This window comes from Hypanus sabinus, chromosome 8 (genome assembly GCF_030144855.1).
Source record: "Hypanus sabinus isolate sHypSab1 chromosome 8, sHypSab1.hap1, whole genome shotgun sequence".
NCBI classification, from domain to species: Eukaryota; Metazoa; Chordata; class Chondrichthyes; order Myliobatiformes; family Dasyatidae; genus Hypanus; species Hypanus sabinus.
Window position 1 is genome coordinate 147,100,452 of NC_082713.1, and position 288,358 is coordinate 147,388,809.

A 288,358-nucleotide genomic window follows, 5' to 3' on the forward strand; every position below is an offset into this window, starting at 1 on the left:
GTATTATTCTTATAGTTAAGACCACTTCTGTATTTTGTTAAACTCTGTAATTCAGAAATATGCTTTATTAGTTAATTTTCACCCTGGTGAAAATTTCCAGAAGGATGGGGGTGTTATGAGTGATGAACAGACCTGATGGACAATGGGGTGCAGAGTTAACCATTCCCAACCCCCCTCCTGAGAACTACGAACTATTGCTGTTGTTATGCTGCTATTGAGAGAGAGAGAGATAAAGCCCAGGCAAGAACATCTGCTATAGATAAGAGGGGGAGAGAGAGTGTTGATTTACTGTATTATGACTCTTCCTGAATTATTTACCTTCTACTACAAGGACTGTACTTTGCTCATTAACATTCCTCAGGAGACAGCAGGAGTGGCCTGATTTGATGGACATGGTCATTCAGAGTTGATGGATAGCTGACACCCCGTGAGTCAGGATAAAAAGACAGGTCTGGAGAGACAACCTTCAGACACACCAGTGGACACTGACTGAGTGTTGGGAACCCACAGAAAGATGGGGGCTTCAGAGACTGAACCAGGAGATCAGTCAGTAAAGCTCATAGTGTTACAGCAGGGCCGGTGGGGACTTGTGTGTGTGACCACTCATGCCAGAGTGATGAGTGTACCACATATGAATGGTCTAGCTGAAGAACAGAGGGGTCATAACTGAATGACCACAATGATACGACGGATTAAGAAAGCAAAGGAAGGTTTGACTGCTGTAACTGTTACCTCTCGCTCGCTCTCACTCTCTCTGCAACGATTTCAATATAACAACCATAACCACCTCAGCATTTATGAACTGAACTCTATACTTTCCTATGACAATTCATTTACCCCTAGACATCGACAGAGCTTGTTTATTATTGATTATTATTATTCCTACACTTTTAGTTTTATCACTGCTAACTTGTTTTATATGTATATTTGCATTTTGATATTGTATTGTGTAGTTTACTAATAAACACCTTTAGTTTGGTACCACCAGACTCCAACAGATTCTTCTTTCTCTGCTGGTCAGACACCCAGTTACGGGATACATAACAAAAGTAATTGAACAGAGTCTCTAACCTTCATGAAAATGATATATGATATTCCATTTGTACCTTATCTTTTTCTTCATTTCACCTTCTTACACATTTTAATATATTTACAATATCTAATATATTTTCAATACATTTATTTACTTGTAATAATTTTAAGTAATTTTTACTTTTTTCAATTTATTGGATATTGATTCAGCTATAAAGAAAGCAAGACTGTTGCAATATTTCATTCAGGGTTTGAGGAGATTTGGTATGTCAACAAAAACACTCGGAAATTTTTACAGATGTACCGTGGAGAGCATTCGAGCTGGTTGCATCAACGTCTGGTATTGGGTTGGGTGGGGGGGGGGAGGGTACTGCACAGGATTGAAGTAAGCTGCTGACAGTTGTTGAAGTCAGCTCCATCATGGGCACTAGCCTCCACTGTATCTAGGACATCTTCAAGGAGCAGTGCCTTAGAAAGGCGGTGTCCATCATTAAAGACTCTCACCGCCCAGAACATGCCCTCTTCTCATTGCTGGCATCAGGTATGAGGTAAAGAAGCTTGAACGCACACACTCAATGCTTCAGAAACAGCTTCTTGCCCTCTGCCATCTGATTCCTAAATGGACATTGAACCCATGAACACTTTCTGACTACTTTTTATCTCCTATTTTTGCACTACTGATTTTGAATACATATTATGTAATTCGCAGTTTTTTTTACTCTCAATTATCCTGCATTGCATTGTGATGCTGCCACGAAGTTAACAAATTTCATGACACATGCCGGTGAAATTAAACGTGATTCTGATTAAATGTACAGATCTTTCTAACTGTCTTGATGATTGGAGACATTCGAAGCAACTGTCAAGCTCTATGGCCGCAGGAGCTGCTGGATTAGCATCAGTACAGGCTGGGTAGGAAGATTTGGGTTCCACCTCCTGCAGCCTGGCTCCCACTTTTACTCCAAGTCCACACGGCAGCAAGTCCTCAATGGGGTTGGGAGCCCTCCAGCTGCAAGATTAGGTGTGGTCATGACAAGTTTGAAGGGCACTGTTGAGGCAGGCCATCCAGAGTATGCCTTGTGCCATTCAACGTTGAAAGAGAAGGCTGTGTAACCTTGCCAGACACATTGCCCAAAATGACAGCATCACAATTACCTGTTTGTCATCTGTCGAGGTCAGCAGAACATCACTTTGTGGAATACTTTGGATCAAAATAGAAAGTTTGAATCAGGAGAGCAGCAGAAGTTCTGTGTATGGTTGACCTTGGAAGGAGTTTGCTGTCAATATTGTGATGCCATCCTTCGCATAATGTCACTGAACATACTGCAGATGTAAGAGATTTTACCCACTCACCTGTGTAAGGCAATACAGCAGTTTCATGTACAATGTCTTGAAATTTCCAATCAATTCCTGGCTGAGCAATTGGCTCCTGCATAAGGAATGAAGTTAAATCTTTGAGGACAGATAAGACCGTGTAGAACTGCTCTCATGGCAAATGAGCTAAAACACAAGATAAGTACGTCTGCCTTTTATACTTTGACACTGTAAGGCACACACAGTCGATGAATTTAACATTTAACAAGTGCATTGGAAGGTAGGCCAAAAGGTGAACCCAACATTGGAATTGAAAATGATTGTGCTGGAGAGACAAGAGACCAGATAGGTCTGTACTTGAAAGTAATCTCAATCACAGTATCACAAGTCTCTGTTAAAAATATATGAGGGAGAAATTTCTTTGTTGATGCCTGCTTATTATTAGATTTGTTTATTGCCATATAGACCAATGTGAAATGAAATTCCCTGTTTGCATGAGGCTCAGAGTGAACAATGTAAACAATAGTAACAAAAACAATGGTAATGACAGCCACATTAGTTGGGATATTGTTAGTTCCCTTAGTTTTCTAAGTGCGCACTATGCATTCATATCTGTTTCTGGGTTAAGTCACATTGTCAGGGTGTTATAGTGCACGGTGATTGTCCACTAGGAGATTGCAGAGTAGGCAGATCTTCCGAAAATGATCTGGTGCTCACACTGAACTTCTGGAATTTGCCACCCCCAGCTGATAATCCCTTTATCCTCAGTCAGTGAAACACCCCTTCAGTGGCAGGGAGAATGCCGAAGGGTACGCGAGCTTTTTACAGATCAGTTGCTGAGTGATTTTTTTCGAGTCAATATGACTCCACAAGTATTGGATTCTTCCTTTGGTTCAAGGTGCCACAGTCTATAGGGAGCAGTGGGAAGTGATGGTGGACACTGCACTGGCTTCATCTCAAAAGTACAAACTAGTCACTCCTAGGAATTGCTGGCCGTTTCTGCTAATGCAGTATAACTGAGTATGCAGAGGATATACACAGGCTGCCAGAAGAGGGAGGAGAAGGGAGAGATGCAGTTTCCAGCAGGCAACCACATTCACCCATTCCATCTGAACAGTAAATGTGGTATGTGCACTTCACCAAGGTGAACCATATCACCCACTGAAGCCTGAGCATCAGAGGAGTGAGGAGCGAGGAGTGAACTGCCACGCCCTGTCAGGAGCACACTGCTGCAAACTCTCAAGAGTCCTTTTTCCAGACTGCTGTTTGAAGCTGTGTGCTGTCTGTGATCAAATCTTATGTAACGCAGCTCTCTTGGGCAAGGGAATGGTTGAGCCTGACCTAAAAGTCAATCAAGTATCTCAATGCTCAATTGATATGCGATGAAAGAGAGGGGAAGAGGAAGGGCAATGTCTTGTATAGCTGCACCAGCCGTGATATTCTCAATTGAAGCTGTCTGTATTTAAGGCCAAACTCTGGTTATAGGGCACAATTACTATCTCCTTATTGAATCTTCCTTCAGGAATAGTGACCTGCATCTGAGACAACCCCTGCAAGATCGGAAAGGTCTGTGCAGTGTTCACCCTCCAGCAAAAGTGTCAGTTCCTTTAAGCTGTTTTATTTCCTCCGTCGTGAATCCTTTGGACAAGGCATCACTCGGCTGGGATCACATCGTCGAAGAAATGAGTTTTCAGGGAAGAGCTCATCGAAGAAATGAGTTTTCAGGGAAGAGCTCCTTACTGTCTGTATAAATCACTTGGACTTTCGAACTTACCACTTTAAGAACTATTTCAGAGTTTAGCTGTTTGTTAAATTGCTGTCTAACAGTTAACTTCCAGTTAAATTAGTTGTTTGTTTACTTTTCACTTTTTTTGAGCAGAGTTTAATAAACGTTAATGTTTGTTTATAAAACCAGACTCAATTTTATGTTCATTGTTGCTGACCACATAACAATGGTTATATATGTTATATACAGATATACAACTAAATGACAATAAACTTGACTTGAATGCCATCATGAACAAGGAACTGATTGTGGACTTCAGGAAGGGGAAGTCAGGGGAACACACACCCAGCCCTCATTGAGGGGTCAGTGTAAGGGTAAGCAGCTTCAAATTCCTGGCAACAGCATCTCAGAGGATCTATTCTAGATTCAAAGCAGTCACAAAGAAGGCATGCCAACAGCTCTACTTTGTTAGGAGTTTGAGGAGACTTAGTATGTCACCAAAGCCTCCTTCAAGTTTTTACAGATGTACAAAAGAGAGCATTCTGACTGGTGGAATCATACCCAGGTGCAAAGCCTCCAATGCATTGGACTGCAACAGGCTGCAAAGGATTATATGCTCAGCCAGTTCTGTCACAGCACAATTCTCTCTGCCATTAAGGGCATCTTCAGAATGTAGTGCCTCAATAAGGTGGCATCCATTACTAAAGGCAGGGAACATACCCTCTTCATGTTACTATCACTGGGGAGGGAATACAGGAGCCTGAGGTCGCACACTCAAAACCTTTAAAGAACAGTTTCTTCACACCCTTCTCCTCACCATCACATCTCTAGATGGTCCATGAACATTACCTCCTTGTTCATCTTTTGCATTATTTATGTATTCTGGTAAATTATAGAGTTTTTTTGTCTTGCACTGTACTGTGGCCACAAAGCAATAAGCATGGTCAATATGGGAATGTTTGCTGCAGCGTACAAATGTTAACTGTAATCCCAGATGGAGCGGTTTCTGGAAAGTGACGGATGAGGATGAGTGAGCAGTGCCTGAGGATCGGGCTCAAATGGGTCAATTTAATGCAACCCTCTCACTGGGGCTCGTAAACAAACTCGGCTCGTTCGCTAACAGCCACGTGACTTGGCAGTAAGCAGGCCACCTTTCCAAACAATACACGTCTACGGTCAATATGATTTGGGGTTCAACCAAACAGGAACATTGGCAATGCTGATTTACAGAACCTCAATTTTACCAAATACTGGTTAAATACTATATGCAATTAGTGCTCGCCAAGAAATAACTACCTGTGCACCTGAATATTTATTAAATTTTAAAGATAGTATATTTACTAATTTCAGCTTTATCAAACAGTTAATAAGGAAAATAATAAAAGGGCCTGTTACAGTTAAGCCAGTCTAAATGTGCCCATAAACAATGGAGCTGATTCCAGTAGGAACTGGGTATACCGCTTTATTCACAGTGCTGAATTTTCATCACCAATCACAAGAAAAGCTTCTCTTCTTGGACTCCTTTGTCTTATGAAGCACCCCTTGCATAAGGGTCTCCCCCCTGGAATCGATCCTCCGAGCATCTTCCCTGAACCTCTCCTCTCTGCAGCTTCTGCCAAAAGACCCCAGACAAGACTTCGGTTCATCAGAAATCTCTCTCCAGAACTTTCTCTCCATCCCACCATCCTGATTGGCTGACACAACAGTCCTAAATTGGATTAACATAGCTCCTTATCTTTAGCTGAAGCCACTCTCACCAGCAGGACACATCACTTTTACAGAAAAATGCTAAAATGTAATAACTCACAGCATAGCAATAGAAATTTTAACCAGGGCATTACATTCATATCAGAGAATGTATACAGCCCGAAATTCTTACTCTTCACAGAAACATCCATGAATCAGGAAACCCCAGAGTGAAAGTTAGCAAACTGAGGACCCAAGGACCCCATGCCCCTCCCATGCACAGGCACCAGCAGAAGAACCACAACCCCCCCCCCCCCACCACACAAGCAAAAGCAAAACCCCCCAGAGACCTTGATCTAGAGACTATCAAAAACTACAGTCCATAACCCAGAACTTCAGTATCTCAGTCAGGATCTCTCTCTCTCTCATCAGCGAGGGAGAGAGAGGTTGCTCCAGCGGGAGCCCAGCAGCTCACGATTCCATTGTTACAATCTTCCGCATCACTTCTCCAAGCCCCCTGACTCAGGAACCAATGAGCTCTCACCCTCCATTGAGGGAGCGGGAGAGAGGGAGGGGGAGGGAGAGAGGGAGAGGAGAAGGAGGGGGAGAGAAGGAGGGGAGGGGAGAGAGGGAAGGGGAGGGGGAGAGGTAGAGAGAGAGAGAGAGCGAGAGAGAGAGAGGGAGGGGAGAAGGAGAGAAGGAGGGGGGAGAAGGAGGGGGGAGAAGGAGGGGAGAGAAGGAGGGGAGGGGAGAGAGGGAAGGGGAGGGGGAGAGGGAGAGAGAGAGAGAGAGGAGAGAAAGAGGGAAGGGGAGGGGGGGAGGGAGATAGAGAGAGAGGGGAGAGAGAGAGAGAGAGATTGCTCAAGTACAGAGGCCTCCTTCTGACAGCGGCACTCATTGCCCGCTGTCCCAGTATTTCAGTCTCCCTCAACCCTTCAGTCAGTGAAATCGGCAAGGGACCAAGTCGACTATGGGGTTGCTACCCAAAGGTGCAAGTCTTCCAGGCTGCACGGCCGGTGTGAAAACCCACTGCTCATGGAGAACCGTAGTTTGAGCCGCAGCTGTAGATCGCAGGCTCCAACAGAGCCCCAGCCACCTTGAAGCAAAAAGAAAGACATAAGGAAGGAAGAATGAGCTGTTTCATTGACAGGCTGGAAGAAATCACCCTGGGTCTGCAAAAACCTATGACACCATCTTTCCCAGTTCCTCCTGCCACTTGGGATAGAATAAGTAGGATATAGAAACCAAAAATGCATTCAAGTGACCATACCTCGAAGGTCACTTGAGCTATTTGCTTCTGATGCACCATCAATAACTCTCAGAGACATGAGTCGAGATAGGCTTTTATTAGCTGGAAGAAAGCACAGTCAGCAGCATCAGCAGCAAGAGACCATCACACAACATCCTGGAGACTGAGGGGGGAGCAGTGCCTCCAGTCGCCTTTATACAGGGGTCTGTGGGAGGAGCCACAGGAGCAGTCAGCAAGGGGGGGTGCGTGTCCAGACAGGTAAATGTAGTTCAACCATATTCATCCCCCCCTTTGTTTTAAAAGGGAGTCCCCATGGGGCGAAGTTTCTTACAAGTATATTTACAGGTTAATTCTATCAAGTGGTCAAATCTGTCGCTGCAATCTACATAGACTGATGGTGTTTGCACCGGAGACGGTGGATGTGCTGGTTCCGGCCGGTACAGGATATCATAGTTGTAGGTGGGGAGTTCTATTCTCCACCGCAAAATTTTATCATTTTTGATTTTGCCCCACTGTTGGTTGCTGAACATGAACGCAACTGAGCACTGGTCAGTCAGCAAGGTGAACCTTTTGCAAACGAGATAGTGCCTCCAGTGCCTAGTAGCTTCCACTATGGCCTGGGCTTCTTTCTCCACCGCGGAGCGCCGAATTTCAGGGCCTTGAAGGGTATGAGAAAAGAATGCTACTGGCCTGCCTGCCTGATTGAGGGTAGCAGCCAGCGCGAAATCGGAGGCGTCACTCTCTACTTGGAAGGGAATGGTCTCGTCCACCGCATGCATCGTTGCTTTGGCAATGTCTCCTTTAATGCAGCTGAAGGCCACGCAGGCCTCGGCAGAGAGGGGAAAAGTGGTAGACTTGACCAGGGGGCAGGCCTTGTCTGCGTAATGGGGGACCCATTGGGCATAATAGGAAAAGAAGCCCAGGCACCGTCTGAGGGCTCTGAGGGTGGTGGGAAGAGGGATTTCTAACAGGGGGCACATACGGTTGGGATCAGGGCCAATGACCCCGCTCTCCACGACATACCCAAGGATAGCGAGTCGGGTGGTTCCGAACACACACTTGTCCGTTATAAGTAAGGTTCAGAGCTTTGGCCACTTGGAAAAATCGTTGGAGGTTGGTGTTGTGATCCGGCCAGTTGTGACCGCAGATGGTGATGTTATGCAGATATGGAAATGTGGCCTTCAGTTGGCACTGGTCCACCATCCGGTCCATTTCCCTCTGGAAGACAGAGACACAATTCGTGACACCGAAGGGGACGCGCAGGAAGTGATAGAGCCTGCCGCCTGCCTCCTGCCTCGAAGGCGGTGTAGGGGCAGTCCTCCGGGCAGATGGGGAGCTGGTGGTAAGCGGATTTCAGATCTATGGTCAAGTACACCTTGTACTGAGCTATCTGGTTGACCATATCCGCGATGCGGGGTAGGGGGACGTGTCAAGCTGTGTGAACCTATTGATGGTCTGGCTATAGTCCATGACCATCCTGTTTTTCTGCCCAGTCCGAACAACAACCACCTGGGCCCTCCAAGGACTTGTGCTTGGCTCAATGATCCCCTCCCTGAGCAGCCGCTGCACCTCCGACTGAATGAAGGCCCTGTCCCTCGCGCTGTACCTCCTGCTTTTAGTTGCCACAGGTTTACAGTCGGGGGTCAGATTGGCGAACAGCGGTGGAGGAGGGACCTTGAGGGTAGAGAGACTGCAAGTGGTGTCAGTAGCACAGCTGTCGGCATGGTGCTGGGTGGGATGTACGGGTCGGTGTGTGTATGTGTGTGTGTGTGTGTGTGTGGTCAGTAGTGGGATATATGACGAAGTCCCACAAAACTGAGGATTCCTGACAGTGAGTGGTGGGAGGGGCCCGGCATTTGCCATAGTCACACTTTTTAGGTGGCTCTGGAAGTCCAGCCCCAATAGCACAGGGGCACACAGCTGAGGCATAAACAGTAACGCAAAGTTCCGATATTCTGTGCACTGCACCACCAATGTCGCTACACAACCCACCCGGATGTCTGTGGAATGCGACCCAGAAGCCATGGTGACCTTCTGGCTTACTGGGTGTGTCACGAGTTCACAGCATTGCACCGTGTCCAGGTGAATAAAACTCTCAGTGCTGCCCGTGTCAAACAGCTAGTCCTGTGCCCCTCCACCAGGATGTCCATAATTGACCTTGCTAGCTGGTGTGGGGTGCTTTGGTTGAGGGTTACAGAGGCCAGAGTTGAATCGCCATCTTGGTGCCCAGTAAGCACCCGTGGGTTGGAGGCGGGGCAGGGTGGTGCCGACAAAGATGGCCGCCCCCATGCCTCGCATGAGGCGGGCAGGGAAGATGGCGGTGACCAAGATGGCTGCCCCCATGCCTCGCACGAGGCGCTGCTCGACCCCGCTCATGTTTTAGACTTACAGACCTTGGCGAAATGGGCCTTCTTTCCGTAGCTGGAGCAGGTAGCTTCTCGGGCTGGGCAGTGTTTTCGGGGGTGCTTTTCAAGTCCACAGAAGTAACACTGCGCGGACTTGTGACTGGCAGCAGCTGTGGTCGACTGCGGAGAGTGCATGGACTCGCGACAAGCAGCGGCCAAGGTCGATTCGCCGGCGGGTGGTGGGGTCTGCAGCGTCTACGGGGCCGGCGGGAGATCGCACGGCTGAACAGCGTCAGCGTTGTGCAGAGCAGCCTCCAGTATGTCGGCCAGCTCGATCGCCGAGCGTAAGGTAAGATCAGCATTTTCCAGCAGCCGCTGGTGCATGTACACTGACCTGATCCCCGTAACAAAGGCGTCTCATACCAGGAGCTCCGCATGCTGTTCTGCCATCAGTCCCCTGCAGTCTCAGGCCCGCACGAGTGTCTGTAGGGCTCGGACAAACTCAGCGCTCGACTCTCCAGCCCGCTACCGCCACGTCGCTAAGCGATGTCTTGCGTAGACGGTGTTCACCGGCCGCAGGTTCTGTCTTTTGAGGGTGTCCAGTGCTCCTTGGTAGGTCAGCAGGTCCCTGATAAGGGGGTATACCTTCGGACTGACTCTGGAAAGGAGGATTTTGTGCATGATAGCAGGCTCAGTCACGGGAATCTCTTCCAAGTAGGATTGGAAGCATGCAAACCAGAGTTCAAAGGCAATAGCTGCTTCTGGGGCTTGAGGATCAATGTCCAATTTTTCCAGACGTAAAATACTTCCCATGTTTTAAAATTTCCAGCTAATAAAATTGATGCACCATCAGTAACTCTCGGAGACGTGAGTCGGGATAGGCTTTTATTAGCTGGAAGAAAGCACAGTCAGCAGCATCAGCAGCAAGAGCCCACCACACAACATCCTGGAGACTGAGGGAGGAGCAGTGCCTCCAATCGCCTTTATATGGGGGTCTGTGGGAGGGGCCACAGGAGAAGCCAGTGGGGGGGGCATGTCCAGCCAGGTATATGTAGTTCACCACAGCTTCCAGATGTTCAGTTTATAGCAATGGTTCTCTTCTTCCATGATGTCACAGCGCTTCACATGACCCCATGGTCCCAAGTACAAGCCTTCTCTCCTACTTTTCGCCCACTCCATTAATGGCTCCAGGGCACCATCCAATAATCTTTCAGTGACACAGACACAAAATGCTGGAGGAACTCAGCAAGTCAGGCAGCACCCATGGAAGGGGGTAAACAGTTGCCATTATTATGGGCCGAGACCTTTCATCGGGACCTGATGAAGGGTCTCGGCCTGGAATGTCAACTGTTTATTCCCCTCTATAGACGCTGCCTGAACTGCTGAGATCCCCCAGCATTGTGTGTGTGTTGCTCAAGATTTCCAGCACCTGGAGAATCCCTAATGTTGGTAATTTTGCAATGTTCTGTTTCCCACTGCATGCCATTGTTCAGTGGTTGCCAGGACAGAGTTATCTGTTCATCATTTGCCACTTCCTCTATTTACTCCTTTAAGAGGCAAAGACAGGCTCCTGTAGCAGTCAGCCACTAACAGCATTGATCCGTTGCTGATGCATTGTCCAATCATCTGCATAATCAGTGCTGGTTGGATACGGAAATCAATCTACAATGGAACAGGCTCGATAAAGCAGGTGTGCTGCCTGCCTTGCTATCAATAAGCACCCTGCCTTTTTACAAGGGCTATTAAATTCAGCTCCCGGTGTACTCAGCTGTAACAGTTCTGATGAGCATAGTTATTTTAAAGTAACTGAGTTGACAATGAAAGAATGGAATTGCATTTTCTAGTCTTAAATCACATGTGTAATAAAAGTCTTGAAAATTTGCTCCGATTTAAAAAGGAATCTGAGAGTTATTATTGAAATGAGTTCTGCATTGCATGCCTCTTATGAAACAGTGTACTGTGTTTTGCTACTGCTCTTTAAAAACCTCTGCACTTTTTCCATATTACAGTGACATTAAGAAGTCCATGATGGCACAACATCAAACAAGTAAAATTTGAGGACCTTGTTTACTTATTGGGGAATAGGATCAGAGTGAGCACGGAGATGGCTTTGAAATAATGAATTTGAATGGAAAAAAAAGCAGTGACTCTAATACGACAGGCAAAGCGCTTTCCCCAGCAGAGCAGAATCTAAAACACTCACTTCTCGAGTGACTTCACTTGATGTGTACAATTGGATTCAGCATCTGCTGCAGTGATCTAGTGGTTACCTGCCGTCGCAGTCAGTGTGGGTAAAGATTAACAGTACTAGAATAAGCAGCATTACACACTACTGAAGTAATGTTCTAAATTTGAAATGAAGCATCGCATTTTCAAGTGAAAATGCGAAATGAAGGTGAATCTGCAATTGGCACTTCACCAACCGATGCTTTCCAGCAAGGAACACTTGGACCTGTAACAGGGCAAATCTAAGGGAGCGTCCAGACCAATATCAGGGTTGTTGGACATGGAAGCAGCACTGAAGGAGCAGCCAGAGACAAAGTGGGCAGCAAACAAGGAACAGCCAGGCCAAAATCACTCAGCGCTGAGGGAATCCCAGACCAACAGTGGAGGAGTGCTCTGAGAGCACAGAGGCTCCCAACGGGGCAGTGTTGTTTGAATGACCAGGCTAAAGTAGCAGCACTGCTGTGGCAGGATTCTGAGCAACATTACAGCAGTACTTGAGCAATGTCCAGGCTTCTCTAGCCGTTACACATCATTCCTCTTTTCTGTTGCCTCCTGGGTAATGCTGTTGCTGTCTCATTGGTCGGTATGTAGGGCAATAGGTTTCAATTTCCTTATTCTATATCCTTTGTATCCTTCTATATCATTGTATCATCTTTGTATCTCTATATCCTTCTATATCATTGAATATATTAAAACAAACTCTTCCCTAATAGGCCGATTTAACTAGTCATCATCTCTCCATTCCTCAGGACACCAGGTAGTAGACCTTAGGTAATATTGATTTAGTAAGTCGTGCTTTATTTAGATATTAGCTTAGACCATAAGACATAGAAGCAGAATGAGGCCATTCAGCCCATTAAGTCTGCTCTGCCATTCCATCAAGGCTGATTCCAGATCCCACTCAACCTATACACCTGCCTTCTCATCATAACCTTTGATGCCCTGACCAATCAGGAACCTATCAATTTTTGCTTTAAATATACCCACGGTCTTGGCCTCCACAGTTGTCTGTGGCAGAGCATTCCACAGATTCACTACTCTCTGGCTAAAAAAATTCCTACTTACCTCTGTTCTAAAGGGTTGCCCCTCAATTTTGAGGCTGTGCCCTCTGGTTCTGGTTATCCCCACCACAGGAAACACCCTCTCTACATCCACTTTATCTAGTCCTTTCAGCATTCAATAGGTCTCAATGAGATTCCTCCTGCATTCTTCTAAATTCCAGTGAGTACAGGCCCAAAGCTGCTAAATGCTCCTCATATGTAAACCCCTTCATTTCCAGAATCACCCTCGTGAACCTCCTCTGGACTCACATCTTTTCTGCAAAATGGAACCCAAAACTATTGATAGTACTCCAAGTGTGGGCTGACTAGTGTCTTATAAAGCCTCAGCATTATCCCCTTGTTTTTAAATTCTTTTCCCTTAAAATGAATGCCAATATAGCACTTGCCTTCTTTACCACAGACTCAATCTGGAAATTAACTTCATGGGAGTCTTGCGTGAGGACCTCCTAGTTCCCTTGCACCTCTGATGTTTGAATTTTCTCCCCATTTAGAGAATAGTCTGCACTTTTATTCCTTTTACCAAAATGCATTGTCCAACATTTCCCAACGTCTGCCACTTTTCTGCCAAATCCTTCCAATTTGTCTCAGTCCTTCTGCAATCGCATTGCTTCCTCAGCACGACCTACTCCTCAACCTACCTTTGTATCATCTGCAAACTCTGCCACAAAACTATCAATTTCATTATCTAAATCACTGACAAATAATATGACCCAATTCTGACTGCTGAAGAACACCATTAGTCCCTGACAGCCAAGTAGAAAAGGTCTCCTTTATTCCCACTTGCTGCCTCCTGCCTATCAGCTATTCCTCTGTCCAGGACAGAATCTTTCCTGTAATGCCATGAGATTTTATCTTGTTAAGCAGCCTCATGTGTGACACGTTATCAAACGTTTTCTGAAAATCCAAGTAAATGACATCCACTGTCTCTCCTTTGTCCACCCTGCTTGTTACTTCCTCAAAGAATGCTAGGAGATTTATCAGGCAAGATTTCCCTTCACGGAAACCACGCTGACTTTGACATATTTCATCATTCGTCTGCAAGTATCCGAAACCTCGTCCTTAATAATTTACTCCAAACACTTTCCCAACCACTGAGGTTAGGTTAATTGGCCTATAATTTCCTTTCTTTTGTCTTCCTCCCTTCTTAAAGAGTGCAGTGACATTTGCAATTTTCCTGTCTTCTGGAACCATGCCAGAGTGAAGTGATTCTTCAAAGTTCAAAAACAATGCATCTGCTAAGCTCTTCAGCAACCTCATTCAGAACTCTGTCCATCTGTTCCAGGTAACTTATCCAAATTAAGACCTTTGAGTTTGCCTAGCACCTCTTCCTTTGTAATAGTAATGGCAATCATGTCTGCTCCCTAACACTCATGGACCTCTGGCCCAGCTAATGTCTTCCACAGTGAAGACTGATGCAAAGTACTTAATAAGTTCATCTGCCAATTCTTTATCCCCCATTACTACCTCACCAGCATCATTTTTCAGTGATCCAATGACAATTTTCACCTTTTTACTCTTTATATAACTGAAAAAACTTTTAGTATCCTGCTTTATATTATTGGCTAGTTTGCTCTCCCATTTCATTTTTTTTCCGTTTTTATGGCCTTTTAGCTGCCTTTTATTGGATTTTAAAAACGTCCCAATTATCCAACTTCTCACTCACTTTTGCTACCTTATATCCTTATATGCCCTTTCCTGGGCTTTTATGCAGTCATTAATTCCCCTTGTCTGCCATAGTTGCCTACCCCTGCCATTTGAGAAATTCTTCTTCTGTGGGATATATCTACCCTGCACATTGTGAACTTTTCCCTAGAAACTTCAGCTACCTCTGCTTTGCCGTCATCCTCGCCAGTATCCCCCTCCAATCCACATGGGCAAGCTCCTCTCTCATGCTTCTGTAATTCCATTATGATACTATTACATCTGACTTATGCTTCTCCCTCTCAAATTGCAGTATGAATTCAATCATATTATGATCACTGCCTCCTAACAGTTCCTTTATGTTAAGCTCCACACAACACCCAGTCTAGATATGTCCATACGTGGCCTCCTCTACTGCCAATATGAGGCCAATCTCAGGTTGGGGGAGCAATACCTCATCTACCGTCTGGGTAGCCTCCAGCGGGGTGGTATGAACATTGAATTCTCCAATTTCCGGTAATACCCTCCCATTCTCCCTTCCCCTATCCTAGGTCCCTCTCTGCCTCTCTCCCCTTTCAACTTTCTGCTTTTTTATCTCTACAGTTCTTTTGTGCTTATCGCCTCCCCCTCCCCCCTTATCTTTCCTCTGATTGGTTTTCCACCTGGCGCCTCTAGGCCCTACCCCCTCCCCTATCTCTATTACTGGGCTTCGGCCCTCTCTTCCCCCCCTCCCCCCATTCCTGATGAAGGGTCTCGGCCCGAAACGTTGGCTACTCTTTTCTCACGGATGCTGCCTGACTTGCTGAGTTCTTCCAGCGTTGTGTACGTTGTGTCCTTTTGCATTTGTACAGGGCCCTGGTGAAACCACACCTGGAATATTGTGTACAGTTTTGGTCTCCAGGTTTAAGGAAGGACATTCTGGCAATTGAGGAAGTGCAGTGTAGATTCACTAGGTTGATTCCTGGGATGGCAGGGCTGTCTTACGCAGAGAGATTGGAGAGATTGGGCTTGTACACACTGGAACTGTGGAAATTGAGAGGGGATCTGATTGAAACGTTTAAGATAATTAAAGGATTTGATAGGATTGAGGCAGGAAATATGTTCCAGATGTTGGGAGAGTCCAGTACCAGAGGGCATGGATTGAGAATAAGAGGTCAGTTATTTAAAACAGAGTTGAGGAAAAACTTCTTCTCCCAGAGAGTTGTGGAGGTGTGGAATGCACTGCCTCGGAAGACGGTGGAGGCCAATTCTCTGGATGCTTTCAAGAAGGAGCTAGATAGATATCTGATGGATAGGGGAATCAAGGGATATGGGGACAAGGCAGGGACTGGGTATTGATAGTGAATGATCAGCCATGATCTCAGAATGGTGGTGCAGACTCGAGGGGCCGAATGGTCTACTTCTGCACCTATTGTCTATTGTCTATTGTACCCAGTCTAAGATAGCCTTTCCCTGAGTACGCTCAAGCACAAGCTGCTCTAAAAAGCTTGCACAAGGCAAACATTTTCATTGAATTAATGAATGTCTGACATGATCCAACTGAAGTATTTTTAACACATTGAATTCCTCCTGGTTTGAAAATATAGCTGCCAGAGAGTGAACATCCTTGAAGGTTGTGTCAATGTGTTGGGCCCTGATAGATCCTGGACAGGAGGAAATATTCTGGAATCAGTCGTGAAAAGCTGCTTCTGATTGTGTTCTTCGGAAGAGATGAAACAACCTGAAATACATTGTCGTTTTGTGTTGGTTTGTGAGAGGCTTCGTCCAATAGGGAAAAGAGAACTGTGAGAGTGTGAGTGCTGAAAATGCATGAGACTCTGGCTGTGTGCACTCTACACAGAGTAAATTTGTATTTGCAGAATATGATGCTTTTCTCTGCGTACTGGAACTGATGGAGGTTATTCCATCACCATAATAGCTGAAGCTTATACAAAGTAATATCAAGCCGCAATCTAGTGCTTTCTGTCTGCTGTACATCAACTTTAGCAACTGAAAACAAAGTATTTGAAGTTCACCAGCCCATGTTACACATAAGGATCACACAGAAGTCAGGTGATAGTTTTAGTTCCTATCAGTCTCTGGAGATGAAATTTTATTTTTACTTTCAGTAGACTGTATTTTTGGGGCATGTTTAAAAGATCAAATAAACTTGGATGTTTACAATGTGCTTTTAGTGGCAGACTTCATATGATCCAAGTAATGGAGGGCTATTTCAAGTCACATTAATAGTGCCGTGTGCCTTTTATCATTTCTGGACCGAGTGCTATCACTCCAAGCAGATATGAGTTAAAAGGCAAGAAGTGACGGGGAATGGGTTCTGCAGAGGATTAAACACCTCTGTCAACTGATTCCAGACCTTGTCCAGACTGAAAGACTACTCAGCCTACTGCCTTTAAGAGAGGCTTAAGATGAGACTGAATTGAACAGCTTCCCATGACACAAAACATTTTTATTTTGGTATCTTAAAAACCAGAAACCTATTGGAAAATATTAAACTATCTAGTGGTGCAGAACATGTTTCTGAATTTGGAGGAAAGAGTCATGTAGAGGTATAACACTGAAACAGGGATTCAGACTCTGTGTTTCCGAGAGCCTGCCAAACTGGTACATTCATGGACTCTAACATTCCAACTACTGCAGAAAACAACCCCCCCTGCCAACAAGAATGACTACACAGGAGACAATACTCCACTTCTCCTTTGCAGGATTTCAGTTTGCTTTCTCTGCCCCACTCTCCATTGATCTTCAGATGTGTGATGTACTCTTGCAGGCCTTCCCTTTTGCTCATTCTTCATCCATCCCTTTTCTCTTTTTCTGTGCTTACGACCTCTTTAACTTTGTACAGTTCTTATGAAAAGTCACCACCTGAAAAAGTCAGCTATTACTTTTCTCTCTTCTCAGATCACTGCCTGAACTACTGGGTGCTTCCTATATTTACTGGTTTTATTTCAGATTCGCAGCATTGGCAGTAGTTTTATTTTAATAAGTTGATAAACAAAGTAAGTCTATAACTTCTATGTGAAATCACTCAGTGGGAAAATGCACTTCCTTCAGTTCATACAAGATTAGGATTTTAGGAGGAATTGTTGACAAAGTAGTTTGAGACAGCATTTCCAAAGCCAGACAGTGTATGACTAAAAATTATCTACCAGTGCTTCTGAAGCACAGCTGAACTGGCAATTCAGACCATAAAATTAGCATGAAGAAGGAACCATTTTGAAAATATTGTGTGCAAGTAGGGTAGACCATTAATGGCCTGGATCTTACAGCCTGAGTTGCACCCATCATTCATTGCCATCACTCTCCTGAACTTATTTCAGTCCATTCCTTTAGGCTTACTCAGTCAGCTGACCCTGCATTGAGAAATGAAACTCTCCACAGTGGCAGGACCTCAATGAACTTAGAAGATTGGTTCACAAAAAGCCCCACTCATTGACCACTCAATTAGGTACGGGAGTCTACCTAATTACATGGCCACAGGAGGGGAATCCATTGTGGTCTTCTGCCTCTGCTGTAGCCAATCACTTCAAGCGTTGGCATGTTGAGCATTCAGAGACGCTTTTCTGCGCAGCACTGTTGTAATGTGTGGTTATTTGAGTCACTTCCTGTCAGCTTGAACCAGTCCGGACATTCTCCTCTGACCTCTCTCATCAACAAGTCATTTTCTCCCACAGAACTGCCACTTGCTGGATTTTTTTTTTTTGTTTTTCCACCATTCACTGTAAACTCTAGAGACTGTGTGCATGAAAACCCCAGGAGATCAGTAGTTTCTCAGAAACCCAAACCATCCCATTAGGCCTCTCACTATCATTCCACAGTCAAAGTCACTTTGATCACATTTCCTCCCCATCCTGATGCTTAGTCTGAACAACAAATGAACCTCTTGACCATGTCTGCATGCTTTTATCCCTTCAGTTGCTGCTGCATGATTGGCTGATTAGGTATTTGCATTAACAAACAGGTGTCCAGCTGTACCGGATGAAAAGGCCACTGAGTGTACTTTCCCTGTAAGTCTTTAACCGGAGTAAGTGCACCTTCCCTTATGCAGCTGATATTAGGAAATTTTTCAAAGCTAATTTACAAGAAGTTGGTCTGAGTGCATTTGGAACATTGTGTGTCGTTCTGGTTGCCCAGCTAAAGAAAGAAAATCATTAAAATGAAAAAGGTGCAGTAGAGATTCACAAGGATGATGCTGAAACTGAAGAGGCCGGACCTGTTTTCCCTGGAATGCATTAGGCCAAGAGATGACCTTATAGTGGTACACAAAACCATGAGGGGCATAGATAAGGTAAATCACACAAGGTCACAGTCTTATTGGAGACACAAATGACTGCAGATGCTGGAATCTGGGACAAAAATTTTAAAAAAACTCCAGGCAGTATCTGTAGATGGAAATGGATAGTTGATATTTTGGGCTGACATCTTCTGGACTAGAGGGTAAAGGTTTAAATAAAAATGATTTTGTGATTTCACAGACCTAACTCTGAAAGTAACATGGAGTTAGGTGTTTTAGAATCAGAATATAGAACCATTGAATCATTGCAGCAAAGGAAGAGGCCTTGTCTCCATAACTAGTTCTCTGTTGAACAATCCAATCAGTAATTGATCCCCACAGCCTGTTAGGGAGTATTCTGGAGTTATGATAATACTGCAGATATTAATTCAAACAAGAACTGGTCTTCAGTTCCTATTGTAAATTGCAAGTAGTAAATTGAAGTTAAAAACACAGTCTAAGAGATTGCATATGCAGCAGCCAGATACTAAGATGCCAGATGCTAAGAAAATGGGCTTGTGTTAATTGGTCTGCAGCAATCAGGGTAACTATGGCATTAAGTAATTTACACTATTGTAAATAATTTCAGGGAGTCTTGAATTAGCAAAGGTATTTGAACATTCGGAGGTGTCTCCCACTGTAAATACGTAATTAAAAGAAAGTATTGCCAACCTGAAGTATTGAAAGTAAACAATGCCATTGTATCGAATCACTTGTTGTTACTAAAAATGTGACATACTTTGGGTTTGTGGGGCTCTAGCGGGAAGGTCTCCAAGAGAATGCCTGCTTGTTGCACTGGATAGATTTCTATATCACCAGCTTCAGTGTCTCTCCAGCTACTTCTATCAGAGACACAACATGGTCCTGCAAGTTAGTTTACCCAAGTGCCTCCTTTCAGAATCAATGATGACCAATCATTGTGCAAAAATGCATTTTCCTGCATCCCATCTGCAACTGTCATCTAAAACCTTAGGTCCGTGGCTCCAATTCTTGACCTGTCTACTGAGAACAGCATTTTTATTTTGCTCTACCTTATCTGAATTTCTCATATAAACCCATAGCTAGTCTGTGACTGCTGAATGCTGACTTCAGAAACACACTATCCCTAACTCATTTAAGTGGAAAAGAGCAAAAAGCATCATCTAGTCATTGAAAGCAGGGGCTACGTGACCCTGCGGGAAAATTGAGCTCTCCTGCAGACGGTCACTGTCTGCAGCGAAGCCATGGGGTACATTGTGTACACACTCTCAATCACCAGAAGCTCCACTCTGTGGCGCACTCTCAGACGTCCAAGGCATTTCAATATCGCATTTAAAATAGAGCTTGTTCAAAGCTAAGTTGACATTTCTCACTCTATCTTTGCCTGGATAGACTGTCTGGCCAGTGTTGCCCATTGATATTTCTCGCTGTCACTGTATAAATTAAGTAGGTGACTGGTACTTCTGTCAGATCTCACCGTTTCTTGGTCCTGCAGTATAAATGGTGGGTACCGGTGGAACACTCTGACATTTCTCCCTGTTAACATTAGAAATGGGATAGCTGACAGCTACCAGTATGACTCACTGACAATTGCCACAAAAAAAGGGGCACATTTTCCACCCCTGAGGAACTTGGCACTGACTGCAACAGTAAACAACACAGTGATAGCAGTCTCAGACACCATTTGTGATCTAGTGTTTTAGTTTTTAAGCATGGCTTGGTCAGTAGCGTGAGGGTTATGAGGGTTTAACTCAACCGTTGAGGTTAGGATGCATCAACTTAGAATGGTGCAGTAACAGAATTTTGAAGTGTGATGTTCTGTAAATTGCATGAGCAATTAAACAAATTGACTTGAAGTTGTTTTATTAGCCTTTAATGGCACTAAAACAGCTTCCTTGGGTCACCACAGAACTGTCCATAGAAGATGCATAATGATCAAGATCTTCAATTACACAGGGTTCACTGAGCCGTGTTGTCAGGGCTAATGAGATGATCTTTGCTGATCCAGTGCAACTTCTCACCACTACTTGCATGAAGTCTTGCAGGTGTGATCACTTACTGCCAATTCTTGAAATGATGGCAGGCGAATCCAAGAAAAGTATTGCCACTTTTAAGAAGAGTTGGACTGCGAGCAATCACCGAGTGGGAGCATGTGAAGAGAGCTACCTTTTCAATCAGGTCTGTGCTCAAGTTTGAAAAGGCAGAGCTTCACAGCAGTTGTTCAGAGCTGGACTGCGACCAATCACCGAGCCGGGTTCATTAGATAGGGTGAATAAAAATTTTAAAAGGCGCAAGAAGAGGAGCCATTCCTGGAGTGGCCATTGTTGAGGGTGGGCTGGTGTTTGGAGTGGCTTTGGCTCATCAGGCTTTGGGAGGGTTAAGTATTTGGTAAGCATTATGTTTGTTCTCAATTAAAACAAACTTTCATGGGTTAAAAAGCTAACACATTTATTAACGCTCACGGCTTCAGCTTAACCAAAATTTACTTGGGGCACTCTACTCCAGCAAATGCATACGTGCCCAGTTCACCAATGTCACCTCTAGTTCCAGGTTACCCACCCACATTGCACACTAGGAACTGTAGTTCTTTATTATGTACACACATAGTAGCACATCTTCCCCCTTTAAAGCAAACAAACACAATGATATGCCCCCATTAAGCTGCAAGAAACAATAATGTTTTCCAACAAAGATATTTACATTAACTTCAATTGTAATGAGCAAAAACAGTCCCCCATTCACTCATCAACTCTCAATCATCTCTGTGGAGGTGTATTGCTCCCTTTTGGATTGCTATTTGTTTCAACGGATGTCTTGCTTTCAATAACAGTGTTAATAACAGTGTCCTTTTGAGAAATCTGATCTACATGTTCATTTCCTTCACATCCTTCTGCCACAGCTCTATTCTTGCTCTTGCTGTGTAACCATAATTCACCCCATGGGGTTCATAATGGAGCCTTGGACTACATCCATGTGATAATGAGACGTAGCATTAGTTCCAACTGAGCCTGTCTCAATTCACAGAGATCCTTCTGTTCGGTTTGTGTTGAACTAGTGCCGTTGTTCTGATCTTTGTGATTGTGTGGTCTCCCCATCTTCCTTTTCATTTTTGCTCTTCAACTTCAGCAAGGATTGTGGAGGTATGTCTGATTTCTGGTCTTTAACTAGAAGTCAATGAGAGACAGATTTTGAGCCACAGCCGCATGATGTGGAAGCAAGATTGACGGTTTCTTCATCATGATCTCTCTGTTCAGCACTGGCATCCTGACTGTCATGCTGGTGTAGCTGGCACAGGTGTCTATGTAAGGTGAAGTTCATGTGCTTCTCGTGCATAGCCTCACTGGAGCTCTCACGGATGCTGTTACAGGTTTCTCAGGTTACATCAGGTAAGCATCCGAGCCCCTCAGAAACATCTGTGTTCTCTTCCATAAGTAAAGTGTGGTCATCTTTGGTCTGTGCAGCCACTTTGAAAACTCTTTTCACCTGGTTGATCTTTTCACATGCACCCAGGTCTAATACTGGTTGTACTGTCTTTTCTGCAATCATTAGCTGGGTCTTTAGGTGCTGTCCCGTGTGCCTGAAGGTCACTATAAAACCCCCTTTTACTGGAACATTCTCTCCCATATACCCTGTCACTTTCAACTTCACAGGGTACATCTTGATTTTTACGTTTACAGTCTTGTAACCATCAATGGACAACAACTTTACCTCAGCTCCAAGGTCAAGTTTGAATGGAACTACTAGTTTCATTCACAGTCACTGGAACAATCTAGTCTGTCTTACTAGCACCAGCAGACTGCAGAAAATCTACAAAGACTTCCTCCATTTCCTCATCAACCATGCACACCTTCCTCTTGGTAGCCCAGCTTTACAAAATGATTCTTCTTCCCACAACTATTGCAGGACTTTCCATAAGCAGGACATGACTTTGTGATCTACCTACCTCCACACTTCCTGCATTTGCTGTTTAATCCTACTTTTTTGCTTTGCCATTGCTTAGGGATACACCTTGTGTTCTACCCCTTTATTTTCAAATCACGCACTGTCATTTCCACCTTGTGCAGCTCCTTAGCTTGTGTTTGTGTGTTCTCTGCTGTCCTACACAGACTTACAGCCTTTTCCAGCATTAGATCTTTTTCATTCAGCAAGCTTTCTCTAGGCCCATTATCTGGGATTCCACAAACTATTTTGTCTCTGACTAGTCAGTCTCTCAAATCTCCAAACTTACAGGACTTACTCAGTGTGTGAAACTCTGCTATGTACAGGTCAAAGCTAGCACCTTGTTTCTGTTCACAGGAGAAGAATTTGTATCTCTCAAACATAATGTTTTTACTTGGGAAAGAATACTCCTCAAATTTTGTCATCAGTGTCCAATTTGAAGTCTGTCTCATCAATCTGAAAGCTGTTATAGATGTTGCAAGTACCTTTGCCAATAGCATGTAGAAAGATAGATGCTTTCAATTTCACCTCCACACCTCCGGCTCGACTGATTGCTAAATATATATTGAAGCACTGTTTGAAGCTTTTCCAGTTATCAGTTAGGTTACTGGTAAACTGCATATTTGTGGGTGAACAGCCCACATTGCACATTGGGAACGGAAGTTCTTTATTATGTACACAAATACTAAACAGTAAGTTTCTCTTTTTTTCTTAATTCTTCATTCCTCTTCTGTTAGGGCATAGTAGTGCAGTGAGGGTGGCTCCAGGGGTAGTATTTTGTACTGTGTGTGAGATGTGGGATTTCTGGGCAGCCTCTGGTCTCCTGGGTAACCTCACGTGCACCAGGTACACTGACCAGACTGTGTGACAGTTTCTTCCCCAAGCCATCAGGCTCCTCAATACTCAGTGTCTAGACGGACATCTACGTCATTTATTACTATTATTGTAATTTGTCCTGTACTGTGCCTATTGTCTTATTTATTAATTATTGTACTGCCCTGCACTGTTTTGTGCACTTTATGCAGTCCTGTGCAGGTCTGTAGTCTAGTGCAATTTTCATGTTGTTTTACGTAGTCTAGTGTAGCCTTGTGCTGTCTCACGTCGTCTAGTGTAGTTTTGTGTTTTTTCATGTAGCACCAGGGTCATGGAGGAACATTGTTTCGTTTTCACTGTGCTATGTACCAGCAGTTTATGGTCAAAATGACAATAAACTTGACATGACTTGTCTCAGAGGACGTGTTAAGAAACTGGAGCTGCAGCTCAATGATCTTCGGCTTATGAGCATGAGGAGGAGAATGAGAAGGTGATAGATAGGAGCTACTAGGAGCTAGTCACCCCTAGGGTGCAGGAGACAGGAAACTGGGTGACGGTTAGGAGAAGGAAGGGAAATACTCAGCCAGTGCAGAGTACACCTGTGGCTGTTCCCTCAATAATAAATGTATCACTTTGGATACTGCTGTGGGGAGACAGGGTGCAAACCTACCAGGGGGAGTCATAGAGACAATGCCTCAGGTGCTGAGAAGAGGAGAGAGGTGAAGAGGACTGCAGTGTGAAAGGAGATTCCATGGTCAGAGAAACAGAAATGGGATCCTGTGTGCACAGTGAAGACACCTGGATAGAATGTTGCCTCCCAGGGATGTATCAGATTGGATCCACGGTGTGCTAAAGGGGGAGGGAAAACAGCCAGTGGTCTTGGTACATATTTGCACCAATGACATAGGTAGACAAGGTGAGGAAGTCCTGCAGAGAGATCTTAGGGAGCTAGGTAGAAAGCTGACGAACAGGACCTCCTGGGTAGTAATCTCTGGATTGCTGCCTGTGTCACACACCACTGAGGGTAAGAATAGGATGATTTGGCGGATGAATTTGTGGCTGAGGAATGATACAGGGGGTAGGGCTTCAGATTTATGGATCATTGGAATCTCATCTGGGGAAGGTACGACCTGTATAAAAGGGATAGTTTACTCCTGAACCCAAGGGGGACCAATATCCTTGTGGGCAGGATTGCTAAAGTTGTTCATGAGGGTTTAAACTAATTTGGCATGGGGCTGGGAACTGGAGAGATAGTGATGAGGATAAAATAGTTGGCCTACAAACAGAGGCAGTGTTTACTGAGACTGCCAGCAAGGAGAGGCTGACGTTAGGGCAAAATTATTGGGGGGGGGGGGGGGGCATTGCTTTAGCTCGCATGGTGGGAATGCTGATGCTTTATCCCAGAATGATTTGTGGGAGAAAGCGGGGGAAGGGGGTGAGTTGATGCTGCTTGTGAATGGGGGCAGTTCTTACATTTTTTCTGTCATTCATTCTTTTGGTGTTTTTCTTCTGTTTTGAGGATTTCTGCAGAGTAAGAATAGTTAAATAGTTCTATTTAATTCAGCAAATGTAATGTATACGTTCTCTGATATTAAATGGAACTATTGAACTTTTGAACTATTGAATTGCGGTCAACAGGGTGAGTTGCAATGTAAAAGCAGACAGCATCGAAAAGGGTGAATACAGGACTGAGGGTGCTATGTTTGAATGTGCGCCATATATACATATATATATATATCAAGGTAGATGAACTTACAGCCCAGTCGCAGATTGGCATGTATGATGTTGTGGCCATCACTGAATCGTGGCTGAAAGAAGGCTATAGATGGGAGCTTACTGTCCAAGGACACAGACAGGCAGGCAGAGGTGTTGACATGGCTCTGGTGATAAAATATGAAATTAAATCATTAGAATGAGGTGACATAGGGTCAGAAGGTGTTGGATTGTTGTGGGTAGAGCTAAGGAACTGCAGGGGTAAAAAGTCCCTGATGGGAGTTATATGCAGACCCCCAAACAGTAGTAAGGATGTGGTCTGCAAATTACAATGGGAGGTAGAAAATGTATGCAGTAGTCACAGGGGAGTTCAATATGCACGTAGATCAGGAAAATCAGGACGGTGCTGGATCCCAAGAGGGGGAATTTCTTGAATGCCTATGAGATGGAATTTTTAGAGCAGCTCGTGGTTGAACCCATAGAATATCAACTATTCCGGATTAGGAATTGTGCAATAAACCAGAATGGATCGGAGAGCTTAAGGGAAAAGAACCCTTAGGAGCAAGCAATCATAAGATGATTGAATTAAACCTGAAATTTGAGAAGGAGAAGCTAAAGTCAGATGTATCAGTCCTACGGTGGAGTAAAGGGAATTACAGAAGCATGAGAGAGGAGCTGGTCAAACTTGATTGGAAAAGAAAACTGGCAGGGAAGGCGCAGGATATACACATCCCAAAGAGGAAGAAGTATTCTGAAGGCAAGATGACACAACCATGGCTAACAAGAGAAGTCAAAACCAATGTGAAAGCCAAAGGGAGGGAATATGAAAGGGTAAAAATTAGTGGAAAGTTGGAAGTCAATAGATTCTTGATTAGTCAGGGCATGAAGGGATAAAAGGAAGAAGGCAGGAGATTGGGGCTGAGAAGGAAAATGGATCAGCTATGATGAAATGGCAGAGCAGACTTGATGGGCCAAATGGCTTAATTCTGCTCCTTATGGTCTTATGGTCTTAAGACCAAGCTAAAAATTGGCCAATATTCATCCCTCAATCAATATTCCCTAAAAGATTATCTAGTCATTATCATAACTATCTGTGTGACCCTGTTGGAGCAATCTGATGCAGCATTTCCTAAACTATATCCAAAAATAATTCCATTGCTTGTTTAATACTTTGAATGAACTGAAATGAGGTATATGGAGGAACTTAAGGTGGGGGTATATGGAAGGCAGGGTTTAAGGGCTGGCACAACATTGGTGGGCCGAAGGACCTGCATTGTGCTGTACTATTCTATGTTCTATGAAATCACAGTAGATATTATTGAAAGGCAAGTTGATTTATTTTAACCTGAGCCCTAAGTTAATGAGCTCTGCTTTAGGATGTTAGTGTATTACTAATGTGGACCAATGCTGCTCTACAATGGACATCTCTTACTGCAGTTAGTCCTTACAGCTGAGGTTATGGGAAGAGTTACAGGAAATTCTGACCCTAGTCATTGTCATTAATTCTAGTTGATCTGTACCTCATTGTAGTACCTATATAGCTATTCTCTATTTGTTGTGTCGCACATTCATTAAGTTTATTATGGTAACTAGTTACATTAGTGGGGGAAGGCATGGTAAAAGAGAAGGGAATAGATTACGTAATCTTCCTTATTTTGTGGCAGTTTGTAGCCTGGGGCTGACAGAGGTCATATTTTTGTTCATTACTTAATATCGCTTTAGGATTGCATGTTTGCTAATTGCTTATAAAGGATTGAAATAAGAAATAATAAAGTATTGAAATAAAGGATTGGAACAAGCATTTCATTGGAGCCAAGGGTGCATCATGCAAGTATAACAACCCTGTGCTGGTTGCAGACTATCCTCAATTGTTTTTGATTTTGGACTCATTTTTGCCACTGCACTCGATTTCATAAACCTATGCTTTCTTCACATTTCTTAGATGCAAAGATTATTAATTACAGCTTAGAAACATTCCAGTATTCCCCTGTCTTCTGTGAGAAGTTTCTAATTTCCATCACCTTTTCTCTAAAGCCGTGCCTGTTGTTTTCACTTCTGTTTGGCCTTGCTTTAATTTTAAGGTTATGACTCCTTGTTCTGCTTTCCCCCACTAGACTCGATAATTCTACTAATACACACCAATAATCTCCTAGATTCATTTTGTATAAATGTTCTAACAATCAATAGTTTGTGTACATGAATGTTTACATGCGTTGGTTTTTCACAACAAATGTTTTTTGACATCTCCTTCTTCCAAATTTCTTTATGCCTTGTTCACTCTAGCATGAGGTTTATTCACTTAATCGGCCTGCCTATGTGCTTTTATACTCACATGGCCCCGCTGACACTAATTGCTACGTCCCTCACCCCAAAAGCAGAAGTTGCTGTCAAAATGTGACTGGCATCTCAGAATTTGGAAAGGAAAAGCTTGATGGCTATTGTAACTAGTTAGTTTCACTAAAGAAAAAAGGATTTATTAAAGATTGACATATACATCGAAACACTGAAACATACAATACAATGAAATGTATTCTTTGCGTCAAAAACCAACACAATCTGAATTTGTGTTGGGGGCACCTGCAAATGTTGCAGCTCTTCCAGCACCAACATACATACACACAATGTAATAACCCTAACTCTTAACTGTGGGATGAAACTGGAGAACCCGGGAGAAGTCCATATCGTTAGCAGAAGAACATACAAACACCTTACAGTCAGCGGTGGGAATTGAATTCTGATCTCGGGCACTGTAAACTGTTATGCTAGCCAGGCCACAACAATTTCTAAACTCCCAGCACAGTGTTTGTGGGTGAAACTGTCTGACCCAGGTCTTTGGAACCCCTTCTATATGACAGTGGCATTAACCAATGCTCCACTGTATAAGTATGATGTTGTGTATCAGATACGTCCTTGCCACATGCCCGTTGTGTAGACTCATCACTTCCCCACAGTTTAAAAGTGGTGCTCAAAAGAGTGATTTTTAATATTTTACAATACTTCTTGGACAATAATTCTTATAATTTAAGAAGCAAGACTGCAAGATATACATGCGAGTAAAAATATCCAGAAACAGGTAAATTGGGAAAGTATAAAACAGAATGGAAAGACTTCCTTCTGAAATAAAACTTCATATGAATAAATTCTTTTTGGGCTTCCAGCCAGGTACAGGTATCAATTTTAACCAATGTTCTGTTGACAAACTCTGCCATCTTCATCAAGGATGATGCCTGGGTCTGTGTAGTCTGGTGGTATTTATATCCCCATTGTCCATCCCTCCATATTGGTTAGTACTCATCCAATCAGGTTTCCACTGTCCCACCTTGTTTACAATCAAATTCCAGTTCTTACTTAGAACAAGACCGTCATCTTTGTTAAAAATTCTCTTCCTCTAGTTTTATTTTAAAGGCTTCCTTTACCAGGCAGTCCCAAAAGTCATTGGTACAGCACAGTATTTTTGACCTTTCAAAGTCAATCCTATGGCCATTGTGAAAGCAATGTTCTACTACTGCAGATTTCTCCGGGTAGCCCAAACAGATAAACCTCCTGTGCTCCTTGATGCGGTTTAACAAAGACAAAGCTCTCACTCTAAGTAGGAACTGGAATTCAATTGTAAACAAGGTGGGACATCAGAGACCTGATTGGATGAGGACTAACCAATCAGGGGGAATGGACAATGGGGTTTAACTGCCCCCGGAGTACACAAGCCCAGGCACCATCCCTGATGAAGATGGCAGAGTTTGTCATCGAAACATCGGTTAAAAGGGATACCTGTACCTGGCTGGAATCTCGAGAAGAGTTTATTCGTCATATACGCCAGGAAAGCATTAGAACCTTTTATAACAACAACACACATAAAATGCTGGTGGAACACAGCAGGCCAGGCAGCATCTATAGGGAGAAGCGCTGTCGATGTTTCGGCCCGAAACCCTTCATCGGAACCTTTTATAACTTTCTTTGTTTCTATAGAAATCCAGGTCTAATGAGAATGCATTAAATATCTTACTGTTGAAGATTCAGTGGTGCATACTGTGACCCCATTGGGTTAGTGAATCTTCTTTCTGTCAAAGCAGAAACCATTTGGATGGACAATATGTAGAGTGTTTAATATTGTATGTGAAGCATGGAAGTTTTCATCATGTCTGGGGGAATATCAAAGAAAAATGTCAATAAAGTCCAGTTTGATCTGCTCTGCAGCCAGCTTTCTCTTTCTTTTGCATGCTGTTATAGTAGCTTACACCTTGATGTGCACAGCATTAGTTTGGTGAATGACTTTCAAATATTTAAGAATAATTATGTAATGTCATAGAATTAGTCTGCATAATGTTTTGGAAAATCCTGGCTCCAGGAAAGATATGAACTGCCCACCCACATTGTATGTATTTCTGTAAAACAGTTAATCATAGTTAATTTTAACAATTATCTTTAGTCAGTTTGTAGATTTATTTTAGAAAGACTGTTTAAATTAGAAAACAAATTCCAATCAGATAGCTTCAGCTGATAAATTACTGCACAATAACAAGACAAGCAGGGATGGACTTCAACTGATCAGATTTAAGAAAAGATGAAAACTGACCTCCTTTGTAAGCTGAGGCAGTTGTATAATTCCACACAAGTCATGCAGCGGTGTGACATGTTAATGGCACAATCACGCCCAGAACTGGGATAGCGGCTCCTCTGAGGAGGTTGTTGAGTAATTTTGTCAAGATAAGGCCTTGATGAGGCATGTACAACATTTCTGATTAAAGATGAATTCAGGGGTGAATTGAAACTAAATTGGTAGGGGCTGTTGTAATTCTGTGGTAACAAATGATATTTCAGTAGAGAAAAAATAATGAAGGTTGTTGGTTTTAAATACTTTAGTAGTTCGCCAAAGCTTAGTCACCTAAGTCCATCTAAAGCCCTGTGAATTAATGAATTCATCCCGGCAACATTATAAATATGACACTAAGAAGTTGTGTAATTTATATGAATAATGAATGTTTTTGTATACATCAAATTATTAGCATTTGAGCTTATTGTGCTTTATTTCCAATTCAAATGCAGAACTATTGTTGGACCCACATTATAGATAGGAATATCAAACACCTTGCAAGCTTCTAGAGATGATCTCCATAGTGAACACGTGCTGATGAACGACCTCCTAACGTGACAGTTCTATCCACATAGACGATGCTCAAAGGGTGTACCTTTGTTAGGCAAGCATTTATAAAAAGCTACACTTAGGCATGGTGATTAGAGATATCAATGGCATCTTTTACACCTTACTCATTTTCTATTGTGAGTTATTGAAATGGCATTACTGTATTAATTAATTATTAATTATTAATATAGTAATTATTAATTACTGCATTAATTACTGTATTCATTATCGTAGTTTTAGCTAGATCAATAATCAGCAAACTCTGAGTTAACAGCAGACTATGGATCTCTCATTATATATCATATGAAGTGTGGATGACCTGTGTTACCACTGTCCAAATTTGTTTGGATTAACCAGATATTCCTGCTAACAATATTCCATATGGCAGGAGACGCCTGCAGTCTCACAGAAATCCATTTCATTGGTCTCCCAAATGCTCAATCATACATGTGGGCTGTCACAAGTTGGGTGTGTGTAACCTGGGGATAATAGGTACCTACATTTATAAATGCTTGCTGACTTTAGCAGATTAAACAAGATCTTGTTATATTTGAAGCAGGTCAAATTTATTTCAGAACAAGTTAATCAATGTACGATCAGTGGTTGCTGCATTAGGTACACATGTCCAGCTTTTCATTACTGCAAATATCTAATCAGCCAATCAGGTGGCAGCATCTCAATGTATAAAGGCATGCACACATGCTCCAGTGGTTCAGTTAGTATACACAGCAGAATTGCTTGCCATCATTTTAGGCTATCAGTGGGTGGATGAGTCTTAAAACAGGTCATTCTAGCAGTAGATCTGATTTACTGTTGGAAGCTCGTCAAACATTATTTCATGTATAATGTATTGGTTTATAGGTTTGTTTCTCATGGGTCCCTGCACATGGAGGTGTTGAGGGGAAGGAGCAGGTTCGTTGTTTAGCTGAACACACTGTTAAAAGTTCAACAGGTGATATAAACCTTCCACCTAGAAAATCAAAAGCTAAGCAGTTGGTAAGTTTAAGAATTAGTGAGCTAGGGCATACTTATGCAATAATGGGCATAACGGGAGAGAGAATGCATAAAACTGTATGGTTTATGGGAGAAGGGGTTAAAACAAGAAGGGAGGGAATTACTTTGACATGATGTAGAATTGGGCATCCTATGATTGATTATTCCTTGTACCTTGTTGGAAAACATCAATCTGGGTTGTGTAGGTTTTGTCTTCATTATGAAACAGTTGAACATATACTATTGAAGTGTGAAGCATATAAGGTTGAAAGAAATAAAAAGCAGGCTTCATTACAATTTTTGGGGATTGCAAGTTTTCATTTTAAAACTTCATTAAATTATGAGAGTGACTTTAATTCACCAGATCATCTTTCATTACTTACAATCTATAGGGTTTCTTGGGGTAATTTAGCTTTTGTTTGAAAAGAGAAGTAGTAAGGGTTTTTTCCCTCAATTCTCTACACCACACTCCAATCCAGTTGATGGCAGTAATGATCCTTTAAGTTGGACAGCCAACTGCCATTAAAAGTCAAAAGAAGAATAACAATGAGAAGAAGATGTTCCAATATCGTTCAGACCAAATGGGGAAGATGGGGAATTCTATTGTTCAGTAGAATGGGGAAGAAATGTGATCTGAGTGACTTTGAGTATAGAATGACTGCTGAATCCAGACAGTGTGGTCTGAGTATCGCAGAAACTACTGAGCACTTGGGATTTTCATGCACAACAATCTCTAGAGTTTATAGAGAATAATGAGATTTTTTTAAAAAATCCAGTGAGCGTCAGTTTGGTGCAAAAACACCTTTTTAATGAGAGAGATCAGAGGAAAATGGCCAGACTGGTTCACGCTGACAGGAAGGTGACAGTAAATCAAATAAACCATACTTTACAACAATGGTGTGCGGAAGAGCATCACTGAATGGACAACACCTTAAGTCTTGAAGTGAATGGGTTACAACTGCAGAAGACCAGGAACATACACTCAGAGGCCAATTTATTAGGTATAGGGGTATCAAGTGTATGTTCATCAAGAAACTGGGTAAATATCAGCAACGTACAGACAGAGCAGGGAATATTGAATAGGAACAGCCCCTTCAGCCAACACTGTTGTGCCAAACAAATTAAACAAGAAGATTTTCCATTGGTCACTTTGTGACCATTATTCACCTTTCTCAGAGAAAACCTATTGCACAAAAAGGTGGCTAAAAATGTATTTATGTCATATCTCCTAGAATTACTTTTACTTTCCTGTTTTTATAGGGATTTGAATGCCATGGGCAAGGCAGATATTTATTTCCTATCCCAAAATGGCCTTAGTTTGCTTAGTTTGACCTGGAAAGGACAGCAGATCCCCACCCCTGAACAACATCCTGTTCACTGGAGGTCGGATCTGAGCTCAGGTGCTTGGACAGTTGGTCTCTGGATTACTCACCCAGTGAGGTAACAGGGGAACTACAACCACACCCCAAGATGAAGGTATCACAGCCACAACCCGGGCACTTGCAGCACGATGCACACTCCACTCGTCACAACCAGCAACCGAAATCTGAACTCTTGAGAGAAGAGGGAGCTACAAGAGAAGCACTTCTCACAAGCCAGGGTCAGCCAGTAGTACCACAGGAGCTCCTTTCTTGCACAGACTGATAGTAGACTATTAATAGTCTAATACCTTCTTCAGGTGGAAGCTGACAAACCAGCAAAATGCCTTTGAGACATTTATTGAGTGTGGAGTATGCATCGCAGTGAACTATGTAGCAGCAAATCCCTGACACTTTACAAACATTGGTTAGGCCACGCTTGGAGAATAGTGTGCTATTCTGGTTGCAATAACATCAGTAAGAAGGAAGCAGAGCAGCTAGACAACACAGCTGGCAAGGATGTATTGACGCATTCATGCAGACAGCTGCTACTTTTCGCATATCACCACACTGCAGCTATTACCTATATGCACTGATCTTTATCAGCAAAAGAATTAAGAGAAAGAAATTGAACAAATCTTTGAAAAGTGAAATTGTAAGGACATTCCTCAGATAATACCAACATGGTCTGCTGAAGATCATGGTGTGGGTAGGAGATAGATCCTTGTGGATTTTATGCGCCAATTTTAAGAAGCAAGTGGGGAAGGCAGGACCTACCTGCAGAGATTGCTTGGGTTAGTAGAAACTAGGGTTAAAATATCAAGGGCCAATTAAAAAAAGTAGTGAGGTTTGAGTGGAAAGGCCATTGTCAGAGCAGCTATTGTGTGAGTGGACTGTGTTAGAGTGGTCAGGCTTTGGCTTAACAGGCTTGGGCAAGAAAAGGCACAGGCTAGTATTAAACTTTGAGAAGTTAGAGGCATAACAAATGAAGGCAGAATGATAGTTTGGGCAGTGGAATGATTCTTCTGAGAGATGTGGGATTTAAGGATACCTAGCTGTCTCTCTGATGACTACATCCGCAGGAAGTGCACCCAACTGACTGAGAAGTTCAAAGAACTGGAGCAGGAACTGGATGTAGTCAGGACCATCTAGGAGTCTGAAAACTTCAACGATGTGTCTTTTACTGAAGTGGTACTTCCAGAGTGCAGGCTTCAAGATAGTAGAAGGGTGACCACCAGGTGCAGGGTCTCCTGCAGCCGTTCCACTCAGCAACAAGTACACCCCAATGGGAACTGCTGAGTGGATGAGCTACCAAGGCACAGTAGCAGCAGTCAGGCGAGTGGCACTGTGGTGGCTCCGAGGCTCAACAGGGAAGGATAAAGTCAGGCAGAGCAATAGTGATAAGAGACTCAATAAGGGGGTGGCCAGGAGCTTTTGTGACCTTGAAAGAGAAGCCAGGATGGTGCGTTGCTTCCAGATGTCAAGGTCCAGGATGTCTCGGGACAGCTGCAGAAGATTCTCAAGTCCCGGTGCACATTGGCAACAATGACAAAGTTAGAAAGAGTGGAGGTGGGTGGAGACGGGAAGAGGCCCCATGCGGTGAGTTTCAGGAGTTAGGGAAAAAAGCTGAGAAGCAGGAAGGGCCTCCGAGGTAGTAATCTCTGGATTACTCTCCATGCCATGTGCTAGTCAGGTCAGGAATAGAATGGTAATAGAGATGAATGAATGGCTGAAGAAGTGGTGCAGGGGTTAAGTTTTCAGATTTCTAGATCATTGGGATCTGTTCTGGGGAAGGATGACTTGTACAAAAAAGGACAGATTATGCAGATTATGAAGTCCTGACGACAGTTGACAGTGCTTCTCCCTATAGATGCTGCCTGGCCTGCTGCGTTCCACCAGCATTTTGTGTGTGTTGCTTGAATTTCCAGCATCTGCAGATTTCCTCGTGTTAGATTATGGAGCAATTGGTGTACAAGTCAGCTCAGTGTGTAGTGATACTGTGAAGATGGACAGGCAGATGACAGAGCAAAATTGCAGTTGGTGGGATGAGATGAACTGTAACATGGGTACAAAATCAAAAAGGGTGAATACAGGACTGAAGGGGTTATAGTTGAATGCACGAGGTATACAGAGTAAGGTAGATGATCTGTAGTGCAGTTAGAGATTGGCAGGTACAACATTGTGGGCATTAGTGAGATGTGGCTGAAAGAGGATGATGGTTGGGAGCTCAACATCCAAGGATACACCCTGGATCGAAAGGACAGGCAGATGGGCAAAGGGAGTCGGTTGGATCTGTTGGCAAAAAAAGAAATCAAATTCTGTAAAAGAGGTGACATAGGATCAGAAAATATAGAATCCTTGTGAGGGTAAAAAGACCTTGACGGGAGTTGCTTACAGGCCCCCAGAAAGTAGCCAAGATGTGAGATATATCTTTCAATGGGACAAAAGAGAGAGTGTAGGAAGGGTAATGTTGTGATGGACTTGGGGGATTTCAATATGCCCGTAAACTGGGAAAAACCAGGTTAGTGCTGGATCCCAAGAGAGGGAATTTGTTGAATGCCTACAAGGTGGATCTTTGGAGCAACTTGTGGTTGAAGATATTTTGCAGTTATTTGAAAGGGAGCATGTTAATGTGCACCAAACCGGAAATGTCCATGGGTCATTCATTATAGGCTAATGTGTGATACAAATTACACATTATATTTGTGACTCCAGAAACCTTATCATCATCCAAGCACTATATTTAGGGTGAAGTATCTGGACCAGGGAGCTTACAGAGGACCCAGCAGGCATGTGCAAAATTACACATCAGTTGCTTAAGCCTCTCTTCAGATCGGTCCTGTGTGCTCCGAGGGTGATTACTACACCACTTGGCTTTTGATAGAGGCATCAACATGCAGTTCATCAGCGATCAGTTGGCACCAATTCAAGAGAAGAATGAAGTGAGCTAATGCCATCTGTCCAGCTGAAGAAGAATTAGCCCTGCCAACAGCAGCAGCCATTGACTGACGTCCTCCTTTCGGCTGACGGACTGTGGTGTTTGTCTTGTGTCAGGGTGTTTTTAATAACAATTATAACTTGCATATTTCCAGAAACTCATCACCAGGAGTATCTACTGACACCCTTGGTGTTTACAAAAAGCTGCGCACAGCATGATGTTTTCATTACTGTCGGCATATTAGACGAGGATGCATAGTGTGTAGATTTTTGGGTTTGTCACCATAGTGCCTTCCTGCCCAACCTTTCTGATTGGCATTTTCATGCCAGTCAAAACCCATTTAAAATAAACTGGCAAGACTGAACCAATACCAGTCAAGTTCTTGTGCTTTTAATGGAATGTAAAGATTAAATTGTTCTGGTGCTTGTTAAGAGCAGGGCCACACATGCAGGTGTTGCACACTGGGAAACCACTGGAATAGTGGCTACTGTTTTACAAACATGACGACAAGCAAGGACGTGTTAATGCGGTATGACCTTAGAAACTTGCTATTATATTCAGGGCGGAGGTGTGAAACGGTGCGTTCATGTATAATGATCAGCCATGATCTCAGAATGGCGGTGCAGACTCGAGGGGCCAAATGGTCTACTTCTGCACCTATTGTCTATTGTCTGTTGTCTATAATTATTTACATGTGGCGGGATGGAAACAGCTGCCATCGAGTGAAATGCTAAGATGAATTGACTGCATGATTACTTTGCTTCGCATTTCTCGTCTCTCCCCAGATTGTGTACCCAATTAAACCTTTGCACGTTGTCATCTCTGAAGTGCAGTGGAAGCAGTGAAGCCTTCTTCTTTGGAGGCAGGAGTAGCATAGAAAGGCAAATTTGGACAGAACTGGGACCATGAACAGATGCTCAGTCACTGTGGCCAGGTTTGCACAGTATAATGTCCTGCAAGGCGAGATCAGGTAGAGCACTGTCAGTTTATGAGCTCAACATCTCTTATGCAAGCTTTGATTGGGAAGACTATGACATACCTACATGAGGACCCAGATCTCTGGATGTCCCTGTAATTTCAGTCTCTGAAGCTGATACCCGGACAGCCTTCAAAAGACTGAATCCATGAAAGGCATCTGGTCCACATGGTGTACCTGGCTGATTTGCGTGGCCTAACTGGCTGGAGTATTTATGGAAATCTTCAGCCTTTCATTTCCACGGTCTGAGATTCCCACCTGCTTCGAAAAGGCATCTGTTGTACTGGTGCACAAGAAAATGCATGGTGACCTGCCTCCAAGACTACCACCTGGTAGCATTTACATCACCCATAATGAAATGCTTCGAAAGGCTGCTCATGGCTGAATCAACACTTGTCTCAGAGATGACCAGGATCTGCTCCATCTTACTTGCTGCCACAACAGGTGCATGGCAGATGCACCTTCTCTGGCTCTCTGCTTTGGACCATCTGGACAGCAAGAACTCATAAGTCAGGGAGCTGTTCATCTACAACATAATCATCCAATCCAAATTCACCATCAAGCCCTGTATTTCCCACTGCGAGTGGATGCACAGCTTCCTCGTTGCCAGCCCACAGCCAGTAAGGATTGGGAACAAACTCTCCTCCTTGCCGACTGTCAACACAGATGCACGTCAAGGCTTCATGCTCAGCCCCCTACCCTGCTCTCTATGGCACAAGGCTGTGTGATTAAGCACCGTACCAATGCCATCTTCAGATTTGCTGATGACAGATCATGGGTGGAGATGAGTCAGATTACCAGATAGGACACCTGGTTCAGCAGTGCAGCAATAGCTTCTCACTCAATGTGAGTAAAATTAAAGAGCTACTTGTTGACTTTTGGAAGGGGAAGAAGGGCAAAGAATGTGCCAGTATACACTGGTGGAGTCAGCAGCTTTAAATTCCTGGGTGCTAATACATCAGGTGACTTGCCTTGAGCCCGATCACAACCAATGTCTTTACTTTCTTAGGAGATTAAGGAGGCTTGACTTCTCATTAAACGCAAACAAACTTCTACAGAAGTACTATTGGAAGTATCCTGAATGGTTGCATAATGGTCTGGTATGGCAATTCAAACGCACAGGAACATAAGGAGCTGCTGAGTGCAGTGCACTCTGCCCAATACTTCACAGGCACTTGCTTCACCATACGTGGTAGTTTCTACAAGAGCTCCTGCCTCCAACAGGCAATTTCAATCATCAAAGGTCCTCAACATCCAGGCCATTTTTTTTAAAAAAACAAAATAAACTTTATTCGTAATTTTCAAAAACTACAAGAATAGACCATGTGTTGCCTCTTCATTCTTACGTTCATAGTTTGTTGCTGCTCAATCACATTTCTTAAAATCAATAGCATTGTTGCCACTCATGCTATTGCAATAATTGAGAGGCCTCCTCAACCAACCTGGCCCCTTCCTGTCCAGTAGCAGAACAAACATTATCCTGTGGTTCTTCTCCACCGAGCCCTTGTGGTGATTATTGAAGCAGGGTGTACAGAAGCCTCAAGCCTCAAGCCTCACACATTGGGTTCGTGAACAGTTACTTCCCTTCAACCATCTGATTCATGAACTGATTACCTCACAGTTTAGTAGCACTGTGACTCATCACTTTACACTAAAATTGGCTTTGCTTTTTCCTTTCATTCTAATTGTGTTCTTCCTTGTAAAACTGTTTATGTTTTTACTGTGTATGCTGCTTATAAAATGCCATGTGCCTGTGATATTTCTCATTGTAATTGTGCATAAAACAATTAATTTGACTTTGATTATTTTATGTCAAGCACCATAATAATTTTACCTTGGTCATGGTGTGAAGAGAGATTTTTCATGAAAGTGACAACAGGATTCAGAGACATTGTCTTACTTTAAATATGAAAAATAGTAAATTTACTTTTGAGCTTTTGCAATGTGAAATGAGTAAGCTTTTTTTAAAGGTTTTATGAACCAGTGTGATTGTTCCAAATTCTTGCCAACCCAGCTCATACCACACATATAGAACATATCTTAATACCCTTCCTTTGCACCAGTTTCTCACTCTTTGACAAGAATTCAGGGTATATCCCATTCTTATTCCATTGTTACAGGGTATTGTGTTGCAGAGCCTGGACCGTATTACGCTTTGTAAAGGGATCACATTTACATAAGGTATCAGGACGGATCCACTCAGTAAGCAATCTGAATCACGACATTCTATTACCCTGAGAGATTTGTTCGTCACCCTGAGGGCATTCTCTTCTTCCAATGGATTCATTTCTCAGCCTGACAGGGAGCCATTCTTTCTGCCAAGATAGAACCTCTCATCACCAGGGGGAGCTCTGTCAGCCACAAAGGAACTCTGACCCAGGAGCTTCCCCATTACAGCAACAGCAACTTGCATTCGCAATCGGCTTGTGAGTTAGAAAAGATTTCAGCTCCAGTCTGAGAGACCCAGAGAAAGGCCCCAGCTACACTGAAGGTGTCTTTCTCACTGCAGGCAAAACATTCAAAGCACCAATTTGCCAAGGACATTGCTGAGCTAACAGTCTTTGTCTGGTGTAGGCTTCAGACAAAAAGATCATCCAGAAACCTTGATATTTTCAAAGTAAGAGACAAAAAGGACATGAGAAGCCATTTAATTAGGTTTAGGGTGAATTGGCTTGCTTGAATTATTATTCCAGTAACAGAGACAATTCAATATAAAAAAATGTAGAATGATGTGAATAGGTGGAAGAACCTATGCCAACAAGTCCAGGAGTGATTGTGGTTACTTAGGGCTTGCCTGCTGCAGTTTGATCCAAATCTCTTGACTTCCTCTTGAATTTAATTGTCCATTTATCAGCTGCACACATGCAGACATGAGTTAGGAACTATGAAAGCCCTATGAGTGAACTTAAAAGGTCTCAGTTTTATCTTCATGTTAACTTTAGTGGTGATGTCGCTTCAAACTCACGCACCGTAGCAGAAGAAATTAGTCTGGGCTATTTTAATCTCCAAGTCTTATAGACTGAATTGTCGGTCTATCTGCCCACTTCCGAGACAGAACTTCCTGCAGGAGTCTATTTAAAGTGGCAAACTGCTGCTTTGACACCTAATATTGAAAGTTCCCCTCCTCCCACAGCCACTGCTTGATCCATTGAGTCCTCCAGCAGATTATCTTTGCCCTAGGTTCCAGCATCTGCAATCTCGAGTGTCTCCTCTTTAAAGTGAGTTTGCTTGCCCTCTGCCTGGTTTTGTTACTGAAGCAAATTCGAGAGATGAATGACAGGAAATAAAGGTGTTATTGAAAGTGCCATCAAAGGGCACAAGTGACTGAAGATGCAGAAACCTCAACGTTACCCAACCCCAAATCCACCAGACAGCACAGAGGTAGAGTCCCCTTGGTCTTCATCATTCATTCCACATCCAGCATATCATCCTCTGCCGTTTCTGCCAGCCGCCGTGTGATCTCCCCACCCGCAGCCAAATCTCCTGCCCCCTCCTTTCCGCCTTCCGCAGGAACCTCCCATGACTCTCACCGGCTCACCCCTCCCCATTCACCCTTTCCTGGCGCCCAACATTTGCCCCTGCAGCTGCAGGAGATGCAGTTAGTCTACCTCCAGCACGTCCTTCACCACGTAAACAGCCCACTTGCATTCATCTCCATCCGGAACTATTGCACTCAGTGCTCTCAATATGACAATAGACAATAGACAATAGGTGCAGAAGTAGACCATTCGGCCCCTCGAGTCTGCACCGCCATTCTGAGATCATGGCTGATCATTCACTATCAATACCCAGTCCCTGCCTTGTCCCCATATCCCTTGATTCCCCTATCCATCAGATATCTATCCAGCTCCTTCTTGAAAGCATCCAGAGAATTGGCCTCCACCGTCTTCCGAGGCAGTGCATTCCACACCTCCACAACTCTCTGGGAGAAGAAGCTCTTCCTCAACTCTGTTTTAAATAACTGACCTCTTATTCTCAATCCATGCCCTCTGGTACTGGACTCTCCCACCATCTGGAACATATTTCCTGCCTCAATCCTATCAAATCCTTTAATTATCTTAAACGTTTCAATCAGATCCCCTCTCAATCTCCTCAATTCCAGCGTGTACAAGCCCAATCTCTCCAATCTCTCTGCGTAAGACAGCCCTGCCATCCCAGGAATCAACCTAGTGAATCTACGCTGCACTTCCTCAATTGCCAGAATGTCCTTCCTTAAACCTGGAGACCAAAACTGTACACAATATTCCAGGTGTGGTCTCACCAGGGCCCTGTACAAATGCAAAAGAACATCCTTGCTCTTGTATTCAATTCCCCTTGTAACAAAGGCCAACATTCCATTTGCCCTCTTCACTGCCTGTTGCACTTGCTCATTCACCTTCATTGACTGGTGAACTAGGACTCCTAGGTCTCTTTGCATTTCTCCCTTACCTAACTCGACACCGTTCAGACAATACTCTGCCCTCTTGTTCCAGCTTCCAAAGTGGATAACTTCACATTTATTCACATTGAATGACATCTGCCAAGTATCTGCCCACTCACTCAGCCTATCCAAGTCTCCCTGTATTCTCCTAACATCCTCTTCGCATGTCACACTGCCACCCAGTTTAGTATCATCAGCAAACTTGCTGATATAGTTTTCAATGCCCTCATCTAAATCATTGACATAAATCGTAAAGAGCTGTGGTCCCAATACAGAGCCCTGTGGTACCCCACTAGTCACCTCCAGCCAGTCTGAGAAACACCCATTCACTGCTACCCTTTGCTTTCTATCTGCCAACCAGTTTTCTATCCATGTTGAAACCCTGCCCCCAATGCCATGAGCTCTGATTTTACTCACCAATCTCCTATGTGGCACCTTATCGAATGCCTTCTGAAGATCTAGGTACACAACATCTACTGGCTTACCCTCGTCTAACATCCTTGTTACACCCTCAAAAAACTCCAACAGATTAGTCAAGCATGATTTGCCCTTGGTAAATCCATGCTGGCTCGGCCTAATCCTATTTCTGCCATCTAGATTTGCCACTATTTCGTCCTTAATAATGGACTCAAGCATCTTCCCCACGACTGACGTTAGGCTAACAGGGCGATAGTTCTCCGTTTTCTTCTTCCCTCCCTTCTTGAAAAGTGGGACAACATTAGCCACTCTCCAATCTTCAGGAACTGATCCTGAATCTAAGGAACATTGGAAAATGATTACCAATGCATCCGCAATTTCCTGAGCCACCTCTTTTAGAACCCTCGGATGCAGACCATCTGGACCCGGGGATTTATTAGCCTTCAGTCCTACCAGTCTACTCATCACAGTTTCTTTCCTAATGTCAATCTGTCTCAATCCCTCTGATATCTTATGACCCTGGCCCATCCATACATCTGGGAGATTGCTTGTGTCCTCCCTGGTGAAGACAGATCTAAAGTATGCATTAAATTCTGTTGCCATTTCCCTGTTTCCCATAATAATTTCTCCCAATTCATTCTTCAAGGGGCCAACATTGTTCTTAACTATCTTCTTTCTCTTCACATAGCTAAAAAAGCTTTTGCTATCCCCTTTTATATTCCTGGCTAGACTGAGCTCATACCTGATTTTTTCTCTCCGTATTGCTTTTTTAGTTAAGATCTGCTGTTTCTTAAAACTTTCCCAATCATCTGTATTCCCACTCATCTTAGCCCTGTCATACTTCTTTTTCTTTAATGCTATACAATCTCTGACTTCCTTTGTGAACCACTGTGGCCCCTTCCCCCTCTTTGAATCCTTCCTTCTCATTGGAATGAACTGCATTTGCATCTTTTGTATTATGCCCAAGAATATCTGCCACTGCTGATCCACTGTCTTTTCTGCCAGGGCATCCGCCCATTTAACTTTGGCCAGCTCATCCCTCATGGCTCTGTAGTCTCCTTTATTTAATTGCAACACTGACACCTCTGATCTGCCCCTATCCCTCTCAAATTGTAGATAAAAACTTATCATGTTATGATCACTACTTCCTAATGGCTCCTTTACTTCAAGATCACTTATCAATTCCTGTTCATTACACATCACCAAGTCCAAAATAGCCTCGTTCCTGGTTGGCTCAAGCACAAGCTGTTCCAAAAATACATCCCTTAGACACTCCACAAACTCCCTATCCTGGGGTCCAGCACCTACCTGATTCTCCCAGTCCACCTGCATGTTGAAATCTCCCATAACGACTGCATTACCTTTAGCACACGCCAATGTTAACTCCCTAATCAACTTGTACCCAATATCCATGCTACTGTTTGGGGGCCTGTACACAACACCCATTAGGGTCTTTTTACCCTTACTATTCCTCAGATCAATCCACACAGACTCTACTTCCCCTGTTCCCAAGTCACCTCTTGCTAAGGACTGAATCTCATTCCTCACCAACAGGGCCACCCCACCCCCTCTTACCATATTTCTGTCTCTACGATAGCACGTATACCCTGGTACACTCAATTCCCAGGCCTGATTCCCTTGCAGCCATGTCTCCGTTATCCCAACAATATTGTAGTTCCCCATTTTCATCTGAGCTTCAAGCTCATCTGTCTTATTTCTGACACTACGCGCATTCAAGTATAGAATTCTTAGCCCATTCCTCCTCTCTTTGCTTAAAACACTGTCTACTGTACCTAACCCAGCTCCTTGAACTTCCATTGGGCAAATTGCACCCTGAATTTTGATGACCTTCTCAAGATCACCCAAACCTTGTACACATTTAACTCCATGCACCTTCTGACCAACCCTCTAGATCTGGATCCCTGCCCCCTGCACATCTAGTTTAAACCCCCTCCCCCCCCCCCCCCCCCCGAGCAGCACTGGCAAATACTCCTGCAAGAATGTTAGTACCCCTCCGGTTCAGATGTAGACCATCCCTTCGAAACAGATCCCAATGTCCCTGGAACAAAGACCAATTATCCAAAAACCTGAACCCTTCCTTCCTGCACCATGCTCTCAGCCTCGTATTAATGTGCATAATCATTCTATTATGATTATGGCCTCCTCTTTACTGACAAGACCAAGCATACACTAGGTTTGAAGAACTGCTGTGGTCTTGTCTGCAACAACAATCTTGAGCTTCCAGTTGCATGTCATTCTAGCTGCCCTTTCCATTCCTATACTGGCCCACCTGTCTTCAGCCTCTCCCATTCTGACCGTGAGGCCAAATGCAAGCTAGATGAAGAAAACTCCATATTTTGCTTGGGTAACATAGATTGGTACAAAGATTGAATTTTCCAATTTCAAACTCGATGAGCTCAAAGCTTTGAAAAGGAGAATAAAACCACACCTGTGTGAATCGCTGCAGCATCTGGTGACTCCATGACCTCTGCCTCAGAGGCTGACATCAGAACATCTTTCAAGGGGGAGGACCCTCACATTCCCTGCTAGCTAACCCGGTGAGAGTGTTCAAAGACATCTTTAATCTGTCACTGCAGCAATCAGAGGTTGGCATCTGCTTCAAAAAGGCAACAGTTATGCCAGTGCTCAAGAAGAGCAGGGTGAGCTGTCTCAATGACTGTCGCCCACATGCACTTGCATCTACTGTGGTGAGGTGTTTTGAGAGGTTGGTCATGACTAGAATCAAGTTCTGCCCAAGCAAGGACCTGGACCCAAGGCGATTTTCCTATCACCACAATGCGCTACAGCAGATGCAATTTCACTGGCTTTCCACTCAGCCTTGGATCACCTAGGCAATAGTAATACTTACATCAGACTGCATTTATTGATTGCTCAGTGTTCAACACAACACTACCATCAGTTCTAATCAACAAGCTCCAAAACATGAGCCTCTGTATCTCCCTCTGCAACTGGATCCTTGACTTTTTCTCCCAGGAGATCACAGTTTGTGTAGATCACAAATAACATCTGCTCCTCAATGACAATCAACACCAGTGCACATCAAGAAATTGTGCTTAGCCATATACACTAGTCTCCACAAACCCACAATTGTGTGGCTGGCCATAGCTCAAATACCATCTAGAAATTTGCCAAAGATGTGACTATTGTTGGCAGAATTTCAGATGGTGATGAGGAGGTGTACAGGAGAGAGATGCAGCAGAACAGTTGATTGAGTGGTGTCACAACAACAATCCTATACTGAAGGCAGTAAGACAAAGGAATTAATTGTGCACTTCAGGAAGAGGATATCGATGGAGCACATACCAGTTCTCTTCAAGTGATCAGAGGGGAACGGATGAGCAGTTTTAAGTTCCTTGGTGTCAACATCACTGATAACCGACCTTGCGCTCAACATATTGATGTAATTAAAAAGAAGGCAGGACGGCAGCTATATTTCATTAGAAGTTTGAGGAGACTTGTTATGTCAATAAAGACTCTCACTAAGCTCTACAGATGTACATTGGAGATCATTCTTGCTGGTGACATCATTTTCTAGTGTGCAGGGACCATTGAATAGGATTGGGAAAAGCTGCAGGAAATGCTGTATGCAGTCAGCTCCATTGTGGGCAATCACCTCGCCAGCAGAGGACACCTCCAAAAGTCCATGCTTCAAAAGGCGGCATCCATCATTAAGAACACCCATCTCCCAGGACATGCCCTCTTCTCATTGCTACCATCAAGGAGGAGGTACAGGAGACTGAAGAAACATGCTCAATGTTTCAGGGACATCTTCTTACCCTCCATAACTAGATTTCTGAATGTACAATTAATCCATTCTCTCTCTGCACTACTTAATTTAATTTTCTTTATATGTATACTTCTTATTGTAATTTATAGTTTTTTTAATTATTATATTTGGAAATGTACTGCTGTCAAAAACAGCAAATTTCATGACATATGCCTGTGATATTAAATATGATTCTGATACCCACATCCCCTGTGAGCATTTCCCACCTCCCAGTCCATATAGTTCTCTCTCCCTTTGTGCACTTTTCCCATTTCCACTTGCCCATCACCCAGACACCTATCTGCCTGGGATTCTCCCCTCTTTGCTTCCCCTTCCTATCTCCTCCACATCCAGCTCCACCTGCTTCTCGCCCCTCCTTATCTGGTTCTATTTACCACCTTCCAGTCTCTGTCTCTACCTTCTTCCCCCCCCCCCACCCCCCACTCCACCAGGCTCTTTCTGTCCATTTTTTAACCTGATGTATTTCAGCCTAGTATCTCGGCCATCCATCTCATCGCCTTACACCAGCCATCTTCCTTCTGCCCTCTCAGTGCTGATGCGCCAGGCATAGCAACAGCCGGAAGAAACCACCAGTCAGAGAATGCAAGCCACGAACGGTCTTTTACAAAGGCCCGATGTGTGATAGTGCTGCCAGACACTTGCTGCATATGATTGCCTTCTCTGTATACTAGTAGAGGGCAATTACTGAAGACTCAGCACCCTGTGATGTCTGTCCCAACTCACCCAATGAATGTGCAGGCATCTTTCAGCCCCCTCCCAGTATAAAAGGTTCACCCACATTGTCCCTATAACTAGCACTATTGATACATATTTCACACTCTAAATTTATTTTGTTTATCAAATTCTAGGAAAGATATCATTACTGTCTGTGCTTCTCTCAATAATGTATGTTGAAAGTTCATCCACGCACATCGCATTAGACGACTGGTTGGGAGATTATTTCCTTGTGACAGTGGGAATCTGATAATGACTCTCCCCAGCACGTGAGTCAATAATTACAAGATCATTCCCTTTTAACCCTGACTTACTTTTACGGCAACACATTTCATGGCTGCTTGTTCTTTCAATCTTCTGCAATGAAATTTATATAGCTACTTACAAAAACAACACTGCCCTTTGTGTGGCATAAGAGAGTTTTGATACAGATGAACACAGGTAATCAGAATTATGTCAGTGTTTCTTCACTGCTAAGATTAGATACCATGATTTCTGAACTCCATCTAATCCCTGCTTATTGTTTTAAAGAAGCTACTTTTAATTTCCTATTCATCTGCACTTCACCTGATATAAAGCTGTAGCTGCCGTTGAAAAAAGAAATGTAAAGATTAAAATTACTTTGAATTTAAACCAGGCAAAAACATGACTGGAATTTTTATGAGTCAATGCAATCCACTGTTTGAATTTCAAAGGTCAAGGCTAGCAAATGAAATTTATGGATTGCGATGAACAAGGTGAACATTGAATAATAATAATAAAAGTTTTATTTCTTCCTTTATTGTGTTATTCCTCTCTAATTTGCTATAATTTTGACTTTAGACTGACAGACTCTGCCACAGTCGCTGATGGTCCAGCCAACGGTTTGCTGTCAGAATTTGTCTGAAGCAGGAGCCTGTCATATGAATAACACATGGGCAATGTGACCAACTAATAATTGGCAAATGTACGAGTTTCAAAACCTAATGCATTATTCAAGCCAGCTTCAAACACCTGCTCAGGAATGCAATCATTCTGGAATCTGTTCACTTGAGGAAGTCTGGCCCTCTCCCAGTGTTCTCTGGCAGAGGGCTCTCTCTGCTTGCTCTCACTTAGAAAGGGCTGCTTTCTCTCTAGCCCACTTAAAGTGAACTGCATTTGTTTTGGGGTAAGAAATTGGCACTGTAACAGCTCGCTGACAAGCTGGCACGCTTTCGGATAGCTGACTCTGTTCCAGCTCATTTAAAATTCCTTGTCACTGGTCCTGAGAGAGTCCCAGCATTTTTGTACCTCTATAGGAAGAGCTAGCTCTATAATCCTCTGATAAAGAGAACTGCTCCTGTTCCGGCTCTTTTCCTGATGCTTGACTTGAATTAATTCATTTGCAGAAGTCTTGCTCTCGAAAAGAATTGCTGTTGTACAGTCCTCGGATGTTTTTCCTAGATACTTCACAAATACTTAGGTTTGTTCTCAAAGCAATCATTCAAGAGGTATAAGGGGAAACCATCCACACTGTCGTGGAAAAATAAATCAATTTTCATAGATTTTCATTTGTTTAGAAAAGAAAATAGGACATATTTTTGACTGCACAGACTGTTCTCAGACAAGTCTGCTGCAGAAGCTTGCTTGCAGCTGAAAATTCCTCCCATAAAATTACACATAGGCACTGGGAAGGAGATGGGTAGGGTGTATGTGGTGAACTACATATACCTGTCTGGACACGCCCCACCCCCACCGCTGACTGCTCCTGGGGCTCCTCCCACAGACCCCGGTATAAAGGCGATTGGAGGCACAGCCCCATCCTCAGTCTCCAGGATGTTGTGTGATGGTCGCTTGCTGCTGATAGTGGTCTCTTGCAGCTAATTAAAGCCTATCTCTCGCCTCACGTCTCCGAGAGTTATTGATGGTGCATCAGTGTATATTCCAGTGGTTCTTTATTCCCCCCCACCCTCTTCCAGACCCAGATCCCTGATGGATGTTGAAAAGTGTGCTTGCTGTTAGAGAAACAAAAACCATCATCAATGAAATAATGAGAAAGGAATTATCTTTTAAAAATGTAATCAGAAGAATTAGAATAAATTTTGCATAGTATTTGTTTAAGGTGGAAACGGTCACAATCCTCTTCCACAGATTTTGTGATGTCTTTGGAAACTTTAGAAGCTTTATTAAACTATGTAACTGTGTGATTCAGTCTACTCAGCTTACAGATCTCCCACTGCACATTGATGCTCAAAGTTCAAAGTTTAAAGTAAATTTATTATCAAAGCACGCTTATGTCACCATGATCAACACTGAGTTTCATTTTCTTGTGGGCATACACGATGGATACAAGAAACTTAATAGAATCCATGAAAGACTGCACGAACTTGACGTAAAACCAATGTCCAAAAGACAACAAACTGCAAATACAAAAAGAGAAAAATAATAATAATAAATAAATTTGCAATAATTATCAAGAACATGAGATGAGGAGTTCTTGAAATTGAGTCCATGGATTGTGGGAACATTTCAGTGATGGGGCAAATGAAGTTATCCCCTTTGGTTCAAGAGCCTGTTGGTTGAGGGTTAATAATGCTACCTGATTCTGGTAGTGTGGGTTGTGAGGCTCTTATGCTTTCTTTGTGATGGCAGTAGCGAGAAGAGAGCATGTCCAGTGTGGCAGGGGTCCCTGATGATGGAAGCTACTTTCTTGTGTTACGTACCCGTGACATGTGACAGTGGTGTACTTGTCATGTGACTGGTGTTGAAGCTATACTGGACTTGAGGTAATGGTCTTGTGATGGTGGGGTGACGTCATTTTCCCGCCAGTAGAGGTCATGTGACAGGGTTTTTTTACAGGGTATAAAAGGAGGGAACTGTGAGGAGGGGCAGTTCGTGGCTGGATTTGCCATGTTGACTTCATGCCACTGCGTGATTAAATATTATGACGCAGTGTGGTTGAAAGATGAAGTCTTATTTAATGCCTAAAGTTTAAAAGGTCATTGCCAGCAGTTTCTTTATATTACTGCTAGTTGAGAATCAGTGGAGAGCGAAGATCGGAGTTCGGGAGTTATAAGATCGAGGAAAGTCGATTTTAACAGTGAAACAGGTTCGACCTTGTTTGATCCTCATTCGGAAGGAATTTGTTGACTGTGCTCGTGTTAATTCTTGTGAATAGCAGAAAGGATTGAGTACAGTTTTGTAAAGGAAAGGTCAGTGCCTTTAAGTCATTTCATTTTTCACCTTCTTAAAATTCTTCATGGGAAAAGTAGTTTGACTGGGAACTGCAACAAGACGACGTGAAAGAGAATTTAAATCGTCTTAAAAAGTCTCTCCCTTAAATGGACTGTAAGCATTTTGAACTTTTGCAATACTACTTTGAAGAACTGTTTTTGCAACATTGCTTTAAGAACTGTTTAAGCTGCCGCACAGCAGCTGATTTCCGGTTACATTAGTGATTTGTTTACTTTTGGGGGTTTATTTTTCAGTGTTTAATAAACGTATTTGTTTGTTATCAAAACCCTGCCTCACTCATATATTTATTGTTGCTGAATCCGTAACGCTTGCAACAACAGTCCATGGAGATGTGTTTAATGGTGGGGACGGCTTTTTTCTGGGCTCTATCCACTACTTTTTGTAGGATTTTCCATACAGTGCAGCCAGTCAGTATACTCTCCACCACATATCTATGGAAGTTGGACAAAGTTTTAGATGTCACGCCATATTTTCACAAACTCCAAAGGAAATAGTCACTGCTATGATTTCTTCATAATTGCATTTACAAGCTGGGCCCAGGACAGGTCCTCTGAAATGATAACACTTAAAGGAATTTAAAGTTGCTGGCTCTCTTCTTGATCCCCCAATGAGGACTGGCATGGATCTCAATAATCAGCTGTTTGGTCTTGTTGATGTTGAGTAAGATATGGCACGACTTAACCAGATTTTCTTTTTCCTTCCTGTATGTTGATTTATCGCCACCTTTGGTTTGGGCTTATGGCATCAGCAAACTTGAATATGGCATTGGACCTGTGCTTAGCCATACTAGCATGAGTGTAAAGTGAGTAGAGCAGTGGGCTAAGTACTCAACCTGGTGGTGCACCTGTGCTAATGAAGAATATGAAGGAGATGCTGTTGCCAATCTGAACTGACTTTGTTATGCAAGTGAGGAAATCGAGGATCTAATTGCACAAGGAGGTATATTGGCCAAGTTCTTGAAGCTTGTTGATTAGTTCTGAAGGGATGATAGTATTGAATAGTCAATAAAGAGTATCCTAATGTATGCATCTTTGCTATCCAGATGTTCCAGGGTTGAAGGAAGAGCCAATGAGATGGCTTCTGCTGTGGACTCGTTGTGCTAGTGGGCAAAATGGAACAGATCCAAGTCAATTTTCAGGTAGGCATTGATATGTTTCATCACCAACCTCTCAAAACACTTCATCCCTGTAAATGTAAGTGCTACTGGATGATAGTCCTTGAGGTAGGTTACCACATTCTTCTTAGGCACTGGCATAATTGAAGCCTGCTTGAAGTAGGTGTGTACCTCAGTCTGCTAAAGCAAGAGGTTAAAGATCTCAGTGAACAGTCCAGCCAGTTGGTCAGCACAGAGCTTTAGTGTGCATCCAAGTACCCTGTCTGGTCTGCTTGCTTTCCACGGGTTTGCTCTCCTGACAGGTGCTTGCACATCATCCTCGGAGACTGAAATCACAGGATCACCGGGGGCAGTGGGAGCTTGTGGTGGTTCCTCCGCGTTTTGATGATCAAAGCAAATATAGAAATCATTGAGCTCATATGGAAGCAAAGCCCTATGTTGTTTGATTTCAATTTATAAGAGGTGATAGCATTCAAGCCCTGTCACAAATGTCAAGCATCCTTCATTGATTCAAATTTAGTCCAGAATTACTACTTCACGTATGAGATGGCTTTCTGGAGATCATACCTAGATCTCTAGTGACTTTCTTAATCACCAGACTCCAGCAATGCCAAATTAGAGAGATCGGAAGCCTGAGAAGACGTAGTTCACTCAGGTTTGCAGATTGAATCAAAAAGCTAGCTACTCACAGCAGTTTGAGCAGTGGCCAATCAGCATTCGAGTTTGATTGGCAAGAACAAATGAAAATAAGGTAGGAACAAGCGGAGTGGCCATCATTGGCATAGATAGAGTTAGAATGGGAACTTTGAGGCTTGAGTTCTTCAAGGCTTCAGTCAGAGAAGGCAAAAAAGCTATAGGTAGAGTTTCCTCCCTCTTTCCACAGTGTATCGTTCTTCTTTCATCATATTTGCTCAGTTAGAATGGTAAGGATTCCAGGCAGGATAGTGGAACACTCCTCTTGTAGAATGTGGGAGGGCAGGGAGATCTCTAGTGTCCCTGATGACTACACCTGCGAGAAGTTGATCCATCTGCAGTTTCTAGGAGTCCACGTTAAAGAATTGGAGCTGGAGCTCAATGAACTCTGGATCATTCGGGAGGCTGAGGGGGTGATAGGACTACAGAGAGAGGTAGTTACACCCAAAGTGCAGCATGCAGGAAACTGTGTGACAGTCAGGAAGGGGAAAGGGGTTAAGGAGCCAGTGCAGAGTACCACTGTGGCCATCCCCTTCATCGACAGGTATACTTCTTTGGATATTGTTGGGGGGGAAGACTTAGCAGAGGAAAGTCATAGCAGTCAGATCTCCAGCACTGAGTCTGACTTTGTGATTCAGAAGGGAAGGGGGCAGAAGAGGTGAACTGTGGTGATAGGGGATTCATTAGCTAGGAGAACAGAAAAGAGGTTCTGTGGATGAGAATCAGATTCCCAAATGATATGTTGCCTCACAATTGCCAGAATCTGGGATATCTTGGCTCGAGTCCTCAGGCTTCCTAAATGGGAGGGTGAGCAACCAGAGGTCATGGTCCATATAGGTACCAGTGACATAGGTAGGACGAGGTTCTACATAGGGAAATCAGCGAGTTATGTGCTAAGTTAAAGGGCTGGACTCCAGGGTTGTGCTCCCAGGATCACTCCTCATTCAACATGCTACTGAGGCCAGAAAGAGGAAAATTACGCAGTTTAACATGTGGCTAAGGAATTGGTGTAAGACTTTTGGATCTTCCAGGTAAAGCGGGACCTGCAGAGAAAAGATGGTTTGCACCTAAACTGGAAAGAGACTAATATCCTAGCAGGAAGGTTTGTTAGTTTTGCACGTGGTGTTAAGCTAGAGTTTCAAGGGAATGGGAACCAAAGTGCCAGAACTGTTAGTGGAGAGGTTGAGGAGGCAGATGTTGTTAAGACCTTAGACAGAGTCAGGAAAAGATTGAGCGTGATGTCCAGACCTACATATATTTCACTACAAGTATCGTAGGAAAAGCAGATAAGTTCAGGGCATGGATCAACACCTGGAATTATGATAGTGTGACTTGGTTGCAGGAGGAGCAGGACTGTCAGCTCAATATTCTGGGGCTCCATTGCTACAAACATGGCAGAGTGGGAGGGATTAAAGGAGGAGGGGTGGCATTACTAGTCGGGGAAAATGTCAAGTCAGTGGTCAGGCAGGACAGACTGAAGAAGTCGTTACAGGTGGAACTGAGAAAAAAGAAAGGTATGACCATGGGAATGGGGCTATATTTCAGATCACCTAACAGTCTGCAGGATTTGGAGGAACAAGTGTGCAGAAAAGTCACAGGCTGTTGCAAGAAACATTAGGATGTTATAGTAGATGATTTTAACTTTCCGCATATTGACTGGGACTTCCATATTGTAAAAGGACTAGATGGAATAGAGTTTGTCAAATGTGTTCAGGAAAGCTTCCTTACTCAGTATGTAGAAGTTCCAATGAGAAAGTGTGCAATACTGGATCTGCTATTAGAGAATCAGATGCGGCAGATGACAGAAGATTGTGTAGGGAACACTTTGCATCTAGTGATCATAATGCCATTAGTATCAAAATAAACATGCAAAAAGATAGGTCTGGTCCTCGAGTTGAGATTCTAAATTGGGAAAAGGCTAATTTTGTTGGTATCAGGAAGGATCTGACAAGTGTGAATTGGGACAGGCTGTTTTCCAGCAAAGGTTACTTGGTAAATGGGAGGCCTTCAAAAGTGAAATTTTGAGAGTACAAAGCTTGTATGTGCCTATCAGAATAAAAGATAAAGATATCAGGTTTAGGGAACATGAGGAAATCTGCAGATGCTGGAGATTTAAGGAACACACACAAAATGCTGGTGGAACACAGCAGGCCAGGCAGCATCTATAAGGAGAAGCACTGTCAACGTTTCGGGCCGAGACCCTTCGTCAGGACTAACTGAAGGGAAAGATAGTAAGAGATTTGGAAGTAGGAGGGGGAGGGGGAAATGTGAAATGATAGGAGAGACTGGAGGGGGAGGGGTGAAGCTGAGAGCCGGAAAGGTGATTGGCAAAAGGGATACAGAGCTGGAGAAGGGAAAGGATCATGGGACGGGAGGCCTAGGGAGAAAGAAAGGGGGAGGGGAGCACCAGAGGGAGATGGAGAACAGGCAGAGTGATGGGCAGAAAGAGGGGAAAAAAGGAGGGGGGAAAATACTAAATATATCAGGGATGGGGTAAGAAGGGGAGGAAGGGTATTTATGGAAGCTAGAGAAGTCAATGTTCATGCCATCAGGTTGGAGGCTACCCAGCCGGTATATAAGGTGTTGTTCCTCCAACCTGAGTGTGGCTTCATCTTGACAGTAGAGGAGGCCATGGATAGACATATCAGAATGAGAATGGGACATGGAATTAAAATGTGTGGCCACCGGGAGATCCTGCTTTCTCTGGCGGACCGAGCGTAGGTGTTCAGCAAAACGGTCTCACAGTCTGCGTCAGGTCTCACCATTATATAAAAGGCCACACCGGGAGCACCGGACACAGTATACCACACCAGCCGACTCACAGGTGAAGTGTCGCCTCACCTGGAAGGACTGTCTGGGGCCCTGAATGGTGGTGAGGGAGGAAGTGTAAGGGCAGGTGTAGCACTTGTTCTGCTTGCAAGGATAAATGCCAGGAGGGAGATCGGTGGCAAGGCATGGGGGGGGGGGGGGGGACGAGCGGACAAGGGAGTCGTGTAGGGAGCAATCCCTGCAGAAAGCAGAAAGGGGGGGGGAAGGAAAGATGTGCTTAGTAGTGGGATCCCGTTGGAGGTGGCGGAAGTTACGGAGAATTATACGTTGGACCTGGAGGCAGGTGGGGTGGTAAGTGAGGACAAGGGGAACCCTATCCCAAGTGGTGTGGTGGGCGGATGGGGTGAGGGCAGATATGCGGGAAATGGGAGAGATGCGTTTGAGAGCAGAGTTGATGGTGGAAGAAGGGAAGCCCCTTTGTTTAAAAAAGGAAGACATCTCCTTCGTCCTGGAAAGAAAAGCCTCATCCTGAGAGCAGATGTGGCGGAGACGGAGGAATTGTGAGAAGGGGATAGCATTTTTGCAAGAGACAGGGTGGGAAGAGGAATAGTCCAGGTAGCTGTGAGAGTCTGTAGGCTTAAAGTAGATATCAGTACATAAGCCATCTCCAGAGATGGAGACAGAAAGATCAAGAAAGGGGAGGGAGGTGTCAGAAATGGACCAGGTAAATTTGAGGGCAGGGTGAAAGTTGGAGGCAAAGTTAATGAAGTCAACGAGCTCAGCATGCGTGCAGGAGGCAGCACCAATGCAGTCATCGATGTAGCGAAGAAAAAGAGGGGTTTAGGGAACCTTGGTTTTCAAGAGATGATGAGGCCCTGTTTAAGAAAAAAATAGGAGATGTAGGCAGTTATAGGCAGATGGGAACAAATGGGGTGCTTATGGAGTATAAGAAATGCAAGAGAACAATTAAAGAAATCAGAATGGGCTAAAGGAAGGCATGAAGTTGCCCTAGCAGACAAAGTGAAGGAGAATCCTAAGGGATTCCACAGATATGTTGACAGCAAAGGAATAGCTCTGGAAGATCAGAATGGTAATCCATGTGTGGAGCCAAAAGAGATGGGGAAAATCTTATATCGATTTTTGCATCTGTATAGATAAGGGAAGTGCAAGCAGGTTTTTTCCATTGAGGTTGGATGGGACAACTACCACAGGTCATGGGTTAAGGGTGAAAGGTGAAAAGTTTAAGAGGAACGTGTGGGAAAACCTCTTCACTCAGAGGGCTGGGAGAGTGTGGAGAGAGTTTCCAGCACAAGTTGTGCGTGCGAGCTCGATTTCAATGTGAAGTTTGGATAGGTACACGGATGGTAGGGGTATGAAGGCATGGACTGGATGGGTGAAAGGACCTGTTTCTGTGTTGTACTCTTCTGTGGTTCTGACTTAGATTTCTCTGATTTGGCCCTCAGCAAACTGCAGATCTTATGGTTTATCCAGGGCCTTTGGCTGGGGGGAGACGCTGAATAATTTTGAATGCTGCTGAATTGAACTTAGAATTTGCTACAGACTCTGTAGGCTAGCCTCACTGTGGGGTCTCAGGCAGTGTTCTTGACGCTTGTTTCCCAGAGCTTCCAAAGGGCACAATTTTCAACTCAGTATTCCTTATTTTAAAAGTAGGAAGAACGAGTAGAGGGCCAAATGGTGCATTTCTATTCAACAACAAAATGCAGCAGATGCTGGAAATCTGAAATTAAACCATTAATATTGGAAGTTGCTCTGGCTGTACCTGGAGAACGAGAAACATTGCAAATTTTTCAGGTCAATGACATTTCATTTTAATCCTATGTGTCTTCTTTGGACATCAGTTGGGGACAATGAGTGGATCATAATCGCCACTGCTGAGAGTAGCCATAACTGCCTCATCACATTCACTTGTTGACGTTACAGAACTAATGACCCCTCTGAAATCAGTGAAGCAAAGCTAGAAGAAAGAACCAAATCATCTTGGAAATTCCAAACCTGAGCAACATTTGTTTGATCATTTGTGGGGCAAGACTTCAGGCCACTGGTACAGAGGATGAAGTTCAAATATGCTTGGACTTGTTGCACACACCATGACAGGGAGCAACGTTGGAAGTTGTCGGATTAGTTGGAATTTGTGCAACTAGTGAAGTCCAGCTCCCAATATACTATTAGGGGCATGTGACTGAGTAAGGATCCCAATGTACCAGTGAGACGTGCTCAGAAAAAAACAAGTTTGGTTTTGAAAGCTGTCTCCCTACATCCAGATCCACACTGTGTAGACACCACTTCTTCTCAGTCAGTATAGACTCTACCATAGCTCATCTCTAAATCCTGTTAGATAAATGTTTCTGTGCTGGAGTCTGGGGGGAGTAGAGAGAGAGGGAGAAGGAGAAGGAGAGGGAGAGGGAGGGGGAGGGAGAGGGAGAGGGAGAGAGAGAGAGGGAGAGAGAGAGAGAGGGGGGGGAGGGAGAGAGAGGGAGGGAGAGAGAAGGAGGGAGAGAGAGGGAGGGGAGAGAGGGGGGAGGGAGAGAGAGAGAGGGAGGGAAAGAGAAGGAGGGGAGAGAGGGAGGGAGGGGGAGAGAGGGAGAGAGAGAGGGAGGGAGAGGGAAAGGGAGAGAGAGAGAGAACACCATGTTGTCCCAATTTGCCTCGTCACAGCTTTACTCAGCCCTCTCTCACACAATGTTGCAGAAGTACAATGTGGACCTCTGCAGTACTTACTTACTGACTTACTGCCTGTAATGCCACTGGTGTTTAGGGCAGCAATGGAGGTTGTCCATCTCTGATAGTGTTCACAGATTCCTTCATCATGTCAGTGGCTTCCTCTCGGTTTTCATTACTGTCAGTCACACAAGTCCTGGGTGGTCACACAGGTATCGAAGGTATTCTTCACTGCTGTTTCCGTAACAATTCTGTTTTGCCAGTCAGGGTTGTTAGCCCTGAGCTGAACCCCGGAGCCTGGAGGACCAGTGGTTTGCTCTTACGCTGGCCTCTACCCTTTGACCTGCTTGGCATGGCTGACCCTACCAAGAGACAAAACATAAAGCCCTGACTCCAGCCAACAAACAGTAGCTCTCTGGGTCATCAAGGCATGCAAGCCTCGAAACCAAATAACAAGGTTGTGGTCCTCTTGGAGGTCTGCAGTTGCCTTCCCCATCCTATTTTTGGTGGTGGAGGAAGATAATGATGTCTTCAGTGGCAGCCAAGGATACAGAATAACCAAATCAACTATATGACAGATGATCTAACGTATCTGACCCATTCAGCTATATTAGAACTCAAAAACATGAACCCCAAAACCTTTCATTCACCAGTAGGCAGGCAGAAAAAGACAATACACCAGATAAACGTAGCACAGACACAAATTTCAACCCAGGATGTGATCAGGAATTAAATAAAAGTAGTATCAGTGACGATAAAAATCTTATGCTGAACCTGACTGTTTCTCACTGCAGCAATATCACTTCCCTCTAGGAACCCGTACAGCTCCCTTTTTAATCTTTAGAGTCAATCTATGCCCAGTTAGTGGCCTATTCCAGTTGTTAATAATATTCTGGGAGAGAGATCTCATAACACCTAATCTAATCATTTGCTTTATTGCTTTGTGTCACTTGTTGTCCTTAATATACCTGATTCTGATATTCTATCCAAATATAAACATCATTTTAAATAGTACAAGCAAATACAGAACTATCAGTCCAATCTGCTTTGCTCCCTATCATAAGGGAATCTTTCAATCTATTCCAATAGGATACGGGCAGCACTCATGATTAAGTCAATTCACATCTGAAGTTCAGTGAAAAAAGTTTTATTTTTGCTTTTCATCCACTGGAAAACAATGATAACAATGAATTTACAATGCAAGCTTTCCCCGTGTTCCCAAAATCTGCCTTGGCTATCGGAGTTCTGCCCCTGTGGTTCTGAATGAAACATATGCAAAAGTATATGTCAAAATTAGAGCAAAACTGTAGATATTTCCCTCTTTACAAATTCAATCTCTCTTATGTTCTTCTCACTCTTTCACTAATCATTTCACAGTGGAATGTTGCCCATACATGGTAGCATTTCATTTTGAGGTGTGCTTTCCCTTAACCACATTAGTTTTAGTTTGAAGGTAAGCAAGCCTGTGAATCCAGCAATTACGCACCTGGCTAAACTGACAACACCTTATGAAGTTTCATCATGTGACAACCATCTGGACAAATCACAAATGTTCAATCAGTGATGAGACCAAGAGCTAGACACATCACATGGCATCTTGCACAACTCAAGGGTCGTCTCCTTCAAAGAAGCATTTCTGAGTTCTGGTGAAATGATCTTCCTTTTGTTTTGCCCATGTAGGATGCCCAGCTTTGGCTTCACAAACCCAATGATCCCAGTAGCTATGCAAATTTCTCTCCTGTGTTTTTAAGAAACACATTTTAGTAGTGAAAATTTTTTTTAATCCAACTTTTGTTTCAATATCATTCCTTTAAATTTTTTAGACTATCGTTTACAATCTAATCTTCCTTTTATGAAAGCAGTTTGAGCCTGGCTGAGCTAAACTCCATCCCTCTTCAGGAATCTGGCAAATTCATCACTGGAAAAGTTACTTCTATTTACCTTGACAAACACGTTAAAGGAAAGTGGCCCCTTTAGGAGTAGCACTGCTTTTATCCATCTTGAATGTGCATCTAACACAGAAAGATCACTGTATTTTCAAAATACATCTATAAATGTGACCACCATTTATTCAGCCGGTAGCTATACCAGACAACAACTAGTGCTGGATTCTTCTGTTGCTCTTGATATTGCTTACATTCCTTCACAATTTTCTCCAACAATTTGCCTATTCCAGCACAGTGGACAAAACCCCTGATAATATGATTGATGTCAAGTGTATATACATTAGAGATCCTCATGCAGTTTCATCAGAATACTTACCCACCCTCACAGTGGAACAGCACCAATGGATCATCAAAGGAATGCAACATTCACAAACCCTTTTATTTATCATAATAATGATCTATCATTATTAAATTTTCCTTCCCATTCATGCTGTGTATTTGCATATCCCTGAGAGGGAACCAGACTGGTAGGCTGGCATTTCATCAATGACACAGTGTCACCTAGCATTTGTGCTTTACACACAGGTGCACAACTGGTAATCAGCTCAACAACTGCTAAACCTTCTTTATTTAATTACAAAAAAATATTGATTTGCTTTGGTAAGAAGCCTTCATGCAAAACTAATTGGTTGTTCATTTCCATCAGACATCTTTAGCCAATACATCACACGACATCAGCGATGGCTTCACTAAATCATAACAATCAAGAATCAGTGAATTTGACAGCAACGGACTCGGATTAAAGCTTTGTATTCCTCTGTTCATTTCAATTTTATCTTCTGATTCAGCAGCTTATCTGAACACTTCACTTTAAGACAGCAGAGCACATCTGTGGTAATTAAGAGGTCCTAAGTGGGCCTTCAACTCTATCAAGACCTTTGTTTCTCTTTTGATTTTTAACTTGTATCCTCCAGAGATCCTAATGGTGCCATCTGTCTTAACTACAGGAACAATTACGTCTAAAGCAGATGAGGGAGGCAAGTGCTTTTACACAGAGCTGCCAGGGGAAGTGATAGAAACCAATACAATAGCAACATTTAAGAGTGTTAGGACGGGCACACATTTTCACCAGATCTTCTTCCAATTTGGCACTGCCCAAGCACCTTGATCCTTTCTCCATTGTTAGTATGGGGAAAGACTAACAAGTCCTGAGCTTTACATATCTTCTGGTTTGACTTGTCATTGTTCATTCCAATTCCTCACCTGTACTCCTGTGCAATGTTACAAATCCAGTTCTGTAGTTGCTTAACTTCTGCCTCGGCTGGCAGCACCGAGTGCTTGCCTGAATTTCAGCTTCCTCACTGTCCATATCTAAAATTCAACACTTAAATCCAATTACAATTTAAAAATAAAACGATTATTTGTACCATTTTAATAATGTACAGAAATCTGTCCTACATCAGCAAAATTAACATCACAGCTGTGTTGTCTGCAAGTTTGATTCTTGCTATTTTTTTCTTAGGTGGCAGACAGTGACAATTAAGTTGGAGCAGGGATCTGTACATGAGCTTTGGCCATTCACAATATACTGTGTATCAATGAATAGGATGAGGGAATTAAATGTAACATCTCCAAATCTGCCAATCACTCAAACCTGGGATGAAATGCGCACCGTGTGGAGGATTTAGAAAAGCTCCAACTTGACCTACTCAAATGAAGTGAGTGGGCAAATGCATAACAGATGCAACTTAATGTGGCCAAATCTGAGGTATTATCATTTTGGTATTAGTGACAGAAAGACAGATCTTTAAATGAATGGTGGTAAGTTGGGAAAAGGAATGGAGACCTGCGTTCTTTTGTACATCAGTCACTGAAAGCATATGTCCAGGTGCAGCAAGCAGTTAGGATATATTAGTATTCATTGCAAGATGATTTGAGAACAGAGCAGGGATGCCTTGCTGCAGCTGTATTGAGTCTTGGTTTGATTCCGTCTGGATCAACCAACCCCTCAACCATCAGGATCTTGAACAAAAGATGTATTAAGACATTTTACCCTGTCCTGTTGTAAAGTCTCATGTAATTGATGGATCCTATCACAATTAATCAGATATTCCTTTCACTCTTACTGGTGTCAAATCTCTGCAGCAACACAAAGTTTAGAGACACACATTATGATACCTGACATGCTTGTGAATCCCATATCTGATGTTTTTCTGTGATCCATTTGTAGGTCACCTGTTCACTTGCTTCACCTTACTTCCCAGTCCCCACTTTTTCTCAGATCTCCAACTTCATAAAGTTGATCGTATGTCATACAGCTTACAATTCTAATGAAGGGGCACACCTGAAATATTAAACTGCCTGATCTCTTCTCGGGCACAGAAGAAAATGTGGTATATTTCCAGCATTTGGGCTTTATTTATACAGCATGTATCGTACGATAAAATACTGATTCCTGGATGATTGTATTCACGAGAGTTAATGAGAAATACAAATGACACATGCAAAGTTCTGACATGCCTTACCAGGCAGGATATATTCCCATGCCTGGAGGACCTAGAACCAGGGTCACAGTTTCAGAATACCAGGTGGGACATTTACGACTTAGGTAAGGAAAAATGTCTTCATTCAGATGGTAGTCAACTTGTGAAGACCAAGTCACTGAATATATTCAGGGAGATGATAGATTTCCAGATACAAGAGGCATCAGGAGATATAGAGGGAGAGAGCAGAAATATGTATTGAGGTTGAGGATAACCTAAGGTTTTTAAACAGTGGAATAGGCTTGAAGAGCCAATGGCCTATTTCTGCTACAATTACTCTCTGTTCCTATGTTCTATAGTTTGTGATATATAATTGCCAAACTCACCAATGAATCTAATGCTGTAAGTGCATTGAAGCTTGCTCTTTTGATACATGACTTTTTGGATTCATTTTCCAGACATACATGACTGTCCTTTATGGGTGGATTTGGAGAAAAACTCGGTGAAGGGGTATTCTTTGGCCTCTTTACTGGGAGCTCCTCTTCCATTTTGCTTTCTAAGATTGGTAGTCGAGACCTTAATCCCATCATGAAACATACATTAAGAATTTGGTTTCAGTTTTGTAGATTCTTTGAGTTTAATAATTTTGTTCTTTCTAGTAAAATCCATCTCAATTATTTTTTTAAACTGTCAATTTCCGATCAGACCTTTTTAATTTGGAAAACCAAAAGAATAGTAACTTTTTTAGACTTGTTTATAGCAATTGCTTAACGTCTTTCACTCAATTAGTGGACAAATATGACCTATCTAATGCACACTTTTTTAGATAGTTACAAATTAGAAATTTTGTACGTAGTTTACTTCCAAATTTTCCCTCGGCTTATTCACCCAGTATAGATACTCTTTTTCAGGTTAAACCATTTCAAAAAGGACTGATAGCTATAATTTATAAATGGTTATTGAATTTGCATATGTTATCTAATGGTAACATTAAAGCTGCGTGGGAATTGGAATTTCACAGGTAATTAATGGGATAACATTTTTCATTTGGTAAATACTTCATCTATTTGTGCCTGTCATTCCTTGATACAGTTCAAGGCAGTGCATCGGGCACGGATGTCAAAGGACAAATTAGCCCGTATCTTTTCCAATATTAATTCTATTTGCGACAGATGTGATATTGAGGTGGCTACTTTAACACTAAAGTTTTGGTCTTGTATTAAGATAGATAATTTTTGGAAAGAAGTCTTTCAAACTTTATCAAAAGTGTTGAATTTGGCTGTACAACCGAATTTACTTACAACAATTTTTGGGATCATTCCATCAGAAGCAGGATATATTCCTGTTTCCGCTCAACGGATGATAGCTTTTACAACTTTAATGGCTAGGAGAGCCATTTTACTTAAATGGAAGGATTCTAAATCTAATAAAGAGCAGTGTCTTTATTGGCTTACTTCCATTATGCCCTGTTTAAGTTTAGAGAAAATAAGAAGTCAGACATTTGATACATCCTCTAAATGTGAGGAAACTTGGCGACCTTTTATTCAATATTTTCATATGATCTGAGTTACGGCTCTTCTAGTTACCTCTTCAAAATGTTGGATTTGATCAGAAAGTTTTTCTTTTTTCTTGCTTTCATTCTCAGTTTGAGCTGCACAGTTCCCTGTTTTTCTCTTTTTTTTGTTTTTTTTGTTTAGTAGGGTTTTTTATGTTTATTAAAACTATAAAAGTTTCTTTATCTTTTTTCTTCTTTTCATGGAATGATAAGAGGAGAATCGATTATCTTATTCCTTATTACATACTATTAGATTAATACTATGTTTGATCTTGATAATGTTTATTTTACCTTTGATATGAATTGTTATTGAAATAGATATTTGAGATAATTCTCCTCTTGTTTATATATATGTACTCTTTTTTAATTAATAAAAAGATTGATTAAGAAAGAAAGAAGCTTGTTCACCACCATCCGTTAACTCATCCTCAATTCATTTTCACTTCCTTCACTCACTTCAGCTCATTTTAGTTTGTTATTCCCAACTCACTCCAATGTTGATAAACTCAGAAGGAAACCCAGGCTGTAATTGTAATCAGTTATTTCACAGTGTATATTTGGGCAATGTACAGGTATTCTTGTTCAATTCCAGTGCTTATACAAGTGTAAAGCAAAATTTGTTTTAAAAAAAATAATAATTTCAAGCTTCAATGATCTTCAATTGCCAACAGTTAAAGTAGGATAAGGAAGAAAAATTGCCATCTGGAATAATATCTGGAACTATCACTTAGTTCCTACTCTGTATTGCAAAAAGAAGTTAGATTCAGTGAATAACATCATTTTTATGTTTCGGCAGCTTAAATTTTGGATGAGTGATATCTGGTTGCTTACTATTTCAATATTAAAATACTTTTCTATGTCTTTACAGCAGTATGAAAATGCTAGTCTATGCCATCAACATAATGCAGCCTGTGTTAACATTGTAAATATAGTCTATTGGCATATGTCAAACCCCAAAATATAAAAACAACAATACCAGTGTGCAAGTTCCTTTGTTATGTTAAATCAGATCCTACGGCAGGTGGTTCTTTTTCCAGCAGATGTTCATCTTGTTTCTGCCAATGTTTCCATTGCCTTTGCTCATCTATAGTATCACTCAGCTGCTGCCTGAGTCAGAAATTCATTGCAGAAGTCATATTGATGGCTGTGTATGAACACACGGGCGTAAAAACATATACATGCACAATTGTCATACCAGATGAAATGGAGTTTAGGCAGGGTATAGAGCAGATAATTAAATGACAATGGGATAAATTACTCTATGATGCCATACTAAAGGGTGACAAATATCTACCAGCAATATGTATCAGCCTAATTCAACAACTTACAATGTATTAACCTTCAAATCCCTTGCTCAAGGTACAAAACTTGTGTACATAGTGAACACTCCAAAGCCCCAGAACCATTACCGATATTTGGCTCTTCGAGCTTCAGATCTTATATATCCCCCCCGGTTCACCAGTACTGGTTACACCTGCAAATCATGCAAAAGTGTAATCTGAGTGTGCAATAGTCACAGAACTCACCTCCCGCCCATATGCCACCCTATCTGTCCATCCACCATCCTGTGATCTGATCTGGAGATGATGTTTTCCACAGCATTTCTTGTATGTCCTTCCCCAATCTGTCAGAAAATGGATTCAACAATATTTTCAGTGAAATGAGCCTCAATACAATATGTTATTTGCTTATTCACAGACTCAAGGACATTCACAAGCTACAAATAAAATCCCACTTCACTCAGCTTTCATTTAAACGTACTGTGGGTTAACAGTAAAGAATCATATTCTGGAAGAATTAGAGAACTTTTATTTACAGTAATAAACAAACACATCTTAATCCAGCCACACGCTGGAACATTCTAGCAAACCTGCACATGCTCAGTGCTCTGTCCAATCATGTACTGGCACATCATTGCACGTGATATCACCACACTCTGTTATTTTGGCTTAACTTTGGCATCAAGCTTCGTTCTTCAAATCTTCCAGTGGCAAAGATTGACCTCCTAATCCTAGCCTCTGGATCTAGGTCCAAACTTGCATCTCTCAAGGTTGAGTTTTAATGATGTTATAAATGTTTTTTATTGGAAACATCCAAAGGAACGAGGAGCTCAGCAGTGCATGGAAGATCTGGAAGTGTGGCTGACTACGGCTTGTAACCAGACCATTACTTTACCACGTTGTGCTCTGCTTTCCCAACAACTACTACAAGTGCACGAGATGATAACCTGCACAAGTCAGCTTTGAGGCTTGCATTTAAAGAGGAATTTTGAAATTGGGCACTTGGCTAATAGATAAAATGGAACAGAATTCTGACAATCAGAGGATGCGCCTTGTTTCTGTGATACCTCCCAGGATGTGGTGCCGGGGAAACATTAACAAGCCTCAGGAAGATCCTCTTTACCGGATGGCAAATTCTCTAGGCAGCTGGGGGGCGTGGAGGTTTAATTGTTGAGAATGTAATTGCTTCATTTTTGATTTTACCATCTTTTCATAAAGATCACATTAAGTTGTGTTATTTTGCTGAAATTCTTAATCAGTGGTAATTTCACCCACTGTAAAGGCAAAAGTTCTTTCCACAAGTGCATTTGGAATCTATTATCCAGTTTTTGTGAGAGTACTTTACTGCTGGTTGCTCTCTGTTATTTGAACTAATCAATAAAATATTTATTCTGTACTCTGTACTCACCAACACTGACATATGAGACTAATTATGAACCAACTGAACATTATGAGATATTCTTTGCACATTGTCTGGCTGTCAAAGCATTTAATTCACTCAGGAAGGGGAGGGTGTAATTTCTACATGACACTCTTAATTTCTATTTACACACTGAAAACCATTCATCTCAGGGCAATTTTCTTTTTGATTAATAATGAACAGTATTGAAGGGATCTGAATGGTTTATGAGCCTTGATGAAGAATATGGGAAGCAAAACAGCCAGGAAATTTGAAAAAGGAACATAAAAGGCCTGATTACCTGGAATCAGTGTTGGATAAAGTCTGAGTTCTACTTAACTCTTCATGCAGTCAAAATACTGCTTCCTACCGAGTAACCATGGTTAATATTTCACCTCCACATTTATAAGTTAACACAGCTGCTAAAGCAAATCTATTACGTATTTATACACTTACTGTGGGCTTACATTTCAGTGCCTATTAGAATCTTTAAACTAAAATGCAGAAAGAAAAACTCATCTAAGTGCACGTAGAATTTTAACTATCTCACGAATTTCTACCTTGAACACCTCTGTATTCCCACAGGGTTCATTCAGTTTCCGGATTTCACCCTTTTGTAAAGATTTACTCTTCCTCCTAAGTTTGGACTGGAAGTTACTTTCTTATCTACCATGAACCAATCTTGTAGGGCAATGATATATAGCATACATTTTTCTTATATTCTCTTTAGGAAGATATTGTATGATGTGTTTGCAGGAGCTAACCGGCAGGTTATTATTAACACAGATAGGACTGTGATAGAGCTTACCATCACAAAATAATAAGTGTTTTCAATCACAGTGTTAATCCAACATGATGATCTTAGTTGTTTCTGCAGTCTACCCTGGACCCAGTATCCAATGCATTCATCTCATATTAGTATTGCCAAACCACGTGGAGTACATTATGGTTCTTCACAGATGATCTATGCTCTACTTTTCAAGGCATACACACTTATGCAGGAGCTCTACAACTAATGAAAAGGATACATCAACCGAATCCCACTCTCAGTCTGCTTGTGCTCTGCCGTGTGTGTAATTGAATCCAGCTGCCAACACCTCACAAGAGGGGGAGGAACAGTAACTTCTCATGGTTCCAATTGGTAGAGTTGTTGCCTAGTTCCTCCCAGTCTTTTCTGCCTTTAGGTTTCACGGGGGACAACAAACTGTTTCTCGATGAGGGGTATTTTGCTCTGTTAGTTCTCCAGGAGGGATGCAATCTATGCCTGCAAACATGAAAGATCTGGACTACGTGGTGATATGGGAGGAAAAATGACATGTAACATTACTACTGCAAAAGTGTCAGCCAGTGTCCATTTCCAAACATGGAGGATCTGGTCACCAGTGATAGTTAATGGGATCACCATCATCACATTTCCTATCAACTTCCTTGGTTTTCCATTGATGGAAAACACAGTTCTGGGCCACGTAAATTCTGCGACCACAAAAAAGAGTCAGAGGTGACAATGACTTATTTCCTGACATCCCAAAGCCTTTCCACCATCTTCAAAGCATAAGACAGGTCTGCGATGGAATACATGTTACTTCTCTGGTAAAAGCAGTTCCAACAACTCTCAACTAAAACAAAGAGGACTGGTTGGTATTTCAGCAAATTCCCTAAATATTGATATATTTCTCTACACTGTGAATGCAGTGAGCAACATATACAATACACTGCAGTTGCTTGTCCAGGCTACACTAACATTTCTAAAGCCCACAACCTTCCCACCCAGAAGGACACATGGGAGCACCATTATCCTGACTTGGAAACATATTGTTGATCCTTCATTGTCCCTTGCCCTGAATCCTAGAATTCTTTTTCCATTATCATTGTGGGAAACAGAAGGATTGCTACAGTCGAAGAAATAGCTAACCTCCTCCTTCCTAAGAGATGGGCAATAAATGTTGGCTTTGCCAGTGGCACTAAATCCTGAAAAAGAAGATAAAAACACACCACCACAATTGGAATAACATTAGAACCACGACACTTAGGACTCAAGAACATTAGTATAGCATCATTATGTAAAACACTGCCTAGTATTTTTAAATGACTGAAAATGACTCTTAAAAGCCATTTTGTAGAGGGATTGAAGTGCAGAAATTATTTGGTTACTATATTTTAAAAAGCTCATTCAGACCTCTGTTGCTTTTGCATTCAAATGTTCCAGCTTAATTCCTGGAGCCTCTTCAAAGATCATTGTGAGTGGGCATAACTTCCTTTTCAGACTGATTAATCCTGAGGATATGGCTAATGTTGCAAGCGAAACCTGCCTCAATGTGATGCTTTTAAGATTATTGCAAAAGATCAAAGAAACTTTCATGGGAGTGGTGGAAGAGAATGTTGAGGAGAAAAATGCAGCAATGTATAACTGTGGGAAAGCTATCATTTCATTGGAAGAGGACTGGATATCTACAAGGGTCCTATTAGTCTGATGGCATGTGGAATACTACAATGAGCAATTCAAATTTTAGTTAACCAAGTACTGGAAATTCTACAGAAACATTAGCCCAGATGTCAGTGATTTTATTGTTGAATTAAAGAATCCACTGCTCCACTGAAATTTCTGAACCGTCAATTGTGTCCAGCCTTGCTGATGAATGTATTCAGGCAAGCCTCACTGGAACACCAGAGTTTCACTTCAATCTGCAGTGCTGTGAAGATGGTACTGAAAGATATGAAGGTCCTTCAGCTGAATCCATTTATAGATTTCTGAGCACATTACAAAGACATAATGGCAGTGACATTTTTTTCTGTGAATGTCAGTCACGGGAGTGAAACAAGAAGTTGGGTGACAACTGGGTGTAAATGATGTGAAACCTTGTTATCAGTCTTAAAGCTTGGTGCTACAATTGTAAAGAGCAGAAAATATTGAATGGACTTGTTATAGTATGCAGAGTACAGTAAGAATAAGTAAAGGTCAATGGCAAGGAGTAAATTTACAGAATATCTTCAGAGGAATGCCCTGAATACAAATGAAGATCTGGAAGGATACGTGATGAATGGTGTTACTGCCACCGATGGTGAAGTGGGAAAAGATGGTGTCAATCTCACAATAGGAGTAAATGGGGGCATGTTGAGATAAACACTGATACTGTCTTGGATTAAATGGTGATGACAAAAGTGCCAGACTAATGATAAATGTGACTGGCTGCACTTGAAGACCAACAGTGTTGGGTAAAGACTGGATCAAATTTGAATGGGCACAGATATTCTCCTTGAGCACTGAATCTGATGTGACAGGGAAGTACAGACTTTTTATCAATAGTTACATCTTCCACCTCTAACTACATGTGACAAAGAAGGGTAAGAGTGTGGTGCTATTGGGTGAAGAGTGTGGTGATATAACTTAAAGCAGACGAGAGGGACAGGCACACAAAGGAGAGACAATGCAAAGTGAGGTGAAAAGTCCTCTGGAGGATGAAAAGTGACTAATGACACCTCCGCACAAAGGGGTATGGCCGTGGAAAGCTCTGTATAATTATAGGAATGGAAAGTGCCAAAATCAGCAAGTAAAATAGACAATCCAGAAGCTGTGGTGAAAGTTAAACAGTCATGGACATTATCAACATAATGCAAAGAAAAGAATGCTATGATGTTGCAACTGGTTGGATTTGATGACAATAAAGTACCTGAGTTGGTGACCTTGACAAGAAAGGAAAGAAATAATGATCACACACCCAAAGCTGGAGGAACTCAGCAGGTCAGGCAGTATCTATGGAAATGAATAAACAGTTGGCATTTCAGGCCAAGGCCCTTCATCACTACTGGGAAAAAAAGATGAGAAGTGCTCTGACTTCTCATCTTTTTTTCCATTCCTGTAGAAGGGTTTCAGTCCTAAATGTTGACTGTCTACTCTTTTCCATAAGTGCTGCCTGGCCTGCTGAGTTCCTCCAGGATTTTGTGTGTGTTGCTTGGATTTCCAGCATCTGCAGATTTTCTCTTGTTTTTCAAAGTCAAGGTAAAAAAAAATTATCAGAGTACATACATGTTATCCCATACAACCCTGAGATTCTTTTTCTGCGGGCATACTTAGCAAATCTATAGAACAGTAATTGTAAGCAAGATCAATGTGCAAATGCAGGTATAAATAAATAGCAATAATGAAATAATAATGTAACAGAGCCCTTAAATGAGCGATTTGTTCAAGAGCCTGATGGTTGAGGGGCAATAACTGTTCTTGAACCTGGTGGTGCAAGCCCTGAGGCACCTGTACCTCTACCTGATGGCAGCAATGAGAAAAGAACATGACCTGGGTGGTGAGGATCTTTGACAGTGAATGCTGCTTTCCTAAAGCAAAATTTTGAGTAGATGTGCTCAATGGTTGGGAGGGTTTACCCATGATGTACTGGGCCAAATCCATTATCCTTTGTAGGATTTTCCACTCAAAGGCATTGGTGTTCCCATACCAGGCCATAATGCAGCCAGTCAGCACACTTTCGACCACACATCCATAGAAATTTGCCAAGTTTTTTAATGACATGCCAAATCTCTGCAGACTCCTAAGGAAGTAGAGGCTTTGTTGTGCTCCTTTTGCATTTTTATTTGTATGAAGGGTCCAGGACAGGTCTTCTGAGATAGTGACACCCAGGAACTTAAAGTTACTGACCCTCTCCACCTCTGATCCTCCAATGATTGCTGGCTCATGGACCCCTGGCTTCCTTCTCCTGAAGTATATCAATCAGTTCCTTGGTCTTATTGGCATTGAGTGAGCTACTCAACATTTGTGAACTAATGGTCACATTTGACTTCCATTTGTTGGAAGCTTGAGCTCTGGAAGGAAGTTGGAAGGGGTGAATGAGTTTTTTTACTGATGCAGAGTTTCTGGCTGTTGACATCAGGATTGGGACTCATGCAAAATGTGGTTGTGCAAACCTCAAAACTGAGAAACATCTGTAAAGGGCATTGGAAAGTGTGCTGCTTTAATGAAACAAATGCCTCTGCATCTGGCATGATGAATTGATTTGTGATGCATTATAATGCTACTAACTCCAAGGTGCTAATGTCAGGTTTGCTGCCTCTGTAATTACAATCCAATATGGTTAACTATTCTTTGTGGTGCTATATTGCCTTTAAGTGATGCTCAGAACCAGTTATTAGTAGGCCAGGATAATAAACAGTTACATCTGGCTACAGCTCCTGGTATTAGTGTGAATTTTTACAAAGATCCAAGATGTTGCAGTGCTAGAAACTCGCTAAATCAGGGGTTGCCAACATGGGCTTCCACAGATCCCTCAGTTAAGGGTAGCGGTCCATGTCATAAAAGTTTGGGAAACCCCACGCTAAAGGTCTTTGGTTAATGAAACAAAAACAGAGCATGCAGGTCAGGCAGCATTTGAAGAAAGACATTTTCAACCTCTCACTGCTACGAGCAGAAGTTCCCACTTGCTTCAAAAAGGCAACAATTATACCTGTGCCTGTCAGAATGCTGTTCATTGACTAGAGCTCAGCATTTAACACCATCATTCCCACAATCTTGATTGAGAAGTTACAGAATCTGGGCCTCTGTCCCTCCCTCTGTAATTGGATCCTCGACTTCCTAACTGGAAGACCACAATCTGTGCGGATTGGTGATAATATCTCCTCCTTGCTGATACTAGTGCACCTCAGGGGTGTGTGCTTAGCCCACTACTCTACTTCCTCTATACCTATGACTGTGTGGCCAGGCATAGCTCAAATATCATCTATAAAGTTGTTGACGATACAACCATTGTTGGTAGAATCTCAGGTGGTGATGAGAGGGCGTACAGGAGCAAGATATACCAACTGGTGGAGTGGTGTCACAACAACAGCATTGCACTCAACATCAGTAAAACGGAAGAGCTGATTGTGAACTTCCAGAATGGTAAGACGAAGGAACACATACCAATCCTCTTAGAGGGATCAGAAGTGGAGAGAGTGAGCAGTTTCAAGTTCCTTGGTGTCAAGATCTCTGAGGATCTGACCTGGTCTCAACACATTGATGTTGTTATAAAGAAGGCAAGACAGTGACTATACTTCATTAGGAGTTTGAAGAGATCTGGTATGTCAACAAAGACACTCAAAAACATCTATAGTTGTACCATGGAGAGCATTCTGACAGGCTGTATCACTCTAGTATGAAGGGGCTACTGCACAGGACCGAAAGAAGCTTCAGAGGATTGTAAATTTAATTGGCTCCAACTTGGGTACTAGCCTTACAAACTACCTAGAACATCTCAGAAAGGCAGTGTCCATTATTAAGGACCTCCAGCACTCAGGGCATGCCCTTTTCTCACTGTTACTATCAGGTAGGAGATACAGAAGCCTGAAAGCACACACTCAGCGATTCAGGAACAGCTTCTTCCCCTCTGCCGTCCAATTCCTAAATGCACATTGAGCCATGAACGCTATCTCACTTTTTTAATATATGTTATTTCTGGATTTTTGCACAATTTTTAATCTATTCAATATACGTATATTGCAATTGATTTACTTATTCTACTTAACACCATAAGATACAGGAGCAGAATTGGGCCATTTCACCCATCGAGTCTGCTCAATCATGGTTGATCCTTTCTTTCCTCCTTCTGAACCCCATTTCCCGGCCTTCTCCCCATAACCTTTGATACCATGTCCAATCAAGAACGTATCAACCTCTGTCTTAAATACACACAATGACCTGGCCTCCACAGCTGTGCATAGCAACAACTTCCACAAATTCACCATCTTCTGGCAAATGAAATTTCTCTGCATCTCTGTTTTGAATAGACGCCCTCTATTCTGAGGCTGTGCCCTCTTGTCCTAGACTATCTCACCATGGGAAACATCCTTTCCACATATACTCTGTCTAGTCCTTTCAACATTCGAAAAGTTTCAATGAGATACCCCTCGTCCTTCTAGATTCCAGCAAGTTTAGACACAGAGCCATCAAATGTTCCTCACATAATAACCTTTTCATTCCTGAAATCATCCTTATGAATCTCCTCTGGACCCTCTCCAGTTCCAGCACATCTATTCTAAGATGAGGAGCCCAAAACTCTACTCAATACTCAAAGTGAGGCCTCACCAGTGCTTTATAAAGCCTCAACATCACATCTCTGTTCTTGTATTCTAGCCCTCTTGAAATGAATGCTAACATTGCATCTGCCTTCCTCACCACCAACTAACCTTTAGGGTGTTCTGCACAAGGAGTCCCAAGTCCCTCTGCATCTCAGATTATTGGATTTCCTCTCCATTTAGAAAATAGTCTGCACGTTCATTTCTACTACCAAAGTACATGACCATGCATTTTCCAACATTGTATTTCATTTGCCACTTTCTTGCCCATTCTTCTAATCTAAGTCCTTCTGCATTCTACCTATTTCCTCAACACTACCTGTCCCTGCAGCAATCTTTGTATCATCTACAAACTTGGCAACAAAACCATCTATTTCATCACCTAAATCATTTATATTCAGCATGAAAAGAAGTGGTCCCAACACCGACCCCTGCAGAACACCATTAGTCACTGACAGCCAACAAGACAAGGATCTTCTTATTCCCACTTGCTGCCTTCTACCAATCAGCCAATACTCTAACCATCTTAGTGACTTTCCTGTAATACCATGGGCTTTTAACTTGGTAAGCAGCCTCATGTGTGGCACCTTGTCAAAGGCCTTCTGAAAGTCCAAATATACAACATCCACTTCACCCCCTTTATCTATCCTACTTGTAATCTCCTCAAAGAATTCCAACAGCTTCGTCAGGCAGGATTTTCACTTAAAGGAAACCATGCCGACTCTTTACTATCTTGTCTTGTGTTACTAAGTACTCCATCACCTCGTCCTTAACAAATGACTCTAATATTTTCCCAACCACTGAAGTCAGGCTAACTGGTCTATAATTTCCTTTCTGCTGCCTTCCTCCTTTCTTAAAGAGAGGAGTGACATTTGCAGTTTTCCAGTCCTCTGGCACCATGCCAGAGTCCAATGATTTTTGAAAGATCATTTCTAATGCCATCTGTCACAACCACGGATTCAGCGGCTCAGTAGATATGGCAATTGCGCTTGTGAATTTGCACTTGTTAGCTAATTATTATTGAATCGTGGTAGCATTTAACTCCATACTTGTCATCGTAGTGCTTGTCGAGACTTGGACAGAGCATAGCAACACTTCGCTGCTGTTTTGCATTCAGCCTTCTCTGAGATATTGGGCTTTCAAGTCAACTGACTCTGAAGACTAGCATTATTTGTTTAATGTTTAGACATTCTTTTTCCCCTACAAAATCCTACCTTGGCGCCTCACCATGGTGTAGGAGTGACACTGGCCGAAAATCAGCTAAGTACGGAGGAGGTTCGTTCTCTGGCAGGTCTAACCTAGCCGTGAAGGTGATGTTCCATTGGTATACTACTAGACCAGATCTAGTAGTAGGATCGTAGCTAGCTAAGTCAGGGAGGTAAGCTACTTTGCTATTTTGTAGGTTATGCCTCTTCAGGCAAAGGCTCCCCCCAACAAGGATGCTGGCAGCAGGGCCTCTGATGGGGACTGCGGCAGATGAATCCAAAAGGGTCGATGGTACAACCACCTGGGTAGCATGCAGAGGAAACAGAGTTCTGGTCAACGGATGGCATCACTAGACTGGTTAGTTGTCACTGCGGGGCAGCTTCCTTATCCGTTAAGTCTGCTACACTCCTGTGTACCACTTAGCATCAGATTTGAAAGCCCAGAGAGACACAACACAACCAGAGAGGTGGGGGCACAACACCATCTGTCTTATTACTGTGCAAGGTGAGTTGGAGTAGAGTTTCTGAAAGGTGTCACGTGCCTGCAGAGACTAAACTCTCAGCACAGTCAACATCGAAATTGATGGACAGCCAAAGAAGAAGAAGGAGACGTTCTTTTCAGCCGCAGTGTAGGCTTCGTTTTCCTTTTGAGAGTTTTAGTTAATGGCCCTGTTTGGCCTTGCATTTATTGCTTTATTTCCCCTTTAACACTGTTGGTATTAAATTCTGTGAACTATCGACCTGCTTGTGTCTCTCACTCCGCACTTGGACCATATCTAAACTTGGTAATGCTGTCACAATCTCTAACTCTACCTCGTTCAGAACCCATCTGGTCCTGGTGACTTGTGTACTTTTAGGTCTTTCAGCTTTTCCCTTGTAATAGTAACTGCATCCACTTCTCTTCCTTTACACACTACAACATCTGGCACACCGCTAGTGTCTTCCACAGTGAAGACTGATGCAAATTACTTATTTAGTTCATCTGCTATCTCCTTGCCCCTGTTTCTATTTCTTCTGCCTCATTTTCTTGTGGTCCTATATCCACTCTCATCTTCCTTTTTTTTTACATACTTAAAGAAGCTTTTGCTATCCACTTTGATATCTTGGACCTCCAGATAGTCCACAGCAGTGGTAATTGATAAGTTTGTGGCCTAAGGTAGAAGGAGATGAGTTATACAGCTCTCGTTACATGCATATGCAGTTCAACTCTTTGAGTAAAAATGCAGAAAGTTTGAAGTTAATAAGTCATCTCCTTCTACCTTAGGCCACAAACTTATCAATCATTCCATGCTGTGGACCACTTCTGGAGGTCCAAGACGCCGACTTCTACAAAGAAGGATCCGTATGCTCCACGACCACTGGACTAAGTATGTAAATGTAGGAAAAATAAATGTGCTAGGTTTTCTAAAATTGACACCTTCTACCTTAGATCATGAACATATCAATGACCCCTTGTACATCAGCTTTGACTTCCTTTGTCAGCCACGGTTGTACTATTTTGCCGTTTGAGTATTTCTTCACTTTTGGAATACACATGTCCTGCACTTTCCTTATTTTTCCTAGAAATTTATGCCATTGCTGCTCTGCTGACAACCCTGCCAGCAGCTCCTTCCATAGAACGGTAGAACGTTACAGCACAGAAACATTTCTTGGCTGTGCCAAACCATTTTTCTGCCTAGTCCCACTAACCTGCACCTGGAGCATATCCCTCCATGTACCTGTCCAAGTTTTCCTTAAATGTTAAAAGTGAGCCCACATTTACCACTTCATCTGGCAGCTCACTCCACACTCCCAGCACTCTCTGTATGAAGAAGCCCCCCCCCCCACAATGTTCCCTTTAAACTTTTCCCCCTTCACTCTTAACCCATGTCCTCTGGTTTTTTTCTCCCCTAGCCTCAGTGGAAAAAGCCTGCTTGCATTCACTCTATCTATACCCATCATAATTTTATATATTTCTACCAATTCACTTCCAATTTACTTTGGCCAAATCCCCTCTCATACCAAAGCAATTTCCCTTACTCCACTGAAAAACTGCTACATCAGACTTTACTTTCTCCCTATCAAATTTCAAGTTGAACTCAATCATTGCATTATCATTGGTTCCTAAGGATTCTTTTACTTTAAGCTCCCTAATCGCCTCCAGTTCATTACGTAACACCCAATCCAGTATAGCTAATCTCCTAGTAGGCTCAACGACAAACTGCTCTCTTAGACAAAGCTATCTCTCAGGCATTCAACAAACTCACTCTCTTGAGATCCATTAACAACCCAATTTACCCAGTGGACCTGCATGTTAAAATCTCCCATGGCTATCGTAACATTGCCCTTTTGACACTCCTTTTCTATTTCCTGTTACCGCCTCCCAGTCACTGTTGGGAGGCCTGTATCTAACTGCCATCAGTGCCCTTTCACAGTTTCTTAACTCAGTCCACAAGGATTCAACATCTTCCGATCCTATGCCACATCTTTCTACTAATTTGATTCCATTCCTTACCAGTAGAGCCATGCCTCCCCCTCTGCCTACCTTTCTACCTTTCCAATATAACGTGTGACCCTGGAAATTCAGCTCCCAACTACAACCATCCTTCAACCATGATCTAGTGAAGGCCACAACATCATACTTGGCAATCTGTAATAGTGCAATAAGATCATCCACCTTATTCACTTGATTCTTATACTCCACGCATTGAGATACAAGACCTTGACTACTGTATTTGCTACCCTTTTTGATTTTGTATCCCCAATGTACTGACACTCACTCTGTTGGCTGCGACTATGTCCCATCACATGCCTGCCCTTCCTGACAGTCTGACTACACACTATCTTTACATTTCTACTATCCGTCCTGTCCCGAGTCCAATCACACCAGTTCCCACCCCCTTCCCCCAACAAATTAGTTTAAACCCTCCCCAACAGCTCTAACAAACCTGCCCGCAAGAATATTGGTCCCTTTCACGTTCAGGTACAACCCATCACTTTTGAACAGGTCATACCTCCCCCAGAAGAGATCCCGATGATCCAAGAATCTGAAAACCTGCCCCTGCACCAGCTTTTCAGCCACGCACTTACCTGCCAAGTCATCCAGTTTCTACCCTCACTGGCATGTGACACAGGCAGCAATCCAGAAGTTACTACCCTGGAGCTCCTATTTCTCAGCTTTCTACCTAGCTCTCTAAAATCTCTTTTCAGGACGTCTTTGCTTTTCCTTCCTATGTCAATGTGTAGGAAGACATCTAGCTGCTCTCCCTCCCTCTCCAAAATGTTGTGGACGCGATCTGAGACGCCCCTGACCCTGGCACCCGTGAGGCAACATACCATCTGGGTGTCCCGTTCACGTCCACAGAATCTCCTGTCTGTTCCCCTCATGATTAAATCCCCTATTTATTCTTCTATATTATGTATTGCATTGAACTGCTGCTGCTAAGTTAACGAATTTCACAACACATGCTGTTGATAATAAACCTGATTCTGATTAACTATTCATTTTGTCCAGACTGCCAAAGGGAGAAAGCAAATGAGTTTTAAGTTGCAGAGAGGGTGGAGAAAGGATATGACGAAGGAAGTAGCTGTGATAGTCTGAGGACGGAGTTGCCTTGGTGTGACGCTGCTGAAGAAGTCATCCAGCTGATAGCAGTGGACAGCAATTTTTTTCGAAAGTGTTGATTCAGACTTCTATAATTTCAGGTTACTTTTATCATGTAGGAACTTTGAGAAATAATAAATCAATTTTTACTGAATATAATGCATTTAATTGTATAACTATGCTGACGCCTTGCAATAGTTCAATTAATCTAAAAATATCTTGTTGTTGACTTTCATTTACATTCAGTGTTTGAGGTTTCTTGCATAACTGTCCAACAATAATCAGCCAGCATTAATGGATTCCATTTGCCCTAATACTGTCTCCCCATGGCCACAATATCCTGGTGAAACCTTTCACCATGCTTGTCACTGACAGTAACAAGATTAGCAGGTAAGAAGTCCAAAGGGGAATGCAGAAAATGAATCTTTAGTGACACATTGCACTTCATGGTTTTGCATGTTTGAAACATTTTGTCAACCAAATTTACGTAGTTTGGTGCTCTGTAGTTGCCAAGAAAATTTTCAACAACAACCTTGATGTCATAAGGTGGGCATTGAGAGTGGACCCAAATGCAAGACATAGACACTGAAGTACTAGGAACAGGACTAGGTGCGTCAAGAAAGCAAGGGAATTGGGGAAGAAATGATGCTGGACAAGACACAGGCCCCGGACGAGACTAGGATACAGGGTCTGGACTAGGACTAGACTGGGAAAGCGGGACCTGGACAAGGAACTTGGAACTAGGAACCTAGACAATGACTCCGAGCCAGAGACAGAGATCCGGAACCTGGGTCTTGACTCAGTCTCAGACTCCGGATCCAGGCGAGGACAAGACATGGCAAGGCAACAGGACTGGATGTGGGGGCAGAACTTGGGACTCCTGGGCTGGCTGAGGACATGAAGCTCAACCTTGGACAAGGGAGACTGGAACACAGAGCCTAGGTCTTGGGAGACAGGAATGCAGAACTCAGAGCTGGGACCCCTCCTTGGGAACAGGATGTTGAGCTAGGACTCATATACAGAAAGCTGATCATGACAAGACAGTTCCCAACTAGGTAGCGGCAAACGGCCGGACCTACCTAGTGAAGGCGTGGACCCAAAGAGACAGTTCCAAACAACAAAAGACAGTTCCTTTTCGGGACACAGCAAGGCTCTAGTCTTGCTCTGGCAGTAGAACTAGACAGCAAGAATAGGCAAAGACGCAGGCCAGGCTCCAGGCAGGAGGTAGCAGGCAAGGCTCCAGCCAAGGGCTACAGAAAGAAGGGGAGGGGAAGGGAACAGACCAGCCTCAGGGTAACAGCAAAGACAGCCTGGCTTATCCAACAGAGGCAAGGACAGGAAGGGACAGATCCAACCGTAGGGTACCAACAAAGCCACCCTGACTTACCCCACAAAGGCAAGGAGGGGAAACTGACCTGACAAACCCACCCCCACACTCGAACCCAGGGCCACTTATATTCCAGCCCCAATATGAGAATCAGGTGCCTATGATTAAGCTCAACTGAAAGCCAAAAGACCCGGAGTCCGGAGTCCACGGACCGGAGCGTGAACCAGAACGCGGATTTCATGGACCGGACCATGACACTTGAATGCCTTCCATGCGATTTTCTCATGGAAGTTTCCCAGGGTGGTCCATATGCAGAATGAGCTGCCAGAGGAAGCAGTTGAGGTAGGTACATGAACCCCTTTTAAAAGACACTTGGACAGGTACACAGATAGGAAAGGTTCAGTGGGATATATAAAAAACACAAAATGCTGGCAGAACTCAGCAGGCCAGACAGCATCTATGGGAGGAGGTAATAACGACATTTCGGGCCAAAACCCTTCATCAGGCGCCCATTAGAAGTTCTTCAGGAAGCAAAATCTTTGTCGTCCAGTGAGGGTTAATGAGGAGAGTTAGAAATGTGAAAACCAATGAAGTATTGCATAAGAGCAATAAAATTCAGGTCAGACCTACAGGGGATGGCCAGCATGTCAGGCGGTGTCATTGGAAAGAAAAAAATGCTGGTTAATGTTACTAATGAATAAATGACAGTAGAGCCAACCATTTCAGATACAAATGGAGAAAGAGTTAGTGAAGTTGTTGAATTTGATATTTAGTCTGGAAAGTTTCAACAATCTGTGGTGCAGTTTCTTAACTTATACTGGCCCTCAATAGAACAATGCAAGAAGAAGACACAGTCAGATGTTTGGATAGGGTGGAGAGAGAAAGGGATAATGCTGACTGGATTGGATGAGGTACGTTTTGTGTGGACCACAAACATTATCCTTGTCTAGTTGGCTCAAATAGACTATATCTATACTGTTTAGATGAAAAGTTTACCTATGTATCTGGTATAATGAAATGATTTACCCTCCACTACAGTGTTACTTATCAAAATAAATCTTTGGCAATTGAAAGTATCAAACTATATGAATGGATCTGAACATAGATAGTTATTGTCCAAATGAGTGGTGAAGGGCCCAAACGAGGGTGAGTAGTTTATTTCTGTTCCTAAGAGAGGAGTGATTGTGAAAGATTGTAATTAACTTCCAGGTTATTAAGTCTATGAGCTATTAATCAGTTAAAACAGTACCTGAATGTCACCCCTTGGTGAAAGGAGGGAAGCACAATACACTGTGAGGAAATGTGTTATGTTGCTGAATTTACCTGAAGGGTTCTTATAACATTTGGATGCTGACTGAGAATATTGAATCGAGGTATGGGCTACCACTTCCTACATATTGGCCAGACAATCCCTCCACCTGACAGGGTGAGGGTTCTCAGCTCTCTGAAAGGCCAACATAAGAAAGGTAAGAGGGTGTGAGAGAGAGAAAAAGAGGTCAAAAAGGGGAAAATGGATGATTCGTGCCCTCAGTATGTATGTTGGATAAATCACCATATATTATAAGATGAGAAGGAAGAGGAATGTAAACAGAAACATACTGCCATTATTTATGTTCCCAACAGCGTGTGGTTGCAGCTTTTGTGATGGTAACTCCAATAATAATAAGAATCCTTTATCCCAGCTCTCAGAGCTGGCTGGATGTTCTTGATTAATGCTGTGTCATCTTGTCCTGCAGGAATATGTGTTGGTAAATGTTATGCAGTGTGCTTAAATAAAATAACTGAATGACATGATGCATGATTGTGAGCATTGGAGTTGTGTTAACAGTGTGACAGGTGTGGTGAAGTACGTGAATGTCATACTTGAGACCTGTTCAACTGAGATCCTGTTATCTGAAAGATTATACTGCATTGCATTGAGCAGTATGCATTGTTACCAAGGGCAGTGAATACACCGTCACTGACTTCATCTACAAATGTGAAGCCATTAAGGTTTTCCTTCACTGGTGCTAAATTCTAGCCATCTCTTCCTCTAGCCCCCTCCTCCAATTTGCTCCAGATTGTAATCTTGAGTCCCTGTAAGCCCATTAAGTCTCTCCACTTTTCTTGTCCGTCTACCTGTATTCTGGATCTACATCTGTACACAGGGGCTGACAACCTGCAGGATTCTACCAGCTTTTGAGTGTTTCCAGCATCAATTGCAGTTACCAACCACCTTCACTTCTTACTTCAAGTCCAAAGCTGATTATCACTGTCCTGTTCCAAATGCCAGTTCAGCAGCACCTAGCAGCACAAAGGCCATCAACAGCACAGTTAGTTGTGAATGGTTGCCTCACACTGTGCACAGATTTCAAGCACAATTTCCAGTGGCTCAGATCTGTGCAAGTCATTTCACATTGAAGTGTTGTGGCCCAGTTTTCGTTTAGATTCAATTTCGTCCCAAAAAAAAGCTTTTTATTATTTCTATTTATTTAATGATAGTGACTGGGGCATATATAACTGTCCTTTATCTGAGGAGCTTTATTAAAAGCATTGTCAATAAGTATGTTCGAAAGGTTTATGTTGTTGTTACAGTATGTTGGCATCTCCACAGAATATAAATGCATCTATTCTGTTAAAGAATTCAAAATTAATAACTAGGGCTTTTGAGACCAATCCTCCAGATGCCAATTAGTCGACATTCACTTTCACCACAGAGTTGTAAGCACATGCAGACCGGTCAAAAGTAATCCTATCACTCGGCCACTGAAGTATTCTTTAAATATGAAAATGGTTCACTATGTGCACTCAAAAGGTCCAAGACTGATAGCAGAACAGGGATCTTAGGTACCCTGCTTTGAAGTTATTGAACTATCAAATAACTCGGAGCTTTTCTTGATCGGTAGCCATAGGGACACCATTGATTTAATGAAAATTGGGATGTTGAAAAACAATGCTACAGATTTATAGAAAATCATTATTACTGAACCTTCAAAACAAAACATATTTCTTCTATAAGGTAAAATATATCATGACTAAAAGTATTATAAAGGAAAATCCAAATGTGTGGTCAAAAAGAATCTACCAGCTATAGAAGTATGTATGGTTTGCCAGACAGTAAGCCAACTAATGCTGATTGTGAATTACCCAGAATATTGTTATTTATTATTCAAAATCCTTGGCTGAAGAAATCACTGCGTAGGCAGTTCTAATTTAAAATTTCCTCTACTCTTGGTGCCATTGTTGTTGAGATAATTAGGATTTCATTAAAAAATATCAATAGTACCTGTTCTGTACTGTGGAATTTCCAGTGCCAACTCCCAGACCCTTTCTCCCCCAGGTTTTGAGAAAAGCCCTGCAAAAGTAACCAGGTAATTTGTGTGACTTTTGGGGTCTCTCCCAGGAGCCTGTTCCATGAAGCAGTTCCCTATAAAAATGCGGTTGAATATTCCTTCCAATCCTGACCCCTCGAAGGCTCCTTTCAGCAATGAAAAAACACTGAGAAACATTTGCAAGGGTCAAAGAACATATCCCAGTATTAAAAACAAATTTTGAATGCAGTTGCCCATTGATACCAGGTGACATAAAGATTAGAACCAGATTCAGGTTTATTATCGCCGGCATATGTCATAAAATTTGTTAACTTAGCAGCAGCAGTACAATGCAGTACATGATAATATAGAGAAAAAAAAGTAAATCAACTACAGTAAGTATGTATATGTATATTAAATAGTTACATTAACATTTTAAATTTACATTTATATTTTAAATAATTAAAAATATAATGTTACAAAGTGCACTTTCAATAATGTTGTCTTGGAGTTAGTTCAGGAAACTAACCATATAAAATCATAGTTACCTCAGTTTCCTCCATTGATGGTTATAATACAGTACAGGAGTTCAAACCTACTGCAGGCTGCTTTATTAGTTTGCAAATCACCAACTGAGCTAATAACAAGATCCCTTCCTGTCAAGACATTAGCCACACACTGGATTGGTGTGTGGGTGGTTCTAAATGCTTCTTAAGCATCATAGGCAAGGGTGGGTGGGTGGGTGGGTGGTGGTCAAGGCGATAAGCTCTCACTACCTATTAAATGCTCCTGATGGTGAGCTTCACAAATAGCCTTGGACAAGCACAGTAATCGGCTGCATCACCATCTGGTGTGGTGGGATGGGGGCTACCGCACAGGATCGAAAAAAGGTGCAGAGAGTTGTAAACATAGCCAGCTCCACCATGAGCACTAGCCTCCATAGTATCCACAACATCTTCAAGAAGGCGGCATCCATCATTACGGATCCCCATTGCTCAGGTCATGCCTTGTTCTCATTGCTACCATCAGGAAGGAGGTGCAGGAGCCTGAAGGCACACACTCAACATTTCAGGAACAGCCTCTTCTGCTTCTTCCCACCTGCCATCTGATTTCTCAGTGGACATTGAAGCCATGAGCACTCCTAACTATATTTTTAATTCTAGCTTTGCATTACTAATTACAGTAAATATATATATATATATAAAATTAACGTTTTTAACGTAATTAATGTTTTTTCTCTATTATTACGTACTGCTGCCACAAAGTCAATAAACTCCACAACACTTGCTGGTGATGTTAAACCTGATTCTGACTTTCCAGCTCCTAGCCTTCACAAGTGGCTTAGTTATTAAGCCCAGCGGAACCATTTCTATTGACAGGAGAAGGGGCAAAAGCAGGTTACTGGCACCTTAAAACCAGTCACTTTGGGTAGATTGGACTCATTAGCCGTGATTGGCAGCTCACCTAGGAGAAGAAATTTTCTGACCTCAAGCCTCCACTGACCTGTGGCTACACCCACTCGTGGGAAAGGCTTCGGAAATAAATCCTGAGGAAAATTCTTGAGCAGACATACATTGAGTTCAACACTGACTGGCAAATCCTGCAACATCATGGCGCCAAACTGTATCGGTCATTCCATTAGACCATAAGATTTAGGAGCAAAAATAGGCCATTCAGCCCATCAAGTCTGCTCCACCATTCAATCATGGGCTGATCCACTTTATCCAGTCTTCCCTGCTCCCCTGCTTTCACCCCATACCCTTTGATACCCAGGCTAATCAGGAACCTATCTTCCTCTGCCTTAAATACATCCAATGACTTGGTCTCCACAGCCACTCCTGGAAACAAATTCCACAGATTTACCACCCTTTGACTAAAGTAATTTCTCAGCATCTCAGTTCTAAAAGGACATCCTTCAATCCTGAAGTCATGCCCTCTTGTCCTAGAATCCTCTACCATGGGAAATAACTTTGCCATATCTAATCTGTTCAGGCCTTTTACATTCAGAATGTTTCTATGAGATCCCCCCTCATTCTCCTGAACTCCAGGGAATACAGCCTAAGAGCTGTCAGACGTTCCTCATATGGTAACTCTCTCATTCTTGGAATCATTCTTCTCTGAACCCCCTCCAATGTCAGTATATCCTTTCTAAAATAAGGAGCCCAAAACTGCACACAATACTCTATGTGTGGTCTCACGAGTGCCTTATAGAGCCTCAACATCACATCCCTGCTCTTATACTCTATGCCTTTAGAAATGAATGCCAACATTGCATTCACCTTCTTCACTACCGACTCAACCTGGAGGTTAACCTTTAGGGTATCCTGCAGAAGGACTCCCAGGTCCCTTTGCATCTCTGCATTTTGAATTCTCTCCCCATCTAAATAATAGTCTGCCCGTTTATTTCTTCCACCAAAGTGCACGACCATACACTTTCCAACATTGTATTTCATTTGCCACTTCTTTGCCCATTCCCCTAAGCTATCTAAGTCACTCTGCGGGCTCTCTGTTTCCTCAACACTACCCACTCCTCCACCTATGGATCCTGAGGATTCATCAGCTGAGTGGAGAGGGGGAGCCTGTACACGGGCAACGGCTTGCTCTCCATATTGTACTGCCTGGCCTGCATACTGGCTTGCGTATTGACTTCAGTACAGACAGCTAGGATGCAACATCCATGATCAGCTCCAACCAATGGAGGGCCTTAAAGTTCCTCCTTGAATGAGGGAGGAGCAAATGAGATCATTTGTGTCAGGAAACATTTTTCTTATTTATCAAATACGTGCCTTCAGAGGAGCCCATGCTTTGAGAGGCTGGTGTTGAAACATATCAGCTCCTGCCTGAGTGGCATCTTGATCCACTCCAATTTGCCTACCAAAGCAGTAGGTCTACAGAAGATAGCCACTTCATTGGCTCTTCACACAACCCTGGAAATTCTGGACAGCAAAAGTAGATACATCAGGATGCTCTTTATCAATTACAGCTCAGCATTTAATGCTATCATCCCTCAAATCTAATTAATAAGCTTCAAGGCCTCAAGACTTCCTGATGCAACTGGATCCTCGATTTCTTTACTTGCAGACCCCAGTGAGTTCAGATTGGCAAAAACGTCTCCTTCATATTCTTCTTCAGTACTGGTGTACCACAGGGATGTGTCCTTAGCTCCATTCTCTACTCGCTTTACATCTATGACTGTGTGGCTAAGTACAGATCCAACACCATATACAAGTTTGCTGATGACACTACTGTTGAGGTGATCAATCAGCATTCAGGAGGAAGACAGAAAATTGTCGATGTCAGGAGAGGGAAACCAGAGGTACTTGAGGCAGTACTCATTGGAGGATGAGAGGTGAAGATGGTCAGTAACTTAAATTTCTGGGTGTCACTATCTCAGAGGAACTGTCCTGGACCCATCACATAAATATAATTGCAAAGAAAGGACAACAACACTTCCACTAAAAACCTTGGCAAATTTCTGTGGATGTGTGGTGGAAGGTGTGTTGACTGGCTGAATTACGGCCTGCTATGGGAACAAGGCCTTTGAGTGGAAAACCCTACAAAAGGTAGTGGATTCAGTCCAGGACATCAGCCACTGAGCACATCTACATGAAACGTTGCCTTAAAAAAGCAGCATCCATCATCAAAGAGCCTCACCACCCAGGCCATGCTCTTTTCTCACTGCTGTCATCAGGTAGAAGGTACAGGAGCCTCAGGACTCACACCACCAGGTTCAAGAACAGTTACTACCCCTCAACCATCAGGCTCTTGAACAAAATGCAATGACTACACTCATTCTATTTCTGGTGTTCCCACAACCAATGATCTCACTTTAAGGACTCCTTATCTTGTTATTTCATGCTCTTGTTATCTATTGTTATTTACTTATATTTGCATTTGCACAGTTTGCTGTTTATTGATCCTGTTTACAGTTACTGTTCTATAGATTTGCTAAATATGCCCACAGGAAAATGAATTTCAGGGTTGTAGATGGTATGGATGTACTCTGACAATAAATTTTATTCAAACTTTGAACTGAATACACAAAATGCTAGTGGAACACAGTAGGCCAGGCAGCATCTATAGGAACAAGCACTATCGATGTTTCGGGCCAAGCCCCTTCGTCTCAACAGTGCTTCTTCCTATAGATGCTGCCTGGCTTGCTGCGTTCTACCAGCATTTTGTGCATGTTGCTTGAATTTCCAGCATCTGCAGATTTCCTCGTGTTCACTTTGAACTGAATACTTCTTGTTTTGCAGGACCACCACACCAACCTCCAGCCCACGTGAGACTGCCACTCTGATACACCCAAGTTGTTAGAACAGGCAGTGATACCAGGGTATCTGCCTCCCTAAAGCTTCCAGAATTAGTGTAAGGGCATTTTGACACTTTTCTCACTGGTTGGCATCCTCACTACATGAGTAAGAAACCTAACATAACACTGCCAATATATATTAGCAGTAAGCAATTTAATTTCTGGAGGAAGAAGGGGGCAACAAATGCAGCTAATTACTGTAGTAGGAACAGAGCAGTTCAAATCACCCGAACTGTCCTCCAGATCTCAGTAAGGACATTAGCCAGGCTAGCCTGTGCAAGGATTTAATGTGGCCACAGCTGCAATACTATCTGAGCCAATTATTTCAGCTGCTCCTGGCAGACTATTCATAAAAGCTACCGATGCATTTATTGGGATGGCTTTTTTCATTGCTTTGAAATTTAAAATAAAGTTTTCAAGGTCTCTATTAAAAAGCTTAGATTGGTTAAATGTTGCTGATCAGAAGAGTTGAACAGAGTTTCTCTATACTTAGTTAAGCATTACAAGAATATTTTGTATTCAATGATGCTTGTTTCCCAGAAAATGACTTCTACATGCTTCCACCTTGCTCTGGAAGATTACATTTTCCACACTAAATTAACGGAACCAACTAAGCAAATCTATATTTTAATAGAAACACTCGTATGGATCACTGAAGCGATCCATTTACACTGACATTTGCTAGAATTAATCAAAACCAATTCTAAACTCCACCACAGTGTCAAATGGAATTAATTATCAGCAGCTCATCAGTGTAACTGTGGGAAGGGAAAAGGGTGAAAACATTCCTTTCAATTATTTCCATATGACTTTGTGGGGCTGTACAGGAGACAGATCTTTTTTCAAAGCACTATGCTAAGCGGAGCTGCTGTTTAAGAGTAAACGTGGCTCAGCCCAGTCCTGTAGATCTTCTACCTGGGAGTCACCTCATATGCATGGATTTCCACCGGGATAACTTACTGACATATACCTTGAGGCCAGGTATATGTCATTAATCTGGAGACAACTCAGCAACTGAGAATTCAAATTCAATTAGAAGATAAAATCTGGAAAGAGAAACATAGTTTTATTGATAAGAACAGATATGGCAGAAACACAATGTAGGCCAGGTACCACTGGAGGAGAGAGAAAGGGAATCAATATTTTAGGTCAAGCCCCTTCATCAGAGCTTGATAGCTGAGAAAAAAAGCACATTTTAAGTTGCAAAGAATAGGGGTGGGAAGTGTAGAAGGAATAAGTCTGACTGGGTTGTCCAAAAGAACATTCTGGACAGAGTGACTACTGGAAATCTAAAGCAAAAGACACACCACAAAGTGTTCAGCCAATCAGGCAACACCTTCAGTGAGGGATGATAATGTTGATGTTGGATGACCTTTCAATTATGGATGGCCAGAGGAAAAACTCATACCTTGAAATTTTGAGCCCTAAGGATCACAACATACCTAGTTGGAGGAGGAAGTGTCTTTTTTTCTAAGCTGCATTAGGCATAGTTGAAACAGTGTAGAAGGTTAAAGGCAGAGAGGTCTGAGTGGGAGTGGGATGGAAATTAATATGACAGGCAGCTGAAAGCTCAGCTTCATTCTTGTAGCCTGAATAGATAAAGTGATTTCTCCAAAGTAGAGCAGACTATATTGTGAGCCCCAGTTATAATAAAATAAACTGGAATAAGTAAAAGTGAATCTAAAAGGACCGTTTGAGACCCTGGGTGGAGGAGTTAAAAAAATAAGTGTCACTTCTCCTGCGGTTGCGTTTGTTAGAGATATGGCAACAAACCTTGAGATTGTGAAGGAGACTTTTTCTTTGCTTTGACTCAGTTCCACTTTCCACTGAGGTTGGTGAAACAAGAACTAAAAGTTGTAGGTTAAGTGTGAAAGGTGGAATATTTAAAAGGAGCATGAGGGAGATCTCCTTCACTCAGAAGTTGGTGAGAGTGTGGAATGAACTGCCAGTGGAAGTGCTGGATGCCGGTTCGATTTCAACATTTAAGAGAAGTTTGGATAATGATATGGATGGGAGGCCTGTGTAGGACTATGGTCTCGGTTCAGGTTGATGGGACTAGGCAGAATAATAGTCTGGCATGGATTAGATGGACTTGAAGTTCTGTTTTGGTGCTGTAGTGCTCTATGACACAATGACTCTTGTCAGTAGTGATGAGTATGACATTATCATAGAGCCCAAATGGTTCATTAATATCCCTCAGGGAGTGAAATCTATCATCAATGTAATTCTTAACTCTCTCCTCAGATTAGAAGCAATAATGGATAAACAATATATGCCAACCTTATCAGCACCATCTATATAAGTAAGTCACATGAGTCACCATACTGTAATGAAAATATACCAGTTTATCGATGTTAATCTATAATAAAGTGAATATTCTCGTTCTGAAGCTGCTGTGCTTCCTGGAAATCATTTCAGTTAGAACTTACCAAGGTAGAAGACGAGTTTACAGACAGCTTCCAAATCCACTGCAGTCTGCATTCCATGAATAAATTTAAAAATATTAGTACAAAATTGGGCCAGCTGGTGGTGTAGTGGCATCAGTACTGGACTTCAAGACAGAGAGTCCTAAGTTCAAACCCACCCAGTCCCACCTGGGCAGCAGCTGCACCTGCGCAGAAGAAAGGTCTGGCAATCTACCTCCGTATCCTGCCATGAAAACCCTGTGGTCCATGAGGTCACGAAGAGTCAGTCTCGACGTAATGACTGAACAACAGTATAAAGCTATAATATTTACTTAAATATGTGAAGGTTTAACTCCAAAATTTAAATAAATTTATATTTTCAAACCTAACAACCTAACATTATTTTTGTATAGGCATACTAGCCAAATCCATAACTTTTACTGCTCACAATAAATTGTGAAAACATTCACACAGATTCAACCTCATGCTCTCCTTAAATATTTCATCTCTTACCCTCAAACAGTCCTTTAGTTCTGGTCTCAACCAACCTCAGTGTGAGTTGGAAATGAGTGAAAGCAAAGAACAAGTTTCCTTCACAACCTCAAGATTTACTGCGTTTTCACAGTCCTGTGTTTATGGTGTCAGTACATTCATCAGCAGAAAGAAAGCACAGAATCAGATCTCCAGTTCTTCCTTGAAGAATTCAAGAGCAAGTTTCAGATTCTTGGGGTGGATGTCTTAAACATCCCAGAAATCTCATTAATTTTGTCAGGCTGGGGATGATTTACACAGCACAGAAGAAACAGAAGTGAAAGTTCTCTGCTTTCTTCTTCCCCACACAGTCTGAAGAGCAAGATTATGGTTTCAGAACAGAAGACCAAGAAACTATGCAACTCATCTGAAAAGGAAGTCTTGAAGACCTTGCTGTCAGTATCTGATCAAATGCAAGCTCTGGCAGGTGTGGCTCCCACTTACAGATAGTTGTCAGGCAAACTTCAGAGAAGCTTTATCTCAGACAAGAGAAAATCTGCAGATGCTGGAAGTCCAAGAAACACCCTCAAAATGCTGGAAGAACTCAGCAGGCCAGGTAGCCTCTATGGAAAAGAGTACAGACGACGTTTCGGGCTGAGACCCTTCATCAGGATTGGTCTCTTTTCCATAGATGATGCCTGGTCTGCTGAGTTCCTCCAGCATTTTGTGAGAAAAGATTTATGTTCCTGGCCTGCCTTGATGAATCTAATAGTGTTCTACATACACCCCAACTAAGAAACTGCCAGACTCAAGCAAGGACTTATTCCTCTTTCTTGGCCTCTTTCTGGAATACAGTCTGAAGTCCGCCCAAAAGCAACGCACCTCTATTAATAAAGTCCAAGAACACTGAAAAATACTCCCTATCTGCTTCTATGAGTGCAGCTCCGGAGGCACTGAAGGATGCTCTATGCTTCCCTCGGTAAGTGACAGTGCAGTGTATTTGCCTCTGTTAGTGGAGTTCCAGTGAGACTGATGTATAATCCCTATCTACCAGTGTGCATGCAGCTTACTGATATTCAATAATACTCCAGCTCATTATAAACAATGATGCTGCTCGATGCCAAAACCACAAAACCTTACATAGCAGTACCACAGTGCAACAATGGTACAATGAATGCACCAAATAAATTTTGAGTAAAACTTGTAAGCTTCTTCACTAACCTAAGAGGAAGCATTTAGAGTCACAAAGAAGCACAACACAGAAACAGGTCCTTCAGCCATTTAGTCCACGCCAAAACCATTTAAACTGCCTACTCCCATTGACCTGCACCAGGACCATAGCCCTCCATACCCCTACCATCTATAAACCTATCAAAATTTCACTTAAACATTGAAACCAAGCTTGCATGCACCACTTGTGCCGGCAGCTCGTTCTGTACTCTCACAATCCTCTGACTGTAGAAGTTTCCCCTCATGTTCCCCTTAAACTTTTCACATTTCACCCTTAACCCATGACCTCTAGTAGTAGTACCAATCAACGTCAGTGGAAAAACCTTATCTATATCCCTCATAGTTTTGTATATCTCTATAAAATCTTCTCTCAATCTTCGATGTTCGAAGAAATAAAGTCCTAACCTATTCAATCTTTCCTTTAAACTCAAGTCCTCCAGACCTAGTATCATCCTTGTAAATTTTCTCAGTACTTTTTCAGCCTTGATTACATCTTTCCTGTTGCTAGGTGATCAAGACTGCACACAATGCTCCAGATGAGCCCTCACCAACGTCTTATACAACTTTAATATAATCTCTTGTACATTTACTGGCTTTTTTTCTGACGGCACCAGTCAGCTGTCTACCATAAAAAAACACAGACTCCTGGTCATATCCTCTTAGACCAGGGGTTCCTACCTTTTTTCCCCTGTGTATTCACTAGTTACCTGTTGTAACTGGTCCCATGACAACAGAAATCCCTTCTTGCACAAACTATGAACTAAGTCTCTATTCATTGGAGCGTAGAAGGTTGAGGGGGGATTTGATCGAGGTATTTAAAATTTTGAGAGGGATAGATAGAGTTGACGTGAATAGGCTGTTTCCATTGAGAGTAGGGGAGAGTCAAACGAGAGGAAATGATTTGAGAGTTAGGGGGCAGAAGTTTAAGGGAAACATGAGGGGGTATTTCTTTACTCAGAGAGTGATAGCTGTGTGGAATGAGCTTCCTGTAGAAGTAGTAGAGGCCAGTTCAGTTGTGTCATTTAAGGTAAAATTGGATAGGTATATGGACAGGAAAGGAGCGGAGGGTTATGGGCTGAGTGCGGGTAGGTGGGACTAATTAAGAATTAATTAGGTGGGACGAATTAAGAGTTCAGCACAGACTAGGAGGGCCAAGATGGCCTGTTTCTGTGCTGTGATTGTTATATGGTTATATGGTTATAAGTAATTGTCAGTGGGTTTGACACTTCAAGCATCCAATGTATTCTCTGATAATACTTTCATTGCCCTGGCATCCTTGTAGCCAGATTTCCCATGTTCCTTTTCTTGGTTTATCTCTCCAGAGATTGAGGATGAAGAGATAACCTCAAGCTTAAAAAATTAAGAAGCAGCCTAGAGTCAGAGTAAAATGCCATTTTATCATTGGGAGTAATAGACATCACCTCTCATAGAGTCAGTTACACAACAGGAGCACCACGAGTCTAAGCTATCTCCTAGTGAAATAAACTAGTCATTACCATTTCTCTCAAGTATACATTCAATTCCTTCTTAAATGCCCTGATGGATTCTACTTCCATTACTCTGGAGGACGTGAGCTCCTGGAATGCAATCCTGCTCAACATATTTTTTATGTACTTCTTCACTACTGAGACTTTTAGCTAAAATTTTGAACCTACACCCCTGAGCCATGCCCTCTATGAGCCAGTCATGATTTTGCACATCAATATCAAACCCCCTCTAAACATTCTTTGCTCCAAGAAGAAACCCAATATTTCCAACATAATCTGGTAACTGAAATCTCTCATCCCTGGAAGCATCCTGGTAAACTTGTCCTTCGTGTCTTTGAATGAGAAGTGCAATTGTGACCTAATCTGTATTTTAATAAAAGTTCAATAGTACCTCTCTGTTTATGCACTTCGTGCTTTTTTGAAAGCGAGAAGATAATTGAATCAAGTATTCCAAACCAATAATGCTCTATCACCATGTTATGTTTGGGAAAATCACGCAAGTCATTTGTACCTGAAGTAGTAAAAGCTGATAATCTGGATCACCAGGAAAAAGACACACAACAAAACTAAAACATTTAAAAAGTTGGAAAACTATTGCCATGCTTTAGCAGAAACAGAAAAATATTATTCAAAATACAACCTGTATCCATTTGCAGTATCCAAGAAAATTATGGAACAAATTTAGTAAAGGACCAGTGAGGCCAACAATCTTTCCAGCATGGCATTGGGTGTACTTATAGATTACCTTTAAGTTCAAAGTGGAAATAATGTTAAGAAATTAGTATCATGTCAAGCAAAGCAAACGGGAGTGTTAACAAAGTATGGTAGAGTTAGGTAGAAGAGTGCTTTAAATCAGTGTTTTAAAAAGTAGCAGGGGAAGTACGTAGTTTATGGAGACATGGAAAACCATACACACTGTCAAACACAAGGGCTTGATGAAAATTTAAATGTAAATAAAGTAATAATGGATGCCAAAAGTACTAACCTCAGTTATCTATTTATAAAATGGCAGCAGCAATAATTCTCTGTGGGAAAGGGTAAATTCAGTGAAAGTGGTTAGCCAGTATGAATGAGAACAACACAGGAGAGAGGGGTTTTAACCACCATATCCTGTCATACACCAGCTCTTGCATGCAGTAATGAGCTCTTTACCAGTAATGTAGAAGAACTCTGAGTGAAAGTATGTGAGGATATACTGAAATTTACTGAATATTTAATAAATCTGCAAGCTTTCTAACACTTTGAAGTGTTGTCTTTGGAAGCACTTTAATATACACATGTACTTAGGTGAATTATTTTGAGGCATGTTTTTGACTTTAAACTAATTTAAAGTTTTAATATTTATGGGTATGCAGTCTGTGAAATCCATGGAACATTTGGCATTCTGAGTTCATAATCCAACACAGAAATCAATGTGTTTTACTTGTATGAAAGAAGGAAGATGGTTTGATGATGTGCATCTGAATTTATGATTTCGTACACATAATCAGATAAATTGTACATTTTATATTCAAGAATCTGGTATGAATTTATTTTGACTGTATTTCTTGTACTGCTGTGAAACCAATAAGTGTTTAAAAGGAAGATAAAATTCGACCTTGAGGAATGGGAATTTGCATTTGTTACAATGTGCTTGAGTAGATCAATTTCTCCCTTCTTATAGCACTTTGCTTTAACTGGATTACATCTAAATATTTCTATTGATCTATGGAGTTTAAATTAAAGTTACCTAGACTTATTTTAATCAATTATTTCAACACTCAGGGATTATTGATTTCATAATTTGGTCATTAGAAATCTGTGAGAAATGATTCCATCACCCATTCCCCCACTATGGGCCTGATCCCTCTCCAATACCACACCCCTTCTACAGGTTTCCCACTACCATCTTCAGTTTTTAAGGTTTGAACATATAAGAACTAATTTGAAATTGTAAATTAAATACAAAGGAAAGGCACAAACTTATCAATGCTGACATGAAGTTGGGAAATGGAAAGATCAGGAAAGGTATTTTATTTTCAGCATACCTTTTAAAAAATAGCCTGTACAAATATTCATAATGTTATAAACTTTAAAAGTTCTGCAATTTAACCCTTTAGTGGGGGTAATATTACAAATCTATTTAGCTGTGAACATTCACTTTTCTTCAATTACAATAAACAATAAGCTTCTCCAGCCTCAACAAAGTAACTCAAATTTATTATCTAAGGATGCCTTTCGCATCTTAGAAATAAAACTGAAAGGGATTAATCCAACCCAACAATTTCCCATGGTGCATCATTGCTAAACCTGTAGGTGGGAAGTGGGAGCACAGAACTGGAGTCTATAGGTTTACATTTACAAGTGTAGCTGAGGAAAAAAGATTTTCTTTCTCAGAGATATTTACATGTTGGGTAGACTCATAGCAAAAGCAAAAAAAAAAAATGACTTGGCCACATTTTTTTGAGAAAGGACTCTGCTAAAATATCTTATCAAAATTTTAGAATCCACACAGAGTAAATTGGTCAAGTTATTGGCTGAGTAACAGTGCTAGAACCACTGAAGGATATTGTGACATTTTACTTAATCACCTCTATGGACCATATATTCTTACTCAATCTTTTTCTAAGATCATATGTGAATTAGTACAGATGGGGCACACTGTGCCTGGTCTGTGTAAGGTGCAATTTAAATGCTCCAACTACTTCCCTCATTGGATTTCTTCCGACGTTTCTTGAATGCAGAACGCATAAGACAAAAAGTAACTGTAACTGAAAGAATATGCAAAGGAGTCATTTTAACTGACAAATGCTTGAATCAGGGCAGCAAATCCAGGAGCAGGTTGATTATGGCAACCGTGCTAAGAAGGACTTATTTCTATTCATCACTTAAGCTATCATTTGATCAAAGGCATCTTACATCTTTGCATTATTGCCATCCATTAAACAAAATCAATGTGCAAAGAACATGGATGCAATCTGTTGTAAAGAGTACATGAAACAATTATTGCCCGTTGATGTGAAGCATAAGCTCTAACATTTTGTTGCACTGAAAGCTAAGTTTCTCAGTCTGCTTGGAAAAAAATGTTATTTATAACTAATACTGGGCGACAACGGTTGAAATTATTTTCAGCTTCTTATTGTAATAGCAATAAAGGCCATTCATAATATTGGACACCAACGATGATTAGCAGTAACATAAAAGGGTAGGAAAATTAAAATATGGTGTTCAAGCAAATTAGAGAACCAAGGTTTTGATCCTTTATTTCAATGCCATAATAAGGATAAAGGATAACATAATTGTAGTTACATTTACAATTATTAATAATCACAACATTCTGGGCTTGCTATATCAGACAAAATACAGAATCAGAATCAGGTCAAATATTACTGGCATGTGTCATGAAGTGTATTGTTTTGTGGCAGCAGTACTTTGCAATACATAACAATAAAAACTATATATTACACTCAATAATATATACAGCAGTTTATGGTTAATTGGGCTATTGGTTAATTCAGGCAGTTGCTCACTTGTGACAACTCTTAAAGAACAAAAACTAATTGAAAAAATAGCTGGGATTCCCTGCATCTGTTTGAGACACTATACCACTTAACTGGGGTAGGAGACCCTTGTTGAACAGTTTCTAACTAGCATCAGTCATGTGCATTTGCATGGCCATTAGACGTGCTTCCAGCAGTTTTTAAATAGTGTCAGTAGCATGTGTTTGTGTTCAAAAAGCAGCAATTTTTGTCACTGACAGTTGGCATAAAATAAGCAGTATGACAATTTTGAACTGTTTTGTTCACTGTGGTTTCAAGTATTCAAGCTTGCAGATGCCAGAAACGATTTCACTACTTCAATTATGAAGTTATCAAAAATCATCTTGAATGTTACAATGAAAGTGAGGATTTGGAAGATGCAATTGTCAACAACATTGTATGAAGGTAGTCCACGATCTGCACTAGGTGCCTGCTTTGATTTTGTTCATTTTCCATCAAAAGAAAGCGACACTGATTAATTCCTCCATTATTAAGTATTAGGAAAAATATATAGTTTTATAGTACTGTACTAGTATTTGTAGTGCTTGAATTTGTTCTTTATTTCATTTAAATACATAATGTGTTACTCACTTTGTCTTTTTTATAGCCTTTTTAATTATTTCCATGAAACTTAGGCTAATTAGAGCAGCCACTTAATTGGGCCAAAATATACTGATCCTGACGTATTCCAATTAACTAGAATCCAATGTATACAAAAGATAAATTAATTAAATAAGTAGTGCAAAAAGAGCTAAAAAAAATAGTGAGAATGAGAACATGGGTTAATTGTCCATTCAGAAATCTGATGGCAGAGGGGAAGAAGCTGTTTCTGAAACATTGAGTGTGTGTCTTCAGGCTCCTATAACCTCTTCTTTGATGGTAGCAATGAGGAGAGGCCTTGTCTATAATCATAACAGAATCAACGAAAGCCCACCCAACTCCGGCATTCAACCAGACAGTAGAAGACAACAAACTGTGCAAACACACAAAAAAAGTAATGATAATAATAAATAAATAAGCAATAAATATCGAGACCATGAAATGAAGAGTCCTTCAAAGTGAGTCCATTGGGGTGGGAACGGTTCAATGATGGGGCAAGTGAAGTACAGTGAAGTTATCAATTTCAGTTCAAGAACCTGATGGTTGAGGGGTAGTAACTGTTCCCCAAGGGAATATTCAGTACTCCCTTAGAAAATTAAGCTTCCTGAACACAAATTGAGGGCACAAATTTAATTTAAAATAAAATGAGACACAGGCCATTGATCTGGAAAGATGTAAAGAAACGCCTAGCTAAAGTTAGTCGATGACAGTATCATCAAAGTCATTAGAAGTTAATGAAAGGCTTTCTTGTATGATATGGTGATCAAAAGAACTTTTCATTTATTAATTATTTTTCAAGGACATATGGTCCATAACATAAGAGAGAAAACTGTGGCAGGTGTCAGCTCTTCAAACATCCAACATTCATCTCCCAAGAGGGAAAAAAACACTTCAAAGCCGCTGAGGGTGTCAGAAACAGCTAAGCAAGACATGTACCATTGAATGATTCAAGATGAAATATTTTTCCCTTTATTGCATTTACATTAAGTGCCAGATAAGTATTGGGAATTTCCCATGAACCTTCTGAACTCTGATCATTGGGACATAATTTTAATCCAAATAATCATAATCTCTATACAAAGTGCACAGAAACTCCAGGTGGGAGAAAAATAATGTGGTCATAATGGAAAAATTAACTTGCACAATGTGGTAAGCAAAAAGCTTGCAAAAACCTTCATTTCCATAATTGCTCATCAACCCTGCAAGTACAAAGGTCCATATTATTACTTCACTGGTGACTGCTGAGTCATGTTTAAACATTGCTTATAATGTTTAGACATAATGCAATAAAACAGTTCATACTTTTACTCAGTGTCCAGGGCTTGCTGAGCTCAGGCAGGAAGTGTGTGTGTGGTGCACGGCTTGAGTGATCTGGCTAAGTGAGTTGGTTTTGTGTCCCCTCTTCCTCTCTTCCCCACCTGTAATATCCATTCCTCTCTGCCTCTCACACCATCTGAGTAGGCATCTACTGCTGTCATATCTGTCCACTTCTGCACCAACCCTTACACCCCTCATCTCTCACTGGCCCTCCAACTTTCTGCATTTCCAATCTCTAAATAGCTCTTTGCTCAGAAACATTAATATTTTCCTTTTTTAATGTCTTACTTGTTTAAATTATATTTTCAAAAGTATTTAAATCATTTTAAAGTAAACCAATAAAAATACTCAAATATGTCTTTCCAACCTTTTGATTAGACCAGACCATGAAAAGCTATTTAAGTCAGATGGATAGATTTAAAAGAATACATGTAAGGTACTTCAGATATAATAAGAGATTAGTAAATCTTATTTTAATTTACAGTCCAAGTCATTGAAGAATAAAACATCAGCAAACACATTTAATTGACACAAAAGATCCTAGGTCTTTAAAACCGTTGGATAGCATATCGATGAGTAACAAACTGTTTTTGATGCTTGTTGAAGTGGTATTGTGGAAAACAGATTGGCTTGGGCTGTATCATCCTCTAATGTGGTAACAATACCAGGCAATGGAATAAAGTATATACTTAAAGTACATATAACCAGAAATAATACTTAGAATACTAGCTTTTCCCATGTATCCTAACGCAGACATCCATCCACCTAATGGATTAGTCCCATATCTACTGGACTGAAAGTTGCTGATGCAAGTCTGAATAGTTATTACCAACTAATACAGCCTTCTTTGTAATTACAGATATCAGGTCATTGGTACAAGTCACTATTGGACTCTGGTTCAGTTTGGTCTTTCAGCAATCCATCACTTCCCCTCGCTTGAAACACACCATCCCCAAAACAGAAAAATACAGCAAACTCACATTTGTAGCTCAACAGTGCAACAATACAGACCACTTGGCACAAATACTCTAACCACCGAGGGAAAACTGTGCAATGACAAAACATCAAAGCTTTGAAAACATTATCCAGTATTCCTACTAATATCATGCAGGATGCTTTCAATGCTGACTTGAGCAGTTAAGTACATCATTTAGAAATTGCATTAGGAAGGTTGGATTACTGATGTTGCATTGTCTGCTGGCATACTATATTGACATAAGCTATAGGAAATTTTGTAGAGATATACAAGTGTTCTCTGCTGGAGTGTAAACTCCTTGCAGCATCAGGTGACCCTGTGTCTCAGAGGCCAATATCAGAACATCTTTCGAGAGGGTGAACCTTCACAAGGCATTAGGCCCTGATGGGGTATCTGGTAGGACTCTGAAAAACTGTGCCAACCAATTGGCGAGTGTGTTCAAGGAGATCGTCTTCAAACTCTCACTGCTGCAGTCAGAGATTCCCACCTGCTTCAAAAATATGACAATCATACCAGTGTCCAAGAAGAGCAGGGTGAGCTGGTTCAACGACTATTGCCCATTGGCACTCACATCTACTGCGATGAAGTGCTTTGAGAGGTTGATGATGGGTAGAATCAAGGACATGGACCCAGTGCAATTTGCCTATCACCACAATAGGTCTACAGTGGATGTAATCTCACTGGATCTCCACTCATTTTGGATCACCTGGACAATAGTAATACCTACCTACGTCAGGCTGCTGTTAGACTAAAGCTCAGAGTTCAAAATAATCATACCCTCATTTCTAATCAACAGACTCCAAAACAGCCTCTTTGCTTCCCTGTGTAACTGGATTCTTTACTCCCTCACCAGGAGACCACAGTCTGTGTGGATAGGACATAACGTCTCCTCACTGATAATCATCACTGGTATACCTCATAGACGCGTGCTTAGTCTAGTGCTCTACTCTCTCTACACCTGTGATTGTGTGGTTAGCCACAGTTCTACTGGCATCGATAAATTTGCCGATGACACAACTATTGTTGGCAGAATTTCGGGTGGTCACGAGGAGGTGTACAGCAATGAGTTAGATCAGCTGGTTAGATCAACCTTGCACTCAATGTCAGTAAGACCAAGAAATTGATTGTGGACTTCAGGAAGAGGAAGTTGAGAGAACATACACTAGTCTTCATCAGCAGAACTTAAGTGGCAAGGGTGAACAGTTGTAAGTTCCTGGGTATCACCATCTCTGCAGATCTATCCTGGTCCTAACATATTGATGCATTTACATAGAAGATAGAACAGTGGCTATATTTCATTAGGCCTTTGAGGATAATTGGTAAGTCATGGAAGACACTCTCAAATGCACACTCTCTGCAAATTTACCATGGAGAGCATTCAAACTGGTTGCATCACCATCTGGTTGAAGGAGTCACTGTACAGAATCGGAAAAAGCTGCTGAAAGTTGTAAACTTAGCCAGCTTCATCATGGGGACTCACTTCACCAGAATCCGGGACACCTTCAAAAGGTGATGCCTCAAAAAGATGACATCCAACATAAAGGACCCCCATCACCCAGGACATGCCCTTTACTCATTGCTACCACCACAGAGGAGTACAGGCACCTGAAGACACACACTCAACATTTCAGGACCAGCTTCTTTCCCTCTACCATCACATTTCTGAATAGACAATGAACTTATGAATACTACCTCAGTATTTTCCTAGCTCTCTTTGCGCTATTTATTTACTTTTCTCTTTTAATGCACTGCATACTTCTTATTATAATTTATAGTTAATTATTATTATTACATTTTGCAAAGTACTACTGCCGCAGAACAACAAATTTCACGGCATATGCCAGCGATATTTAACCAGAGTCTGATACTGATTTGGACTAATATATTTTGCTGGAAGTGTGGATTGGTTCTAGTACCGGTAACACTTGACCACTTCTGAGCAGAAGATCACATTCAGCGCTAACTGTGCACAATGTACTAGTTAAGATTTTTGTCCCTTTCTAATCAGTTGCATGATTTTAGCTTGTAAATTTGGCATAAGGTAAAATCTTTCTAAAAATCAATCTTTCAGTGAAGTATCATTTGTCTTTTATCAGCAATGCTGACATTTATATATTGAGCTATGGCTTAGTAGCTATTGATTAATGAGTCCAACATAACAAGGACAGTTTCAATAGGTCATTGACTCTAAATTCCTTATGTGGCTTATGTTTCTCCAGAAGCAATGGGCAGTTGTGAGGACATTGGCCATTGAAGATGGACATGGGCTTGAAGTATATATGCGGTAACTAACTGTAGGTTCCAGTCCACTTTATCATACTGCAGAGCTGCAATCTGCATCTTAAATGGGATTAATTCTCATAAAGACCTTTGAAAATTTCCTTAAAAGTATTAACAGAACCTTGGTGATGGGTTTTGACTACTGCTGTCATATTTAAGTGTTTTGAGTATAAATTTGACTAAAGTTGAAAGGTTTATGTTAAAATTAGGTGAAATATATAAGAAAAAGAAATTTGGAAGCTTCAAAATCTACCCTAATCACCATCTGTGCAGGGACTGCTGACCTTTCTGCCAGATCCCTCAGAACTGGTTTGATGAAGAGAATCGTCAATTCCAGTTCACTGTAAACATAAGGTGTTCTTAGATTTTAATGCTATCAAGCTTCAAGGGAAAAGAAACAACTTCATAGCTACCAAATTCCACAAGAAAACCATAAATGCAGGGAAAAGTATACACTGCAAGAGTATAGTATGTTCATGAACTCATAGACAAGACTAATGCATTAGTGTTTTGGTAGTGCTAGTGTTTTGGCCATTCTGGCCCAAAAAAGCAAGACTCACCCGACTGAAAAATCAGCATGAAGGTGAGTATAACCAGTCAGAGTCAGGTGTAATATCACTGGCAACACACACAAAATGCTGGAGGAGCTCAGCAGGCCAGGCAGCATCTATGGAAAAGGAGTACAGTCAACATTTCAGGCCAAAACATTTGGCAGGACTTGTGCTCCTCTCCACAGACGCTGCCCGGCCTGCTGAGCTCCCCCAGCATTTTGTGTGTGTTGCTCGTATTTCCAGAATCTGCAGATTTTCTCTTGTTTGTAATATCACTGGCATATGTCATGAACTGTGTTGTTTTGTGGCAGCAGTACATTGCAATACATAACAATAGAAAAACTATAAATTACAACAAGGAGCATGTGTACAAAAATTAAATGAAATAAGTAGTGCAGAAAGAGAGGGGGAAATAGTGAGGTAGTGTTCATGTACTCACTATCCATTCAGAAATCTGACAGTGGAGAGGAAGAGCTGTTGCTGAAATATTGAGTGTGTGTCATCAGGATCCTGTACCTCTTCCTTGAGGGTAGCAGTAAGAGGGCATGTCCTGGGCAATGGGGCTTCCTTAATGATAGATGCCACCTTTTCGAGACATCGCCTTTTGAAGGTATCCCTGAAGCTGGTGAGGCTGTTGCCCATGATGAAGGTGGCTGAGTTTACAACTTTCTGCAGTGTTTTCCAATCCTGTGCAGTGGCCTTTACTAGATGATGATGCAACCAATTAGTGTGTTCTCCACAGTACACCTGCAGAAATCATACCAAGCCTCCTCAAGCTCTGAGAGAAATATAGCTGCTGTCATGTCTTCTAATTATATCAGTACATTGGGCCTAGGATAGATCTCAGAGATGTTGACACTCGGGAACATGAAACTGTTCACCCTTTCCACTTCTAATCCCCCGATGAGGACTGGTAGACTGGTACATGTTCACTCAACTTCCTGAAGTCCCTGGTCTCACTGACACTGAGTGCACGGTTATTGGCGTGACTCCACAAAACCAGCTGATCTATCTCACTCCTTTAGGCTTCCTCATCACCATTTGAAATTCTACCAACAGTAGCTGTGTCATCAGCAAATTTATAGATGAAGTTTGAGCTACGCCTCACCATACAGAGAGTAAAGTGGAGGGCTACGCATGCATCTTTGAGTTCTGCCAGTGTTGATTACCAGTGAGAAGAAGATGTTATTGGCAATCCATATAGACTGTGGTCTCCTAGTGAGGAAATCAAGGATCCATTGCAGAGGGAGGTACAGAGGCCCAGGTTTTGGAGCTTATTAATTAGAACTGAGGGTAAGATTGTGCTGAATATTGAGCTATAATCAATAAATAGCTGCCTGACATGGGTATAACTGTTGTCCAGGTGATCCAAGGCTGAGTGGAGGATGTGATTTTGTGGCTTTATAAAGCATTGGTGAGGCCTCACTTGGAGAATTGTAAGCAGTTTTGGGCCATTTATCTTAGAAAGGATGTGCTCAAACAGGAGCGAGTATAAAAAAGGTTCATGAAAATTATTCCAGGATTCACCGGCTTGTCGTATGAAGGGGGTTTGATGGCTCCAGCCCTGTATTCACTGGAATTCAGAAGAGGGGTGACCTAATTGAAATCTATCAAATGTTGAAAGGCCTCAATAGAGTGGATGTGGAGCGGATGTTTCCTATGGTGGGAGTGTCTAGGACCAGAGGACACAGACTCAGAATAGAGGGGCATCCTTTTAGAATGGAGATGAGGAGGAATTTTTTAGCCAAAGAGTGGTGAATCTGTGGAATTCAATACCACAGGCAGATGTGGAGGCCAAATCTTTACATATATTTAAGGCAAAGGTTGATAGATTCTTGATTGGTTAGGGCATGAAGAGATAAGGGGAGAAGGCAGGAGACTGGGGCTGAGAGTTAAAATGGATCAGCCTTGATGAAATAGCAGAGCAGACTTGAGGGCCAAACGGCCTAATTCTGCTCCTATATCTTATGTTGCACTTCAGCAGGACCAACCAGAGTAGGTTTTACACAGTGAACGGTAGGGCACTGAGGGGTGTGGTAGAACAAAGAGATCTGGAAATACAGGTCCATAATTCATTGAATGTGGCGTCACAGGTTGATAGGGTTGTAAAGAAAGGTTTTGGCACATCGGTCTTCCTAAATCAAAGTATAGAGTAGAAGAAATGGGATGCTATGTTTAAGTTTTATAAGACATTGGTTTGGCCTAGATTGGGGTATTGTGTGCAATTTTGGTCACCTACCAACAGGAAAGATTAAGTAAGGTTGAAAGAGAAAAATTACAAGGATGTTGCTAGCTCTGGTGGACCTCAGTTATATGGAAAGATTGAATAGGTTAGGACTTTATTCCTTGAAACATAGAAGATTGAGGGGAGATTTCATTGAGCTATACAAAACTATAAGGGGTATAGATACGGTCAATGCAAGCAGGCTTTTTCCACAGCCGTTGGGTGGGACTACAAATAGAGAACATAGGTTAAGAGTGAAAGGTGAAAAGTTTAAGTGGAACATGAAGGGATACTTCATCAGTCAGAGAGCTGTGAGAGTCTGGAATGAGCTGCCAGCTCTAGTGGTGCACGCAAGCTCCATTTCAACATTTAAGAGAAACTTAGTTAGGCACCTAGATGGTAGGTTATGGAGGGCTATGGTCCCAGTGCAGGTTGATGGGAATAGGTAGCTTAAATGACTCAACATGGACTAGATGAGTTGAAAGGCCTACTTGTGTGCTGTACTTTTCTATGACTCTAACAGTTAATGAGGCAGTTCACCCTGCACTTCGCGGCACTGGTATGATTGTGGCCTTTTTGAAGCAGGTGGAGCAGTGAGCGATTGAAGATGTCCTTACTACTGCTGCCCGTTGGTTGGCACAGGTTTTCAGTACCCTGCTAGGTACATCATCAGGGCTTGACACATTACAAGGGTTCACCCTCTTGAAAGATGTTCTGACGGTGGCCTCCAAGGTAGAAATCATCTTCTGTAGGTTGTTCCTGGACTTCTATAGTTCTGAATCTCTGGTCTTGAATTCCACAAATCTAACCCTCAGTAGATTACAAATTGCCTGGTTTATTCACGGCTTTTGGTTTAGATATGAATCTCTGTGAGTCTGCTGGGGAGGTCGAAACCCTGTGTCTACGTCTGCCAGGGCTGAAACTGGAGGACTGTTTTGGGGTTAACAGACTGCACACATTCATAGGTGGGAGGGAGGAATGGGGCTTGCTTTTACTGTTGCTGTGTTTTGTGTTGTTCTACCGAGCCCTGAGCAGCGTGCTGTGTTGGCGCCAGAATGTGAGACAACATTGTGAGTGACGCTATCGCACCCTCATATGTTGGTTGTTAACACACATTTCACTGTACGTTTCGATATATGCGAGACAAATAAACTTGAGTCTTGATTCTTGAATAGAGCCCAAAGAAATTTGTCTCCATATTACAATGCACAGAAGCCACAATCGAAACCAATGGGTCCACAAAAGAAACAGCATTGTGTAGACTAATATCAAGCCAGGTTGCACCATAGTCTTTTATCAATTTTCTTCATCATAATGTTCCAACTCATTCCAACAAACTTCCTACTAGACTCCAGGATAAATGGGAAGCTGCTTAACCTTTGATGCATCCACTCCACTTCCAATTACATCCCAACTTATTGATCTGCAGTACACAGATATTTGAGCCTCAAACCACAGTTGACTTGTTCACTGAAGGATATAGAAGAACAGGCCTTATACTGAACATCTCTAAATTAAAGGTCCTCTATCCACTTACCTCTATTCTAGAATAGCATCTTCCAACAATTCCCCATGATAAAACCCTGAAAAAAATGGACTTCTACTTCTTGGGAGCCAAGTCTCAATGAAGGCAAACACCGATGATGAGATTCATCCTAATCTTTAGAGTCCTGGTATAGCTTAATCGACTTTCGTCAACAAAAGAGCTCATCTTTGACTTCAGGAAGGAGGGCAATTCACGTGCTCCTTTATACATCAACGTTATTGAGGTTGATAGGGTTAAGAGCTTTAAGTCCTAGCAGTGACCATCGCCAAAGCCTGTCATGGTCCAAACACATTTATATTGCAGCCAATAAAGCTCACTAATACCTCTACTTACTCTGGAAGCTCCAGAGCTTTGCTGTGTCCCCACTGATCCTTACCAATATTTATCAGAATCAGGCTGATTATCACCAGCCTGTGTCGTGAAATTTGTTAACTTAGCAGCAGCAGTTCAATACAATACATGTGAAGAAAAAAAAAAGTAAAAATAAGTAAATCAGTTACAGTATTTGTATATAGAATACATTAAAAATCATGCAAAAACAGAAATAATATACATTAGAAAAGTGAGGTAGTGTCCAAGGGTTCAATGTCCATTTAGGAATCGGAAGGCAGAGGGGAAGAAGCTGTTCCTAAATCACTGAGTGTGTGCCTTCAGGCTTCTGTACTTCCTACCTGATGGTAACAGTGAGATTAAGGGCATGCCTTGGGTGCTGAGAGTCCTTAAAAATGGATGTGGCCTTCCAAAGACCGCTCCTGGGTACTTTGTAGGCTAGTACCCAAGATGGAGCCGACTAAATTTATGCCCAATGAACTTACCTGGATGCATAATGGTTTGGTACAGCAACAACTCTGCACATGACTGCAATAAACTGCAGAGACTTATGGACACAGCTTAGCACATCACATCAACCAGCCTCCCCTCTATGGACTCTGTCTATACTTCTCACTACCTCAGCCACATAATTAAAGACTCCACGCACCCCAGGCGTTCTCTTTTCTCCCCTCTCCTATCGGGAAGAAGACACAAACGTTTAAAAGCATGTACCACCAGGATCAGGGACTGCTCTATCCCACTTTTATAAGAACCTTGAACGATTCACTAGCATGATAAGACAAACTTAACTTCACAGTCTACCTTGTTCTGATCTTGCACATTATTGATCACCTGCATTGCACTTTCTCTGAAACTTTTACACTTTATTATGCATTGTTAATATTTTATTGGGTACTACCTCAGAGCACTGTGTAATAATCTGATCTGTATGAATAGTAAACAAGACAAGTTGTTCACCGTCTCTCAGTACATGTGACAATAATAAACCAATATGAATAACCTTTATTTGAGAAAAACTGTTTAAAGTTCATGAACTTACATATGGCATAGTGTTCATAGATAACTGAGAAAGAACACTGAAATATGGAGAGGTATTACCAAAACTGTCTCCACAAAATGCTCCTTGTCCTCTTGCAGAACAAGAGAACCGGTATCAATGCCCTCTCCTAGCCTAAGATCATTGAAGCCATAATTACATTCAGCCAGTTCTAATGGGTAGGTCACTAGATTCACAAAACTGACATTTTATTCTATTCATCATGGAAAGCCTCTTTGAAAATGTATCTCATAAGAATTCTTGGCCCATATCCACTCAAAATTATGTATCCAAGAATGGCAGTGAGAACCTTGTTCATTCCTCTTGAGCACAAGGAAGCCCAATGGAAGTGGAGGAACAAAGTCCCCAGATTGAAATCACAGATTCTCCTTCAATTCCACTGTAATAGACTGAAAGCATCCTTGACTCCTGGGACTGTCAGGAAAGCAATAATTCAGAATGGAAGGATCTGGAGCTATATATTTCAAATATTTGAAGGTGGAGAAAAAGATTGATAAAGCAGAACCGAAAACAAAGAAGTAATGTGCTTCACAATGAAGTATTTGAATATAAAAGTGTGGAAATCATTCAAACCTCATCAGGTATCTTGTTCAGCCTCAGCTGGAAGCCTGAGGTCTATTCTGGGACCACAGTTCAATGAGGAGGTCAAGAATCCTAGAGAATTCCAGGATAATTTACCTTGGTGGCAAGGCTAAAGAAACCTGGACTGTACAATTCTGCAGCATAGGAAGTTATGAGGAAACAATACAGCTGTTACAAACTACGAGCAAGTATTGAGGAACTATATCCTGTGGTAAGTCTATTTAGCAATTCGAAGAAATGGCTTCATATAGAAAGTAGTAAAGATCTGGAATAAATTAAAGCTTTCCAAACTTTATTAACAAACGTTTGTATTTATGAGGAATAATTTCCAAGTTTGGGATTAAACACCGAGGAACAGATTTAACATTTTTGTAGTACATACTGGCTGACTATCCTAATTATGTAATATTTATATGTGGACCATCTATATCAAGAAACTTAATACTTATCTACACCAAATTAGTGGCATTTTCTGTGAAGTTGTTGTGTGTTTGTTTGGGTTCTTGGAAGGACACCATTTGGTCCATCCATTTACAAACATCAGTTCCTTGGCCTTTTCATTTAACCAAGCAAGCATTTCCCTTCAAGCATTTATCCAATTCCATTTTAAAATTTATTATAGGATTTTTCAGCATTCTTTAAGGCAAATTATTCCACATCATAACATAAAGAGATATAATTTATTTTGCTTCACGCCACCACTTGTTCTTTCGATTTCAATTGTCCTCTGATTACCTGTCCTTATACCATTGGAAATAACTTTTTCCCATCTAAAGCATGCAAGGTTTTGAACACCTCTAGCAATTCTTTTACTGACTTTCTCTTGGCTGTCCATGTAATTGAAGACTCTCATCCTGGTTGTCAATCTTTTAAGTTTCCTCTGCACTCCCTGCAGGGGTTCCCAACCTGGAGACCACAGACCCCTTGTTTAATGGTATTGGTACATGGCATAAAAAATTTAGGAACCCTCACTCTAAGGGTTTGATATCTTCTCTCACATGCATTGGTCAGGACTGGTGTAAGAATTCAAGCTAAGGTTCAGCATACTTTTCTCATTTTTTATTCCGTGCTCTACCTACAAACCTTTGGGATGTGCAAGTCTAACAGACTTCCTCTATTTTTTTTTTGCTGTCTTCAGAGACTTGTCTACGTCCGTCTATTATGAATTTCTTTAGCACTGTTTCATTTCGTTTATACCATCTTGCAAGATTCTTTCAAAAAGGCAGGCATAATTATTGTAAAATTTGAAAGCAGGATCAAGTGAAATTCCAATTCCAGGGGGATGAGGGGGTACAACAAAGTACCGGAATCCCTTCATTCTTATTCTGGATGGATGGAACTCTATTATAGAGCAAAAAAAATCATTGAAGCTGAGAGTGACAGTGAGGCAAGGAGTAGTATGGCCAAATGCCCTTGTGACATCACCAGATTTGCTTGTACATTACAAATGATCATGTCCATTTAATGAAGCAATAGAAGATCTGCAAATCAATTTCATGCTTTAACATGATGTTCTAATGAAAGTGTCAATTTAATTGGATGATTCCTATGGCATATAATGCTGTCCAAAACTAGGGGTTATAAGCGTAATCTTTTTTTTTTTGATTTTATATCGCTGCTTGGTCTCGAAGATGACTCCCTTCCACACCAGACCTGTGGCAGGCAAATTCAACACAGGGCCTACAGATCTTGACACAGTTGGAGGAGTGTATCTTGATGGGATTGTATTTATGACTCTGTGTTCTCTTTCCACTATTTGTCTTTAGACTCCCCATGTTCCAGTCTGCAGAACGTTGCAGTTGGATGCCTTTTTGCTCTTTGAATGGTGATGATCCAGATCTTCCGTGCGCTGGGGGGGGGGGGGGGGGAATATTATCTTTTGAATATTATCTCATGAGATCATTCGTGTAACATTTTCTCTCTGTAATCACTTGTTATTATGGAGCTTTGAATAGAGAGCTTATTTTGAGAAATTAGTCAGACATGTTGATAATACACAGTATATGACCTAGAATTGGATGAGAGTAACTAGAGCATCATTGCTTAGGTCGTTGGTGCCTACGACAGTGACGTTAGTCTGCCCACTCTGCTAATCAATTCATAAAATTTTCCTGAAGCACCATTGGTGGTATTTCTCCATTGTTTTAAGGGTGTTCATGTTAGAATAGGGCAGGGACTAATGCTGCTCAGTAGACTATACCTTGTAAGGCTGGTGATCTTGGTCCTCGAACACTCACTTTGTCAGATGGCTAATGGCTAAATTACTGTTTTTTTAGAATCTAGTTTTTCCTAAGACAATTAATGGGCATAGATCAGGAATTATCAGGTACATCAGGCAGCCTCTAGCAAAATTGTGCCATGAAGACATCCAATTCCAACCTGCAATGGGTTTGTATTCAGCTCTGGGCCCGTTAATATGTTGATGCATCACACAATGAAATTTCTGTTAACAGTTCTGACACTTTCCATGGCACTTCCTCAGTGTGGAGAATATAAATACATACATTTTTTCCCTGATTTCCTTCATTCAAAGAAGTGCTAGCACTAAAGTAGCTTTAGGTTACTAATTACTTTTGGATTACTAATAGCTACAAAATCTAATATTATTTTCGGCTGAAGGCTGTAGTAAAGAGAGGTTTTTATTTGGGTGTGAATTAAAATTGTATTTCTGAAAGTACAGCTGTTTAATAATTTATGTAAACAGTAATTTCAAAGGTGTGCTACAAGGTCTATATTATAAAATTTGTTTATTAACCTGGTCTAATCAGCACAAATTTACATGTCAGTACTTGAACTTCAGAACAGCCCGCCACATACAATAATTTTGCACCATTATTTAAATACAGCTCATATCCAAAATCCTTCACTGTAACTTTACACTATAAATTGTTTTAAAAGATTAATAACAGAAACAATATTGTTTATTGGGTAACAGATATTTTTAAACAAAGCTAACTTGTATTTATAAAATTAGCAGGCAGGAGCATGACAACAACTGATTCGAGTATCTCAATCCACTGAACTATGTGGAATTCAAACCAGAAAATTATATAAAGAACTTTTGATGAGATGATTCATGTCTTTGTCACACAGAGATATCATTGTTATTAATTTGGTATTTAATGCTGCCATTTCCTTGGTAAGCTCTGTCACGTGCAAATGAAATCTCATTAAAATCCTCTCATCAGCTTGAGCTAAGGCTTGCTATCATCCCTAATATCTGCATTCACCACTGTCTCCCTACTTTTAACTTTCCTACGATTGTGGGCTTGTGAAAATATCATCAGAATATTTCCCTGCTATAGAATCCCTTAAAGCATAACTGTATATATTTCTAAGGAAATACTCCTTTGTAACTAATGTTATCAGACAACTATCTACATTACAACAACAAAAGGGAGGGATTCAGGATTACATGATGCCCATTTTCATTCCTGGGATCTGACTCTGATCACAGTTAGCGATAAAAGCTTCAACCTCCTCTCTCAAGAGAATGTGTTAACATGCAAATTGTCAAATTACACTCTGCAATGCTGATACCATGAAATGTAATATTATTTCAATTCTCTAACTCGGAAAGATTAAAAGAACAGAGCGCAACAGCAAAAGGTTGGTTAGAATATAGATTTCTCATGGGTCAGCCTTGAACTGTTTTACAGATGTAAAACCAGAGTATGACCCAGCATCAGACTAGTGCTGTACTTGTCTTGAGGGAGTAGAAAGTTATAGGGGAGGCAGAAAATTTTAAACAATTTCCTTTTATCAGATCTGGCTTCATTTCCTCTTGAACAACATTAATGCCCCAGACATAGTGAGTGCCAAATAACCTTTTGCACTATTTATCTATTTTAGCAATTTACAGTCATTTTTATGTGTGGCACTGTACTGCTGCCGCAAACCAACAAAACTACAACACATCAATGAGTATAAACCTGATACTGATTCCAATCTTGACAAACTTTCACAAAACTTTTTTTAAAATGCAAGCTTACAGTAAATCATTGTTGGGAGCCTGAATGTAAGTGACTGTTTCGCCATTTCCCATAGAATACAGAAAGGTAGTGACAGTGTAGTCCAGGCAGAACTAATCTGTGAAAACAGCTTGGAAATTTAATTTGCATCAAAATATTTTGCCTGTGTTATATTAGGCTGGTGCAGATTACGTTATGACAGTTATAAACCTATTTGAATTTTTGTGGCTATCAACGATTTCTTTGGCAGCAGAAAGGCCTGAAGCAGCCAGCTGAAATCCGATTACCATTATTGCATTCACTGGGGAGACACAGGAAATGTTACTGCTTGACATAAAGGAGCAATGTTTGACATCAGCTACTGAGATGAGCTCATCAATTGTATGAGAAATGATTTATGCAAAACAAATAATTGTTCTGAATACAATTGAATACTGGAGATAAGTTATGCAGTACCATTCAATAATAATGGGATCATACCGTCTAGACACCACAGTACAGAAGCAAATTGAATAACCAAAGCACAGAAATGTTAGACTGTAAGTGACAATCTAGTTAGAAACACTGGTAACAGTGATATCACACCAAAAAATCCAGTGTAACAGAAGTATTTAATAACTTCCTTGACTCAGTACATCACAGGGATAATCTACTTCTGCATTTCATATAACTGAATAAACCAGGGTTATATCTTATAGATGTCTTGATACCCCATGTAACAGATCTCCTTATTCCAAATTATATGCTATTACATTCACCACATATTGGTGACTGTACCTAGTAGCTATACAACCTGGTAAATGCATCATGTAGCACAGAGGTACTTGTAACATAAAAAGGTGGTTGTGTCTCTATCATCAGGTCTGCAAGAGCTAACTCTGGCTCACTGTGGATATCTTGCAAAATCAGATTATGATCTCGTAATCCACTTCAGTGCTTCCAAGAACTGGTGAGAAACTTCACAGATAATGCTGTGTGAAGGACATAGACTTACTGTGACTGTTTTCACAAAACAGTACAATCTCCCTAACGGATTGTAAAACTGGATTATAGTCTCACCACCTTTCATTTTGTAGTCTTCCTGTACAGTCTTGGAATTAAACAGCACGGAAACAAACCTCTTGAACCACTGTCCATGCCAACCAAGATAGCAACCTGAACTCATCCAATTTTCCTGAATTTGGCCCATAGTGCACTGAATTTTTCCTGTCCAAGTTCCCATCTAAATATCTATTAAACATTGTAACTGTACCTGCCACTACCACTTCAACAGACACCTCTTTCCATTAACCCATCACTCTCTGTGTAACGACTTTGCCCCTCAGAAATCTTATAAATCTTTCTGCTCCCACCTTAAATTCTGCCGTCTAGCCTTGGAGACGCAACTCTGAAGAAAACTTGAACATTCATTTCATCTATGCCCCTTGTGATTTTATATACCTCTGTAAGTTCACCCCTAAGCCTCCTTCACTACAGGGGAAAAAAGCCCCAGTCTATCCAATCTCTAGTTATAACTCAAGCTCTCCAGTCCTGGCAACATCTTTGTGGACCTTTTCTGCACCCTTTCCAACTTACTGACATCCTTACATAGCTTAAAGTGCTTACAATACTCCAAGTGTGGTCAGACCAGCATCCTGTTCAGCTGTAACATGAGTGCCCATCTTTACTGCCTCCTTTTGCTCCGCTCAAATTCCTCAGATTCTTTAGTACCCTGCTGATCCCTAGCTCATGTGTTGCTTCATTCTCAGGCTTGATTCATATCTCCAATATTCCTAATCCCCCTTTTCCCACTCCTGGTCATAGCTTTCCCATTGGGCCCATGCTCAATACATTCATTTCCTCCCTATTTATCAGCCGGTCTCTCTTCCAGCTCTCTCATAGTATAAACTCTCTGTAATTCTCTTAGTTTGTTGCATCCTTACTAAGTTCCTCTTTTGCTCCCAAGCTTGACTTGTCTTATTGTTTCTTTCAGTTCTTCTTCTCGCAATTTTCAGTTTGTTACAGCTATATTATTACCACAGTTCTTGAGTTTACATTTCTCCTGCATACTCACTTGTTCAATAGATCTTCTAAATCTCCAATCACAAACAAGAGAAAATCGCAGATGCTGGAAACCTGAGCAACACACACAAACTGCTGGAGGAACTCAGCAGGCCAGGCAGCATCTATGGAAAAAGAGTACAGTCGACATTTTGGGCCAAGACCATTCAGCAGGACTAGAGGAAAAAAAGCCGAGTAGCCCCCTCACCATTTAAATCTACTCCTCAGCTTTTTTTCTGGAGTCCTATTGAAGATCCTTTGGGTCTCAGGCCGAAACGCTGACTGTTCTTTTTCCATAGATGCTGCCTGGTCTGCTGAATTCCTCCAGCATTTTGTGTGTGCTTCTAAATATCCATTTTGCTACATTTTTCCTACTTCCTTTTCACTTTTGCTCATTTTTCCACTTTTTTCCTCACTCACAGACCCCAGTCAGCTCTATTTGTAACATCTCCTCCACGATCTCCATCAGCACAAGTATACCACAAGAGTGTGTGCTTAGCGCACTGTCCTACTCACTTTACACTTATGACTGTATGGCTAAGCACATTCCTAAAACTATATTCACCTTTGCTGATGACACCACTGTTGTAGGCTGAATCAAGGGTGGTAGAAGATCAGCGTACAGGAGGGAGATTGAAAATCTGGCTGAGTGGTGACCTCTTACTCAATGTCAGAAAGACAAGGAGCCTATTGCTGGCTTCAGGAGAAGGAAACTAGAGGTTCATGAGCCAGTCCTCGTCGGAGGATCAGAAATGGAGAGGGTCAGTAACTATAAATTTCTTGGTGTATTTATTTCCAGAAGACCTGCCCTGGGCCCAGTACATATACATTTACAAATAAAGCACAGCAGGGCCTCTACATCCAAAGGAGTTTGCGAAGATTCAGCATGACATCTAAAACTTTGACAGACTTCTACAGATGTGTAGTGGAGAATATATTAGGAGCCGACTAATTTGATGACTCTCCGTAGCCTGGTGTGGAAGCATTAGTGCCCATGAACGGAAAAGTAGTGGATAAGACCCATACCATCACTGGTAAAGCCCTTTCCACCGTTGAGCATATCTACACAAAGTGTTATCACAGGAAAGCAGCATCCATCATCAGGGGCCCTCACCACCCGGGACATGTACACTGCTACCATCAGAAAGAAAGTACAGGAGCCTCAGGACTCGCACCCCAGGTTCAGAATCAGAATCAGCTTTATTATCACTGGCATGTGTCATGAAATTTGTTTTTATATATATATATATAGGTAATAGTGAGGTAATGTTCATGGGTTCAATTTCCATTCAGAAATAGGATGGCAGACAGGAAGATGTTCCTCTTTCCCAATGGCTGCAGTAAGAACAGGGCATGTCCTGGGTGATGGGGGTCCTTAATGATGGATGCCCCTCCTTGAAGATGCTCTGGATACTACAGAGGGTAATGCTCATGATGGAGATGACTAAGTTTATGACTCTCTGCAGCTTATTTCGATCCTGTGCAGTAGCCCCCCACCCCCCCAATACCAGAAGGTAATGCAGCAAGTTAGAATGCTGTCCACGGTACATCTGTAGAAATCTGCCAGTGTCTTTGGTGACAATACCAAATCTCCTCAAACTCCTAATGAAATATAGCGACTACCATGACTTTGTTGTGATCCTCAGAGATGTTAACACCCAAGAACTTGAAATTACCCACTCTTTCCACTTCTGATCCCTGTGTGAGAACTGGTGTGTGTTTCCTCCTCTTACCCTTTCCGAAGTCCACAATCATTTCATTGGTCTTACTGATGCTGAGTGCAACGTTGTTGCTGCAACACCAACTAGCTGATACATCTTGCTCCGGTAAGCCTTCTTGTCGCCATCTGAAATTCTGCCAATGGTGGTGCTGTCAACAAATTTATAGATGGCATTTGAGCTGTGCCTGATCACACAGTCATGGGTGTGGAGAGAGTAGAGCAGTGGTTAAGTACACATCTTTGTGCCAGTGAGGATTTTATTTCTGATCCATACAGATTGTGGTCTTCAGGTCAGGGAGCTAAGGATCCATTTGTAGGAGTAGGTACAGAGGCCCAGGTTTGGAAGCTTTTTGATCAGAATTGTAGGAGTGATTGTAGTCAATCAACAGTATCCCAATATAGGTTATTAGTATTGTCCGGGTGATCCAAGGCCACATGAAGAGCCAACGAAGTTGCATTCGCCATAGACCTACTGTGGCGATATGCAAATTGCATTGGGCCCGGGTCTTTGCTGAGATAGGACTTCATTCTAGTCATAACGAACCTCTCAAAGGACTTCATCACCATAGACATGATTGCTATTGGACGATAGTCATTAAGGCAGCTCACCCTGCTTTTCTTGGGCACTGGGATGATTGTTGCCTTTCAGAAACAGGTGGGGCCTTCCAATCGTAGCAATGAGAGATTGAAAACGTCTTTGAAACCACCCGCCAGTTGATTGGCACAGGTTTTCAGAGCCTACCAGGTACTCTATCAGGGCCTGTCACCTTGCAAGGGTTCATCCTCTTGAAAGACAGTCTGACGTTGGCATCTGAGAGAGAGATCACAAGGATCCTTATAGCTGTAGTTTTATTCTTTCTTTCAAAGTAAGCATAAAAGGCTTTGAGCTCACCTGGGAGTAAAGCATCACAGCCATTCATGATATTAGGTTTCATTTTGTAGGAAGTAATGGCCTGCAAACCCCACCAGCATTTATGCTCAGCTGATTCTGTCTCCAATCTTGTCCAGGAATAACCTATGGAATCATTTTCAAAGTCTCTTCATCTCATGGTCTCTATATTTACTGCTTATTTATTTACTTATTATTATTACTTCTTTCATTTGTTTTTGCTGACTTTGTTGTGTTTTACACACTGGCTGAATGCTAAGTGATCTTTCACTGATTCTGTTATGGTTATTATTTTACTATGGAATTAGTGAATACACCCGCAAGAAAATGTATCCCAGGGTTGTAAATGTTGACCCTGAGATTCATTTTCTTGCAGGCATACTCACTAATTAATCCTTCAAATCAAATTCGTTTAATTATCATCCAATCATACATGAATGCAGCAGCAGTCATGCAAAAAAACCTTATATAGCCCGAGACCCTGAGCAACATGTGACGCTCCCAGCACATCTGCTCCCATCCTTTCCCAAACTTCCCTGTCATGGTGTTTGGACTCCAATATCCCTCTTCCCTTTTTTTTAGTGAACCATCTCTCCCTTGACCAATTTTGCTTTCCAACTTTCACTACTATTTTCACTAAATCCTGCAATTTTTTAATCTGCTTACTCATTCCATCACTCCCCTCTTCTTTTTGGTCTGCAAGCTCTATCTACCCTCCTTTCTGATCTACCAACCTCTTACCCACATCCCTCCGTCTTCACTTTCAATCACTCACTTTAAAACATATATACCATGGTGCTCGCCGTTCCTCGTTTCTTTGCTTTCTCAACTGTCATCTCCAACTCGTCTTCCCCTCCACCAGCCCAACTGCCCCTAAACGGCTTTTTCCTCCCCAACCATTTCCTGATGCAGCCTACTTTCCCCCACTACTGTTCATTCGATCCCTCAACATCTCGCATGCCCCCTCCCCTTCAGCCTAACCCCGGCTCCCCTTTCTATTGCCCCCACCTCCTGCTTCCAAGCGCTATTCTCGCAAACCCGCCCTTCTGTTTCACCTCTAAACTTCTACTATGCTTTCCACTCTATTTGCCTTTCCCTCCGGACCCTCCTTTTGTTCATGTACGAGCAGCCGAGACCGACAGAATGTGATCTGGGAGCACTTCCGGTTTCTCGCGCGCCAGAGAGCCCGACCGGAAGTTGTGTTGATGTCACACTAATATCCTTCCCTGGGTGTGGGTCTGTTTGTCTCCCCCCTCCCCCGTAGGCCGTTGCAGCCGTTCGCGCAGATACATACCATTCGCCATCATCGCAAACCATGTCGCAAATTGACACGGATGTAATCTGGTCCGTAAGGAACGGAGAATTAGAGGAAGTGAAGAGCTTCGTGGCAAAGGTGTGAGTTTGGGGCGAGCATTTGGTGCGGGTTGGGGTGGGATGTTAGGCGGAGAGTGGCGGCGGGTGAGGCCTGCAATCCTGCACCGGTAGGCGGCAGCGGCCTGACTGAGAACCGGCTCGGCGGCAGAGAAATGACACCTCACAAGCCCTCCATAAAATCCCTGGATAACAATATTTTCAATATAACTGGGCTGATTGCAGATATCCTGTTGTGTGTAAATTCCATCCATTAAAATATAGGCTGCATTACGTGAGGCTATACTATGCATAATTTGGTCATGGTAAAACCGGAACGTGCCTGAAATGTGCTTTTCCATTCGTAGACTGGAGAGATAAACTTAATGATTAAGGTATTGACCTTTCAGCTGTTTACAGTCCCGATGAAGTGGTTTGAAACGTCGACCGTTAATTTCTCTCCATAGTTGATGCCTGACCTGCCGAGTTCCTCCAGCATTTTGTACATGGTGCTAACATGTTCACAGCATTTCCTATTTTTTTGTCCTTTCATCCTAACTTTTATGTATTCTTATAAGGGGTAACTGATCAGAAAAATTAGCTCTTTCTAACATCTAATATTTTACTTGTGTAGTCAATATAGGTGTGCTTCTTCTGATATAAACAAGGTTTTATGGAATGTACCAGTTTGTATCATATAGCCCCAGGCAAATGAATTAATCTACTTATGTTGGACGCACCTAAACTTTTGAATCTGTTTTTTGGATTTTTAATAGCAAGAGGTAGAAGTAAATTTTGAACTGGGGGAATGGTTTACCACTTACTAAGATGTCTGTCATGAAGGTTGTGATATTAATTGAGTAGCAGTGCCAAAAAGCTGGCTAGAAATTGTTCCAAAGTTGAGTTTACATCTGCATGTTATGAGGATATATTAAAACAGTGATATGAAGATATATTAAAAAAGGATCTAGTGCTTTCCCGGTGTATATAATGAGCTTCCAGCTGGGTACGGCTGTCGATTTTAACCGAAGTTTTGAAGACAAACTCTGTCATCTTCATCAGGTGTAACCCAATCTGATGGGTTATGCCTGAACCTGAGCGAAACCAATATCTTTACAAGCAGAGAATATGTACACAATGCTGGAAGAACTCAGCAGGTCAGGCAGCATCCGTGAGAAAAGAGTAGCCAACATTACGGGCCGAGACCCTTCATTCCTGATGGCCCAAAACGTTGGCTTCGAGCATTGTGTACGTATTCTTTGATCCACAGCATCTGCAGTTGTATTTATGTGTTTTGAATCTTTACAAGCAGGTTTGCTAGTGCTTTTGGTGAGGGTTTAAACTAAGTTGGCAAGAAGATGGGAAACAAAGATATTGGACTATGACATGAGGAAATCTGCAGATGCTGGAAATTCAAACAACACACACAAAATGCTGGTGGAACACAGCAGGCCAGGCAGCATCTATAGGAAGAAGCGCTGTCGACATTTCGGGCCAAGACCCTTCGTCAGGACTAACTGAAAGGAAAGGTAGTAAAGGATTTGAAAGTAGGAGGGGGAAATTGTGAAATGATAGAAGACCAGAGGGGGTGGGGTGAAACTGAGAGCCAGAAAGATGATTGGCAAAAGGGATCATGGGACGGGAGGCCTAGGGAGAAAGGAAGGGGGAGGGGAGCACCAGAGGGAGATGGAGAACAGGCAGAGTGATGGGCAGAGAGAGAAAAAGAAAAGGGAGGGGGAAAAAAACTAAATATATCAGGGATGGGGTAAGAAGGGGAGGAGGGGCATTAACGGAAGTTAGAGAAGTCAATGTTCATGCCATCAGGTTGGAGGCTACCCAGCCGGTATATAAGGTGTTGCTCCTCCAACCTGAGTGTGGCTTCATCTTGACAGTAGAGGAGGCCATGGATAGACATATCAGAATGGGAATGGGACGCGGAATTAAAATGTGTGGCCACCGGGAGAACCTGCTTTCTCTGGCAGACAGAGCATAGGTGTTCAGCGAAATGGTCTCTCAGTCTGCGTTGGGTCTCACCAATATATAAAAGGCCACACCGGGAGCACCGTACGCAGTATACCACACCAGCTGACTCACAGGTGAAGTGTCGCCTCACCTGGAAGGACTGTCTGGAGCCCTGAATGGTGGTGAGGGAGGAAGTGTAAGGGCAGATGTAACACTTGTTCTCTTGCAAGGATAAGTGCCAGGAGGGAGATTGGTGGGAAGGGATGGGGGTGGGGAATGAATGGACAAGGGAGTCACGTAGGGAGCGATCCCTGCAAAAAGAAGGGAGGGAAAGATGTGCTTGGTAGTGGGATCCCGTTGGAGGTGGCGAAAGTTACGAAGAATTATACGTTGGATCCAGAGGCTGGGGGTGTGGTAGGTGAGGGCAAGGGGGACCTTATCCCGAGAGGGGTGGTGGGCGGATGGGGTGAGGGCAGACGTGCGGGAAATAGGAGAGATGTGTTTGAGAGCAGAGTTGATGGTGGAAGAAGGGAAGCCCCTTTGTTTAAAAAAAGAAGACATCTCCTTCGTACTGGAATGAAAAGCCTCATCCTGAAAGCAGATGCGGCGGTAACTGAGGAATTGTGAGAAGGGGTAGCATTTTTGCAAGAGACAGGGTGGGAGGAGGAATAATCTAGGTAGCTGTGAGAGTCTGTAGGCTTATAGTAGATATCAGTTAGATAGGCCGTCTCCAGAGATGGAGACAGAAAGATCAAGAAAGGGGAGGGAGGTGTCAGAAATAGACCAGGTAAATTTGAAGGCAGGGTGAAAGTTGGAGGCAAAGTTAATGAAGTCAACAAGCTCAGCATGCATGCAGGAGGCAGCGCCAATGCAGTGGTCGATGTCGCGAAGGAAAAGAGGGGGATGGATACCCATATAGGCTTGGAACATGGACTGTTCCACAAAGCCAACAAAAAGGCAGGCATAACTGGGACCCATGCGAGTGCCCATGGCTGCAGCTTTGGTTTGGAGGAAATGGGAGGAGCCAAAGGAGAAATTATTGACAGTAAGGACTAATTCTGCGAGACGGAGGAGAGTGGTGGTAGAGGGGAATTGGTTAAGTCTGCAATCCAAAAAGAAGCGGAGAGCTTTGAGACCTTCCTGGTGGGGGATGGAGGTATATAGGGACTGGACATCCATGGCGAAAATAAGGCGGTGGGGGCCAGGGAGCTTAAAATCATTGAAAAAATTCAAAGCATGAGAAGTGTCACAAACATAGGTGGGAAGGGATTGAACAAAGGGGGATAGTTGGTATATGAATGGGACAGTTGGTATACAAATCAATGTAGTGTGAAGTGAGACTGAAGGTGGACAGGCAGATGACAGGGTAAAATTTTAGTCAGATGATGTGAAGTGAAACATGATGGCAAAATCAAAAAGAGTGATGAATGCAGCACTGAAGGTGTTATATTTGAATGCTGACAACATATGGAATACGGTAGATAATCTTGTAGCACAGTTAGAGATTAGCAGAAATGATGTTAGCATCACTGAGATGTGGCTGAAAGAACATCATTGTTGGGAACTTAACATCCAGAGGTACACCTTGTATCAAAAGGACAGCAGTAGGCAGGGGTGAGTTGGCACTGTTAGTAAAAATTGAAATCTAATGCTTTGAAAGAGGTGACAGAGTATCAGAAGAAATCTTACAGGTAGAGTTGAGAAATTGCAAAGGTAAATAGACTCTGATGGGAGTTATGCACAGGCCGTTGAACAGTAGCCAGAATGTGGGATATAAATTTCATTGGGAAAATCAGGTTTGTGCTGAATCTCAAGAGACGCATTTGTAGAATGCCAACAAGATGGCTTTTTAGAGCAGCTTGTGGTTGAGCCCACTAGCAAAAAGGAAATTCTAGATTGGGTGTTGTGTAATGAACCGGATTTCATTAGGGAACTTGAAGTAAAGGAACCTTTGGGAGGCAGTGATCCCAAAGAAGAAGTATTCTAAAGGGAGGACAAGGCAACCGTGGGTGACAAGGGAAGCCATAGGCAACATAAAAGCAAAAGAGGGCATATAATATAGCTCAATTTAATGGGAAGCTTTTAGAAACCAAGAAAAGACAACTAAAAGATATGAGGAGCATAAAGATGAAGTATGAGGGTAAACTAGCCAAAATTATAGAGGATACCAAATTATTTTTCAAATATACAGTTGCAACAAAAGTTTGTGAGCCATTTGCCGTTATGTGGTTTTCTGCATTAATTACTCATAAAATGTGTACTGTTCTTCATCTGAGTCACAATAATAGAGGCCTGTAGGTTTCAGTGAGGCCTTCTCTCCTTAATTCCAGAGAATATAGACCTATTTGGCTGAGGCTTCCACATCAAAAAAATCCTCATTTCAGGAAGCCATAAGAAAGTATATACTTTGTGAGATAAATGGAGCAAAACTCTGTGAAAAATGTGGAGCCGTGTTTTGCTTGAAACCTCATGCATGCTTGTGTTGCAGTGCATCTCCATTCTTTCATGCCCACCTGGCTATTTATTTTTTTCCCCCAGAATTAGTTTTGCCTGCTTTGTTTGTATATCTGTATATATATATATCTGCACTTGGATGAATGACAGGAATCTCTAACCGAAATTCTCTTCGGTCATTATTTACGAAGTGGATTGATATTTGGATTATAAACCTTGTTGTGGACCAAAAATATGTGATCTTGCTTTTTTGTTGTTGGTGGCATCTGGTTCATTCTTTGTCAGTACTTAATAATACTGCGGATCAGTTTTACATTGTTACCCACCAACTGAATCAAATCTGATGTAAAATTGAAAGTTATAATCCTAAGATACAAGCAACTAGAAAAGAGTTACTTCGGTTTAAGAGCGGTGACTTGCATTATTACTGCACAATCTTTATTTCCCCAAACCTAAAAAAACACCTACATATACTGGAAACTGAAGTTTAAAAATGAGATGCTGTTAGCAGCAGATCAGGTAACATATGTGGAAATAGAAATATTTAACAATTCAAATCAAAGATGCTTCAGATCTGAAATGTAACTGAAAGCACAAGGTATTAAAGGAATAGTGTAAACCTGGATTGAACATTGGCTGTCACATAGAAAAATCCTATGATGGGTTACTTTTTATAAATTACCCCCAATGTTAATAACAAAACTTCCAAAACCTTCAATGCACCTCAATGATGTATGATTAGCCCACTGCACTCCTCTGTCTACGCTTGTGACTCTCGGAAGTGTAAAGATATTAATCTTCGCATGTTTGTGCATCTTTGTTCATTATTTGATGTGTGCGCTTCGGCATTTGTCTTCTGCCTGTCCCTACCAACATCTTCCACTCTCTCCAAATCACTAGGGAGTTACCAGGACTGGAAAAGGATAGATATATTGGAACTTTTCCCCTGGTGTGTAGGATGCTAAGCGATGTGCTTGTAAAGGTATACAAAATAATAAGGGCATAGATAACGTGAGTGGTCAGTCTGTTTCGCAGGCAAGGAAACCCTAAACCTGGAGGGCATAGGTTTAAGGTGAGCAAGTAAAGGCTTGAAGAAGAGCTGAGGGACAAATTTTTCCACTGATAGGGTTGTGCATATATGGAGTGAGCCGCCAGAGAAGTAGTCGAGGCAAATTACGACGTTTAATAAACATTTACAGAGGTTCATGAACAGAAAAGCTTTGGAAGGACCATACCAATACCAAAAAAATGAAACCAACTCAGTTAGTTACCATGGTGGGCATGGGCGTGTAGGGCTGAAGGGCTTGTTTCTGTGCTGAATGATTTTACTACACTACCACAAAAACGCTAAAAGATTTACTGAGATTTTTGAATCATATGTTTCTATTGTATTGAATCCTCCATTAGAGCTGATAATATATTACTTGAGATTGTGCAAAACCCTATTATTACACCCTTAGTGCAACTGTTTACCAGCCATAGAGATTTTTTTTAATACCTTGGCTATACTGCCAAAGGAGTGGTCCCATTGGGATCTACACCAGAATGTCTTGGATTGGAACTGCAGTGCCTTAAGGGCTTGTTTTGATTGTCAACCTCAGCAAAAAAGGGATGGTAATATTTAAACAACACACACAAAATGCTGGTGGAACACAGCAGGCCAGGCAGCATCTATAGAGAGAAGAACCGTCGATGTTTCTCCCTATAGATGCTGCCTGGTCTGCTGTGTTCCACCAGCATTTTGTGTGTGTTGTTTGAATTTCCAGCATTTGCAGATTTCCTTGTGATTGGTAATATTTAATTTAGTTTAATTCCTATTTTAAATATGGCATAAATATTAAAAGGGTTTTAGGCTCAAGGTTTATATTTACTGATTTTTCTGGGAATCTGCAGATAACTGGCGGTCAGAATCAAGTTCAGTGTCACTGACATATGTGCCCTACCAGGTATGTGGTCGGGGCTTGATTGCTTGCAAGTGCTCACTCTTATAAAAGATGTTCTGGTATTGCCCTCCAAGACAGAGACCATAGGGTCACCAGATGTTGCAGGGATTTGCTGTGGTGTAATTTTATCTTCTCCCTTTCAAAGTGATGTTTTGCTCATCTGGGAATGAAGCATCACAGCCATTCATGATATTGGGTTTTGCCTTGTAGGAAGTCTGCCTGAGCTGACGTACATCCAATTCCAGCTCTGATTTCATTCAGAACTATACATTATGTCAGAACTAATTGTGCCGTTCTGGATCACTGGTCTTAAATGTCACAGATCTAGCCCTGAGCAAAATTCAAATCTCCTGGTTCATTTGCAGATTTTTGTTTCGGATATGTCTGGTATGTTCACACACTCATCCACACAGATCTTGATGAAATTGGTGACAGCTGTGCCGTATTCATTCACATTCGAAGATTCATCCCTGAATATTGTCCAGTCCTCCAACTCCCTTGACTTTTTTTGGTCTTCACCACTGGTGCTGTGGTCTTTATTCTCCACCTGTATGCTGCAAGTAAAAGTACAGCCAAGTAATTGAACTTCCAAAGTTTGGGCATGGGATGGCACAGTAAACATTCTTGATAATGGCATAACAATGGTTAGATGTGTTGGTTCCTCTGGTTCCACAGGTGAAATGTTTCTGGTAGTTGTTGAAAGACTTCTTCAAGCTGGACTGATGAAATCCACTGCAATGATTGGGAAGGTGTCAATATGAGCCATTTCATGATTGCTGATCACCAGCTCTTCCAATGCCTCCAGAGATGAATGTAGACTGCTACATAATAATGACATCCCTGTGTGATTTATTTCCTCCTCAGGGTAGTTTGTGAGTTTGGTGAGGCACGTGTAAATAAAGGTGCTCTCTACAGCTTCTGCCCTTGTTATCCTCAGATGCAAGCTAATGAACTGCTTTTCTGACCCAGGCAAGTAACTGCAATCCATCTTGTTGATGGCATATACTGCAGCCACAGTGACCTAGTGGCATACGCTATAAATGATTAGGATGATTAGGGTACCATTTGACCGGGCTACTTTGTCCTGGATGATGTTGAGTTTTTTTTTCGTGTGTGCTACTCATCCAGCAAAGTAGAAGCATTGCGTTCCTGATATTACTTGATAGTGGAAAGTTTGGAGTTTCAGAATTCACCACAGAATACCCAGAATGTCCACTTGCTGTTCAGCCCATGGTATTTGTGTGGTCCATGTGAGTTTCTGGCCAGCAGTGAACTCCAGCTTGCAGCTTAGAAGGCAATAGGATGATGATGATCTGTTGGCTGCTGAGTGTCAATAGTAGGTGGTTGACCATTCTACTAGGAGAGAATCTAATACCTGGAATTTTTCTGTCCTAAGAAGTGGCTGGCTTGTAGCAGACTGTGATCTTCCTGTTGTGACTTTTGTTTCTACACAAGCTTTTTATTCTTGCTTTTTAGTACGGATGCAAATGATCATCTTCAGGATGGGACGTTACTCAAATTAGTATCAATTATGAATTGAAAATCTGCTTCCTAATGCTAATATTATATTCTGATTCTGAACATTAAAAACAAGTTCTTGAAGGAAATTTTAAGATTTATGATCAAGGCAAAGGACATTCTTTGCATCATTAGATTAAATTATCAAGTGAATAACTGGTTTGAAGGGTGCTGGTTAACTGTTGCGATTTTGGAAATGTTGTATCATGATTCAACAGTGCTATTTTTTATGTAATACTTCCAATATCACAGTGTTTCAGTGTATAATTCAGTGTATTGTTTTGCACCACCAACAATTTATTCAAGAGTTTTTGTAGTCATATTTTGCAAAAGAGAAATAGTCTTCTGACATATTTGCTAGAATAACAAACTGGATGGGTTAAGAGAAGCCAGTAAACATACTGTATATTTGGATTCTCAAAACGCATTTGAAAAGGTGTCGCATAAATTGTTTCCTCACATGTTTAGGGTAATAGCATGGAAAGGACAGTGAACAACAAGAAAATGGATCTTCAGATTGCCAAGCAGAAACCAGTGACTTGCTGCTCCAATGGAAGCTATCAAATACTCCCATATCATAAGATATAGGAGCAGAGTTAGGCCTTGTGGCCCATCAAGTCTGCTCCAACATTTCATCATGGCTGATTCATTATTCCTCTCAGTCCCAATCTTGTGCCTTCTATCCGTATCCCTTCATGCCCTGACCAATCAAGAATCTTATCAACCTCTGCCTTAAATATTTGTAAAGACATGGCCTCCACAGCTACCTGTGGTAAAGAATTCCACCAATTCACCACTGTCTGGCTAAAGAAATGTCTCCTCCTCTCTGTTCTAATCTAATCTAATCTAAGTCCTTTTGGAGCCTCTTTACTTTCTCAAAACTACCTGCCGCTCCACCTATCTTCATAATATCCACAAACTTTGCAACGAAACCATCATCCAAGTCATTGGCGTATAATGTAAAAAGTGGTTCCAACAACGACCCCTGTGGAACACCATGAGTCACTGGTAGCCAACCAGAAAAGGCTCCGTTTATTCCCACTCTTTTCCTCCTGCCAGTCAGCCACTGCTTTTTCCATGCCATTATCTTTCCTGTAATACCATGGGCTCTTAACTTGTTAATCAGCCTCATGTGTGGCACCTTATCAAAGGCCGCCTGAAAATCCAAGTACACAACGTCAACCGATTCTCCTTTGTCTATCCTGCGTGTTATTTCTTCAAAGAATTCCATCAGTTTAGTCAGGGAAGGTTTTCCCTGTACACCATCTGGTCCTAATGATTTAATTAGCTTCAGACCTTTCAGTGTCCCAAGGAATTTCTTTCTAGTAATGGCAACTTCACACACAACTGATCCCAGACTCTCTGGAAATCCCACCATATTGCACAGGGAAGACTGATGCAAAGTATTTATTCATTTTGTCCTGCATTTTCTTGCCCCCTGATTGCTAACTCTCCAGCATCATTATCTAGCGGTCTGATAGCCACCCTCAGAGCTCTCTTTTACACTTTATGTATCTGAAGAAATTTTTGGTATCCTCTTTAATATTACTAGCTAGCTTACTTTCATATTCCATCTTTTCCTTAATAACTTATTTATGTTATCTTCTGTTGATTCATTTTGAAAGCTTCCCAATCCTCTAACTTCCCACTAATTTTCGTTCTATTATATGCCCTCCCTGGCTTTTTTGTTACTTCTGTAATTTCTGTAATTTTTTGTGACTTCTCTTGTTAGCCACAGTTGTGTCATCTTGCCTTTAGAATAATTCTTCCTTTTTGGGACATAATACATCCTGTGCCTTTGGAATTTCTTCCAGAAACTTCAACCATTGCTGCTCTGCCATCATCCCTGCCGGTGTTCTTTTTCAATCAGTTTTGGCCAACTCCTCTCTCATTGCTCTGGAATTCTCTTTATTGTAATACTGATACATCTGACTTTAGCTTCTCTTCAAATTTCAGGATGAATTTGAGTATATTATGATCACTTGCCCCTAAGTGTCCTTTTACTTGCACAACACCCAATCCAGAATAACTGGTCCCCTAGTGGGCTTAATCATGAGCTGCTCTTAAAAAGTGCATCATACATGGGCATTCTAGAAATTCCCCCTCTTGGGATCCAGCACCAACCTGATTTTCCCGATCTACCTGCATATTAAAATCCCCCATGACTATTGTAACATTTCCTTTTTGGCATGCATTTTCTATCTAACATTATAATTTGTAGACCACATCCTTACTACTGCTTTGGGGTCCGTATGCAACTTCCATCAGTGTCTTTTTACCCTTTCAGTTTCTTACCTCTACCCAAAACGATTCAACACCTTCTGACCTTGGTTAACCTCTTTTGACGTGATTTGATTTCATTTTTTACCAACAGAGCAACGTCACACCTTCTGCCTGCCTGTCCTTTTAATACAATGTGTATCCTTGATCATTAAGCTCCGAGCTATAATCTTTCAGCCATTATTCAGTGATACCTACAACATCATACATGCCAATATATTACTGTGCTGCAAGTTCATCTATCTTATTCTGTATGCTGGGCACATTCAAATGTAGCACCCTCAGTCCTGTATTCACCCTTTTCAATTTTATCTACCTTTTACATTGCATCTCATCCTGTTTGCTGTAATTGTTCCCCCTCGGGTTTATGTCTAATCTGTCCCTTTTTTACAGGTTGTACCTTCCCCTGAAGAGATCCCAATGATCCATAAACCCTGTCGCTGCAGCAGTTCCTCAGCCATGCATACATCTGCCAAATCGTCCTTTTCTTACACTCACTGGCACTTGGCACAGGCACCAAACCAGAGATTACTACCCCGGACGTCCTGTTTTTCAGCTTTCTACCTAGTTCCCTAAAATCTCTCTTCAGGATCTGCTTGCCTTGTCTACTCATGTCATCGGTGCCAATATGCTCGCCCCAACCCTTAAGAATGCCATGGAGCTTCATCTGAGACATCCCTGACTGCAGCACCAGGGAAGTGACATACCATTGCATCCACAGAAGCACTGGCTTTTAAAGCTTGATCGTGGACTTAATTGAAAAGGTAGCTAGCTCTTTTTTACACACTGCCTCTCTTGTTGATTGGTTGCTACACAACTTTTTTGTTGTTTCAGTTTGCCACAGCTGAGAACCACGACTATTGATAAGCTATTTTAATGACATGGATGAAGGGGCTGAGTTCTTGTAGCCATTTGGCTGATGATGCAAAGATGTATGGATACTTGAGTTATAAAGTGGTGGCAAGGAATTCATTGGGGATTTGGATATATTAAGTGAGCATGTAAGAAGATAGGAGGTGGCTTACAATCTGCAAAAGTGGATGACCTTACTTTTAAAATGAGGCACGAATAAGCAAACTATCCAGTCTTTGGCTTAAATGTTGAGATTAGATTTCCCACATTGGCCTCATCAGTCATAGAACCAGTTCTGAGAGACTCAGGTATGTGGTTATGACTGTTGGCACTCACCCTTGTCTGTTTAATTTTTCTCATTTTCATGCTAGTGCTTGAATCTGTTTTTTCTAATCCTTCAGACATCAAACATTTGACCTTAAACCATGTGCAAAGCCAAAATCCACCTCATCAGCATTTGAGTGAATACATAACGTTAGGACTTGTTTAAGACCCCCCCCCCCCCCCACAATCCCCATCACCCGTACAATAGAGCTGTAATAAAGTGTTTGTACAATTGAGTGGGAAACTATAGGTTTTTAAAAATTTCACTACCTTAGTCACGACTTTGGAGTCTAATTTTAATAAAATAACATTCAGGTTTTGTGCACCTGACAGCTGTATAGTTGGATTTGCCAGTACAGTCGGCCCTCCTTATCCGCGGGGGATCGGCTCCGGGACCCTTTGCAGATACCAAAAAACACTGATGCTCAAGTCCCTTATTTAATCTATCTCAATGCAGTGGACCTTAGGACCCAGCAAAACCCCAGACCTCATTCAACCTGTCTCAGTACAGTGGACATTAGGACCCGGCACAGCTCTGAATCCGCAGTGTTTCTGTTCATGAAAATAATCATGATCACGACTGAAAATAAAGTGGAAGTAATAAAGTGATCGGAAAGAGGTGAAACGCCATCAGTCATTAGAAAAGCGTTAGGCTACATCGGTCAATGATCGGAACAATTTTAATGGATAATGTGAGAGGCCCTGCCCTGATGAAAGCTACAATTATTACTAAGCAACGCAGTGGTTTGATTATTGAAATACACACGTTTCTTAAGTGTTATATGCATAGAAAGGTAAAATATATACTATATACTAAGACAAACGTTTTACTAACTGACGCTAAATAATACCGGACGTACCAGTTCCGACTTCAAATCCAATTTAAAGACAGACTCAGCAATGGAACTCCTTCATAACCTGGGGACTGCCTGTACTTTTAAATCATCTCTAGATTACTTATACCTAATACAATGCAAATGCTATGTAATTGGTTGGTATACTGTATTGTTTAGGGAATAATTACAAGAAAAAATAGTCTGTTCATGCTCAAAGAACAAGTGCCGGTGAGAGAACTTCTGGGTTTTCCCAGTCCATGGTTGGTTGAATCCGTGCATGCAGTACCTGCAGATAAGGAGGGACGACTGTACAAGGTTTTGTTTTATTTTTTTTCAAATTTTCAGATTAGGCTGAATTGTTCCCACAATCTATGGACCCAATTTCAAAGACTATTCGTCTCAAGTTCTCAATATTTATTGCTTCTTTATTCATTATTATTATTTATTTTAATATTTGTAACTTGCCTTTTGCGCACTGGTTGAACGCACAAGTTGGTGCTGTCTTTTATTGATTCTATTTTGGTTATTATTCTACTACAGATTTATTGAAAAAGGAATCTTAGGATTGTATATGGTGGCAAATATGTACTCAGATAATAAATATACTTTAAACTTTGAATGTAATTTTAATTCTTGATAAAGCTATATCACAGTTCACTCTGAAAACTTGTTATATACAATTGTGAAGCTTGGGTGCATTCCTCAAAATGAACTTATAAAGGTCTGGTCCATTTGTAAAGTAAAATGACTGGGCACAGGAATATTGCAATGCTCAGTAGCTAACTTTTCATTCTGACCAATGTGGTTTTGCTGCGGGATATCTGTCAATAATAGTATAATAGCAAGTTAATGTTAGCAGTTTACTCTTTTGAGAGAATCTTTCCAGAAAGAGCCTTGTTTTTGTTGGGCAACTAGTTGTTGTCAATGCAGTTTTTGGTTTTGTATTTGCATCTATTGGATAGTTCACTGAAAAAAGCCAACCTTTTTCCTTGCTCAAATTTAGGTCAGGAAGTAGATTTTCCAGAGAAGCTCTGGAGCAAGTTGTGGCTTCATGCAGTGGATGCAGGTTCACTATCATCAAATTGAAATGCTTCTGGCCAGAAAGCAATAGATAAGTGTAGTATAAAATTATCAGGTGTGAAGTTACTTCCTTGTATAGATTTAACCCTCTGTGAGAGTTGGAGAGGAATTCTGTAGATTAGTTTGCCCATAAAATCACAAATCCACAAATGATAATGCTGTTTCATGTACTTATTGTGTATTCAAAACGTTGTTTAATTGTTTTGTGTTTCAGTGAATGGAAGCAAGTTACTGTTGTAAGTCACTGGAGACACTTTCAATCAAAAGGTCTCAGTAGGCCAATGTGGGCACAATATTTTATATGCCAAACATCAAAGGACAACTCCATTTTTACAATGTATGGACAAAGCTTTCTTGGAACTGCATGCAACTTTGACACCTCCTGATTCGCATCCACATCACAGGCATCCAAATGAATTTTAATCAACATTGTCTGGTCTGGGATTCACTGCTTTTAGGAACCTATTGTTTAGAGCTACATTCCAAATTAAATCCACCATATATTTTCAAATGTAAAGACTGATAGTCATGTCCTAAACCCAAAAGTCACTCTTAACTGTCCCTCCTGTTGGCCCTCCTGGACAAAAATAAATCTGTATCACAAAAGGCCAACCTGAAAGATCTATTCAAATAGTGTGGCAAAAATGCCCTGCCTCGGAATTCCCCCACCCTCGAATTATTTTATGTGGCTCTGCATCTATCCTATAATCCCAAATTGCTACCTACAAAATGCTAAGCAAAGAGATTGTTCCAGAAATTTGAACAACAATCTTTAGAAATGCACCTTCATTTGTACATCTGTTGGCTCTTGCCCCGCTGACTGATAGCAGCTGAATCACATTCCTCGTCATCACCCCTTCATTTTCAGGTAGCTAAAACTCTCTCCCAGGGGCTCTAGCAAGGTTAAGTGCGTCAGGCTCACAAGCCCTCTCATCAATATACAGGAAGGGGTTGGAGGTGGTCTTTATCTGAATGACTGTAAGGACCTCTCCCTGGTGGCACCCTCTTCCAGACTGTTCAGTCAATCACTGGCCTAACTGCTGAACGGGCCCAGCTCATTTGTATTCAGTCCCCATTCAGACGGGGGGTGACTTCCTTCAGATGCCAGGTGCAATCTTTCCCATTCTGCCATGCCATCAAAGTTGTAGAATTTGCTGTCTCTGCTTTAACATAAAATCCTTCCCCATTTATTTTCCCCAATACCTTTTCCATTCTATGCCATTCAACTACCTTCAGTAACCAGCCTTCATTGCAGAGTACCATCACCATCACACTTTCCGTGCTATTCATGGGTTTCCGTCACACTCTGTGTCTTCTGCATTTGTGTTTCCTGTAGGTGAGTTTTCATCAACTGTGGTCAGGTCTGGTGTGGCTGGCTGATGTTCATCTCTTAGGTTCTCTATAATTACACAATTGCTGGGTACACTTGATGCCCCACTCTGTGTGTGGGAGGAACAAGATGGTGATGCCATGACTCCTTCCCTGAATGTTCAGCTCTCATCTGGTCCTTTCTTTGTTATCTTTCTCCTGCATTTCTTCTCTTTTGCCTTCAACTCTTCATATAATTTTACTAAACTGGCTTCCGTTGTTTTTTCCTGTACACTTGTAATTTCAATTGCCTCTTGTCCCTCTGTTGCCTTCTTTGCAGTGATGTCTACCCATTCATTTCCTTTCTGCTCCTTAGTCTCACCTTTCTGGTTAGCTTTAATTACTGCTGGCAGACTCACTGCTTCCAGCAGTTGTTGTATTAGCTGCCCGTGCTGAATACCTGACCTTCTGCTGTCAGCCTTCCTGTATTCAGGATCTCTACAATGGTATGGGGTGTGTGTTATATGAGTTGTTCCATCATTACAGTTAGTTCACTTGCACTGCCCACACGGTGCAGTCTACAGCTGCAACACAGCAGGGAAGCCCTACTGCAGTGGGTGCCTGTTTCCTTGAATAACATGCCACTGGCTCTCTTGTGACGCCAGAGCCCTGCACCGCTACTGCATTGCTGCTGTATAGGTGAAAGGGGCGACCCACATCTGGTAATTCTAGCGTGGTTGCAGAGACCAGGGCTTTTGTGATATCTGTAAAAGGCTTTTCCTCACCTGGCCCCCATCTTACTTCCTCCAGAGGGGGCTTCCCTCCTTTAATCAAGGCCTGCATCGGGGCTACTAGTGCTGAAGAACCCTGGTGTGAGATTACGGCCATAATTGAATACACCCATTACCTTTCTCACTCTGCTTATGTTTACTGGACAAGGAGTGAGGCTGATTGCCGAGCGTCTGTCATCTGACATGTCCTTCCTCTCCTGGGAAATGGTGTACTGTAGCCTAGGTACTGTATGGTTTGCTTTCCTATCTGAGCCTTGTGTGGACTAATTATAGTCCCCTCATCTCACAGTGTCTCCGAAACACTGGCTATTGCCCACAAACAACCTGCTTCATCTTCCAAAGCAATTGGTAGATCTTCTGCATATTGTAAACTGGTCGACCTGTGCAGCGTTAGATTGAGCTTTTCCAAAGTCTGCGCCATGACCTTATTAAAAATAGCTGGGCTATTGTGGAATCCTGGGGGAGCCTGGTGCACATATACTGCTGCCCACCCAGGGTAAAGGCAAATTGTTCTTGGGACTCGGGTGCTAAGGGGAGCCCCCAAAATCCATTAGCAATATCCAGGACCGAAAGTTCTTCTGGAGACAGGCCATTCAGGATTGTTGCAGGGCTCACCACAAAGGGATACAATCTTGCCATTGTCTTATTAAGGGTGGTATAGGCTATTATTAAACAATATGATAAATTGATAATATTATTAAATATTATTAATCTATTAGGACTGGTCCTTTATAGATTATTATAAATCTATTATTAAACAGTATGATTTTATTTAATATGATAATAAATTAATCTATAAAGGTCTGGTCCATTTGTAAAGTAAAATGACTGGGCACAGGAATTTTGCAATGCTCAGTAGCTAACTTTTCATTCTGACCAATGTGGTTTTGCTGCGGGATATCTGTCAACAATAGTATAATAGCAAGCTAATGGATCATTAATAATTGATAATAAATTAATAATATAGGGGGAAAGCTCCAGTTCAATCCAGTGACAGACCGCTCCTGAGTGCACTCTCCACCATGCTGGGTTGATGTGGAGGATCAAAAAGCCAAAACTCAATAATTAAACCACTGCGTTGCTTAGTAATAATTGTAGCTTTCATCGGGGCAGAGCCTGTCACACTTTATCCTTTAAAATTGTTCCGATCGTTGATCGACATAGCCTAACACTTTTCTAATGACCAATGGCGTTTCACCTCTTTCCAATCACTTTATTACTTCCACTTTATTTTCAATCGTGATTATTTTTGCAAACAGAAACGCTGCAGATTCAGAGCTCTGATGCCAGGTCCTAATGTCCACAGCGCTGAGACAGGTTAAATAAGGTCTGGGGTTCCGCTGGGTCCTAAGGTTCACCGCATTGAGACAGGTTGAATAAGGGACTTGAGCATCCGCGAATTTTGGTATCCACGAAGGGTCCCGGAACCAATCCCTCATGGATAAGGAGGGCCGACTGTACATACTCGCTGCACCTAACTTGTCCATATTATTTTTCCCTTTCCTGAATTTATAATGGCCCCTGCTTCCCTTAGAGTGTCCTCATTTCAAGGATAGTGCCCCCATTATTTGGACATACCCAGAAATATACTGAAAGCCACAGTCGATCGATTTGGAGTATTTGCAACTCACTTCTTTCTGCTTTCACTGTTTTCCCTCCTACACCCGTAATGTAAATAACCCTACCCCCTCCGGTCTTCTATCATTTTGCATTTTCCCCTCCCCCTCCTACTTTCAAATCTCTTACTATCTTTCCTTTCAGTTAGTCCTGACGAAAGGTCTCGGCCCGATATGTCGACAGTGCTTCTCCCTAGGCTGCCTGGCCTGGTGCGTTCCACCAGCATTTTGTGTGTGTTGCATGTAAATAACCTGTCCGGTTCTTGTAAAGGGTAGGTCAGTTATTGATACCGATGCCCCTGTGTCCACTAACATATTGCATTGCCAGCCTCTTAACAATGTTGTTGTGTACTCCACGGGTCACCAGCGCTGGCAGTGGGGGCGGCCACCACACCTTTTGCTGACCTAGAAGCTGTCTTTACTAGCTCTGTGATCTGTTCGACAGCCAGATTGGTCAGACTGGGCGACGATGGGGTGAGAGATTGCGTGTCTGCTGTGAAGTTCACCTGTTCTCCTTGCCTCTTTTTTTGGACCCTGCTTCCAAACATGTTGCAACAGGCTGCACCTGTAGCATAACAATTCCTTTACCCTTCCACATCTATTCCAGCAATTCCTTGTTTCATGACCTGGCCCCTAGCAAACAAAACATACCCTCTGGGACATCACAGCAGCTGCATCCACTGTAGCCACTTTACGATTTTGCTTGCAGTTTATTTGGTCTCTCACTGACCTACGAACCTATCATAGGTTGATCCCACCATTATCCTTAAATCTAAAATTTACTGGTGGGCTGACCCCAGGCTTTCCTGAATCTTATTTAGAAAGTCTGGGTCACCCCTCCCTGGATTATCCGATCTGGAATGCCCCTCACATGCTCAATGTTTACGTTCTGCATAATCCATGGTTGTCTCGTCGGATTTTTGAATCACTACCCAAACCATTTCTGTATCTTTCCCCAGGTACTCTCACCTCCCCCAGTTGCTGCCTCACTTCCCCTTTAAAAGAACGATTATTTTTCTTCATTGCTGGCATTCCTGGTAGTTGCCTATGTACCATCCTGCACCCCTTGGGGCACCCTGTTCCCCCATATTCTTTGGACACTTTGCTTTTACTAGCACACATATATCTTTAGGGTACATCTAGTGAATTTCAACTATTTCTTCGAGCTAGCGCCAGAATTTTGAATTCCCAAATACAGCTTTAAGTGAGGGCAACGCTGACAAAATGCTCTGATTTCCCCCAGGGTTACGAATGGTTGTAATCAGAGTCACGGGCTGGCCTGGCTCATCAGGGTTCTCGAACTGATGTTGCCTGACCTCAGTAGGTGCCATCCTGACAGATGTATCTTGTTAGGTAAAACCCCTCCCTGAAATATACCCACACTACGCCAAATATAAATAGCGGGTACCAATTAATCAGCATGTACTTAAAGCTGTAGAGTATGTACTCCGCAGTCTGCCTCTTTTGAGCACCTGAACTCATGACGCCTGCTCCTTTCCGTCACACTCACAGAAAGTGTGTGCTTAAATGCAGCTCCGTGACACCTCTCTGTGGTGTCTGAAATTCAGTCCCACGGTTCACAACTGGTGGCTCCGTTTCACTAAATTAGCATGCAGTTTCCTGTCTTACATGAGCACACGTGCACACGCACGCTCCACTTTTATATCTGCCAGTCCAGCTCTCCATGTTCATGATAACTCGTGTTCCCATATACCACCAACCCAAACAGATCCAAGAATGAGTTTTTAAAAAAGAATGCACATGCATTTAGACCGCTAAGATCACTGGCCACACAATGGGTCATGAAGGTATCCCACTTCTGACACCAAATGTTCTGTGAATGAAGTTACTGAGAAAATTACTGGTAGATACAAAACAGCTTCTTTATTCAATTAAAACAAGGTACAGCAGATATCATATGGAGGCACTTAAGGTGAAAAGTCTGGCTGGCCCAATGTGGGACTCGATATTTTATGTGCCAAACTTCAAAGGGCAGTTGCATATTTACAATGTATAGACAATGCTTTCTTTGAAATTACAGTAGGCCCTCCTTATCTGCGGATTCCGTATGTGCGGATTCAACCAACCGTGGATCGGGAAAACCGTGAAGTTCTCTCTCCAGCACTCGTTGCTTGAGCATGAACAGACTATTTTCCTTGTCATTATTCCGTAAACAATACAGTATAACAACTATTTACATAGCATTTACATTGTATTAGGTATTATAAGTAATCTAGAAATGACTTAAGAGTACAGGCAGTCCCCGGGTTATGAATGAGTTCCATTCCTGAGTCCGCCTTTAAGTCGGATTTGAAGTTGGAACAGGTACATCCGGTATTTAGCGTCAGTTAGTCAAACGTTTTTCTTAGTATATAGTACATATTTTGCCTTTCTATGCATATAAAACACTTAAGAAACATACATATTTCAATAATTTAACCACTGCGTTGCTTAGTAATAATTGTAGCTTTTATTGGGGCAGGGCCTTCCACATTCGCCATTAAAATTGTTCCAATCGTTGACCGACTGTAGCCTAAAGCTTTTCCAATGACTGATGGCGTTTCACCTCTTTTCGATCACGTTATTACTTCCACCTTATTTTCAATGGCAATCATGATTATTTTTGTGAACAGAAACACTGCAGATTCAGAGCTCTGCCGTCAGGTCCTAATGTCCACCGCACAGAGACGTTAAATAAAGTCCAGGGTTCCGCTGGGTCCTAAAGACCACCGCACTGATCCATGGTAAATAAGGGACTTAAGCATCCGCGAATCTTAGTATCTGTGGGGGGTCCTGGAACCAATCCCCTAGGGATAAGGAGGGCCGACTGTACATCTAATCTTCACACATCCTGATTCACATCCACACCACAAGCATCCAAATCAGCATTCTCTGGTCTGGGATTCACTGCTTTTAGGAACCTATGTTTAGAGCTACACTCCAATAAATCCACAATATATTTTCAAATGTGAAGACTGGTAACCAAAGTCAATTGCTAAATGTAAATGTCCTAAACCCAAAAATCGCTCAACAGTACCAAAAAGTGGGAAGTATTTTTACCCAATTGTTCCACAGTTTTCTTGACCATATCTACTTTGAGACCAATGTTTTCAGAGACAAAAGTCAAATTAAGTATGTTATCAAAATGCATATATTACCATAAACTTGAGATTCATTTGTTATGTTACTTGCAAATAGTTGCAGCTTTCTGCATTTTTTAACTTTTTTCTGACTTCTGGTTTAAGATAGCGTTGGTGAAACCCAGCAGCTACATATTGGCAAAGAATACAACTAAATTACTTTAATGATATTGATAACACTTTTTCTGGTAAATTTTATGTAAAAGATCACCACAAACACTGGAAGGGAGGACAGATGCGAGGAAGTCAAGGGTTAGAGTGAGCGAACACAAGGCAAAGACAGAGTGAACAGAGGCATGGAAGTGTCCAGGAACCGAGCATATTGAAGTGACAGGGCCGGGTCCTGGAACAAGGAATGACCCGTTGTTTGGACATTGTAAACATAGGACCAGAGGCATTTCTGCTCACTGTTCCTCAACATTTACTTGGCTGAGCTGGAGCTGAGGCAGTGGCTTGCTCCAGACTTCATGTTTGGATTCACTTTTGTTCTGAATGCTATTTGCTTACTTTTAATGTTTACATGTTTTTTTTCTCTCCACTTATTAGGTGTTTGTCATTCTTTTTTGAGTTCTTCTGTATTTCTTTGTTTTGTGGCTGCCCGTAAGGAGACGAGTCTCAAGGTTATTGATAATAAATGTACTTTGAACTTACAGCAATTGAAGTATTTATTTATAGTTTAATAAAATTAAGCACATTGTCTTTATGTATTTAAAAGTATTATTAATGCCTCAAAGTGCACCACAGGAATTTTCAGCAGATATTAAGGCAGGAGACCAAAAGTGTCTTTGGAGAAAAACGGGAAAAGAAAGAAATTACTTTCCTTGACAGCTGAAGGTACAACTACCGTTGCTATTGATCTAGGTTGATGAAGGATCCAAAATTTGAAGAAAGCAGAGATCTCAGAGTTGTAGAACTGAAGATCAGAGGTAGAAAGAAGGAAGTTTGTATGTGAATTTGTTGGGGGCCTGTCGTAGGTCAGTAATTACAGTTGAACGCTGGAGAGGACTTTGTGCCACTAATGAAGTGTATAGCATTAAATATATGAAAAGTCAAAAGAAGCAGAGCACTCAGGCATTCTTTGGAATGGTCAAGTTCAGAGGTTGCTTAGACAAAATGAAGGCATCAGCAACAAATAAGTGAAAGCTGGCAGGAGTCCAGTGATAAGTGAAATATGAAAATAGAAGTGTTGTTATGATAACATGTAGAGTCCAAAGATCATAGTGTCAAATGGTATGGGAAGCAATAGTTGCAGAGAAACTAGTTAAGATTTAGAAGGTTCCAGAGGGCAAAAGAGCTGATTCCTGTGGAGCAGAATAAACAGATAATGACCTTTAATTCTTAGTTTGTGCAAACTGTTGCCATGGTCAGCTATGACTGGATGCAGGACGTGTGGTTTAATAATTCAGAAAGGATGAGCTTCAGTCTGGTGAAGTAAAACTGGATATCAGAAACATACATTTGATCAATGTTCCTGAGGTGCAGGGTCCAAGCGAGAAATGGAGAAAAAAGGGGGACCAACCATGGATTTATGAGGGAATTCTATAGTAATGGTATACCGTAAATTCCAGACGATAAGCCACTACTTTTTTCCCACGCTTTGAACACTGCGACTACGGTGCGGCTAATGCATGTTTTTTTTCATGCCGCCAAAAACATTTTGCCTCGTAACAGTAGACCAATAAAATTGATGAGTAGTTCACAGAGGTCCAATGAAATTGTACGATAAATCAAGCGCACTTTCACAATTAAATTATTGTAAATCAGTCATTTGTACTCACCCTCATCAACATGGAAAACACTCGAAGAAAAGCATATGATGCAGCTTTTAAGTAAAAGGCGATCAATCTGGCGGTTGAAGAACTGAGTCAATGCAAAAAGACAACAAAAGCTTTCAGAGATAATCATAACAGATGGCCCGAACTTGAAAAGTTTCTTGAAGACTGGGTTAACACACAGAGAGCAGGCGGCCGCAGTGTTTCCACCGTGCAGATTGGACTGAAGGCTAAAGCAATCGCCACCAAAATGAAAATCGAAGATTTTAGAGGTGGGCCATCGTGGTGTTTTAGATTTATGAGACAAAAAGGCCTGTCCGTCAGGGTACGCACGACTCTGTGTCAGCAGCTCCCTCCGACCACGAGGAAAAACTTGCTAACTTCCGCACATTCACTCAAACAAAGATAGCGGAGAATTCCATCGGGCCAGATGATATCATAAATATGGATGAAGTACCTTTGACGTTTGAGCTGCCTCTCACTCGGACTGTTAATAAAAAAGGTGACTCGTCCATCACACTGAAAACAAGTGGCCATGAGAGAACGCATTTTACTTGTGTTCTGAGCTGCACAGCATCCGGACTAAAGCTTCCACCGATGGTGATTTTTAAGCGGCTGACAATGCCAAAGGAAAAATTACCAAAAGAAATCATGGTGAAAGTCAATAAGAAAGGTTGGATGACAGAGAGTCTAATGAAGGATTGGCTGAGGGAGTGCTACGCCAAGCGACCAGGGGGATTTTTTCACAGAGAAAAAGCATTGCTCGTTAAGGACAGCATGAGGGCCCATATAACAGATTCAGTGAAAGCTGCCATCAAGAGTACAAACTCAATTCCAGCTGTGATTCCTGGGGGCACCACGAAGTATTTGCAGCCACTGGACATCAGCGTGAACCGGGCATTTAAAGTGGCGCTGCGCGTTGAGTGGGAGGTTTGGATGACGAGTGGTGAGAAATCCTTTAACAAAACAGGACGCATGTGAAGAGCATCTTTAACTCAAGTCTGCCAGTGGATCCTAAATGCGTGGAGCCGTGTCACAACATCCACCATCACCCAACGGGTTTCGAAAGGCTGGACTGCTGCGTGATGAAGAGGGCCGCGTGCGCTCAAGTGAGAGCGACAACGAAGAGACTGAAGTGAGTGACGAGATCCTGAGGTTGTTCAATTCGGACACTGAAGAAGAGGACTTTGATGGTTTTAGTGTGCAAGAGGAAGATGAAGAAGGAGATCAATAACTTTTCCTGGTAGGCTGCAGTATATATAGTTTTTTTTACCAGTCGTTAGGAGATATTGGAATGTTGTTCGTGCACTGTTCAGTAAAAAAGTATACGCAACGTAATTTGTGTGTTACCGATATGTATGTATATTTAAAAGTAGCTGTGTTACAGGCACTGTTTGAAAAAAATCATTTGCAATATGTATTTGTTTATGTTACCATGCAGATTTAATTAAAAGTTAAAAAATCCTCACGTGTAATATCTTTCTGTGTAAATATCTCATATTACAACGTGGGACACCTGCGGCTTAAAATCCAGTGCGGCCTGTACAAGTACAAAATTGATTTTCTTTCTAAAATTAGAGCATGCGGCTTTTAATCAGGTGCGCTCTGTAGTCCGGAATCTACGGTAATTATAGAAAGATGAACCATTGCAGCTAATTCTCTGCCAATGATGGGCAATATAAGATGGAACTTCATGAATGCAGTTAGATAAATGGTAGTGGAGAGGCAGAAGACAAAAAAGCTGTAGTCCGCGATGTGAAAGACTGGGGCAGACTTGCTGTAGATGCAACCAAGGATATTAATAATCACTTCAGTAAGAGTTGTATTGATATCTGGAACAAAACCCAAAAAAATTGGCTAATTTGAGTTATTTCCTTAAATCTTTTCAAAGTAGGTACACCCTATCCTCGTTATATGTGGGGGATATGTTCCTTGCAGTCAATGCATAATGTGAATAATTATTTAAATAGAGAAAATAGGGTGTTCCAGAAGGCTTGCTAAATATGTTTTATCTGTAACTTAGTCACATTTTTATAACAATATGACAAAAAAGCAGTACCAGAAGGCAACACTTGTATTATATTTCATCAATTTAAGGTAATATTCAATGTAATAAGTCATAGAAAGTTAACATGCTAGGGTGTACAGTGCTCACACCATGCAGGTGTGTTCGCTCCGGGAGATGAGTGGTTGTTGTGGTGTCGGGCAGCTTTACGTGGAAAAGGTACATGGATAGTTGTGGTCGTCAGGATATCAAGCACAGCAAGGGATGAAGGAAGACTCAGAACTCTTAGGGCTGCCGGCAGCAGGGGATGACACCGGTTTGAAGAAAGTGGTGAGGGTTGTTTGCTTGGCAGCATTTTGTTTTTCAGCATAAATTTGCTTGTAGGGAAGAAGGGTTGACAGCAGGGAACGACTGAAATGCTGACTCCGTTCTAAACTTGGGTCCATGTCGATCGCCATTTGTGCCGAGTGTTCCGACTTCCACCATTCCCTCACCGTTGGTAACATACCAGAATTTTCAAAATCATCTGTTGCTTGCAGCATCTGAGAGATAGTTCGCCATAAAAAAAATACGCCTTGAATGTGGATCACACTTTGGTCGAGTGGTTGAATCAGAGATGTTCTGTTAGGCAGGAGGAAATGCACTGGTTATGTTAGGATGAATGGTGTCCAAATGTTTAGTATGGGCTGGTGCATTGTCAAGCAACAAAAGAACTTTAAAGGCAAGATTCTGTTCCCGGCAGTAGCATCCCAGAGCTGTGTTACCTTCACCTGATGCCGCGCTGTTTATAATTTCCAACATTTTTTCAAGTGTTAAAGCGGTTCTCTGTCATTCGGCTGATGGCCTAGGACTTGACATGAGACGTTTAGGAGGCATAGTTCAATATTTCAAGCACAAAATCACTGCACCATAGGTATAACCAACAAAAGTTTAAGAGCACAAGATAGGACGTAGAGCACAATGTGAGACTGGCGGGAATGAGATTGTGAGGTGCGCGCACCTGGCTTGTATTGGCGGGAAAGTGGTGCTTCTCATCCCGACAGTGAGACTGTGAGGCGTGTGCATGTGACTTGTGTTGGCGGGAAAACAGTGCTCCTCGCATAACTGAGTTTTGGACGCATATAAGGAGGCGTTGGTAGAAATAGGTTCCTCACATAACTGTGAATCCACATTGTCGGAAGACGCATATAACGAGGATAGGGTGTACAGTTTTTGAAGGTTAAGAAATGTTTAAGGGTTTTGGAAAGGAAATGATACTCGAAGATGGCAATGGTTTGCAAGACCAGAAGAGTCATTAGGCATCTTTTGGAAAACATGACTGCAGATTTTAAATGGTAATGGACAATAGTGAAGCAGAGAGAGCCACCAGCATTATTAGCTGACTTCGGAATGGGACAGGTAGTGAGGTGAAAGTTTAGTTGATGGTGAACTATGATTAGGCCTTTTATGACCTAAATTCCATATGTTGAAGGCATGAAATAAATAGGAAAACAAAAATCAATCTTGCCAGCACCTTGGGCTTGGAATAATTCCACAACTCAATCTTGAAACTTGCCCAGTAAAATGGGGCTTTTAAATTTGTAAACTGCTGAAAGAGAAACCTATTGTGTTCCATTTATGTTGCAAACTCACGTATATTTCCTTCCACTTTCTACATTTTTTGGACAAGATATGAGTTTGTATTTATCGGTCAGAAAAAGGCACATGCTGCGTAAGGGGTGTGATAAAAGTGGTTATTTGCCTAGTAACACTATAATCAAACACTGCAACAATTAAATTTGTTACAACTGTCCTCACAAGGTTTTATCCTTTACAACCTTATCATGACAACTTAGTGCAGGTGTTAAATCGGAAATCTTATTTCGTACTTCCTCTCTGCCTAAACGGTCTTTCCAGCTTTTTCTGTAACTTTAAATCCATTTAAATCCATTTACTTTGTACTGTACCCACATGACCTTTTTGCCTCCCTTGTACTTTAGCTAATAACTTCAGCAAATTATAGAGGCAATTTCAATAATTATATCTTTTAATAATTTTTCATTAGGAAATATAAAGTGAATAAGGTGAACTTAGTACCGTGTGTGTAATTTAAACAATCAATACCGATTGAAGAAATAGGAAGTGGGAAGCCCCCGTACAAATTTTTAGATCATTTTGAGTGTTTTACTTCCCTGGATGCTATCTTGGTGCTAAAATTAAATATACATGTGAATTCTTGTCTTTTTTGTGTTAAATAAAAGACATTTCAACTAAACTTTATTCAAATATTAAAACATTTATGACTACAAGTGTCCCCTGTTTTTCGAACGTTGGCTTTACGACACCTTGCCGTTAAGAACGACCTACATTAGTTACCTGTCTTCACTAACAGAAGGTGTTTTCACTGTTACGAAAAAAGGCAGTGCGTGCCGAGCAGCCAAGCTCCTCCCCCGGAACTGCATTCTAGCCAGCATTGCTTAAACATGTGCCTGTGAGCATCTGTGCTTTATGTCAATTTATTTTGTGCATCCGTTAACAAGATGAGTTCTAAGGTATGAGAAAAACCTAAAAATGTGCGTAAGGGTGTTACACTTAGCGTAAAACTAGACATAATAAAGTGTTTCGATCGAGGTGAACAAAGTAAGGATATAGTGAGCTTGGCTAAGGGTTTGTGGAAGTTGACGAAGATGATGTTGAAGAGGTTTTGGCATCTCATGACCAAGAACTGAGAGATGAGGAGCTGATGAAGAGGAAAGGATAACAATTGAAGCCGAACGCAGTATATTTCCAACATCCAGAATTCTGGTACCCACGTACTTGCCACATTTTTTTTGCTGTCTTTCTCTGTCTCTCCCTTCTTACACATTGCTGGTTTATTGTGACAATGAATGGTTAAGTTATTTGTCACCAGAAATATTCATTATATCTTGAGCCTCATGAATCCAGATTGGCCAGAACAGGCACTAAAGTTTTCACTGAGAAAAGAATATTTTCATTGAAAACTATAATGAGAGGCGTTGATCATATGGATAGTCAGAGGCTTTTTCCCCATGGCTAAAATGGCTAACACAAGAGGGCACAGTTTTAAGGTGCTTGGAAGAAGGTACAGAGGAGATGTCAGGGTTAAGTTTTTTATGCAGAGCGGTGAGTACGTGGAATGGGCTACTGGTGGCAGTGGTGGAGGTGAATATGATAGGGTCTTTTAAGAGATTCCTGGGTAGGTACATGGACCTGAGAAAAATAGAGGGCAATGGATAACCCTAGGTAATTTCTAAAGTAAGTACATGTTCGGCACAGCATTGTGGGCTGAAGGGCCTGGTTTGTGCTGTAGGTTTTCTATGATTCCAATAGAGGAACATATCTTCAATCACTGAGGCATGGAGATGACTGAGTTTTCAACTGTTTTGGGAGTTGCTGGTTTGAGAATGCGATTGAAAGCAATTTGGAAATTTGATTTTGCAAAACAACTGCAGAAAGAAGTTAATCCGAGAAAGGAAGATAAATCTGTGTTACAGGTTTTGGTAAAATGATCACAAATAGTCAGGGTTGTGATCTCAAGTGCCTTGGGAGAAAAAAACAAGCTGGAGCAAAATGACCATTAACATGGGTGCTGCTTAATTGGTGGGAAACAAGTAGATAGAACAAAAGAACAGTGAATTTCAAGCAGCTTGAACAACAGGAACTTGGACCAAAACCTGAGGATCATTCTAATGTTTGAGGGAAGAAATGAGAAAAACAATCTTGGAATGGAGCATTCATTAAATAGTGTTTGTCACGGATTAAAAAGGGTGTTATTTTCCTTATGAAGTTTTATGGATCACTTGTGAAGAATTCCATGCTCATAAGGTATTCAGAGAGATATTTGAGATGTGTCAACATCTACTGTCTCTTAATGATTAGTTTCTATTTTTAAAACTGTTTAATTATTTTTAAATTGTTTTACTATTCACCACTTTCTCTCATTTTTCTGGATGTTTTGTAGCTGTGTATGTTATGAAATCTGATTTAATTTTATTATCAACTGAGATCTAATTACATTTACTCTTAAAATTTTTGAGTATTTTTTCAATACCTACTAGAATTTTGAACTTGTATATTTTGTGTGGGTTCTAATGGTGTTTTTTTTTTCATTTTCTATCTTCAGGGGGCAGATGTGAACAAGATTGTAGTAGCTGGTCGTAAGCCCATCCACTTTGCAGCAGACAGTGGGCAGCTTGATGTGCTGGAGTTTCTGATTCATGCTGGAGCAGATATTAATGTAAGATAAGAGCAAGTATATAAATATTGGTTTTGACATAACACAATAGTTGTTCTCGGTGTACCTGAAGAAAATGATGATGTAGTTGCCAATCTAAATTGAAGCTGTATCATCAAAAGTTTAAAATGTTTATTTTGCTAGTTTTGACCCACACCAAGCCCAACCCTTCATAACTATATTCTTGATGCTCAAAAGTAAATGAAAACGCTAATGTTAAATTGTTGTGAAGTTGCCAGGATTAGATGGTTTGTGACCAAGTGCTGAAACAATTTGGAGCAGAGTTGGAGATTCTGTACCCAGAATTTTTCAAAAATGGGGACTAACTTTCAGCTTTGCTCAACTTAGTTGTTAGAAACGTGTGGCAGTATGCATGCTAATTTCTGATAGTAATCACAACTATCTGTGTAGATTTGTAAGTTTTGTGATGCAAAGGATTGGACTATAACTAATGTATTTCTTTGATAAAGGGATGTCCAAGTTATTGTCCATCATTTTGAACATACTCACTCATTTATTGTGGATCAGCTTCTAAGCTGGAAGCTGTGGGGGTGGGGTGGAGGAAGGGTGCAAGGCAATCATAGTATATACAGTGGAGCTAGAAAGTTTGTGAACCCTGTAGAATTTTTTTCTAATTCTGCATAAGTATGACCTAAAATGTCATCAGATCTTAATGTAAATCCTAAAACTAGGTAAAGAGAACCCAATTAAATAAACAACACAAAAAAATCATTATACTCACTCATTTATTTATTGAGAAAATGATCCAATATTACTTATATTTGTTGGGAAAAATATGTGACCCTCTGGGGTAATGCCTCTACAAAAGCTATTTTGAGTTAGGTGTTCCAATCAATGAGATGAGATTGGAGGTGTGGGTTATAAAGGTGCCCTGCTCTATAAAAGAAAGATACACAAGGTCAGGTTACCAACAACCCTGCACTTCTCGAGCAAGATCTGTTTATGTGCACCATGCCTCGATCAAAACAACTTTCAGAGGACCTTTTGAAGAAGGCTTGTAGAGATGCATGCAGCTGGAAAAGGCTACAAAGGCTTCACTAAAGACCTGAGTATTCATCAGTCTACAGTGAGAGAAATTGTCTGCAAATGGAGGAAATACCGTACTGTTGCTACTCTCCCTAGAGTGGGCATCCTGCAAAGATAACACCAAAAGAGCAATATGAAATGCTGAACGTGTTGAAAAAGAACCCAAGGATAACAGCAAAAGACCTGCAGAATAACAGCAAAATACTTGCAGAAATCTGCAGAACTTGCAAAAGTCTCTGTTGCTGTGTCCACTATAAAAAAAAACATTGAACAAGAATGGTGTTCATGGAAAGACACCACAGAAAAAACCATTGCTGTACTTCTCAAGTTTTCTAAAGACCACCTGAATGTTCTACAACACTTCTGGGATAATGTTCTGTGGACAGGTGAGACATAAGAGACAAAATGTTTGGAGGAAAAAGGGCACTGCACACCAACACCAAAACCTCAGCCTGGACAAATTGCTATCATTGAGGGAACAGTGAATTTAAAATTGTATCAAGACATTTTACAGGAGAATGTCGGGGTAGCAGTCCGTTACCTGAAGCTTAATAAAAGTTCGATAAAGCAACAAGACAATGATCCGAAAGACAAGAATAAATCAACTACAGAATGGTTTAAAAAGAAAATTTGTGTTTTGGAATGAATGAGTCAAAGTCCTGACCTTAATCCTATCGAAATGTGAAAGAATCTGAAGCAAGCAGTTCATCCAAGGAAGCCTACCAACATCCCATAGGTGAAGCAGTTTTTTGTAAGGAGGAATGTTTTAAAATTCCTCCAAGCCATTGTGCAAGACTGAGCAACAGTAACTAGAAACCTTTGCATGAAGTTATTGCTGTACAAGGGGTCACATCAGTTACTGAAAGCAGCGGTTCACATATTTGTCCTACAAAAACATGTAATATTAGATCATTTTTCTCAATAAATAAATAAATAAACAAATATACTGTTTTTTGTGTTGTTTATTTAATTGTGTTCTCTTTATCCAGTTTTAGGACTTGCAAGAAGATCTTTTTAGGTCATATTTATGCAGAAATAGAGAAAATTCTACAGGGTTCACCAACTTTCTAGCCCCACTGTAGACCTGTACGAGAGGATGATAGCTTACTTATTGGCTCTTGAAGATGGCAGAGAAGAAAAATGAAGTCAGTTAGTTGCTGATGCTCACTTTACAGTTTGAAACTTGTTGCAGGAATTGTAGGCATGGATTTGCAGAACTGCCACATATTTAAGAATATGGAGCATCAAGGCAGTAAAAATGTACAGCTCTGCCTTCAATACTATAAATCCACGCAAACTCACTACCTTCCCTCTGCAGCTGAATCCTTGACTTCCCGACCAATATACCACAATCAGTAAGGGGAGGCAGCAGCAAACTCTGCTATGATTATTCTTAACACTGGTGCACCACAAGATTGCATCCTCAGCCTTCTATTCTACTCCCTGTACACTCACCACTGTTGCCAGGTTCTGCTCTAGTTTGATCTACATGTTTGTAGATGAATGATAGCACCATTGTGAACTGAATCTCAAATAATGATGAGTCAGACTACAGAAGGAGGGAGATAGACAGCTTGGTAATATGTCATTACAACAACCTTTCAACAAAAAAGCTGGTCATTCACTTCAGTAGGGTGGGGGGAGACAGTGCATATGCTCGTGTTTGCATCATCGGTGTTGAGATTGAGAGCTTGAAATTGCTGCGAGTGAACAGCACCAATATCCTGTCCTGGTCTTACCACCTAGATGCCATGACCTAGAAAGCTCACCACACATCTAATTCCTCAGGAGGTCAGAAGAAATTTGGTGTGCTCCCATGGACCTTTACCAATTTTTGTCAATGCACCATAGAAAGCATCCTATTTGAATCCATAATGGCTTAGTATGACAACTGCTCTCCACAGGTCTGCAAGAAACTGCAGAGAGATGAAGACACAGTTCAGCACATCACGGAAGCAAGGCTCCCCTCTATGGACTCTTGCTCAACTTCTTGGTGTCTCAGTAAAGCAGCCAGCTTAGTCAAAAGACCCTTAGGCATTCTCTCTTCTCCCTTCTTCTATCAGAAGAAAAGCTTGAATACATGTTCCTGTGGGCTCAAGGACAGTTTCTACCCTGCACTAATAAAACTTAAATGATTCCCTAGTACAAGAAGATGAACTCTTATGCTTTGTTTACATACACTGCACTTTCTCTGTAGTTGTTAGATTTTATTCTGCATTGTTATTATTTTACTTTGTTCTAGCTCAATGCTCTGTGTGACGGTCTGATTTGTATGAACAGTATACAAGCAAGCTTTTCACTGCATCTCGGTACATGTCACAATAAACCAATTCCAATGAGTGCATGTTTGATTGTCAGTGTGGCCCATAAGGCATGCCTCCATGCTATATGATGTTATGATGTAGAAAAGAGATCATGAAGATATGTGGAAAAACATGAGATGCCTATTGGTTGTTGATGGAATAACAGTTTTTTATAGCTGCTGCTATATTACTTACTTTGCTGTTTACAACCTGTTCTTAAATCTTGCTTTTAAACATAATGGTTTATGAGGGCTGCCAAAGGTACTAGAAAAAAAGAGGACCCTCCTGCAACATTGGAATCTATTATGGAGATGCTTCGGAAACATAAAATAGAATCTTCTGAACTCAGCAGCAGTTCCAGCAACTCAGCTCTGAAATTAAACAAATTGATGTAAAATTGAATTCTATTCAAAAAACCTTAAGAGAACATGCATGATAAATGATTACAGGAGAAAGAAGATACTCTGACGATTTTGGACGTGAAAATTGAAGACCTGCAAAAGCCTTGTGAAAAACAGTCTAATGAAAAATTACGACAGAAGATTATATCAACTTGGAAAACAGAAGTAGAAAAAATAATCTACAAATTCTGGGTCTTAAAGAGTTAATGGGAGGTAATCAGCCTACTGAATTCTTTGGAAACTACTTGCCAGAATTATTCCCTACAATTTTCAAATCTCCATAGATCGCTCATGCCCAGACCTGCCGTAGGAGAGAGACCTCGATCAGTGATAATCTGTCTTCACGATTTTCAGACAAAGAAACTTTGAATTTGAGAATCCCGCCGAAGAGTTATGATTGATTACTATGGGCAGAAGATCAGAATCCTCAATGATTATTCACCTGAGGTGATGAATGAGTGCTTCAAGTTTAAAAAGGTTATGACGGAACTGTATAACAAAGGTTTTAAGCTGTCCCTCCATTACCCTGCTTGGCTCAGAATTATTTTGAGGGATGGCTCTCAAAAGTGGCTTCGTTCAATACAGAAAGCTCAAGAATTTTTAGATTCAGGAGTTTGACTGTTCAGTATCTTCCTACATGAATAATTGCTTGTTTTACTTTTAATATACCTTTGCAGCTAAGTCTCCTTTTGAACTCTTTAATGCTTTACTTAGAAAATAAGATTTTAATGAGTTAATACCATGTGTGTTAATGTTTTGAATTTTGATAGTTTTTTAATATATTATTCTTATTTTTTGATTTTTTTTCTTTAAATAAAGTTTAGTTTGCTTTTTTTCTTATTTAGTCTAGTTTGGAATGTAGTTAACCTTGAAAATTTATTTGGAGCTATACCAGTAGGTTTTTTTGAGAGGGTAATGTCATTAGGTTTAGCTGCCAACTGTCGACTTTCTGACATTGGGAGGTGGGTGGGGAGAGTTGAGTGTTTTCTGTGAGCTGGTTTGGTCTCTTAGCCACATTTGTTGCCTGGTTACTTTATCTCAAAGTTCATTGTTTGGATTTAGTATACATTCCAGTGGTTACTATTCTAACCTTTTTTTAAGTAGTATTAAAAATGGATCATACTATTAATTTACTTAGTTTTAACATTAAAGGATTAAACTACCCTGTGAAACGGTATATTTACCTATATTAAAAAATTTAATGTCCCAATTATTTTTTTACTAGAAACTTAGATTTGTAAATGTGATTATTTATGCCTCTTCAGTCATTGGAAAGAACTACAGTTTCATTCCTCCTTTCAGGCTAAGTTTAGGGGAATTTCAATTTTTATAGGTAATACAGTTTCTTTTGTTCAACATAAAGTAGTGTCTGATATTAATGGGTGTTTTATCAAGAAAACTAGATAATAACTTAATGGTATTTTCTAATTTGTATGCCCCAAATATAATGATCCAGGGTTTTTTGAGCTTTTTTTTGCTTTTACCAGATTTAAGTCTTTGCTCATTAGTTTTGGGCAGAGATTTTAACTGTTGGCTAGACCCAGTTTTAGATCGATCATCTTCTAACCCGGCAATACTTAGTAAATCAGCCTTGTTTATTCAGTCTTTGCTAATGATATGTGATATTGTTGATGTCTGGCATTTCTTACATCCAATAGATAAGGAGTACTCGTTTTTTTTCCCATGTCCATCATACGTATTCCAGGATTGATTATTTTTTTTATTGTCAGCCAAATGATTCCATTAGTTCGATCCTGTGAATACAAAGAGATTGCTGTTTCAAATCATGCTCCTGTGTTTTTATCTTTGAATCTCCATGTTTTCCCTCAAATAAACAGATTTTGGCATTTTAATCCAACTTTGCTATCAAATAAGGATTTTTTTTTAATTTTTGGAGAGACAAATTACTCTTTTTCTTGAAGAGAATACGCAGGAAGAGACTTCTCGTCTTATTATATGGGATGCCTTCAAGGCTTATATTAGAGATCAAATTATTTCTTATACTGCAAATGTTAAGAAAAAAGCTAATAAAGAGAGAATTGAACTAGCTAATCAGTTGAAACAATTGGATCCAAAATGTGCTTTGGCTGCAGAACCTGCTTTATATAAAAGGCGTGTTGAAATTAAAACTAAATATGATCTTCTTTTAACATTCCAATTGAAACTCAACTCCTAAAAGATAAAAGTTAATTTTATATTCATGAAGACAGAGCAGGTAAATTCTTGACTAATCAATTAAAAACCTTTATAGTTAAACAGCAAATTAAAGAAATCTGTAATGTTAATGGTGATAGGACAACTAACCATTTAGAAATCAATGATACCTTTAGAGAATTTTATTCTAAATTTTATAGTTCTGATTCTCCTAAAGAGAAATACTGTAATGAGTAATTTCTTAGATCAATTAAACATCCCTACATTTTCTGATGATAACTGAAAACAGTTGGATCAACGTATTTCTTATGAGGAAATTGCCAAGGCTGTATGTTCATTGCATTCAGGGAAGGCTCTGGTTCCTGACGGTTTTTCTGGAGAATTTTATAAGGCTTTTTCCTCATTGCTTATACCTCATTTATATTTAGTCTTCTCGGACTCTTTTTAAGTTGAGTAGCTTGCCACAATCTTTTTATGAAGCTTCTATTTCACTTATTCTTTAAAAGAGTAAAAACCCAAACTGAATGCTTGTCATATAGACCTATCTCTTTACTTAATGTTGAACCTAAAATCCTATCCACAGTTCTGGCTCGTAGGATTGAAAATATTTTACCATCTGTTATTTCTGATGATCAGACCGGATTTATTAAAAACCAATATTCCCATTTTAATATTCATCATTTATTAAATGTTATTTATTCTCCTTCTAAAGAGATATTGGAATGTGTGATATCCTTCGACGCTGAGAAAGCCTTCGATCGGATTGAATGGAATTACTTATTTAAAACCTTAGAAAAATTTAATCTTAGGCCCAATTTTATTCAATGGATTAAATTGCTTTATTTATTTCCCTCTGCTCAAGTTCTTACTAACTCTCAGAATTCTAAACCATTTAAACTTCAAAGTGGAACTAGTCAAGGTTGTCCCTTGAGCCCTTTGGTTTTTGATCTGGCTTTAGAACCCTTAGCTATTGTTTTCTGAGAATCTAATGATATCACTGGTATTTTAAGGAGAGGTACTACTCAGAAAGTTTCACTTTATGCTGATGACCTTTTGCTTTATATTTCTAATGTTGAGACTTCATTACCTTTCATACTTCCTTTACTCTCCTGTTTTAGTCAGTTTTCAGGATATTGTTACAAACCCCATAACTGGGTCATTTACCAGCAAAGATAGAGAGGGCTGTTGAAGTCTGATGGTACTATTTTTAACAGTATTTATTGATAAAAATACACAAAAATAATATCAATGCAAACATACAGATAATATACGTCGTCAATACTAAATCTAAAAGTGCGGGTATAATAATAATCAATAAGAAATAAGCTCTATCGTTGTCTAGGGGATAATGTATTGTCCGATGGAAATATAAAAGTCACTCAGTTCATTCAGGCTACAGTCTTTGGTTGGAGTCAAAAGAGAGATTTTAGAAACTTGCCAGCTTTTACTTTTTATGATGTCGATCCTTAGAAATTTCGTTGGTGTAGCCGGTCCTTTAGCTAAGCCGTTCTTCAATGGTAAGCCCGCTAATTCCTAGGCAAAGGAAAGGACGTACGTGAGCCCCACCGGCTGTCACTATTAAACGCTATCACGGGATTTCTAGCGTTTCTCCTGGTGCGTCTGAAGGGGTTGTTCCCCAGACCCTCTTTTATCCTTACTCATGGGGTCTCAGATGTCAATCAGGTTGGGATGATGCAATCCCTCAACCAGCCCACTCTGGTCATTCCCTGAGGGCTTCAATGAATAGTACAGTACTCAATATACAATTCCGTCTCCAAGAGACAATGGCCGTTATCCATGGCTTTGTCTTGCGGAGGCCAGGACACATTCCAAGCCTTGTGTATTCTGGACGTCTCTCTCTCATTTCCTGGGTCCCAGACCCGAATTAATAGCAATCTTGCGATTCTCACCAAGGAGGGTATACCCTTCGGCCCCTCAGAGTTGTGGCACATTCGTAACAATATAAACTAAATTTTCATAAGAGTGAACTTTTTCCTTTGAATAATTGGTATCAATTAATACTAACCTTCCTTTTTAAAATTGTAAGAAATCAATATATTTATTTGGGTGTAACAATTACTAAAAATTATAAATACTTATTTAAAGAAATTTTTTTTACCCTGCTGAATTATGTAAGAACGGCACTATCAAAATGGTCACTCCTTTCATTATATTTGATTAGTTGAATTATTTCTACTAAAATGAATATCTTGCTTACATTTTTATACCTTTTTCAAGCCTTATCCGTTTTTATCCCTAAATCCTTTTTTGATTCTCTTGATTCTATCATATCTTTATATATATGGAAAAGTAAACGTTCTCGACTAAATGTGAATAGCAAAAAAATAGTTGAGAGCAAAATTCGGCCATTGAAGACAGAAATGGGTGAATTTATTATGGAGAACAAGGAAATGGCAGATGAGTTGAGCAGGTACTTTGGATCTGTCTTCACTAGGAAAGACACAAACAATCTCCCAGATGTAATAGTGGCCAAAGGAACTAGGGTAAAGGATGAACTGAAGGAAATTTATATTAGGCAAGAAACAGTGTTGGATAGACTGTTGAGTCGGAAGGCTGGTAAGTCCCCGGGACCTGATGGTCTGCATCCCAGGGTACTTAAAGAGGTGGCTCTAGAAATCGTGGATGCATTGGTAATAGATTCAGGAACAGTTCCTGCTGATTGGAGGGTGGCTAATGTTGTCCCACTTTTCAAGAAAGGAGGGAGAGAGAAAACAGGGAATTATAGACCGGTTAGCCTAATGTCAGTGGTGGGAAAGATACTGGAGTCAATTATAAAAGAGGTAATTACGACACATTTGGATAGCAGTAGAAAGATCAGTCTGTCAGCATGGATTTATGAAGGGAAAATCATGCTTGACTAATCTTCTGGAGTTTTTTTGAGGATGTAACTATGAAAATGGACAAGGGAGAGCCAGTGGATGTAGTGTACCTGGACTTCCAGAAAGCTTTTGATAAAGTCCCACATAGGAGATTAGTGGGCAAAATTAGGGCACATGGTATTGAGGGCAGAGTACTGACATGGATTGAAAATTGGCTGGCTGACAGGAAACAAAGAGTAGTGATTAACGGGTCCCTTTCACAATGGCAGGCTGTGACCAGTGGGGTACCACAAGGTTCAGTGCTGGGACCGCAGCTGTTTACAATATTCATTAATGATTTAGATGAAGGGATTAAAAGTAACATTAGCAAATTTGCTGATGACACAAAGCTGGGAGGCAGTGTGAAATGTCAGGAGGATGTTATGAGAATGCAGGGTGACTTGGACAGGTTGGGTGAGTGGGCAAATGTATGGCAGATGCAGTTTAATGTGGATAAATGTAAGGTTGTCCACTTTGGTGGCAAGAACAGGCAGGCAGATTACTATCCTAAATGGAGTCAAGTTAGGAAAAGAGAAAGTACAACGAGATCTAGGTGTTCCTGTACATCAGTCAATGAAAGCAAACATGCAGGTACAGCAAGCAGTGAAGAAAGCTAATGGCATGTTGGCTTTTATAACAAGAGGAGTTGAGTATAGGAGTAAAGAGATCCTTCTGCAGCTGGACAGGGCCCTGGTGAGACCCCACCTGGAGTATTGTGTGCAGTTTTGATCTCCAATTTGAGGAAGGACATTCTTGCTATTGAGGGAGTGCAGCGTAGGTTCACAAGGTTAATTCCCGGAATGGCGGGACTGTCATATGTTGAAAGATTGAAGCGCCTGGGCTTGTATACACTGGAATTTAGAAGGATGAGAGGGGATCTGATTGAAACATATAAGATTATTATGGGATTGGACACACTGGAGGCAGGAAGCATGTTCCCGCTAATGGGTGAGTCCAGAACTAGAGGCCACAGTTTAAGAATAAGGGGTAGGCCATTTAGAACTGAGATGCAGAAAAAAGTTTTCACCCAGAGAGTGGTGGTTATGTGGAATGCTCTGCCCCAGAAGGCAGTGGAGGCCAAGTCTCTGGATGCTTTCAAGAGAGAGTTAGATAGAGCTCTTATAGATAGCGGGGTCAAGGGATATGGGGAGAGGGCAGGAACGGGGTACTGATTGTGTGTGATCAGCCATGATCACAGTGAATGGCGGTGCTGGCTGGAAGGGCTGAATGGCCTACTCCTGCACCTACTGTCTATTGTCCATTAAATAAAGTTCATCTTCAAAAAGCTAAAAAGAATGGAGGTTTAGCTTTACCAAATTTTTGGTTTTATTACTGGGCAGTCAGTATACAGAATCTCACATTTTGGTTATATTAACTGAGAGAACTGTCTGGTTTGGGTTTCTTTAGAAGCTAACTCTGTTAATAAATGTTCTACCATCTCTCCTCGGTTCCTCAGTTCCTTTATTTTTAAGTAAACTAACTGGTAGTTTTGTTGTTAAATATACTTTGAGGATTTGGGTACAATTTAGAAAATATTTTGGTTTATTGAGATTTTCTCTTTCAAGTCCCATTTTTTCTAATTTTTTTAAACCTTCTATGAATAATGTAATTTTTAAAAATTGGGATAGACTGGGTATTAAATGCTTCGAGGATTTATTTGTTGCAGGGAAGTCTCATTTTGTTTGAGCAGTTGTCAGCTAAATACAGCTTACCAAAAACTCACGTTTTTTGATATTTATAAATTAGAGATTTTCTGTGATCTCAATTACATACATTTCCTAAAAGTCCTGATAAGAATTTATTAGATGTAATTTTTAATTTGAAACCTTTTCATAATGGATCAATATCTAAATGTTGTTGGGAATGTGAAACATTCCTTTAGACAAAATTAAAATTCTCTGGGAACAAGGTTTACAGACTTCAATTTCTGAGGAAACTTGGAATGAAATTTTTAAATTGGTTAATACCTCATTGTTATGTGCCCATCACTCCCTCTTACAATTTAAAGTGGTCCATAGGGCCTATATGATTAAAGATAAGCTGTCTCATTTTTATTCGGATATATCTCCCTATCTTCATTAATTCATATGTTCTGGATATGCCCAAGTCTTGAAAAATACTGGAAGTATTTCAAACTTTTTCAGTACTTTTTAAAGTAAATTTTAAACCAAACCCTTTGACTGCATTATTCTGTATTGTTGGAGGAAAACAACAATAGGAGACACCTGATTTGCACATTTTGGCTTTTATTTCTCTTATAGTTAGGAGGGCATTGTTGCTTAGGTGAAAAGATGTTGCTCCGCCTCCTCATGCTCAATGGTTAAGCAATGTCATGCTTATATTTAGAGAAGATTCATTCTTCACTTTCTGAATCAAGACAAGACTTTCAAACATTGTGGGACCTTTCTTGAATTATTTTCAAAATCTTTGATTTGTTATCAAGTACAGATGTTGGCTAATAATGTTTTACTATATGATAAGGTTTTTTTCCTTTTTTCTTTCTTTACCAAACAGCTTTTCTTGGTAGTGGCTTTAGATTTTTTTACACAGGTTTCCCCCGCAATCCGAAGGTAGGGCGTTCCTATGAAACTGTTTGTAATCTGAAGTGGCGTAAAGCGAAGAAGCAATTACCATTAATTTATATGGGAAAAATTTTCAAGCATTCCCAGACACAAAAAAAACCTACCAAATCAAAGCAAATAACACATAAAACCTAAAATAACACTAACATATAGTAAAAGCAGGAATATGATAAAATTGCACCCTATATAAAGTAGAACTATTGTAGGTACGGTGTAGTTTCACTTAACAAACTCGGGAAGACAGCGAGCCAAAATCGATTTGGAGAAAAAAAATCGGCGCGTACGCATGTACGTGCATGCGCAAACAACTGCCCGCACAAAGCTTCACGGTTGTTGTAGTCTTTCTCGGGGTAAACACACGTATGAAGCACACGTCTTTTTTCCGTAAAAGCGAAAATCCTCTTTGATTAGTGAAAACAGGTACTAATGTAAGTCTTTCATAACAGCAAGTTGTCGTAAATCAAACATTTGAAAAGTGGGGGCCACCTGTATAATAAAAATATTACTTTTCAATATTACAATTCAATTTAATTTACGTGAATATGGGGTAATGAGACTTTAAGTGTGGTTCAAATATATTGTAATTGATATATAATAGATACCTTCCAGTACTCTGTATTCTTTCTTTGTAAGAAATCAATAAAAATATTGAAAAGAAAAATATTAATGCAGGATTGAATTGTAGTTGTCCCTCTGAGAGTGTGGATCAAATGGGGAGATGCCAAATGAAATTTATGGGTTATAAAATATTGATTCTTCCATTTGTTAAATTTTTAAGCTGAACAGTCCACAACCATTACAGAGAATGAAAGGAATAGCTCAGAAAACAATCTCTCCATAGAGGGATATATGGACGAAAGGTCTCGGCCCGAAACGTCGACAGTGCTTCTCCCTATAGGTGCTGCCTGGCCTGCTGTGTTCCACCAGCATTTTGTGTGTGTTGTTGTTTGAATCTCCATAGAGGGATATTGGAATGTTAATCACCTTATGACACATATATAATTAACACTGTTTATTGAATTAGATCACAATTTATTTAATATAGTTGTAGAGTAATTGATGTAATCTAATTAAACTAACTGGAATAATATTGATAAGCATAAACATGATGGTATACCTAATGCCACTTCATTGTAATCTACAGAGCAAAACACAGTGAAAGCAAGTAGACAATAATCCATAAATGGTTACCTCATAGTCAACAAAATATTCAATTTGTAGCAGAAATACACAGAACAATACAGCACAATACGGTCTCTTTGGCCCATGATGTTGTGCCAAACTTTTAATCTATTCCATCCTTCCCTCCTACATAAGCCCATAACTCTGCAATTTTTTTTCATCCATGTGCATATCTAGTAATGCCTTTAATGCTCCTAAATACATATCATTAGGAAAGATGGGATAATTTAGTGAGCCTGCTATATAATTTTATTTTTTCATTCTTCCAAAGTAGCTAGTGGTGAAAGCCTGCAGGGAAAGGCCGGAAAGTTACAGGCTGGTAAGGCTGATACGAGTGGTGGGAAGGTTATTTGAGGGGGTTCAGAGGGTCAGAAACTACCAGCATTGGGAAAGCCAGGAGGCGAGGGGTGGTCGGAGTGGCTTTCTGTATGAGCTATCTTTCCTCATATTTTGATGATACAAGTTTGTGTACTATTGTCATATATACCAAGGTACAGTGGAAAAACTTGTCTTGCATGCCTTTCATAGAGATTGATGAGAGTGGTGGTAGACATTGCCTACGTAGATTTAGCAAGGCTTTTGACAAGGTCCTGCTAGTCTAGAAGGTTAGATTATATGGGATCCAGAATTAGCTAGACACTTGGATTAAAAAAAAACCTGGCTTGCCGGATGGAGACAGAGGGTAATAATGGAGGTATGGAGGTTTGATATTCAGATTGGAGGCCTGTGACCAGTGATATATCACAGGGATTGGTACTGGGTCGGCTGTTGTTTGTCAGCTATATTAATGGCTTGGATACCAGTGTTATTATATGTTTAAAAATAGGCTGATGATATCAAAATTGCTGGCATAGTAGACATTGAAGGAGGCTAAGGTTACAACAGGATCTAGATCATCTCGGGAAGTAGGCCAAGAACGAGATGAAATTTAACTCAGACAAACGTGAGGTAAGACCATACGATACAGGAGCAGAAGTAGGTCATTCGAGTCTGCTCCACCATTCAATGATGGACTGATCCAATTATTCCAGTCAGCCCCACTCCCCTGCTTTCACCCCTTACCCTTTGATGCCCTGGCTAATCAAAAACCTATCTATCTCTGCCTTAAGTACGCCCAATGACTTGGCCTCCACAGCCACTCGTGGCAACAAATTCCACAGATTTACCATCCTCTGACTAAAGCAATTTCTCTGCATCTCAGTTCTAATAAGACGTCCTTCAATCCTGAAGTTGTGTCCTCTTGTCCAAGAATCCCCTACCATGGGAAATAACTTTGCCGTATCTTATCTGTTCAGGCCTTTTAACATTCTGAATGTTTCTGTGAGAATCCCCCTCATTCTGAACCCCAAGAGCTGCCAGGTGTTCCTCATACGGTAGCCCTTTCATTCCTGGAATCATTCTCATGAATCTTTTCTGAACCCTTTCCAATGTCAGTATATCCTTTCTAAAATAAGGAGCCCAAAACTGCACACAATACTCCAAGTGTGGCCTCACGAGTGCCTTATAGAGCCTCAACATCACATCCCTGCTCTTATATTCTGTATCTCCAGAAATAGCTGCCAACATTTCATTCGCCTTCTTTACTACTGACTCAACCTGGAGTTTAACCTTTAGGGTATCTTGCATAAGGACTCCCAAGTCCCTTTGCATCTCTGCATTTTTAATTCTCTCCCCATCTAAATAATAGTCTTCCAGTTTATTTCTTCCACCAAAGTGCATGACCATACACTTTCCATCATTGTATTTCATTTGCTGCTACTTTACCCATTTCCCTAAACTATCTAAGTCTCTCTGTTTCCTCAACACTACCCTCTACTCCACCTATCTTTGTATCATTGACAAATCCATTAGTACCATTGTCCAAATTATTGACATACATCATAAAAAGCAGCGGTCCTAACGCCGACCTCTGTGGAAGCCCACTGGTCAGCGGCAGCCAGCCTGAATAGGATCCCTTTATTCCCACTCTGTTTTATGCCTATCAGCCAATGTTCCACCCACACTAGTAACTTCCCTGTAATTCCATGTGCTGTTATCTTGCTAAGCAGCCTCAGGTGCGGCACCTTGTCAAATGCCCTCTGAAAATCCAAGTACACCAAGTCTACTATATCTCCCTTGTCTAACCTGCTTGTAAAAAGGTGCAGTAGGTTTGTCAGGCAGGATTTTCCTTTTAGGATACCATGCTGGCTTTGGCCTATCTTGTTATATGCCTCCAGGTATCCTGTAATCTCATCCCTAGCAATTGATTCCGACAGCTTTCCAACCACCGATGTCAAGCTAACAAGTCTGTAGTTTCCTTTCTGCTGCCTCCCACCCTTCTTAAATAGCGGAGTAACATTTGCAATTTTCCAGTCATCCAGTACAATGCCAGAATCTGTCAGTTCTTGAAAGATCATCATTGATGCCTCTGCTAATTAATCGTTAATTAAAGATGTTCTATTTTGGTAGGTTAAACCAGGGCAGTACTTGTACAGTAAATGGTAGATCCGTGGAGAATGTTGTAGAGCAGAGAGGCCAAGAAGTAGAAGAACATAATCCCTGAAAGGTGGTAACACAGGTAGACGGTGGGGAAGAAGGTGTTTGGCATGCTTGCCTTCATCAGTTCCAGGCATTAATACAGGAGTTTGAATGTCATGTTCCAACCGCACAGGTCTTTGGTGTGACCATACTTGGAGTATTATGTCTGTTCTAAACCCTAACTATAGGATGGACATCAATAAGCTTGAAAGGATGCAAGAAATATTCATGATTTTGTACTATGATTGAAGGGCTGGAGCTACAAGGAGAAGCTGGAAAGGCTGGTACATTTTTTCACTGGACCTTAGGAGGCTGAGGGTGATCCTATAGAGATATCGATGTTCCTCAATATTTTATGAGGTGACTACCCACAGTCATTTTAGAACAGTCTATAACTAGAGGTTCAAGCTGGAGGAGGAATGATATAAGGAGGATTTGGGGGGAGGTGTTTATAGCCTTTTCCACACCGAGGGTATTGGATTATGTGGAATGAACTGTCAGAGAAGGTAGTAAAATTGGATACAATTATAGCATTTAGACCATAAGATATAGGAGTAGAAGTCAGCCATTTGGCCCATCGTGTCTGCTCTACCATTTGTTCATGGCTGATCCAATTTTCCTCTCAACCCCAATCTCCTCCCTTCTCCCCATATCCCTTTGTGCTCTGACCAATCAAGAATCAACCTCTGCTTTAAATATACATAAAGACTTGACCTGCACAGCTGCCTGTGGTAAATAATTCCACAGATTCACCACTCTCTGGCTAAATAAATTACTCCTCATCTCCATTCTAAAAATGTACCCTTCTTTCCAGAGGTGTGTCTCAGAAAGATATTTGTGTAGGTTTATTAATTGGAAGGGGTTAGAGGGATGTGAACCGAAGGCAAGTAAATAGGACTAGCTGAGGTAGGCAACTGGGTTAGTGTGAACTGGTTGGGTTGAAAGGCCTATTTCTATTATATAGGCTAAGAAATCTTTCTTCATATTCCTGCCATTGGAAACTGATGATAAATGATGAGATAGGAATATTGGTACCAAAATGCTTAGGCCAAGAAATTACAATTTATAATTGGTACTGATGGAGCTAAGATATAACGAAGAATAGAATCGCTGGATGGAATTGTTTTTGTATTGAAAATTATAAAACAGCAAGGAACCAAGAGTCCATTGACAGAGACTATTAATGTTAATAGACTATTAATAGTTAATAGAGAAGATTTTGTTTTAATAGAACCAATAGCCAAATCTTGAAATTTTAAGAAATGGCTACAGAGAAAGCAGATGATTTGAATATCCATAGTTCTATAGAATCAAGAGAAGTTTCAGTGGATTTGGAAGTTACAATTGTAACCTGCTGTTGAAGAAAAAAGTGGAAAAGAATGTGTTGAATAACAGACTACTTAAGTTGAAAGAAGATTCTAGTACTTTTTTAGGGTTATGGAGTACTTAGAAAATTGTAATCATGAATTTTCAGTTTTCATGAAGTGTCAAGAGATTTTTGTATAATTTTAGATCTGATGGAATTGGGACTGACATATTGGTTCAGTTTTTGCAACAAGTAATGATACAGCTTGAAGCATTCTCTGATGTAATGGAGGAAATCATTGAGTAACAACACACTTCTGTACCTAAGTGTTTAAAAACATTTAGAGATCGCATGGATGAGCTACAACAATTGTTCATCCCAGTTTGGCAAAAGAATAAACCAGGGAAAGTAGTGCACCCGTGGCTGACAAGGGAAATTAGGGATAGTATCAAATCCAAAGAAAAAACATATAAATTAGCAAAAAAAAGTGGCACACCTGAGGTCTGAGAGAAATTCAGAGACCAGCAGAGGAGGACAAAGGGCTTAATTAGGAAAGGCAAAAAAGATTATGAGAGAAAGCTGGCAGGGAACATAAAAACTGACTCTAAAAGGTTTTATAGATACGTGAAAAGAAAAAGATTGGTCAAGACAAATGTAGGTCCTTTACAGTCAGAAACAGGTGAATTGATCATAGGGAACAAAGACATGGCAGACCAATTGAATAACGACTTTGGTTCTGTCTTCATTAAGGAGGACATAAATAATCTTCCGGAAATAGTAAGGGAACGAGGGTCTAGTGAGATGGAGGAACTGAGGGAAATACATGTTAGTAGGGAAGTGGTGTTAGGTAAATTGAAGGGATTAAAGGCAGATAAATCCCCAGGGCCAGATGGTCTGCATCCCAAAGTACTTAAGGAAGTAGCCCAAGAAATAGTGGATGAATTAGTGATAATTTTTCAAAACTCCTTAGATTCTGGATTAGTTCCTGAGGATTGGAGGGTAGCTAATGTAACCTCACTTTTTAAAAAAGGAGGGAGAGAGAAACCGGGGAATTATAGACCGGTTAGTCTGACATCGGTGGTGGGGAAAATGCTAGAGTTGGTTATTAAAAATGTGATAACAGCACATTTGGAAAGAGGTGAAATCATTGGACAAAGTCAGCATGGATTTGTGAAAGGAAAATCATGTCTGACGAATCTTATAGAATTTTTTGAAGATGTAACTAGTAGAGTGGATAGGGAAGAGCCAGTGGATGTGGTATATTTAGATGTTCAAAAGGCTTTTGACAAGGTCCCACACAGGAGATTAGTGTGCAAACTTAAAGCACACAGTATTGGGGGTATGGTATTGATGTGGATAGAGAATTGGTTGGCAGACAGGAAGCAAAGAGTGGGAGTAAACGGGACCTTTACAGAATGACAGGCAGTGACTAGTGGGGTACCGCAAGGCTCAGTGCTGGGACCCCAGTTGTTTACAATATATATTAATGATTTAGACGAGGGAATTAAATGCAGCATCTCCAAGTTTGCGGATGACATGAAGCTGGGTGGCGGTGTTGGCTGTGAGGAGGATGCTAAGAGGATGCAGGGTGACTTGGATAGGTTAGGTGAGTGGGCAAATTCATGACAGATGCAATTTAATGTGGATAAATGTGAGGTTATCCACTTTGGTTGCAAGAACAGGAAAACAGATTATTATCTGAACGGTGGCCGATGAGATGCAACGAGACCTGGGTGTCATTGTACACCAGTCATTGAAGGTGGGCATGCAGGTACAGCAGGCGGTGAAAAAGGCAAATAGTATGTTGGCATTCATAGCAAAAGGATTTGAGTACAGGAGTAGGGAAGTTCAACTGCAGTTGTACAAGACCTTGGTGAGATCACACCTAGAATATTGTGTGCAGTTTTGGTCCCCTAATCTGAGGAAAGACATTCTTGCCATAGAGGGAGTACAGAGAAGGTTCACCAGATTGATTCCTGGGATGGCAGGACTTTCATATGAAGAAAGACTGGATCGACTAGGCTTATACTCACTGGAATTTAGAAGATTGAGGGGGGATCTTATTGAAACGTATAAAATTCTAAAGAGATTGAACAGACTAGATGCAGGAAGATTGTTTCTGATGTTGGGGAAGTCCAGAATGAGGGGTCACAGTTTAAGAATAAAGGGGAAGCCTTTTAGGATCGAGATGAGGAAAAACTTCTTCACACAGAGAGTGGTGAATCTGTGGAATTCTCTGCCACAGGAAACAGTTGAGGCCGGTTCATTGGCTATATTTAAGAGGAAGTTTGATATGGCCCTTGTGGCTAAAGGGATCAAGGGGTATGGAGAGGAAGCAGGTACAGGGTTCTGAGTTGGATGATCAGCCATGATCATACTGAACGGTGGTGCAGGCTCGACTGGCCGAATGGCCTATTCCTGCACCTATTTTCTGTGTTTCTATATTTCTAGCTGTGCTTCCCTGCTTCTCCATGGGTTGTGCTCATGCAGCCTTCTTCATGCATTCAGTAGAAAACAGATTGGTTGCACGTTCTATTATTTTAAAAAGCACAAAATTATGATTCTCGTGAAATAGGATGGAACTGAGTTTTTAAACTCATAATCACTTCTCTGAAAACTTTAAACAAAAATGTTTGATGGCTAATTTCTGCAGTTACTTTGAATGTACTTGACAATTTGCCATTTTTTTTAATTCTTATTTTCTATTTTAAAACAAACTTGAGTATAAGAGGGCCACTTGACACCTCAGCGCTGCTCTGCCTTTTAATAAGAATGTGGTTGAGGTAATTGTAAATTCAGTTCCACATTCCTGACAATCTGAATATATTTCTCTGATTTAAATATATTTGCAGGTTTTGATCTGTGTGCCTCAAATTTTATTTTAACCTTTTTAAAATTGTCAAAAATTTGTTCATAGCTTGAAACTTTTTACTTCCCAGTTTGATGTCCCGAGAGTTTTTCCATGCAATTCTTTGCTGAATTCGATGGATGACATCACTACTGTTGGACCCCAGAAATCCAAATGGCTAGTATCTCACAGCAATTGATGTCAGGAAAGGGAATTCCAGAGCATAGAAAACTAGTAACGGGAGTGCGCCACTTGTCTCTTTCAAGCCAGCTCAACAATTATGGTTTTTTACATATATATTCCGTGGCTTAACTTGCAAATACATTCACCTGAAGCTGAGAAGTCCAGAAGTTCACCCCCTCTGAAGAGATTTTTTCTCACCTCTGCTCTAAATGTTTGTCTCCATATCCTAAGACTGATTTGCAACCCCTGTCCGCCATTTGGAGATATTCCCTGCCATTAACCTCTCAGACCCTAATGGAAGTGCAATTTCCTCCAGCCTTTCAAAATTCTACTGAATATTTGTGTAGTCAGCTCAATATGTCCTCATGTAGCAATCAATATGTTGAATTTTCCTTGCACTCCCACTGTTTTTCCTTGCCCTTTTATTAATAAGTAGACAGCTACAGTTAACTGTGGAGTTGGGTGCAAACCAGAAAATTGTGCAAATTGACTAGATGATGGAAGGAAGGTTATGACAGCAACCTTTCCCTCAAAGTCAGCTAAACAAAAGGGCTAGTTGTTGACATCAGCAAGATGGGTAGTGCACATGCTGCTGTTTACATTAATAGTGCTGAGGTTGAGAAGGTTGAAATGCTAGGAGTGAACATCACCAATATTCTGTCCTTGTCCAAGCACGTTGACCCGACCCCCATGAAAGGTCACCCGTGCCTCTAGTCTCCTGAAGAAATAAAGAAATTTGTTATGTCTCCTTTTACCCTCATCATTTTTTTATCAATGGATCATAGAAGCTATACCCTCCATGAACTCTCTACACTTTTTGTTGCCTCAGTAAAGCAGTTAGCATAATCTAAAATCCCATCCAACCTGGACATTCCCTCTTCTACACCATCCGACAGGAGATACAAGCAAAAGCATTTACCACCAGGCTCAAGGGTGGCTTCTGTGACTATTGAATGCTTCACTAGTACGATCAGATGGCCTCTTGACTTCACAATCATCTTTCTATCTGTCTACCTGCTCTCTCTGTACAGTAACTTTTATTCTGCACTCAGTTATTATTTTATCGTGTATTCCTTCAAAACACTACTGTAGTGAATTGATCTGTAAAGGTAGCATACAAGACAACTTTTGCACTGTTACTCAGTGCATGTGACAGTAATAAACCAGGTTACCAATTTGAAGCAATTTATCACAGCATTTTTCTCTGCACAAAGTATGATACCAACCATTGGAGTGTTATCCATTTGATGTTTTTTGTCTCGGTTTGACCAGGACCCATTGTCGCATTCAGTTATGCTACATAGGTATCAGTTATTCTAGTTTCACTTTGGTGTTCAGCTTTGGCCCACAATGTCTCATGGATACCCTGTTCTGGATTGCCAGATCTTTTAGATCTATTTATCACAGCATAGGTACCTCCGAAAAACAATGGTAGGGGTCCTTGGTGCAAAGGAAGTTCTTGTGAAGACAGAATCATCCATGGTGGTCATTTTTACTTTAGGACAGGTGCATCTGTCACATAGAATGCTGAGAGAGAAGTTGAGTAGATTTATACCTCAGTTTCCTAACTTCCTGCTGTGGATTCAGTCAAGCAACTTTGTCTTTCAGTCTAAGTCAGTGCTCCTGTTGCTGCTATCAAGCAGGTCATGGTGATGGACATTAAGTACCCTACCTAGAGTCAATCTTTGCCTTGCTGATTTGTTCTTCCAAGTACTTCTGTACCAGAGGAGCAGTGCTGTTTCAATTGAGAGAGAATGTAAAATCAGGAAGAAGCTTCCTTGCATGTGTTTGACTTGATACTATGCATTTTTATGTGGAGTTAGTGTTGCATGCTCCTAAAGCTGCTCCCTCGTGTGTACTCCCAGTGGGAATGTCTTGCTGGTGGCAAGGTCCCAAGGACTGAGATGGAGGAGTTTGCATGTTGTATGTAAGTCACATTTTGCAGCTATGATCATACCAGCTTGTTCTTGATCACTCCTTGTGACATTTTAGACACTGGTCCATAGATGTTTGTGAGGATGGCTTTCAATCTTGAATGAGCTGGGAGCAACCAGGTCAATGCAAGATGAGCACATCAGTTCTGTTCTTCCTCTGTTTTATTGTTCTATCATTGTGCTGAGGTTGTTTCTCCTATATGGGGCTTCGACTCCATATTGGGAATATTTTGTGCAGCTTTGTCCTCCATATCCATGCATATTGTACTTGACTCAGAAGGCAGTGCCATGACGATTCATCTATTTGATTTTTGGATCAAAATACTTGTGTTCTGAGGAGATAGTGAGCTGAATTGACAGTGTCCTCTGGAATTCACAAGAATTCCTAAATGTCTAAAAAGTCACAAGGAGTGACCAAGAACAAGTTGGTATGATCATAGCTGCAAAATGTGACTTACAACATGGAAACTCCTCCATCTCAGTCCTTGGGGCCTTGCCACCAGCAAGACATTCCCACTGATCTTATCGAAGAAAAACAGAACTTTGTGATTTTATTAAAGTGGAAGCCAAAGAGCAGTTTTCTTTTAATGGAACTAAAAATCATAGCTTCATAAGGGATAAATTGCTTAAGATCGGGAAAAGAGAAATTATACTTGGCTGGCTGTCTTTATAATTCTGCTCTTCTCGTGTCTTTGAACCTGATCTTGAACTTGCAACTCTTTAATTTCTCTTTATATGGTGAAACTCCAAATAAAGACAGTGCTGTTAATTTGATTGAATTTTGTTATCAATTTGTATTCAGGTTTTTTGGTGATTTATTATTTCAGGGTGTTTAGCTTGCATCCATATCATTAAACAATTTAATTATTAACTTGTACTACAATTTTTTTTGTTTCTCTGATCCACAGACTCCAGATGCAAATGGTTTTACGGCACTTATGTCAGCTGTTTGTGAGGGACATTTAGACTGTGTAAAATTGCTGCTATCCAAGGTAGGTGCAATATACCCCTGATGCCCCTCCTCCTTCCCTTTTTCCCATGATCATATCCTATAAAGATTCCTTCTTCAGCCTTTTATCTTTTCTAACCATCACTTCCTAACTTCTCACTTCATTCCCCCACCCACCTGTTTTCACCTATCATCTTCTAGCTTGTATTCCTTCCCCTTTCCCCCCTCTAATTCTGGCTTTTCCCCCCTTATTTCCAGCCCTGATGAAGGCTCTTGGCTCAAAACATTGACTGCTTATTCATTTCTGACTGCCTGACGTTCTCTGTTCTTCCAGCTCTTTGTATGTGCTGCTTCGATTAAAATTGGTCAGATGTGAAGCAACAGACTGGTGTTCATTACTTAGATTCTCGTTAATAATATTGTTGCTGGGTAGACTCTGTCTTTTGGGCTGCCTGTGAGGGACAGCCATACGATTTAACCTGAGTCTAGTGTTTCCAGCCTTGCACTAAACACTGGTGCCATTTGTCAAGAGCACTGTCTATGGTTCCATTAATCTGGAGCAAACCCTTTTCAGACAGTTCCCTTACCATGACCTGGTAACTTGGCTGTGGGAGGACTATCTTCTCTCCCTCTGGTTCTCTGAACAACAATATAGTCCTGCTGTTTTGATCGGCCCCTCAATGTGTTAACCTGGTTACAATGATCTTTTATAACTCCATATAATCTTATTAAATTAACATTTGTAGTTTCTTTCTCTGTACTTTCAATTTCTGTCATCTTATGTTCTGTTGCTCTCTTTGCACTGTGGATCTTTTATTAGGAATTTCTCTGATAATAAAGATCATGAAATTGATGTTTTGTAGCTAAAGTAACTTCAGGAAAGGTTTCTCAAGCTGTTGAATTTGATTATAAATGTAAATTTCTTAATTACTGATGTTTATTATAATTGCAGTGAATCCTGCATGTGGACAAAATCCAAGAATGGCCCTTCTTGGAATTATTTACCAGGTTACTATATCTGTTTTTTGATGAACAAGATATAATGTATAAATGCTTGTTTTTAGGTAGGACACTAAATAGAGAGTGGTGTCAGCCAAGAAAAGCATTCCATTCGAGTTCTGCTATGAAGTTGTAAGAGATTCTTACAGGCATTGAGTCGGGGCTACAGATCCTGGTCTTTGAAATATTATGAAAATTTACAAGGAATTCAATTGTCAAAGGAAAAATAAATAACTTTGTCTCCAACCTTCACCCTGCCCTCAAACTTACCTGGTCCATTTGTGACACCTCCCTCCCCTTTCTCGAACTCACTGTCTATCTCTGGAGACAGCTTACCTACTTATAAACACATGGACTCTCACAGCTACCTGGACTACACTTCTTCCCACTCTGTTGCTTGTAAAATGCCATCCCCTTCTCTCAATCCCTCCGTCTTTGCCGCATCTGTTCTCAGGATGAGGCTTTTCATTCCATAACAAAGAAGATACCCTCTATTTTCAAAGTAAAGTGCTTCCCTTCCTCCATCAATGCTGCCCACAACCACATCTCTTCCATTTCATGCACATCTGTTCTTACCCCATCCTCTCACCACCCTTCCACGGATAGGGTTCCTCTTGCCCTCACCTACCATCCCACCAGCCTCCGCCATCTTCAACAGGATTCCACCACTAAGCACATCTCCCCGCCTTCCCCCCACCCCACTTTCTGCTTTCCAAAGGGATCACTCCCTACGTGACTCCATTGTCCATTCATCCTTCCTGGCATAATGTGGCACCCATCATACCACGGTGTCTCGTTCTCCCGGTGTGGTCTCCTGTATATTGGTGGGTTGGCAGACAGCTTCGCTGAGCACCTACACTCCATCCCCCAGAAGTAGCGGGATCTTTAATTCCGCTTCCCTTTCCCATTGCAATATGTCAATCCATCGCCGCCTCTACTGTTGCAATGAGGTCACACTCAGGTTGGAGGAACAGCACCTTGTAATTCCGTATGGATAGCCTCCAACCTGATGGCATGAACGAAGGTTTCTCGAACATCCGGTAATGCCTCCCACCCCCTTCACCATCTCCCATGCCCTTTTCCCTCTCTCACCTGATCTTGCCTGCGCATCATCACCATCTGCTGCTTCTCCCCATTTTCTTTCTTCCATGGCCTTCTGTCCTCTCCTATCAGACCCCCACTTCTCCAGCCCTTTATCTCTTTCACCAATTCACTTCCCTGCTCTTTACTTCATCCCTCCCCATTCAGGTTTCCCTCGTCACCTTGTGTTTTTCTCTCCCCATCTTTTAAATCTACTTCTCGTCTTTTTTATCCAGTCCTGCTGAAAGGTCTAGGCCTGAAATGTAGACTGTACCTTTTTCCATATCTGGCCTGTTGAGGTCCTCCAGCATTTTCTGTGGGCTACCATAATGCTGAGTGCAGCTGGCTGGGTTGGATTGGTGTTTTGTTGAATCTGTATCATGGACCAAGCAATAGCTTGGCCTGCAACTAATTAACAGTCCCAATCAGTGGGCTGGAGCAGGTTCACTGGCAGCCCACATCGAGGACATCTGCATTTTAAAATTAAGTTTATTTTGGATTTTACCAAAATTTTGTGCAAATAGAAGTCAGTATTCTGCCTAAGTATGATCCCTGGATACCTGTGGCTTCTCAGGTACTGTTTCTAACTTTGAACATGAAATTCACAACTATCAAAAAAAATGAAAGTACTTTTTATCTGTGAAGTTGACCATCTGATGTAAAAAAATTTCCATTTAAATTATCAAAGTGCTTCTGTACATGGAAATTAGATTTTGTAGCTGAAAGGACAAGCCAAGTTTCTTGTATCCATCCCTTCCATAGTAGAAAGCAAAAAAAGTCCTCTTTAAAAAAAATCATTGCATAATAGCATGATTCATTCAAATTTCATGCTCTGCTGTGAAGCATATTGGAGCTTATCATGAGATCCCAAGCTCCAATCTGGGATGATCTTAATAAGTGAGTGTGCCATTTGAAAAATGAATGCTGGGATGCTGTGTGATCCCATTGAACTTCCTATTTTCAGTGAGTTTAAAAAGTTCATGGATTCAATCATTCTTTAAATTGCCTAGATGTTATTATGGTCAGCCCATGACAAAGTGCACTAACTTCCACGGTAGTATTGTTGGCTTGCCACTGCACTAATCTCCAGACTAGACAGCAGTGAAATAATCTATAAACCTTTTGTCATCCCAAAATATTAGTTATTCTCCATTCTGTATTATTTCCAACATCTAGAATTCTGGTACCCACGTACTTTCCACATTTTTTTTTGCTTTTTTTTTTCTTTGTCTCTCCCTTCTTACACTCATTGCTGGTTTATTGTGACAATGAATGGTTAAGTTACTTGTCACCAGAAATACACACAAAATTCTGGTGGAACGCAGCAGGCCAGGCAGCATCTATAGGGAGAAGCACTCTTGACATTTCGGGCTGAGACGTCGACAGCGCTTCTCCGTATAGATGCTGCCTGGTCTGCTGCATTCCACCAGCATTTTGTGTGTGTTGCTTGAATTTCCAGCATCTGCAGATTTCCTCATGTTTGTCACCAGAAATATTCATTATATCTTGGGCCTCAAGAATCCAGATTGGCCAGAACAGGCAATAAAGTTTTCATTGAGAAAAAAATGTTTTCAGTGAAAGCTATGATGAGAGGCATTGATCATATGGATAGTCAGAGGCTTTTTCCCCATGGCTAAAATGGCTAACACGAGAGGGTACAATTTTAAGGTGCTTGGAAAAAGGTAGAGAGGGGATGTCAGGGGTAAGTTTTTTATGCAGAGTGGTGAGTACGTGGAATGGGCTGCTGGTGATGGTGGTGAAGGTGGATATGATGAGGTCTTTTAAGAGACTCCTGGATAGGTACGTGTACCTGAGAAAAATAGAGGGCTGTGGATAACACTAGGTAATTTCTAAAGTAAGTACATGTTCGGCACAGCATTGTGGGCTGAAGAGCCTGGTTTGTGCTGTAGGTTTTCTATGTTTCTAATAGAGGAACAGATCTTAAATCACTGAGGCATGGAGATGACAGATCTTCAACTGATTTTGGAATTGCTAGTTTGAGAATACGATTGAAAGCAATTTGGAAATTTGATTTTGTAAAACAACTGCAGAAAGAAGTTAATCCGAGAAAGGAAGATAAATCTGTGTTACAAGTTTTGGTAAAATGATCACAAATAGTCAGGGTTGTGATCTCAATTGCCTTGGGAGAAAAAAGCGAGCTGGAGCAAAATGACCATTAACATGGGTGCTGTTTAATTGGTGGGAAAGAAGTAGATAGAACAAAAGGACAGTGAATTTCAAGCAGCATGAACAACAGAAACTTGGACAAAAACCTGAGGGTGATTGTTTTTCTCATTTCTTCCCTCAAACTTTACAATCTTGGAATGAAGATTTATTAAAAAGGGTTACAGATTAAAAAGGGTGCTATTTTCCTTGTGAACCTTTATGGGTCACTTATGAAGAATTCCATGCTCATAAGGTATTCAGAGAGATATTTCAGATGTGTCAACATCTACTGTCTCTCAATGATTAGTTTCTATTTTAAAAACTGTTTAATTATTTTTAGTGTTTTACTATTCACCACTTTCTCTCATTTTTCTGGATGTTTTGTAGCTGCGTATGTTATGAAATCTGATTTAATTTTATTATCAACTGAGATCTAATTAAATTTACTCTTAAAATTTGAGTATTTTGTCACTACCTACTGGAATTCTGAATTTGTATATTTTGTGTGGGTTCTAATGGCTTTTTTTACATCTTCTACCTTCAGGGGCAAGATGTGAACAAGATTGTAGTAGCTGGTCGTAAGCCCATCCACTTTGCGGCAGACAGTGGGCAGCTTGATGTGCTGGAGTTTCTGATTCAGGAGGGAGCAGATATTAATGTAAGCTAAGAGCAAGTATCTAAATCTTGGTTTTGACATAACACAATGGTTGTTCTAGGTGTACCTGAAGAAAATGATGATGTAGTTGCCAATCTTAACTGAAGCTGAATCATCAAAAGTTTAAAATGTTTATTTTGCTAGTTTTGACCCACACCAAGCCCAACCCTTCATAACTATATTCTTGATGCTCAAAAATAAATGAAAACGCTAATGTTAAATTATTGTCTAGTTGCCAGTATTAGATGGTTTGTAACCAAGTGCTGAAACAACTTGGAGCAGAGTTGGAGATTCTGTACCCAGAATTTTTCAAGAATGGGGACTAACTTTCAGGTTTGCTCAGCTTCGTTGTTAGAAATGAGTGGCAGAATGCATGCTAATTTCTGATACTAATCACAACTAGCTGTGTAGTTTTGTGATGCAAAGAATCGGACTATAACTAATATATTTCTTTGATAAAGGGATGTCCAAGTTATTGTCTGTTTGTGTGGGCAAGCTCGTAAGCTGGAAGCTGTGGGGGAGAAAGGGTACAAGGCAATCATAGTATATACAGTGGTGCTAGAAAGTTTGTGAACCCTGTAGAATTTTTTCTGTTTCTGCATGAGTATGACCTAAAATGTGATCAGATCTTAATGTAAATCCTAAAACTAGGTAAAGAGAACCCAATTAAATAAATAACACAAAAAAATCATTATATTTATTTATTGAGAAAATGAGCCAATATTACTTATATTTGTTGGGAAAAATATGTGAACCTCTGGGGTAATGCCTCTACAAAAGCTATTTTGAGTTAGGTGTTCCAATCATTGAGATGAGATTGGAGGTGTGGATTATAAAGGTGCCTGCTCTTCTCGAGGAAGATCTGTTTATGTGCACCATGCCTCGATCAAAACAACTTTCAGAGGACCTTTTGAAGAAGACTTGTAGAGATGCATGCAGCTGGAAAAGGCTACAAAAGCTTCACTAAAGACCTGAGTATTCATCAGTCTACAGAAAGAGAAATTGTCTACAAATGGACAAAATTTAGTACTGTTGCTACTCTCCCTAGAGTGGGCATCCTACAAAGATCACACCAAGAGGACAACGTGAACTGCTGAAGGAGGTGAAAAAGAACCCAAGAGTAACAGCAAAAGAGATGCAGAAATCTGTAGAACTTGCAGAAGTCTCTGTTGATGTGTCCACTATAAGAAAAACACCGAACAAGAATGGTGTTCATGGAAGGACACCACACAGGAAATCACTGATCTCCAAAAGAAACATTGCTGTACTTCTCAAGTTTTCAGAAGACCACCTGGATGATCTACAACACTTTTGAGATAATATTCTGTGGACAGGTGAGACAAAAGTTAAACTTTTTGGCAGAAATATTTGGAGGAAAAAGGGCACTGCACGCCAACACCAAAACCTCATCCCAACTGTGAAACATGGTGCAAAGAACATTATGGTTTGGAGCTGCTTTGCTGCCTCAGCCTGGACAAATTGCTATCGATGAGGGAACAATGAATTCATAATTGTATCAAGACGTTTTACAGGAGAATGTTGGGGTAGCAGTCCGTCACCTGAAGCTTAATAAAAGTTCAATAAAGCAACGAAACAATGATCCAAAAGACAAGAGTAAATCAACTACAGAATGGTTTAAAAAGAAAATTTTTGTTTTGGAATGAATGAGTCAAAGTCCTGACCTTAATCCTATTGAAATGTGAAAGAATCTGAAGCAAGCAGTTCATTCAAGGAAGCCTACCAACATCCCATAGGTGAAGCAGTTTTGTAAGGAGAAATGGCTTAATATTCCTCCAAGCCAATGTGCAAGACTGAACAGCAGTTACCAGAAACCTTTGCTTGAAGTTATTGCTGTACGACGGGTCACACCAGTTACAGAAAACAACGGTTCACATACTTTTTCTACAAATACATGTAAAATTAGATCATTTTTCTCAATAAATAAATAAAAAAGTATAATGTGTTTTGTGTTGTTTATTTAATTGGATTCTCTCTATCCAGTTTTAGGATTTGCATGAAGATCTTTTTAGGTCATATTTATGCAGAAATAGAGAAAATTCTACGGGGTTCACAAACTTTCTAGCCCCACTGTAGACCTGTACGAGAGGATGATAACTTACTTATTGGATCTTGAAGATGGCAGAGAACAAAAATGAAGTCAATTAACTGTTGATGCTCACTTTACATTTTGAAACTTGTTGCAGGAATTGTAGGCATGGATTTGCAGAACTGCCACATATTTAAGAATATGGAGCATCAAGGCAGTAAAAGTGTCTACATCAGACTGTTGTTTATTGATTTCATCTCTGCCTTCAGTACTATAATTCCACGGAAACTCACTACCAAACTCTGGATTCTGGGAATCAATGCTTCCCTCTGCAGCTGAATCCTTGACTTCCCGACCAATGTACCGCAATCAGTAAGGGGAGGCAGCAGCAAACTCTGCTATGATTATTCTTAACACTGGTGCACCACAAGATTGCATCCTCAGCCTTCTATTCTACTCCCTGTATACTCACCACTGTTGCCAGGTTCTGCTCTAGTTTGATCTACATGTTTGTAGATGAATGATAGCACCATTTTGAATCTCAAATAATGATGAGTCAGACTCAGAAGGAGGAGATAGACAGCTTGGTGATATGTCATTACAATAACCTTTCCCTCTCTCTCAACAAAGAAAGTTGGTCATTGAGTTCAGGAAGGTGGAGGGTGGCAGTGCAGATGCTTGTGTTTGCATCATCAGTGTTGAGATTGAGAGCTTCAAGTTCCTGTGAGTGAACTTCACCAATATTCTGTCCTGGTCCAACTACGTAGATGCCATGACGAAGAAAGTTCACCAGACATCAATTCCTCAGGAGGTCAGAAGAAATTTGATGTGCCCCCATGGACCTTTACCAATTTTTGTCAATGCACTGTAGAAAGCATCCTATTTGAATCCATAATGGCTTGGTATGACAGCTGCTATACACAGGTATGCAAGAAACTGCAGAGAGATGAAGACACAGTTCAGTACATCACAGAAGCAAGGCTCCCCTCTATGGACTCTTGCTCAACTTCTTGCTTTCTCAGTAAAGCAGCCAGCTTAGTCAAAGACCCTTAGGCATTCTTTCTTCTCCATTCTTCTGTCGGGAGAAAAGCTTGAAAACATGTTCCACTGGGCTCAAGGACAGTTTCTACAAGAAGATGAACTCTTATGCTTTGTTTACATGCACTGTACTTTCTCTGTAGTTGTTAGATTTTATCCTGCATTGTTATTATTTTACCTTGTTCTACCTCAATGCACTCTCAACAGTATACAAGCAAGCTTTTCACTGCATCTGAGTACATGTCATAATAAACCAATTCCAATGAGTGCATGCTTGATTCTCAGTATGGCCCATAGGGTATGCTCCATGCTATATGATGTTATGATGTAGAAAGAAGATTATGAAGATATGTGAAAAAACATAAATGCAAGATTAAATTGTATTCGTCCCTTAGAGAGTGTGGATCAAATAGGGAGATGCCAAATGAAATTTATAGGTTATAAAATATTGATTCTTTTGTTTGTTAAATTGTTAAACTGAACAGTCCACGACCATTACAGAGAATGAAAGGAATAGCTCAGAAAACAATCTCTCCATAGAAGGATATTGGAATGTTAATCACCTTACGACGCATATATAATTAACACCGTTTATTGAATTAGATCACAATTTATTTAATATGATGTAGAGTAATTGATGTAATCTAATTAAATGAACTGGAATAATATCAGTTAGCACAAACACGATGATATACCTAACGCCACTTCATTGTAATGTACAGAGCAAAACAATGAAAGCAAAATAGACAATAATCCAAAAATGGTTGCCTCATAGTCAACAAAATACTCAATTTGTAACAGAAATACACTGAACAATACAGCACAATACTGGCTCTTTGGCCTATGATGTTGTGCCAACCTTTTAACCTACTCCATCCTTCCCTCCTACATAAGCTCATATCTCAGCATTTTTTTCATCCATGTGCATATCTAGTAATGCCTTTAATGCTCCTAAATACATATTGTTAGGGAAGATGGGATAATTTAGTGAACCTGCTATATACTTTTATTTTCTCATTCTTCCAAAGTAGCTAGTGGTGAAGGCCTGCAGGAAAAGGCCAGTAAGGCTGATACGAGTGGTGGGAAGGTTACTTGAGGGGATTCAGAGGGTCAGAAACTACCAGCATTGGGAAAGCCAGGAGGCGAGGGGTGGTCGGAGTGGCTTTCTGTATGAGCTATCTTTCCTCATATTTTGATGACACAAGTTTGTGTACTATTGTCATATATACCAAGGTACAGTGGAAAAACTTGTCTTGCATGCCTTTCATAGAGATTGATGAGAGTGGTGGTAGACATTGCCTACATAGATTTAGCAAGGCTTTTGACAAGGTCCTGCATGGTAGGCTAGTCTAGAAGGTTAGATTATATGGGATCCAGGATTAGCTAGACACTTGGATACAAACCTGGCTTGCTGGATGGAGACAGAGGGTAATAGTGGAGGTTTGATATTCAGATTGGAGGCCTGTGACCAGTGCTGTACAAGTCAGCTATTGTTTGTCAGCTATTTTAATGGCTTGGATGCCACTGTTGTTATATGTTTATAAATAGGCGGATGATATCAAAATTGCTGGCATAATAGACGTTGAAGGAGGCTGTCTAAGATTACAACAGGATCTAGATCATCTCAGGAAGTAGGCCCAAGAATGAGATGAAATCTAACTTGGACAAATGTGAGGTAAGACCATAAGATATAGGAACAGAAGTAGGTCATTCGAGTCTGCTCCACCATTCAATGATGAGCTGATCCAATTATTCCAGTCATCCCCAATCCCCTGCTTTCACCCCTTACCCTTTGATGCCCTGGCTAATAAAAAATCTATCTATCTCTGCCTCAAGTACGCCCAATGATTTGGCCCCCACAGCCACTTGTGGCAACAAATTCCACAGATTTACCACCCTCTGACTAAAGCAATTTCTGTGCATCTCAGTTCTAATAGGACGCCCTTCAATGTAGCGAAGGAAAAGTTGGGGAGCAGTACCAGTATAGATTTGGAGCATAGACTGTTCCACATAACCAACGAGGAGGCGACATAGCTGGGGCCCATGCGAGTGCCCATAGCTACACCCTTGATCTGAAGTAAGTGTGAAGAGCCAAAAGAGAAGTTATTAAGTGTGAGTACCAGTTCTGCCAACCGGAGGAGTGTGGTGGTGGTAGGGAACTAGTGAGGTCTATTGTCAAGAAAGTAGTAGAGGGCTTTGAGGCCTTCTTGATGGGGAATGGAAGTATATAAGGATTAGACATCCATAGTGAAAATAAAGCAGTCAGGACCCTAACTTTTCCTTCACTGCATTGATGACTACGTTGGTGCTGCTTCCTGCACCCATGCTAAACTTGTCAATTTCATCGACTTTCCTCTAACTTCCACCCAGCCCTCAAATTCACTTGGTCCCTCTCAGACACTTCTCTCCCCTTTCTCAATCTCTCGGTCTCCATCTCTGGAGACAGACTGTCCTCTGACAACTTCTATAAAACCCACTGACTCTCATAGCTACCTCTTCCCACCCTGCCAAGTGCAAAAATGCTATTCCCTATTCCCAGTTCCTCCATCTCCACCGCGTCTGTTCCCAGGATGAGGTTTTCCGTTCCAGGACATCTCAAATGTCCTCTTTCCTCAAGGATTGTGGTTTTCCTTCTGCTGTCATCAATGATGCCCTCACCCGCATCTCCTCCATTTCCCGCACTTCAGCCCTCACCCCATCCTCCCGTCACCACAACAGGGATCGAGTTCCCCTTGTGCTCACCTACCACGCCACCAGCCTCCGGATCCAGCACATTATCCTCCGCAACTTCCGCCATCTTCAACAGGACCCCACCTCTAAGCACATCTTTCCATCTCTACCCCTCTCCACTTTACGCAGGGATCGTTTGCTCCGTGACTCCCTGGTTCACACGTCCCTCCCCACAGATCTCCCACCTGGCACTTATACCTGCAAGCCTAAGTGCTACACCTGTCCCTACACCTCCTCTCTTACTACCATTCAGGATGCCAAACAGTCCTTCCACGTGAGGTACTCTTCACTTGTGAGTCTGTTGGGGTCATCTATTACATCCAGTGCTCCAGGTGCGGCCTCCTCTACATCAGTGAGACCCAATGCAGATTGGGGGACCGCTTCGTCGAGATCCTCCGCTCCATCCGCTACAACAGACATCATCTCTCGGTTGCCACCCACTTCAGCTCTGCTTCATATTCCCATTCAGATATGTCCATACATGGCCTCTTCTACTGCCATGATGAGGCCAAGCTCAGGTTGGAGGAGCAACACCTCATCTACCATCTGGGTAGTCTCCAGCCCCTTGGCATGAACATTGAATTCTCCAACTTTTGGAAATTCCCTCCCCGCCCTTCCCTCATCCCAGTTTCACTCTGCCTCCTCCTCCAGCAGCCTATCACCTCCGATTCCACCACCTTATGCTACCCATTATGCTTTCCCCTTACAATCCTTCTTCACCTTTCCTGCCTATCCCTTCCCCCACCCCTTGATTTTCCTCTTACTGGTTTTTCACCTGGCACCTTCCCGCCTTCTCCTTCTTACCCTCCCCCAACCTACTTTATAGGGCACCTGCCCCCTCCCTCTTCAGTCCTGATGAAGGGTTTCTGCTCAAAACGTTGACTGCTCATTTCCACGGATGCTGCCCAACCTGCTGAGTTCCTCCGGCTTGTTGTAAGCGTTTTAAGTCTATAGTTTTCTTTCTGCTGCCTCCCACCGTTCTTAAATAGCGGAGTAACATTTGCAATTTTCCAGTCGTCTGGTACAATGCCAGAATCTGTTGATTCTTGAAAGATCATCATTAATACCTCTGCTTATTAATCATAAATTAAAGATGTTCTATTTTGGTAGGTTAAACTTGCCCAGTAAATGGTAGATCCATGGAGAACAGAGAGGACAAGAAATAGAAGAACATGATCCCTGAAAGGTGGTGACACAGGTAGACGGTGGGGAAGGTGGTGTCTGGCATGATTGCCTTCATCAGTTCCAGGCATTAATACAGGAGTTTGAATGTCATGTTGCAATTGCACAAGTCTTTGGTGTGATCATACTTTGAGTATTATGTCTGTTCTAATCCCCAACTGGGATGGACATCAATAAGCTGGAAAAGTTGCAGGAAATGTTCATGATTTTGTACTATGACTGAAGGGCTTGAGCTACAAAGAGAGGCTGGAAAGGCTGGTGCATTTTTCACTGGACCATAGGAGGCTGAGGGTGCTTTTGTGGAGCTATCAATGTCCCTCAAGATTTTATGAGGTGGGTGTAGCCTTTTCCACACCAAGGGTATTACAGTATGTGGAATGAGCTATCAGAGAAAGTAGTAAAGTTGGATACACTTATAGCATTTAGACCATAAGATATAGGAGTAGAAGTAGGCCATTTAGCCCATCGTGACTGATTCAATTTTCCTCTCAACCCCAATCTCCTGCCTTCTCATGCCCTGACCAATCAAGAATCAACCTCTGCTTTAAATATACAGAAAGACTTAGCCTGCATAGCTGCCTGTGGTAAATAATTCCGCAGATTCAGCACTCTCTAGCTAAATAATTTATTCCTCATCTCTATTCTAAAAGTATCCAGAGGCTGTGTCTCAGAAAGATATTTGTGTAGGTTCATTAATTGGAAAGGTTTAGAGAGGTGTGAACTGAAGACAAGTATATCGGACTAGCTGAGGTAGGCAGTTCGGTTAGTGTGAATTGGATGGACTGAAAGGCCTATTCTATGCTATATTCCTGCCTTTGGAAACTGATGATAAATGATGAGATAGGAATAGTGGTACCAAAATGTTTAGGCCAAGAAATTACAATTTTTAATTGGTACTGGTGGAGCTAAGAAATAACAAAGAATAGAGTCGCTGGATGGAAATGATAAAACAGCAATGTAGTAATCAAGGGGTCTGTGGGGGAAAAAAATTGAATTGACAAAATATTTTGAACCAATAGTCATGAAACACAATATAAGCAGTTTCTGGAATTAATGTGTTGAGGGATCAATAAGTAAATTAACTAAGTTTAAGTCTAGTATTGTGAAATGAGGCAATATAACTTAATTAACTTGTAATAAAGGAATCTCGAGAAGATTTGATCGCAGGTTAGAATTGCAAACTTGAGTTTTAAAAACTAAATTTAAGATCTTAAATTTGAATAGATCCAATTATATCAGTGTAAGGGGCATGTGGTCAGAGACAGGTTTAACTAGTTTAAAAAATTGAATTGCACAAAAGCCAATATCAAAATAAGGAATTCATAATTGTCAGCAAGTACATCTGGTGAGGAATAAAGTCTTCAGAAAAGGACACTTAACGGTATTAACAATAAGAGCAGTAAGACTCAGGATTGAAGGTCTTAGAAATCAGCAGAGGACAATGAGAGAAAATAAGGAAGAAAACAATGAAAATAAAATTAAAAAATTTCAAGAAGACTAAGCTTCTGAATGCATGTGAAAACGTGGATTATTTGGAAGCAGAGAGAAATGTTAATGAGGAAGAAAGTAGAAGAGATGATGAACAAATATTCTTTTTTATCTCTCTTCAAAATAAAGCCCTAAAAAATGTATTACATGTAGTGGGGAACCAAGAGTCCAGTGACAGAGACTATCTATGTTAATAATGAAAGAAAATATTTTTTTAATGGTACCAAAAGCCAAATCCTGAAATGTTAAGAAATGGCTGCACAGAAAGCAGATGATTTGAATATCCACAGTTCTATAGAATCAAGAGAAGTTTCAGTGGATTTAAAAGTTACAATTGTAACCTGCTGTTCAAGAAAAAAGTGGAAAAGAATGTGTTGAACAACAGACTACACAAGTTGAAAGAAGATTCTAGTACTTCGTTAGGGTTGTGGAGTACTTACAAAATTGTAATCATGGATTTTCAGTTTTCATGAAGTGTCACTTGAGAGTTCTGTAAAACTTTAGATCTGATGGAATTGGGACTGTGATATTGGTTCAGCTTGTGCAATAAGTAAAGATACAGCTTGAAGCACTCACTAATGTAATGGAGGAAATCAGAGAGCAACAACACGCTTCTGTACCTAAGTGTTTAAAAACTGAAACTAGCTGTACTTCCCTGCTTCTCCATGGGTTGTGCTCATGCAGCCTTCTTCATGCATTCAGTAGAAAACAGATTGGTTGCACGTTCTATTATTTTAAAAAGCACAAAATTATGATTCTTGTGAAATAGGATGGAACTGAGTTTTTAAAATCATAATCACTTCTCTGAAAACTTTAAACAAAAATGTTTGATGGCTAATTTCTGCAGTTACTTTGAATGTACTTGACAATTTGCCATTTTTTTTAATCTTATTTTCTATTTTAAAACAAAATTAAGTGTAAGAGGGCCACTTGACACCTCAGCGCTGCTCACCTTTTTAATAAGAATGTGGTCGAAGTCATTGTAACTTCAACTCCACGTTCTTGACAATCTGCATATTTTTGTCATCTTTAAAAATATTCACAGGTTTTGATCTGTATGCCTCAAATTTTATATTAATCTTTTTAAAATTGTCAAAAATTTGTTCTTGGCTTGAAACTTTTTACTTCCCAGTTTGATGTACGAGAATTTTTCCATGCAATTGTTTGCTGAGCTAGATGCATGACATCAGTACAGTTGGACCCCAGAAATCCAAATGGCTAGTATCTCATAGCAATTGATGTCAGGAAAGGGAATTCCAAAGCATAGAAAACTAATAACGGGAGTGCGCCACTTGTCTCTTTCAAGCCAGCTCAACAATTATGTTTTTTTTATATACATATATATATATTCAGTGGCTTAACTTGCAAATCCATTCACCTGAAGCTGAGAAGTCTAGAAGTTCACCACCTCTGAAGAGATTTCTTCTCACCTCTGCTCTAAATGTTTGTCTCCATATCCTAAGACTGATTTGCAACCCCTGTCCACCATTTGGAGATATTCCCTGCCATTAACTTCTCAGACCCTAATGGAAGTGTGATTTCCTCCAGCCTTTCAAAATTCTACTGAATATTTGTGTAGTCAGCTCAATATGTCCTCACGTAGCAATCAATATGTTGAATTTTCCTTGTACTCCCACTGTTTTTCCTTGCCCTTTTATTAATAAGTAGACAGCTACAGTTAACTGTGGAGATAGGTGCAAACCAGACAATTGTGCAAGTTGACCAGATGATGGAAGGAAGGTTATGACAGCAACCTTTCCCTCAAAGTCAGCTAAACAAAAGGGCTAGTTGTTGACATCAGCAAGATGGGTAGTGCACATGCTGCTGTTTACATTAATAGTGCTGAGGTTGAGAAGGTTGAAATGCTAGGAGTGAACATCACCAATATTCTGTCCTTGTCCAAGCACGTTGACCCGACCCCCAAGAAAGGTCACCCGTGCCTCTAGTCTCCTGAAGAAATAAAGAAATTTGTTATGTCTCCTTTTACCCTCATCATTTTTTTATCAATGGATCATAGAAGTTATACCCTCCATGGACTCTATCTACACTTTCTGTTGCCTCAGTAAAGCAGCTAACATAATCTAAAATCCCATCCAACCTGGACATTCCCTCTTCTACACCATCCGACAGGAGATACAAGCAAAAGCATTTACCACCAGGCTCAATGGCAGCTTCTGTGACTATTGAATGTTTCACTAGTACGATCAGATGGCCTCTTGACTTCACAATCATCTTTCTATCTGTCTACCTGCTCTCTCTGTACAGTAACTTTTATTCTGCACTCAGTTATTATTTTATCATGTATTCCTTCAAAACACTACTGTAGTGAATTGATCTGTAAAGGTAGCATACAAGACAACTTTTGCACTGTTACTCAGTGCATGTGACAGTAATAAACCAGGTTACCAATTTGAAGCAATTTATCACAGCATTTTTCTCTGCACAAAGTATGATACCAACCATTGGAGTGTTATCCATTTGATGTTTTTTGTCTCGGTTTGACCAGGACCCATTGTCGCATTCAGTTATGCTACATAGGTATCAGTTATTCTAGTTTCACTTTGGTGTTCAGCTTTGGCCCACAATGTCTCATGGATACCCTGTTCTGGATTGCCAGATCTTTTAGATCTATTTATCACAGCATAGGTACCTCCGAAAAACAATGGTAGGGGTCCTTGGTGCAAAGGAAGTTCTTGTGAAGACAGAATCATCCATGGTGGTCATTTTTACTTTAGGACAGGTGCATCTGTCACATAGAATGCTGAGAGAGAAGTTGAGTAGATTTATACCTCAGTTTCCTAACTTCCTGCTGTGGATTCAGTCAAGCAACTTTGTCTTTCAGTCTAAGTCAGTGCTCCTGTTGCTGCTATCAAGCAGGTCATGGTGATGGACATTAAGTACCCTACCTAGAGTCAATCTTTGCCTTGCTGATTTGTTCTTCCAAGTACTGCTGTACCAGAGGAGCAGTGCTGTTTCAATTGAGAGAGAATGTAAAATCAGGAAGAAGCTTCCTTGCATGTGTTTGACTTGATACTATGCATTTTTATGTGGAGTTAGTGTTGCATGCTCCTAAAGCTGCTCCCTCGTGTGTACTCCCAGTGGGAATGTCTTGCTGGTGGCAAGGTCCCAAGGACTGAGATGGAGGAGTTTGCATGTTGTATGTAAGTCACATTTTGCAGCTATGATCATACCAGCTTGTTCTTGATCACTCCTTGTGACATTTTAGACACTGGTCCATAGATGTTTGTGAGGATGGCTTTCAATCTTGAATGAGCTGGGAGCAACCAGGTCAATGCAAGATGAGCACATCAGTTCTGTTCTTCCTCTGTTTTATTGTTCTATCATTGTGCTGAGGTTGTTTCTCCTATATGGGGCTTCGACTCCATATTGGGAATATTTTGTGCAGCTTTGTCCTCCATATCCATGCATATTGTACTTGACTCAGAAGGCAGTGCCATGACGATTCATCTGTTTGATTTTTGGATCAAAATGCTTGTGTTCTGAGGAGATAGTGAGCTGAATGACAATGTCCTCTGGAACTCACAAGAATAGGAGGTGACCTTATCGAAGAAAAACAGAACTTTGCGATTTTATTAAAGTGGAAGCCAAAAAAGCAGTTATCTTTTTATTGTAACTAAAAATCATAGCTTCATAAGGGATAAATTGCTTAAGATCGGGAAAAAGAGAAATTTCGCTTGGCTGACTGTCTTTATAATTCTGCTCTGGAGACTTAAGAATCTCGTGTCTTTGAACCTGATCTTGAACTTGCAACTCTTTAGTTCCTTTTTATATGGTGAAACTCCAATAAAGACAGTGCTGTTAATTTGATTGAATTTTGTTATCAGATTTTTTGGCTGATTTGTTATTTAAGGGTGTTTAGCTTGCATTGATATCATTAAAAAATTTGATTATTAACTTGCACTACAGTTTATCTTTGTTTCTCTGATCCACAGACTCCAGATGCAAATGGTTTTACAGCACTTATGTCAGCTGTTTGCGAGGGACATTTAGACTGTGTAAAATTGCTGCTATCCAAGGTAGGTGCAATATAAGGTGGAGTCTCTCAGGAGGATTGGGGATGGGTGAAGGGCCTGGTACATATAGTACCTGACTGATACCCTAATGAGAGGCCAGTATGTACAGCTGGTATATATTTTCCATCTAAATAGTTCATTATCATGTGCACATGTATGATAAGTTGCATGTACAATGAAAAACTTCCTTACCACAGTGTCATTGGCATATAGGTTCAGACAACACTCAGAGTCTGAATTGTACGACAGTGAAGAGAAAAAGATGAATAACTGGTCCTGAACATGGTGATATGGGACCTGAAGCTCCTGTGCCTCCTTCCTGAAGGCAACAGTGTGAAGAATGCATGTCCTGGTTCACGGATGTCCTTGATGACAGATGCTGCTTTTTTGTGACAGTGCTCAGTGGTAGAGAGGGTTTTTACCCGTGATAGACTAGGCTTACCCAGTACATTTTGTAGGCTTTTCTGTTCAAATGCATTGCTGTTTCCGTATCAGGCAGTGATGCAACCAGTCAGGATACTCTCCACTGTGCAGCCATTGAAGTTTTAGATGCCAAATCTTCGCAAATTTCTAAGGAAATAAAGGCATTAACATACCTTCTTTGTAATGGCATTTGTGTACTGTAACCAGGACAGATCCTCTGAAATGATAATGCCAATAAATTTAAAGTTGCTGATCCTTTACACCTCTGATTCCCTGATATGACTGGGTCATGAAGCTCTGGTTTCCTGCTCCTGTTTTCAATATTTATCTCTTTGGTTTTGCTGACGTTGAGTGAGAGGTTGCTGTTATGGCACCACTCAGCCAGATTTTCAATGTCCCTCCTATGTACAGATTTGTCACCAACTTTGATTCAGTCCACAGCAAAATTAAATATGATATTGGAGCTGTGTATAGCCTCACAGTCATAAATATAAAGTGAGTAGAGTAGGGGCTAAGCACACAGTCTTGAGCTGATGGTAATTGATTGCCACTCCATGAGTTTTTGCACCCAGCATGTCATTCTCCACGTCTTCCACCATCTTCAACAGGATCCAATCGCCAAATACACCATTACCTCAATCCCACTCTCTACTTTCCACAAGGACCACTCTCTCTGTGATTCCCTTTGACCATTCCTTCCTCCCCACTAATGTCTGTCCTGGCACTTACCTCTGCAAGGGGAAGAAGTACTACACTTGCCCATTTACCTCTTCCCTCACCTCCTTTAGTCCTTCCAGGTAACATTTCACCTACAATCTGTTGGGATCATCTACTATATCCTGTAGACTTGATGCGGCCTCTACATTGGTGAGAACCAATGTAGATTGTGGTCTGCTTTGTTGAGCACCTTTTACAAACAAGCAGGAGATCCCAGTGGCCAATCATTTTAATTCCAATCCCCATTCCGGAATGTTGATCCAGGGCCTCCACTACTGCAATGATAAGGCCACTCTCAAGTTGGAAAAGCAACACCTCATATTCTGTCTGGGTAGCCTCCAAACTGATGGTTCAATGACATTGATTTATCTAAATTCTGATCATTTTTCTCCCTCCCCCTTCCCTCTTCTTTCATTCCCCACTCTGGTACCTCGTATCTCTTCTCTTAACTTCCTATCACATACCTCTGATGCCCCTCTTCCTTCCCTTTCTCCCATGGTCCTCTCCTATAAAGATTCCTTCTTCAGCCCTTTATCTTTTCTAACTATCACTTCCTAACTTCTCATTTCATTCCCCCACCCAACTGTTTTCAACTATCATCTTCTAGCTTGTACTCCTTCCCCTCCCCACCATCTAATTCTGGCTTTTCCCCCTTATTTCCAGCCCTTATGAAGAGTCTTGGCTCAAACCATTGACTACTTATTCCTTTCTAAACTGCCTGACGTTCTCTGTTCTTCCAGCACTTTGTGTGTGCTGCTTCTATTAAAATTGGTCAGATGTGAAGCAACAGACTGGTGTTCAATTAATTAGATTCTCGGTAATGATATTGTTGCTGGGTAGACTTGGTCCATTGGGCTGCCTGTAGAGGGACAGCCATACGCTTTAACCTGAGTCTAGTGTTTCCAGCCTTGCATATAGGCACTGGTGTCACTTGTCAAGAGCACTGTCTATGGTTCCATTAATCGGGAGCAAACCCTTCCTTTTCAGACAACTCCCTTACCATGACCTGGTAACCTGGCTATGGGAGCACTATCTTCTGTCCCTCTGGTTCTCTGAACAGCAATATAGTGCTGCTGTTTTGATCGGTCCCTCAATGTGTTAACCTGGTTACAATGATCTTTTATAACACCATATAATCTTATTAAATTAACATTTGTAGTTTCTTTCTCTGTACTTTCAATTTCTGTCATCTCATGTTCTGTTGCTCTCTTTGCCTTGTGAATCTCTTATTAGGAACTTCTCTGATAATAAAGATCATGAAATTGATGTTTTGTAGATAAAGTAACTTCAGGAAAGGTTTCTCAAGCTGTTGAATTTGATTATAAACGTACAGTTCTTAATTACTGATGTTTATTATAATTGCAGTGAATCCTGCATGTGGACAAAATCCAAGAATGGCCCTTCTTGGAATTATTTTCCAGGTTACTTTATCTGTTTTTTGATGAACAAGATATAATGTATAAATGCTTGTTTTTAGGTAGGACACTAAATAGAGAGTGGTGTCAGCCAAGAAAAGCATTCCATTCGAGTTCTGCTATGAAGTTGTAAGAGATTCTTACAGGCATTGAGTCGGGGCTACAGATCTTGCTCCTTGAAATATTATGAAAATTTACAAGGAATTTAATTGTCAAAGGAAAAATAAATAATGGCAGCTGTTCATTTTGCCCCATTCCTGGTGGGATTTCCGTAGGGTTGTGTAAGATATATATAACACCTTTCATGCCACCTTGTGGAATTATCTCTCAATGGCAGCCATCTGGCTAAAAATAACTGCAGCATGTTGCATTTGTGGTGAGCTGGAGGATTGAGCATAAGGTCATGTAGTGAGTATCATAAACTCTTAGCTGTCCAAATCAGCCTCGATTATCTGAATTTCTTATAGGCATTGATTGGCTATTTTTATATCCATAGCAGAGATATCAGCTGTTCTTTAAATATATCTATAAAGTTCAGGAGCTTTGTTTTTTTTTCCTTGGTGCTTTTTGCTGAGGTCAGTTATAAGCACTTAACTACTGTTCTGGATGCAGTTCATTAAAGTATCAGGATGTGTCAAATCTGAAATTCTCCTGATTTGCATATCTCAGTACTGTTTTTCACTTTTAATAACTCCATATACTTTTTGTATACTTTCTTTTTAACTTGCTCAGTTCCTGTTTACTCTCTCAAAGGCTTTCTTGCTGTGCTGTTGCTCTATAAGGCCCCTCACACCTGGTTGCAATTGCAGAAAGCAGGTGTTGATGAGTATCCAATTGCATGAGCATCAAGTTAAGTGCATGATGTCCACACATTGAGATGATGTTAATTTCAAGTCTGCCAATTGATCAATAAAAGAAAAAAATTGTGCTTAAACAGCAAAAACGCATCTTTCAGACTGACAACTGATAGCTGACATGATCAGGAATTTTTCATTTTTCCTAAATGTCTTTTTTTTCCTAAGTTATTTTTCCAATATACATCTATGCAGCTTGGTCCAACCATAAAGGAGAAAATAGTATTTTAAACAGCACATTTCTCTGTGGATAATCAAAAAATTGGATCTTGGCAAAGAATTGACTGCCAGAATCAGAATCAGATTTATTATCAGAGTTGTATGATGTGAGATTTGTTGTTTTGTAGCAGCAGTACTGTGCTGAAGGAACACAGGAAGATGAAGGAGCACGTTTTGGAATCAGTATTGAGCTCTTTATACCAATATGTAACAGTTTGCATAAGAGTGAGTGGTGCCTAAACACAGGCAAGCAGCAAGTAAGTCTACAATTTCCTGACTAAGCTGCGTTGTTGATGCTGGGGAGATTTTGCAGCTAAGTTCCCTTTTTCCGAACTCTCTCACTAGAGAACACAATTCAACATCTACCCTATCTTGTATGTTTGAATACAGTCACTGCTCATCGTGCTAAGAAATAGAAACCTAATCTGACCAGCAGCTCCTGCTAGGACACTCCTCTCATCCCAAGAATGAGCCTGGTGTGGACCATTTCTGTTCATTACATCATTCTCTTTAGGGAGAGCAAAGCTGTGCACCGCACTCTTGTTATGGCCTCACCAAGATACTGTACAAAACATCCCTATTCCAGCACTCCAAATCCTTTTCAGTAAAGACCAACATGATGCTTAGCTCCTTAACTACCTATTGGACCTGTCTGGTAACTTTTTGAGATCCATGCACCAGAATACCTAAATCCCTTTGAACTATATTAATTTGCAATCTGTCTGTCTATAATCTGCCATTGAAGTGCATGATTTCATTCTCCCCCGCATTGGTACATTTGCTAGATTTTGATCCAGTCACGCTGTCCAGCTATGTCTTGTTGCATGATCACGCCTACTTTTGAATCATCAGCAAACTTAGGGACCTAACATAACAATTCTGGGGTACTTCAGTAGTTACATGGTTCCATCCTGAAAAAGACCCATTGATCCTTACTGTGTTTTCTATATGACAGCCAATTATCAATCCATGCCAACATACTTCCTCCAATACCATGAGCAGTTTACTTATGTATCAGTATCTTACATGGCACCTTGCCAGAAGCCTTTTGGAAATCTAAAAACCCTCCATCAACCCCCCCTATATCATCCTCAAAAAATTCAAATAAATTTGTCAACTGTGATTACATTTGATAAAACCATTGGCTTTGTTGTATTCAGCTTTCCTAAATGGTTAGGAATAGTGTGAAATAACCTCTGCACCTTCCTCTTTGCTGGGTAGGGGTCCTGTTTATGGCAGGACAGAGTTTTAATCTCACTGGCTTTGAAATTTTTTGGCTATGTTTCTAGTACGTCTCTAGTAACTATACTTCATTAGGAGTTTGAAAAGGTTTGGTGTGTCACCAAAGACTAGCAAATTTCTACAGATGAACCATAGAGAGCATTCTGACTGGTTACATCATGGCCTGATGTGGATCACATGAATGCACAGGATCAAGGGTATTTTGTTAGGGGGTTAGGAAAAGTAAATGTACACTTGTACATCTGTTCAACTTCTTGTGGGAAAATTTCTAGAAACAATCAGAAATGTGGCAGTCACTAGTATCTGCAATTGAATGAAGAATGGACTTGTCTATAGAGCATTGTGCCTCTGATTGATAGATGTTTGATATGGTGAGAGTAAGAATGTCAAGCCTTGGTTCAAAGGAGGCTTCAGCTTGAAAGAGATTTTGGCTCTTGGTAAGCTTATGTTAAGGTTCCTTTATTTTTCACTTACTGTACCTAGTGTAGTAAATGGCTGTTGTGTGTTCTTCATGCCGGATGTTGGAGTCCTGGGAGAGCCAGGGTCCCCCAGGGAGCTACATCTGCATGAAATGCATTTGGCTGCAGCTCCTTGAAGACCATGTTAGGAATGTGGAGCAGCAGCTGGATGGTTGTCAGCTTGTATGAGAGAGTGAGGAGGTACTCGATCAGAGTTACAGTGAAATAGTCACCCCAAAGCTGCAGGAGGTGAGTAGCTCACTGACTGTCAGGAGAAATGGAAATGTGAATAGGCAGATAGTGCAGAGCATCCCTGTAGCCATTCCCCTCAATAAGTATACCATTTTGGGTACTGTTGTGGGATGTTTGGATGATCTCCCAGGGGAATGCCACAGAGACTGGGTTACTGGCACTGAGCATTGGTCCGTGGTGTAAAACGGAAAGAGGGAGAAGAGGGGAGTGGAGGTGAAAGGGGACTCAATAGGGGAACAAATGAGTTTCTATGGGCGTGAATGGTATGTTGCATCCCAGGTGCCAGCTTCAGGGAATTCCAGATCACGTCCACAACATTTAGCAGAGGGAGGGAGAGCAGCCAGATGTCTTGGTACATGTTGTTACCAATGACATAGGAAAGAAAAGCAAAGGGGTCCTGAAAAGAGAATTTAGAGAGTGAGGCAGAAAGCTGAGAAGCAGGACGTCCTGGGTAGTAATTTCTGGATTGCGGCATGTGCCACACATTGGTGAGGTTAGCAACAGGGTGAATTGGTAGGTTAATGTATGACTGAGAAGCTGTTGCATGGGGACAGGGCTTCAGGTTCTTGGATCATTGGGATCTCCTCTGGGGGAGGTATGACCTGTTCAAAAGTGATAGGTTGTACCTGAACCCGAGGAGAACCAATATTCTCGCAGGCAGATTTGTTAGAGCTGTTGGGGAGGGTTTAAACTAATTTGGCAGGGAGTTGGGAACCAGAGCGAAGGGACTCAGGATAGGAAGATGGTAAAAAAGCAAAGGTATCATGCAGACAGGCTATCAAGATGGGCAGGCAGATGATAGGATGTAATTGCAGCCAGCAGGGTGAGTATCAGTGCATTAGGGATGCAGAATCAAAAAGGGTAGCAATTACATTAAGTGTTATATCTCAGTGCATGGAGTATAAGAAATAAGTTGCATGATCTAGTTGCAGTATTACAGATTGCCAGGCATGGTGTTGTGGCCATCACTAAATCGTGGTTGAAGGGTGTTTGTAGTTAGGAGCTGAATGTTCAAAGTTACACATTGTATTGGAGGGATAGGAACATAGGTAGAGGGGATGACATGGCTCTGCTGGTAAAGAATGACATCAAATCGGTAGAAAGATGTGACAAGGGATTAGAAGATGTTGAATCCTTGTGGGTAGAGTTAAGAACTGCAAGGATGAAAGAAGCCTGATTGCAGGCATATACAGGCCTCCCAAAGGTAGCCATAGGCTCATAGCTTGTTAAGCAGCCTCATGTGGCACCTTCTCAAAGGCCTTCTGAAGATCCAAGTACACAACATCAACCAATTCTATCCTACTTGTTATTTCTTCAAAAAATTCTAGCATATTTGTCCAGCAAGATTTTCCCTTAAGGAAGTCATGCTGACTATGACTTATTTTATCATGTGCCTCCAAGTATCCCAAACCTACATCCTTAAGAATTGATTGCAACATCTTCCCAACCACTGAGGCCAAACTAGCCTATAATTTCCTTTCTTCTGTCTTTTTCCCTTCTTGAAGAGTGGAGTGGCATTTGCAATTTTCCATTCCTCTGGAACCATGCCAGAATCAATTGATCATTGCTAATGCCTCTATAATGTTTTCAGCTAGCTCTCTCAGAACCCTTGGGGTATACCACCTGGTCCAGGGGACTAATCTACCATTAGACCTTTCAATTTCCCAAGAACCTTCTCCCTAGTAATGGCAACTTCATACACTTCTGCCCCCTGACACTGAAACTTCCGGCTTACGTGTAGTGTCCATCAGTGAAGACTGATGCAAAATACTTAGTTCGTCCACCATTTCCTTACCCCCTATTACAACCCTTCCAAGTATAATTTTCCAGCAGTCCGATGTCTACTCTTGGCCCACTTTTACTCTTTATAGATCTGAAGAAACTCTTGGTATCCTCTGTAATATTATTGGCTAGCTTATCTTTGTATTCTATGTTTACCTTATGTCTTCTTTGGTTGCCTTCTGTTGGTTTTTAAAAACTCTTCAATCCTCTAAACTCCCACCAATTTTTGCTCTATTCTTTTCCCTCTCATTGGCTTTTATGTCGGCTTTGGCTTCTCTTGTCAAACACGGTTGTGTCATCCTACCATTAGAATATTTCTTCCTCTTTGGGATATATATATCCCGCAGCTTCTAAACTGCTTCCAAAAATTCCAGCCTTTCCTATTCTGCCATCATCTTTGCTAGTGTTCCTATCCAATCCATTTTGTCCAGCTCCTCTCTCATGCCTCTGTAATTCTCTTTACTCCACTTTAATAATGATACATCTGACTTTAGCATCTCTTTCTCAAATTGCAGGGGAATTTTATCGTATACTGGTCCCTCAGAGTTCCTTTACCTTTAGCTCTCTAATCAATTCCAGTTCATTGCAAGACACCAAATCCAGAATAGCTGATCCCGTAGAGGGCTCAACCACAAGCTGTCTAAAAGGCCATCTCATAGGCATTCTATAAAATTCCCTCTTTTGGGATCCAGCACCAAGCTGATTTTCCCAATCTAGCTGCATACTGAAATCCCCCATGGCTATTGTAATGTTTCCATTTTGGCATGCATTCTCTCTATCTTTCCTTGTAATTTGTAGACCACGCTTTACTACTGTTTCGGTAACTGTATGTAACTCCCATGAAGGTCTTTTTACCCTTGCAGTTCCTTACTCTACCCACAACAATTTATGGAAATATAGCAGAAATTAAAGTCTGATTACTCTAGTCAGATGAATGTTGTCTTGTTTCCATATTTTCTTAGTTATTATGTATAGTCTTTGTAATAATTGAGAATGTATTTTTAATATTGCAGATACTTAATATACAAATTTGTTGGAAAATTCTGTATCTGTAAATAGGCAAGGATCAATTTTGCTTATCTTTAATATTCAATATATTTGTAACTTCCATTTACTGATGAACAGACATTGGTATCTAGGAATACATTTTGCTTAAGGTATTTCTTTTGTAATTAAATGGAGTTCTTAAAATTGTGACTCCAGTGGAGGCACCTTGTAATGGCATGGTTATTTTCTTGTGTTCTACTATTATTCCTATAGTCTTAGCAGTAATTTCAGCCTCATCCATTAGTCTCTCTTGATAAAGGGACCTTAATCCTACATTAATTCAAATGTTTAAAAATTCTTTGCTCAAAGGTTATTATATTGTTGTTTCAACTGATCAGGTTATAGACATCAATTTTTAAAAATGAACACAACCCCAAAACACAAGTACAATCACAATCCAAAATAAGCTTGAGGAAAACCTGCAGTATTGATAAAATTAGCTAATCAAGTTAAGGACTGATTGGACCAGCATCAATAGGAATGTCAAGTAAATGCTGTTATGATAGCCACTGGATAACCCTGTTGTAATGTGAACAAAGTCACTGGAGGAATGTAGCTGGTAGATATAAAATAGTCTTTTATTTGGGACAAGCTAACAGCTTTTGGAGTCACTCGAGAGACAGGCTTCCCAATCCAAGATTGCAGCACATTTTTATATGCTAAAGAATAAAGGGAACAGGGCACATTTTATAGTACAATGCCCTCATAATGCTTCCTGAAGGTTACATGCTACATGAAGGTTTCAAGTTCCTGTGTCTTCCCACCACACACCCAAAATAAGTGTTAATTACTGTGATCTCTGATTTGTATTCATGCATCAGGTGTTGATTACATATGTGCCAATGCAGACATTTCAGTCAATTGGATGTCTCCTTTTACAGCATTTGACAGTGGGATTAACACTGGGGCTAGAGTGAATAAGCAGCTTGCTATGAGAACAGAGAAGAAATAGACCACTGGGATGGCTCTACACCTGTATCTATGGTGACTGACTAGTCAAGATCCAACATAGTTGACTGTGACTGAGCTGCAGTACCCAAGACCAATGGTTAAAAAGCAGGCCGTGCAAATCTTTGAAAAGCATTCATTTGTCAGAAAATATAATAGATGCATTGTGCTGCTTTACTGTACTAATTTAACGTATTGCCAAGAGCATCCAAAGAAAACTTTCTATCAATTGTTAATATATTTAATGCGGTACCCAGTTAAATTCAGCACATGGTATATAAATATATTGTTGATCTGCTATTAAGATTTCAGAAAAGTATTACAATGGAAAATATTTGCTCTGAAACAATCCTAAAGGTCAGAATATTAGTGATATATGAGCAGATAAGAAAAACTGAAACATTCTGGATTAAAACTTTAATTATTTAGTACAGAATGAATATATTTAGAAAAGTCATGACTAATCTGTTGCGAGATGTATGAGGCAATTAGTTACTGATCTGATTTGATGATCACAAACAAGAGAAAATCTGCAGCACACACAAAATACTAGAAGAACTCAGCAGGCCAGGCAGCATCTATGGAAAAGAGTGCAGTCGATGTTCTGGGCCAAGACCCTTCAGCAGGACTGGTGAAAAACAGATGAGTAGATTTAAAAGGTGGAGGAGGGGAGGGAGAAACACAAGGTGTTAGCTGAAACCGGAAGGGGGGAGTGATGAAGTAAAGAGCTGGGAAGTCGATTGGTGAAAGAGATACATGGCTGGAGAAAGAGGAATCTAATAGGAGAGGACAGAAGGTCATTGAAGAAAGAAAAAGGGGGAAGAGGACCTGCAGAGGGTGGTAATAGGCAGGCAAAGAGATAAGGTGGGAGAGGGAAAAGGGGATGGGGAATGGTGAAGGTGGGGGAGGGGGGAATGTTAACCTAGAGTTCGAGAAATCAATGTTCATACTATCAGGTTGGAGGCTACTCAGACAGAATATAAGGTGGTGGTCCTCCAAATGAGTGTGACCTCTTTGCGACAGTAGAAGAGACCATGGATTGACATATCAGAATGGGAAGTGGAATTAAAATGGGTGGCCACTGGGAGATCCCGCTTCTTCTGACGGGTGGAGCGTAGGGGCTCGACAAAGCAATCTTCCAATATACATCAGGTCTCACCAATATACAGGACACACTGGACACAGTAACATTTTTCTTTTATTTTCCTATTGCTCTTGAGTTTAAAACATCAGTGATTCATTCTTGTTCCTGAGCATTGAAACTGCATTGAGGAAATTTAGTCATCAGTTTAGATGTGCTTGAGAATAGTTGAAATCAGAATGACTTATTATTTTGAGAATCATTGGTTGAAAATTTGATAAGAATCACTTTTTATACACTAATGACAATTGTTGGTAGTCAATTTCACACAGGTAGTCAGAATAATTTATATAGAGCTAATGGACTGCAGACACATTTATTTTAAAGCTTGTCCCATTGCTTTGTTCCCCCAGGTGTTAGAACGCTATGATGTGCCTTATTATAGTTTCACTTTGAACAGAAGACAGTGTTTAGCTCTTATACTTGTAAACAGTGTCTAGCTCTTATACTTGTAAACAGTGTCAGTTGGCTTCTAATTAATTTTGCCTTGTTTCTATCTTTCCCCTGCAGGGTGCTGATAAAACTGTAAAGTTCCCTGAAGGACGCAGCTGTAGTGAAGTTGCTGCAACTCCTGAAATGAAAGAACTTTTCAATTGACGGTTGTCTTGCTTTGTTGTGGCCTTGTGCTGCCTCATCTCATTGTTTTCTTCTTCCTTCTCACTCACTTCTTTTGCTTCCAGTTGCACCTTTTAATTCTGACTAAACAAACAAGTTTGTAGCATGTTTTTGTACAGTTACAGACATCTTTAGTTAACATGAATATCAGAGTTCTTGCAGTGTACAATGGACTGATCATACCCTTGATTTGGGATAGTTCAACACAAAAATAAATTGCTGCAACTATTGAAAGCTGTTAATATCACGATTATTCAGCAAATACCCATTTTCCTGAGTTTAGTTCGCTCAGTCTTGAGTTTCTATGTTGTGGACCATAAAGTGAAGAAGAAATCCTTTAAGTGATGATGCTGAAAATTTATCTAGAGAGTAAGCAGAGATTTATTGTGTTGCCCTACTATAGCACCCTAAGCATTGGTGCCTTATTTCCAGCTTTTGAGAAATTGACAATGATGGAGCCTCATTGTTTTGACGAAAACTTCCAAGTGTTTTGTTTAATGATTATCATGTGAACTATACTGATTCTTCAGTGTCATAAATAAAACAGTTCTAAGTATAATCGTGATAACAATTGGATAACTGAGTGATGAGCTGCCACTATTCCTGTTGCCTAATCAATGACTTGAGAAATCTGTTTTAAAAAAAATAAAGGTGTGCAAACTGTGTTGTTCTACTTATTCTGTGGACATGGCATACTGCAATAGGTCATCATGCCTACTTCACCATTCAATGGGATCACAACCAATCTCATCTCCAAATAATACAACATAGAACAGTGTAGCATAACACAGGCCCTTTTATCCAAGTTAGTGAGTGTGTAGACTAGTAATAATGTGTTCAGAATCAAGTTTAATATCACTGCTATATGTTGTAAAGTATGTTTTCCAGCAGTACACCACAATACATAATTAGTTATAGAAAAGTACAGCATAGAAACAGGCCCGTCATGCTAAAACCTTTTAAACTGACTACTGTACTCCCATCGATCTGCATTGGACCATAGCCTTCCATACCCCTACCATCCATGTACCTATCCAAACTTCACTTAAGCGTTGAAATCAAGCTCACCTGTACCACTTGTGCTGGCAGCTCATTCCACACTGACCTTCTGAGTGAAGAAGTGGACCCAGCACTGATCCCTGTGACACTTCTCTAGTGACGGGGCTCCAGTCAGGGAGGGAACCATCCGCTACCAATCTCTGGCTTCCCCCAATTTGGAAAAAATAAATTTTAATAAGATATACAAATTAAATTATAAGCACAAAAACCTTTAAAAACCAAAAAAAAAATGATGAGGTACTCAACATGGGTTCATTGTCCATTCAGAAATCTGATGGTGGTAGGGAATAAGCTGTTCTTAAAACATTGAGTGTGTCTTGACGGTAACAATGAGAAGAAGGCACATCTTCGATGATTGTGACAGATGCTGCCTTTTTGAAGCATCTCCTTTTGAGGAGGTCCTCAGTGCTGGGGAGGCCTGTACCTATAATGGAGGTGGCTCAGTTGTAACTTTCTACAGCTTTTTCCAAACCTGTGCAGTGGCCCCGCCATACCAGACAGTGATGCAACCAGTCAATGCTCCCCACAGTACATCTGTAGAAATTTGCAAATGCCTATGGTGACATACCAAGTCTTAGCAAATTCCTAAAGAAATATAGCCACTGCTATTCCTTCTTTGTAGTTACATCAATATGTTGGGCCCAGGATAGATCTTCAGAGGTGTTACACCCAGGAACTTGAAACTACTCAGCCTTTCCACTGATGAGGACTGTTCTGTGTTCCCTTAACTTCCCTTCCCGAAGTCCACATTCAGTTCCTTGGTCTGATAGACATTCAATGCAAGATGGTTGTTTCAACACCACATAACCAGCTGATCTCTCACTCCTGTGTCCTTCCTCATCACCATCTGAAATTCTACCAACAATAATGTTATTGGTAAATTTCTCAATGGCATTTGAGCTCTGCCTATTCACACAGTTGTGGGTGCAGAAAGAGTTCAGCAGTGGATTAAGCATTCATCCTTGAGTGTTGACTGTCTGTTTCTGACTTACACTGACTGTGATCTTCCGATGGGGACAGCAAGGTTCCAATTGCAGAGGGAGGTACAGATGCCCAGGGTTATGGAACTTGGTGAATGCTGAGCTGTAATCAATAAACAGCAGCCTGCATAGGTATTCCACCTTTGCCTCCAAACCCTATGAGGAAGGGGGAATACCTATGCATTAATGACCCAGAGAGCTCTGCTGGCTGGAGTCAGAGCCTTGAGCTTTGTCTCCTGATACAGTCACCCATGCCAAACAAGTCAAAGGGTAGAGCAGACTGAAAGTGGTCCACCGTCTTCCAGGCTCAGGGCTAACAGTCTTGAATGATCAAATTTTGTTGCTTCAGGTGTGATAGAATCAAAGGGATGAGGAGGAAGTACTGGCGCTTTTAAGGAATATAAAAGGATAAATCTCTGACAGGATATTCCCTAGGACCTTGAGGGAAGTTAGTGTAGAAATAGCAGGGGCTCTGACGGAAATATTTCAAATGTCATTAGAAACGGGGATGATGCCGGAGGATTGGCATATTGTTCGTGTTGTTCCATCGTTTAAAAAGGGTTCTAAGAGTAAACCTAGCAATTATAGGCCTGTAAGTTTGATGTCAGTGGTGGGTAAATTAATGGAAAGTATTCTTAGAGATGGTATATGTATAGTTATCTGGGTAGACAGTGTCTGGCGCTCCAGACCAGTTCAGAAGCAGGTGAAAACCCGGCCAGCAGGAGGAATCTCTGCTCTTCAAGACTGCTTTGAGCACACTGACCGGCACATGTTCAGGGAGGCTGCAACCTATGGCGACTCTACCAACTTAGAGGAGTACACAGCATCAGTGACCAGCTACATCAGCAAGTGCATTGATGATGTTACTCTGTCCAAGACCATCACTATATGTGCCAACCAGAAGCCATGGATGACCGCCGAGGTGCGTGCCCTGCTGAGGTCCCGCAACTCCGCCTTCAGAGTAGGCGACAAGGCAGCTCTAACAACAGCAAGGACCAAACTGTTCCGAGCCATCAGAGGGGCAAAGTGTGCACACGCCCAGCTAATCCACAGCCACTTCCAGGACAGCGAGGCATGTGGAAGGGCATCCAGGACATCACCAATTACAAGACATCACCTGACTGTGCAGGTGATGCCTCCATCCCAGACACGCTGAATAATTTCTACACCGGGTTTGAGGTGGAAAACTATGTGGTGGCGAGAAAGTCCACCCCTCCTACAAATGACCAGGTGTTGTGTCTCACCGTGGCCGACATGAGAAGAATACTGTGCAGGGTCAACCCACAGAAGGCTGCTGGACCAGACAACATCCCTGGTAGAGTGCTCAGAGGGTGTGCAGACCAGCTAGCAGATGTTCTCATTGACATCTTCAACATTTATCTGAGCAGCACCACCATTCCAACGTGCTTCAAGGCTGCCACCATTGTCCCCGTGCCGAAGAAATCTTCAGTGTCCTGCCGAAATGACTACCGTCCTGTTGCATTTACATCCATCATCATGAAGCGTTTTGAGAGGCTCGTCATGAGGCATATCAAGACCCTGCTGCCCCCCTCAATGGACCCCCTGCAGTTTGCGTACCGTCCCAACCGCTCAACAGATGATGCCATTGCCACCACACTCCACCTGGCCCTAAACCATCTGGACAAAAAAAGACACGTTCGGATGCTGTTCATAGACTTCAGTTCAGCATTCAACACAATCATCCCTCAGAAATTGATTGGAAAGCTGAGCCTACTGGGCCTGAACCCCTCCTTCTGCAACTGGATCCTAGACTTCCTGACTGGGAGACCATAGTCAGTCCAGATCAGTAGCAGCATCTCCAACACCATCACACTGAGCATGGGGGCTCCCCAGGGCTGTATGCTCAGTCCACTGCTGTTCACTCTGCTGACCCACAACTGTGCTGCAACACACAGCTCAAACCATATCATCAAATTTGCCGATGAGATGACCGTGGTGGGCTTACAGAACAATGAGTCAGCTTACAGAGAGGAGGTGCAGTGGTTAACGGACTGGTGCAGAGTCAACAACCTGAATCTTAATGTGAACAAAACAAAAGAGATGGTTGTTGACTTAAGGAGGGCACGGAGCAACCACTCCCTGCTGAACATCAACGGCTCCTCGGTAGAGATCGTAAAGAGCACCAAATTCTTGGTGTTCACCTGGTCCCTCAACACCAGCTCCATAGCAAAGAAAGCCCAGCAGCGTCTCTACTTTCTGCGAAGGCTGAGGAAAGTCCATCTCCCACCCCCTATCCTCATCACATTCTACAGGGGTTGTATTGAGAGCATCCTGGGCAGCTGCATCACTGCCTGGTTTGGAAATTGCACCATCTCAGATCGCAAGACCCTGCAGCGGATAGTGAGGTCAACTGAGAAGATCGTTGGGGTCTCTCTTTCTGCCATCACGGACATTTACACTATACGCTACATCCACAAAGGAAACAACATTATGAAGGACCCCATGCACCCCTCATAAAATCTCTTCTCCCTCCTGCCATCTGGGGAAAGGATCCAAAGCATTCAGGCTCTCACGACCAGACTATGTAACATTTTCTTCCCCCAAGCTATCATACTTCTCAATACCCAGAGCCTGGACTGACACCTTACTGCCCTATTGTCCTGTTTATTATTTGTTGTAATACCTGCACCGTTTTTGTGCACTTGACGCAGTCCTGGGTAGGTCTGTAGTCTAGCGTAGCTTTCTCTGTGTTTTTTTTTACGTAGTTCAGTCTAGTATTTTTACTGTGTCATGTAACACCATGGTCCTGAAAAATGTTGTCTCATTTTTACTAGGTACTGTACCAGCAGTTATAGTCGAAATGACAATAAAAGTGACTTGACTTGTTTAGGAACAGTCAACATGGATTTGTGTGTGGAAGGTCATGTTTGACAAATCTTATTGAATATTTTGAAGAGGTTACTTAGAAAATTGATGAGGGTAAAGCAGTGGATGTTGTCTATAAGGCCTTTGATCAGGTTCCACACAGAAGGTTCAATCGTTAGGTATTAATATTGAAGTAGTAAAATGGATTCAACAGTGGCTGGATGGGAGATGCCAGAGAGTAGTGATGGATAACTGTTTGTCAGGTTGGAGGCCGGTGACTAGTGGTCTGCCTCAGGGATCTGTACTGGGTCCAATGTTGTTTGTCATATACATTAATGATCTGGATGATGGGGTGGTAAATTGGATTAGTAAGTATGCAGATGATACTAAGATAGGTGGCATTGTGGATAATGAAGTAGGTTTTCAAAGCTTGCAGAGAGATTTAAGCCAGTTAGAAGAGTGGGCTGAAAGATGGCAGATGGAGTTTAATGCTGGTAAGTGTGAGGTGCTACATTTTGGTAGGACTAATCATAATAGGATATACATGGTAAATGGTAGGGCATTGAGGAATGCAGTAGAACAGAGTGATCTAGGAATAATGGTGCATAGTTCCCTGAAGGTGGAATCTCATGTGGATAGGGTGGTGAAGAAAGCTTTTGGTATGCTGCCCTTTATAAATCAGAGCATTGAGTATAGGAGTTGGGACGTAATGTTAAAATTGTACAAGGCATTGGTAAGGCCAAATTTGGAGTATTGTGTACAGTTCTAGTCACCGAATAATAGGAAAGATGTCAACAAAATAGAGAGAGTACAGAGAAGATTTTCTAGCATGTTACCTGGGTTTCAGCACCTAAGTTACAGAGAAAGGTTGAACAAGTTAGGTCTTTATTCTTTGGAGCATAGAAGGTTGAGGTGGACTTGATAGAGGTATTTAAAATTATGAGGGGAATAGATAGAGTTGACGTGGATAGGCTCGTTCCATTGAGAGTAGCGGAGATTCAAACAAGAGGACATGAGTTGAGAGTTAAGGGGCAAAAGTTTAGGGGAAACACAAGAGGGAACTATACTCAGAGAGTGGTAGCTGTGTGGAACGAGCTTTCAGTAGAAGTGGTAGAGGCAGGATGGATAGTGTCATTTAAAGTAAAATTGGTTAGGTATATGGACAGGAAAGGAATGGAGGGTTATGGGCTGAGTGCAGGTCGGTGGGTCTAGGTGAGAGTAATCGTTTGGCACAGACTAGAAGGGCCGAGATGGCCTGTTTCTGTGCTGTAATTGTTATATGGTTATAAATAACATTTTGTTACAGAAACAGCAATTAAGAATCCATATCTATGTGTGACAGTATTCCTGACTGCCCTCCCAGGATGTTTATAACTGACAGTAGTGAAAACTGAGAGGAAGCTACTGGCATGATGAACGAAGCATTGAACACTGCCAAGATCAAGACCAAAATAGGTTTTTTTTTTGGAATGTACAAGCCATGTACAACACTGGCAAACTAGCACAAATATAGTGTCCATCCCTTGGAAATGTTAATGTATTCTTTTCCAACATTTAATCAGTGGATTTAATCAGGTTTTTTCGACACAGATCAACAGAAAAAGACTGTTTCGTGTCAAAGTGAAAACATTTCCACAATTGATCTACCGGTAAATTAATTACAAATATAAAGCACAAAACAATTGATTGCATAAATATTCACCCTCTTCAAGTCAGTATTTAGTAGATGCACCTTTGGTAGCAATTACAACCCTGAGTCTGTGTGGATGGGTCTCTATCACCTTTGCACATCTGAACACTGCAATTTTACCATATTCTTCTTCATAAAACTGTTCAAGCTCTGTCAGGTTGCATGGGGATTGTGAGTGAACAGCCCTTTCCAAGTCCAGCCACAAATTTTCAATTGGATTGAAGTCTTGACTTGGCCACTCCAGGACATCAACTTTTTTGTTTTTAAGTCATTCCTATGTAGCTTTGGCTTCATGCTTGGGGTTATTGTCTTGCTGGGGGAAAAAAAATCTCCCAAGTCACAGTTCTCTTGCTGACTGCATCAGGTTTTCCTCAAGGATTTCCCTGTATTTTTTTGTATTCATTTCATCCTCTTCCTTCATAAGCCTTCTAGGGCCTGTTGCACTGAAACATCCCCAGAGCATGATGCAGTCACCATCATGCATCACGGTAGGGATAGTGTGTTTTTGATGATATGTGGTGTTTGGCTTTTGCCAAACATAGCATTTACTCTGATGGTCAAAAAGCTCAATTTTGGATTCATCAGACCACAGAACCTTCTTCCAGCTGACTTCAGGGTCTCCCACATGTTTCTGGCAAACTCTAGTCAAGACTTCACCTGAGTTTTTTTCAACAGTGGCTTTCTCTTTGCCACCCTCCATAATGCTGCAACTGGAGAAGCAGCTGGGCGAGAGTTGTATGCGTAGTCTCTCCCATGTCAGTCACTGAAGCTTGTAACTCCTCCAGAGTTGTCATAGGTTCTTTGGTGGCCTCCCTCGCTAGACCCTTCTTGCACAGTCACTCATATTTTAAGAATGGCCTGCTCTAGGCAGATGTTCTTTCCATTTCTTGTTGATTGACTTATCTGTACTCCAAGTGATATTCCATGACTTGGAAATTTTCTTGTATCCATCTCCTGACTTGCACTTTTCAATTACCTTTTCAAAGAGTTGCTTGGAGTATTCTTTTGCCCTCATGGTGTAGTTTTTGCCAAGATACTGGCTCACACCTTAACTGCACTCTGTTGATCTCCAGTTAACAATGTGACTTCTAAAACCAATTGGCTGTACCAGTGATGATTTGGTGTGTCACATTAAGGGAGAGTGAATATTTAAGCAATCATTTTTTCTATGTTTTATATTTGTAATTAATCCAGATAGCTTTGAAGAAATCCATTCTCACTTTGACACAAAAGTCTTTTTCTGACAATCAGTGTCAAAATGAAGTCCACATGATTCAATGTTGTAAAACAATAAAACGTGAAAACTTCCAAGAGAGAGAAATAATTTTTATAGGCACTGTACCTACATATACAAGGCATCAGTGAAAGCAGATGGATGGAGTTTGACAGACTAAAGGCAGCAAATGGTGAAACAGTTTTTTACTCAGGAAGGGAAGATGGCCCGCATCATGATGGTGTAGATGTCATTTCAAAGAAAGGCATTGAGAAGTGCTTGCTGGAGTGGAAAGCAATCAACAGTAGGCTGATGAGAGTCAGGTTGAAAGGGAAGCAGGTGAACATGACTGGTCTAGTGCTACTGGTAGACCATCACCAAATGAAGAACCTGACATACAAGAGGCAGCAGAGGATCTCAACATCAGCACAATCCACCCTGCAATTAAATCATCAAAGAACTGCAAATCTCCAGGACATGGTAATTTGAACTCCGACTCTTCAAAGCTGAACCAAAGGTTGCAGCAACCATCCTGCACCTGCTGTTCACTATCATCTGGAATGGGGACAATTACCCAGAATCTGGACAAAGGATCCTTTTAAGAAAGAAGCACCAAGCGATTCTGGCATCTGGATTCTGGACTCTGGCATGGTATCACACTTTGGTCAGTGCCCAGCAAGATTCTCACCAAAGTCATTGTCCAACAGATTACAGATGCTGTCGATGTGTGCTTGAAGAAGGAGCAAGCTGGCTCCAGGAGGAACAGAGACTGTGTCAAGCAGACATTCACACTGTGTAACATCAGAGAGCAGTGCACAAAGTGGCAGAGACACTGTATGTGAATTTTGTGAACTCTGAAATGGCTTTTGATAACAAAGACAGGGAGAGCCTTTGGCAAATTCTCAGATTATAAGGGGTTCCTTCCAAAATTGTCCAGTTTATCCAGAAATTCTATGCTAACTTCACCTACACAGTTGTGGACTGCAGTTTGAGTTTTGAAGTTAGGACAGGAGTCAGCCAAGGCTGTGTGATATCAGTGATATTATTTAGCCTGGTGATTGACAGGGTTATGAGGCAAACAATGAAAGATAAGCAGAGAGGCACTAGGTGAACTCTATTCTCTACTTTGGAAGACCTTGACTTTGTGGATGCCCTCACATTACTATCACATACATACCAGCACATGCAAGATGAAAACTCAGTGCCTGTGTACATTTGGTGGACAGGTTGGACTCAGAAAATGATGGAGATTATGACCCTCAATGTAGAGTCTCCTCCTCCCCTCAAGGCATGTGGCATCAATGTTCCCAGCTCTGGTAGATTCACCTACCAGGGCAGCATCACTCAGCAGGATGGTAGGACCAAGGACAACATTCAGTGCCCACTCAGCAAAGCTAGAAATGTCTTCAGATCAATGAGCAACATATGGAGATGAACCAAGTACAGTGAAGTTGTACCAGAGCTGTGCCCTGTCCACATTCTTGTACTGCTCAGAATGCTGGTGCATGACAGAAACTGACTTTGCCAAGCTGTCATCATTCCACACCACGAGCCTCCAGAAAATCCTCCATTTTTTCTAGCCAAGAAAGATCTCCAACCACGTCCTCTTGGTGACACTGAGGGAATAGGGCATGACCATAATCATCACGAGGAGATGGGCACATGATAAGAAGAGAAGCCAACTCTATCATAAAGGTAGCACTTAATTAAACCCCTGAAGGGCTGAGCAAACACGGGAGAACAAAGGCAACTTGGTGCCGTACCATAGAGGCAGAAAAGAGGACCTTGAACCACACCTGGGGCAAGATAGAGAAGAAGGCCAAGGGCAGACAGAGATGGAAGATTTTCATTGCTGCCTTAAGTGCCAGGGGTGTAACAGACACTCAGCAGTGAAATAGGCATTGCTGTTGTGCAGGTAGTCCAAAGCCAAGTTAAGAGCCAGTGAGATTCCAAGATCAATCTAACCATTCTCTCCTACACAGTCCGTATTCCTACATTTTTGTAATCCCTGGCTCTATCACTTTTAAATTTCCCTATTCTTTAAGCCTCTACCACCACTCGTAACAGTATATTTCAGGCACCTACCACTCTGTATATCTCTCTAATCTATTCCTCCACTCACCCAAGACCAATGTACTCTGGTATCGGCCAATATTATGCTGGGGAAAAGGTGCTGGATGTCAACTCTACCTACACCTCTCCTCCTCTAGTTCTAGTTCACTCAACATTTTCTCACGTCATGTTTTCTAGTCCAGAGAGCATCCTGGTAAATTAAGCATAATCTCTTCACACATATCTCCACCCTTTCTAAAGGTTCACTTTCTACCTATTATGAAGTGACCAGAACTGAAAACAGTATTCCAAGTGTGGCCTAACCAGAGTTTTGTAGAGCAGCAACATTTCTTTGCACTCTTGAACTTAATCCCCCAACTACTGAAGGCCAACTCATCATACACCACCATTATCAGCCAATCAATTGCATATCAACTTTAAGGAATCTATTTTCTTGAATGCCAAGATCCCTTTTTTTTAACACTGCTAAGAATCCTGCCATTAAGCTTGTGTTTTGCCTCAAGTTCAGTTTTTCAAGATGAATCACTTAACACTTTTCTAGATTTAACTGCATCTACCACTCTCAGCCCACTCTGCAACCTGTCTATATCCTGTTGTAACATACAATAAACTTATGCACTATCCAACCTTCATGTCACCAGCAAACTTACTGACCTACCATTCCACTTCTTTATCAAAGTCACTTATAAAGAAGAAAAAAAAGGGTCATCAGAGTGTGGACGAGTAGCTAACTCAAGTGGTGGATGCGATTTCAATTTGGATAGGTACATGGATGGGAGTGGTATGGAGGGCTATGGTCCTGGTGCAGATCTATGGGACTACACAGTCTGTATGGTTCGCCATGGACCAGATGGGCTGAAGGGCCTGTTTCTGTGTTGTAATTTTCTAAAACTCTGAATCTCAAAGACTAAAGGTCCTGGAGGAACACCGTTTGGCATCAGCCTCCAGGCAGAATACACTCCATCTTTTACCACCCTCTGCCTTCTGTGGGCAAGCAATTCCGAATCCATGCCGGCAGGTTTTGGTATACTCCATGCCTCATGACTTTTTGAATGAGCTTACCATGGGCAACCTTGTCAAAGGCCTTACTAAAATCCATAAACACCACTCTACCATCAATTGTTTTGTAATCTACTCGGAAAACAATTAGACTCGTGAGGGATGACCTGCTCCTCATAAAACTGTCTCCAAAAGACTTTGCTTCTCCAAATAAGATGATTAGATATAGGACCAGAAATAGGCCATTTGGCCCATTGTGTCTTCTCTGCCATTCCATCATGGCTGATCCAATTTTCATCTCAGCCCCAATCACCTGCCTTCTACCTGTATCCCTTCATACTTCGGCCTTTCAAGAATCTACCATCCTCTGCCTTAAATATACATAAAGACTTGATCTCCACAGCTGCCTGTAGCAAAGAATTCCACAGATTCACCACTCTTTGGCTAAAAAATTCCTCCTTTTCTTCATTATAAAAGGATGCCCCTCTATTCTGAGGCTATATCCTCTGATCTTATACTCTTCCACCATAGGAAACATCCTCCCCACATCCACTCTATCAAGGCCTTTCACCATTCGATAGGATTTAATGGGGTCACCCCTCATTCTTCTGAATTCTAGTGAATACAGGCCCAGAGCCATCAAACACTCTTCATATGACGAACGATTCAACCCTGGAATCATTTTCGTGAACTTCCTTTGAACCTTCTCCAGTTTCAGCACATCCTCCCTAAGATAAGGGGCCCAAACCATCTCACAATACTCCAAGTGAGGCCTCACCAGTGCTTTATAAAGTTTCAACATTACATCCTTGCTTTTATATTCTAGTCCTTGTGAATACTAACATTGTATTTCCCTTCCTCACCACAGTCAACCTGCAAATTAGCCTTCAGCAAATCCTGCACAAGGACTCCCAAGTCCCTTTGCACCTCAGTTTTTTTTGTATTTTCTCTCCATTTGGAAAAATAAAAAAATTATTTCTTCTACTGAAGTGCATAACCTTACACTTCCCAACACTGTATTCGATCTGCCATTTCTTTGCCCATTCTCCTAATCTGTCTGAGTCCTCCTGTAGCTGCTCTACTTCCTCAAAACTATCTGCCCCTCCACCTATCTTCATATTGTCTGAAAACTTTGCAACAAAGCCATCAATTCCATCATCCAAATCATTGTCTTATAATGTAAAGAATTGATCCCAACACAGACCCCTGTGGAACTCCACCGGTCACCAACAGCCAGTCAGAAAAAGCTCCCTTTATCCCCCCCTCATCACCTCCTGCAAATCAGCCACTGCTTTATCCATGCTAGAATCTTTCATGTAATACCATGGGCTCATAGCTTGTTAAGCAGTCTCATATGTGGCATTTTGACAAAGGTCTTCTCAAAATCCAATTACACATCAACTGATGCTCCTTTGTTTATCCTGCTTGTCATTTCTTCAAAGAATTCCAACAGATTTGCCAGGCAAGATTTTTCCTTGAGGAATCCATGCTAACTATGACCTATTTTATCATGTGCCTCCAAGTACCCTGAGGCATCATTTTTAATAATCAACTTCAACATCTTCCCAACCACTGAGGTCAGACTAACTGGCCTATAGTTTCCTTTCTTCTCTCTCTATCCCTTCTTGAAGAATGAACTGACATTTGCAATTTTCCAGTATTCTGGAACCAATCCAGAATCGAGGGATTCTTGAAAAATCATTACTAATACCTTCACGATCTCTTCAGGCGCCACTTTCAGAACTCTGAGGTGGACTTCATCTGGTCCAGGTGACTTATCTACCCTCAGCCCTTTCAGCTTCCCAAGAACATTCTTCTCTTTAGTTATGGTAACTTCACCCACTGTTGTAAATCTGGTCAAGAAGAAAAGAAAAGCTTACGAAAGGTTCAAAAAACTAGGTAATGATAGAGATCTAGAAGATTATAAGCCTAGCAGGAAGGAGCTTATGAAAGAAATTAGGAGAGCCGGAAGGGGCCATGAGAAGGCCTTGGCAGACAAGATTAAGAAAAGCCCCAAGGCATTCTACAAGTATGTGAAGAGCAAGAGGATAAGACATAACAGAACAGGACCAATCAAGTCTGACAGTGGAAAAGAGTGTACGGAACCAGAGGAGATAGCGGAGGTATTTAATGAATACTTTGCTTTAGTATTCACTACAGAAAAGGGTCTTAGCGATTGTAGGAATTACTTACAGCAGACTGAAAAGTTTAAGCATGTAGATATTAAGGAAGAAGATGTGCTGGAGCTTTTGGAATGCATCGTTGGATAAGTCGCTGGGACCGGATTAGGTGTACCCCAGGCTACTGTGGGAGGCAAGGGAGGAGATTGCTGAGCCTCTGTCAATGATCTTTGCATTGTCAGTGGGGACAGGAAAGGTTCCAGATGATTGGAGGGTTGTGGATGTTGTTCCTTTATTCAAGAAAGGGAGTAGAGACTAGGGAATTATAGACCAGTGAGTCTTAACTCAGTGGTTGGTAAGTTGATGGAGAAGATACTAAGAGGCAGGATTTATGAACATTTTTCAAGGTATAATATGATTAGGAACAGTCAACATGGCTTTGTCAAAGGCAGATTGTGCCTAATGAGCCTGACTGAATTTTTTGAGGATGGGACTAAACACATTGCTGAAGGTAGAGCAGTAGATGCATTGTATATGGATTTCAGCAAGACATTTAATAAGGTATCCCATACAAGGCTTATTGATAAAGTAAGGAGGCATGGAATCCAAGGGGACTTTGCTTTGTGGATCCCGACCTAGCTTGCCCACAAAAGGCAAAGAGTGATTGTAGACAGGTCATATTCTGCATGGAGGTCGGTGACCAGTGGTATGCCTCGGGGATCTGTTCTGGGACCCCTTACTGGGTTAGTAAGTTTGCTGATGACACAAAGGTTGGAGGTGTTGTGGATAGTGTGGAGGGCTGTCAGAGATTACAGCAGGACATTGATAGGATGCAAAACTGGGCTGAGAAGTGGCAGAAGGAGTTCAACCCAGATAAGTGTGAAGTGGTTCATTTTGGTAGGTCAAATATGATGGCAGAATATACTATTATTGGTAAGACTCTTGGCAGTGTGGAGGATCAGAGGGATCTTGGGGTCCAAGTCCATAAGACACTCAAAGCTGCTACGCAGGTTGACTCTGTGGGTAAGAAAGCATATGGTGCATTGGCTTTCATCAATCATGGGATTGAGTTTAGGAGCTGAGAGGAAATGGTGCAGCTATATAGGACTCTGGTCAGACCCCACTTGGAGTACTGTGCTCAGTTCAGGTCACCTCACTATAGGAATGATGTGGAAACCATAGAATGGGTGCAAAGGAGATTTACAAGGATGTTGCCTGGATTGGGGAGCATGCCTTATGAGAATAGGTTGAGTGAACTCAGCCTTTTCTCCTTGGAGCAACAGAGGATGAGAGGTGACCTGATAGAGGTGTATAAGATGATGAGAGGCATTGATCGTGTGGATAGTTGGGGGCTTTTTCCCAGGGCTGAAATGGCTAACACGAGAGGGCACAATTTTAAGGTGCTTGGAAAGCAGGTACAGAGGAGATGTCAGGGGTAATTTTTTATGCAGAGTATGCTGAGTGCGTGGAATGGGCTGCCGGCAGCAGTGGTGGAGGTGGATATGATAGGGTCTTTTAAGAGGCTCCTGTATAGGTACATGGAGCTTGGAATAATAGAGGGCTATGGATAACCCTAGGTAATTTCTAAGGTAAGGACATGTTTGGCACAGTTTTGTGGGCCAAAGGGCCTGTATTGTGCTGTAGGTTTTCTATGTTTCAATGACCCCCGATATCTGGATCTTCCACTATACTGTTAGTGTCTTCCACAGTGAAGAGTGTTGCAAAATACTTATTCAGTTCTTCTGCCATTTAATTGACCACCATTACTACCTCTTCAGCATAATTTTCCAACAGTCCAATATCCACTCTCACCTCTCTTTTTTCACTTGAAGAAACTTTTGGTATCTTCTTTAATATTATTGGCTAGACTACTTTTGTATTCTATCTTTACCTTCTTAATTACTTTTTAGTTGTTTTCTGTTGGTTTTTAAAAGCATCCCAATCCTTTAGCTTCCCACTAATTCTTGCTCTATTATATGCCCTCGCTTTGGCTCTTATGTTGGCTTGGACTTCTTTTGTTAGCAACGATTGTGTCATCTTTCCTTTAGAATACTTCTTCCTCTTCGGAATGTATACATCCTGTACCTTCCAGAAATTCCAGCCATTGCTGCTCTGCCGTCATCCCTGCCAGTGTTCTTTACCAATCAATTCTGGCCAACTCCTCTCTCAAGGCTCTATAATTCCTTTTCCTCCACTGTAATGCTCATACATCTGACTTTAGCCTCTCCTTCTCAAATTTCAGGGTGAATTTGATCATATTATGCTTGTAACCCTGGTCCCTAAGCATCCTCTCCAACATTTGCCTACGACTGACTTAAGATTAAAAACCCATTGCTCTGCCTTGAATTTATACTCATCCCAAGTGCAATATTTCACTGCTCTCTGAATTCAGAAATTTCTTCATTTCAGTCCTGAATGATTAACCCTTGTACATAGCAACATTTTATAAGTTTGTGACCTACAAGCTTCTCAATTTTCATAAATGAAAACAAAAACTGTAGCTACTAGAAACATGAAATTAAAACAGATATTGCTGGAACCACTCAGGTTTGGCAATTTCTGTGGAAAGAGAGAACAATTTAATGTTTTGAGACTGAGCTTCTTTGACAGAAAGTTTTCAGGTGCAGGAAGGTCAGGTAGACGAGCAGGAATGTCTATCATAGGGTCAGACCAAATGGGTTAGCATGGCATTTGATTTTATCTGTGGTACAGTATGTGTTGATATTAGCAGCGCTGTGGGCCATGCCCAGCAGGTCACAATATGTTACACAGAAAAATTGAACCAAATATCACAGATGGCTGACCAGCAGAAGGCCAAACAAGTGGCAAATCACTGAGGCCCTGTGTTGGCCACCCACATAGCCTTTGACAGGAGACAAAGCTGAGAATGCATCTCACTTTCTCTCAAACCAAGGAGAGATTTTCAACAGTATTCACAGGCATCTAAAAACTATTGAAGATCATTAAAGTAAAACAACTGTAAAAATACTGATACTTAATTTAAAATTAATCAAAATCATTAAAGTAAAAAGTTTGGGGGAAAAATATTCCTAGGCCAGGGATTCCTCACTTGAGTGACCCATGTGTAGCTGAATGCTGGCAATTCCAAACAGAATTCTGCCACAGCCGGTACAAATCAGAAAATGTGTGTATGTGGTTGGAATTGACTTCAAGTGCAATGCTTCACATTTTTTAGAAAATCTATTCAAAATCAAATCAAGTTTAAATATCATTCAAACCAAACCATACATGGATACAGTCGAATGAGACAGCGCTCCTCTGGGCCAAGGTGCAAAAACACACACATATTCAAAATAACGGGATAGGGAAGATAGAACATAGTTGCGTAACTAAACAATTTTTTTACTCCAAGTTCCTGAGCGAAGTCCCACAAATTGATGGTGCCTGGCAGTCTAGCCTGTGATTCCACCAATCAACCACTGGGGAGCAGCACCGACAGGAGAGGCCATCCCAACTGAGCCCGAACCCCATGCTGCAATGCAAGCCCAAAGGCTGAGGCCTAGTCCTAGCTACAACTGAGGTGACACTGCTGCTTCGCTGCTTGTCTCACAACCAAACGAGGGAAGCAGGCCTGCAGTGATCAGTGTCCAAAAGAACCATACAAGACAGTCATTCAGGGTATCACTGCATGCTGCTTTCCGGCCAACTCGAAGACACCAAGTCTGGTGCCTCCGAGTAGCAAGCAGCAGTACGGTCTCCTCTCAGGTCAGCTCTTCTGAACACAATCCGGCTTCTCCTGTGGCCCAGCTTGAACCCCCCCAACTCAAATCCCCAGGCCTGATGGCCCAACTCAAGTCTCCAGACCCAACGGCCCGATTCAACATCCTGGGCCCAGTGGGCCAACTCGCCTTCTCCGAACCACCAGCCGGCTCTTACAACACCCCAGCCAGCTACTCTGAACAATAAGCTGCTCACTGAAGCAGTGGACTTGCTGCCCAAGTACTTATTGGAGTCAAGAGTAGTCGTACTATGTATAAGAACACACTTAACAAGACCTTTGGTTGGCCCCAGAGCGGCCGCTGCGTGTACACTCGCCGCCACCTTACCGGAAGTTTAGATGTTTATGCTAAATTTCAGGGTCATTTTCCCTAGTTAAATCCTGCTGTAATAAAAATTCACTTACTGTGGTAAAAGGAAGTCTTTTCGGTTAAGAAATTTGGAGCTATCCTTACTGTGATAATAACAACATTAACAAACCTAACCAATTAATTTTCCACTGTAATGAAAAAAGATGAATAGATACAATAGTTTTACCTTTACTTTCTAAATGAGCAGCTTGCCCAACTAAGGAATGTACATAAAAGAAGTAATTGCTCTTGGTTTCTCTCAAAAGCCTGACAGTTTGAAGTGCTGCAGTAAAATAAGGGAATTTACTGCAGATGACTGGCAATGTCTTTTCCCGTTGCCTGACAGAATCCACAATGTGCTTGACAACAAGCTGCTGCCAAACTCCGCTGCACTGCAGTGACCTCCTCTCTGGAGCCAAGAACAATGAAGGCTGTGAGGTTTTCTTATAAATGGCCTATTTGGAGACTGATTGCTGAACTCGTCCTGCTGCACAACAGCTTCTTAAAACCATCGAATTCCTTCCTGCCGCAATTCTTCTTGAGCTTTCCTCCTCCTCACCGCCACTCACTTTAGCAAAATTGAATCATTGATTTTAAAAATCTCTTCATTCCCTGAACTAATGGCTAGTTGCATCACCAAGAAACACTGCCCATATTGTGCTTCTTCATGGGGATCTTCATTTTTTTTAATCTGTCAGCTATTCGGTGCCATTTGTTACACTCCACCTGGTGCAGAAATGTTTTTGCAGTTTTATTATGGATTATAGACAGTGCCGGTCTCTTCCAGTGACCTGCATGCTTACTATCCCATACCCCTTGCTGGATCAATGGCCAAGTGTGTCAAACTAGAGTCTCATATATTTGTTGTCGTGGTCGTTAAGTGCCATCAAGACCCTATGGATGGTGCTCTTGTCCATAGGGTTTTCATGACAAGAAACCCTTTCCAGTCCTTTCTTCAATGCAGATACTGCTGGTGCCCAGTGTGGGACCCGGCTGGATTTGAACTCAGCACCATCCCCCTTGAAGTCCTGTGCTGATGCCACTACTTCACCAGCCAACCCTGCAACAAAATACAAAACATTCACCTGTTATAATGGTCTCAATCAAAGCCAAGCCTGAATCTGAACATACTGTATGTAAAGTTAAGCATACTTGCTATGTGGTGACATACTTAATCACTTTGGTTTGATTAGTAATCAATTTTATATGATTTAATAAATAAGAGTGGATGGGGCAAAAACTTGTGCTGGTGCCATTATAGTTTTGGAAATTCAGTTGAGAATTTGAAAAAATATGCAGATCACAAGCGATGTTTGTTGCTTCAAACCTCATTTGCAGGTCTGTGCACACAAATCATTTGTGCAGAGAGTAACCCATACAGGTCCCATTGTCAGCTGTCAGCAGTTACAGAATTGCAATCTCATGTCTGGCATATTCATCTAGATGCCTTGCTTCCTTGCTCGGCCTCTCAATTTCTTCATCCCAATTATCCTGTAAACATACCTAATTAACGATGTCAGAACCCAAATGACAGGTCTTTCAAACGATGCAAGTGGCGATAATTTCACTTCAGCTCTTTAAAGTGAAATGGACCTGTAGCCAGTACATGCCGAGCACTCAAATATAGAAGGAAGCAGCTCAATGAGGCGATAAAAGTAATCAGAGAACTATGAGCAACACACACAAGATGCTGGTGGAACGCAGCAGGCCAGGCAACATCTCTAGGGAGAAGCGCTGTCGACGTTTCGGGCGCGTCGATGAAGTCCTGACGAAGGGTCTTGGCCCGAAATGTCGACAGCGCTTCTCCCTATAGATGCTGCCTGGCCTGCTGCGTTCCACCAGCATTTTGTGTGTGTTGCTTGAATTTCCAGCATCTGCAGATTTCCTCGTGTTTGCCGGAGAACTATGAGTTAGGTACAACTAGGATTGTCAGTTTTATGTAATGGTGGCACTAGATGCAATATACTATATGCTTATCAACAGCACTTGAAGCAAGGGCTTCAGAAACAAGGATACAGCCATCCGAAAGTGCTAAATGTACTCAATTTTCATTAGAACAAGCATTGATCTGAAATGTTTCCTATTTGTGTCAATGCAACTGCTGCCTGACATGCTGAGCATTTCAAGGACTTTCTGTCTTTTTTTCTCCAGATTTCCAGCTCCTGAGGTATTTTACTTCTGAAATGGCGCCCCCCCCCCCCCCCCCATTTACACAGATAATGGCCAAGCATCAGATATCGTGTGTTAGCTGGTTGAGATGCACACTGATTTGGAAATAGCGAAACCTTGTGACCACAGTAGCAAATCTGAATATCCTTTTTGAAAAAAGAGGCAGCTAGCAAGACAAAAGATAATTCCAGTGTGCAGAGCTGTGATGGCGGTGCAAGCAAGGGGAGGCCAACGTGGTTGATGTTAACATTAGCATTTGAAATGGACTCAAGAATACACGTGAAGCAAGGCATGCAACGTATTGCAACTGCTGTACTTGAGAGATCCATATTTCCAATAAATGCCTGCTGTCCAAGTACATATGGCTCTAAGATGATAAGCTAGTGTCCGAGTGTAGGAAACTGTAATGGAAAAAGAAGGAAACTTATTTGTCTCAGCAGCCAGTCAGGTCTCTTTGAGGAACTGTAGAGTAGATCAGTAGAGGGTGTGTGTGTGTGTGTCTGTGTGTGTGTGTGTGTGTGTGTGTGTGTGTGTGTGTGTGTGTGTGTGTGTGTGTGTGTGTGTGTGTGTGTGTGTGTGTGTGTGTGTGTGTGTGTGTGTGTGTGTGTGTATTTCTACTGAGATCCAAGTTCTGACCCTTTGTTTGTATGAAAGTGTAAGTCATCTGGGGAAAACATATTTGTGCTCAGAAGGAGTAGGAACAAATTTGCCAAGCACTTGAAGCAGAAAGAGACAATTAGCAATTTTGAAGTTATTAAGCCTAGAGAAGACACTTTTTGTCAGGCTATTTTTGTCACAGCTACTTACAACTAATAGAACTGCCTAACTCTTTTTCTTCCTTTGCTATGGATACTGACTGAACCTACCCTGAAGAAAAATGCTTTCTCCTTCAAACATGTCCTGTATTCGACATTTGAGGTATCTGCTCTCCTAACAATTCCCCTCACTGTCGTTGTCTCCTCTATGTTGTAACCTTCGATGGTTTTAAGTGAGTAAAAGCAAGTCAGGCTGTCAGTTATACAGTTTATTGTTGAAAACCTTTAAAAAAAATGATACTCTTATCTTTTGACAGCAACAACATTCTTTTTCTTTTCACTTTCTAAAGTAACTCCTCTCAAACTCAAAATCTAGTTTATCTTTCTTTTATCCAGTGAAAATTATATTAACGTCACAAACTTCTCTTCATCTCTATATGCCTCACATAATAATCTATGGCTTTTAACTTTAATTTTCATTCTCATAGCAGCATGCCAAACACTATGTGATATTCCAAACATAATATGCAACAGATTGCATGCAGATACCATATCCTTTGAGATTAAACTCCCTCTCTCAAAAGGTTATAATGCTCTATGAACCTCGGTATCAATATATAAATATTATTCTCCATACAGCATTTGCAATATTTTCAGTAAGTCAATCTTTACCCTTAGCTTCTTAAAATGCATTGCCATGAATTTATTGAGAGCGCGCGCGCCCTTAACTCCTGGTGGAGTCATGACAAGCCTTTTGCACCAATCTTTTTGGTGATCGTTCATCGTACGGCGTGTCTTGGGCATTTGAAACGTGGCAGAGCCCATCCTCTCCAAGATGGATAAGAGAGTGAAAATTGGAGTGAGGCAGGTAATAGAATACAAACAATGGCACTGGGATATCCACAGGCCTTGCACAACTAGCAGATCTGAAGTTTTTGCAGAATGAAAGAATGGGGAAACTGGCTACAGGGGCTATTCAAACTGGAATGGAAAGTACCATGCTAGTAAGAAGGGGCAGTATAGTTAGAACAGTACATACTGTTCTCTGGAACTATCAGCAGCCCAGTGTTTTCTTTCATGGTCAGGCATAAGGCTGCCTGGGAGTAACAAGAGGATAACCCAGTTTTCACAGTTCACTTGAGAACTAATAACATTAGACAAAGTAGGAGATGCTGCTGAAAGAATAGCTGGGGTCTAAATTAAAAAGTAGAACCTCATAAGTAGAAATTGCTGGGCTGCCTGAGTTCTATGAAATTTGGTGTAGGATATATAAGATCACTAAATTGAATAAGTGGGGAAAATATTGGTTTGGGGGTGAAAGGTGCTCCTGTACATGGGAAACTTGCAGCAGTTTTGGGGAAAGATGCAGAAAGACCATTTCTTTCCTCAGATGCTACTTGATCTGCTGAGTACAGCAATATTAATTTTTACAGTGGAAAGGGAATTGTTCTTTTTGGATAGACTTCATCTGAACCAGATCAGAGTAAAGGAAAAACATAAAGCTATAGACAAGGTGTGTCTGACTGTGTGTTCACGCACATGCACACGCATGTTTGTGTGTGTGTATTAGAGTCAGAGCAGAGAAAAAGGACTAATTGAATATAATGCAGAATTCATAACAAAACTGCCAAATTATTGGCCTTATGGGTGTGATCTACTATTCATTACAAAGACGTGGTTTCAATGTGACCAAGGTTGGGAATTAGAGATTCTAGGTTAAGTTTTAGGATAGGCAAAATGGAAAAGGAGTGAGTTTGGTAAAGAATAAGCAAATTATGCAGAGAAAGAAACTTAGTTCAGGAAATGAAGAAGCTGAATCAGTTTTGGTGAAGCTAAGAAATAACAAGGAATAGAAAGATTTGGTGGGATGGTAGATAGGATCCAAATAGACAAAAATTTGGGCAATAGATTAAGAAAATGAAGAGATGCATTTAGTAAAGGCAGTACAATATCAATGGGGACTCTTAATTCACATAGACTAGTCAAACCAAAGTTGGAAATGTACAGTATAAGGGATAGTTTTCAAAATCAGAATTTTAAAAAACCGAAGAGATAGTAGGCTATCTTATATCCAGTATTTTGTAATGAGAAAGGGTCAGTTGATAATTTGATAGCTGATGGCCTTCAGGGAAAAGTGATTATAACATTATAGAATTTTATACCTTGATTGAAAGTGATCTAGTTCAATCTGAAATGTACCATATAGCCTACATTATAATAAGGGACTGCTTTATGGTGTAGTAACACGTTGTTGCATGTGCTATTAGATGTGTACTGATCTGTACATGTATGCCAAGTTTGGACTCTACCAGTAAAGAACCGTGAAACTTAGTTTCCATCTCCAGCATTTTTATATTAATAACATTGTTGTGTAAACAGGCCACATACACAACATGAGACTATAATCTTAAATCTGAATAGAGTGAATCACATTATGAGTCATGAATTTGCTACAGTGAATTGGAAAATGACATTAATTTAGGCAGTAAAAATCAATGGCTAACATTTCAATAATATCACTTCTGAGGAAACAAACAGTCCAGGTAATATATAGTCCAACAATTGTTTTAAAAGATAAGATATTATCAGATTAATAAAAATAAGGGTTTATAAGAGGGGCAAAAGGCAGAAAATAAGAACTGGAAACATTTCAGAATTCATCAAGGCAGAACCAAGCCATTGGAAAGGAAAGGAGGTTTAAACTCTGACTGGTCCGATGAGTAACATAGAAAAACACAATTCATGTTACATTAAAAGAAAAATACTAACTGAAGTTAAAGTGTGAATCTTACAGATGAAGGCAGAAAAAATACTAGGAAATCAGAAAATAAAAAAATATTAGATATACAGTACGTTGTGCCGGTCGGTCCTCATGGAAAAACACAGAAAATAGTGGGGAACTATAGAGAAACAGCAAATGAAGAGATTTTAAAAAAATTAACATTAGTAAAACAACAGTATCAATAAAATTATTGGGACTGTAAGTGTAATAATTGCCCAGAACCTGATGACCTGCTTCCTTGGGAGAAGGGATTGACAAAAGAAGTCGTGAAAGCACTGACTGTCATCCCCCAAAATTCTATAGATTCTAAAATGGAATAATTAAACTACTTAAGGAAGGGGTTATAATAGTCCAATAATAGGACTGGGCAGATTCAAGATGATTTATGAAAGGAAAATTGTTTCAGAAATCTGTTAGCATTGATTTGCAATTGTAGTGAGCAGAATAATGAGTTGATAGGATGTAAATAGGCTTTCAAAAGGCCTTCAATAAGGGGCAACACATTATCAAACAAAATTTTTGAGGCATCATTGGGGATAACATCCTGCACAGACAAAGGATTAGAAATGGACTGAAACAGGAAAAGAGGAATAAATGGGTCACTTTTTTCTCTGCACATTTGATGTTTGACTATCTTTTGTTATAAGGGGTTCAATTGAATTTGCTGCTCTTGTAGTTGTCTATAAGAAGATGGATCTCAAGGTTGTATAAAGTAATGATGTACTTTGACTTTTGGGTTGGGTGGCTGTGCTGAATGAGGAGCTGAAGGGATCAGTGCTGAGTAGCAGCTGGTCACTATCCATAGCAATGATTTGGATGAGGGCATCAGGTGTAATATATCCCAGTTTTTGCTTTTTGCTGATACAAAGCTGGGGGCCGATTTGGGTTGTGTGGGGGGGATGACTAATGGAAGTAAATGAGTCTGAAACTTTTGGTGTTGGTTCTCTGGGTGCTCCAGCTTCTTCCCACAATCCAAGTACCGGTTGGTCATTAAATTGTCTTCTTATTAGGCTAGGATTAAATTGGGTGATTGCTGGGCAGCATGGCTCGAATGGCTGAAGGGGCCTATTCCATGCTGTATCCCAATAAATAAAATAAATATATAAGTATCTTTCTACATAGATTACTTGAAGTTAATATGCACCTAAAGGGAGTAATTAGAACAGCAAATAGTATACATTCACACAGCAAAGGAACAGACCCATCATGCCCATGCTAACCATCAATAACCTCTCTAATACTAATTCCATCGAACACATTTGGTCCATACCCTCAAGAGCTTGCCTGAATGCTCCTTAAATGTTTTGAGAGTACCTGCCATTACATCTAGTCAGGGAGTGTATTCCAGATTTCAGTCACCCTCAGGGTGAAAGAGAACTCTTCCTAAAATCTTCACTCAGACTCCTCCTGAATGGTCAAAGGTTTCTTTTTAATCTAGCCTCTATCCCTCATAATTACTCTATCATGTTCCTACTCAATCTACTCACCCCATAAATGAAAGGCTCCATCTAAGCAACATCCTGTTGAACCTCCTCTAAAGAAATGCAATCAAGTTTTCCTCTGTTCCCACCTTCACCACCTCTTTCTCAGCTCTTTCCAGATGTCCACTACTCTTTATGTGAAAACTTTTACTCCTCAGATCTCCTTAAAGCCTCATTCCCCCTCACCTTAAACCAATTCCCTCTAGTTTTAAACACCTCTACCTTTGGAATCTGACTCTAGCTGTTACCTCACATAATTGTGTGTGCATACTGCTATCATGTCACCTCTCAGCTTCCTTTGCTGCAGGGGAAATAGACCTGGCCTATCCAATCTCTCCTTATAACTCAAGATTTCAAATCCAGGCAACATCGTTATGAATATTTTCTGCACTTCTCCAGCTTAAATCACTGGAGTGTCCATATGGAGACCATTTACCATCTTGTTCCCATCAATCTTCTTGGTTACATCTTCAAAAATCTGTAACAGATCTGTGAGACAATTTCTCATCCACAAAACCATGCTATTCTTGTTTATGCAAATGCTGGTAGATCCTGGGCTTCAGAATCTCCTCCAGTAACTTACCCACTACTGAGTCCCGACTCAACAGCCTATAGTTCTTTGGCTTGTCTTTGCTGCCCTTCTGAAATAACAGTACAACATTTGCCACCTTCTTGTTTCCAGGAACTTCACCCGTGGCTAAAGATGAAGCAAATAACTCTCCCAATGATATGTCAACATACAAAATTCTTTGTGCTGAGAGGGAAGATGTGGGAATGGTGTTTCTCCTAGCTAGAGAGTCAAGAACTTGGGTTCAAAATCACTAAATAAAGCTCAAAATATTCCAAAAATTTAGTTCCTTGTAGGTGTTTAAATAAAGCTCAAAACATTTTGAAGATTTAGTTCCTTGTAGGCATTCGCCTCATTGAAATTCCTATGCCAAATTCTGCTCAGCTAGGATCCCCAGTGCAAATTCTGGAGAACTGCCAGTACATTGCAGTCTAACATAGAAATCCTAAACTTGCAGATGGTTAAGTGTGAAACTCACAGCATCTACTTAAATATCTCTCTAAAAATAGGCTCCCAAAAGTATAAAAAAGTAAAATGAAATTAAAAATTGTTTAGCATTGAAAGAAATTTACTAGTAATATAGTCAAAGTTGTCAGGTCCGGAAGCATTGCTTTCTGACAAGATGTTCCTTACATTACGCAAATGACAAACATCAAACTCTTCAATTTGGCGATCCTAACTTCTGATATCCTAAGAAAAGGCTTGTCATTTGCATTCAAAACATTTAATCAACTTGATTTCCAGCTCTAAGGTTAGCCAAGAGAATCTAGCAACATTGTTGATTTAGTCTAATCAGTCTGAGCCTGTTTCATATTCTGCATTAGTATGCTTTCAGTGAGATATAAATCTGCAGATGCATGATGAGAAATCTGTCACTTCAGCGCCTTCAATTCATCACTGATAGATACTTTCTGCAACTATGAAAAATAGCATCATTGTATGAAAAATGTATCAGTAATTTACTCACAAGATAAATATTAACCTAATTTAATTCATGCAGAATTACAAATAGTGATATATTAAAATTCCAGCATTACTGTTACTTGCCTTCAAACGTTCAGTCTAATTTCAAAGAAATTTCCATGAGATTGTTAATGACTTCAGAAGAGTATTTTATAAATTAAGTATTAAAAGAAAAAAAGGTACACCTTCTGCAGCATAAAGTAAATTGAAATGGCATGTTTAACATGGATTGATTAAATTATTGGAAATTATTAGCTATTTTATGCTAAAGTTAGTGACATACTGTATGTAAAGGGTACATTTTGTTCCAAATGCTGATTGATTACTGAATCACACTTTTATTCACATCTTCACTGTTTTTCATTTTATCAGAATTTTAATTCCAAATCAGAAACTTTGACGCACAACCCTAGATGTGCTTAACATCCTTTAATTAACTTCAAAGTTGAAAGTAAATTTATTATCACACCACGTACGTTGCCATAAACTACCGTGAGATTCCTTTACTTCCAGGCAATTACAGGATAACAAATGATATATAATGGAATTTATGAAAAACTATACGTAAACAAATACTGACAGCCAACCAATGTGCAGAAAAAGATAGACTGAGCAAATAGAAAAACAGAGAACATCAGTTGTGAAAGTCATTGAAGGTGATTCTGTAGGTCGTAGAATCAGTTCAGAGTACTGATGATTAAGTTATCCTCTTGGTTCGGGACCCTGATGGTTACAGGGTAATAACTGTTCCTGAGTTTGGTGGTGTGAGACCTAAGCTTCTTAGCTCACTTAAAAGAATTAAAGCGGCCTTTTTACATTTATTTTTCAAAACACTCAAAATAAAATTCACGATTAAATCTTAATTTCATAAAAACAATATAATCTTGTGCAGCTATGTGTAGACATTTACACTTAACCATATAACCATATAACAATCACAGCACGAAAACAGGCCATCTTGGCCCTCCTAGTCCGTGCCGAACCCTTAATCTCACCTAGTCCCATCTATCCGCACTCAGCCCATAACCCTCCACTCCTTTCCTGTTCATATACCTATCCAGTTTTACCTTAAATGACACAACTGAACTGGCCTCTACTACTTCTACAGGAAGCTCATTCCACACAGCTATCACTCTTTGAGTAAAGAAATACCCCCTCGTGTTTCCCTTAAACTTCTGCCCCCTAACTCTCAAATCATGTCCTCTAGTTTGAATCTCCCCTACTCTCAATGGAAACACCCTGTTCACGTCAACTCTATCTATCCCTCTCAAAATTTTAAATACCTCGATCAAATCCCCCTCAACCTTCTACGCTCCAATGAATAGAGACCTAACTTGTTCAACCTTAGACTATCACTTAAATCAAATTAAATCAAATCACTTGATTTTAAGTCTCAACAGGGTAATGCTATTTTTGGTATTTCATCAGATTCAACTGGACTTTCTCAGGTCACGACTGCTGAGATTTTGTCTACACACTTACGAGGGGTGATTGATAAGTCCGTGGCCTAAGGTGGAAGGAGTCAATTTTAGAAAACCAAGCACATTTATTTTTCCTACATTTACACACTTAGTCCAGTGGTCGTGGAGCATATGGATTCCTTCTTTGTAGAAGTCGGCATCTTGGACCTCCAGAAGTGGTCCACAGCAGGGGTGATTGATAAGTTCATGGTCTAAGGTAGAAGAAGATGAGTTATTAACTTCAAACCTTCTGCATTTTCACTCAAAGAGTTGAACTGCATGTGCATGTAATGAGAGCTAAATAATTCATCTCCTTCTAAATTAGACCACAAACTTATCAATCACCCTTGCTGTGGACCACCTGGATGTCCAAGACTCTCTCATTACATGCACATGCAGTTCAACTCTTTGAGTGATAATGCAGAAAGTTTGAAGTTAATAACGCATCTCCTTCTACCTTAGGCCATGAACTCGTCAATCACCCCTCATACATATCTTCCTTCTCTCATGAACAAAGTGTGAAGTAGGAAGGTGAAAATTCACTGCTCTTCATCAGAAAAGTAGTTTTGTACTCAGTAAGTTTCAAGATACAGTGGAAATTGGACCATCAGTTAATTGGGGCAGCCACCTATTTGGAACAACTCTTAAAGAACAAAAACAAATCGTGAAAGTAGCTGGATGCCCTTCAATTATTCGAGACACCATACCGCACAACTGGTGCCAGTTTCTAACTAACATCTGTCGCGTGAATTTGTGTGGCTGTTGGACACCAAACCTTGCTCAGAGCAAACAGTTTTCAAATAGCATCAGATGCATGTGATTGTGTTCAAAAAATGGTGGTTTTTGTCACTGATAGCTGGTGAGAATTAAGCTGTAAAGACAATTTAGAACTGGTTTGTTTGCTGCAGTCTCAAGCCTTTGGGCTTGGAGATGCCACAAACAGCCAGAAGCAAAAATGAAATTATTATTTCAGTAAGTTAGGAACTATAAAAAATTTTAAGATATCAATAATCATCTTGAATGTTACAATGGAAATGAAGATTTGGAGAATGCAATTGTTGAAAGTATTATATGAAGGGAGACTACTATCTGCACTGGGTGTCTGCACTAATCAATCAAAAGAATATGACAGTGTACTGGATGAATTCCTCTGTCAATAAATATTAGGAACTAATACACCATTTTATAGTACTGCAGTAGCATTAGTAGTGTCGCAGTTTGTTCTCTATTTCATTTAAATATATAACTTGTTATTCAGTTTGACTTTTTTATATTGTTTTAACTATTTCTATGAAACTTAAGCTAATTGGGGCAGCCATTTAATTGGGGCCAAGATGTAGTGGCTCCGATGTGTCCCAATTAACTGTAATCCACTGCATTTTCAAATCCTTTGATAAGCAACATAAAAGATAGCTTGAGGACAGGCTGCTATGCTGTAGACTCATGTGAGACAACATGTGAACAAACGGCATTCCAAATCCAGTTTGATATTTTGAAAATATTTATAAAATTGCTTGACATATATGTAACATCCTGGTTAAGAGTTTTACTGCTATGCTGCAGGTATTTCAGTCTGTTCTGCTTTCAGCCTGTCTGGGTTTGAGCTGAGGTAAGGGGCTTTGTTGTTCAGCTTAGGAATGTGCTATCAGCCAATCAGGATGGTGGAATTGGGAGAAGGTTCTAGAGAGTGCTCGGTGGGGAAGTTTTTGTGATGTACACTGGTGTGGGTCGAGGTCTTTTTGGCAGCAACTGAGAGAATGCCTGAGGGAAGATGGCTGAGGATGCTGTCCCTGTTGCACAAGCTGCTTTGTGCAGATGAATGGCTTCAAGGAGGAAGGGCCAATTCTCCTGTGGGAGAACCTGTTTGTTCAAGATGAATTCCGAGTGACATTTGGAAAGTGGTGTGGGTTTTCACACAGACCGAGGCTCCAGCGCGTGAGTTACAGACAACTTCAGGATAAGCTCCAACTTACGTGCACATTTGACTGTTTAATTATATTGGGGCCTTTTTGTTTTTTCCTTCCTTTTCTTCAAAAACTCTTTGGTTAAGTTAACGTTCATAGATATACTTCCATTATAATTGAATGCAGTGTATGATCTGTTATTTCTTGCCGACGGACAATTGCCGGGGTCAGTAAATCACACAGCGTTCAGACAAACTGGGGTTTGAGTGGGTGAGACATCCCAACCTCACAGGTCTGGTGGGACCAAAGTCATACACACTTTAGACGTACGGAGCTTGAGAAAGGTGGGTTCCTTGCTATAGAGTCCGGTGGCCGTTAACCAAGGGCTAACTAGCCACATTTCCAGAGATGCCAAGTAAAAGGGGGTTTCATAATTAATATTTGCTAGTTGCATGAAAATTCCACCTGCATAAATGAGAGTTTTCTGCACTTACCTTTCCTTCTAGTGCTTTTCTCGTAGAGTACTCAAGAAGCTTCCACTGCTGAATGATAATCAGTGCACAAATTAACAAGACTCAAAACACTGTAATTATGTTTATTTTTCCAGATGTGGGCTTTTCTCGTTGAGGAGATTACACGCAGGTATCAGGGACCATCTGCTTGAAAATCTACTTAAAACAATGAAACAGCAGCAAATCAGAGGGAAAACGTGAAGGAGGATCAATGTTTAAACCTTCCACTTTCAGACAAAGAACTTCACTGGATCAATATTTTAAATGTGAGCTGAATTATACACAGCTAAGTTAATTACAGTGATGGATGGACACACATAGATATAGAGAAGTTAGGAGTACTGTAGTAGAAAAGCTTCCAGCCCCTTGGTCCTGCTTTTCCTTTCGGAATGATCACAACTTTTCATCCAAATTCAGTGTCCTGTGTCCTGTGAACTTGTAATGCTAAGGTGACACTGTAATTTCCTTTGGGATCAATGAAGTTTCTATCTGTCTATCTGCTTTCATTTCATATTCCTCCATCTTGTTAGCCATTGCCTCTGCATCAAGTTCCCTCTTTAACAGTTTGATCATACTTGCCCCTCAGATAATGAAGCCCCTCAAATCCACCACTCTTTAGGAAAAGGTATTTCTCTCCTATCAGTCCTCAATGTCCCACCCTGTATCTTTAGCTGTGATCTTCAATCTGGATTTCCAGATCACTGAGAACATTTTTGATGCATCAAGTTTGTACAGATTTGTTAGGATTTAGTAGGATTTTGTATGTTTCCCTCTTATTCTTCCAAACTATATTAAGCCTAATTGTGCCAAGCAACACACACAAAATTCTAGAGGAACTCAACAGGCCAGACAGCATCTATGGAAAAGAGTAAATAGTCGATGTTTCGGGCTAAGACCCTTCATCAGGACTGGGAAAAAGGATGAGGTCAGAGTAAGAAGGTGAAAGGACGGGAGGAAGTACAAGGTGGTAGGTGATAGGAGAAACAAGCCGAGGGGGAGGGGTGAAGTAAAGATCTGGGTAGTCTATTGGTGAAAGAGATAAAGGACTGAAGCAGGAGGAATATGATAGGAGACAACAGTGGGGTATGGGAACAAAGGCAAGCAGGAAGACCACCAGTGGGAGGTGGTGCTGCTCCTCCAACCTGAGTGTGGCCTCGTTGCGGCAGTAGACGAGGCCATGGACAGACATGTTGGAATAGGAATTGGATGTAGAACTGAAATGGGTGGCCACCAGGAAATACCCCTTTTTCTGGCGGACAGAGCATAGGTGCAAGTCTGCCCTCACCCCATCCACCTGCCACCCCACCAGGGATAGGTTTCCTCGTGCCCTTACCTACCACTCCACCAGCCTCCGCATCCAGCATATAATTCTCTATAATTTCCATCATCTCTGGCGGGATCCCACCACTAAGCAATCTTTCCCACTCTCCTAATTTCCGCCTTCCTCAGGGATCACTGCCTACGAGAATCTCTTGTCCATTTATCCCTCCCCACTGACCTCCCTCCAGGTACTTAACTTTGCAAGCAGAACAAGTTCTACACCTGCCCTACAATTCCCTTCTCACTACCACTCAGGGCCCCAAACAGTCTTTCCAAGTGAGGCAACATTTCACCTGTGAGTCTATTGGGAACATCTACAGAAGCTTCATCAGGACTGTGTGTGTTGCTTGGATTTTCAGCATCTGCAGATCTTCTGTTGTTTGTCACAGTACTTGGGACTAGTCTTTCCAAGGATGTATTATTGTAGTAAGATTTCCCTTCATTGTATTCAATTCTTCTTGCCTCAGAGGCCAATGTACCATTTGCCTTCCTATCTGGTTGCTGTATTTGTATAATTAATTTCATCAACTGATGCTCAAGGACACACAGGTCTTCCTGCACCTCCCCCTTTTCTAGACATCCATCATTCAGATAATAATCTGTATTTTTGTTTTTCCTACTGAAATGGACAACCTCAAAGAGATTTGTGCTTCACACAATGCTTGATGGCCCCATGTTCCTTCTTTACTCTTCAGACAAAAAAATATATAATTGTGCAGCAAGAAGCAAAATAAGGACCAAAACTCCTCTGTGAAATATTAATAATATTGAATGCCATTACACACATTAATTATCAAACACTTGGGAATATTTGCACATTTCAGACAAATGACAACCCACTCTCATTGAAGCATGTCTTCTATTTTCTTAATGTGTATGCTTGTAAAGATAATATCGCACAGCGACTCAAATAAATTTTTTCCCACAATTTAATTGAAAATTTACAAAAGGATGTGGCTCCATCCTTTGTCCTTTGGGCTAATCTTCTGTGCATCAGCTCAGAACTCACCATCTTCCTAATTTCTCCCATGCCCCTTCCAAGTTTATCTTTTCCATAAATCTAGTTTCTGCTCCCTTGATGCTAACGCCTTCAAAATTTGAGCACCTAGTTTCCCTCCCTTACTTCATTGCAGTTGATGCAACTTGTGACTTTATCACCTCGGGTTTGGATCCTCTCTCCTACAAATCTATCATCGTCATCTCTCTGCTGTCCCTTGCCAAATCTATACCAATGTCCCATCTCTGCTCTATCCAATCAGGTTCTTTGCCCTTATCCTGAACCCCCAAAGCACATTTAACATGACTGCAAGATTATCTTTAGGTGTCACATTTGTACCACAATGATTACCTATGACACCACCACTTACTTCAACACATAACAGTTCTGCCATCTTAGGTCATCTGCTGCTGAAACCTTCACAACTGAAGCTCTTCCAGAACTCAAGTGCTCTTGTCCTAACTCACACTGTCTATCACCATCTATCATTATCATTCCTGGGCTTGCTGAGCTGCGACACCTTAATATTAAAATTTGTCATCCTCAAATGCATCCATGCTTCACTCCTCCCTGTCTTCATAATCCCTTTCAGCCCTACAACTCACTAAGAAACCAAACCTCATGAACTTGAACACCCCATTCAGGAATGATCTTTAGTAGATACAATTTCTTCAACTTGCAAGGCCTTGATCGCTGGAATTTCAACCCTAAATTTCTCCACTTAACTATCTTTCTTTCTTTAAGACTCTCTTTAAAACACATGACTTTGCCCTTGTGCTTGGTAATCTATACAATTACTTTTTCTCAAATTGTGTTTGATAATGAGTTTCTAAAGTAGACTGGAATGTTTATTCTATAATTAACTGTTATTGCAAAAGAAAAAAAGAAATTAAAAAGCCAAACCTTTGGTGGTGTATGGAACCGTCCATTTCTCACCAGATGTCTTTCACATTACTTCACACTGCCCTTAAAAAAATACACATAATCTAAAGAAACTGCACATTTCACACGGGATCTCTGAATTATATAGCCATGGGTTTACTAGTTAATGAATATTAACTAGAAGTCTTGCTCTATTCTTTCAACCATCCTCTGGGCTTAACTTTACTCCAAAAGATGTTAATTTTGTTATTGTACTGAGCCCATTGGCCAAGGTAAATGATCTTCTCTCTCAGAAGTACTTGGCTTAAAAAAAATCAGTATAACACATGCTGTATCTCAGTGGAAGACACATTAGATCCTGAATAATTCCTACATATATTAAAACTGAGACCATGGTTTCCAGAGGCAAAAGCATTGTTATCTGAAGCAGTTTAACATTTCCAGTTACATTGTTTGCATGTCTAAGTAATGCAAGAATCACAGCAAATTATATATATAAACAATCCAGACTTGCATTTCTTGGTACAGACAATCAGATCTTGATGATTTGCCTTGAGTCCCATGAGTTTTTCTATTGAATTAATTTCAATCTTGCATCCATCCCACGACATGAGGGAGTAAAAATCTTTGCATTATGACTCCGTCATAAAATACAGGCATGTGAATTTATGTCTAGTGTCTTGTAGACAGAAGCTGTCCCATAGCCTGTTGATCCTGGCTTTAATGCTGTGGTGCTGTTTCCCAGACGGAAGCAACTGAAACAGTTTATGGTTTGGGTGACTGGTCTCCCTGACGATCTTCCAGACCTCATGGTGGGGATTTCTGCCATATATATTGAAACTAGCCCCTCTTATTTTATGATATTTGCAGTGTCCAAAAATAAAAGAATGATCAAAAAAAGCATGTTTGTCATTTTCTTAATATTTCTCATTGTCTAGCAGGCCCTCACTTACCTTAGCCACCTTTGTCAGTTTTATACAACCACAGGAACTCTTACTATTCATTTTCATGATTCATGCAATTTCAACTTCCTCCTTCTTTTACCTCAAAGGATGTAACATAGGAAAAGATTATGAGGAAATAAGGGTCGAGGGTGTGTTTCCTTGAAGAAGTTCTAGATAGTGAATTGGAAAAGGAGTAAACTATCCCTGAGGTTAGGCAGTTGGAGACATCAATCCTTGAATAACACTGATTTGTTGCCACAACTACCAAAATGGGCTACAACAATCTAGTTAATGTCCTGTGTTAATTATACAAAGGACTCCTGGGTTTTGCTGTGGTGAAAATCTGTGCAATTCACATGATGCTCAGTAGCTTGCTCATTTCTTGGTGGTAAGATTTTAGCTCCTTGTTTGAGTTCGAAGGGGGTAAGGTTTTCTATGCTCAACAAACAAAGGGGGTATAGTTGGGCTCAGAAGAAATGGACTCTGAGAAAGACTTCAGGAAGCAGTGGGCCTGAGGTAGAAACAAAGCTTGTAGACATTCAGCTTCAGGATGTAGGCAAATTGTAGAGGAGGCATTTGTGGCTGTGGAGGTAACTGTGGCCCTCAATTCCTCTAATTATGGATGGTCCAATAGGAAAGTTTAACTTCCTTCAGCAAATGGATCAACCACTAAGTAGTAACAATTTAACTTAATTGTTAGAGGCATTACAGATAAATTGAGGAAAATGTTTATCACCCAGATGAACTGGAAGAAGTCATCCTCTGGCTCCATCTTTATCTCCTCCTCTCAACTAGGATAAAGTCCTAACCTATTCAATCTTTCCATATAACTCAGGTCCTCCAGACCCTGCAACATCCTTGTAAATTTTCTCTGTACTCCCTCAAACTTATTTATATCTTTCCAGTAGGTAGGTAAACAAAACTGCACATGATACTCCAAATCAGGCCTCACCAATGTCTTATACAATGTCAATGTTGTAGTGGCAGTTAATAGTTTTATTCCTGTTCTACTCAGTTCGTCCCTACCACATGGGAAGAGTTCACACACTGTACAAGCAGGGCTATCAATGAAGTTCAGTTGATCATCCTGCATGCTGGCGTCCCGGTGTGCTCTGGACAATCCCTCAATAACCAACACAACGTGGCGTCAGAAGTGGTTGACCACTGATGAATTGGTGCTACAGGCGCAGTGAGATCCCCTACAAGAAAGAATTTCCTATAAGCCTGTTCTTGTTGATATATTTCTATGAAAAATATGCAGACACTTATCACCTTAAACTGCCTATGCTAGTTTGCTGCCTATATGCACCATGAGGCATGAGCTGAAAGGGTCAGGGTTGTTAGACAATGCCTCAAGTTACACCCAAAAGTGGATAGATTGTAAAATCTGTGGGCCATTATCCTGGAGTAGTGCACGGAGACATAGACACAAGAGAAAAAAGACTTCCGTAGTCCAAGTAAATAGGGACAATGAGTTCAAACACCAGACAGACAGTCCACAGGACCCACCGGCAAATGGAGAAGCAGAAAGAGCAGTGCAAACGTGCTAAGAGTCTCCTGCTGAAAGCAAAAGACCCTTTCAAAGTACTGCTGGCTTATCACTCCACACCCCCTGTGAATGGCTACAGTCCATCAGATGGCTACAGTCAATGGATCAGAGACTGAGAACAAACCTGCCCTTTCTTCCTTCCCATCTCCAACCTTATTTACCAGACTTAGACAAAATGAGAAACCTTGAGACAACACAGCAGGAGAAGACAAAGGGCATGCCTGATCTCAGACACTAAACAAAATCTTTGTCGCCACTCAGGAGCGGCGAAGCTCTTTGGGCTTCAGATCAATTCACCAAGGGATGATCCAGCTGCATGCTCCACAATCATTTGTGATCATATACTGTGCAAGCAAGCTTATCAATAAAGTTCAGTGAAGTTTCCTGTGTGTTGGCATCCTGGTGTGCTCGTCACTGTCCCTCAATAACGAACAGAGCAAAGATAACATTCCGTCTCCTGTACTCAATACTTTATTAAAGCAAATGGTGCCAAAATCTTCCTTTTACAACCCATCTAACTGGGATGTTGCTTGCAAGGAATTCTGGAGCTGCATTCCAAGATCTTGCTCTTCTACCACATTCCTCAGAGCCCTACTGCTCACTGTGTAAAACCTATCCTGGTTGGTCCTCCCAAAGTGAAAAGCCTCACCTTGTCTGCATTAAATTCAATCTGCCATTTTTCAGCCTATTTCACCATCTGTTTCGGATCCGACTGCAAGCTTTGTTAGTCTTCCTCATGATCCACTACAGCCCCAATCTGGTGTCATCCACAAATTTGCTGAGCTGGTTAACCTCATTATCATCCAGATTGCTAATATAAACAACAATGGACTCAGAACCGATCGCTGCAAAATACCACTAGTTACAGGCTTCCAGTCAGAGTGGCAACCAGTTACAACCTCTCTCTGGCTTCCTCCGCGAAGCCGCTGTCTAATAAAACTTACTACCTCATCTTGAATGCCGAGTGGCTGAACTTTCCTGACTAACTTCCCATGCAGGGCCTTGTCAAAGGCCTTGCTAAAGTCCATGTCAGCAACATCCACTGCATTGCCTTCATCATTTTTCCTGGTAACTTGCTTGAAAAACTCTATAAGGTTGGTTAGACACAACTTACATTGCACAGAGCCATGTCAACTATCCCTAATCAGTCCCTTTTTATCCAAATATTTATACATATCCAGTCCCTTAGAATACTTTACAATAACTTTGCCACTACTGATGTCAGGCTCACTGGCCTATAATTTCCTGGCTTATTTTTAGAGCCTTAAGTGTTCTCTTGCTTTTATTATAGTCAAGTAGCTCATTCGTTCCTGCCTGCCTATTCCTGCTATACACATCCTTCTTTTTCTTAACCAGGGCCCAAATATTTCTCAAAAACCAGGGCTGCCTAAACCTGTTATCCTTACATTTTATTCTGACAGGAACGTACTAACTCTGTGTGGTGAACTACATATACCTCTCTGGACACGCCCCCCTGCTGACTGCTCCTGTGGCTCCTCCCACAGACCGTGGTTCCTCCCTCGGACCCCAGTATAAAGGCGATTGGAGACACCGCCCGGCCTCAGTCTCCAGGATGCAGTGTGGTGGTCAATTGCTGCTTGTTCTTTCTTCCCGCCAATAAAAGCCTATATCTCGCCTCACGTCTCCGAGAGTTATTGATGGTGCATCAGTCTGTTCTCTCAAAGTTTCACTTTTGAAATCCTCCCACTTACCAAGTACCCCTTTGCCAGCAAAAAGCCTGTCCCAATCCACACTTGCCAGATCCTTTCTGATACCTTCAGAATTGGCTTTTCTCCACTTCAGCGTCCCAACTCAAAAACCAAGCCTATCTTATTCTATACTTGCTTTGAAACTAATAGCCTTATGATCACCAGATGCAAAGTGTTCCCCTACAAAAACTTCTGTCACCTGCCCTGCCTCATTCCATAACGGTAGATCAAGTATCACACACTCTCTCTTTGGGACTTCTACATACTGATTAAGAAAACTTTCCTGAATGTATTTGATAAACTCTATCCCAACTTTTACAGTATGGGAGTCCCAGTCAATATTGAAAGTTAAAATTACCTATCATAACAACCTTACATTTCGTGCAACTGTCTGTGATCTCTCTACAAATTTGTTCCTCGAAATCTCTTGGACAGCTGGGTGGACTGTAATATAACCCCATTAACATGGTCATACTCTTCTTATTACTCAGTTCTACACATAACACCTCACTAGATGAGATCTCCGGTCTGTCTGACTAGTAAGGCCACCCTTCTGCATTTAATCTCTCCCTCTCTGTCATGTCTAAAACAACAGAACCCTGGAATTTTGAGCTGCCAGTCCTGCCTCTCTTGGCTACAATGTCATAATTCTAGGTATTGATCCAGACCCTGAGCTCATCTGCCTTTCCTATAATACTTCTTGCATTGAAATATACGCAGCTCAGGACACTAGTCACACTATTCTCAACCTTTTGATTCCCGACTTTGTCTGAGATCTTAACAACATCTTTCTCCACAATCTCTCTGCTATCATTTCTGGCACTCTGGTGCCACTCCCATCCTCCTGCAAATCTAGTTTAAATTGCAGACCTTGGCACCTGAGAGGCAACGTACCGTCCGAGAAACTCGTTCTCATCTACAGAACCTGCTTCCTGTTCCCCTAACTAATGAATCCACTATCATCACAGTTTGCCTCTTCTCCCCCCACTCCTTTCCTTTGTGTGTCACAGAGCCAGACTCAGTGCCAGAGACCCGACCACTGTGACTTTCCTCTGCTAGGTCAAACCCTCCACCCCCCCACCCCACAACTGTATCCAGAGTAATATACAGTACCTGTTGTAGAAGTGGATGGCCACAGGTGTACTCAGCACTGGTTGTTTAACGCCTTTCCCCTTCCTGACTAACACCTAGTTCCCTGAGTCCATCACCTTGGGTGTAACTACCTCTCTCTATGTCCTGTCTAACACCCCCTCAGCCTCCGAGTGATCTGGAGTTCATCCAATTCCAGCTCCAACTCCTTAACATACAGTGTTAGTGTTCACAACTTCCAGATTCAGGCTACTTTATTAGACACTCCTGCTTGTTAATGCAGATATCTAATCAGCCAAAGATGTTACATAAACTCAATGCATAAAAGCACGCAGACATGGTCAAGAGGTTCAGTTGCTGTTCAGACCAAATATCAGAATGGGGAAGAAATGTGAACTGAATACTTTGACTGTGGAATGAATGTTGGTGCCAGACAGGATTTTCACACCCAACTGTCATTGGAGTTCACAATGAGATAAACAAAAGGATGTCCAGTGAACAGAGTTCAGTGGCTCTAAACACCTTGTTAATGAGAACAGGTAAAGGAGGATACCCAGACTAGTTGGAGATGACAGGAAGGTGGCAGCAATTTAAATTACCACACTTTACAACAGTAGGGTAGCGAAGAGCATCTCTGTATACACAACATATCGAACCTTGAAGTGGATGAGCTATAGCAGCAGAAGACCATGCTAGATTCCACTCCTGGACCTAATAAGCTGCCCACTGGGTGTATTTTAACATGGAGAAAGGACTGGCTAGGGATTATAACATCTTATTCTATTCCCAAATCATCTCTTCATTCCCTTGGCTGCACATTGAACACATGCACAAATGTAAATCCTAAATACTTGACAACTACTGCCAAAAAATGATAAGGGAAGAAATCACACGGAAATCCAACATCAGCGAGTCTAAGTCCCATTCAATTCCTACTTTGAATTTATTGGTACTCTTCTGCTGCTTGTTCAGTGTCTTGTCTCCACTTCACCCCATAGCAGGAGAAAAGATGCTATAAACCTAATGGCATTTAAGAGACTTTTAGATAGGCAATTGGATGTAGGAGTATAGAGGATGATGGACTGCATTGGAGGGATGTGATTGATTGAGTAGGTGGTTCACATGGGCTGGCTCAATGTTGTGGCCTGAACTGCATGTTTGTAGAAAAAGGACAATTGACCTTGAGGAGTGTCGGCCTTTCAGATGGAACTCTAAATAATTCTTCCAGCCTGATAAAAGAAAGCTGGTAAAATGCAGGATGAGTCAGAATTACTTAGTTCTTTCAAATGATTTGCAAAGCTCCAGACCACAACACACGAAGTTTACCACACAGGTAACCAGTGATGGGATCTCCTCCCCACATCATGACTGAGTTTCCAGAATGACATCCAGTCAGCTGATTGAAAAGTATACAAAGGCCAGGCATTCGGAGGGCACACCACAATCAACGGCGCACTAACCATGTCTCCTCACACGGTGATGAAATGCTTGCAAGTAAACGGCCAGGATCAGAGAACAACTCAACCCAACCATCAACCAACCGAGCTACACATTTGCTGAATTATTTCCAAGATAGCTTCCGATTTGCTTTTCATTTGTATTGTTGATTGACTCCTCTGATTTAGATACCCTGTGGCATTCTGAAACATCAAAATTGATGGCTGCAATGGATTTGAATAATACTGACAGCATTATCTAGAATGAAATTTTAATGGGAATGAATTTATAGAAATGGCATTCGTATCAATCGTCTGCATCTTGTTCATAAACCCGTCCTCTTGCTCCTTAACACTACGCCTACTCAAATCTCCTCAATAAAGCGAGTGATTTGGCCACTATAGACAGTACGTTAGAGAGAATGGATCATACTCCTGTTCAGCCAGAAATTCTGAGCAGGATGACCACCTAGACAGCTGGTGCACATCAGTACATTCCAGGCTGCATACCGCAGTGCAGACCCATGGAACATTCAGACAGCTCACCATATCCAGTGGCATTCTACAATAGCATTCATTTTTATAGTGAAGCTTGAATATTTCAAACTTCACTTTAAAAGTTACAAATGGGAAAAAAACACATTTAAAAAAAGATTATTGCTGTTTTAAAGTAATTCATTATATATATTCATTATTTTTAAATTGTTTAAATGTTTTTCAACTATTTCTAGGTGTCCCTGATGCCTCTATGCTTCCATTGCTTGGTCTGACCTACTCCACCTCGTGGAATGGCTGGGGCAGCGGTGTCAGCAGGATGCTGGGAGCTACTGCTTGGGCATCCATGTGAGGAATAATTGCAAGGTGCCAACCGGGTTTGCATGATCTGGCACAGTGTTATGAGAATGGGACCTCCTGTATGCACCAGCCAAGCATAGAGTATAGAATCGTACAGCACAGTGCAAGCCCTTTGGTCTACGATGTTGTGTCAGCCTATAGAAACCTATTCTATGATCAATCAAATCCTATCCTCCTACATAGTCCATTGCCATCCATTTTCCCTACATCCATGTGCCTAACTAACAGCTTTGAAAAGTCATTTTTGCATCAGCCTCTCCCACCATCCTTGGCAGTGTTTATATCTCCCTTAAACTTTCCTCCACTCATGTTAAACAGATGTCTTCTGACACTCAGGGAAAGAGGTACTGGTTGTCCACTCTGTGCCATTTTATCTGTCCCAGCCAAACCTCTATAAAAACAGTGATGAGGAAGAGAGAGGCTTAAAGAAACAGAAAGGAAAGCTCGAGAACGCATAACAAAAACAGAAGCACAAATAGACCTCTTGACCTTTCAGGTCAGCTCCTCCAATCAACCAAATAATGGCTGGGCCACTCTCTCGAATCCACTTTACTACTTAATTTCTATATCTATGCGTTCCCCTAGATTCCAACAATCTATGATTTGTGTTTTGAATACACTCAGTAACCGAATATCTACTGCTCGTTAAAGCAGAGAATTCCAAAATTACGCAAACTTCATGTTCAATCTATTATCCTGAGATTGTTTTTTAAACCAAATTGACAAACAACTTTTCAGCATCCATTCATACTGTCAAGCTCTTTTGCAATCACCCGTTCTTCGTGATTCTACATAATATGAGCTTGTTCTGCTGATCTTTTCTCGGAATGATCATTTTATCTTTGAAATCAATCTAATGAACTGTCTCCATGGCAAGTGCATACCAGCAATGAGAAAACTGTACACAATATCTCATCCATATACCCATGAAGGTCATACGTGAGATACAACCGCAATTTTGTGCTACAAATTGTGACATACATTCTCTTTTAAATTTTACCAGTGTCGTATGACCTAACTAGCAAGCACAAGCCCCTCTTCCCCCGTCATCTCATGCAACAAAGAAGAATTGCCTTCTCCTGGCTCTGACTGTCTCGGAGTACCGAGCTAACACGTACAGACCACATAATGAGAGTCAGAATCAAACTTATCATCACTGACATACGCCGTGAAACTTGCTTACAGTGCAATGCATTAAAAAATTACTATGTTAAAATAAGAAATATAGATTTTAAAAAAGTAAATAAATAGCACAAGAAATAAGTTAGTGCTCCTGGCTTTATGGTCCATTCAGAAATCTGATGGTGGAGGGGAAGAAGCTATTTCAGGGTCCTGTGCCTCCTCCCTGATGGCAACGATGAGAAGAGGGCATGAACTGGATGGTGAGGTCCTTAATGATGGATGCCATCTTTCTGAGGTGTCATCTCTTGTAGATGTCTTCGATGGTGGGAAGGCCAGTGCCCATGATGGAGCTGGCTGAGCTCATAACCCTCTGCTGCTCTTTCTGATCCTGTAATCTGGCCTCGCCATACCAGACAATGATACATCCGGTTAGAATCCTCTCCATGGTACATCAGTAGAAATTTGATAGAGTCTTCGATGACATACCAAATCTCCTCACCCTCCTAATGAAATATTGCCCCTAGCATGCCTATTTCATTATGGCATCAATTATGTTGGGTCCAGGATAGATCTTCAAAGATGTTGACACCCAGCAATTTGAAGCTGCTGACGATTTCCACTGATGAGTTCTGGTGTGTGTTGTCCCAGGTTACTCTTGCTGAAGTCCACAATCAGCTCTTGGTCTTACTAACGTTGAGTGCAAGATTGCTGATAAGACACCACTCGGACAGCTGATGTATTTCACTCCTGTGCATAGCACTGGGAGTTAAACCTAGCGTCCGGATTTGCACCAAAAATCAAACTGTGACCTTTCATCTTTTAGCACAGCACACACAAAATGCTGGGGAGCTCAGCAGATCAGACAACATCTACAGAAAAGAATAAACAGTCAACGTTTCGGGTTGAGATTCTCCATCAGGACTGGAAAGGAAGGGGGGTGAAGCCAGAATAGGAAGGTTGAGGGGTGGGGAAGGGTTACAAGCTAGAAGGTGATAGGTGAAGTCAAGTGGTTGGAAGCAGCGGGGAGGTGATAGATGGAAGAGGTAAAGGGCTGGAGAAGAAGGAATCTGATGGGAGAGTAGAGTAGGCCATGGGAGAAAGAGAAGGAGGTAGGGCACCAGAGGGAGATGGTAGGTAGGTGAGGAGAAAAGGAGAGGTGAGAGGGGAGCCAGAGTACAGGATGGAAGAGAAGAGAAGGGGAGGCGGAAAAATTACAAGAAGGTAGAGAAATTGATGTTCATACCATCAGGTCGGAGGCTACCCGGATGGAAGATGAGGTGCCACTCCTCCAGCCTGAGGGTGGTCTCATCAATGCAGTAGAGGAGATCATGGACCGACATGCCAGAATGGGAAATCCTGTGTTTTCCAGACGGAGTGAAGGTGTGTGACAAAGCGGTCCCCCAATCTATATAATTGGCATATAGGATGCCGCCTCATGAGCACTGGCTGTCATCAGTTGAGTCACTCACTTGGCTGAAAGCCAGAATGAATACAACATAGAAACTGCTTTCCTGAATTAGCCTGAATTAGGAAGCCACGGTACTATTAGTATCCAGGCAAACTTTGGATTGCAGTCGGGTGTAAAGATACTGAAAGCATGAGTGAAATTCTGTGCTTGTCTTTCTGCATTTCCCCAAAACTTCAGCAAGAGAACCAAACTCAGAAAAAGTGCATAAACAGAGTGCTCCAAAATTAACTATCCACCTGTCACCGGGGATTGAAGCACTGTCAGTGATCAGCAGAATTAGCACTGTCTAATAGGATGTGGAATTTCTTTTGCGGCAGCAGTACAATGCAAAGACATACAATTATTATAAATTAAAACTACGAAATAAATAGTGCAAGAAAGGACAAGTTCTGTTTGATATTTATCTACTTCCTCATTTGAGATTGTTTTCCAAGGTTGCATCATGATTTGTCAGATATTGCCTTTCAAATCTTAAGTTCATATAGTATATAGAATCGTATAGTATGGAACAGGCCCTTCAGTTTCCCATGTAAAGCCAGCCAGCAAGCTGTCCATGTCCCATATTTTATGCTTACTTTAAATGTTACATCTGCTCACATGACAGAAAGTTGATAAACACTTGTTTGTAACTAAGTTCTGATTATTTAATGAAGAAGAGACAGAAAATAGAGTGAACAGTGGAGCTGGTAGGAGGAAAAGCACCAGGTGCTATTATGAAGGAGGAGGTGGCAGGGCATGTAAAAACAGTAATAATAGATTCTGTCATCAATAAGGATTAATGAAAGGGAAATCATGCTTGAAGAAAACACACAAGAGATTATTACACAGATTTAGAGTACATTAGATTTGAGATTGCTTAATGTCATTTCCAGTACACAAGTGTAGAGGAGAACAAAATAATTGTTCTCCAGATCTGATGGAGCGCAAAAAGAAACACAATAAAATAGCAAACACATTAATGAAAACACAATAAATATAAATACATTAAATAGCTTATATACATAGATTAATTGTATGTACATAAAGCAGCATTAGGCGCCTGAGTGGGCATTATACAGGCATAGAGTGAGGATTGGCCAGTGGACAGAAAACAGAAGGAATAACTGCATCATTTTTATTTGGATTGAGGTTCTATACCACAGGGGGTAGAGTCGGGCCCCAGATGTTCACAACTGAGATTCAATGACTTGGATGAGGGGATTATACTCACATATGCGTGGATACAAATTTGGGTGCCTGTGGATTGCGAAGAGGATGTAGAGAGTCCTTGGGGGATACAGGCAGGTTACATGAAAGAATGAGGACTTAACAGATGGAATATATGGAAAATATGAGTTCATCCACTTTTGTAGAAAGAAAAGGAAAGCAAGCAAAATGATAGAATATGGAAAAGTGATAGTGTTTTGAATGTCCTACATAAGTCACATAAGGTAAAGTAAAGCAATTAGAAAGACAAACAATATGTTGGCCATTAATGCAAGAAGATTTGAGTCCTGCTGAAGGGTCTCAGCCCGAAACATCCACTGTACTCTTTTCCAAAGATGCTGCCTGGCCTGCTGAGTTCCTCCAGCATTTTGTGTGTGTTGCTCAGATTTCCAGCATCTGCAGATTTTCACTTGTTTGTGATAAGATTTGAATAAAATGCCCTCTTGAACTTATATTGGGTTGTGGTGAGGGCACACCTGGAATATGGTGAACAGATCTGGTCTGCCTAACTAGGAAAGGATATATTTCCAATAGAGGGAGTGCAATAATTCATTACCAGTTTGATTCCTGGGAAGAAAGTTTATCCTTTGAGACACTAGATCTATTGAACGTGCATTATCTTGAGTTTAGAAAACTGAGGTGATCACATTAAAATGTATAAAATCCTTATGGGGCTTTACAAGGTAGAGGTGGGGACCATGATTTTTTGGTTGAGGTATCTAGATCTAGAGATCACAGTCTTAAAACAGGGGGTCAGTCACTGTTAATCTTTAGAACCTTCCTCTCAGGAGGGTTTACAGGAGCTAACTGCTGTACATATTAAAGGCAGATATTCTTGGATATCGAGAGAAAATCAAGGGACATGACATGAATTCTAGGGTATGGTTCTAGCGCAAAGGTCAGCCATGATCTTAGAGAATAGTGGAACAGGAAAGAAAGGCTGAATGGACTACTCCTGCTTTCTTTAGTATGTATTATTCTACCTTATCCATACTAAATTTGAATTGATGCCCCTGCTTGTCTCAAGGATTGGAATGAACATGCTGGAATAGTGTGGGATGTTGAGCATCAGGTGATTAGTAATTATTGGAGATGGATGAGTACAGGACTGTGGGGTATCAGTGGTTATTTGGGATTGAAATGAATGTGAACATGTGGTTCTCAAGTAATAGGTGCAATGGAGCTCAATTGTGTTGTTGACCAAAGCTGGAATCAATACTCCAAGTGCGGTCCCATCAACTGCAGCATAATATACTGCACCCACTACTAAAGTTGATGCCCTGACTGAGGACAGCTAGCATGCTAAACCCCTTCTTAGCATCCTGACTGCTTACACAGCCACTTGCAGTGAATTGTGTACTTGGACTCTCAGATCTCATTTACTACGTGGGCCCACCTTGATATGCGAAGTCCATTTGCCATTCCTCAGCCCATCTCCCTAACTGATCAAGACCTCTTTATAATTCACCTATCACACTAACACCTGCTTCACTATCAACAAGACAGCTTAATTTAGTATCATCAGCAAACTTATTAACTGTGCCATATACATTCACACTGAGATCATTTATGTAAATAATGAATAGCAGAGTCCTCACACTGATCCTTGGGGCACCCAACTAGTCACTAAGCAGAACTTCTATTTAAGTAATTTCATGCTACTAAGTACCTTTGTTAAGTCTCCTTTTAATATATGTGTGCAAATAAAACAGAAATGTGGGAATATGTATCAGAATAAGTTCCACTTATTTCTTACTAACCCAGAGAAAGAGCTCATTACATTAGGACCATGAGAGCTATGAGTACAGCTATTACATCAATTCCATTCGCCCTCTCCTTATTTCATTATAATGCTGCAACTTGTTTCCCCTCACATATGCCCATCAACACCCCCTTGATTTTTTTCACTTCTCTACACTGAGGCACAATTTACAATAGCTAGTTAATCTGCCAACACATCTTTGGGAGATTGGAGCAAACCGGACAGTCTGATAAAAATGCCGGAATATTCATACTCCAGACAAACAGGAACAAACCCTGGTCCATGGACCTGCAAGACAGCAGCACTAACTTACGAGTACTCCTACAATTAATGTTGCCAATAAAAGAAACATATAAAAGACAGAGATATACATCAAAAATTGGTTCTTGGACTCAATTGCCATGACCTTATTCAATGGTAGAGCACACTTCGAGGGGTGTATGACCTACTGTTGTTTCAGTTTTTAAAGATACTCTAGGATGTTAGCCAGATAGACACCGAGAGTAAATAAAGCCTTGGCTGACTGAGTATTATTAAAGCCAACACTAACCTTACGTATCAGGAGACATACCATTCATCTTCCATTGATGTAGTGCTGTAGTTAGGATGTGTGCAATAATTACGTACTGTCAGGATAATCCATCAAAGGCTGTAATCAGCTGCTCAGCACATTGTCTAATCATTTCCATTTTCAGCTGTTTAGTCATGATTTTTATCATTATCACAAACTAAATGAAGCAAAATCGGCACTTTTGCCGCATTCATTTACCTTTGCTTTTCTTATTATTGCTTATCTGATGTCCTTGATTATTATTCGAGTGGCTCACCTACGCGCAAGCTGGAATGCTCATAAGCTCAGAGACTGAAACTCGGTGCGACTATGGAATAGAAGAGAATTACAAAAACTAGCAAAGGAATCTTGCTTCTTTCACCACACAATTCAGATGCATTGCACCTATTACTTGAGAACCACACAGTCACCTTCATTTCAACTCCAAATTACTGCTGATACCCCATACTCCTGAACGCATCCACTTCCAAAACTTACCAATCACCTGATGCTCCACAGGGTCCTGATCCATCCTACACTCTCCACTCCTCTTCACTCCACCTGACCTCCCCTACAGCCTGGCAAAGGAATGCCCAGAGTGCAAATCGTAAATCATTTTTTATTATACTTAAGACATTGTGGTCAAAATAATCTAGCTGTCTGGTTCCTGGCACAAAGCTGGTTTTAACACACTGAAGAATTTATACCCCCACTTCCCATTTACTCTGTTCCTAAGTGCATCACTGCAATAAAATTCAATAATGCCTGTTTCACACCATATAAAAGTTTCATAATTGTGCTTCCTATACCCAAAGTCCAAGTGAAGCAACAGTCCTAACACAGAAGATCTTGAATCTTTTCCTTTCTGTGGATGCAGTCTGGTTTGTCAAGTGCTTCCAGCATTTCCTTTGGTCCCCAAAGAGTGTCTGGAAACCTCATGGCATACCTCTCTTTAGGAAGATAAGCATCAGCGCAACTTCACTCTACTTCATAGCTAATCAGACATTATCACTGCGACCGTAATGCAGTGTGTTTCTATTTTCGATTCAAGTTTGTAAGTGCCTTTTGGATGGACATATATACATTGATTGCACTAGTGGCCCTTCACGCAACTTCATCAAAAATGTGCTGCTTCATTAACTTTCTCTTACAAAATTGATCTTTGGAGCTGATTGGATTGGAGCTGACAACAGTAGTCATTTTTAAAAGTGCTACCAAAGATTGTATGAGGAAATTTTCAACCTATTTGTTATTTTTTTTCCCCTTCTCAGATTTTATTTTCCTGCTGTTCAGGTATCTTTTGCAATTATTGTACCACTACCATTTTATCTTTGACCTACAGTGGCACTAAAAAGTTTGTGAACCCTGTAGAATTTACTCTGTTTTATCATAAATATGATCTAAAATGTGGTCAAACCTTCACACAAGTCCTAAATCTAGATAAAGAGAACCCAGTTAAATAAATAACACAAAAAGCATCATACTTGTTCATTTATTTATTGATCCATTATTATTGTAGAAAAAGTATGTGAACCTTTGTTTTCAGTAACTGGTGTGACCCACTTGTACAGTAATAACTTCAAATAAGCATTTCTAGTAATTGTTGATCGGTCCTGCACATCGTCTTGGAGGAATTTTAGGCCATTCTTCCTTACAAAACTGTTTCATTTCTTGGATGTTGGTTGGTTTCTTTGCATGAACTGCTTGCTTCAGATCCTTCCACAACATTTCTACAGGATTAGGGTCAGGACTTTGACTCGGGCGTTCCAAAACAAAATGTACTTCTTCTTAAACCATTCTGTTGTTGATTTATTTTGTCTTTTGAATCATTGTCTTCTTGCGATATCCAATATTTCTTGCGATATTAAGCTTCAGGTGATGGATTGCTGTCCTGACATTCTCCTGTAAAAATGTCTTGATACCATTATGAATTCATTGTTCCCTCAATGACTGCAATTTGTCCAGGCTGAGGCAGCAAAGCAGCTCCAAACCATAATGTTCTTTGCACCATGCTTCACAGTTGGGATGAGGTTTTGGTTTTGGTGTGCAGTGCCGTTTTCCTCCAATATGCATGTGGCCATAAGGCTCAACTTTTGTCTCACCTGTCCCCAGAACATTGTTCCAGAAGTGTTGTAGAACACCCAGGTGGTCTTTTGCAAACTTGTGATGTCTTTTTGGAGAACAGAAGTATCCTTCCATGAGCACCATTTTTTATTACAGTGGACACATGAACAGAGACTTAAGCAAATTCTAGAGATTTCTTCAGGTATTTTGCTCTTACCTTTGGGTTCTTTTTCATCACCTCCAGCAGTGCACGTTGTGTTCCTGGTGCGATCTTTGCAGGATGCCCACTCCTTGGAAGAGTAGCAACGGTACCAAATTTCCTCCACTTGTAGACAATTTTTCTTACTGTGGACTGATGAACACTCAGGTCTTTAAAAATGCTTTTGTAGCCTTTTCCAACTGCATGCATCTCTACAAGTCTTCTAAGGTCTGCTGAAAGTTGCTTTGATCAAGGCATGGAGCACATAAACAGATCTTTCTTAAGAAGAGCAGGCTCTGTCAGTAACCTGACTTTGTGTCTTTTATTTATAGAGCAGGGCACCTCTATAGCCCACACCTCCAATCCCATCTCATTGCTAGAAACACCTGATTCAAAATAGCTTTTGTTGAAGGCATTACCCCAGAGGTTCATGTATTTTTTCCAACAAATAGATATAATATTGGATCATTTTTCTCAATAAATAAATGAACAAGTGTAATGTTTTTGTACTATTTATTTAATTGGGTTCTCTTTATCTAGCTTTAGGACACGTGAAGATCTGATCACATTTAAGTCATATTTATGCAGAAATATAGAAAATTCTACAGGATTCACAAACTTTCTAGCACCAGTTAATTGCAGCACAGAAGGTGTCCTCCTGAGAATAACCCTGTGTCTGCATTTAAATACTTTAGGTGCACACTGTTATGTGAGGGACAACAGTGCTTAGTCTGGCTGTAATCTCAAGGGAATAACTTCAAAGAAGTTGAATTTCATGTTGCACGGTTGCATAGGCTTAACTGGTACACCTCCAGAATGGCTATCAAGGTTCTAATAACCTTTCACTTTCACCCCCTCAGATCATTCCAAGCAGCCAAAGGCAAATACACAAGTCCATCCAAAATATGGAGAACAATGAACCAAATGGCAAATGTTTTATTTGCTTAAGCAAGTAAGATTTCATTTCCTCCCCAGGCAAATGCTGGACGATTTTACTGATTGGCAAGATTTCAGAAAATCCAACATTAGTAGACTTAACCTATAACCATGATTGTAAGAGTAAGGAGGTCAAGTTGCAGCCATATAAAACATTATGCTTTGTGTTTTTTTGGTCGCTGCATTACAGGAAGGATGTGAAGGCTTTGCATGGACTACAGAAGAGATTTACTACGATGTTGATTGGGTCAGAAGGTATAAACTACAAGGAGAGATTGGACAAAATTGAATTGATTTCTTTCAAGGATCAGAGACTAAGGGTGGCCTTATGGAAGTTTATGATATTATGAGGGACTGAGATAGACAATCAGAATCTTACATCCCAGAGGAGAATTGGCAAACACTAAAAGACCAGGGGTTTAATGTGAGAGAGGAAAGCTTAAAGGAAATTTGCAAGGCAAGTGTTTTTTTTAAGTACACAGGGAACAGTAGGTGTCTAAAACAAGCTTCTGGGATAGTAGTGGAAACAGATATGACTGTAGCATTTGACTCTTTTAGATAAACATGGATATGCAGAGAAAGGAGGCAAATAGATCATTTGAGAGCACAAGTTTTGTTTCATATTGTTTTTGAGTATAGGCATAAGGCCCTATTCCTGTGAGGTATTTTTCTATAATCTATGTATCCTATTACATATTCCATATACTACTACTTCATTAAAGAAGATTTTTCATATCTACTGTAGAATACCCAACTTGTTTGGGAGCACAAACAAGTTACTCCACTTCCCAGTTTTTCATTTAATAGCCTCACCAACAATTGACCTACAAAGCAGAGTCTCCAATATATTCCATTAACTCTCATAGAACAGAGTCCTAGAACACTACGGCACAGAAACAAGCCCTTCAGCCTATCTAGTCCATGCCAAACTATTATTCTGCCTAGTTCCATGGACATGCACCTAGACCATAACCCTCCATAGCCCTCCCATCCATGTACCTACCCAGATTTCTCTTAAATGTTGATATCGAACCCATATCCACTACTTCACTGGCCACTCGTTTCAGACTCTCACGGCCCTCTGAGTGAAGAAGCCCCCCCCTCATGTTCCCCTTAAACAGTTCACCTTTCACCCTTAACACATGACCCCTAGTTCTAATTTCACCCAACTTCAGTGGAGAAAGCCTGCCTGTATTTATGCGATCTATACCACTCATAGTTTTGTATATCTCTTTCAAATCTCCCCTCATTCTCTTATGCATTAGGGAATAAAGCCCTAACCTGTTCAACCTTGCCCTATAACATCTGCACAGTAAGACAGCCAAACCAACATCCAATCTTGTCCAAGTAGAATTGGCTTAATAACATCGAAAGTTCCATTGCCATGCCCTTCAGCTCCTGTGTAATCTACACCATCCTTATTCTGTCCTGTTCAGAGACAGCCACCTTAACAGAAACACTGACTTAAGTAGGAAGTGAGTCAGGGAAAGTGGACACATGACGAATACATATTATCACCCCAACCGCGTCATCCTGCACTTTCCCTACCTCCAGCACTGGGAAATGCTTCAGTGCTGGAGGTACACTACACAGCAGATGCATGAAATGTTACCTCAGTCCTGTTAAGGATAAGATCTTAAATTGTTAATAAAAAACTATTTTTATTGCTTTGAACAATATCTGTTCAGAATAGATTCTAAATATTACTGATCCATGAAATAAGGCAATAGCAACATCAAAGTGTACCTTCAATCATTCAACAAGGATGATGCTGAATAAACACACAATACTTCCGCAGGGACCCATGCCTGCAGCCTGTTGGCAAAATATAACTTTTATTGTTGTCATTTAGAATAGGAAAATTTATGTGCCGGAAGGTCTCACATTATTTACTCCAGCATTAATGTTTTATTGTTTCACAGTCTTTTGGACAAGGTGAGTTTTCTATACCGGCTTTCAATTAGCACTTTCCACTGCTGTACAAAATATGTATTAGAACACAGAAGGAAACCATGTTATGTGCAAACTTAATTATGTCAAGTACTCATCCAGTCACACATGTGAACCCACTTGATAACATGACTGGTTCCATGTCGCCAATTGTCAGTCATCATGTGGAATTCAGGATGTACAAACCATAGAAAGGGTGCAGAGGAGATTTACAAGGATGTTGCCTGGATTGGGGAGCATACCTTATGAAAACAGGTTGAGTGAACTCAGCCTTTTCTCCTTGAAGTGAAAGAGGATGTGAGGTGACCTAATAGAGGTGTATAAGATGATGAGAGGCATTGATCGGGTGGATAGTTAGAGGCTTTTTCCCAGGGCTGAAATGGTTGTCACAAGAGGTCACAGGTTTAAGGTGCTTGCGAGTAGGTACAGAGGAGATGTCAGGGGTAAGTTTTTTACTCAGAGAGTGGTGAATGTGTGGAATGGGCTGCCGGCAACGGTGGTGGAGGTGGATATGATAGGGTCTTTTAAGAGACTTTTGGATAGGTACATGGAGCTTAGAAAAATAGAGGGCTATGGGTAAGCCTAGTAATTTCTAAGGTAGGGACATGTTCAGCACAACTTTGTGGACTGAAGGGCCTGTATTGTGCTGTGGGTTTTCTATGTCTTTTTTCTATCAACGTCTACCCTGCAGAACCAGAAATCATATGAATAAACTGAATGATGAATCATCGCTCTGTGTTGAACATGAGTGTTATCAGTTTAGGTGATGAAGAATTGTCCAATCTTCTGATGCTAACGGACACACTGCTGGCCTTAGGTCAGATTTCCAACAGCTGAGGTATTTATCTTCATCGGATGAGCCAGCAGCAACTGGAAATGCTTGTGGAAAATGACAACATCTAATGCTGTTTGAAATGTTGAGTTGAGGAGAGGTTAGCTTCATGGAGCAGGTAAGCAATCGCATGCACCCTGCTAGTGCTGAACACTAAAACATGAGTATTCTCAGTGTTAATAATTTTCAACTCACAGCATTAAATTAGCAGCCAAACATTTTCATCAGTCATCATAACATCATCATCTTGGGCTTGACGTCCTATATTTTGATTATCCCTTAAAGAAGCAATTTGGAACGTCTTACCCTGATAAAGGTGGCCTTTAAGTGGAAATTGTTCAGAAGTATTTTGTTTTGGAAGGTGATTTTTTTTTGTTCATTCTGCTCTTACCAATTCAAGAGATTCCTCTGCACCTCACACTGTAATGGTCGTCACAGACAACTTGAGATTTGATTCTAAGAACATAGGAAGGCTACATGCAACCATCTACATAATTTACACGGATGAAGCTTTTCCATTAATTGGACTATACCATTATATTCATACTCCGGGTAACAATTCACCTTCAACATTGCCACAGTAAAAGCTTACAAGGCTTGGCCAGTTTTGAACAAAGGCAGGTCCAGCCCACTGCACAACTCATTGCTGATGTCTTACTTCAGTACTACAGTCCTGTTCTAGTCCCAAATCCCCTGATTCTCTTAATGCTCAAGTAGATATTATTTTATACACAGTGAGTGAGACTCAGCAATACACTGGAGTAGAAAATTCAAAAACTCTCTGGAAAAGAAGTTTCCCCTCAAATCAATCCTGAATGTCTGTTCCCTAATTTTGAGGCTAAGATGCAGGGATGATAACTTCTTCTGGCTCACATTCCATTAACCATTTCAAATCCCACAAGAATTTTGTTTCAATTAGATTTTCTCTCATTCTTCAAAAGGGCATCAAACTAATCCAAGTAATTTCTCCTCACTGGACAAATCCAAGATCACTGGAATTAATTTAATGGATCTTCATTATACGTCCTCTGTTGCATGTGGCAGGGAGACCAGGCGTGTGCACAATATCCTAGATATGGTCTCACCAGGACCCATTATAATTCTATTAAGACTTTAATTTTGTATTCAAGCCCTCTTATAATACAGAGAAATTTGCCTTTGTAATCACTTACCTTGCTGTACATTCAAGTTAACCTTCATTAGAATTCATCTACAAGGGTACCGAGAACACTGAAACAATGTTGAGTGTCCCACTATTTGAAGCTATTTTGCCTTCATTTTTCTACCAAATGGAAAAGGTTTTCATTTTTCCACATTATATTCCACCTGCTGCATCCTCCTCTAGTCACTCAGCCAGTCTTACTCTTCTTGAAGTATCTCTGCATCTGCCTCACAACCCACTCTGTCACCTAGTGTAGTACACCAGCAAACCTGGATTGATTGTCCGTAGGCTGCTGATGTAATTAATCTTGAAATTTAGGAAGTAATTTTACAACTACTGCTATCAGCAGCTGCAAGCAGAAAATGACAGCAGCATCACCTGTAAATTTACATACTTACTGGAAAAACAGTTTCCACTGTGAGCATTTACACAGTGCTACACTGACCATTATGTGCAGACATTTGCTTTAAGCATTCTGTAGATGACTTCTAAATCCTTTGACATTCAAGTCACTGGTTCCCCATCGTTTTCAATTGCTGCTGTCTTACCTGCTGCAGCAAACAAAATTGGCAAGATGCTAATTCACCTGTTTCAAAAGGATACTGCTTTATAGCCTGGTCAAAGTGTAGAAAATTAATGCCTCCAAAATAATGTAAGACTGCTGAGGATATCCTTGAGACTGGAGCATGTTGAGAAAGGGGAAGAAGCTCATGATTGTAGGAAGTAATGTATAGGCAAGCAGATGGATAGCTGTGTTCTAATTGGAAAGTACTTCCACAAGTGAACATCCTGTGTCAGTCCGACTTTGTAACTGCTTTGAAAACTGACATCATGTTTCAGTCTTTGTATCATCAGAAACACAAATAATGCTATTACCGATTATTGTGCAATTGAAAATGAAATTGATAAATTATAAAAATCCCTCATGATCCTAAAAACTTCAAATACATTTTCTCAGATTTCCCTGCTCCTTTGGATATGGTTTCAGTACCTCAAGTTCCTTCCCACGATCAGAATTCCTCACGCATTACAGTATCCTGATAAACCTACACAATATGACCTTTACCGCCTTGCACACAAGTTGTTATATAACCCCAAAACTCCAACCAGTTCTGCAGCTTAACTGTTGTTCTTCTTCATAGTTTCACTATTTAATTATTCTGCTCCTCCAGTGTCACAGTGGACATTGTGCTTCACTGCCCCAGTTACAAATCAGAGAAAGAAAGAGATGTGCCTGACCTGCTGAGTATTTCCAGCATTTTATGTTTTTACTTAAGAAGGTACCAGTTCCCAAGCTGGTTGTCTGCTACATCAGCAAGTCATCCTTAACTTGGAGGGCTTGTCAAAAAAAGGAAAATGAGCCACAGAACAGCACATACTCACCTGCGAGATGCATTGTGAAACCTTGCAGCGATGCAAGTTGAAAGGTTGTTTGTAAAGGATTATAAATAAAACTCAGGAACAGTATTAAGCCACATGATAGGCTTAAGTTTATTTTCTGTTTTGTCCTGTTAAAATGTTATTTCACATGGTGCTTCCATTGTTCTATTTATCTGATTATCATTTTCAGTTGTCCACTGTTCTTCTCATTAGTTCCTTAAAATCTTTCATCTTCATTTTTGTTTTCTTGCTTAATGCACTTCAAACATTTCTTTAAACATGAATGCAAACTTAACTCAAGTATGATCACCTTCGAAACTGAAATGTTTTGCTAAAATCTGTTAACCAACAGCTTACATGCCAAAGGTAAGATACTGAAACTCTGCTAAAACTTACTGATCTAATAATTTATTTTAATGCCCAGAGGCTATGGCTCCAACATGATCTTTCTCAGGTAATGTCACATTTATTTCAGCAATGTTTTACCACTGTACTGTATATTGACACTATGATTTAGATTTTATTCAGCAGCTTCCTTTAACATATTTTTTCATCCTGTACTTATAGTTCCTTCCTTATCTTCCATCCCTTTGTGCTCTCTTTTGTGTGTTGGCTAATTATTGTCTTTCAATCAATTTAAATCATTTTTAAAGATTTGCTTGATCTTTCTTTGTCTTACTCCTTGTGTGTTTTTGGAATTTTTCTCTATTTTTTTTGCTATTTTTAACCAAGTATGCTTCTTAAATCTGTTTGTCTGTCTCTCTCTCTCCTGGAATATTTTATATTTTTCTTGCCATATCTTCTTTATATATTTTTTCTCTTTTCTAGATTTTATTGACTGCTTGCCTTTAGGCTTATTTTTTTCTTTTTCCCTCCAAATCTTATTTTACCTGTATTTATCTCCTTAGTGTGTATTTCTCTGACTGTTCAGACACTTTTCAATATGATATGACACCTGCATTTTTCATCTGATCTACCTTACCACCAGTTTTCCATACACAACAACTTACTGTATTTAGTAAAATAGTGGAATTCTCCTAAAAGCTCCGGTTGTACCCAAAACCATGCAGTTGACCAAGAATTGCACGCTTCCAAGACTGAGAGTGACCTCTCCAAGGAGGACAATAGGGCAAGACACTCTGGAGATTGTTGGAATCAACAGGGCAGAAGGGCAGCATTCCAGACAGTGGGAGACAGGGAGAGTAGGGTTGATGGGGGAGATGCAGTTCAGCAATTTGGATATTGCAAGTGGGGAGGATGATTTAGAAATCTGGAGTGGTATTTTGGATATTGGAAGGGGTGTTGTGGGTTAAAGCATGGAAGTCAGGAACAGAATGCTGCATGTTGCAACGTTGAGGTGAATATTTGATCCTCAAGTGCCTCATAATTGATTACAATGATCAGGTAATCACCTCATCCTTAGCCAACAAACTGTTCACTTTGACTTTGATTAGAGCATGTTGTGGTTGTTGAAAAGCAATGTGACACACCCATTCTTGGCATATCATGACAAACCTGGACTGAAGAAATTGTGTAATTTCTGGACCCACGTATTATCGTCACTCACTCATGTAGTGTTAGCTAGTATGATACCCACGCTCTAATCACACAGTGATGCAATTCCTGTGAATCAGGGTGTGATGTTCATTGGGAAAAAGCTCAGAATTTGCTCTTTCGAATAGTCTTGGCTGCATTTTTCTAGCCCACGGCCCAAACGAGATACTGAAGCCCTGATTTATGTACCTACAGGCAGACAGTCCGGGTTACATGAGCTATGATGACATCCTAACTTTACCCTTTATTGATCAAGTGATTGACTATGGTCATCAAGCTATAATGAAAATGGCAGAAACAGAACAAGGAAAAAGACCCGGAGACGGTATGGTGTGGAGTATCTGAAATATGGATTGATACTAGCACCAAGCATCCAACAGCAGCCAATGTGTCTGTTGTGTAAAGAAAATATTTCAAGTGAGGCAATGAAATTGTCCTGGCTCCTTGAACCTTTGAAGAGAATACAGTCTGATAAAACAAACAAGGGTTTGCTTATTTTCAGTCACTTGGTGAAAACTTTCAGAAACAGAAAACATGTTTGCCAGCTCTTCACAACAAAGCAGTGATGATTTGTGTACTTCACAAAACATTTCATTGCTCATTGTTAAATCTGGAAAGCCCCATACAATTAGAGAAGATCTGATTCTGTCAGGGAGGTTATGAGTATGGTTTTGCTTGAGTTACCAGACCAAATAATTAAAGCAATTCCGCTCAGCGACAACACTGTTCAATGATGAAACATCTGAGAATGTGGAAGGCTCATTGCACAATAGACTTAGGAAAACAGAATTTGCTCTGCAACTGAGTTAACTTTGCCAAGCAACACATCTTCTCTTCTTGGTTATGTTTGTTTCATAAAAGATGAAGGCATGGTTCAACAGATGTTATTTGCAAGGGGACATTTGCAACAGGTATGAAGAGGGAGTTAATATTTTGGGTTGTTGAGCAATTTTTCAAAGAGAAGGACATTCTGCTCACCAGCATTCTTGCTTGTGCAACAGATGGGGTGCCAGCAGTGACAGGATAACACTATGGGGTCACTCTTTTTTGAAAAGGAGCTGAACCTAATATATTCACTATTCACAGGCAACATCTTGTCAGAAAAAAACCTAAATGATCAGCTGATAAATCATTAAATACTGCTATCCCAGCGGTAAATAAAATCAAGCCCCATGGCCCTAATTCTCAACTATTTCAAGAGCTTTGTATTGAGAATGATGAACAGTTTCAACGCTTGCTTTTGCTTGCAGAAGTAGATGGCTATCAAAATGAATCTGCCTAAGACGGTTTTACGTGCTTTTTGAAACTGTGATAAAATTCTTCGAAGCCTTGAATGCTTCATTCAGTAATCAACTCGAGTGTTAGACATGATATTTCTTATTTGACAGAATTACTTGCAAAGTTTAACTAAATCAATCTTCAGTTGCAAAGAAATCATGTGAATCTTATCAAATTGAAATCAGTCGTCTCCATATTCCTGTCCAAGTTAATCCAATTTAAGTGCAACATTGGCTATCGTGACATTTTCCAATTTCCAAGCCTCTCTGTGCTGGAAGAGAAAGAAAGAATATCAGATGATCATTTTCAAGTATATGGAGTCCGCCTGAGTGGGCTTTATAAAGACACGTCAGAGAGATTTCAGGATCTTCCCATGATCCAGATTCCAGGTTGGGCAATAAATCCATTCCTGAACACTTGTAATGAGGGAATAACAGGAAGGATGGAGGAAGAACTGATCTAACTACAAAATGACTTTGAGCTGAAGCCAAGATTCAAACTACCACATCAAGATTTTTGGTTGCAGAAAGAAATCTCTGAACACTATCCTGCACTGCAGAGAAATGTCAAGATGTTGTTTATTGCCTTTCCAACATCATATTTAGTGGCGTGCAGTCGCCCAACTTCTTTCGACTCAATGAAACAGACTGCAGATGACTATGTGGAGATTGGAGACACCTTCTGAGTAACATTCCGCCTGATGTTACTGTACCAAGCTCATCCAACTCACTGAAAGGAGAAAAAGCAATCAAATAGTGAAAAGTTGGACTACAAATGTATGTTCTAAAATTGTTGATGAAAATTGATTTTACTGTAATTGATAAATAAATCATTTTATTTGTAGCATTAAATTGATTTAAATAATTTTTAAAATTATTTGTCACTTTAGATAATCAAGGACCCACCCACTCCACATATTCCCCCTCCCCTCAACCACCAAGCAGAAGACAGAGAATGCTGAGAGCACATACCAGCTGGCTTTCACCCTGCTGTTAGAAGATGCTTGAACAGTTTCCTAGTGCAATAAAATGGAATTTTCATCTCACAATCTACCTTATTATGATCTTGCACCTCACTGTTTACCGGCACTGCATTTTTATGAGGCTGTTATAGTTTACTATACATTAACTATAATGCAGATTTGGAAAGTCCACACGAGGGATGCGTGAAAAGAGCTGCTTTTTAATCAGGGCAGCGATCAAGATTTTGAAAGCAGAGTTTCACGGCAGTTTTCTGATTTGAGGAGCCACCAATCAGCAAGCAGCAGTGTACAAAAAAGAGCATTTGAAAGGTGCATGAACGTCAGGTCCATTTAAAAAGCGAGGCTACGAGCCAGTCCTCTCTGAGTTCAGCAAGCTGCACAGGGGTGCGTGAAAAGAGCTACTTTTAAATCGGGACGGTGATTGAGGTTTCGAAGGCGACGCTTCACAGTAGTTTTTCTGATGTGAGGAGTGACCAACCAGCAAGAGGGATTCATCAGAAAGGGCCAATAAGAATAATTCAAGTGCAAGCCGAGCGCCATTCTTTGAGCAGCCATTGTTCTGGAGTGTGCCAGTCTTTAGAGTGGCTTTGGTGAGATCAGGTTTGCATGAGGTACATTGGGTAAGATACTCTCTCTCACTGTCCTTATTTGTTAATTTTTCATCTGTTAGTGCATCGTGTAGTGAGAATGACTCCAGGGGCAATGTCTTGTACTGTGTGGGGAATGTGGGAAGACTGGGAGACCTCCAGTCTCCCAGATAACCTCATCTGCACCAGGTTTCCCGAGCTACAGCTCCTGAGAGAGCGTAATAAGGAAATGCAGCAACAGCTCAATGACCTTTGATTCATCTGGGAGAATGAAGAGGTGATAGATAGGAGCTACAGGGGGGTAATCACCCCTAGCTTGTAGGAGACAGGAGAAGGAGGGGAAAGTGCAGAGTACATCTATGGCTGTTCCTCTCAATAATAAGTATATAATTTAGATGCTATTGAGGGAGGACTGCAGTAACCGGTCTCTGGCGCTGAGACCCGGTCACTTGTGGCTCACAAGAACAGAGGTGAAGAGGACTGCAGTGTAGATAGGAAATTCCTGAGTCAGAGGAACAGAGGAACAGAAACCAGATTCTCTGACACATACAGGCACCCAAATGGTATGTTGCCAAGGTCTGGGATGTCACAGTCATGTCCAGGGCATTCTCAAGAGCAAGGGTGAGCAGCCAGAAGTCTTGGTGCATATTGGCACCAACGACATAGGTAGACAAGGTGAGTAGGTCCAGAAGAGAGATTTTAGGGAGCTCGGTAGAAAGCTGAGAAACCGGACCTTCAGGGTAGTAATTTCTGGATTGCTGCCAGTGAGGGTAAGAATAGGATCATCTGGCAGATGAATACACGGGAAGGGGAGTGAGTGTGGAAGATGAGATAGTTTGTTTACAAACAAAGGCAATGTGTAGTGAGGCTCCTAACAAGGTGAGGCTGATGATAGGCCAAAATTGTAGTCAACGGGATGAGATGCAACGTAAAAGATAGACAAAATCAAAAAAAGTTGAATACAAGACTAAACGTGTTATATTTGAATGTGTTTGTGCGTGGCCAAGTGGTTAGGGTGCTGGTCTAGTTATCTAAAGGTCGTAGTTCGAGCCTTGGCTGAGGCTTGTGTGTGTGCCCTTGAGCAAGGCACTTAACCACACATCGCTCTGCAACAACACTGGTACCAAGCTGTATGGGTCCTAATGCCTTCCCTTGGACAACGTTGGTGGCATGGAGAGGGGAGACTTGCAACATGGGCAACTGCCGGTCTTCTATTAAAAAAAACTTGCCCAGGCACGTGCCTTTCCAAACTTTCCAAGGTGCAAATCCATTGAGCTCTATCTATCGAGACTAACGGAGGCCTACATACATAGTATTTGAACACACACAGTATACAAAATATGGTCGATGCACTTGTAGCACCATAATATATGTATGATGTTGTAGGCATCATAGGATCATATCTGAAAGAAGATTATAGCTGGGAGTTTAATGCTCAAGGATAGATATTGTATCAAAATCATTGTAAGGACAGGCAGGAAGGGTGACATGGTTGTTTCGGTGAAAATTGAAATTAATTCATTAGAAAGAAGTGACATGGGGTCGGAAGGCATTGTGGATAGAGCAAAGCAACTGCAAGGGTAGAAAGACCCTGATGAGAGTTGTATACAGACCCACAAACAGTAGGTCTACAAGTTACAATGGGAGGTAGAAAATACATACCAAAATAGCGATGTTGCAATAGTCATGGGGGAATCTCAATGTGCAGGTAGATGGGGAAAATCAGGTTGGTGCGGGATTCCAAGAGGAGGAATTCCTACAAGACAGCTTTTTAGAGCAGTTCATGGTTGAGCCCACTAGGGGATCAGCTATTATGGGTTGGGAGTTTTGCAATGAACTAGAATTATTTAGAGCTCTTAAGGTAAAGGAACCCTGATGGACTAGTATGTGATAGAATTCACTCTGAAATTTAAGAAAGAGAGGCTAAAGTCGAATGTTTCAATGTTACAGTGGAGTTAAGGCATGAGAGAGGAGCTGGCCAGAATTGATTTGAAAACAACACTGGCAGGTATAACAGCAAAGAAGCAATGGCTGGAATTTCAGGAAGCAATTTGGAAGGTACATCCCAAAAAGGAAGAAGCACTCAAGGCAAAATGATATCACCATAGCTAACAAAGGAAGTCAAAGCCAACATAAAAGCCAAAGAGAGGGCAAATAATAGAGCGATCGTTCATGGGAAAAGGATTGGGAAGCTTTTAAAAACCAACAGAAGGCAACTAAATAACTCATTAAGAAGGTAAAGATGGAATTTTAAAGTAAGCTAGCTAGCAATATTAAAGAGGATACCCAAAGGTTCTTCAGATACGTAAAGTATAAAAGAGAGGTCAGATTGCTGGAAAATAATTCTGGAGAGGTGGTACTGGAGGACAAGGAAATGGTGGACAAACTGAATAAGTATTTTGCATCATTCTGCACTGGGGAAGACACCAGCAGTGAGGTGGAAGTTCCAGGTGTCAAGGGTCATGAAGTGTGTGAATCTATCATTACTAGAGAGATCATGCAAAATGAAAGGTTTCAAGGTAATTAAGTCACCTGAACCATATAGCTTACACACCAGGGTTCTGAAAGAGGTGGCTGAAGAGATTGTAGAGGCATTAGTAATGATCTTTCAAGAATCACTAGATTCTAGAGTGGTTTCAAAAGTCTGGAAAATTGGAAATGCCACTCCACTCTTTAAGAAGGGAGAGGGGCAGAAGAAAGGAAATAATAGCCCATTTAGTCTGATCTCAGTGGTTGGGAAGATATTGGAGTTAATTGTTAAGGATGTGGGTTCTGGGTACTTGGAGGCACATGACAAAAGAGGTAATAGTCCGCATGGTCTCCTCAAGGGAAAATTTTACATGGAAATTCTGTTGGAATTCATTGAAGAAGTAACAAGCAGGATAGACAAAGGAGAATTAATTGATGTTGTGTTTTCAGAAGGCCTTTGACAAGGTGCACCACATGAGGCTGTTTAATAGGAAGGATTCTAACACAGATAAAGCAGTGGCTGATTGGAAGGAGGCAAAGAGTGAGAATAAAGCGAGCCTTTTCTGATTGGCTGCTGGAGACTAGTAGTGTTCCACAGGGGTCTATATTGGGACCAATTCTTTTTACATTATATGTCAATGATTTGGATGATGAAATTGATGGCTTTGTTGCAAAGTTTTCAGACAATTCCATGGTAGGTAGAGGGGCAGGTAGTTTTGAGGGAATAGGGAGGATACAGCAGGACTTCATCACATTAGATGAACGGGCAAAGAAATGGCAGATGGAATACAGCATCGGAAAGTGTGCGGTCACACACTTTGGTAGAGGAAATGAAAGGGTTGATTATTTTCTAAAAGGAAAGAAAATACAAAAATCTGAGACACAAAGGGATCTGGGAGTCCTTGTGCAAGATTCCCTAAAGATTAGTTTGCTGGTTGAGTCTGTGGTGAGGAAGGCAAATGCAACGTTAACATTCATTTTAAGAGGACTAGAGTATAAGAGCAAAGATGTAGTGTTGAGACTTTATAAAGCAATGGTGAGGCCTCACTTGGAGTATTGTGTGCAGTTTTGGGCCCCTTAGAAAAGATGTGCTGAAACTGGAGAAGGTTCAAAGGAGGTTCACAAAAATGATTCCAGGATTAAATGCCTGTCATATGAAAAGTGTTTGATGGCCCTGGGCCATCTTTACCTTCTTAATGAGTTATTTAGTTGCCTCTGTTGGTTTTTAAAAGCTTCCCAATCCTTTTCCCACTAATTATTGCTCTAATATATGCCCTCTCTTTGGCTTTTTTGTTGGCTTTAAAACCTATCAAGTAGTGAAAGGCTTTGATAGAGTGGAATAGAGAGAATGCTTCCTGTGGTGGGAGTGTCTAAGACCAGAGGATACAGCCTCAGAGTAGAGGGGTGTCCTTTCAGAATGGTGATGAGAACAAATTTCTTTAGCCAGAGAATGGAGAATCTGGAATTTGTTGCCATGGGCAGCTGTGGAGGCCAAGTCTTTGTGTATATTTAAGGCAGAGGTTGATAGATTGCTCATTGATTAGGCTATGAAAGAATGTGGGGGGAAGACAGGAGATTGGGACTGAGAGAATAAACGGATCAGCCATGATGAAATGGCGGAGCAGATTCGATGGGCCAAATGGCCTAATTCTGTTCTTATATTTTATAGTCTTGTATTCCTTGCACTACCTCAACACACTGTGTAATGATCGACAAGACTTTCACTGTAAATCAGTATATGTGTCAATAATAAACTAATTCAGACTCCAAGAGTACTAGATAATGAATAATACCCTTTGGCTATATCATGAGACTAGCGTGCCAAGTTGTTATGAAACTAACCCTCTCTAATTCTTATACCAGTTTAACATAGTTGAAGACAGCATGTCACAATAATGTCCTCAATGGATGATACTAGCATACCAAAGCTTTGTTTCGAGAAAGACTGGAAAACTACTACCAATAATAATCCAAGTATCTACAGATAGTTTGCTACCGGGGATCCAGCATGGCTTGCTGTATAATGATACTATTCTCCATCCTGGCAGAGGAGAACGTCAAGGTACTTGAGGAATTGCTCAAAAGACTGCAATGATATATAAACAAAGCAAACATCCCTCCATATAGAAGGTTAATTATTTATAAGGGGTGATTGATAAGTTCGTGGCCTGGGGTAGAAGGAGATGAAACTCCTTTAAACTTTCTGCATAATCACTCAAAGAGTTGAACTGCATGTGCGTGTAACGGGAGCTGTATAACTCATCTCCTTCTACCTTAGGCCACAAACTTATCAATCACCCCTGCTTGGACTTTCTGGAGGTCCAAGATCCGTATGCTCCACGACCACTGGACTAAGTGTGTAAATGTAGGAGGGGACTATGTTGGAAAAATAAATGTGCCAGGTTTTCTAAAATTGACTCCTTCTATCTTAGGCCACGAACTTAGACTCCTCGTGAGTCTATAAATATATTAAGTGAAAAAAGACTGCAATCAGTAAAAAAGAAAATGAAGTCCATTATCAAACCCAGGGAACCTCAGCATTTCACTAATCTCGGGTAATTTTAGGCATGGTTCAATACCATGTCAGATTCTTACTTGACCCGGTCACAGCGTTGCTGTTACCTGTGCCATTATTTTGGTGACAACGTCATCGTGTGTCATTAGCAAAAGATGAACTATAGCAATGAACTATCAGGGAAATGTTGATGATCTGTGGAAAGAAAGCCTCAACTCCAAGTTAATCTTATTACATTATGACACATACCTCATGTTGAAACTTTTTTGTAATATTTCCATCAATGAGCCAGTAATTAGTCATGTTATGACTGGTGGATTCATGCACAGTGAGCAAAATGAATAAAATTGTATGAAAACTTGGAGAAAGCAAGGATATTCTTGGAGTGGTAAGGTTTTGGCAGTTCTTGCCGGGGAAAATCATTTACACTAGTTCATAATCACAAACCTCTGCTAAGCATACTTGTTTCATGATGGCTGCATCATAGATGCAAATATGGCCCATACTACTTTATGACTAGAACTACAACATGCAGAGCATCTATTAATTCTGCTTTAATTTGTCTTTTTCTTTTAAGAACGGAAATCAGTGCAGAATACATAATATTGGCAGTCAACATGAAAATAATAGGCACAAGAGATTCTGCAAATGCTGGAAATCTTGAGTAACTGCACCATTCTCTACCTCGCCAATCCCTATGCTGGTTACCCTCTCACCTCTTCTCCTCACCTGTCCACCACCCATTCTGGTTTCCAAGGTCCACTCTCCTGTTCTATAGGATTCCTTCTTATTTAGTCCTTTATCTCTTCCACCGATCACCTCCCAGTGTCTTGCTTCATTCCCCCTTCACCACTCACCTACCATTCTCCTCACCTGGTCTTACCTATCACCTGATAGTTTGCACTCTTTCCCCCTTCTCTCCCCCCTCCACTTTCGTATTCTGGCTTCTGTCCCTTTCTTTTCCAGTCCTGATGAAGAATCTCAGCCTGAAGCATCAACTGTTTCTTCCCCTCCATAGATGCTGCCCGACTTACTGAGTACCACCAGAATTCAGTATGTATTATCAGCATAAATTGTTGCCTAAATGATATTATTTCTTTACTGACTCCTGCTTAAGTTGCCAAAGTATTTCTTGTAATTTTAAAAAGGCTGCGAGGACTCTTAGAAAAAAATCACTTTGAACTCTTATCTCATTCATTGCAAGGACTTTGCAAGTAGGCTTTGTTGGTATTAAAAATCGATAGAGAACACATAACTCTCTATCCCTGCTGTCTCATTGAAACACAAATCCTGTCACATCAAATCCACACAATTAAGTACTCTGAGCAATCCAAGTTTATAGACTCTCCCTTCCACCACAAATGTGTGGCCATTCTTTGGATTGAAAGACTTTGTTACTTCTGTTGTTTTCTGTTTCTTTTTGTTCTGTCCTTATCACCAGCACAGCCTTTTGAATGCAGCATCGTGCAGATTGCACAGAGGGATGTGCAGGAAACAAACTGGTTTCCTTGAGATTCTTCTCAGACTGTAAACCTTTACACAACATATAAATAATAAAAAATCATTACCTTAACATAAATAATCTTCCGGAAATAGTAAGGGACCAAAGGTCTAGTGAGATGGAGGAACTGAGGGAAATACATGTTAGTAGGGAAGTGGTGTTAGGTAAATTGAAGGGATTAAAGGCAGATAAATCCCCAGGGCCAGATGGTCTGCATCCCAGACTGCTTAAGGAAGTAGCCCAAGAAATAGTGGATGCATTAGTGATAATATTTCAAAACTCCTTAGATTCTGGATTAGTTCCTGAGGATTGGAAGGTGGCTAATGTAACCCCACTTTTTAAAAAAGGAGGGAGAGAGAAACCGGGGAATTATAGACCTGTTAGTCTGACATTGGTGGTGGGGAAAATGCTAGAGTCGGTTATCAAAGATGTGATAACAGCACATTTGGAAAGAGGTGAAATCATTGGACAAGGTCAGCATGGATTTGTGAAAGGAAAATCATGTCTGACAAATCTTATAGAATTTTTTGAAGATGTAACTAGTAGAGTGGATAGGGGAGAGCCAGTGGATGTGGTATAATTAGATTTTCAAAAGGCTTTTGACAAGGTCCCACACAGGAGATTAGTGTGCAAGCTTAAAGCACACGGTATTGGGGGTATGGTATTGATGTGGATAGAGAATTGGTTGGCAGACAGGAAGCAAAGAGTGGGAGTAAACAGGACCTTTTCAGAATGGCAGGCAGTGACTAGTGGGGTACTGCAAGGCTCAGTGCTGGGACCCCAGTTGTTTACAAGATATATTAATGATTTAGACGAGGGAATTAAATGCAGCATCTCCAAGTTTGCGGATGACACGAAACTGGGCGGCGGTGTTAGCTGTGAGGAGGATGCTAAGAGGATGCAGGGTGACTTGGATAGGTTAGGTGAGTGGGCAAATTCATGGCAGATGCAATTTAATGTGGATAAATGTGAGGTTATCCACGTTGGTTGTAAGAACAGGAAAACAGATTATTTTCTGAATGGTGGCTGATTAGGAAAAGGGGAGGTGCAATGAGACCTGGGTGTCATTGTACACCAGTCATTGAAGGTGAGCATGCAGGTACAGCGGGTGGTGAAAAAGGTAAATGGTATGTTGGCATTCATAGCAAAAGGATTTGAGTACGGGAGCAGGGTGGTTCTACTGCAGTTGTACAAGGCCTTGGTGAGACCGCACCTAGAATATTGTGTGCAGTTTTGGTCCCCTAATCTGAGGAAAGACATTCTTGCCATAGAAGGAGTACAGAGAAGGTTCACCAGATTGATTCCTGAGATGGCAGGACTTTCATATGGAGAAAGACTAGATTGACTAGGCTTATACTCACTGGAATTTAGAAGATTGAGGGGGGGATCTTATTGAAACATATAAAATTCTAAAGGGATTGGACAGGCTAGATGCAGGAAGATTGTTTCCAATGTTGGGGAAGTCCAGAACGAGGGGTCACAGTTTAAGCATAAAGGAGAAGCCTTTTAGGACCGAGATGAGGAAAAACTTCTTCACACAGAGAGTGGTGAATCTGTGGAACTCTCTGCCACAGGAAACAGTTGAGGCCAGTTCATTGACTATATTTAAGAGGAAGTTCAATATGGCCCTTGTGGCTAAAGGGATCAGGGGGTATGGAGAGAAAGCAAGTACAGGATTTTGAGTTGGATGATCAGCCATGATCGTACTGAAGGGCCGAATGGCCTACTCCTGCACCTATTTTCTATGTTTCTATATAAATGATCAAATCGGCCATATATATTCATGTGTACTACACCAGATAATCCTTTCTTGAACTGAGACACAAGAGAATGCAGATGCTGTAATCTGCAGCAAAGGAAAAACCCAGGTGCTAGTAGAATTCAGGTGGGCCAGGCAACACCTATGGAGGCAAAAGAACGTTTCAGGTCACGGCCTTGAATCAGAATGGTGACTGTAAAGGGGTGATGCAAGTAATAGATAGATCCAGCAGAGAAGTGGTTAAGTGGCAAGATAGAGTCAGGTAGGAGAGGGAAGTATGGAGACAGCAACAGCAGTTGGGTTAAGTTAACTGCAGACACAAGATATCTGGTAATAAAGGAAGATCATGAGAGGGACCATATTAGAGTGGGATAGAGTACTGATGGGAACAGTAAATTTTATTTCATTTTGAGATACAGCATGGTAACAGGCACTTCTGGCTCAACAAGCCCGCACTTCTCAATTACACCCATCTAACAAATTAGCCTACTAACCCTGTAGGCCTTTGGAATGTGGGAGGAAATCAGAGCATCTGGAGAAAACCTTTGCACTCATGGGGAGAGCATACAATCTCCTTGCCGATGGTGGAGGAATTGTAACTGGGTCGTTGGTGTTCTAACAGCATTTTGCTAACTGGTACGCTACTGTGCCAGTCCTGAAGGGAGGGATAACAGACCCTAGGGTCGCATGTGTGGGTGAAAACCTGATAAGAGAAAGGAAAGACTCAGTGTATCAAGTTGCTGGGGAACAGGGGCTAGCTTGGAAAAAAATGGGTATGACTCCCTGAGTGGATCAGAGTCATAGGAAAGTACAGCAACAGAAACAGGCCCTACAGCCCATCTAGTCCATGCTGAACCATTTAAACTGCATATTCCCATCAATCTGCAAAGGGACCATAGCCATCCATGTACTTATCCAAACTTCTCTTAAACATTGAAATTGAGCTTGCATGCATCACTTGTGCTGGGAGCTCATTCCACACACTCACACTATGAAAGAAGTATTTTCCTCTCATATTCCTCTTAAACCTTTCACCTTTCATCCTTAACTCATGTCCTCTGGTTTTAGTCCCACCCAACCTCAGTGGTAAAAAAGACTGCTTGCATTTACCCTATCTATACCTCTCACAATTTTGTATACATCAATGAAATCTCCTCTCAGTCTTCTACATTCCAAGGAATAAAGTCCTAACCTATTCAATCTTTCCTTATGACTCATGTCCTCTAGACCTGGCAACATCCCTGTAAATTTTCTCTATACTCTTTCAACCTTATTTAACTGCACACAATACTCCAAATTAGGCCTTGCCAATGTCTTATAAAATGCTAACATAACATCCTATCTCCTGTTCTCAGTACATTGATTTATGAAGACTAATGTGTCAAGAGGTTTCTTTCTGAACCTATCAATCCCACTTTAACTGAACTATGGACCTGTATTCCCAGATCCCGTTGTTTTACCCCAGCCCCCAGTGCCCCACCGTTCACTGTGTAAGACCTACACTGGTTGATCCTACCAAAGCACAAAACCTCACACTTGTCTGCATTAAATTCAATATGACATTTTTCAGCCCATTTTTCCAGGTAGTCTCAATCCCACTGCAAGCCATGTTAGTCTTCCTCACTGTCCACTACTCCCCAGTCTTGGTGTCATCCACGAATTTGCTGACCTAGTTGACCACATTATCATCCAGATCATTGATATAGATGACAAACAATAATGGACCCAGCACTGTTCCATGAGGCTCTCCGCTAGTCACAGGCCTCCAGTCAGACAGGCAACTCTCTACTATTACTATTTGGCTTCTCCTACGAAGTCAATGTATAAACCAGTTTACAGTACTACCTCATCTTGAATGCCAAGTGATTGAACCTTTTTGACCAACCTCCCAGGCAGGACCTTGTCAAAAACATTGGTAAAGTCCACGTAGACAACATCCACTGCTTTGCCTTCATCAACTTTCCTGGTAACTTACTTGAAAACTCTATTAGATTGGTTAGCCATGACGAATTTTATATGAAGCCATGCTGACTATCCTTAATCAGTCCCTGTCTATCCAAATGCTTATATACCTGGTCCCTTAGAATACCTTCCGATAACTTTCCCATGACTGATGTTAGGATCACTGGCCTATAATTTCTCTGGTACCTCACCTGTCATTAAGGATGATTTAGGCCCTGTCAGTTTTTGTACTTACCTCCCATAGGGTCCAAAGGAACATCCTGGGGATTTATCTATCCTATTTTGCCTCAGGGCAGCAAACAGCCCCTCTTCAGTAATCTGTACAGGGTCCATGAAGTTGATGCCACTTTGTTTCACTTTTATAGACTCCGTTTCCATGTCCTGAATAAACATAGAATCAAAACTTCACTTAAGATCTCCCCCATCTCTTTTGGCTCCACACATGGATTCCATTCCGATCTTCCAGAGGAGCAGTTTTGTCCCTTGCAATCCTTTTGAACTTAAAATATCTGTGGAATTCCTTCAGATTCTCCTTCACCTTGTCTGCTAGGGCAAACTCATGCCTTCTTTTGCTCTCCCTGAATTCTTTCCTCAGCGTTCTCTTGCATTTCTTATACTCCATAAGCACCTCATTAAATGTTATGACTTAAATATAATGCACCTCCTTTTTTTTTCTTAACCAGGTCCTCACTATCTCTTGAAACCCTAAATCTGTTATTTTTACCTTTTATCTTAAATTAGACAATTCTATGCTCATTTAGTGAACTGACTTTAGCCCTTTGATCTTCTCTTTTTGTCACTCTTTGTGGGGTTTTAACAACTTGGGCAGAGAGACAGGGTTCAATTTCCTCTTAATAGCATTTGTTCAGAGTTTTACATTTGAAATTCTGCTTTGAGAATCATGCGAAGGCTTCTGTCAACCTTGTTCTAGTGGATGACTTGAAGAACTCCCACGCATCTGCATGAAATTACTAAAAAGCAACGAGAATACATAACAAACCCTAAAAAAAATTGTGATAGCCTAACTTAATGGCAATCATTGGCTGACACAAAAATACCCAACCAGAATCTAATATCTGATTTCATTGAACTTTTAAGCCTCCAAGGAATATCTGGAGCCCTAAAGAGACTGAGCATAGGGTGTGCAAACTGTGGCCACCTGCTCCACAAGGGGAATATGAGGGACAGTATAAAATATAACTATAGTTAGACATATTAAACTCCTGCACTGACAGATCCATTCTATTGACATGGCCACCATTCACAGTACCTTCTGGAGGGTTGTATCATGACCTGTTATGGAGGGTCTAATCTATAGGATTGAAAAAGGTTGCAGCGGGATGAAGCCCCAGTCAGTTCCACCATGGTCGCAAACTTCCCAACATCGAGAATATCATCAAAAGGCAACGTCTCAAGGTGGCAGCATCCAACATTAAGGACCCTTTCCATCAAGGACATGCACTCTTCTCATTACTGCCATCAGGGAGGAGGTACAGGAGTAAAGACCCACATTCTGAAGATAGTGGACTTGTGGGACATTCAACGGTAATATGCATTAATCTAGTCCAGCAAAAGGGAATCATGGGTTTTAGAGAGAATGTGCACTGACTGGTGAAAAGTTGAAAAGGCAATTCAAGAACTGTAAAAGTAATCAGCTTTCTTGACAAAATTCTCTTCTTCCTTAAGCCACATTTATCACCACACATACATCCAATGCAATACAGCATTGGAAGAAGTGCGTACATATTCCTTGTACTTCCTCAAGTTAATAACTTGCTGTCACGTACATTTGGAAGATATGCTGAAGCAATGAATGACAAATTAGGGACAGCATATTTTTCTATCGCATAGAAAACCAAGAAAAGCTGCTGTGAGACAGTGATACAGAGGAGTGATTTTTATGTGGGTAAGTATATATGTTGCATTTTCTTTCAGCATGGCACTGTGCAATTACACAAACCCTGCGAAGTACTGTACATTACACCCATATATAGCGAGTGCTCGTGAAGTGGTGATTCTCATCTTTAAGAACAAAGGATCTGTCAGGTGTGGAGATTAATGGAATCAGAGATGCACAGGGAGTCCGATCACTTCTCAAATGCCAGTTTGGAGAGTGCGTACAAATAGTTGGAACTTCGAAGAAATTGGAGTACTGGAGGGTACCTTAACAAGAAAAAAGTCTCATTTGGTCCGTTGTTTCATTAGCACTTTAACTGGCTGTCTTTGGTAATTAAACACGTATAGAGTTGTAGAACACTACAGCACAAAAAAGACCTTTCAGCCCATTTAGTCTTTGTCAAACTATTATTCTGCCTTTGTCCTATCAACATGCACCAAGATCATAGCCCTCCGTACCCCTTCCATCCATGTACTTATCCAAATCTCTCTTAAATGTTGAAATCAAAGCTGCATCCACAACTTCCAGTGGCAGTTCACCACCCTCTTCGAGGAGAAGTTCTCCCTCATGTTCCTCTGAAACTTTTCACCTTTCATCCATAAGCAATGACTTCTAGTTCTAGTCTCAACCAACCTCAAGAGAAAAAGCCTGCTTGCATTTACCCAATCATAATGTTCCTCATTTACCCTTCATAATGTTCCTTCCCTCTATAAAATCTCCCCTCATTCTCCTACACTCCAGAGAAAAAAAATCCTAACCTATTCCTAACCTAACCCTATAACTGAGGTCCTCAATTCCTGACAACATTCTTGTAAATTTTTTCTGCACTCTTTCAGTCTTTTTGGCATCTTCCCTGTAGGAAGGTGGCCAGACCAGCATACAATACTCCATACTAGGCTTCATCATTTTAAAATTCAACATAGGGTCCCTAATCCTGTACTCAGTGCTTTGATTTTTGACCCAAAAGGTCTTTTTATGACCCTAGCTACCTGTGGTGCCATTTTCAAGGAATTATGGACCTGTATTCCCCGGTATCTCTACTGCATTCCTCGGTGCCCTACCGTTCACCCTGAATGCCCAACCCAAGTTTGTCCTCCCAAAGTACAATGCCTTATACATGCCTGCATTAAATTCCACCTGACATTTTTCAGTCCATTTTTCCAGCTGGTCCAGGTCCTGCTGCAAGATTTTCCTCACCATCCACTACGTCCCCAATCTTGCTGTCATCTGCAAATTTGCTGATCCAGATCATTGATGTAGATGACAAACAGCAATGGCCCCAGCAAAGATCCCTGCAGTACATCACTAGTTAGAGAGGCAACTATCTGCTACCACTCTCCAGCTTCTCCTATGACGACAACATCAAATCCAACTTACTACTTCATCTTGAATGCCAAGCAACTTCTTCACCAACCTCCCATGTGGGACTTTGACAAAGGCCTTGATGAAGTCCATACAGGCAACATCCACCACCTTTCCTTCAACAATCTTCCTGGTAACTTCTTTGAAAAACTCTATACGATTAGTTTGGCACTGACTAGCCTGCTCCTTGCTCAGATCTTGTGTAGCTCGTGTATCCAAAGCATGATAGAGAAAAAGCAATGTGTTGCAAGATTTATTTAAGCCAGTATTTATTAATTGTGTTTTTATTGTGTTCTTTATGTTTATTGTGTTTTTTTATGTAGCAAAGGATCAGAAGTAACAATCATTTCATTCTCTTTTACACTCTTGTACTGAAGACTGACAATAAACAATCTTGAATCTTGAAGATGATTGACAGTACTGCTGCATATCTGGCAGTATATTATCCACATGGAAGCATTTAATTAAGTTTTAAAAGATGTTAAGGAGGCTGTAAAGTCCTGATCACATTCAGCAATTAATTTCATTCTTCAATTCGATTAGGTGGTGCAAAAAGGCACATGCTGTTCAATTTTTAGGGCAATTAGCCCTGTGAAGTAAAGTAATATGCAATTTGTTGAGAGAGTGCAGTCAGCCATACAAGATTTTCTTTCCTCATAAAACTATGCTTTTTTTTTGCATCCAAATAATTATTTGAAGTGCTCATTTGTATTAATTCCTGCTACATTGGCATCAGGTTCGTGGAATATACATTTCTATATGCAGCTGGGAGCCAGCCTTTCATAAGCACATATCAAAACATCAGACTAACCAGTGATTTGCCAATTTGGCATCACCTCCTGTGGCCATCATTCACCCTCTGCCCTTTCAAGTACTCACTATTTCCCTTAACTCTAGGAAGATCTTACAGAAACATCTGTCCAACATGCGTGAGAGAATTGAAATGGATAAATTAGAATTTCAGAGTGACACACACAAAATGCTGGTGGGTGTCAGCAAATCAGGCAGCTCATAGGGAGATTTGACATTTCAGGCTGAGATCTTTCATCAGGACTGAAAAGAAAGCAGGAAAACGCCAAAATAAGGTGGGGAGGGGAAGGAGTACATGCTGCCAGGCGATAGGTGAAACCAGGTGAGGGGAAAGGAAGGTGGCTGGGGGAGTGGCGGATGAAGTGAAAAGCTGGGAGGTGATTGGTGGGAAAGTTAAAAGGATGAAGAAGGAAGAATCTCATGGGAGAACAGAATGAACCATGGGAGAAAGGGAAGGAGGAGAGGAACCAGAGGGATGTGATGGGCAAGTGAGAAGTGGTAAAAAGGGAAGAGGGAAGGGGAGGGGATGGAGATAAATTATCAGATGTTCAAGAGCTACCACATCCAGGACTCTCCTGTTAGGTATAATTCATATAACTTTACAAAATTTCAAAAGGTATCATTTGCATTCATTAAAAGTTAACAATTTTTTTTCATTTGACAGGTCCTGGAGGGACCGCAAGTTTCTTCTCACCTACCATACACAGTCCTCAGTACGAAACTCATTTACACAGTCTGTCTTTAATGTCTCTTTTCAAAAATAAGATATACCAAGTTCACACTTATCAACTGGGTTTGCACATGGAATGGAAAATGACATTTTAATCTGCTCTCTGTGATCATTCTAATTATCTTTCAACGTGGGCCGTTGCTATTTGGAGAGTTGCTGAAGGTTTGATTTACCTTCACAATGCTGCTTAGAAGCTAGCCTCTATGTAACAGTGAAATCCATGAGAATTTATTTGATTTTGTTTGTAAAGCTCCCTCTTAATCACCATATTCTACTTTTAGCAGCATTAATTGGCACAGGATGCTGAAGATTCGCTGCTAAATTGAAAATGCTTTTTCCATATTCAATCTAACTGGGGAATGTTCTAATGTTTATCTGACAGGGAAGTAAACCACGATGTTTGGCATGTTCGAAATGCCCAGGGAAGCAGAGTAAGTAGAGAATGCAGCCCAAAGCTTGCATTTGCAGCTACTAGAAGGAGCTTTTCAAGATTTAATTAATACGGAGCAAATGAGAACCTTTCTTCGTATTTCGTATTAGCAGTGGGAGTCGTGGAGAGTATTAAAACTGGTGATTTTAAAAATTAAATCCCTGCAACAAATGAAAAGGCATCATGATTTCCATGAGTTTGCTGCAGGAGCGAAATACCGTTGAGCACATTGACAGGAAGACCGCCTCAGCTGTATTATGTGCTCGGTTTCTTGGGTTAGGTTCTGGAGATCACACCAAAGGCAGTGAGTTGCTTGTCATGCTTAGGACAGCATTCTAAAAATATGTGATGATTAAACGAGCAAAATGGTACTGGCTGATAAAGCCACCGATAGTTATAGATCCATTGTGGGTGGACAAAGTAACAAGGGTGTCCCATAATTTAAGTGGACAGAGTGCAATCTCAGAACGCTGTGCCATTACTGACAATCAGCAGCCAGCCTCTTTGAGCTATAGTTCCTCAGATAACACTTCACCAGTGCAATTTTAACCATTTGGAATTCTGCAGTGTTTGGCTCCAAGAAGGCAGAAGGTTTTCATCAGACTGGGATCCCTGGCACGCAAAGGCGGTGGAAGAAATATGAAAGGAAACTTTAATAACCTCGTGCCTTAAATAGGAGAATCTAAAAATAGGAGTTTGACCAGATTTAATAGAATTGCTTGATCCCTTAGAAAACGAAGTAATTTCACTCATTTCTTGAATTTAAATTAAGCACATGCTAAAAGTATCTCTAAATTCTATTAGTTGATTACTGCAATGCAATATATTCTTTATGTAGTCTGAATTGTCTCCGTTCCTCTCCTTATTCATGCCTTGATATACTGTAGGTAACCAAAACTATGAAAGAATACTGTAAATCGCATGATAAAGAGGATGGAAATAACAAAATGGTAATTCTTTTCAAAGGATACAAAGGAGAGAATACTTGCAGGCACTGGATGTCTTTTCAACACACACAAAATGCTGGAGGAACTCAGCAGGCCAGGCAGCATCTATGGAAAGGAGTAAACAGTCCACGCTTTTGGTCTGAAAGCCTTCATCAGGACTGATGAAGGGTCTCGGCCCAAAATGTCAACTGTTCACTCTTTTCCATAGATGCCGCCTGGCCTGCTGAGTTCCTTCAGCATTTTGTGTGTGTTGAAAAGACATGAAGGGATTGGTTTTCATGGACTTCAAAGCCGATTTCTGTCTCACTTGAACATCAACCTTTTTTACTTATTGAGACGTAACATGGAACAGGCCTTTCCAACCCACTGAACCTCGTTGCATAGCAACCTACCAATTTAACCCTAGCGTAATCACAGGACTATTTACAATGACCAATTGACCTACTAGCCGGATGTCTTTGGACAATGGGAAGAAACCAGGGCACCCAGAGAAAACACACGCGCACATGGGAAGAACATACAAATTTTCTTACAGAGGGTGCCAGAACTGGACCCTGAACTCTGACACCCGGTTCTAATATTGTTGTTCTAAGTGCTTCACTACCTTGGGCTTCATTCCTAGTTCTTAACAATGGAGGATGTTTGTTTGATAATATGCCAGCTGTAGCAATCAGAGTGGCCTACTGCTTTCATTAAAGGAGGAACTTTGGAAAGTCAGCAGGTGCTCCATTTTGACAAATGAACAGCAACATGATAAATTTGTTACTGGCCTGCTTTCATTGTGTAGGAAGAAAATGTAGCATCATCACAAAAACACAATTCAATTTATATTTTAACAAACTGCATTTTTCTCTTTTAGAAATAATAATAAATGCTCCTACACTTATCACTATCAGCAAAACTATGTATGTGTGTTTACTCTAGTTGATTCATTTATCACAAAATTGATAACCTAATCCTGGAGAGATGGCCAGTTAGCATGTGCCTGCAGCGTTACTTATTTTCACCCTGCAGAAAGCCTCTAAAGTGGGTTATAAATCTAGCTGTACACTAAGTGCGTCTAAAGGCGCCGATAATGGCTGTTTTATCACTGTGATGTTGCTAGCCTTCTTAATTCTTAATTTTTTAGGCAGTGGGTGAACCTCCAGTTGGAGGTTCTTGGAGTGATGTTTCAAGTAGTATAGAATCAACAATTTTTCAGAATTACAAAATTCAGGACAAGAATAACTGAAGTTCCTTCATTCTTCCTAATATACTATAAGTTCATCCCACTGAAACCTATGTTTATTGAATTGACTTTATTTCTTACATCTTTCACATACATGAGGAGTAAAAAGCTTTACGTTACACCTCTGTCTGAATGGGCAATGTGCAAATTATATTAATTTGTAATAAATAGTATGTACAGTAACATATACAACAGAACAGTCAATATGACTTAGAAATATAATTGTACCAACGTGAATTAATCAGTCTGATGGCCTGGTGGAAGAAGCTGTCCTGGAGACTGTTGGTCCTGGCTTTAACACTGCGGTACCATTTCCCGGATGGTAGCAGCTGGAACCGTTTGTGGTTGTGGGGCTCGGGTCCCCAATGATCCTTCGGGCCATTTTTATGCACCTGTCACTGTAAATGTCCTAAATAGTGGGAAGTTCACGTTCACAGATGGGATTAAGGGAAGTACAGTTCCCATACCAGGCAGCGATACAGCCAGTCAGGATGCTCTCAATTGTACCCCTGTAGAAAATCCTTAGGATTTGAGGACTCACGTTGAACTTCTTCATGTGCCTGAGATGAAAGAGGCAATGTTGTGCCTTTTCACCACACAGGCAGTATGTACAGACTGTACACATGTGAGATGTGTATACCAAGGAACCCTCTCAACCTCAGATCCATTGATGTCAATAGGAGTTAGCCTGTCTCCATTCCTCCTGTAGTCCACAACCAGCTCCTTTGTTTTTGTGACATTGAGGGAGAGGTTGTAACAGGGTGATGACTTCTTCTCTGTAGACTAACTCATTATTATCACCTACAAATTTAATTAGCAGGTTGAAGCTGTGGGTGGTGACACAGTCATGGGTATACAGAGAGTAAAGGAGGGGGCTTAGTACATAACCTGAGGGGCACCTGTGTTGAGGGTCAGAGGGGCAGAGGTGAGGGAGCCCACTCTTACCACCTGCTGACAATCTGACAGGATGTCCAGGATCCAGCTGCACAAGGCAGAGTGAGGGCCGAGGTCTCTGAGCTTCTTGTCGAGTCTGGAGGGAATTAATGGTGTAGAATGCTGAACTGTCGTCCAAGAGCAGCATTCTCTTCTCCAGCTGTGTAAGGACTGTGTTTAGAGCTGTGGCAAATTGTAGGGAGTCCAGTGTGGGTGGTAGCAAGCTGCAGATGTAGTCCTTGACCAGTCTCTCAAAGCATTTGCTTATTATTGAGGTGAGTGCAACAGGACACTAGTCATTCAGGCATGTTACCTTGGTCCTTTTAGGTACAGGGACAATGGTGGATGTTTTGAAGCAGGAGGACACTCCACACTGAGAGAGGGAAAGATTAAAAATGTCTGCAAACACACCTGCCAGTTGTGCCGTGTGCACTCTGAATACCCGCCCTGGGCTTCCATCCAGTCCCGCAGCCTTGTGACTGTCCACTAGTTGGAAACACCTGTGAGGACCAAGGTGCAGGTCACTTCAGTGGCTCTCCTCAGTGTTGGGGACTTTGAACCGAGCGTAAAAAAGGTTTAGCACATCTGGGAGAGAGGCAGCGATATTGGCAGCACCACTGCACTTAGCTTTGAAGTCTGCGATGGTGTGCAGACCTTGCCATAAGCTGTGTGTGTTGGTGGAGAGTTGTGTCTGCTATACTATGCTACTTATTGCGATACTATGAATTAATACAACATTTTAAAATTGAAATCAAATTTCTATCTCATTCAATGGAATCACAGCTGATCAAACAGCCTGCTCATTTTCCTACTTGGTCCCTATATTCCTCAATGTTCAAAAATCAATTATTCTCTATCTTGAATATACTTAATGAATGAGTTCCTGCAGCCTCCAGGGGCTGGCACTTCTGATCTTTCAATAATCTCCAGATTTTGCAATGATCTCAATAGACTGAAAGCTAGAAACTCTGCATTATTCAAAGAAGCAAAACAAAAGTACAGAACTTATGTCAGTTACCTTACTGACAATAGTATCCTTACAGACCTAGTAATTAATAGCGCAAACAGCCAGGTTAACAAAAGTAACTGGAGCTCATTTGGACTTATTTGAGAACATGCTTCATAAGAGTTTGTTAGCCAAATTAAGGTTTGTGAAATGGAAATAAAATTCTGTATGAATTGAGAGCAGCAAGCAGAGCTGTTACGTATCCCGTAACTGGATAACTTACCAGCAAAGATAGAGAGGTCCGTTGAAGTCTGATGTCACTATTTTCCAACGTTTTTATTTATAAAGGGGCACAAAGTAAGGTTAATACAAACATTCAGATAATGCACATCGTCAATACTCAATCTAAAGCGCGGGTATAGTAATAATCATCATTAAGAAGTGAGCTCTGCTGTTGTCTAGGGGTTTAACAGATTTGTCCGTTGGAAATATAAAAGTCACTCAGAAGTCTGCAGGCTTCAAATTGCTGGGTTTCACGTGGGGCGACTAAGAGAGAGAGATTGGGGGAGAAGAGAAAAAACTTGCCGGGTCCTTATGAAGCTTCCGTGGAATCGGGGGAGTGTTGGTTCCCTCTCCCCGATGTTAGTTAAAAGTGATTCCAGCCACAAATTCCAATCCCGGAATCTAACGCAAGTGGCTTCCTTCAAAATGGCTTCCCGCTGCTGCGGGATCACTCTCGTGTCTTCTTGGTGCGTCTGAAGCGGCTGTCCCCCTGAGACCCTCCTTTATACTTCCTCACGGGGTCGCAGGTGTCAATCAGGTTGGGATGATGCAATCTCTCTCTCAACCAGCCTACCTTGCCCGAGGGCTTTTCACGTGATCTCCATGAGACAATAGTCACTGTCGTCTTATTTTGCATCCCGGGTGGAAAGTGCAATTCGGCACATTTCTCTCTCTCTCTCTCTCTCTCTCTCTCTCTCTCTCTCTCTCTCTCTCTCTCTCTCTTCCTGGGTCTACTGACCTCCCCCCTCCTCGACGGGTGCTCTTGCGATTCTCACAAAGGAGGGGGCTGGGATCATAACAGAGCAAACAGTAGCTAAGTTTCAAGTTGGCCAGTTGGAATTAGCAAGCGGCACGAGGACTGATACTTGATCCCAGTTAAGATAAGACATAGAAGCAGAATTTTCCATTTGGCCCGTCAAGTCTGTTCTACCATTCAATCATGGCTGATCCTTTTTTCCCTTCTCAGCCCCACACCCCAGCCTCTCCCCGTAACCTTTGATGTCATATCCAATCAAGAACCTATCAACCTCTGCTTTAAATACACCCAACAACCTGGCCTCCACAGCCGCCTGTGATAGTAAATTACACAAATTTACCATCCTCTGGTTAAAGAAATTTCTCCATATCTCTGTTTTAGATGGATGTCTCTTTATCCCGAAGCTGTGACCTCTTGTCCTAGGCTCCCCCACCATGTGAAACATCCCTTCCACATCTGTTCTGTCTAGGCCTTTCAACATTCAAAAGGTTTCAATGAGATCCTCCCTCATTTTTCTGAATTCCAGTGGGTACAGACCCAGAGCTATCAAACGTTCCTTTTATGATAACCCTTCCATCCACAGAATCATCCTTGAGAAACCCTCTCTGAACTTTTTCCAATACCAACACATCTTTTCATAGATGAGGAGCCCAAAACTGCTCACAATACTCAAGGTGAGGCCTCACTAGTATCTTACAAAACCTCAGAATCACAACCCTGCTCTCATATGCTAGACTTTTTGAAATGAATGCTAACATGGCATTTGCTTTCCTCACCATCAATTCTCTCTGCAAGTTAACCTTTAGGTTGTTCTGCACAAGGATTCCCAAGTCCCTTTGCCTCTCAGATTTTGGATTTCCCTCATGTTTAGAAAATAGTCTGCACACTTATTTCTACTACCAAAGTGCATGACCATCCATTTTCCAACGTTGTATTTCATTTGCCACTTTCTTGCTCATTCTCCTAATCTATCTAAGTCTTTCTGCACCTTTCTGTTTACTCAATGCTACCTGCTTCTCCACCTATCTTCATATCGTCTGCAAACCTGGCAACAAAGCCATCTATTCCAAGATCTAAATCATTGATATACAGCATAAAACAACAGTCCCAACACTGACCCCTGCAGAACACCACCTGTCACTGGCAGCCAAACAGAAAAGGATCCTTTTATTCCCACTCACTGTCCCCTAGCAATCAGCCAATGGTCTAACCATTCTAGTAACTTTCCTGTAATACCATCTCTGCATCCCCTTTATCTGTCCTACGCATAATCTCCTCAAAGAATTCTAACAGGTTCGTCAAGCAAGATCTTCCCTTAAGGAAGCCATGCTGACTTTGTTCTGTCCTGTGTACCAACTACTCCATAACCTCATCCTTACTAAGTGACTCCAACATCTTTCCAACCACTGAGGTCAGGCTAACTGGTGTATATTTTCCTTTCTGCTGCCTCACTCCTTTCTTAAAGAGTGGAGTAACATTTACCATTTTCCAGGCCAGGGCCCAATGATTTTTAAAAGATCATTCTAATGCCTCCACAGCTTTTACCGCTACCTCTTTCAGTACCCTCGGGTGCAGTCTTCCTTCCACTGCTTCATAAAGGGAATATGCTACAAATAAAAATAAATAATGACCATGAAGTGTGCAAATGGATGTTGTTTTATTAAAAACTTAGCAGCTAGGTTGATTGTTTTGCATAAATATAAAATTACTAAAGAGATGGTTGAATATTAAATAGGGACAAATTCAGTGGTGTTTCATACTTGTTTTATAGCCCCAAGTACTATAAAAAATGGTCCATGAACATATCCACCAGCTCCATTTATACTCCCTTTCTACCTTGATCATTTTATGGTCGGGAATATTCCATACCCATTTCTTCCCATGGTTCAGCCAAAATCCCAAATCCCCACAGGATTTATTAATCTTGATTAATCAATGAATTTTATTCAATGGAAGGTCCATTGTGTACAAACCCTTCCTCCTCCAGAGCCAATCACAAGGATCTAGACATTTGAATCCCTGCTTCTTTCACACAGCGTTGTCTAATGCTACAGTCCGCACATGTGGTGCAATCTTCAATGTCAGCCCAAGTTAGTTGCATTTTTGACAGAACTTCTTAACACATTGGCCTTGATTCTGAGCTTTTATAAATCCCTAAGTAACAGGGAAAATGATTCATCTAAATATAGACTGTTATGAGGCACTCATCTTGCAGCAACTCTGTGCACACAATCCACATTACATTATTGATGTCAGAATTGCTGCCATTGTATTCTAAGAGAATAATCCATGCAACAAATGTAGCCATAACAACGGATTGTTCGACAATGTTATCCACTGTTTGCCAGTCGTCAGCTGTTGAAATATTCCTTACAGTTGTCATTGCTCATCTTGAGAAAGAGCAAGCTGCTGCTTAAAATTAATGTCTGTGGAAGGTGGCTTTGCTAAAAATGTCGGTGTCTTTATTGTAGGATCCCTAATACCATTTCAGCTGGCTTTGAAACTGTGTGTTCAAATGGAGGATCTCGCAGGAGAAACATCTGAAAGCGGATGGTAACAAACCAAGAATCAGTCTCTGCATTGCTGCTACTATTGCGATATTTTGAAGCCAAGCCTGGGCGTTCCTTTACCCTGCAGCCCAGGTTCAAGACATCCTAATCCTATGGAAGAGTCAGAACTATGCTCCCTGAAGGAGGAAGCCAGCCCTCTAAAAGGTCCAGCAGAGCCAGTGAGTTGGTGTGAGTGCGGGCAGAGCCGTCAGACCTTAGCCTGGCTCCAGGAATTCCTCCTCAGCAGCTGGATTGAGAAACCCGTCAACTTGCTCCGGAACTCCCTGAAACAAGCCTGGTACTTCCTGGTCTTTACTTGTAGCATTGCAAAGGACGCAGCATCCAATGTCAGAGAGTACATCCATGTCTGGCACTCAGAAGACCAGGGTGCCTCCTCTGAGGAGGCGTCCAGCAACCTCAAACGCTGTTGGCATTCCTTCCTCAGCGACTGGCAGACCCTGACGGGGGATAGAAACCCGCTGATAAGCACTGGCAAACTCTTCCAACGCTGCTGCAAATGGCTGGAGCAGGGATGGGCCTCGCTGGTGCAGGGGCGGAGAAATCCCTTCACCGTCTGCTGGACGTCAGTGGCTGTGCCACAGCTCACCAGCAGCTTGGCACTGAGCTGGTGCCTGGAACCCTTGGCCCACTGCTGGCAGGCAACCACAAGGCGGTTCCGGTCAGTGGCCCGCTACTGCCACGTGCTCGAGCTGGTGTGGGGCTGTGGCGCGTGGTTTAGCCGTCTTCTGATGGACGGATGGCGCAGGCTGGAACGTGGCTGGAGGGCACTGGGCAACAGCTGGCGCTCATTGGGCCGCGGCTGGAACTCGGCAGGCCGCTGCTGGACTTCCGTCAGCCGCAGGTGGGACTCACTTGGCCGCTGTTGTCGCTCCTTCACCCGCTGCCTGGATGCCTTTAAAATGAGGTCTCGCCGAAAGCGGATACGGCGGGGCAGCTCCATAGCAAATCCGCTTAACTCCTAATTTTCTCCTCTTAACGTGATCCTGTCTAACCCCTTAAATTAGGTTGGTGTTCCACCTTTCAAATGTCTCCATCGTGCTGGCTAAACACAGAATGGTCATTCCAACTACTAAATCTTTGGAAACGACTGCAGATAGAAACATTCTTTCATGAATGTAGATAGTCTGAGTAAATATAGTTCAGAAGAGACTGTAGTGTGAAATTCAAATAACTGATTTTTAATAACAGATCGTGTCCTTAATGACTCTGTGTTGCTATCTTTGGACGTTAAATATGTAATTTTCAAAAGTGGGATAGAAGTCTATATCAATGTTACTAAACCTTATATATAAATATTCCCTTTCCTGTATTATCCTAAAAGAACCGCCCTGTACTTCACCTTACATTTAAATGCTCCCATGTATTTTCCCCGTGAAAGCACCCCTAAAATCTCTAAATCCAATGCATTCTTACTCCAAAGCAGTAAAGTCCATCCATCTTCCATCCGTGATCAAAAAGTCATGTCAGTCCTGTTACACCCCTGGTGGTCCAGTAGAGAAGTAATCTGAAGTCTTATTTTAAAATACTCAAATACCTTAATTGCATGCCAGCCCCCTAATTCATCACAACGCAATAATGATTCTATATATAAACTCAAATTCTTAATTTGAGGCGAAGGCAGAAAATGCTGCAAATATTCAGCAAGTTAGTACCTGCTGCGACAGCTGATTAGGCCAGTGTGCCAGACCCTAGTCAACTTAGGATGGGCTCAAAGGGAATCTGTGAATATTTGCCACTGAGCAGACAAACTGCTGGGATGACTTCTACAGGAGAGCTGAACTACAGATCAGCCAGTTTTCTACGTGGGATACAAAGCTCTCCTTCTCAGTCTGATGAAACACTAGCACAGCAAGAAAGTGAACAACTTCACATATGGGCAGTTCAGGAGATTCGAGTTGTCGATGATATTGCAGATTCAAGTAATGGTAAGAGTTATGATAAAGCTAATTGTTTTGTTCTTAATGCCTCTTCCAAGTTCAACTATACTGATGCAGGTTAGATAAATGGAAGAGAAACACCACTAAGGTTGTGATAATGAAGACATTGAGATGCCGAACAAGGTGTGTGTCTATAATTGTGAAATCAGACTGTGCCTATATTAAAGCTACCTGTTAAAAAGTCCAAGTATTTTCATTGCTGTTTCAGTTATATACTGCATTGACTTTATACTAATTATACTCTGTGTACTAATGGTTATTTAAGATGACATATTCATAGGAATCCTCAACCATATGAACCAACACTAGCAAATTCCAGCATGTTAATTATTATCTTTTTATGTATAGAGGATATAAATTATTTATCAGATTTTAATCCAGTTCCTAGAGTTCTACAAATAATTCATGGAAGAAAACCACAGCTTTAGCATGCGGGACTCCTGTTACAAATTTCAAAGATATGGTTTGCGATTTGAAGGGTATCAAGAATCTTAAATATCATAATCAACTTGGGTCAAGAAAAGGAGTTTAATAAGTGAAAGAGAGAGAAGATGAAGTATAGAGGAGAGGAGATTAGCTACAATTCTGCTGATTTCTTCTGGGTGTCTTTCTAAAAGTGATTCATAATTAAGACTGATTTGTAATCACTTGGCATTCAGCAAGATCAATAGGAGGTTATGTAACCTAGCCAGGTACCTACCTAACTGTCTCTAGGACAGAAAAGGTTTATCTCCTGCAAGCAGATGAAACAAGACCAAGCTTTTTGAAATCAATTAACCATTGACAATCTTGTATCTTGGGAATAGTGTATCTACCATGGTCAGAGCAAATTCAATCCATTTTTTGCAAAATTTACATTTTTAAAATTATGCCATAAATGGCAACAACTTCTCCCAGTTGAAGCTGGGTAGCTTCACCACAGATAAATACATCAAGTTGTTATGCAGTCACTTGTCTTGATGAGAGGGTATTACCCAATCACCCTTGCTGTAGCCGCAAGATTCTTCAGATTGCTAAAATAAGCAAATCAATTTTAGCATCCTTTCCAATGTCAACATTTTCAGCATCCAGGCTTTCGTTATATGTGACCATCTCCAATGGTTGGGCCACATCATTTATATAGCTGACACTAGACTCCCAAAATAGGTACTTTATTCCAAGCTACATCACTAGCAGATCATAAACACAAGAGATTCTGCAGATGCCAGAAATCCAGAGCAATGCACAAAAAGTTCTGGAGGAACTCAGCAGGTCAGGCAGCATCCATGGAATTGAGTGAACTGTCAACGTGTTGGGCCGAGATCCTAGTTTGGGACTGTGAAGGAAGGTGGAAGATGCCAGAATGAAAAGGTGGGGGGAGGGGAACTATGACAAGCTAGAAAGTGATTGGTGATGATAGAGGGGTGAGAAAAGAAAAGGGCTGTAGTAGAAGGAATCTTTTAGGAGAAGAGAGTGGACCATAGGAGAAAGGCAAAAAGGTGGGGCACCAGGGGCAGTTGATGGGCAGGTGAGGAGAAGAGATAAGAGGCCAGAGTAGGAAATAGAAGAAGAGGAGCCCCACTCTGGATACTAGAACATTGCCTCTGACACCATCACTAACCTCATCAATTCTGGAGAACTCCCATCCACTGCCACCAAACTCATAGATCCCTTAGCCCGCACTTCATTTCTATCTCCTATCCAAGATCCACAAATCTGATTGTCCAAGTAGGCTCATTGTCTCTGCCTGCTCCTGCCCACTGAACTCGTGTTGGCGTATCTCGAGGTTTCCAAATATTTTTATACCATGGAGACTTACCATTAGCGAGGGGTCCTTGGACCCCAAGTTGGGAATTCTGGCCCAGGTGTGCAGAGTGCACAAAAATCTTGTGCTGTGCAATTTTTTTGCCCAGTGACAACAATGTGCGCACTGAATAATTTATTCAATAAAAGCAGTATAAATAAGCCAGTTCTAAAATCTGTGGACAAATCTTCACAAACTCCATGTTGTCAACACCGTCCGCACCAGAAACCAGAAAAGGAAATGTGATTGTGTATGATTGTGAAAAATAGTTAACATGCCAATTCTGTAGAGAGTGACAACCATTTGTGGGCAGTTTAAATTCCTTTGTGCGTTAGTAGCAAAAGATGTGTGCTCATGCACACCCTGGAGGGAACATAGTTCCTGACATATCTCGACTCTATTCTGTGCCCTTTTATTCAGTCTCTTCTTGCCTATGTCCATGATACTTCACATGCCCTTGATCTCTTCAACAACTTTCGAATCCCTGGCCCTGACCTCCTGATTTTCACCATGGCTGTCCAGTACCTATACACTCCTATCCTCCATCAAGAAGGCCTTAAAACTCCCCACTTCTTTCTCAACAAAAAACCCAACCAGCTCAGCTCACCACCTTCCTCCTCCATCTGGCAGAACTGATTTTCACCTTCAACAATTTCTGCTTCAGTTCCTCCCACTTTTTTCAAACCCAAGTGGTAGCATTGGGCCCAAGTTATACCTGCCTTTTTGTTGGGTACATTCCAAGCCTTCCCTGGTGATGGCTGCCAACCCTTCCTGTGCCACATTGAAAACTGCATTGGTGCAGTTCCATGCACCCACACTGAGCCCGGTGATTTCGTCAACTAGCCTTCAACTTTCACCCTACCCTTAAATTCACGGTCCATTTCTGATAGCTGCCTCTCCTTCCTCAATCCCTCTGCCTCCACCTCTGAAGGCAACGTCTCTTATAAACCTACCGATTCCCATGGCTATCTTGACTATACTTCTTCCCACATTGTCACCTGTAAAAGTGCTATTCCCTTTTCTCAGTTCCTTCACCCCCACCATGTCTGTTCCCAGGATGAAGTTTTCCTTTCCAGAGATATCTTCCTTCTTGAAAGAATGGGGTTTCCTCCACCATTCCTCACCCTCATCTTCCAGTTTCCAGATGTCCGCACTCACCCCATCTTTCTGCCACCTTAAGAGGGATAGCCTCCACATCCAACACATCATTAGCCTTAACCTGCTAGCTTCAACAGGATCCTCCCACCAAACACACCTATACCTCTCCCTCCCCCCCACTCTCCACTTTCCATAAGGATTGCTCCCTCCATTTGCCCTTCCCCATTAATCTCCTGGTATGTACCCCTGTCATTGACAAGAATATTACACTTGCCCATTCACCTCCTCCCTACCTGCATTCAGGAACCCAAACAGGCCTTGTAGTTGAGGGAATATTTTACTTGCAAATCTGTTGGGGTCATCTATTGTATCCAGAGCTCTTCATGCAGCCTCCTCTACATTAGTAGGGTCCCAACTCAATGTAAATTGGGGGCCGCTTTGTCAAGCACATCTGCTCCATCCGCCAAAAGTGGAATTTCCCAATGTCCAACCATTTTAATTCCTATCTCCATTCTTGTTTTGACAAGTCAATCTATGGTCCCATTTTTGAAAAAACGTGGCCACTCAGGTTAGATGAGCAGCACATCATATTCCATCTAGGTAGCCTTCAGCCTGATGGTATGAACTTCAAGTTCACCTACTTGTAATATTTCTTCCCTTCCCCTTCCCTCTTCTATTCCCTAGTCTGTCCTTTTACCCTTTCTACTCACCTGCCCATCACCTCTGCTTGATGCTCCTCCTCCTTCCCTTTCTCCTCTGGTCCACTCTCCTCTCCTCTCAGATTCCTTCTTCTCCAGCCTTTACCTTTCCCATTCACCTAGCTTCACCAATCACCTTCTAGCTGGTTTCCCCCCACCCCACCTTTTTATTCTGGCATCTTCCCCCCTTCCTTCCCAGTCCTGATGAAAGGTCTCAGCCTGAAACATCTTCTGTTTATTCATTTCTATAGATGTTGTGTGACCTGCTGTGTGACCTGCTGAAGTTCCGCCAGCATTTTGTGTGTGTTACATCACCAGGACAAAAACAAAAATAACTCAAGGATGTTCTCAAAATCTCACTTTTAAAAAATGTAACACCTTCACTGACTCATGGGAAATCCTAACTCAAAATCAGTCAGAATTTTGGGATGGCAATAAGAAACTTTTTCTTAGGATATGCAGAGCCAAATGAAAAGAGTAGAACCAGTAGAGTTGCACTCATACCACACACCCTTCTATACTGTCAAGAACCTTCTTTCCTACTAATGGCAGAACCTGTGGCTCTTACATTGGTCTCATCAGTCACTTTAGAACTCTTGGAACTGGAATAGAATCAAGTAATGTTCAACCTGGCCTTTGTGGAGTGTTGCTGACCACAGAAGCCAATGGGTACAAATACATAGTCGCCTGAAAGCAGCTAAGGAGGTTGTCAGGACGCTGGAGAATGTGTATTATTTGCTTGCCTTCTTCACTGAGCACAAGAATTGTACCAACTATTGCTTAGACCACTCTTGGAGTATTGTGTTAAGTTCTGGTTACCAAGTCAAAGGAAGGATGTGATTAACCTAGAAAAGATACACAAAGATATTGCTTGGACTAGAGTGCTTGAATTGTAAGTAGAGAGTAGATGGGCTGGCACTGTTTTCCTTAAAGCAATGAAGACTGTGAGAGGTTTACCTTAGAAAGATTTATAAATTATGAAGGGTTTCGATAGGGTAGATAGTCATTCTTTTTCTCTGCACAGTGGGAATCTAAACTGCAGGCCACTGGGTCAAGATGTGATGGGAAAGGTTTAAAGTTCTAACAGGCAAATGTTTCCGTGAAGAAGCTGAGGGATATATAGGATGAGGTACCAGAAGAAAAACTAGATGCAATTACAATTACAACATTTAAAAAGCACTTCGACATGTACGGGAAAAATAACTGGCATAAACAACTTGTTCTGAAGGGTCTGTTTCCAACTTGTAAAACACTTCAAAGTTCATTAAACAAAAATCAAAATGAGTGCCTCAAAAGAGTGTTGGAATAGTATTGTCACAATATGGAGTCTTTATGCAAACTTTGAATGCATTTCAACTACAATTACAAAATTATCTGAAATTGGACAAAAGGTTGATTTACTGATGATTAGTAAAGAAACAAAAAGTCTGTTTTCCATTTAGTCTGTAAAGAGTATATATTGGAGGGAAAAAATGTTACTCAAAGATCTGTGGATCTTTGTTATAAGTACATGCAAACGTTAAATCAAATTTAGCTTTTTACCATCTGCTTGTGCATGTGTGTGTGTGTATGTCTATCTGCTTGTCTGTGAAAAACAATTGTATTTTGACTGTTTCTTTCTATGCTATGATGTCTCGAAAACTCCTCAAAACATTTTTTAGAAATTGTGAGAGAAACTAATTCCACCAGTCTCTCAGGAAGTGGATTAGAGCTTTCAATCATTCCACGGGTAAAAAAAAATCTTCCTCAGATCCCCTGCAAATCTCCTACTCCATCCCTTAAACCTCTGCCCTCTCATTACATATGTAATTGCCTAAGGGAAATTACTCTCACATTCTATATTTGCTATGCCCATCATAATTTTGTGGATGTCAATCAAGTCCCTGCTCAACCGGAAGCCCCCGCACCCCCACTAACACACTGCTTCAAAGAAAATAAACCCAACCTATCTATTCTCTGAAACCTGAATTGTGAGACACATCCTGGAAGATTTCCTTTACACTCCCTTCAGTCACATTTTTTAACAGTATTATACAGTACTGCACTGTGGTCTAACTCGTGTTTTATGCAGCTGCAGCATAATCTGCCTCTTCTTGTATTCTGTACCCCAGCCAATCAAGTCTTGTGCCTTTTTGACCTGTGCTACTCTCTTCAGGGATCTTTGGACATGCACATCAAGGTCTCTGTTCTGGCTACAGGTGATGTCCTAGAAGACTGTTAAGTAGCCATTATTCAAGAAGGGAATAGGAATAATCCTGGAAAGGATAGACCAGTGAGTCTGTCATCATTGGTAGGCAAGCTAAGGAGAGGATGCCGTGACCTCATTAGGGCTTTGCACAGGACTTACTAACTTGAGATTTCTGAGGTGGTGATGAAGGTGTTTGATGGTTCACGGAGACACGGCTGTCAAAAGGGTAGGAATAGCTGCCAGATGTTACAGGGTTTAGATGTTTCAAAAGGGACAGGGAAAAAGGTAAAGGAGGCGGATGAATGGAACTTCTAATCAGGGATAGTACCACAGCTGCATAATGGAGGACACCATGAAGGGATTGTCTACTGAGTTAATGTGGGTGTAAGTCGGAAAGGGGAAAGGAACAATCATTCTATTGGGCGTGTTCTATAGAAACCCTATGGCAGCAGAGACACTCAGGAGCAGATCAGGAGGCAGACTTTGGAAAGGTGGTTGTTGCCATGGGTGACTTCAATTTCCCTAATATTGAATTTGAGTGGCGGGATGAGATATGTCTCTGCAAAAGGACAACAAACAAATATTGAATGGCACCTCCATAATGAAAAAAAGATTGGGTGGGGCAGAATTTCCCAGGTGTGTGCCCGGAAGGATTCCTGACACAATATGTGGACAGATCAACCAGAAGAGAGGCCAAACTGACTTCCACATATTGTTCGTCAAATATGTTCAGGAAAGTTTCCTTAATCAGTACATAGTAGTCTCAACAAGAGAGAGTACAATACTGGATCTCCTATTAGGGAATGAGACAGGGCAGGTGACAGAAGATTGTGTGGGAGAACACCTTGCAGCTAGTGATCATAATGCCATTAGTTTCAAGGATCTTATGAAAAAGGATAGGTCTGGTCCATGGGTTGAGAATATAAATTGGAGAAAGGCAAATTTTGATGGTATCAGAAAGGATCTAGCAAGTGTCAAATGGGACAGGCTGTTTGCTGGCAAAGGTGTATTTGGCAAGTGGGAGGATTTCAAAAGTGAAATTTTGAGAATATAGAGTTTGTATGTTCCTGTTAGAATAAAATGTAAGGATAACAGATTTCGGCAGCCTTGGGCTTTGAGAAATATTGAGGCCCTGGTTAAGAAAAAGAAGGTGGTGAATAGCAGGTATAGGCAGGTAGGAAAAAATGAGGAAATTGAGGGGTATAAGAAAAGCAAAAGAACACGTAAGGAAATCAGGAGGGCTAAAAGAAGGCATGGGGTTGCTCTAGCAAGCAACATGAAGGAAAATCTTAAGGGCTTCCACAGATATATTAAGAGCTAAAAGATAGCAAGGGGCAAAATTGGTGCTCTGGAAGATCAGACTGGTAAGCTATGTTGTTACGTACCCCATAACTGGGTCACTTACCAGCAAAGAGAGAGAGGTCCGTTGAAGTCTGATGGTACTATTTTTAACAGTATTTATTGATAAGAATACACAAAAATAATATCAATGCAAACGTACAGATAATATACATCGTCAATACTAAATCTAAAAGTGCGGGTATAATAATAATCAATAAGAAATAGCTCTATCGTTGTCTAGGGGGTAATGTATTGTCCGATGGAAATATAAAAGTCACTCAAGTTCATTCAAGCTGCAGCTTTTGGTTGAAGAGAGAGATGGATTAAAACTTGCCCATTCCTTTTATGATGTCGATCCTTCGAGAGTCGTTGGGGCTGATTTCTCCTTTGTTGTTAGCTAAAGCCATTCTTCTGTGGCAAGGCCCAATTCCGAGGCAAATGGAAAAGGACGCACGTGGCTTTCCACCGGCTTTCGCTATTACGCTGTTACAGGAGTTCTAGTGTTTCTTCTGGTGCGTCTCAAGGGCTGTTCCCCAGACCCTCTTTTATCCTGACTCACAGGGTCTCAGATGTCAATCAGGGTGGAATGATGCCATCCCCCAACCAGCCCACGTTGCCTGAGGGCTTCCATGAAGTACAGTACTCAATACACAATTCCGTCCCCAAGAGACAATGACCTGTTCCGTGGCTTTGTATCGCTGGGGCCAGGACATTCCAAACATCTCTCTCTCATTTCCTGGTTCTCCTGACCTGACTTAATAGCGATCTTGCGATTCTCAAAAAGGAGGGGGTGGCACAGGCATAACACCCCCTTTCTTCAACAGGTTTTTTACCATCGGAAAAAAACGAAGTAATACAGAGTCTTACAGGATTTTAGAATCTAACACAATACAAAATAATTTTTTTCTACAGAGTAATACAGTTATACATCCAATTCAGTATCTAGATGGTTACCGATTACATTGGCACTTCCTTTAATATCTTAACATCGTGTACCTTACTAAAGTCTTGTAGCATCAGACTCCAATTTAATAACCACCTATTTTTAGGTCTTATTTTTTTCTTTAGCCAACAAAACTAAAGAGTTGTGATCTTAGCTTACGTGTATACTACAAAAGTTCATGCAAATACTAATCTTTATGTTACTTTCAAACTTAACAGGCAGGCTTCCATGGGGGTTGTCTTTTATTATTCACATGCTTTGTCAAAATCCCTTAAAACCGGCTTCTGCCATTTAAAAATGACGTCCCATTAACCCTCGCCTCTTTTCCGGTTAATTCCCATGAGGGGAGCTTGTGCACCCTGGCGAAATAGGCTTTCGCCCACTCCTTCCATAGGAGTTATTTTATCAACAATGTGTTCCAAACTTAGACCATTTCCCGAATTTCCACCCAATTCTTTAATTTTACGCAAGTTGCTAGTTTTCTCTTCGGTACCCTTCAGGCTATTAGTTTTCAGTTTAAACTCATTGTTCAAACAGCATTTCAAATTCTGCCTTTTTACACCACACTCTGGAATAACAATAGCGTGTGGGGCCCCGTTACCTTCCAACTCAACCTGTAATTGATTCACAGGCTTTGTGGTACCACGCCATTATCTCTGTAGCTTGATTGCTGCTTTTGATATCAGTCCAGCCTTTCAATTTTCTTCATTCAATTTGGGAACTACATATTTCCCTT

At 41.2% G+C, this 288,358-nt stretch overlaps 1 protein-coding gene and 1 long non-coding RNA gene across 4 annotated transcripts; one reads left to right on the forward strand and one right to left on the reverse strand.

The window, feature by feature from the left end:
* Positions 1-57,402: 57,402 nt before the first annotated feature.
* On the reverse strand, positions 57,403-115,928 carry LOC132398561 (uncharacterized). Of its 3 annotated transcripts, XR_009513696.1 has the most exons (5): positions 114,803-115,928; positions 113,924-114,721; positions 63,680-63,777; positions 59,379-63,297; positions 57,403-57,967 (listed from the first exon to the last, which is right to left on the reverse strand). It is a non-coding gene; the product is annotated as an uncharacterized LOC132398561 (long non-coding RNA). The 3 variants fall into 3 exon arrangements; XR_009513697.1 differs by having other exon boundaries at positions 57,403-63,260; XR_009513695.1 differs by having other exon boundaries at positions 57,403-63,297.
* Positions 115,929-116,021: 93 nt separating this feature from the next.
* Positions 116,022-195,744, forward strand: mtpn (myotrophin). Its single transcript, XM_059978192.1, has 6 exons — positions 116,022-116,192; positions 144,154-144,267; positions 166,509-166,592; positions 171,339-171,452; positions 183,888-183,971; positions 194,977-195,744. The coding sequence occupies exons 1-6, from the start codon at positions 116,115-116,117 to the stop codon at positions 195,061-195,063; spliced, it is 561 nt and encodes a 186-aa protein (XP_059834175.1). The 5' UTR covers positions 116,022-116,114; the 3' UTR covers positions 195,064-195,744.
* Positions 195,745-288,358: the final 92,614 nt, after the last annotated feature.

Excerpts from the sequence above, each read along its gene's own strand:
- mtpn (XM_059978192.1), top strand. The coding sequence starts at position 116,115 with ATGTCGCAAATTGACACGGATGTAATCTGGTCCGTAAGGAACGGAGAA. Across the intron at positions 116,193-144,153 it reads TGAAGAGCTTCGTGGCAAAG|GGGGCAGATGTGAACAAGAT; the intron begins GTGTGAGTTTGG and ends TTCTATCTTCAG. Across the intron at positions 144,268-166,508 it reads ATGCTGGAGCAGATATTAAT|ACTCCAGATGCAAATGGTTT; the intron begins GTAAGATAAGAG and ends TCTGATCCACAG.